Here is a 266,806-nt window from a genome sequence, read left to right on the forward strand (position 1 = left end):
GCACTTTGGGAGGCCAAGATGGGAGGATGGCTTGAGGCCTGGAGTTCCAGACCAGAAATATAGTGAGACCCCCATCTTTATTAAAAAAGAAAGAAAGAAAGAAAATATTCCACGGCTGTGTCAGACTGACCTGGGTTCAAGTCCTGGATTAACCATGTCCCAGCTGTGGAACTCTGGCAGTTTCCCTCCCTTCTCTGAGCCTCAGTTTTTTCACCTGTAAAATGGGTAGAGCAATAGCACCTGTCTCATGGGGTTGTGAGGATTAAATGTGGCAGTGCAGATAAGGACAACGTGGCATGTAGGATGTGCTCAGTTAACAATAGTGCTTGCGACCACGCCTGCCTGTGCTTTTCTGTGCTAACGCTGCATGGACTGTTAATCCATGTACATCCAGTCCTCACCACAGCCCTTTGAGGGAGAAACTTTGATCCCCGTTTCAGAAAGGACTCTGAGGCTCAGAGAGGGCAGGCCCGTTGCCAAAGGGCACACAGCAGAGCCAGGGACTCAAACCCTGAATACTGTGATGTGAATTTCCGTGCTTTGACCATGGCCTGCGTTTCCAGATTAGGGCTTCCGTGACTGCCCCAATCCAAGCGACCATGGGTGGGCTCCTTCCCATCTCTGTGCCTCAGCTTGCTGGTTTGTAAATTGGGGACCGTCTTGGAAGACCCCGCTACTCTGATTCTGGCTCCTGCAGCCTCAGGCAGGAAACCATTTCCTCCTCCTCCTCCTCTCTCAGCTTAGAGGTCGTGGAAGGTGATGGAGGCTGGCGCCCCCGCAGTCCTGCAAAGGCCAACAGGGTCCAGTTACTTGGGCGGCGGGGGGGTGCGGGGTGCGGATAATGTCTGGGGGTCCTGATAGATGGACAGTCTGCTCCTGCCAGCGGGTGAAGGAGCATGCTGAGAATTCTGTTCCCCAGATCTCATTAAGCCCCGAGACTTAAATAACTGCTGACTGGTTCCCTGGAGAGGCTGAGGGGAGAGCTTCTGCCCTGGGGAGTCGGGGGGTCACAGGGCAGCCCCCCAACATGGAAGAAAACAGCTCCTTTTCCAGGTCCAGGTGGGAGCAGATGAACGCTGGCTCTGGGTCATCCCCCACCAAAAATAACAGAGGGCCCAGCCTGGGGTTCGGGCTCCCGGCCCCTCTCTGCAGACCAGAGGTGGAGGGGGGCTGTTGGGCACTCTGGCCTTAGGCCCCTCCGCCCCCTGCCACCTTCTGCCAGCTCTGTAGAAGGGAGTGCTTAATTACCCAGTCACTCTATCCCTGCTTGGCCAGGCAGTTAAGCCCAAACATCTGGCCCCAGGGCCCACGGCCAGAATGGGTGGCCAGCCCCCGCCCAGTGCTGGCCCTGGCTCTGGACACCTCCCACGGGACAGCTGAGCTCGATCTTCTGCCTGCCAGCTTGCAACCAGCCCAAAACAGTAGCTGCATAGGCCCAGCAAGCTCAATTGATGCAGGAAAAAAAACATTTGATGAAATTCAACAGCCATGGTGGTACACACACACACACACACACACACACACACACACACACACAGAACAAAGTTGGAGCAGAGAGGACTTCCTTCATCAGATAAGCGGTATGAAGGAAGACACATATCTTTGATTTTCCCTGGGCAATGGATATGATCTCCTATGAGCGCTGACACAGGAGGCCCCGAAGAACGCAGCAGGTAAGCGGTTTGCGTGAGTGAGAGCTAGGCCCGATGCTGGATCCATACTCTAAAGTCATCTTCTCACATTCCTTGCACCTCAGAATGTGACCCATGGACCTGCAGCATTGGCCTCACGTGGAAGCTGTTTACAAACACGGAATCTCATGCTCTGCCCAGAGCCACCAAAGCAAATTCTGCCTTTTTTTTCTTAACTTCTTTTTTTTTGAGACAAAGTCTCGCTCTGTCGCCCAGGCTGCAGTGCAGTGGTGCGATCTCAGCTCACTACAACCTCCCCCTCCCAGGTTCAAACGATTCTCCTGCCTCAGCCTTCCGAGTAGCTGGGACTACAGGCGTACGCCACCATGCCCGGCTAATTTTTGTTTATGTTTTTTTTTTTTTTGAGATGGAGTCTCGCTCTGTTGCCCAGGCTGGAGTTCAGTGGCGCGATCTCGGCTCACTGCAAGCTCCGCCTCCCGGGTTCACGCCATTCTCCTACCTCAGCCTCCAGAGTAGCTGGGACTACAGGTGCCTGCCACCAAGCCCGGCTAATTTTTTGTATTTTTTAGTAGAGACGGGGTTTCACCATGTTGACCAGGCTGATCTTGAACTCCTGACCTCAAATGATCCACCCACCTCGACCTCCCAAAACGCTGGGATTACAGGTGTGAGCCACCGCACCTGGCCTTTTTATTTCGTTTTGTTTTGTTTTTGAGACAGGGTCTCACTCTGTCGCCCAGCCTGGAGTGCAGTGGTATAATCACAGCTGACTGCAGGCTTGACCTCCTGGGCTCAAGCGATTCTCCCACCTCAGCCTCCTGAGTAGCTGGGACTACAGATGCACACCACCACACCTGGCTAATTTTTGTAATTTTGTAGAGATGGGGTTTCACCATGTTGGCTAGGCTGGTCTCAAATTCCCCACCTCAGGTGATCTGCCCACCTCGGCTTCCCAAGGTCCTGGGATTACAGGCATGAGCCACCGCCCCAGCCCATATGGTAGACTATTCAGTGTACAATAGCATCATGTCTAAAAAAAAAGTATTTAATCTAGGCGTGGTGGCACGCGCCTGTAATCCCAGATACTCAGGAGGCTGAGTCAGGAGAATCGCTTGAACCCGGGAGGCAGAGGTTGCAGTGAGCCGAGCTCATGCTGTTGCACTCCAGCCTGTATGGCAGGGTGAAAAAAGTATTTAATTATATACTTTAATTAAAAATACTTTATTGCTAAACATACTAATGACCACCTGAGTCTTCAGCGAGTCATAATCTTTTTGCTGCTGGAGGATCTTGCCTTGATGTTGATGGCTGCTGACTGATCAGGGTGATGGTTACTGAAGCCTGGGGAGGCTGTGGCAATTTCTTAAAATAAGACAATAATGAAGTTTGCTGCATCGACTGACTCTTTCATGAAAGATTTCTCTGTAGCATGCGATGCTATTTGATAGTATTTACTCCACAGTAAAAATTTCTTTCAAAATTGGAGTAAGGCCGGGCATAGTGGCTTACGCCTGTAATCCCAGCACTTTGGGAGACTGAGGCAGGAGGATTACCTGAGCCCAGGAGTTTGAGACCAGTCTGGGCAACATAGCAAGACCCTGTCTGTACGAAGAAAATAAAAATTAGCCAGCTGGGCGCGGTGGCTCACACCTGTAATCCCAGCACTTTGGGAGGCTGAGGCGGGTGGATCACGAGGTCAGGAGATCGAGACCATCCTGGTTAATGCGGTGAAACCCCGTCTCTACTAAAAATACAACAAAATTAGTCAGGCGTGTTGGCGGGCATCTGTAGTCCCAGCTACTCGGGAGGCTGAGGCAGGAGAATGGCGTGAACCCAGAAGGTGGAGCTCGCAGTGAGCTGACATCGCACCACTGCACTCCAGCCTGGGTGACAGAGTGAGACTTCATCCAAAAAAAAAAAAAAATTAACCAGGTGTGGTGGTGTGCACCTATAGTCCCACCTACTTGGGAAGCTGAGATGGAAGGATCACTTAGCCCAGGAGATGGAGGCAGCAGTGAGCTACGATTGTGCCACTGCACTCCAGCCTGGACAACAGAGCAAGACCCTGACTCTAAAAAATTTTTAAAAATTGAGTTAATCTTCTCCAACCCGGCTGCTACTTTATTAACTAAGTTTGTTAACATTCTAAATCATTTATTGTCATTTCAACAACATTCACAGTATCTTCATCAGAAGTACTTTCCATCTCAAGAAAGCACTTTTTTTGGTGCTTATTCATAAGAAGCAACTCGTCTGTTCAAGTGTTATCATGAGATGGCAGCAATTTAATCACATCTTCAGGCTCTGCTTCTAATTCTAGTTTCATTGCTATTTCTACCACATCCAGTGACTTCCTCCACTGAAGTCTTGAACCCTCAAAGTCAGCCATAAGGGTTGGAATCAACTTCTTCCAAACTCCTGTTAATGCTGACATTTTGACTTCCTTCTCTGAGTCACGAATGTCCTTAATGACATCTAGAATGGTGAATCCTTTCCAGGAGGTTTTCAATTGACTTTGTCCAGATCCATCAGAGGAATCACTATGTATGGCAGCTATAGCCTTACAAAATGTATTTCTTAAATAATGATACTTGAAAGCAAAATTATTAAGGCCAGGTGCGGTGGCTCACGCCTGTAATACCAGCACTTTGGGAGGCCGAGGCAGGTGGATCACTTGACGTCAGGAGTTCGAGACCAGCCTGGCCAACATGGTGAAACCCTGTCTCTACTAAAAATGCAAAAATTAGCCAGGCATGGTAGCGGGCGCCTGTAGTCCCAGCTACTCGGAAGGCTGAGGCAGGAGAATGGTGTGAACCCTGGAGGCGGAGTTTGCAGTGACCCGAGATTGCGCCACTGCACTCCAGCCGGGGTGACAAAAACAAAACTCTGTCTCAAAAAACAAACAAACAAAAAACAAAAACAAAATAAAGAAAGAAAGAAAGAAAAGAAAAAAAGATAATACAAACTTTCAATGAACTAGTTGCCCAGGCTAGTCTCAAACTCCTGGCCTCAAGCGATCTTCCCACCTCAGCCTCCCAAAGTGCTGGGATTCAAGGCGTGAGCCACCGCACCCGCCCATGCTTTTATATTCTCTCACACACGTGCATGCTGTCTCATACAGTGTCTTGATCTCTCACACACAGTCTCACAATCTTACACTCATCCTCACACTCACATCTACACCTGTACTCAATCTGAAACGTTTATGTTCACCCCCACACATACAGCTCGCTCATGCTCACAAGCTTACTCCCTCATGCTCACACACTCACAATCACCCGCACACACACCCTCACCCGCACACTCACCCACACCCCCGTGCCCCCAAGCCCCTCCTCCCGCTGAGCACGGCAGGACATCCCTGCAGGTTAACAGCAGGGACCATGTGCGGGAGCCCAGCTGCGTTCGACTCCGGGCTTTGCCCCCCGGCCCGGTGTGTGGGCGTGGCGGGAACATGGCTGCCCTGTGCGTGAGATGGGCAGAGCCCAGGGACCCCCGCCACCATCTTGGGGACAGGTCAGGGAGCAGATGTGGCCTCCAAGATCCCTGGTTGGGGTTCAGCCTCCGGCCAGCACTAAGCATTACTTAATTAGTGTCGTCCCTGCCTGCCTGTCGGGGTCAGGCCCTTCCTGGGAAGTGTATGTCCTCCCCTGTGCTTCGCCCATGACAGGCTGGTCATTATCACCTTCCAGATAATCCTCAGCTGCCGCCAGCAATCAACACCTCGTGCCCCCTGCCCCCTGCCCGGTCTCCACTCCCACCCAGCATGCCGCATCCCAGCCACCTCCAGCTTTTTGGGACACATTCTTGGCCTAACAGCTCAGGCTATTTCAGATTCACAGATACAGGGGCAGGAGGTCTTGATATACTCCACCCGCACCCCCCACCCCCCGCGTTGTTGACTCCTGTCTTCTCCCCAGTGATCCCTGCTCCAGGAAGCTCACCCGGATTGTCCAGGTCAGAGGCCCCAACGCTATGGCTTGAACCTGGATTCGAAGGCTCCTTGGGGTCACTCCACAGGAGCACACCTGCTGTCAGCCCCGCTCCAGGCAACACCTCGGTGGCCACAGCAGGGGCCCTGCGGGGTATGCAGGGACCAGGGAGTGCGTGACACACGATCCAGCTCCGAGTTGTAGCTTTGCTCTGGGCCTGAGGCCAAGGAGGGCGCGGAGAGGAAGAGACAGTGTTTGCAAACAGGGCAGCTGCCAAGCAGGGGCGGGGAAGAGAGGAGGAAGGTGCGAAGGAGAGAGGGCCCAGGCGGCGCCCGCCCGCAGCGCCTGCGTGACCACCCTGGCTACACATTGACAGGCATGTGCGCGCACACACACACGGATCCGATGTCCACACATAGCGAGTCACATTCACTCCCCATACACACAAGTACGTCAGCACACTCAAGCTCGGATGCTCATGGAAACACAACAGGCACAAAGCTGTATTATCATCCACGTGCAGTGAGACACACACAACCCCATCCTCCCTCCTTTCCATGCATATGCACTCACATGCACACTCACACTGGCATACACATTCATGGTCACCCACGAATTTACACTTGCACACATGTGCACACTCCTACTCACATGCACACACATACCCGTAGACACACATGCACACTCACACTGGCACACACTCATGCTCATACATGACATGCAAACTTGCAGACATGTGCACACTTGTACTCACATATGCACATGCATACACGCAATCGCACACACTCGCACACACTCATGCACAGGACATTCACACTTGCACATATGTGGACACTTGTACTCACACACATACACACTTGCACACATGTGCACACTCATGCACACTCACTCTCATGGACACACATGCACACTCACACTGGTGCACATACTCATGGTCACACGTGACACACACTTGCACACATTTGCATACTCACATGCACACATACACTCACAATTGCACACACGCACACATTCACACTTGCACAATATGCACACTCACTCGCACACATACACACTCACACTCACGGACACACATGCACACTCACGGGTGCACACATACTCATGCTCACATGACATTCACACTTGCACACATGTGCACACTCACATATGCACACGCATACACTCACTCGCACACACATGCACACTCACACACACTCATGCACACATGCATATAGAGCTCCTTGATGGAAGCTTTGAGGACCATATTTTTAATTCCATTGTTAGCACACAAACTTTGGTTTGGTTAAGGAAAGGGATTCTTACAAGCAAGTGGCTCACTCCCTCCTGCCCACAGGTCTGCCATCAGGACCCCCTGCAGGACAGCGGGGAGGCTCAGGCAGCACCATGAGCTCAGGCAGCTCATCCTCGCCCCTCTGTCTCTCTCTCTCTCCCTTCCTCTCTGTCTCTTTTCTCTGTCTGTGTCTCTCTGTGTTTGTCTCTCTCCACCTCTCTGTTTCTCTCTCTGTCTCTCTGTTTCTCTTTCTCTCTAACTCTGTATGTGTCTGTGTCTGTTTCTCTGACTCTCTCTCTCTTCCTCCACCTGTTTCTTTTTCTGTGTGTCTGTTTCTCTATCTTCATCTCTCCTTCTTTTTCTCTCCCCCATCTGTTTCTCTGTGTGTGTGTCTCTGTCTCTCTCCATCTCTCCCTGCTCTCTGTTTCTCTGTGTCTCTGTCTCTCCACCTCTGCACCCCCCCCTCCCTCCTCCACATGTCCTCTGATGCACACTCCCCTTCTCGTTCCCGAGCAGACAGATTCGCAGCAGTACTGGGATCTGAGTGCCAGATGGAGTTTATTTGCAGAGCGGCTGGGGTGAGAGAAGGCAAAACACATCACAGAGAGGGTGGTGCCAGGTGGGAGGGAGACCCGGCCAGAGAGAAGCAGAAAGGACGGCGGGAGGACAGGGACGGAGGGGAGGCTGCGCCACACCAGACAGGCTTATTTATTTAACAGACATTTCCTGACCCCTGCTGCAGGCCATCGCTGAGTACATGGGGTCTGTCAGCAAACGGAAGGTGGCAAAGACCCCCGACTCCAGGAGCTCACAAAATAACCACAAAAAATAAGCCATACAGTTAGAAGAAGATACACATCCTAGAGCAATAGTAGAGTGGGGGGATGAGGAGGCAGACAGTAAGCATTTACGATGCACAGCTGTAATCCCAGCACTGTGGGAGGCCGAGGTGGGAGACTCGCTCGAGGCCAGGAATTTGAGACTAACCTGAGCAACGTAGCAAGACCCGCCCCCAACCATCTCTAAAAAAAGTTAAAAATTAGCCTAGAGTGGTGGCACATGCCTGTAGTCCCAGCTACTCAGGAGGCTGAGGCAGGAAGATTGCTTGAGCTGTGGATTTTGAGACTGCAGTGAGCAGAGATTGCACCACTGCACTCCAGTCGGGGAGAGAGAACGAGACCCTGTCTCAAAAAAAATAAAAATGCAGGGGGTGACGGGATGAGCCTAAAGGGTCCCGAGCAAACAGCAAGTGCAGAGCCACGCGGAGGTCTGAGGCCCTGGGGAAGGTGGCGGCAGGTATGGAGGGACACGCAGAGGTCTGAGGCCCTCATGGACCAAGAGAGGAATGCAGCCTGCAGAGACGAGAGAGAAGGAGGATGCAGAGGGGAATCCCAAGCCCCATGGATGAAAACACAGTGAGGAGAAACCAAAAGCCGTTGGCCTTGGAGGCCTCGGGTGGTGAGGCTTCCCGTTCTGCATCCCCCAGGGCCTCCTCACTGCCCAGCCTCCTCTTCCACCGCTCCCACTTCTTCAGCCTCGCCCTCCCGCTGCCTCCAGGGGCGCCCCAGGTGCTCCCTGATGGAGCTCACAGCGCTCCTCCTTCGGGGGTGAGGGTCCAGCAGCCCCCACAGAAGCGCGTCGGCTGCGGGGGCCAGGCCGAACCAGGGCTGAGGGCGGTCCTGGGGCTGGCCCGACGCCTGCCAGATGAGGAAGTCCTCGTAGAAGGGGTCGGCCTCGGCCAGGGGCTGGTCCCAGGGGAAGTAGCCCGTGAGGAGGCAGAAGAGCAGGACGCCCAGCGCCCAGGCGTCCAGGGCGGGCTGAATGGGCAGGCCCTCGGGCAGGGGCGGGGGCGCGCAGAGCTCGGGGGCCGTGTAGGGGATGGGCGGCCCGGCCAGGCGCAGCAGGGTCCCGCGAGGCCTCGTGTGGCCGAAGTCGGTCAGCTTGAAGCGCCGGCAGTCCGGGTCGCACACCAGGATGTTCTCCGGCTTCAGGTCCCGGTACACCAGGCCGCGGGCGTGGATGTACTCCAGGGCGGAGGCCAGCTGGGCGGCGCAGCGGTGCACTGCGGGCTGCGGGAGGCCCACCTGCGGGGAGAGTGGTCAGGACCCAGTGCCCCGAGGCCACGGAAGGCAACCGAGACCGCGGGACCTCTCCTCTGCCCCGCAAGCAGGCCCAGGACACTAAGGAGGCCGGTAAGGAAGACGGTGAATAGTTGGCCCTGTGAGGCTGAGTGTGACCTGCGAGGCCTGTGGGTTTAGGAGGCCTAGGGTGACCCCATAAGGCCCGTGGGTTTAGTGGGGCCTGGGGTGACCCCATAAGGCCCGTGGGTTTAGTGGGGCCTGGGGTGACCCCATAAGGCCCGTGGGTTTAGTGGGGCCTGGGGTGACCCCATAAGGCCCGTGGGTTTAGTGGGGCCTAGGGTGACCCCATGAGGCCTAGTGGGACCTGTGAGGCCTGTAGCTTTATTGCGGCCTAGTGTGACCTATGAGGTCTGTGGGTTTAGGGGGCCTGGGGTGACCCCATGGGGCCTGCGGGTTTAGTGGGGCCTGGGGTGACCCCATAAGGCCCGTGGGTTTAGTGGGGCCTGGGGTGACCCCATAAGGCCCGTGGGTTTAGTGGGGCCTAGGGTGACCCCATAAGGCCCGTGGGTTTAGTGGGGCCTGGGGTGACCCCATGGGGCCTGCGGGTTTAGTGGGGCCTGGGGTGACCCTGTAGGACCTGTAGGTTAAGCGGGGCCTAGGGTGACTCTGTAGGGCCTGTGACTTGATTGGGGTCCAGTGTGACCTGGTGCTGCCTGGTGAGTCTCCGTAGTGTATCGCGTGAGTTCTGTGATGTCTATGAACTCCAAAGAGGCCTAACAACTCCACGAGTCCTGTGGGCCCCGCGAGGGGCCTCCGGGGGGTAGGGGAGGCCCAATGCAGTGGCTGTGGCTTCTGTGGCCCAGGCTGCTCAGGACGTTCCTGGGAGGCGGGTGAGGCACTCGGAGGCGGCTTGGGGTCTGCCTACGCACCTTGGGCTGGATAAAGGCCATGAGATCCCCGTGCAGGACGGGCTCCGTCAGGAAGCTGTAGGAGTGTGCCGACTCGATGCCAATGCCGTAGGCCGTCACGATGGCTGAGTGCGCGCCCAGCGAGAGCCCCACACAGAACTCGTACAGGAAGCCACGGAGGGACGTGCGGGGTTTCGGGAGCTGCTTCAGTGCCAGGGGTGTGCCTGGGGCAGCAGGGACAGGTGTGGGAGGCGTGCAGCAGCCAAGGGCCACCTGGGCCAGCTGCTCTGTTCCCCTGTGGTCCCCCCGATGGCCCCTCAGCTTGGACTCTTTCCCATAGGCCATCTCCACCTTCTCCAACTCCCGCCTCCCTCCTGAGCCCACCCTAACAGCATGGCCACCCAAGCATCACCAGTGGTACCAATAGTTACAGCATGCTGGGGCCCAGCTGGGGGCTCAGGCCTGCGATCCCAATGCTTTCAGAGACCGAGGCGGGAGGATCCCTTGAGGCCAGGAGTTTGAGACCAGCCCGGACAACACAGTGAGACCCTACCTCTAAAAAAAGTTTTAAAAAGGCCGGGCACTGTGGCTCACGCCTGTAATCCCAGCACTTTGGGAGACTGAGGCGGGTGGATTGCTTGAGGTCAGGAGTTCGAGACCAGCCTAGTCAACATGGTGAAACCCCTTCTCTACTAAAAACACAAAAAACTAGTCGGTTGTGGTGGCGCATGCCTGTAATCCCAGCTACTCGGCCGGCTGAGGCAGGAGAATTGCTTGAACCCGGGAGGCAGAGGTTGCAGTGAGCCGAGATTGTGTCACTGCACTCCAGCCTGGGGGACAGAGTGAAAAAATTTTTTTTTTAAATAATTAGCTGGGCATGGTGGCATCTCTAAAAAATTAAATAAAATAATAACAGTACGTGGTGAATTTCTACCCTGCTTTCTTACAAGGCTATAACCATGGAGATGGAGAGATACCATGAAATTTCCCCAATGACCTCGTTTGGCTTCTCATGACAGCAAACCCGTGTTTGAGGCAAAAAGGTATTTTTGAGACACCTGGGGAAAAGGTAACCTACACTGGTTAAGAAAGCCAATTAGGAATTGTGGATTTTGTCACGTGTGGAAACGACTTCCTAGAAGCTAAACTCCTTGCAGACAGGAACTTCTGATGTCTTCCTTTTTTTTTTTTTGAGATGAAGTTTCACGCTTGTCCAGACTGGAGTGCAGTGGTGTGATCTCGGCTCACTGCAACCTCTGCCTCACGGGTTCAAGTGACTCTCCTGCCTCAGCCTCCTGAGTAGCTGGGATTACAGGCACCTGCCACCATACCCAGCTAAGTTGTGTATTTTCAGTAGAGATGGGGTTCACCATGTTGGTCAGGCTAGTCTCGAACTCCTGGCCTCAGGTGATGACCCACCTCAGCCTCCTGAAGCACTGGGATTACAGGTGTGAGCCACTACACACGCTTTTTTTTTTTTTTTTTTTTTTTAAGACAGGGTCTTTCTCTGTCGTCCAGGCTGGAATGCAGCAGCACAATCACGGCTCACTGCAACCTCCGCCTCCCAGGCTCAAGTGATTCTCCTGCCCAAGCTCCCCAAGTAGCTGGGACTACAGTCGTGCACCACCACTGGGCTAATTGCACACCAAGCTAATTTTTTTCCCCCTGACACCAGAAATTCCTGCTAACTGGCTAAGTTTTTAAAAAAATATTTGTAGAGACGGTCTCGCTATGTTGCCCAGGCTGGTCTCAAACTCCTAGGCTCTAAGCAATCCTCCTGCCTTGACCTCCCAAAGTGCTGGGATTACAGGTTTGAGCCACCGTGCCCGGCTTGGTTTCTTTGATTTCTGAGCCATCAGCTGCGAGGGTGCAACCTTCCCCATCACAAGGCCGTGTGTGACTGGGATAAATTCCTTCCTTATTGGCCCAGCGCAGTGGCTCATGCCTATAATCCCAGCACTTTGGGAAGCCAAGGTGGGCAGATCACTTGAGGTCAGGAGTTTGAGATCAGCCTGGCGAACATGGTGAAACCCCATCTCTACTAAAAATACAAAAATTAGCCGGTGTGGTTGCACGTGCCTGTAATCCCAGCTACTCGGAAGGCTGAGGCAGGAGAATCACTTGAACCCAGGAGGCGGAGGTTGCAGTGAGCCGAGATTGTACCACTCCACTCACTGCAGCCTGGGTGACAGAGCAAGACTCCATCTCCAAAAAAAAAAATAGAAAAAAAAGAAAGGCCAAGTGCAGTGGCTCACACCTGTAATCCCAGCACTTTGGGAGGCCCAGGCGGGTGGATCACTTGAGGTCAGGAGTTCAAGACCGGCCTGGCCAAAATGGTGAAATCCCATCTCTACTAAAAATACAAAAATCAGCCAGGTGTGGTGGTGCATGCCTGTAGTCCCAGCTATTTGGGAGGCTGAGGCAGGAGGATTGCTTGAACCCGGGAGGTGTAGGTTGCAGTGAGCCGAGATTGTGCCACTGTACTCCAGCCTGGGTGACAGAGTGAGACTCTGTCTCAAAAAAATAAAAATAAAAAATAAAAAAGTTCCCTTCTTATCGAAAACACCGGCCATCCCCGCCCACTCTGCAGCCAGATGCAGTGGGGTCTCTTCCGCGTGTTCACAGCGCTCCTGATCACTGCCTCAACAGCCACGCCACCCGGTGTTGGCAATCCCTGCCCATCTATGCTCCCCACGGTGCCCTGAGCTTCTTAACGACAGTGGCATGCTCAGGGCCCCAGCATCATGCAGCCCAGGGGCAGGTGTGCTAGAGGCCTCCAGGTGCAGGTTCAGTGAAACGCCCATGGAGGGGCCTCATTGCCAAAGTCCCCGCCCGTTACTGCTCATGCATCCGGCTTTGTGAGCACCCAGGGCTGGATCTCAGCGTCTGCAGCTCTTCCTGAGGTGTGCTGTTGTGTGGCTGTGTTATTGCCCTCTGCGTTATTACTGAATTGTGTCTCCCCAAATCTCATATGTTGGAGTCCTAACCCCCTCATTGCTGAATGTGGCTGTATTTGGAGATGGGGTCTTTAAAGAGGTAAAATGAGGTCACTAGAGTGGGCAGGCCCTCGTCCAATGTGACTGGTGTCCTTATAAGAAGAGGAGATCAGGACACAGACACACACAGAGGGACGACCACGTGAGGACACGGGGAGAAGACGGCCAAATGCAAGCCAAGGAGAGAGGCCTCAGGAGAACCAACCCTGCTGACATCTTGATCTCAGGCTTCCAGCCTCCAGAGCTGTAAGGAAACAGAGCTCTGTTGTTGGCCAGGCACAGTGGCGCACGCCTGTAATCCCAGCACTTTGGGAGGCTGAGGCAGGAGGACCACTTGAGGCCAGTTTGAGACCAGCCTGGGCAACACAGTGAGACCCCATCTTAAAAAAAAAATTTAAAAATTAGCCGGGCATGGTGGCATGCGCCTGTAGTCTCAGCTACTTGCGGAGCTGAGGTGGGAGGATCCCTTGAGCCCAGGAGGTCAAAGCTGCAGCGAGCTATGATCGCGCCACTGCACTCCAGCCTGGACAACAGCAAGACCCTGTCTCAAAAAAAAAAAAAAAAAAAGAAAAGAAAAAAGGCCGGGCACAGTGGCTCATGCCTGTAATCCCAGCATTTCGGGAGACCGAGGCAGGGGGATCACTTGAAATAAGGAGTTCAAGACCAGCCTCGCTAACATGGGGAAACCCGTCTCTACTAAAAATACAAAAATGAGCCGGGCATGGTGGCATGCACCTGTAATCCCAGCTACTCGGGGGGCTGAGGCACAAGAATCACTTGAACTTGGGAAGCGGAGGTTGCAGTGAGCCGAGATTGTGCTACTGCACTCCAGCCTGGGCAACAGAGCAAGACTCCATTTCAAAAAAAAAAAAAAAAAGAAAGAAAAAAGTCAAAAGTCCTGTTGTGGAAGCCCCCGCCTTTGTCATGGCAGCCCCAGCAGATGAATGCACACTTTTTCTGCGTTCATGCTAGGAGATTCTTGAAGGCAGAGACTGGCTGTGGTTCAATTCTGGGTCCCCTGCCCGCCCGACCCCCTTCCCCCCAGCACAGGGCTGGCCTCAGAAGGCATGCCCTGAACTGACTGACCTCAGGTTGCCTCCCTATTTTCCGTTTCATGGAAGGACACAGTGCTTGGCAGAAAGGCGCAGGGTAGTGGGGAGCTGTCCTGCACACCCACTGTGTGCCTGCCTTGCTAAGTGCTTAGCAGACAGCATCACTCTGCATCATCCCACGGTAACCACTACAACCGCCACGGGAGGCTCCTGAGCTGGGAGCTCTGTCTTACCCAGCATTATACACCCCCAGCAACTAGAGCAATCCACATTCACTCAGAGGATCAACCATTCTTCCAAGTAGAAATCATTACCCACATTTTTCAAAGGAGGAAGCTGAGACTCAGAGAGGGCAAGGGAGTTCCTCAAAACACACAGTTTTTGGCGGGGCACCGTGGCTCATGCCTGTAATCCAAGCAATTTGGGAGGCTGAGGCAGGCGGATCACTGGAGGCCAGGAGTGCAAGACCACCCTGGTCAACAGAGCGAAACCTCATCTCTACTAAAAAAGAAAAATACACACACACAAATGTAGCTGGGTGTGGTAGTGCATGCCTATAGTCCTAGCTACATGGGAGGCTGAGGCAGGAGGATCACTTGAACCTGGGAGGTGGAAGTTGCAGTGAGATTGCGCCACTGCACTCCAGCCTGGGCGACAGAGCCAGACTCTGTCTCAAAAACAACCAACCAACCAAAAGAACAAAAAACACACAGCTTTGGAGGGCAGAGGTAAGACTTGATTCAGGCCTACCAGCCTCCCCAGCCTGGGCTACCCCAGGCCCGTGCCCCGCCCCCAGCTGAACCCTGCCACCTCCGGCCCCACAGCCTCGTACCTTTCTGACGATGGATGACCAGAAGGACGCGGCCATAGCGACCCTGGCCCAGGGGACGCACTTCCTCGTAGAGCTCGTCCACCTCGGCTCGGACCAGGGTCTGAGCACTCAGTGTCATCATGTCCTCCAGCGCCCGGGCAGCCTCCTGGCCCTGCTGGAGCTCCTCTAACGTCAGGCCGCCCAGACCCTCCTCTCCGCTGTCCTCTGAAGCCCCTGCCTCCGCTGGCCCTTCCTCAGACTGTTTGCCAGGCATCTCTGCAAGAACAGAGAGGGGTGCCCAGGCTCAGGTCCCAGGCCCAAGGGAGGAGGGGACTGGGGGTCTGGACTCCTGGGTCTGAGGGAGGAGGGGCTGGGGGCCAGGACTCCTGGGTCTGAGGGAGGAGGGGCTGGGGGCTCATCGCGCCTCTCATTGTGACTCAGTCTCCCTCTTGGTGAGAGGTGGGGAGACAAGTCTGGTGTGAGTTCAAGCCCCAGGTCACAGATGTCCCTGCCCCCACATTCCTGCGCACTGCGGCCGCCACCCGCCACCCTGAGGTTGAAAGATGAACCAGATAACTGAGACTCCCCCATCTTGTTTCCAAAGCAAACAGACTTGGGCCCTGGGGGTGGATGAGTAGACTCTGTCTCCTGAGAACAAACAGGTGCTCTTGGGCTCAGGGCTGGGAGGGCGGGCTGTGCAGAGGGCCTGGGACGCCTGGGTCCTGCATGGGACCGAGCACTTGGGATCAGTCCCCAAGCTCCTGACAGGCCTGGGGTCCCACTTTCACAGCCCAGCCACCTCCCTCAGACCCAGCCCCCCAGCCCCTCCTCCGCCAGACCTAGGGGTCCAGGCCCCCAGCCCACCTCTCTCCTGGAACCTCATACAATTCACACAACTGGGGACCCCCCGATTCTGTTTCCCTCATCCTCCACCGCTCTACAGCCTCCAGGTGCAGCCCAGGCTCCCCTGAGGGACCAAGGACTCGGGCCACCGGGCACAGTCACCCTCAGGTGCTGCCCACCTCAGGCCAGGGCACCTTGCCCACCTCCCAACCTGGGCTCAGACCTCCAGACCTCACCTCCTCCAAGGCCCGCCTGACCCTTCGGCCGCCGGCTGTGGTCAGTGCCCGGCACTTAGGGCCCATGCCAGCAGAGGCCTGCCCAGGAGCAAGACCCCGCCCCGACTTTGGGGGTCGTAAAGCCCCGCCCCTGGGCCTGCCCCTTCTGCCCCCACTGGGAGCAGAGCGACATCGTGCGATGACTCCTGGAACTGGCTGTGGTCAGGCGAATACCCTGACCCAAGAGTTGAGACCTCCTCCCTCAGACCCAGGAGTCCAGGCCCCAGCCCCTCCTCCTTCAGACCCAGGAGTCCAGGCCCCAGCCCCTCCTCCTCCCTCAGACCCAGGAGTCCAGGCCCCAGCCCCTCCTCCTCCCTCAGACCCAGGAGTCCAGGCCCCAGCCCCTCCTCCCTCAGACCCAGGACTCCAGACCCCCAGCCCCTCCTCCCTCAGACCCAGAAGTCCAGACCCCCAGCTCCTCCTCCTTCAGACCCAGGAGTCCAGGCCCCAGCCCCTCCTCCTCCCTCAGACCCAGGAGTCCAGGCCCCAGCCCCTCCTCCTCCCTCAGACCCAGGAGTCCAGGCCCCAGCCCCTCCTCCCTCAGACCCAGGTGTCCAGACCCCCAGCCCCTCCTCCCTCAGACCCAGGAGTTCAGACCCCCAGCTCCTCCTCCTTCAGACCCAGGAGTCCAGGCCCCAGCCCCTCCTCCTCCCTCAGACCCAGGAGTCCAGGCCCCAGCCCCTCCTCCCTCAGACCCAGGAGTCCAGGCCCCCAGTGCCTCCTCCCTCAGACCCAGGAGTCCAGGCCCCAGCCCCTCCTCCTCCCTCAGACTCAGGAGTCCAAGCCCCCAGTGCCTCCTCCCTCAGACCCAGGAGTCCAGGCCCCAACCCCTCCTCCCTCAGACCCAGGAGTCCAGACCCCCAGCCCCACCTCCCTCAGACCCAGGAGTCCAGGCCCCCAGTGCCTCCTCCCTCAGACCCAGGAATCCAGTCCCCCAGTGCCTCCTCCCTCAGACCCAGGAGTCCAGGCCCCAGCCCCTCCTCCCTCAGACCCAGGAGTCTAGGTCTCCAGCCCCTCCTTGCTCACCCAGGAGTCCAGGCCCCAGCCCCTCCTCCCTCAGACCCAGGAGTTCAGGACCCCAGTCCCTCCTCCCTCAGACCCAGGAGTCCAGACCTCCAGCCCTTCCTCCTCCCTTAGACCCAGGAGTCCAGGCCCCAGTCCCTCCTCTCTCAGACCCAGGAGTGCAGGCCCCAGTCCCTCCTCCCTCAGACCCAGGAGTCCAGACCCCCAGCGCCTCCTCCCTCAGACCCAGGAGTCCAGGCCTTAGCTTCCCCCACCCATCTGCAGTTTTCCGGCAGAACTGAGGCCTCCCTACCCGCCTCAAGGCCCCTCTCTTCCCAGTTGCTCCACCACCTGCTTCCCGCCCCCCTAAGTCTGAGGTCATCCCACACTACATCGTTCTGGAATCTCATTGTCTCATTCTTTCCCCAAACAAGACCCCAGCATCTGATCCCCTGGACACCCCTCTCCAAGCACTTGTGTCTGACCTGTCAATGGGGCATTGATGGGGGAGCTGGGTGGAGTCAAGGCAGGGGTGGGTTCCAGAAATGATTTCATTTTCTACACAGGACCTGGACTCCTGGGCCTGAGGGAGGAGGGGGTTGAGGACCTGGACTCCTGGGTCAGAGGGAGGAGGGCCTGAGGGCTCCTGATTCCAAAGAGAGGAATAACAATAAAAATAGTTTGAAAGCGCACAACAGGAATACAGGCCAGTGAGTGCCTCCCTGCTGTAAGCACAGGGAGATTAAGCCCCACTCGGAAGTCCCCAAGCCTTGGGCCACAGTGGGACTTCAGACCCCTCTTTTTTTCTGGGATGGTTGCACCCATCCTTCAGCGTTTTTTATTTCTTTTTTTTTTGCTTTTTGAGACGGAATCTCGCTCTGTCGCCCAGGCTGAAGTGCAGTGATGTGATCTCGGCTCACTGCAACCTCCAACTCTCTGGTTCGAGCGATTCTCTCACCTCAGCCTCCCGAGTGGCTGGGATTACAGGCATTCGCCACCACGCCTGGCTAATTTTTGTGTGTTTTAGTAGAGACAGGGTTTCACCGTGTTGGCAAGGATGGTCTTGATCTCCTGACCTGGTGATCCACCTGCCTCGGCCTCCCAAAGTGCTGGGATTACAGGCATGAGCCACTGTGCCTGGGCTATTTTTGTTTTTTTGAGACAGAGTCTTGCTCTGTTGCCCAGGCTGAGTGCAGTGGCCCGATCTCAGCTCACTGCAATCTCCACCTCCCAGGTTCAAGTGATTCTCATGCCTTGGCCTCCGGAGTAGCTGGGACTACAGGTGCCTGCCACCACTCCTGGATAATTCTTATATTTTTAGTAGAGACAGGGTTTTACCATGTTGGTCAGGCTGGCCTCGAACTCCTGACCTCAGGCGATCCACCCGCCTCAGCCTCCCAAAGTGCTGGGATTACAGCCGTAAGCCACCGGGCCCGGCCCACCCTTCAGGTTTATACTGCCATGACTGATGTGAAGTCACTTCATTTTTTTAAATAAACTTTTTATTTTGGAATCATTTTAGGTTTATAAAATGGTTGCCAAGATCCTGCGGAGAGTTCCCATGCACCCTCCCCCAGCCTCCCCCGGTGTCGGCATCGTGATGCAAACCATGAGACATTTGTCAAAACTACGAGGCTCACAGTTGGGCCAACACCAGACTGTTATTTCAGCAGCGCTTCCACGATGGATCGAGCCCAGGATGCCGTGTCGTATGTAGTGAGCTCACTTCCCAGCCTAGAAGCATACCTTCCTGCTTAGGAAATACGGTTTCCAGTTCTGGACCCTCCGCTGGATGCTGGGGTCTCGGATTTGGATCTAGTTCGTCCCCGTCCTGCAGGCGTGAACCTCCACAAGCCAGGCTCCGTGTCCTGTCTGGGAGGTGCCGTGGGACTGCGGGACGTGGGCTGGCCTTGGTGAGGAAGGAGACCCATGGGTACCAGGCCTGGCTCTTAGGATTGACGGGTCTGAGAAAGGCGGACGGAGCTGGGGCAATCACAATCCGTGGTGCTCTGTGGGAGCAGAACTGGGAAGGATCTAAATATGGAGAAGACCAGGTCCAGCCTGGACAGTCAGAAAGGGACACGGATTGTTCTAATACAAGTTCCCCAGGAGGCCAGAGAGGGCTGGGGGTGGGGGCCACTTTCTGGAACCATGGGACAGGGAGAAGACGCTCTCAGTGGAGGCCACACAGTGTGCCAATGTCTGCCAGCAGCTGTGCGTGCACGTGTGTGCAGGCATGTGTGTATGCGCGCATGTGCGTATGGGTGCGAGTGCGGGTGTGTGCATGCATGCATGCGTGTGTGTGTGTGCGCGCATGTGCGTATGCGTGCGAGTGCGGGTGTGTGCATGCATGCATGCGTGTGTGCGTGTGTGTGCACGCATGCGTGTGTGTGCATGTGCGTGTGTGTGTGCATGCGCGCGTGTGTGTGCATGTGCGTGTGTGTGTGCGCACGTGTGTGTGTGTTCTCTCACATGTGTAGATTTAGGTCCAGAACAGATGAGTGGCTCCCATGACATCACCCACAGCCCAGAGAAATGGGAGAGGTGGAGGGTGAGGTTTACATGGTGTCAGATCCTAAAGTTCAGATCTTGTGACATGGACAGCGGGAGCCACCGAAGGTCTTAGAGGAGAGGAGTGATCCCATCAGAACTCCATGATGGCCAGGCGTGGTGGCTCATGCCTGTCATCCCAGCATTTTGGGAGGCCAAGACGGGTGGATCATTTGAGGTCAGGAGTTCGAGACCAGCCTGGCCAACATAGTGAAACCCCACCTCTACTAAAAATACAAAATTAGCCAGGTGGTGGGAGGTTGAAGCAGGAGAGTCCCTTGAACCTGGGAGGGGGAGGTTGCAGTGAGCCGAGATCGCGCCACCGCACTCCAGCCTGGGCGACAGAGCGAGACTCAGTCTAAAAAAAATAAAAAATAAAAAAGAAGACACTCTGGATGGAGGGAAGAGGAAAGGTCCTTGAGGGAGGTAGGGCTGGGAGCCTGGATCCTGCGTCTGAGAGAGGAGGGGCAGGAGCTGGGCTCTTGGGTCTTCAGTTGGAAGAGGAATGCGCGTCCAAGCCCAGCGTTCCGTAGGGAGAGTGCAATGTGTTCCCTCTCTGTCCTCCCGGGTGCAGCTGTCTCTCCATCCAGGTGGCCCTGGGGGCTGGGGGAAGGGCTTCTGGCCCAGGCTCTGGCCACCTGTCTCCGTCACCTGGTCAGGGAGCTCCCCCATCTGTCTCCGTCCTCCCACCACTTTTGCCGTCATTGCCCTCATCTGTCCACTCCTCCAGGCTTGAGCCTCCCTCCTCCCCGTCCTCATAGGACACGCTCCCCAGAACCCCAGGTCCCTCTCTGTTCCCCTGCAACCCCCAGTCGTCCCCCAGGAAGTCCAGGACAGCCAGTGGGGGGCTCCTAGTCTCAGGATCCAGGTCCAGAAGCCCCTGGAGCAAGGCCAGGGCTGGGGGCGCAAACTGGTCCCAGGGTGGTGGTGGCTGAGGTGGCTGAGGCTTGGTGGTCACCCAGCCAGCGAAGGCCTCAAACTCAGGGTTGGGGGCCAGTGCCACATCCCAAGGGAAACAGGCAGTGGCAGCACAGAAGAGAAGCACCCCCAGGCCCCAGGAGTCCACGGCTGGCCGCAGAGGCAGGGTGTCGGGTGGTAGCAGGAGGCAGAGCTCAGGTGGTGCTGTGGGCAGAGGCACTGGTGGGGCAGGGGTCGGGCTGCCCTCTGGCCGGGTCAGACCCAGGTCTCCCAGGGCCACACGGCTGCAGACCGGGTCGAAGACCAGCACATTGTCCGGCTTGACATCTGCATGGACCAGCCCCCGGCTGTGGAGGAAGTCCAGAGCTCCTGCCAGCTGGGCCGCCACCCGCTTCACCAGCAGTTCTGGGAGGCCCTGGGGTCCAGAAGACAGGAGGAGCGTCAGAGTGTCTTGGTTTTGTCTTTTTTATGTTGTCCAGGCTGGTCTCTAACTCCTGGCCTCAAGTGATCCTCCTGCCTTGGCCTCCCAAAGTGCTGGGATTATAGGCATGAGGCACTGCACCAGTTGGTTCCTTGTGAATAATTTTTGAAAGAGGCTCTAGACTCCTAAGTCCTAAAAGTTTGACTCTTGGGGTTTGAGAATCTAGAACCCCAGACTAGTGGCTGCCTCCAGTGTTCCCACCACATGCTCCCAAAGACTTTCTCTCCATCATCCTCAACCTCAACCTGCAGCCATATCTGCACTCCTATAGACCAACTCCCAGCTGGTCTCCCAGTTTTCCCCACTGGAACCCCAGTTATAACCAGTAGCTCCTTCTTTTAGCTTCTTTCAAAGATTCTCCTAACTCAAATACTCAGGCCCACTGTGAACATTTCTTATATATCTTTTGTAAACTGACCATCCAGATCTTCTCCAGTGAGAACTCAAATTTCATTCTTAACCCTAATCTTAGTCTTATATGGGTCTAGACCCCATCTCTAACTCAGAGGCTTTTCTAAAATTCCCCAGTTTATTTCATCAATTGATTATCTATCCGTCGCCAGGCAGCAATTCATCCATGAAGCCATCCATCCTTCCAACAGTATTCAACAGTGTGTCCATCCAACATCCATTCCACCAACCAGTCAGCAATCCAATAAGTTATTCTGTTATTTAATATCCAACATCCATATATTTATCCTCCCTTGCTTCCTTTCACCCATCCACTCACCATCCATTTATCATCCATCCATCAATCCTTCCATCCACCCACCCACCCATCCACTCAACCAATCCTTTCATCCATCCACGCACCCACCCATCTACTCATTCATCCATTCACTCACCCACCAAACCTATCATTCATCCATCCACCCATCCATCCACCCACCAATCCATCCATCCATCCATCCATCCATCCATCCATCCATCCATCCATCCACCAATCCTTTCTTCCATCCATCCATCCATCCATCCATCCATCCATCCATCCATCCACCCACCAATCTTTTCATCCATCCATCCACCCCTCCATCTACCCACCCACCCATCCATCCACCCACCCATCCATACACCCACGGATCCTTCCATCCACCCACCCACCCATCCACTCAACCAATCCTTTCATCCACCCACCCTCCCACCCATCCGCTCATCCATCCATCCACTCACCCACCAAAACTTTCATCCATTCATCTATCCATCCATCCATCCACTCACCAATCCTTTCATCCACCCATCCACCCACCCACCCATCCATCCACCTACCCATCCATCCACCCACCCATCCATCCATCCACCCACCCATCCATCCATCCACCCACCCATCCATCTACCAATCCTTCCTTCCACCCATCTATTCACCCATCCGTCTGTCCACTCACCCATCCTTCCATCCTAATTCTCAATGAGACTCATTCATCCACATGTACCTTCCTCATCCCCTTCCTTCTTTTGTTCCTTCCATTTATCCCTAACTTTATCTCAAATCCAAAATCTATTCCTGAAACTATCCCTACCCCTAATCTCCTAACTCGAGAGACCCTAGAATATCATGGGTTCTGTCCTGACCTGGTCTCCTTTCTAGAAGAAACCCCATTACAGCCCATCTCCAACTCAGTCTATATACACATCCTCAACCGTCTCTGCTTCTCTCTGCAACCCCATTCATGCCTTTCTCCATACTCATGATCAATCTATAATCAACTCTAAACTCAACCCACTCAACTCCACCTGTGCCCATGCCCTAACCTCAGAGTCAACTAAAATCCCAACCCTGTCTCCCTCCCCACCCCCTTCATTGACTCCAGTCCATCCTCAATCCCACCCCCAGCTCCCTGCCCTTCCACGCTTGTGTTTGGGTGATTGGATGGATTAGGGTTGAGGTCAAGCATGGAACTTCGTTGAGAATTAGAAAGGGGGAGGTCATGTGGGGACTCAGGGTGGAGATGGATTGGGCGGGCCCTGATTTGGGGGTCAGAGTTGGAGATAGAGACGGGGCTTGGGACAGAGTTGGACCTGGGATAAGCGCTCCCAACCTTTGTCCCTCGTGGCCTCACCCTTTCCTGCAGCATCCTGCTGAGGTCCCCACAGGGTGCGTACTCCTGGGCGAAGGCAAAATAGCGGGGGGTCTGTAGGGGTCCTGCCAGGGTCTGCAGCAGGCCTGGGTGTGCAGAGACGCAGCGACCCACACAGAACTCCCTCAGGAAGGTGCTTCTCAGGACCAAATCCCGACGCAGGAGCTTCAGAGCCACAGCTGGACCTGCCAGGGAGATGGGTCGGAGGGACACTCAGGCAGCTCCAGTCTTGCTGTGGGGCCTGAGGGAAGCCGTGTAAACTCTCTGAGCCTCACACTTCTCATGGGCAGCACGGGCTCCTCTGTCTGTGAAGTGTGGGTGGGAGGAGTCCTTCTTTGAAGACCCTCCCTGCTCTGCCTCGGACTGTGGCGTGGGCTTGCACAGCCGCCTCACCCTCTCCGGGCCTCAGTTTCCCCTGGCATCAAGTAAGAGACATGGTGGTGACTTGGGTTCCAACCTGAGTTGCATACCTGTCTTGCTGTGGGACCGTAGGCAGGCCCTTGCCCTCTCTGGGGTGGGGCCTGTGTTTCTCAGAAGATCCCAGAGCTCTTAACTTTCAGAGGGCCCCCACCGAGAAGGGTCCCCATCAGCTCCTCCTGGGAATGCCCCCTGTCTGGGTGGCTTCCGAGAACGCTTATTGTGGGGCAGCTGGGGAGGCTGCCCTTGGGTGGCCGAACTCACCCCCCTGGTGAGGCTGGGCGAGGAGCACACGGCCGTAGGAGCCGGAGCCCAGCTTCCGGATGAGGTGGTACTGGTCCCGAAGGCTCCTCACCGGGGTCACCCTGCTGGTCGTCAGCTCCACCAGCCGTTGGAGGGCTGTGGCTGTGTCCTCCTACGGGAGAGGGGCAGGGTGAGGAGGGGGCGAGTCTGGGGTCTGCTGAGAGTGGTGGGGGAGGAGGTCATGGCGCAGCCCCGGGATGGAGGGTGGGGCAGGGGACAGGGGTCACTGTCCCCAGAGAGGAGGATGAGTCACAGTGACTCACCCGGACTCGGGCCACCTGTTTTTGTGTCCTGGCGAGGTTAGGGGTCACTGTCACAGAGGCCCCACCTGCCCCTGTCTGTGGGAGTGGGCCAGGAGCCCCCAGCCCCAAGTCGGGGTGCATCCCCAGCCCACACAGCACCCCCCGCCCGCCCACCCTGGTCTCTCTTTTCACCGTCCTCTTCCCCTGTGCATCCCACTGTGTGTTTCTGAGTCCATTTCTCTGGGGGCCTCGGTCTCACTGTGTGTCCTTGGATCTCTGTCATCCTCTCTCCCTGGGTCTGGGTCTCTGAGGTCTTTGCGTTTCCCTGTTTTCTGTTTCTCTTCCTCTCTCTCCCCGTGTTGCCTCCTGCCTCTCTCTCCTTTTCTCTCTCTGCCTTCCTCCCCTGGCTCCCGTCTCTCACCTCTGGGTCCCCATCCTCAGGGGTCTCGGAGGCCCTGCGCTCCATCTCAGGGCTTCCCGATGTGGGGTGGCCCTTGGGCGGGACCCCCCCGTCAGGGCTCCCCAGAGAGCAACCAGCCCCCTGCACCCCACAGGTTCTCGCTGTGCAGAGCCAAGGGATGGAAGCTCGTCTGCAAGGTCAGCCTCAGTCGTCCCTTGTCTGTCCGGGTCTGTCTAGCTGGAGGAGTGTCTCTGCCTCTCTGTGCCCTCCTGCCACCCTCTGGGTGTATTCCCTGCTGTGCTTCCCAGGTGATAGCCCTCAGTCCCCGCACCCTCTCTTCCCCTCTCTTTAGCCAACCCCAGTCTCTCCTTCCTTCTACACGAACACCTTTCTGTCAGCCTCTCTCTTGCTCCCTCTGTCTCTCCTCTCTCTGTGTGTCTTTGTCTCCTTCTCTCCCCGTCTCTCTCTCTCCACCCTCCCTGTCTCTGTCTCGCCCTTGGGTCTCTGGGGTGGGACTCCCCCTCCCTGTCCCATCCGCACACTGTCTCCACTCTTTCTCCACCAACTCTGGGGGTGTCTCCACGCTCTGCTCCCTGCCTGCTCCCCTCTCTCTCTCTGTCTGTTTCCCGTCTCTCCCGGCCCCTCTGGGCATCTCCGTCCGCTCTCCCCAGTGTCTCTGCGTCTCTCTCCTCCTCTTTGTTCCTGACTCTCTCTCAAAGCCTTTGTCCCTCCCTTTCTCTGGGCCTGGGACAGGGGTGTGTGTGACAGCTCAGAGACAGAGACATCCTGTCCCCCCACACCCCTCCCTCACCCCCTCTGACCGCTGCCCCCTCCCTCTCCCTTCCAAACTTAGACCGGCTTGGACTCTGGGCTCCAGTCCCAGGACAGATGGGACAAAACATATTGTGAACCCCCAACAAGGCCCAGGCCTGAGGGCAGAGGAAAGGGTGGGACAGACCCCTCCACACACCTGAGCTGGGATGACAGGCCCAGAGCTGAGCGCCTCTGTCTTGCCCCAGAGGCCAGGAGCGCTGGTGTCCAGGGACCAGGGAACAGTTCCCAAAGCCCTCCTCCTTCACACCAGGAGTCCTGGCCCCAGTTCCTCCTCCCTCACACCCAGGAGTCCAGGCCCCAGCTCCTCCTCCCTCAGATCCAGGAGTCTAGGCCCCCAGCCCCTCCTCCCTCAGACCCAAGAGTCCAGAACCCCAGCCCCTCCTCCCTCAGACCCAGGAGTCTAGGTCCCCAGTTCCTCCACCCTCAGAACCAGGAGTCCAGGTCCCCAGTTCCTCCACCCTCAGAACCAGGAGTCCAGGCCCCCAGCTCCTCCTCCCTCAGGCTCAGGAGTTCAGGCCCAGCCCCTCTTCCCTCAGACCCAGGAGTCCAGGCCTCCAGCCTCTCCTTCCTCAGACCCAGGCCCCCAGCCCCTCCTCCCTCAGACCCAGGAGTCCAGGCCCAGCCCCTCCTCCCACAGGACTCAGGAGCTGAAGCAGCTGTGGGAAGCGTCAGGGATAGAGGTGCTCTCATGTTCTCAGCACCTGTTCCGCGCCTAGCCCTGTGCGGGGCTTTACACTGGATCCTCCCAGCTGCCCAAAGGGTCAGTATTTATCCCCAGTTTACGGAGCAGGAAACTGAGGTTCTGAGAAGTGATTGTGTTACACAAGGTCAGAAGGGTAGCGGGCCCCGGGCCAGGCCTGTGTGACTCAGAGGCCTGCTGCCTGCCCCACTCGTGTTTCCACTACTACTACAGCCCTGCTATTAATAAAGACACAGCAACGGCAGCGACGAGTAGGTGCTGGAAGGATCTGCAGGAAACCGGCTGCGGCGCTGGCCTCTGGGGAGCTGGATGGGGCCCAAGGAGAGGCAGAGGTAGAACTTCCTTTGTTGTTCTGAGGTTAGATTGGGGAAAGTCGCAAACCTACAGAAAAGTAGAAAAAGTGCTGTCCGTGCCTGTAATCCCAGCTACTTGGGAGGCTGAGGCAGGAGAATCGCTTGAACTCCGGGAGGCGGAGGTTGTGGTGAGCCGAGATTGCACCACTGCACTCCAGCCTGGGCAAGAGAGTGGGACTCCGTCTCAAAAACAAACAAACAAACAAACAGAAATAATAACAACAAAACAAAAACAAACAAGCTCTGTCATGAACGCCCATTGGCTAAACTTCACAGATGTGACCATTTGGCCATACTTTCTTGATATTTATTTCTTTGTCTGGGGGGGCATACAAACTAGTTTCAAGTAAATGATAAATATTGAAGTCTTTTGGAAGTGGAAATGCTGAGCTGCCTGGTGTGTTTGCTTTAAAATCATCTGGCCGGCCGGGCACGGTGACTCACGCCTCTAATCCCAGCACTTTGGGAGGCTGAGGCGGGCGGATCACCTGAGGTCGGGAGTTCGAGACTAGCCTGACCAACATGGAGAAACCCCGTCTCTACTAAAAATACAAAATTAGCTGGGCATGGTGGTGTATGCTTGTAATCCCAGCTACTTGGGAGGCTGAGGCAGGAGAATCACTTGAACCCGGGAGGCAGAGGTTGCGGTGAGCTGAGATGGAACCATTGCACTCCAGCCTGGGTAACAAGAGCAAAACTCTGTCTCAAAAACAAACAAACAAACAGTCTGGCAAAAGAAAAGAAAATGTGTATGTGTGTGTGTGTGTGTGTGTGTGTGTATATGGGGGGGGTGGGTGGGTGGTGAGACAAGTGAGAGGGAAGGGACTCATTTTATTCCTCTGTTTTTGGTTATGCTGGAAATTTTCCTTCATGAAAAGCTACAAGTTATAAACTAAACTACAGGCATCATGATAAATTGTGCCCAAACACTTGGGAGTACCTATCTATAAAAGTAAGGAAAATTTCTAGCTCAACTACAGTAAAATTGTCATAATGACTTTTTTTTTAACAAAATTGAAGATGAGGCCAGGCGTGATGGCTCACGCCTGTAATCTCAGCACTTTGGGAGGCTGAGGCGGGCAAATTGCCTGAGGTCGGGAGTTTGAGACCAGCCTGACCAACGTGGTGAAACCCCATCTCTACTACAGATACAAAAATTAGCCAGGCGTGGTGGCGGGCGTCTGTAATCCCAGCTACTCAAGAGGCTGAGGCAGGAGAATCTCCTGAACCCGGGAGGCAGAGGTTGCAGTGAGCCGAAATGGTACCACTGCACCCCAGCCTGGGCGACAGAGCGAGAGTCTGTCTCAAAAAAATAAAATTAAATAAAAAATAAAAAATTTAAGATGGGGTCTTGCTGTGTTGCCCAGGCTGGTCTCAAACTCCTAGGCTCAAGTGATTTTCCTACCTCGGTCTACCAAAGTGCTGAGAATACAGGTGTGAGCCACAGTATCCAGCCAGACAATTTCTCGAAATCAGGTAATAACAAGTCTGTCTTCAATTTCTCACATTTATTTTTTTTTAAATGCCTTGGCTGGGCACGGTGGCTCATGCCTGTAATCCCAGCACTTTGGGAGGCCAAGGCAGGTGGATCACCTGAGGTCAAGAATTCGAGACCAGCCTGACAAACAAGATGAAACCCCCATCTCTACTAAAAATACAAAAATTAGCTGGGTATGGTGGCAGGTGCCTATAATCCCAGCTACTTGGGAGGCTGAGGCAGGAGAATTGCTTGAACCTGGGAGGTAGAGGTTGCAGTGAGCCGAGATGGACCACTGCACTCCAGCCTGGCGGCAGAGTAAGACTCTGTCTCAAAAAAAAGAAAAAAAGAGAAAAAAATGCCTTATTTGCTTTATGAGTCAGGAATCAACGTCAACATCCTGTATGACTTTCAGGGAACTTTTTACCACTGTGCCTTTTACATTATTTGAATTTTTCCTGTGAGTATGTGTTACTTATTCAAAAATTTTTAATGAAATAATACAGTGATGATGGTACAGTAATATAGTAACACTCGGTGCTTACTTGGTGCCAGGCCCTGGTCACGCTCTCTCGGTCTCTCTCTCTTTTTCACCTAAGACTTTGTGGAGTCCTCCCAACAAGCCCTGGGTCGGTAGAATGATGGTTTCCAATTTCCTGATGGGGGCAGTGAAGCATGAGGCGGCAGACTCATGGGCCGCAGAGCCACAGCCAGCGAGAGGCAGAGCTGGGATACCTCGAGGTCTGGTGACTCCAGGCTCCTCTGTGCCCCCTGCCCACGCAGCTCCTGTGAGGCCGACCTCAGGTGCCCGGCTCGAGCTGAGCTCCTCCACTGGAGACCCGGGGCTGGCTGTGCGCCGACAGGCAAGCGCATCTGCTACTCTAGAGCCGAAAGGTCGGACTGCAGAGCCGGCCACCTGGATCCCCCGGGAGGAGAGTGAGAGGGGACGCTGCGGGCCTCCAGCGCTCCCAGCCCTCCCCCGGAGGCTCGCTGGTGATCCGAAGAGCTTTGCACCTCCCCATTTAGTAACGCCGCTCTGCGGGGTCACCCGGAGTGACCTTGGCACACAGGTGTGGTGGGGGAGGTTGCAGTCCTGCAGCCCCAGGGTACACACACACCCCTCATTAAAGCTGGGCGGTGTGCCTCTCTCCTCCCCTCCGTCCTGCCCACCAGCCTCCGAGGGCTCCTTTTGTCACCGTTTCCTGGCTTTGTCCCCTCCTGGCCGAACGAGGGCACGCCAACAAGTTAAGTGTGTTAACAACAACAACAGCAATAATAATAGTGTTCAACACTCATACTGTACTCGGTGCTGTGGCTTGTGTTTTCATCTATTTTTGTCATCGTTGTGAAGAGTTTTTGCAGAGACGGGGTCTCACTATGCGGCCTCTACCCTCTCACTGTGTTGGAATTCGAGGCTGGTCTTGAATTGCTGGGATGCTTCTGTGCTTCAGTTTTCTCCTGTATGAAATGAAGGTCATCCCCAGCTCCTACCCACAGCGCTGTTGTTAAGAAAATTGACATGTATAATGCATAAACTAATGTAATAATATTATATCTAAGATAATTATTTTAGATATGATATATACTATCCTATATTATATATTAAGTGATATATGTACTATATGTCTTATGTATAATATATATACTAGTATGTTATTTTTAAAGTAAATTCAATTAAGAAAATATATACTGAAAGAACATATAAAAATTAATTTACACTTCAAAGATTGTTCAGTTGACAATGTAACCCACCCACCATCCCACTCCATCCTTGGGCCAAAAAAGGTGAAAAGAAAAACAGAAGAAAAAAGTGTTAACATTAAACTGATTTGCTTTATCTGGAACGAGTTAGATTATAAACTAGTAGACCAAAATCTCACCCTTTAATAGTCATCCTGATGAGTTAACCAAACTTTGCAGGAAAGGTGGAAATGTTTTCACTCTTGATTTTTATTTTTATTTTTTGTTGTTTGTTTGCTTGTTTGAGACAGAGTCTCACTTTGTCACCCAGGCTGGAGTGCAGTGGCCCGATCTCGGCTCACTGCAACCTCCACCTCCCGGGTTCAAGTAATTCTCCTGCCTCAGTTTCCTGAGTAAAGTGCTGATTACAGGCGTGAACCACCGTGCCTGGCCCACTCCTGTTTTTTTTTTGTTTTGTTTTTAAGACAGGGTCTCACTCTGACATCCAGGCTGGAGTGCAATGACACAGTCATGGCTCACTGCAGCCTTGACTTCCTGGGTTCAAGAGATCCTCCCACCTCAGCCTTCCAAGTAGCTGGGATCACAGGTGCATGCCACTGGGCTGGCTACTTTTTAAGTTTTTTGTAGAGATGGGATCTCACTATGTTGCCCAGGTTGGTCTCGAACTTCTGGCCTCAAGCTATCCTCTGGCCTGGGCCTCGCAACATGCTGGGTGGGATTACAGGCGTGAGCCACCTGGCCCTTTGCTCCTGTTTTAAGACAGTAATGCTATTTTCTTTCTATCACACCATGTATACATTGAACAAATATTGTTAAATAAAATAATGGATGAAAACATAAGCCATACCACCGAGCATAGTGAATGCTTAACAATTATTATTATTGTTGTTGACAAATGCGCTTACGGCGGTTACTATGGGCCAGGTACCATTCTGGGGCTTTGTATACCCTTACAGTAATCTCATTTAATCCTTATGTTCTACATATGACATAGGAACTATTATTTCCCGAGGCACAGAGAGGCCACACGTGCTAAATCTTATCGTCATCTCTGACCTGCTCACACACAGCACAAAACCTTGCTGGGATTCTCTGTGACATGAAATATTTCACACATATCCCCCAAATATGATGAGTATTCATGTCTCCACCATTCTGTTTAAGAAATATAATTCTCAGCCAGGCGCGGTGGCTCACACCGGTAATCCCAGCACTTTGGGAGGCCAAGGCGGGCGGATCACGAGGTGAGGGAGATCAAGACCATCCTGGCTAACATGGTGAAACCCCGTCTCTACTAAAACTACAAAAAAAGTAGCCCGGCATGGTGGCGGGCACCTATGGTCCCAGCTACTCGGGAGGCTGAGGCAGGAGAATGGCGTGAACTCGGGAGGCAGAGCTTGCAGTGAGCCGAGATTGCACCACTGCACTCCAGCCTGGGCGACAGAGTGAGACTCCGTCTCAAAAAAAAAAAAAAAAAAAAAAAAAGAAATATAATTCTCCAGATATAATAGAAACACTGCGTGCACTCGCCTCTGCCTCTCCAAATCCCTTCCCTTCTAAAAGTCACCACCATCTCCAATGAGGTATTTGTTATTCTTTGATTGCAAAAGACTTTTGCTACATAGTGTAAATCCGTAACTGCTAGTATGCTTGCATGTTTCTAAATGTTTGTATAAATAGTATGGTGTTCCTGACCTTCTGCAGCTCACCAGCTGGACACTGCTTGCAAGGGATTGTTACACACAGCTCAGGCCTCTTCTTTTGCAAAGACGTTTAATCTTCGAGTACGTGGACATACTGTCTTCCAGGGATCCATTCTTCTGGGGATGGACATTTTAGGTTTCTCCAGTACTGTGCTCTTAGGAGCAAGCAGGGCAAAGAATATTCTTTTTTTTTTTTTTTTTTGAGATGGAGTCTCGCTCTGTTGCCCAGGCTGGAGAGCAGTGGTGCGATCTCGGCTCACTGCAAGCTCTGCCTCCTGGGTTCATGCCGTTCTCCTGGCTCAGCCTCCCGAGTAGCTGGGACTACAGGCGCCCGCCACCACGCCCGGTTAATTTTTTGTATTTTTAGTAGAGATGGGGTTTCACCATGTTGGCCAGGCTGGTCTCGATCTCCTGACCTCATGATCCGCCCGTCTGGGCCTCCCAAAGTGCTGGGATTACAGGCGTGAGCCACCGCGCCCGGCCATAGAATATTCTTACACGTGTTGCTTTGTGCTAAGTGGCATGTTTTCTCCGGGGTATTGGCCTCAAAGTGGAATTCCTGGGTCAGAGGATAGGAGAATAAGCAGCTTTCTTAGATGTTCTCACATGACTCTCCAGGGTGGTTGTATCTGATTTTTTTGTTTGTTTGTGGGTTTTTGTTGTTGTTGTTTTGTTTTGTTTTGTTTTCAGTTCGTAGATCCCTTTGGGAATCTGAAGAAAGCTGGAGAGACTTTTGTGTGGTCCAATACAGAAACCACTGGCCATGTGTGGCTCTAAGGCATTAGAAATGTGGCTTTTCAAACTGAGACTTGCTGTCAGCATATAGTAGAATCTGCGATTGAAAAAGAGAGTGTCAGCTAGCTCTGATTTATTATTTTATTTGTTTGTTTGTTTATTTTGAGACAGATTCGCTCTGTTGCCCAGGCTGGAGTGCAGTGGTGTCGTCTTGGATCACTGCAACCTCCACCTCCTGGGTTCAAACAATTCTCATGCCTCAGCCTCCAAAGTAGCTGGGATTACAGGTGTGCCACCGCATCAGGCTAATTTTTTTTGTATTTTTAGTAGAGATGGGGTTTTGCCATGTTGGCCAGGTTGGTCTCAAACTCCTGGCCTCAAATGATCTGCCTGGCTCGGCCTCCCAAAGTGCTGGGATTATTATAGGCGTGAGCTACCCTACCTGGACAACTGATTTTTGTATCAATTACATGTTGACATGATAATGTTTGGATACACAGTTGCTCTCATTTGAAGATTTCGTATTTGCAAATTTTCCCATTCCCTAAAATTGATTTGTAACTCCCAAATCACAGTGCTGGCCCAGTGCTGTGGCTCACACCTGTAATCCTAACACTTTGGGGCCCAGGCAGGAGGATCATTTGAGCCCAGGAGTTCGAGAACAGCCTGGGAAACATAGCTGGTCTTGCCAAGACCAGCTTAGGAAACGTAGTGAGACCCTATCTCTACAAAAAAAAAAAAAAAAATTTGTTTTTATTGAGACAGAGTCTCACTCAGTCACCTAGGCTGAAGTGCAATGGTGTGATCTTGGCTCACTGCAACCTCTGCAACCTCTACCTCCTGGGTTCAAACAATTCTCCCGCCTCAGCCTCCTGAGTAGCTGGGATTACAGGCACCCGCCATCATGCTCAGCTAATTTCTTTTTTCTTTTTTTTTTTTTGTATTTTTGTAGAGATGGGATTTCACCTTGTTGGCTAGGCTGGTCTTGAACTCCTGACCTCAGGTGACCCACCTGCCTCGGCCTCCCAAAGTGCTAGGATTATAGGCATGAGCCACCGCACCCATCCTACAAGAAATTGTTAACAAATTAGTCAGGCACGGTGGCATGCACCTATAGTCTCAGCTGTTCAGGAGGCTGAAGTGGGAGGATCACTTGAGCCTGGGAGATGGAGGCTGCAGTAAGCTATGATTGTACTGATCGTACCACTGCACTCCAGCCTGGGCAACACAGTGAGACCTTGTCTCAAAAAAAAATGATAATGATGATGATCATCGTCACAGCGCTATAGTTAATAACAATGTATCGTATGCTCAAAAATTGCTGAGAGAGTAGATTTTAAGAATTCTCATGGCTGGACGCGGTGGCTCACGCCTGTGATCCCAGCACTTTGGGAGGCCGAGGCAGGCAGATCACGAGGACAGGAGATCAAGACCATCCTGGCTAACCCGGTGAAACCCCATCTCTACTAAAAATACAAAAAATTAGCCGGGTGTGGTGGCGGGCACCTGTGGTCCCAGCTACTCAGGAGGCTGAGGCAGGAGAATCGCTTGAACCTGGGAGGCGGAAGTTGCAGTGAGCCGAGATGGCGCCACTGCTCTCCAGGGCTCTCCAGCCTGGGTGACAGAGGGAGACTGTTTCAAAAAAAAAAAAAAAAAAAAACTCACTGCAAAAAAAAAAAAAAGAAAAAAATCATGTGAGGTAATGCATATGTTAATTATACAGCTTGATGTAGTTATTTTCCAATCTGTGTATGTGTGTATCTATATAAACATCATGTTAGTCAGACACGGTGGGACACGTCTAGTCTAGGAGGCTGTCATGTCATGTCTGTCTAGGAGGCTGTCATGTCACGTCTGTCTAGGAGGCTGCCATGTCATGTCTAGTCTAGGAGGCTGTCATGTCACATCTGTCTAGGAGGCTGTCATGTCACGTCTGTCTAGGAGGCTGTCATGTCATGTCTAGTCTAGGAGGCTGTCATGTCACATCTGTCTAGGAGGCTGTCATGTCACGTCTGTCTAGGAGGCTGTCATGTTACATCTAGTCTAGGAGGCTGCCATGTCACGTCTAGTCTAGGAGGCTGCCATGTCACGTCTAGTCTAGGAGGCTGTCATGTCACATCTGTCTAGGAGGCTGTGGCATTTCTCGAGGCCAGGAATTCAAGAGCTAGAGATGCACTTGTGAAAAACACGCACCGCACTCCAGCCTGGGCAACGTCGCGGGACCCTGTCTTTAAAAACAATAGAAAAATCATGTTGTACACAACAATTGTATACATTCTTTATTTGTCAAGGTGGAACAAAAAAAAAATAATAAGGGGGGAAAGAACAACAACAATAACAAAAGAGCGCTTTTGCAGCTGCGCCCACAGCTGTGAAAAACGTGAGTTGCCAATGCATACATCTCCAGCTGAGGCTGAAGAAAGCGATGCTCTGCCTTTTCGTGTCAGCCGCTCCTACAAACAAGGGTCTTTTTTTTACGTTGGTGCCACGATTTTCACATTTTTGTGGTTTTTATTGGTGATTCTGCAGGTTTGTGCTTTTTGTTGGTGATTCTACACTTCAGCTCCCACGCACAGCGCTGAACAGGGTCCCCTTCAGTGCTTAGGAACGTTGTGCAGTGCCTCATGTAGAAAATCTGGCCCGGCACGGGGGCTCATGCTTGTAATCCCAGCACTTTGGGAGGCCGAGGCAGGCAAATCACTTGAGGTCAGGCATTTGAGACCAGCCTGGCCAACATGATGAAACCCTGTCTCTACTAAAAATACAAAAATTAGCTGGGCGTGGTGGTGCACGCCTGTAATCCCAGCTACTCGGGAGGCTGAGGCAGGAGAATTGCCGGAACCCAGCAGGCAGAGGTTGCAACCTGCAGTGAGCCAAGATCGTGCTTCTGCACTCCAGCCTGGGCGACAGAGCGAGACTCCGTGAGAAAGAAAGAAAAGAAAGGGAAGAAAGAAATAAAGAGAAAGAAAGACCATGTGTGTTAGATGAACTTCGTTCAGATACGAGCTGTACTCCTGCTGGCGGTGAGTTCAATGACGATGAATCAACAACGTATATGTAAAAGATGCCTTTAAACAGAAAGGCAAAGTCAGTGAGGTATTGATTATTTGATGTAGATGTTGTCACCAGCGGCCTGCAGGAATCTAACCCTGTATTTCCCCCAGTGGCAGTGGCTTGGTATTTGCCAATTTGGTGTTTTCAGCAACTTTAAGGAAGATAACCAGCGTGAATAAGGAGAGTTGAGCGTGTCGAGTGAAATGAAACATATCATCAGGACTATTTTCACCTTGTTTGCATTTACTTTTGTAAAAATAGAAACACACAGTTTGGCAGACAACATCGGGGATTACAGATGCCACCGAATCATCTATGGATCTCTCTAGAAGTCTGCAGGTCACAGGCTGTTTCTACATTCTCCATCCCCTGAAGCTGTTCCCCAGACCTCACCCTCTCCTGTGTGGATCACAACCCCAGCTTCTCAGCTTCTTTCTGGTCTCCCCTCTCGCCTCTGGACTGCCCCATCAGACACACAAACGTTCTCCCTCCTTCCCTCCCCCCTCCTCCCTCCTCCCTCCCTCCCTCCTTCCTTTCTTTCTTTCTCTGTTTTCTTTCCTTCTTTCCTTCCTTTCTTCCTTTCTTCCTTTCTTTTCCTTCCTTCCTTCTTTCCTTCCTTCCTTCCTTTCTGTCTTTCTTTCTTCTTTCTTTCTCTCTCTCTTTCTCCTTTCCTGTCCTGTCCTCCTTCCTTGCCTCCCTCCCTCCCTTCCTTCTTTCTTTCCCTCCCTCCCTCCCCTTTCTTTTTTGAGGCAGGGTCTCACTCCATCACCCAGGTTGGAATGCAGTGGTGCAGTCACAGCTCTCTGCAGCCTTGACCTCCCATACTTAAGTGATCCTCTTGCCTCAGCCTCCCAAGTAGCTGGGACTACAGGTGTGCACCATCCTCCCCAGCTAATTTTAGAATTTTCTGTAGATACGGGCTCTCACTATGTTGCCCAGGCTAGTTTCAAATTCCTGGGTTCAAGTGATCCTCCTGCCTCGGCTTCCAAAAATGCTGGTATTACAGGCATGAGCCACCGCACCGGCCATCATTCTAACACTCACTTCTGACCCAGGCCCTCTCCTCCTCAGTAGCCTCCTATGGCTCCCTATTGCTCTTGGGATAGAGTCCACACTCCCCCGCCTGGCCTCCGAGCCCTTCTGGAGCTGCACCTGTTGCAACTTATTTCCACCCGGCTCATCTCACCCAACACCCAGGCACATGGAAGAACTTGGAATGTCCGAGCACACTGGACTCTCTCTCTGTTTCTCAGGAAACGTGTGCGGAATGAGGAGACAGACGGATGGCCGAACGTGGCAGGTTTGTAATGGCTTCAGAAACCCCATGTGATTAACAATAATTATAGCCAGCATTTACTGAACATATTAGCAGCCCCAGTGCTAATCCTCACAGCACCCCGGGGAGGTGGTCCTATTATTAGCTCAGCTTCATCACTGAGGAAAGTGAGACTCACAGAGACTAAGCCTCCTGCCCGGTGTCTCGCTATAGATCAGCAGCAGGAGGGACTCAAACGCCAATCAACCCTGCAGTGCACACCCTCGGCCTCTCTGCTATTCGTAGATGTTTGTGGGCCGGGAGCCAGGGGCAGGTGTAGGCCAGAGTTGCTGACTTCTGTTCTTTCCATTCAAACAAAACACACATTTCCTGGGGACTTTCTATGCAGAGCCCTGAGCTGAGGCTGGGTGCTGGGAGACCACAGACAGACTCTGTCCCTGCTCCGGAGGTGCCCGGAAGGTTCCGTGAGCCAGGATGCAGCCGTTAAGAAGCAAGGTGTGCCTCTTCACAAAGGCGACCAAGAGGGGCCTAGAAGTGGCTCTGAGCCATCCTGACAGGAAAGTGGGTAGGTGACGAAGGGGTTCAGAGACCTGGCGGATAAGTAAATTAACAGTAGCAAGAGAGGCCAGGCCAGTGGTGACTGGGATTCAAATTAAAACAAGATTGATTAAATAATGATTGAGGGCCAGGTGTGGTGGCTCATGCCTGTCATCCCAGCACTTTGGGAGGCTGAGGCGGGTGGATCACCTGAGGTCAGGATTTCTAGATCAGCCTGGGCAATAAGGCGAAAACCTGTCTCTACTAAAGATACAACAACTAACCAGGCGTGCTGGTACGCACCTGAAGTCCTAGCTGCTCAGGAGGCTGAGGCAGGAGAATCTCTTGAACCCAGGAGGCAGAGGTTGCAGTGAGCCAAGATCGTGCCGCTGCACTCCAGCCTGGGCAACAGAGCGAGACGCCATCTCAAAATAAATAAATAAATAAATTTAATTTAATTAAAAATAATAAATAACAATTGGATACCTACCTGCTACCACGCCGGACTCAAGCATTGCTGCAGCATCTGGGACACACCTCAAAGCGAAGCCGACTCCAGCCCTCAGGAGGATCTGCAAAGACAGGAAGCAGATCTGCGCCTGCCTAGGACATGGGGCGCAGGAGGCAAGTACTGGGGGGCTATGGCTAAGGGGTGCAATGTTTCTTTTGGGGGTGATGAAAAATGTTTTTAAATTGTGTTAGGCCGGGCGCAGTGGCTCATGCCTGTAATCCCAGAGCTTTGGGAGGTCGAGGTGGGCAGATCACGAGGTCAGGAGTTCAAGACCAGCCTGTCCAACATGGTAAAACCCCGTCTCTACTAAAACTACATAAAATTAGCTGGGCGTGGTGGCAGGTGCCTGTAATCCCAGCTACTTGGGAGGCTGAGGCAGGAGAATCGCTTGAACCCGGGAGGCGGAGGTTGCAGTGAGCCGAGACTGTGCCACAGCATTCCAGCCTGGGCAACAGAGCAAGACTCCATCTCAAAAAAAAAGAAAAAAAAAGAAAAGAAAAATTAGCCAGGCGTGGTCGTGCACACCTGTAATCCCAGCTACTCAGGAGGCTGAGGCAGGAAAAACGCTTGAAGCTGGGAGGCAGAGGTTGCAGTGAGCCAAGATCACACCAGTGAACTCCAGCCCGGGCAACATAGTAAGACCCTGTCCAAAAAAAAAAGATTGTGTTGATGTTTGCAGAAACTCTAGGACTACACCAGAAACCATTGATTTGTCCACTTTACATGGTGAATTTTATGGCATATGAATAATGCCAGTAAAAAAAATTTGGCATCTCAATAATGCCAGTAAAAAAAATTTGGCCTATAGCCAGGCATGGTGGCCAGTGCCTGTAATCCCAGCTACTCGAGAGGCTGAGGCAGGAGAATCACTTGAGACCAGGAGTTGGAGGCTGCAGTAAGCCCAGACTGTGCCACTGCACTCCAGCCTGGGCAACACAGAGAAACTCTGTCTCAAAAAAAAAAAAAAAAAAAGATTTGGCCTTGTGGAACCTGCATTTTAGTGAGTGAGGGACCACAGCAAACACAGCCTGTGAGATGCCCAGATCATTTTAAATTTTATTTATCTTTTTGAAGCAGGATCTCACTCTGTCACCCAGGCTGGAGTGCGGTGGCATGATCAGAGCTCACTGTAGCCCTGACCTCCCAGGCTTAAGTGATCTTCCTACCTCAGCCTCCTGAGTAGCTGGGACTACACATACATGCCACAATGCTCAGCTGATTTTTTTTTTTTTTTTTTTTTGGTAAAGACAGGCGGACTCTCACTGTGTTGCCCAGGCTGGTCTTGACCTCCTGTGCTCAAGCAATCCTCCTGCCTTGGCCTCCCAAAGCGTGCTGGGATTACAGGTGTGAGCTACCACATCAGGCCTATTTTTAACTTTTAACACCCCCTCCTGTATAGAATAACTATTTTCAATAACCATCATGTAATAATCACCCGCATCTTTTTCTTGACTGCTGGGGGGGTTTCTTCCTTTTTTTTTTTTTAATTAATAGACTTTATTTTTTAGAGCAGTTTTAGGTTCACAGCAATATTGAGCAGAAGGCACAAAGATCTTTTTTTTGAGACAGAGTCTCGCTCTGTCACCCAGTCTGGAGTGCAATGGCGCGATCTCGGCCCACTGCAGCCTCCACCTCCCCGATTCAAGTGATTCTTGTGCCTCAGCCTCCCGAGTAGCTGGGATTACAGGCATGTGCCACCATGCCCGGCTAATTTTTGTATTTTTAGTAGAGACGGGGTTTCGTCATGTTGGCCAGGCTGGTCTCGAACTCCTGACCTCAGGTGATCTGCCTGCCTCAGCCTCCCAAAATGCTGGAATTACAGGCATGAGCCACCGCACCCGGCCAGAAGGTACAAAGTTCTTCTATACTCCCTGCCCCGCCCCCACAGCCTCCCCCACTATCAACATCCCCACCAGGGTGGTGCATGAGACACACCATGGTCACCCACAGTCCACAGTGTACATGAGGCCTCGCTCCTGGTTCATGACGTTGTATGTTCTGTGGCATTAGACAAATGTATAATGACACGTCCCCACCACTATAGTATCAGACAGAGAGTATCATAGTTTCACTGCCCTAAATATCCCCTGGGCTCCACCTCCTCATCCCTCTCTCCCTCCTAGCTCCTGGCAACCACTGATCTTTTTCCTGTCTCTGTAGTTTTGTCTTTTCCAGAACCTCATATTGTTGAAATCAAACAGTAAGCAGCCTTTTCAGATTAGCTTCTTTCACTGAGAAGCATGCGTTTAAGTTCTCGCCATGTCTTTTTATGGCTTGGTAGCTTTTTTTTTTTCTTTCAGTAAAACCTTTCATTGTCATCTCATTTCTTTTTATTGCTTAATAATATTCCATTGTGTGGATGGACCGCGGCTTATCCATTCATGTATTGAAGGACATCTTGGTTACTTTCTTTCTTTTCCTTTTTTTTTTTTTTTGAGACGGAGTCTCACTCTGTCGCCCAGACTGGAGTGCAGTGGTGTGATCTTGGCTCACTGCAACCTCCACCTCCCAGATTCAAGCGATTCTCCTGCCTCAGCCTCCCGAGTAGCTGGGATTACAGCCATGCACGGCTATGCCCGGCTGACTTTTGTATTTTTAGTAGAGGTGGAGTTTCACCAGGTTGGCCAGGCTGGTCTCGAACTCCTGACCTCAGGTGATCCGCCCGCCTCGGCCTCCCAAAGTGCTGGGATTATAGGCGTGAGCCACGGTGCCCGGTCAGTTACTTTCAAGTTTTAGCAATTATGAATAAAGTTGCTGTAGACATTCACGTGTGGGTTTTTGTGTGGACATAAGTTTTCAACTCATTTGAGTAAATACCAATAACAGTGATTGCTGAATTCTGGTTTATTTATATATTTATATATTTTTTGACACGGAGTCTTGCTCTGTCACCCAGGCTGGAGTGCGGTGGCGCGGTCTCAGGTCACTGCAGCCTCTGCCTCCTGGATTCAAGTGATTCTCCTGCCTCAGCCTCTAGAGTAGCTGGGATTGCAGCACACGCCACCACACCCGGCTAACTTTTATATTTTTAGTAGAGATGGTTTTGCCATATTGGCCAGGCTGGTCTCCAACTCTCGACCTCAGGTGATCCACCCACCTTGGCCTCTCAAAGTGCTGGGATTACAGGCGTGAGCCACTGTGCCCAGCCTGCATTGTGTTTTAAGAATATGTTTAGTTTTGGCTGGGTGCGGTGGCTCACACCTGTAATCCCAGCACTTTGGGAGGCTGAGGCAGGCAGATCACCTGAGGTCGGGAGTTTGAGACCAGCCTGACCAACATGGAGAAAATCCGTCTCTACTAAAAATAGAAAAAATTAGTCAAGCGTGGTGGCGCATGCCTGTAATCCCAGCTACTCGGGAGGCTGAGGCAGGAGAATCGCTTGAACCCAGGAGGCAGAGGTTGTGGTGAGCTGAGATTGTGCCATTGCACTGCAGCCTGGGTGACAAGAGTAAGACTCCATCTCAAAAATAATAATATATATATTATATATAATTTATATATATATTTTATATATATAGTGTTTTTGAGGGAGACATATTTAGTCATTGACCTTGTTTACAATTGCTGCACTTGGTGACACTGAAAAGCAGACCAAGCTGGGCACAGCGGCTCATACCTGTAATCCCAGCACTTTGGGAGGCTAAGACAAGAGGATCACTTGAGCCCAGGAGTTCGAGACCAGCCTGGGCAATATAGTGAGTACCCATCTCTATGAAAAAAAATCATCATAATAAAATTTAGAAATTAGAAAGAAAAGCAGACCAAACTTTTGGTTGGCCATTTCATTGTTTTCACCTCCTCTATAGCCAACACCTCCCTTATTGCCTGCGTCTGGAGCAGGCCAGTCCTGCTACCCCTCCACCACCTGGTAAGCCCCTATAGGGAGACCCCATTCACACCCATCAGAGAGGCAGAAATTGGGAAGTGGTTGAGGACGTGGGGAAGCAGGGAGCTGGAGACATTGCTGGTCGGGGAGGGGGGTAGACTGGTGGGGGAGATGGAGGCTGTAGTGGGGAAATGGGTCTGAGGCGTCCTCTTCTGGGTGTACACCCCCGAGAGATCTTCCCACATGTCCTTTGCCACATCATGTGTGTGATGGGAACGGAAGGCAGTCGGGAAGCGCCGGACAGCTTCTGTTTGTCCATCCAAGTCTCCTCTCTGTCGGGGTAACCCCCTCTGACTGGAAGGCATGCAGCCAACTGGACTCCACCTGGCTTCTCTTTGGGTTCAGTCAATGGGAGACTTCAGCAGATGATGCGAAGGTGTGAGGACAGGTGCTATGCTGTCCAGCTCTCTCTCCACTGGGCTGCAGCGTGGCAAGGGTGAGGGCCAATGATGGCCATGCTATGAGTCAGCTGGTGCCATCCACGCCACTCTCTGCAACTGAAATTTGAAAATTATAAGTAATTCTAAGAAAACAAAGATATATCATCACATTGAGTGATGATAGAGACTAGACACGTGGAGAAATTGCAAAGGAGATGCCTTTGACAAATGTCAGTCATTATTTATTTATTTATTTATTTATTTGAGACAGGGTCTTGCTCTGTTGCTCAGGCAGGAGTACAGTGGTGCAATTATAGCTCACTGCAGCTTCGACCTTGAGGGTTCAAGTAATCCTCCCACCTCAGCCTCCCGGGTAGCTGGGACTACAGGTAGATACCACCAACAACCACACATGGCTACCTTTCTTTCTTTCTTGCTCTTTCTTTCTTTCTTTCTTTTTCTCTTTCTTTCTTTTTTCTTTCTTTCCCTTCCTTCCTTCCCTCTTTCTTTTTTTAGAGATGGAGTCTCCCCATGTTGCTCAGGCTGGTCTCAAACTCCTGGGCTCAAGCAATCCTCCTGCCTTTTCCTTGCAAAATGCTGGTATTACAAGTGTGAGCCACCACACCTGACTGCCAGTTATTATTATTTAACAATGAAACAACAATAGTGGGGTGGCTAAAAGGATAAACTCTTGAGCCAGGCTATCTGGCTTTACCCCCCATCCCTGCTACTTACTGGCCTTGGGAAAACATCTCTGCCTCTCTGTGCCTCCATCTCCTCATCTGTAAAAAGGGAATAATAACGGTATATATCACCTAGGCTTGTTATAGAAATTAAATGGGTTAATACATGTGGATTAGTTTCTACTGCTGAAGTTACCTTCAAAACTTAGCTGCTCAAAACAACACCCATTTCTCATCATTTCTCTGGGTCAGGAGGATGGACCCAGCTCAGCCGGGTCCTCTGTTTCAGGGACTCTCATAAGTCTGCCATCAAGGCGTCAGCTAGGCTGAGGTCTCATCTGAAGGCTCAATTGGAAAGATCTGCTTCTGGACTCACTCCTGTCTTGGCTAGAGTTGGTTTCTCACAGGCTATTGGACTGGGGGTCTCTGTTCCTCACAGGCTGTTGGATAGAGATCACCCTCGGTTCCTTACCCTATGGGCTGCTCTATAGAGTAGTTCCCAGCATGGCAGCTGGCCCCATCAAAGCCAGGAAGCCAAGCCAAAAAGAGAAAGTGGGGGTGAGGGTGGGAAGAGAAAGAGAAACAAGACAGGAGTCACAGTCTTTTGTAACCTAATCTTGAGAGTGGCATCCCATCACTGTTCCCCTATTCTATTAAAAGTCACTATGTCCAGCTCACATTCAGAGGAAGGGGATTACTCAAAGATGTGAGCACTGGGAGGCAGGGACCACTGGGGGCCTTTTCAGAAGCTGCCCACTGCTACATATAAAAGACTTAGGGCCAGGTATGGTGGCTCATGCCTGCAATCCCAGAACTTTGGGAGGCCAAGGTTGGAGGACTGCTTGAATCCAGGAGTTCAAGACCAGCCTGAACAACATAGTGAGACATTGTCTCTACTAAAAAAATTTAAAAATTAGCTGGGTATGGTGGTGCATGCCTGTAGTCCCAGTTACTTGGGAGGCTAAGGTGGGAGGATTGCTTGAGCCCAGAAGTTTGAGGCTGTAGTGAGCTGTGATCCGTGATCGCATCACTGCACTCCGGCCTGGGCAACAGAGTGAGATTCTGTCTCTGGGGAAAAAAAAATTTACATATATATATATATGTTGAAGTCCTTACCCTCAGTACCACAGAATGTGGCCTTATTTGGAAATCGGGTCATTTTGATGAAATTAGTTAAGATGAGGCCGTACTGGAGAGGAGGAGTCCTACTCCAATATGACTGCTATTCATATACACAAGGGAAATTTGGACACAGATTCCCACATAGGGAGGATGCCTGTGCCAATGAAGGCCGAGGCTGAGGTGATGCAGCCACAGGCCAAGGGATGCCAAGGGTGGCTGGTGACACCCTGGGCAACAGAGTGAGACCCCGTCTCTACAAAACATCAAAAAATTAGCCAGGTGTGGTGGTATCTGCCTGTAGTCTCAGCTACTCAGGAGGCTGAAGTGGGAGGATCGCTTGAGCCCAGGAGGTTGAGGTCACGGTGAGCCAAGATCGCAGTGCTGCACTCCAACCTGGGTGACAGAGCTAGACCCTGTCTCAAAACAAACAAACAAACAAACAGATTGCTGGCAACCACCAGAAGCTAGGGAGAGGCAAGGAAGCACTCCCACAGCAAGGCTGTTCAACCTGCAGCCTGCAGGCCACACGCGGCCCAGGACAATTTTGAACATGGCCCGACACAAATTCGTAAACTTTCTTAAAACATTATGAGATTTTTCTTTTTGCATTTTTGCATTTATTTATTTATTAGTTCATCAGTTAGTGTTAACATATTTTATGTGTGGCCCAAGACAATTATTCCAATGTGGCCCAAGGAAGCCACAAGCTTGGACACCCCTCCCATACAGGCTTCAGACGGAGTATGGTCCTGCTGACATCTTGATCTCAGACTTCCAGCCCCCAGAGCCCTGGGACAGCACCCTTCTGTGGTTTGGTTTTTTGTTGTTGTTGTTGTTATTTTTTTTGTACAAAGTTTCATTCTTCTTGGGCAGGCTGGAATGTAATCGCACGATCTTGGCTCACTGTAACCTCTGCCTCCTGGGATCAAGTGATTCTCCTGCCTCAGCCTCCCAAGTAGCTGGGATTACAGATGCCCACCACCACACCTGGCTGATTTTTTTTTTTTGTATTTTTAGTAGAGACGAGGTTTTACCATGTTGGCCAGGCTGGTCTCGAACTCCTGACCTCAGGTGATCTGCCCACCTCGGCCTCCCAAAGTGCTGGGATTATAGGCGTGAGCCACCGCACCCGGCCTTCTGTGGTTTTAAGCCGCACGGTTTGTGGTAGTTTGCTGCAGCAGCCCCAGGAAGGGAACACAGATGGACGGACTTGAGAGAATTAAACAGATAAAGAAACCAACTTACATTGATGGGGTGTGCCAGGAAGGAAACAAAACGGAGAGAGTGCTTTCATCCTCCACACTGGGAAACACACGACCACAAACAGCTGTTTCAAACAGCACCCATTCATCTGCTCCCAGCTTTGCGGGTCAGGAGTATGGCACTGCACGTCTGGGGGCTCTGCTGGGGGTCTCACCAGGCTGAAATCAAGGTGTTGGCTGGACTGGGTTCTCTCTGGAGCTCGGGACCGTCTTCCAAGCTCCTTCAGGCTACAGCAGGATTCAGTGCCTCGCGGTGGTGGCAGGAAGGTTCCCACCCCTCGCTGGCTGTGGCTGGAATCCGCTGCCTGCATTGCTTGCCACATGGCCTTCTCCACCTGCGAAGCCAGAAGTAGCGAATCCTGCTTCCCAGGCACTTCAGGAAGAGGCTTGTTCCTTTTAAGGGGTCACCTGATTACCCCAGGCCCACCGAAGGGCATCTCCCTATTTTCTTTTTTTTTTTTTTTTTTTTTTTTGAGACAGAGTCTCGCTCTGTTGCCCAGGCTGGAGGGCAGTGGCGCGATCTCTGCTCACTGCAAGCTCCACCTCCCGGGTTCACACTATTCTCCTGCCTCGGCCTCCCGAGTAGCTGGGACTACAGGCGCCCGCCACTGTGCCTGGATAATTTTTTGTATTTTTACTAGAGACGGGGTTTCACCATGTTAGCCAGGATGGTCTCCATCTCCTGACCTCGTGATCTGCCCGTCTCGGCCTCCCAAAGTGCTGGGATTACAGGCATGAGCCACTGCGCCCGGCCTGAGCATCTCCCTATTTTCAAGCCAGCTAATTTGGAATCTTATTTATTATTATTATTATTATCATTTTAGAGATGGCAGGGTCTCACTTTGTTGCCTAGGCTGGTCTCAAACTCTAGGCTCAAGCCATCCTCTTGTCTCAGCCTCCCAAAGCACTGGGATTCCAGGCCTGAGCTTGGAACCTTTTTTTTTTTTTTTTTTGAGATAGAGTCTCACTGTCACCCAGGCTGGAGTGCAGTGGTATAATCTCGGCTCACTGCAACCTCCACCTCCCAGGTTCAAGCTATTCTCTTGCCTCAGCCTCCTGAGTAGCTGGGATTACAGGTGCGTGCCACCACACCCGGCTAATTTTTGTATTTTTGGTAGAGATGGTGTTTCACCAAGTTGGCCAGGCTGGTCTCGAACTCCTGACCTCAAGCGACCTCCCCACCTCGGCCTCACAAAGCGCTGGGATTCCAGGCCTGAGCCACCACTCCCCGCCTGAACTTGGAACATTAATTCTACCTGGGGTAACTCTGCACCTAGAGCAGCGTCTGACTGAAGGGCTGGGAGCGGGGATGTGAGCACCCGGGGAACAGGGGTCTTGAGGACCCTCTTAGAATTGTGCCCACAGCAGGGATTGATAGAGAGAGAGATGGTTGTGGGATGGGTAGGGAAGGTCGTGGGGTGTATGTAAAGGAAGGCCTGAAACCAAGGGTGGGAGGTCATTCCAGGCAAAGAGAGTTGTCCGTGAGAGGCCGCAGAGGACAGCGCGTGGCCTGTGCTAGGAGCCGGCAGAGTGGTGGAGATTAAAGGAGTGAATGATGTGTGTGGAGTGGCTGGCACTGGTGAGCGGGTGAGGTAATAAATAGCAGCAGGGTTATTATCCCACTGTCAGAAGGCTGGAGGCCGCCCAACCGCCTTGCTCCCGCGCTCTGGGTCTCTGTCTGCCCAGGGCTTTCTCTCCCTCTCTCTCTGTCTCTGTCTTTCCCTCTCTATCTCCTCTGTCTTTCTGTCTCTCTTCCCATCTCTCTGTCTCTCCCTCCCTTTCTCTCCCTCTCTCCCACTGTCTCTCTGTGTGTCTCTCCCTCTCTCTGTCTCTCTCCCTCTCTGCCCCTCTGTCTCTCCCTCTCTGCCCCTCTGTCTCTCTCCCTCTCTGCCCCTCTGTCTCTCTCCCTCTCTGCCCCTCTATCTCTCCCTCTCTACCCCTCTGTCTCTCCCTCTCTGCCCCTCTGTCTCTCCCTCTCTGTCCCCTCTGTCTCTCCCTCTCTGCCCCTCTGTCTCTCTCCCTCTCTGCCCCTCTGTCTCTCCCTCTCTGCCCCTCTGTCTCTCCCTCTCTGCCCCTCTGTCTCTCCCTCTCTGTCCCCTCTGTCTCTCCCTCTCTGCCCCTCTGTCTCTCTCCCTCTCTGCCCCTCTGTCTCTCCCTCTCTGTCCCCTCTGTCTCTCCCTCTCTGCCCCTCTGTCTCTCTCCCTCTCTGCCCCTCTATCTCTCCCTCTCTGCCCCTCTGTCTCTCCCTCTCTGTCCCTCTGTCTCTCTCCCTCTCTGCCCCTCTGTCTCTCTCCCTCTCTGTCCCCTCTGTCTCTCTCCCTCTCTGCCCCTCTGTCTCTCTCCCTCTCTGCCCCTCTGTCTCTCCCTCTCTGCCCCTCTGTCTCTCTCCCTCTCTGCCCCTCTGTCTCTCTCCCTCTCTGTCCCCTCTGTCTCTCCCTCTCTGTCCCCTCTGTCTCTCCCTCTCTGCCCCTCTGTCTCTCCCTCTCTGCCCCTCTGTCTCTCCCTCTCTGCCCCTCTATCTCTCCCTCTCTGCCCCTCTGTCTCTCTCCCTCTCTGCCCCTCTGTCTCTCTCCCTCTCTGCCCCTCTGTCTCTCTCCCTCTCTGCCCCTCTGTCTCTCTCCCTCTCTGCCCCTCTGTCTCTCTCCCTCCCACTGTGTGTGACCTTGGGTGGGTCCCTCTCCTCTCCCTGGTTCCTCATCTGCTTCCAAGACTGCCCCCTCCCTCCCTGAGCCCAAAGAGCCGATGCCTGGGGAGGGCCCAGTCTGGACTACGGCCCAGCGGTGGGAGGAGCCTGGGTTGGGAGGCCGGGAGCAGCTGGGTGAACGGCAGCAAATATTTATGGAGCCGGGTCTGTGCCAGGCTCAGGGCTGGGTGTGGCGAGATAAGGGGGCCAGGGGAGGCGCCCGGACTTGGCCTCCAACCCGCTCGCCCCAGGGAGGCCGTGAGCCGGGCAGGGGGAGGCGCCCGGGAAGGAGGGCTGGGCGCTGGGGTCGTGCAGGCGGGGGTCCCCGTGGAGCCTCGGGCCCCCTCTGGAGAGTGGTTCACACTTCGCAGGTCAGCTCCAGCCTGGTTGGTATGAAGCCTCCTCCAACCCAGAAGCCCCGAGCGCCCTCGCTGCAGTGGCACCTCCTGGCTGTCCCCAGCTTCCCGTTGGGCACCAGTCTGTGTTTTGTTGATGGCACCAGTCTGTGTTTTGTTGATGGCACCTGAGGTGGAAACAGGTGGGCTTCAAGGAAGCAAGTCACATGGAATTGGACCCGAATACAGATTATCAAATAAAATTCTGTGTGTCTACACTGATACAAAGAAATACGTGGATGAGGCCAGGCGTGTTGGCTCACGCCTGTAATCCCAGCACTTTGAGAGGCCAAGGCAGGAGGATCACCTGAGGTCAGGAGTTCCAGACCAGCCTGGCCAACATAGTGAGACCCCTGTCTCTACTAAAAGTACAAAAATTAGCTGGGTGTGGTGGCGCGTGCCTGTAATCCCAGCTACTCGGGAAGCTGAGGCAAGAGAATCACTTGAATCCAGGAGGCGGAAGTTGCAATGAGCCGGGATCACACCACTGCACTCCAGCCAGGGCAACAGAGCGAGACTTGAAAGAAGGAAGGAAGGAAGGAAGGAAGGGAGGGGGGAAGGGAAAGAAAGAAAGAGGCAGATGAGCGAGTTAGCAGGGAAAGGTGAAGGAACACATCTCTCTTACAGAATAATTCTTTTTTTTTTCTTTTTTTTCAGACAGAGTCCTACTCTATCCCCCAGGCTGGAGTGCAGTGGCGTGATCACTGCAACCACTGCCTCCTGGGTTCAAGCGATTCTCCTGCCTCAGCCTCCCGAGTAGCTGGGACAACAGGTATGCGCCAATGCGCCCGGCTAATTTTTTTTTTTTTTGATACAGAGTCTCGCTCTGTTGCCCAGGCTGGAGTGCAGTGGTGCGATCTTGGCTCACTGCAAGCTCCACCTCCCAGGTTCAACTGATTCTCCTGCCTCAGCCTCCCGAGTAGCTGGGACTAGAGACGCCCGCCACCACGCCCGGGTAATTGTTTGTATTTTTAGTAGAGATGGGGTTTCACCGTGTTAGCCAGGATGGTCTCAATCTCCTGACCCCATGATCTTGCCCGCCTTGGCCTCCCACAGTGCTGGGATTACAGGCATGAGCCACTGCGCCCAGCCAATGTTTTATATTTTTAGTAGAGACAGGGTTTCACCATGTTGGCCAGGCTGATCTTGAACTCCTGACCTCGTGATCCACCTGCCTCGGCCTCCCAAAGTGCTGGGATTACAGGCGTGAACCACCATGCCCAGCCGTATTCTTAAGAACTATCTATCTACTCCCCCATCCTGAAGAAGGGAGCTTAATCCCCCCACAGCTCAAATCCCCCGTGGGCTGCACTTAGTGCCTTGTTTACAAAGACTAGATGAATGGAAAGGAAGTGGGGTCACATACAGTGGGGAGAGCTGGCAAACACCACCCCTGCCAGGTGACCAGGGTTACTAGCAGCATGGGTGAGAAGACATGAGAACACGCACCTCCTGATAGGAGGCGAAGAGATGGGATTTTTTTTTTTTTTCATATTAAAAAACTTTTTTGGCTGGGCACGGTGGCTCATGCCTGTAATCCCAGCACTTTGGGAGGCCAAGGCGGGTGGATCACCTGAGGTCAAGAGTTCAAAACCAGCCTGGTCAACATGGTGAAACCCCATCTCTACAAAAACGCAAAAATTAGCTGCGCATGGTGGCGGGCGCCTGTAACCCCAGCTACTTGGGAGGCTGAGGCAGGGGAATCACTTGAATCCGGGAGGTGGAGGTCGCAGTGAGCTGAGATCATGCTACTGCACTGCAGCCTGGGCAACAAGAGTGAGACTCCATCTCAATTTTAAAAAAATGTTTTTTGAAGAGAAAGGGTCTCACTGTGTTGCCCAGAATGGTTCTCTAACTCCTGGGTTCAAGCGATCCTCCCTCCTCAGCCTACCAGATAGGTGGAACTATAGGTGTATGCCACCAGGCCTGGCTAATTTTTAATTTTTAATTTTTTTATAGAGTTGGTGTCTTGCTATGTTGCCCAGGCTGGTCTCAAACTCCTGGCCTCAAGCAATCCACCCACCTCAGCCTCCCAAAGTGCTGGGATTACAGGTGTGAGCCACCATGCTTGGCCCAGAGGGGCATTTTGTGTGTGTAACTGTTGTCCCAGCTACACGGGAGGCTGAGGCAGGAGAATTGCTTGAGTCCGGGGGTTGGAGGTTACAGTGAGCCGGGATCACACCACGGCACTCCAGCCTGGGCAACAGAGCGAGACTCCATCTCAAAAAAAAAGAGGATTTTTTTTTGCGTTTTTGTTATTTATTGATTGATTTATGTATTAGTTCATCAGCTGTTAGTGTATTTTATGTGTGACCTGAGACAATTCTTCTTCCAATGTGGCCCAGGGAAGCCACAAGATTGGACACCCCTGCCCTGCAGGCTTCAGAGGCAGTGTAGCCCTGCCAACACCTTGACCTCGGACTTGCAGCCCCAGGTCCCTGGGACAGCACACTTCTGTGGTCTGCTTTGCCAAGACTGCTCAAAATTGTCAAAGTCATCAAAACGAGGCAAGTCTGAGAAACAGTGGCAGACAGTAAGAGATTAAGGAGGCATGACGGTGAGATGCCATGTGGTATCCCGGGTGGGATCCTGAACGGAAAAAGGACATTCGTGACATCTGAGTAAAGGGCAGAGTTTTGTGCTGTACTAGTGTTTGCTTCTTGGTTTTGACAGACGTGCCATGGTAATGGGAGAAGAGAACATTTGGGGAAATTGGGTGAGGGGTCTATAGCAACTCTACTATCACGTCTTAAATGTTTCTAAACAAAAACGTTGATGTAAAAAAGAAAACCAGGTGGGCTTATGGGTACTTTTGCCACACTCCCCACCAGGCTATTCACACAGAAGCCAGGGAGAATCTGTTACATCAGGAGAGGGGAGTTTGTGCTATTCAGGTGCGTGTCTTTGTCAAAATGTATCAAATGGTAACATGGGAAATGTGGCATTTCACTGTATTTTAATTTTACTAATGGCAAGAAGCTTAAATATTTGATATCTTGTTATGTTATGCATGCTAATAAAACATCAAACAAAAAAGTAAACGTTTTTAAAAAACCAACAAAAAAATGTTATGCATGCTGAAGTGTTTAACAGTCAAGTGAACTGATATTTGCAAGTTGCTTTGATAATTGCAAGTTGCATAGAGAAAGATGAATATATGAGAACTCTCTGTGCTTTCTGTTCAATTTTGCTATGAACCTACAACTTCTCTAAAAAATAAAGGTATTTTATAAAGACGGATGATGGATGAATCAATGATGGATAGATGGATGGATGATGCATGAATGGATAGGTGAATGGATGGATGGATGATGGATGGATGAATGGATGGCTGGATGAATGGGTGAATGGATGGATGGATGATGGATGGATGAATGGATGAATGGGTGAATCAATGGATGAATGAATAGATGGATGGATGGACAGATGGATAAATGAATGAATGAATGGATGGGTGAATGGATAGATGGATAGGTGAATGGATGATGGATGAATGAATAGATAATGGATGATGGATGAATGAGTGAATGGATGGATGGATGGATGGATGGATGAATGGGTGGATAAATGGATAGATGCATAGATGGATGGACGATGGATGGATAGGTGAATGGATGGTGGATGAATGGGTGGATGGGTGAATGAATGGATGGATGGATGGATGGGTGAATGGTTGGATGAATGAATAGATGGATGGATGGATGATGGATGGATGAGTGAATGGATAAATAGATGGGTAAATGATGGATGGGTGGATGAATAGATGAATAGATGGATGGATTATGGATGGACGTATAGCTGGATGGCTGATGGATAAATGGGTGAATGGATGAATGGATAATGGATGGATGGGTGAGTGGATGGATGGATGGATGTGTGAATGGATGGGTTCAGGGATGGATGGATGAATGTAGAGAATGGGTACATAGGCATTCACTGCACAATTATTTTTATTTCCTTATGTTTTTATATTTTTATAATAACACACTAAAAGGAAAAAGGAACGTCAAATCCTGTCAGCCTCTGCATGAATTCCTCCAAGATTCCCACTTCATTTCGATCAGAAATTGGGTCCTCATGACTCTCTACCCAATCTTGTACCCCATCGCCTCCTCGATCTCCTCTCCCGTTGCTCTCTCCTTTGCTCACTCACTCCTCTCCAGCCACATTGGCTCCTGTGCTCCTTGAACACTCCAGCTATGTCCCCTCCTCAGAACTTTTGCATCAGGTGTGCACTTTCTCTGGGACACATCCCAGTTATCTGCACTGCTCTCTCCTTCAGCTCTTGGCCTACACAACTGCAGTTCCTACGTGCCCTGTCTTGCATTGTCTTTCTCCATAGCATTTCTCTTTCTCTAAGTCGTTTTATAATTTACTTTCTTGCTATGTTTTCTTGCCTGACTTCCCTCACTAGAATGGAAGCCTCACTTAAGGAGGGATTTATCTATTTCGTTAACCAATGAATAAGCTGCACCTCGGACAGTGCCTGGCACATAGTAGAGGCTCAGTAATGAGTTTTAGGATGAGTGAATGGAAGACTGAATGAGGCTGGGCGCAGTGGCTCACGCCTTTAATCCCAGCACTTTGGGAGACTGAGGCGGACAGATCACCTGAGGTCAGGAGTTCGAGAACAGCCTGGCCAACATGATGAAACCCCGTCTCTACTAAAAATAAAAAAATTAGCTGGGAGTGGTGGCACATGCCTGTAATCGTAGCTACTCGGGAAGCTGAGACATGAGAATCGCTTGAAGCCAGGAAGCATAGGTTGCAGTGAGCCAAGATTGTGCCACTGTACTCCAGCCTGGGTGACAGAGTGAGACTCCGTCTCAAAAAAAAAAAAAAAAAAAAAGACTTAATGAATGGGGTAAGGATGAAGCATTGTGTAAAGTTTAAAAGCACAGGCTTTGCAGTCACAATGCCTGGGGTCAAATCTGGCATGGTACTTACTAGCTGTGTGTCCTTGGCTAATTCATTTCACCTTTCTGTACTTGAGTTTTCTCAGGAAAGCAGGGCCTGCTGGGAACCTCATAATTGCTAGTGGGCTGTAAATGGTACAGCCACTTTGGGAAACAGTCTGGCAATTTCTTAAAAAGTGAATCACACACTTCCCACACAGCCTAGCAATTCTGCTCCTAGAAATCTGCCCCAAAGAAATGAAAACATATGCCCACACAAAGACCTGTTGCTGGGCACGGTGGCTCAGACCTATAATCCCAGCACTTTGGGAGGCCGAGGCAGGTGGATCACCAGAGGTCAGGAGTTTGAGACTAGCCTGGCCAACATGGTGAAACCCCGTCTCTACTAAAAATGCAAAAATTAGCTGGGTGTGGTGGTGCGCGCCTGTAGTCCACGCTACCGCGGAGGCTGAGGTGGGAGAATTGCTTGAACCTCAGAGGCAGAAGCTGCAGTGAGCCAAGATTGCGCCACTGCACTCCAGCCTGGGCAACAGAGCAAGATCCCGCCAAAAAAAAACAAAAACAAAAAACGGCTGGGCGCGGTGGCTCATGCCTGTAATCGCAGCACTTTGGGAGGCCAAGGCGGGTGGATCACGAGGTCAAGAGATCGAGACCATCCTGGCTGACAGGGTAAAACCCTGTCTCTACTAAAAATACAAAAATTAGCTGGGTGTGGTGGTGGGCGCCTGTAGTCCCAGCTACTTGGGAGGCTGAGGCAGGAGAATGGCATGAACCCGGGAGGCGGAGCTTGCAGTGAGCTGAGATCACACCACTGCACTCCAGCCTGGGTGACAGAGCAAGACTCTGTCTCAAAAAAAAAAAAAAAAAAAAAAGACTTGTACATGCATGTTCACAGCAGCATTACTTAAACAGCCAAAGAGTAGAAACAACCCAAACACCCATCAGTGGATGAGAGGATAAACAATATGTGGTGTATCCATACAGTGGAATATTATTCAGCCATAAAAAAGGAATGAAGAGGGTGGGCGCAATGGCTCATGCCTTTGATCCCAGCAGTTTGGGAGATCAAGGTGGGAGGATTGCTTGAGCCTAGGAGTTGAAGATCAGCTCGGGCAACATAGTGAGACCCCCATCTCTACAAGAAATAAAAATATTAGCCAGGTGTAGTTGTGCACCCTGTGGTCCCAGCTACTCAGGAAACTGGGGAGAGGTGGATCACTTGAGGTTGAGGCTGCAGTGAGCCATGATAGCACCACTGGACTCTAGCCTGGGCAACAGAGTGAGACCTTTTCTCAACAACAGCAATAACAACAACAACAACTAAAAAGCAATTAAGTACTGAACTGACACAATTTACAATGTGAATAGACCTTGAAGACATTACGCTAAGAGGAGGAAGGCAGTCACCAAAGCTACATATGGCATATTCCATTTATATGAAATGTCTAGAATCGGTTCATCCTTAGAGACAAAATAGATTCATGGTTGCCCAGAGCTGAGGGTGGGAATGGAAAATGACTATTAACAGGCACAGAATGTCTTTTTGGGGTGATCGAAATATTCTTTTTAAAATTTTTAATTAATTCATCAATTTGTTTATTATTATTATTATTTTTTAGAGACAGGATCTTGTTCTGTGGCCTTGGCTGGAGTTCAGTGGTGTGATCATAGCTCACTGCAGCCTTCAACTCCTGGGCTCAAGCCATCTTCCCACCTCTGTCTCCCAAGTAGCTGGGATTACAGGCACTTGCCACCACACCCAGCTAATTTTTGTTCACTGTTTTGTAGCGACATGGTGTTGCTTTGTTGTCCAGGCTGGTCTCAAACTCTTGGCTTCAAGTGATCCTGCCGCCTCGGCTTCCCAAAGTGCAGGGATTACAGACCTGAGCCACCACACCCAGCCTGGAAATATTCTAAAATTGGATTGTGGTGATAGTTGCACAACTCTGTACATTTATTAAAAATTATCAAATTATGCCTGTAATCTCAGCACTTTGGGAGGCCGAGGTGGGTAGATCATGAGGTCAGGAGTTCAAGACCAGCCTGGCCAACGTGGCGAAACCCCGTTCCTACTAAAAATACAAAAAAAAATTAGCCAGGCATGGTGGTGGGCGCCTGTAATCCCAGCTACTTGGGCGGCTAAGGCAGAGAATTGCTTGAACCCGGGAGGCAGAGGTTGCAGTGAGGCGAGATTGCACCACTGCACTCCAGACTGGGGGACAGAGCGAGACTCTGTCTAAAAAAAAAAAAAAAAAAAAAAAAAAATTGAATTGTACGATCAAATGGATGAAGTCTATATGTAAATGATACCTCAATAAAGCTGTTTATGAAAAGCCAAAACAAAAACAGAGCCAATAATAGTATCTATTTTATGCGGCTGTTGTGAGGATTAAATGGGCTAATCTACATAGTACCCTTGAAACAGACATAGGGTGAATACTCAAGAAGTAGGTTCCTATTATTAACAAATGTGGTTGCAGGCCGGGCGCAGTGGCTCACGCCTGTAATCCCAGCACTTTGGGAGGCCAAGGCGGGTGGATCACCTGAGGTCAGGAGTTCAAGACCAACCTGACAAATATGGAAAAACCCTGTCTCTACTAAAAATACAAAATTAGCCGGGCATGGTGGTGCATGCCTGTAACCCCAGCTACTTGGGAGGCTGAGGCTGGAGAAGCACTTGAACCCAGGGGGCGGAGGTTGCGGTGAGCCGAGATCGTGCCATTGCACTCCAGCCTGGGCAACAAGAGTGAACTCCGTCTCAAAAACAAACAAACAAACAAAAAAACCAAAAAAACAAAAAGCAAATGTGGTTGCGATAGTACGTGTAAAGCGTTCAGCAAGTGAAAGACAAATGGCAGGTCGTGTTCCCTACATAACCACAACTCCTTCAATAATCACCGTCGTTTGGTGACTTTATCATTCTCTGCGTCTGTCCCATGCATCTGGCCTCAGTTTTTCCACCTGCGCAATGAAAAAGCTGGGCTCCATCTCTAAGGCCATCTTCTCTTTGTCAATTCTGTAGTTGGTTCTGAAAATGTTTCTCTTTGAGGTGGCAGATGTGCAATGGGAAGGGTGGGCAAACCCACAGAGCAGAGGTGGGGCCCGCGGGTCCTGGAGACCAACATGTGTGTAGGAAGGGGCTTGAAAGTGGGCTGTGTGGTGGGAGCTGACGGGGAGGGTAAGATTGGCCTGGGTAAGGGTTCGATGACCAGGTCTGCCAATTTGCAACCGTGATATCTTGGACAAGGGACTTCCTCTCTGCATCCAGAAAATGGGGAGGGTATTTCCTGCCTCCCCGTGGAGTGGTGAGGATTCACTGAGGTCATGTATATACCAGCCAGGGAGAATAATAGCTAAAAGGACCAACAGCAACAACCAACAGCAACAACTTTTTCTCTCCATTTTTTTTTTTTTTTAGCTCTGTCACCCAGGCTGGAGTGCAGTGGCACGATCTCGACGCACTGCAACCTCCACCTCCCAGGTTCAAGCAATTCTCCTGCCTTAGCCTCCCCAGTAGCTGGGATTACAGACACATGCCACCATGCTTGGCTAATTTTTTTATTTTTAGTAGAGATGGGGTTTTACCATGTTGGCCAGGCTGGGCTCAAACTCCTGACCTCAGATGATCCACCCACCTCAGCCTCCGAAATTGCTGGGATTACAGGTGTGAGCCACTGCGCCCGGCCAACAGCAACAACTAATTGCCAGGCCCAAGCACTGTCTTCAGCCCTTTCCACTAAGTAACCCATTCAATACGCAAGGCTCATTTCATAGGAGTGATTCCTGAAGCAGGACAAATGGCTTCTTTGCTTTAAGGCCCAATTTGGCCCTTCTATAAGTGGAGCTATATAATTCCCTCGTTTGATGGGTTTTGTCCATGATATTGTATGGATCAGGTGTCTGGCCATTGTAGGCTCTCACTAAATAGGAGCCCACATTAGGATATGGTAATAGGGAGCCACTGATGGTTCCTGAGGAGGGAGTAGCTTTGATGTAATAAAAGCAGACTTCAGCCTCCCATCTCCCCAACACTTGAGGCTTGGTTATAGTTTCTCATAGGATGTAGTTCTTTGGGGAACCAGTCTCATTTGGTAACCCTAATCTATTTGTGCCAATATTTGGTTATTGTTCATCTCCTGAGCTGGACTGTTGGTGTCAAAAGAGTGCCTAGGTGGTGTCATCAAATACTAGCCCCAACATCCAGCACTGGGCTTAAACTCAGTGATAAACAGTTGGGACAGGCCAGGTGTGGTAACTCACGACTGTAATGCCAGCACTTTGGGAGGCTGAGTGGGGAGGATCGCTTGAGGCCAGGAGTTGGAAACCAGCCTGGGCAATATAGTGAGACCTCATCTCTACAAAAGAAAAAAGTAGGCCAGGCGCGGTGGCTCGCACCTGTAATCCCAACACTTTGGAAGGCTGAGGGGGGCGGATCACAAGGTCAGGAGTTCAAGATCAGCCTGGCCAAGATGGTGAAACTTCATCTCTACTAAAAATACAAAAAATTAGCTGGGCATAGTGGCAGATGCCTGTAATCCCAGCTACTCGGGAGGCTAAGGCAGAGAATTGCTTGAACCTGGGAAGCAGAGGTTGCAGTGAGCTGAGATCACGCCACTGTACTCCAGCCTGGTGACAGAGTGAGACTCTGTCTAAAAATAAAATAAAATAAAATAAAATAAATAAAATAAAATAAAATAAAATAAAAAATAAAATAAAATAATAAAATAAAATAAAAATTAGCCAGGCATGGTGATACACATTTGTAGTCCCAGCTACTCCAGAGGCTGAGGCAGGAGGATCACTTGAGCCCAAGAGATGGAGGCTGCAGTGAGCTATGATTGTGCCACTACACTCCAGACTGGGCAAAAAAGTGAGACTGTTTAAAAAAAAAAAAAATCAAACAAACTAACCCATACAAGCCGACACAGTGCTAAGGGCTCAGCCAAGATGTATGAAATCACTGAAGGTGAAATTATTTGAAGCTTTCGGTGTCATCATCTCCCACCTGGACCCTCAATCACCATCTTTCTCGCTTCTCTTCCTCGTTTGATCCATCTAGTATCGTTGACGCACTGGGGAAACACCTTCCCTCTCAGAGCCTCAGTTTGTTGTCCTGGAAAATGGGGAGGCTCTGCCCCTTTCTTGCTGTTTCTTGTGGGTGTGCAGATACCTAAGTAGTCAATGTCTTTTTTTTTTTATTTATTTTTATTTTTATTTTTTTTTAAGATGGAGTCTCGCTCTGTTGCCCAGGCTGCAGTGCAGTGTTGCAATCTCGGCTCACTGCAACCTCTACCTCCTGGGTTCAAGCAATTCTCCTGTCTCAGCCTCCTGAGTAGCTGGGACTACAGGCACTCACTGCCAAACCTGGCTAATTTTTGTATTTTTAGTAGAGACGGGGTTTCACCTTGTTGGTCAGGCTGGTCTCGAACTCCTGACCTCAAGTGATCCACCCGCCTCGGCCTCCCAAAGTGCTGGGATTATAGGCATAAGCCACTGCACCCCGCCCGTCATTATTTGCATAGGGCAAGAGAGAACCATCGAAGGTGCCTGGGGGAAGGCAGGATGTCAAGAGAAGGAAAGAGAAAGGTGTTTAAGGAAGATTAGCTGAGAGATATCCCTCTTCTTTCCACTCCTGGAACCTAAATAAACGTGTAAAAAGAAAACAACTGGGCCAGGCGCGGTGGCTCATGCCTGTAATCCCAGCACTTTGGGAGGCTGAGGGAGGTGGATCATGAGGTCAGGTGGATCACGAGATCAGGAGTTCAAGACCAGCCTGGCCAATATGGTGAAACCCCCATCTTTATTAAAAACACAAAAATTAGCTGGGTGCAGTGGCAGGCGCCTGTAATCCCAGCTACTCAGGAGGCTAGGGCAGGAGAATTGCTTGAACCTGGGAGGCGGAGGTTGCAGTGAGCTGAGATTGTGCCACTGCACTCCAGCCTGGGTGACAGAGCAAGACTCCATCTCGAAAAACAAACAAACAAACAAACAAACAAAAAGAACCCAACAACTTGAAGATGTGTAGAAATTGAAACTTCCCACCTCACCTCCAATTACCTGCAGTTTCTAAAATATGTAGTAATGGCCAGGTGCAGTTGCTCATGCTGGTAATCCCAGCACTTTGGGAGGCTGTGGCAGGGGGCTTCCTTGATCCCAGGAGTCCAAGACCAGCCTGGGCAACATAGGGAGACACCATCTCCACAAAAAAATTAAAAATTAGTCAAGCATGGCCGGGCACAGTGGCTCACTCCTGTAATCCCAGCACTTTGGGAGGCCGAGGCAGGAGGATCACGAGGTCAGGAGATCGAGACCATCCTGGCTAACACAGTGAAACCCAGTCTCTACTAAAAATACAAAAAATCAGCCGGGCGTGGTGGCAGGTGCCTGTAGTCCCAGCTACTCAGGAGGCTGAGGCAGGAGAATGGCGTGAACCTGGGAGGCGGAGCTTGCAGTGAGTGGAGATCACGCCACCGCACTCTAGCCTGGGTGACAGAGAGAGACTCCGTCTCAAAAGAAAAAATAAATAAATAAATAAAATAAAAATTAGTCAAGCATGATGGTGCACACCTTTAGTCCCAGCTACTTGGGAGGCTGAGGAGGGAGAATCCCTTGAGCCAGGAGGTTGAGGCTGCAGTGAGCTGTGATCGCACCACTGCACTCCAGCCTGGGCAATAGAGCAAGATCTTGTGTCAAAAAAAAAAAAAAAAAAAAAAATCCTGTAGTACCCACCTCCTAGCCTTTGCTCCTGTTTTTTCTTTGTCTGGTGTTGTCTTCTCACAGATGTTTCTTTCTCATACCTGGTTCCCTCCATCTTCATTCAAATCAAACATCGCCTGGCCAGCGAAGCCCCGATCCCCAGTCCTGCTCTGCCATCATACTATCTGGTGGTTTACTCTTGGTAGCCCTTATACCTGGTGCTATATTGCATCCTGCTAGGACTTTTTTCAATGATGTAATGTTCTAGATCTGTGCTGTCCAATATGGCAGCCACCAGCCACATGGGGCTCTTTGGCCCTTGAAATAGTGAGACTGAGGCCGGGTGCAGCGGCTCACGCCTGTAATCCCAGCACTTTGGGAGGCTGAGGCGGGTGGATCACCTGAGGTCAGGAGTTCGAGACCAGCCTGGCCAACGTGGTGAAACCCCGTCTCTACTAAAAATACAAAAAATTAGTTGGGTGTGGTAGCAGGCTCCTGTAATCCCAGCTACTCAGGAGGCTGAGGCAGGAGAATCCCTTAAACCCAGGAGGTGGAGGTTGCAGTGAACCCAGGTCGTGCCATTGTACTCCAGCCTGGGTGACAAGAGTGAAACTCTCTCTGTCTCAAAAAAAAAAAAAAAAAAAAAAAAAAAAAAGAATGTGACTGAGGAACCGAACTTTTACATTTATTTCATCTTAATGACTTTACATTTCCGTATTCTAAATTTAAATGGAAATAGCCACGTGTGGCTGCTGGATACCATATTGGACAGTGAAGATGTAGAATATCCCATCATCACAAAAAGTTCTCCCAGACTGGGCAATATAGCAAGACTCCGTCTCTACAAGAAATTAAATGATCAGCTGGGTGTGGTGGCATGCAGCTGTAGTCCTAGCTCCTTGAGAGGATGAGGCAAGAGGATTGCTTGGGTCTGGGAATTTGAGACTGCCGTGAGCTATCACTGCACCACGGCACTGCAGCCTGGGCAACAGAGTGAGGGAAGAAAGGTTATGGAAACTTTTCTGAGAAAAAAAAAGTTATGTTGGACAATGCAGGACTAGAATTCCAGCTCTTTCAGAGGAAGGTATTGGACTCCTTCTCCTCAGTGCCTAGTACCACCGCTGACACACAGTAAGGGTGTGGTAGAGATTGACTGAGTAAGGCGCGGAGCTTCCACAGGGCAGTGGTGACGATAATCGCACGGAGCTTCCACAGGGCAGCGGTGACGATAATCGCACGGAGCTTCCACAGGGCAGCGGTGACGATGATCTGTCTTCTCACATTCCTGTTTCTTCTCAACCCAGCCTTCACCGGCTTCTTGCTTGGTTGAGGGCCACGTATTTTCTGATGCATCTGTGTCCTTCCTGCTCTGAACCCAAGCTCAGAGTCGGCTGGACAAATCCTGACTCGCCCCAGCGCCCCCAGCCTGCCCCACCTCCACAGAACACCTCGCTCTCTTGGGTTTCACGAACTCACATTTATTCACAGACAGACAAAGGGACAAGGACAGACCTTTGCTCACTGGGGACCCCCAGGGTCTGGCAGTTCCAAAGAGGTGATGGTGTCCAGTGTGTGTAACGGGGGACAGGCAGGCGGGGGCGTCCCCACCAGTCTCCATCCCTCTGGCCAACTGTCCGCCGCCTTTTTATCCCAAGTCGTCCTGCCTTAAGACACATGTCGGGGTGAGCGGTTCCTAACCAGCATCAGGGGTTCTGGGGGCGGGCGATGGGGGAGGAAGGGGCAGTCCACGGCCCCCCACTCCTTAGTGTCAAGGGCGTGAAGGGGACGGGTGGGTAGACAGAGGAGGTGGCTCCTTCAACTTCCCTCCTCCATTCGGCAAACCGGGGAGCTCAGGCGGAGCGGCGGAGGGCAGGGCGGCAAAGGTCAGGAGGCCAGGCCCCCCAGCCCGCGCAGGTGAGCCTTGCTGTCTGCCTCTTCCTCCTCCATCTCGAAGGCTGAGTGGTCTTGGCTGTCGAAACAGGAGGCGCTGAGGAAGACAGGGGGAGCCGGCGGGGACTGGGGTGGGGTCCCCGGAGAGGGCGGCTCTTCCTTAATGTTTGCGAGGGGCAGCGGGAGCCCTTCTTCCTCCTGCTCGGCCTTCAGGGGCGGCGGGGGCGGTGGCGGCGACGTCGGGGCCTGGGCCTGCAGTGCCTGGAGCGCGGCGGCCCTCTCCAGCTCTGCGCGGTGGCAGCGCTGGTGGCGCAGGAGGCTGTAGGCGCGCGAGAAGCGGCGCGGGCAGCGGGGGCACGGGTGCGGGGCTGGGCCCCCCGCGTGCACCTGTGCGTGGCGCGCCAGGTCGGCCAGGCGCTTGAACTCCCGCTGGCAGCGCACGCACTGGAAGGGGCGCGCTCCCGAGTGGGTCACCCCGTGCTGCCGCAGGTGCGCCCGGCGCCTGAAACCTTTGCCGCACTCTGGGCACCAGAAGCGGGGCTCCCCGGCGGGGGGCCGAGCCGGAGCGGCGTCGCCTCCGTTCTGCCCGCCTTCTCCCTCTTCCGAGGCACCCCCGCACTCCGCCCCCTCGCCCCCCTCCGGCCCCTTGGCTGAGTTCCGTGCACCCGAGGCCTTGTCGTCCTTCTTGCCCGCCGCGGGCAGCGGGGCCAGCAGGCTGAGGGGGCCGTGGACGCGGCGGTGCTGGCGGAGGTAGGAGGCGAGGCGGAAGGCCAGGCCGCAGTCTGGGCACACGAAAGGGCGGTCGGTGGAGTGGACCAGCCGGTGGCGCGACAGGGACCAGGGCCTGGCGAAGGCCTTGAGGCAGATGGAGCACTGGTGTCGCTTGGGGCGTGGCGGGGGCCCCCCTTCACCCTCCTGTTCGCCCTCGGGGCGCAGACACGGGTGCGCCTTGAGCTCGCCCTTGGTGGCGAAGGCTTCGCGGCAGCGCAGGCACAGCAGCGTCCAGTCTGCCTGGAGCAGGACCTGTTTCTCCTCCTGCCGCCCGGCCGCCAGCGCCAGCTCGGCCCTCAGCTCTGCTGCCCCGGCCTCGGCCTCCTCCGTCTCCGACTCCCGGGGCTCTGCGGCGCTGGTGGGCGCAGCCAGCGTGGCCGACTCCCCCGCAGGCCACGTCTCAGGCCACGCTGCGGCCGCCTCCTCCTCCGTGGCCCCCGCTGCAGCCGTGGTGGGCTGCTCTGAGCCCTCGTCCTGCGGGCCCCAGCTGGGCTCGGCCGTCTCCTTGGCCACCCTCTCGATGGCCAGCTCGACCTCGCCGCCCGCGTGCTCCTGAGCCAGGTGGCGCCTGAGCTGGGCGGGTTCTGGGAAGGTGCGGGGGCAGGCGGCGCAGCGCAGTGGGGGCTGGGGCCCGTGGCCGCGCAGGTGGCGGGAGAGGTGGGCCGGCCGGCGGAAGGCCTTGGGACACAGCGGGCAGGCGTGGGGCCGGAGCCCCGAGTGGCTCAGCCGGTGCCGGGAGAGGTAGTAGGGGAAACGGAAGAGGCGGCCGCAGGTGGGGCAGGGCAGGGGCGCCCTAGGGGCTCCAGCGCCCCCCCTGCCACGGCCACGGCCTCGACCACGGCCTCGGCCACGGCCCCGGCCTCGGCCACGGTGAGGTGGGCTGCCCTGGGCGGGTGGAGGAGGCTGCGGATCCATGCCTGTGGGGAGAGAGGGGAGAGATGGGAAGCGGGGCAGAGATAAAAAGAGGTGCGTGGGGTGTGGCAGAAAGAGAAGCAGAGACAGAGTCAGAGATGGAGAGGCAGAGAGGGTCAGGTATTCAGCCAGGACAGAGATATGAGACAGAGACAAAGATCAGAGACACCGAGGAGAGGCGAGAGATGGAGAGACAGGAAGAGAGAGATCGGAGACAGAGCGACAGAGCAGGGAATAAAGACAGAAGGCAGAGATGGGAGACACAGAGAAGTGGGGATGGATGGACAGACAGAGACCAGGAGACGCAGAAAGACAGGATGGTGAAAGGCAGAGCAGAGAAGAGACGGAGGAGAGTGAGGAACACCCAGCAGAGACAGAGACACAGAGAAGAGGAAACAAAGAGACTTGGAGAACCAGAGGCAGAGATAGTGCAAGCGCAGAGATCAGAAGAGCAGTGGCGGGTTGGGGGCCGGGGAGACAGGGAGACAGAGACACAGAGGGAGTGAACTGGGCAGAGGCACAGAGGGGGACAAAGTCAGCGAACCGCTTCTGCTCCAGGCCCCCCGGGCCAGGCTGAACGTTTTGGGAGGGGCTGGGACACAGCCCGTGGGGCCTGAGTGGAGGGGGTGGGATTCGAAGCCGGTAGGCCCCAGAAATGGGGTGTGTTCCCAGACGCCAGAGGCTGGGAGAGGTCGGGGAGTAGGAGGGTTCTGACTTCTGGTCTGAGTTGGGAGGGGGTTAGGGGCCCAGACTCTTGGGGCTGATGGGGATGGGAGCTGGGGATTGAGACTCCTGGGTCCAGGTCATGACGGATTGGGGAATCTGGACTCTGGTATGGAGGAGGTGTGGATTCCTGGGTCCCGGTGGAGGAGGGGCTGGGGAGGGGGCTGGGCTCCCAGGACAAGGGGGAGGCGGGGGCTGGGGACCCAGCTGCCGGGAATCCCCAGGGAGGAGGCGGCTGAGGGCCGGACCCCTGGACTCGGGAGGGAGGCTGGTGGGGGTCGGGGGTCCCAGGTCCTAGAGGGGGGGCCAATCTCCTCTGGGCCAAGCCTGCAGCTCCCCGAAGGCATGATCAGCAGAACTGGGGCCGGGTCGAGGCCTTGAGGATTTCTCAGCCCTGGGCCTGGGGCTTGGCCCTGGTCGCCGGGGCCGGGTTTTTACCTCACCTCCTTGGCTCCTTTCTTCCTTCCCCACGGCCGGCCAAACGCGGACGGTGGTGGCGGGGAGGGAGGGGGGCCTGAGCGTGGTGGGGAGTGGAGGAGGAGGCTGGGCTCGGTGTCACTGCCTAAGCCTTCCCCCCGGAAACCTGTCCTTTCCTCGGAGCCTGAAAGAGGAAAGACTGGCTGGGAAGCCGGAAGCGGGAGGATGGGGGACCTGGAGACGGGAGGGAGGGCAGCTTGCACTACAGGGTCCTGTGAGGGGAGGGGGCTGGGAGCCTGTCCCCCGGGCTCCCAGAGGGCGGAGAGTGCTGAGGGCCTGGGACACTGGGTCCAGCTACCCCCGGCTCCCCAACATGCACACACACATATTCATTCATTCCTTCAACAAATACACATTTATCAAGTCCTGTCTGTGCCAGGCACTGTGTCAGGCCAGGGGGGTGACTGGGGGAGGAAGATGAATGAATCAGTGACAGAGGCTTCAGAAGGTACCGGCACTCTGGATTAGAACCTGGCTCCAGCCTTCCCTTGGCTGTCTGGGTGAAGGATTCTCCCACTTTGAGCCTCAGTTTCCCCCTTTGTGAAAGCCCCTGCATATACTCATTCAACCCCAAGTGACCAATATTTACTGAGTATCTACTATGGGCCAGCCTGCATATATTTGTCTACATATACGCATATTCACTGGGACCTTAGCAGCCAATGTTTACTGAGCACCTACTATGGGCTGGTGCTGTCCTTGGTGCTGGAGCCACAGTGGCAAAAACCGGAGCTCACTGTCTGATGGGGAAGGCAGATAGACACGGATCAATCACGCTGGAGTGCATGTGGGGGAACGTGTGCTCCGAGGAAGGGAACTGCTATGGGAATGCAGAGAACAGAAGGCACTGAGCTGAGTTCACACTGGGCGGAGGTGATTCCTGAGGTCTTCCTGGAGGCAGCAATGTTTCAGCTGAAATTGGCAGAATGAAACCAACCTGGCGACATCTCAGAAACCTATTCTGGAGCAGAAAAGGCATTTTGCAGGAGTATACCCACAGCTTAACGCTGTTTGTTTAAGGTTACATTCCTGCCAAACAGTGCTAATGAGAGTGTGAGCAAACAGGTCCTTTCACACATGGCTGGGGCAAGTAGAACTTGGAACACTCTTACCGAGCCAGCAATTCCAGGAAATTATTCTTCAGAGGCATCTACTCGGAACTGCACAAAATAATGTCTGCACGAGGTTAATCATTGCAGTACTGCACATCACTGCAAACAGCTGAAACCAATCTAAACACCCATCTGTAGGAGAGTTGAGTAATAAATCATGACTGATCCACCCAGTGGAATACTAGGTGTCCATAGAAAAGAACAAAGAAGCTCATCCTGTGCGTATATGGTAAGTCTCCAAGTGATAACCTGTAGAAGAGAAAAACGGAAGGTCAAGTACAGCCTGCAGCCTGTTCTGGGTTTGTGTGTGTTCTGGGATTGTGTCCAGATGAACTGGAACAAGAGAGAAGAAACTGAAACTGGCAACATAGTCTAACTTCCAGGACAGAAATTTACTACACTCTATCCTTCTGTTTTTTTTGTTTGTTTGTTTTTGTTTTGTTTTGAGATGAGATCTCCCTCTGTTGCCCAGGCTGGCTGGAGGAAGTGCAGCGGTGTGATCTCGGCTCACTGCAGCCTCGACCTCCCAGGCTCAAGCAATCCTCCCACCTCAGCCTCCTGAGTAGCTGGGGCTACAGGAGTGTGCCACCATGTCTGGCTAATTTTTGCATGTTTTGTAGAGATGGGGTCTCCCTATGTTGCCCAGGCTGGGCTTGAACTCCTGGGCTCAAGCGATCCACCTGCCTCGGCCTCCTAAAGTGCTGGAATTACATACATTAGCCACTGTGCCCGGCCTTTCGTACTTTTTGAATTCAAAACCGTGTGAATGTGCTATATACTCAAAAAAGTAAAGGAGGCCAAGCATGATGGCTCACGCCTGTAATCTCAGCACTTTGGGAGGCCCAGGTGGGCAAATCACCTGAGGCCAGGAGTTCAAGACCAGCCTGGCCCACATGGTGAAACCCCGTCTCTACAAAAAATACAAAAATTAGCCAGGCATAATGGCACATGCCTATAATCCCAGCTACTCAGGAGGCTGAGGTAGGAGAATGGCTTGAACCTGGGAGGCAGAGGTTGCAGTGCGCTGAGATCATGCCATTGCACTCCAGCCTGGGCGACAGAGCAAAACTCCATCTCAAAATAAATAAATAAATAAATAAATAAATAAATAAAGGAAAGGAAAAAGAAATACAGGGGATTCTAAAAATAACTGAAATGAAAAATAATAGCTTACTCTTGTGAGCATATTGCAAATGTGAACCCATTTACTCCTTGCTTTATGAAGTAGGTACCATTATTTTTCCCTTTTACAGAGGATGAAAGTGAGGTACTAGAAGTTTCCAAACCTAGTGAGTCTCAGTAAGAAGTTTCACTTCACAAACAGATAGGAGAAATGATAGTGGATCAGAAGCATGATTTTAAAAAAAAATAACAAAAGGCCGGGCGCAGTGGCTCACGCCTGTAATCCCAGCACTTTGGGAGGCCGAGGGGAGCATATCACTTGAGGCCAGGAATTCGAGACCAGCCTGGCCAACATGGTGAAACCCTGTCTCTACTAAAAATACAAAAATTAGCTGGGCATGGTGGTGCGCACCTGCAATCCCAGCTAGTCTGGAGGCTGAGGCAGGAGAATCGCTTGATCCCGGGAGGCGGAAGTTGCGGTGAGCCGAGATTGTGCCACTGTACTCCAGCCTGCGACAGGGCAAGACTCTGTCTCAAATAAATAAATAAATAAATAGATAAATAAAATCGGAATGGGGTCTCACTACGTTGCCCAAGCTAGTCTTGAATTCCTGAGCTCAAGCAATCCTTCCACCTCAGCCTCCGAAAGTGCTGGGATTACAAGCATTAACCACCGTGCCCAGACTAGGATCATGTTTTTTAAAAGCACCTTGTTCATAATACTATATTTTAAAGAATATACACCATGGAATAAAAGTCTAAAAATGCCCATGGTAATAATAGGCACCAAATTCAAGATATAAGTTATGTTTGAGATAGGAGAGGCAATCAGATCTTGGAGGGGGTGGTCTGCGGGGAGTCATTTGTATCCCTAATATTTCAAAGCTGGTAGTCAGAATATGGGTATGTGTATTTTAACATTTTTTTTGTAAGATACACTTAAAATTTATAATTGTAACCATTTTAAATCACACAGCTCAATGGCACTAAGTAAATGTTGCACAACTATCCACGCTGTCTAGTTCCAGAACTCTTTTTTTTTTAATTTTTATTTTTTTTTAAACAGAGTTTCGCTCTTGTTGCCTAGGCTGGAGTGCAATGGCGTGATCTCGGTTCACCACAATCTCCGCCTCCTGGGTTCAAGCGATTCTCCTGCCTCAGTCTCCCAAATAGTTGGGATTACAGGCATGCGCCACCATGCCCAGCTTATTTTGTATTTTTAGTAGAGACAGGTTTTCTCCATGTTGGTCAGGCTGGTCTCAAACTCCCGACCTCAGGTGATCCACCTGCCTCGGCCTCCCAAAGTGCTGGGATTACAGGCGTGAGTCTCTTTCTTTCTTTCTTTCTTTCTTTCTCTCTCTCTCTTTTCTTTCTTTCTTTCTTTTTTTGTAGATATGGGGTTTTTCTTTGTTCCCCAGCCTGGTCTGAACTCCTGGTCTCAAGCAATCCTAAAGTGCTAGGATTACAGGTGTATGCCATCGTGTCCAGCCTAGTTCCAGAACTTTTTCATCAGCCCAAACAAACCCTAAACCCATTAGCAGTCATTCCCACACTCCCTTCTATCCCCATCCCCTGTCAACTAATAATCAGTTTTCTGTCTCTATGAATTTGCCTATTCTGGACATTTCATATCAATGGAATCATACCATATGTGTTCCTTTGTAACTAGCTTCTTTCACTTTGCATAAAAGTTTCTCCTCCTTCTCCACAAAGGACATTGCCCCCCTCTTTTTAAAAATTGAGACAGGGTCTTTCTCTGTCGCCCAGGCAGGAGTGCATTGGTGCAATCATGGCTCACTGCAACCTCCACCGCCAGGGCTCAAGCGATTCTCCCACCTCAGCCTCCCAGATAGCTGAGACTACAGGCATGCACCGCCACGCCTGGCTAATTTTTGTTTTTGGTAGAGATGGAATCTTGCCATGTTGCCCAGGGTGGTCTTGAACTCCTGGGCTCAGAGGACCAGCCCACCTCAGCCTCCTGAAGCACTGGGATTACAGGCATGAGCCACCGCACCTGGCCAGCATAATGTTTCTAAGCTTCATCTGTGCCATAGCGTGAGTCGGTTCTTCACTCCTTTTTGTGGCTGAATAGTATTCCTCTGCACGAGTGCAGTCATTCCTCGGTGTCCGCAGGGGATTGGTTCCAGGACTCTCCTCAGATTCCAAATCCCTGGGTGATCGAGTCCCTTACAGCCTCCTATCTGAGGGTGCAGAACCCACGGATGTGGAGGGCCACTGTCACCTACATTTTGTTTATCCATTCATTTGTTGATGGACATTTGGGTTGCATCTATCTTTGGGCTATTGTGAATAGTACTGTTATAAACATTGGTGTATAAGTTTTTGTTTGAACAGCTGTTTTTAATTCTTTTGGGTATATACCAAGGATATGTGTACTATTTTATCATCTATATTTTGAAGGCTTGAAAGATGGATGAGGAGGAGGAGGAGGAGGAGGAGGAGGAGAAATAATAATGAATTCAGGAATGGAGGTGATAGAAAAGAAAACTTTAAGCAGAGAGCCCGGCACATGGAAGGGGGTTTGCGCTCTGCTTCCCCAGCACATGGCGGGGGATGGGGTTGGGGGTCTTGCATTAGGGCATAAAGGAAGCCAGTGTGGCGGAGAGAGGCCAGAGCTGCACCCAGCGACCGGGCCTCCGAGTCCAGGCTGAGCTTGGACTCATTCCGAGTGCACTGAGAAGCCATTGAAAAGGTTTTAAGCAGGAGAGTCACATGATCCGATTAGTGTTTTAGAGAAATTCCTGTGGGACCCGCGTGGAGGCCGGGCCGGATGCTGGGGAGACCGAGGCGGGGAGCCGGGAGGAGGAGGGGCGCGGGCCCAGGTGCCAGAGGGGGGCTTGGGCCCCTCGACCTGCGGTTGGGAAGGCGGCTCCCTGGGCAGGGGGCGGGGCTTGTCGCTGACTGGCTCAGGGCTGGACTCCCCGCTGCCAGTCCCACCGTCTCCCCCTCCTCATTGGCTCTCCTGCTTCCAGCCCCCCTCCCTCCCGTGCAGCCTCCAGCACCCAGAAATCATATCACCTCACTCCTGAACCCAACACCCTCCCGTCCATGGCTCCCCATCTCCCTCGGAATAACACCCAGAGCTTCCCTAATGACCCCCACGTGCACCCCCGTCCTCAAGGCCCTGCTTGCCTGGACCCCGGGGCCTCCCTCCCTTCCTCCCTCCCTCTCCGTGTTACACCGCCCTCTCCGCTCTGTCCCGAGTCAGGGCCCTTGCACTTGCGGTTGCCCCGGCCTGGAAAGCCCTCCCGAGGTTTCCATCCAGCTTCCCTTACGTCCCTCACTCCTACAGCTCCCTGGAGACACCTGTCTGGTCCACCCAGGCTAAAATAGCCTCTCGTCACCCTCTAGCCTTCACCTTGCCTTAATTTTCTTTTTTCTTTTCTTTTTTTCTTCTTTTTTTTTTTTTTTTTTGAGTCAGGGTCTCGCTCTGTCGCCCAGGCTGGCGTGCAGTGGGTGCAATCCCAGCTCACTGCAACCTTCGCCTCTTGGGTTCAAGCGATTCTCCTGCCTCAGCCTCCCAAGTAGCTGGGATTACAGGTGCCTGCTACCACGCACAGCTAATTCTTTTTTGTATTTTTAGTAGAGACGGGGTTTAGCCATGTTGCTCAGGCTGGTCTCGAACTCCTGACCTCAGGTGATCCTCCCGTCTCGGCCTCCCTAAGTGCTGGGATTACAGACGTGAGCCAAGGCGCCGGCCTTTAATTTTCAACATGGTACTTATCACGAACACACTCTAGGCAACGTGTGAATGTCCCATGGATTCCCTATCTCCCCTCCCACTAGAATAAAAACTCCACAAGGGCAGGGGCTTGTTTTGCCTGTTTGCTTAACGGCTCTGCTCACAGGTGGCTGTCCGGGACAGACAAGGGGCTTAACAAGCATTTGTGGATGAATAAAAAGGGATGAAGGCTGGGAGGAGTGAGGCTGTCCCTGAAAGGAAGAAGGCTCGGGGGCCCGGGGGAGACTCCCGCTCAGGCAAGCATGCAGGGCGCTGGCTGGCTCCAAGGTCTGCACGCAGGAATCAGCTCGCCAAACACAGGCGTGTGAGTCGCCGGCGTCTGGCTAGTAATTAATGTTTTGCAACGGTTGAGATCGTCCTCAGGGTAAAATTCCCGCTCCTGTCCTCTCCTCGCTTCCCACCCCCCCAACCTCAATCAGCGCATCTATAAAATGGGTCCACTATGTGACGCGTTGGGTGCAGTGTCCAGCCCAGCACCGGGCACTCGTGAGACACGGAGGAAATGGGATGAGTCCTTCTCGTTACCGCCCCAGAAGAGAAAGGACTGTGGTGCAGGTGAGGTGGGTGGGAACCTCAGCCTCGCGAGGTCCCTATTCATTACTCCCTGGCTGGCGGCCATCTCCATGGCAACGCTGGCGCCTTTCCAGTGCGCAGCTCCCGGGCTGAGCCTGTCTCTAAGCCGGTCTCGGAGTGGGCAGGTCTTGTCCCTGGGGGCGGGGCCTGCTTCGAAGTGGGCGGGCCTTGTTTCTCGAAAGAAGATACTTTTTTTTTTCAAACCAGAAAGCATGTCTGGTTTTTGAGTGGCGGTTGCAGAGTGGAGAGGAATATCTCTAAGATTTCGCTGACTTTATTCCCAAAGGTTGAGCTTTTTCAAACAGGCGACAGTGGATCTCCATTCAAAAAGTCTCCCTTGAGTGCTAAACTCTTGTTTTCTCCTCCCAGAATGTCTTCCTCCTTTAAATTTTCCTTTCTCTTTCTTTTTTAATTTATATTTTAAATTTTAATTAATTGATTTATTTTTTTAGACGGACGTCTCGCTCTGTCACCCGGGCTGGAGTGCAGTGGCATGTTCTTGGGTCACTGCAAGCTCTGCCTTCTGGGTTCAAGTGATTCTCCCGCCTCAGCCTCCCGAGTAGCTGGGATTACAGGCGTGTACCACCATGCCCAGCTAATTTTTGTATTTTTAGTAGAGACGGGATTTCACCATGTTGCCCAGGGTGGTCCTGAACTCAAGTGATCCGCCTGCCTCAGCCTCCAAAAGTGCTGGGATTACAGGCGTAAGCCACCACGTTCGGTCTTATTTTTTATTTTTGAGACGGGGTCGCACTCTGTCGCCCAGGCTGGAGTGCAGTGGCGCGATCATAGCTCTCTGCAACCTCGACCTCCTGAGCTCAAGTGATCCTCTCAGCTCAGCCTCCCAAGTAACTGGGACTACAGGCGTGCACCACCATGCTGGTTTTTGTTTGTTTGTTTGTTTGTTTGTTTTTGGTAGAGACAGGATCTCACTATGTTGCCTAGGCTGGTCTCGAACTCCTGAGCTAAGCCATCCTCCTGTCTCAGCCGCTGAAATTGCTGGGATTACAGACATGAGTCAACTCGCCCGGCCTAAAATATTTTCTTTGTGAAATATAAGACACACAGATAAAAAATGCACAATACAAACACACAATTGAATAAATAATTATAAAATGATCATCCGATTAAGAACTAGAACTTTGTCAGCTATCAGCGACCATGGAAACTTCCAGGATATCCCCTCCCGCTTAACTTGTCCAGCCCACTATTCTGAGTTTTATAGGACAATGTTGTCCTTGCTTTTTTATGTGGTTTACTACTGACAATGTATCCTTAACAATATTACAGTTTAGTTTTATGTGCATTATAATGGGTTTGCTTTTTTTTTTTTTCTTTTTTTGGAGACAGGGTCTCCCTATGTTGCCCAGGCTGGAATGCAGTGGGATGATCTTGGCTCACTGCAACCTCCATCCCCCCACCCCAGGTTCCAGAAATCCTCCCGTCTCAGCCCCCCCGAGTAGCTGGGCCTACAGGCACATGCCACCACACCTGGCTATTTTTTGTATTTTTACTCGAGACGGGGTCTTCCCATGTTGCCCAGGCTGGTCTCGAACTCCTGGACTCAAGCAATCCTCCTGCCTTGGCCTTCCAAAGTGCTGGGATTATAGGCGTGAGCCACTGCACCTGGCCTCAATGTTATATAAATGAAATCATGCTCTGTTTCTGGCTTTTTGTGTCCTGTGTCTTTGTAACTTTCATTCATGATACTGTGTTTATCTGCAGCTCATTCATTCTTGTTGCTGTATAGTATTCCACTGCATAATATGCCATCGCTAATTATCCACTGTATTGCTGATGGGCGTTTTGGTTGTCCTGAGTTTGGGGTTGAAAGTATTGCTGCTATGAATGTTTTTGTATGTCTCTGGGTGCAGGGGGACTTGAGTTAGCATTTATGCCTAGCAGTAGAATTACTGCATCACAGGATATACGTATGTTCAATATTTGAGAATGGCAACCTATGGGGTATTTAATTTAAGAAACTCAGCCGGGTGCAGTGGCTCACACCTGTAATCCCAGCACTTTGGGAGGCCGAGGTGGGCAGATCGATCACCTGAGGTCAGGAGTTCCAGACCAACCTGACCAACATGGTGAAACCCCGTCTCTACTAAAAATACAAAAATTAGCTAGGTGTAGTGGTGCACATCTGTAATCCCAGCTACTTGGAAAGGCTAAGGCATAAGAATCACTTGAACCCAGTAGGTGGAGGTTGCTGTGAGCCGAGATCACACCATTGCATTCCAGTCTGGGCAACAGAGTGAGCCCCTGTCTCAAAAACAAACAAAAAATCTTAAGGAACTCAAAGGGAGGAAACTTTGATTCTCCTAAACCCCTACTTAAATGTGTCCTCCCCCAGTTTTCTGGTCTTAATAAAAAATGCCACCACTCAACCATTCACTCCTGATTTCTCCCTTCCCATTACACTCACCCCCAACCAATACACACACGCACACAACCAGTCCTCTGCTTTCGCACTCACCCCCAACCAATACACACACGCACACAACCAGTCCTCTGCTTTCGCACTCACCCCCAACCAATACACACACGCACACAACCAGTCCTCTGCTTTCGCACTCACCCCCAACCAATACACACACGCACACAACCAGTCCTCTGCTTTCGCACTCACCCCCAACCAATACACACACGCACACAACCAGTCCTCTGCTTTCGCACTCACCCCCAACCAATACACACACGCACACAACCAGTCCTCTGCTTTCGCACTCACCCCCAACCAATACACACACGCACACAACCAGTCCTCTGCTTTCGCACTCACCCCCAACCAATACACACACGCACACAACCAGTCCTCTGCTTTCGCACTCACCCCCAACCAATACACACACGCACACAACCAGTCCTCTGCTTTCGCACTCACCCCCAACCAATACACACACGCACACAACCAGTCCTCTGCTTTCGCACTCCAGAGTTCATCTCAAATCCATCCATTTCTTTCTTTTGTTTTATTTTATTATGTTTAGTAGAGACAGGGTCCCACTATGTTGCCTAGGCTGGTCTCAAACTCCTGAGCTCAAGTGATTCTCCTGCCTCGACCTCCCAAAGTGCTGGGGTTACAGGCATGATTTCTGTTGGTCACTCTGGTTTAGGCTCCCACAAGTTTCTCCTGGACTGCAGGAGCACTGCAGTCTCCTGACTCTGCGTCCTGCAGCTTCGTTTCCACTCATCAGCCACAGGGATCTTGGTAAGATGCAAGGGTGGTCCCTTCCCTCCTCGATTAACACTTTGCTTCCCATCACCCAGAGAACACAGTCAAACACCTGTTTTGGATTGCCTGGCTCACTGTGATGTGACCTCTACCCACCTGTTAACCTCATCTCATCCTTCCTTCCCTGAGCTCACTTTCCTCCTGTGTCCATTTGCGCGTCCTCCTGGCCGGTCCTTGCTCACCCTTACCCTTCAGGGCTCAGATCAAACGCCACCTCCACCAAGAAGCCCACGTGGACCACCCCATCTAAGGTGGCATAGAAAGTGACTAAGGTGGCCATTCACTTTCTTACCACCCTTCCCTATTGCCTTCAGAATGCTCATGACGATCTGAAATTATTCTCTACATTTACTTGATTCCTCTTTTCTCTATGCCCGTCGCCCACACGACAGAACATAAACCCCAGGAGGGCCGGGATGATCCCCACAGGGAGTTCCAATGCCTGGCTCAGAATAAGCCCTCAGTACGGGAATGCAATGCAGTGTGCAGGAGACAGTCTGAAGGCACCCCCACCCCCAATTCTTTGATGAGTGGGTCCTATTCTGGGGGTCTGGTGTAGGGTCTAAGGCAGCATCTAAGGGCCTCTTCTCGGACATGCCTCTAATGAGGCAGTTTGGTTTCCAAGGGGTGTGTCCTATAAGATTGGTGGCTTCTAAAGGGCGTGTCTACTTTCTAGGGGGCGTGTCTGTCTGTTGGAGGGGGATCATGTATTTAAGGGATGGGGCTCATTTTGATTGATACCGACTCTAATGGTATTTATTTATGAAACAGAGTCTCGCTCTGTTGCTCAGGCTGGAGTGCAGTGGTGCGATATCGGCTCACTGCAACCTCCACCTCCCAGGTTCAAGAGATCCTCCTGCCTCAGCCTCCCGAGTAGCTGGGATTACAGGCATGTGCCATCACACCCGGCTAATTTTTGTATTTTTAGTAGAAACAGGGCTTCACCATGTTGGCCAGGCACAGTCTTGAACTCCTGACCTCAGGTTATCCGCCTGCCTTGGCCTCCCCAAGTGCTGGGATTACAAGCGTGAGCCACCAAGCCCAGCCTAAACCGACTCTAATTTTAAAGGTCACGTACTATTCAAAGCTTTGAAACTTCTCAGGAGAAAACGAGGACCTGTCTCTATTTAGGGGGTCTGTCCTAAGAGAGTCCCCATCCCCCCACCCCGCCGGGAGCCAAGGATCAGAAAATGAGGCATCAGCGACTGACAGGACAAGGTTTATTGGGGGTCCTGGAAACATTGGGGAGAGGGACGAGGGGGCAAGGTCGAGGCTCATAGGGGCACCCCCTAGCCAAGTGCCGCCTTCCCCTAGGAATTGGAAGGAAGACAGAGACAGACAAACCAACAGAGATGGAGAGAAAGACCAACGGATGCTACGGAGAGAGGGAGGGAAACCCCAGTGTACGCCACCTCCCACTCAGATGAGTTCACAGGATAAAGAATGGCGTGGACCGGTCCACACGCTACAGGAAAAGAGGGGAGTGTCTGCCCTATTCACTCTAAGGAAGGTGGCAGGCCACAGCCTAGACCAGCCCATTCCCTGTGATGGGGGTGTGTGCATATAGATCAGTCCATCCTACTGGGCAAGGGGATTTCAGGCTAGTCTATTCTAGTGTTTGGGGTTGGGAAGATCGTTAGGGTCGATCCATTCCACAGTCGGGGAGGGGGGTTCGAGGGCAGGGGGCATCTACCCTGGTCCCTCTTTCAGCACAGGGAATGAAGAAGGGGAAAGGCAGACTTCGGCTATATCCATTTTCTGGGGTCACCAGTGACTCTGGTGGGTGGCATTTGGAGGGATCTAGGAAAATTCAGGGACATGCTCCCTCCACATTCTCCAGATCAAGGTTGTTGGGAATGATGGCTCTCAGGGAATGGGGCAGTCTTCCCTTGGTGGGGGTGGGTGCCCATCTTTTATTATTAGGGCTCTCAAGATGAGAGGTACTTGTGGGAGACCCATTGCTCACTGCAAAGTCCCCATGTCTTGGGGACCTAGGGCTACCCACACTCATTCCAGGGACCTCAGGCTCAGGAGTCTCTCCTTAGATTTGGGCTTCCCTGCCCCAGCTAAGGACCCTGTTTGTGGTCCCCCAGCTCCGGGGCCTGTGTGGGTTTTTGGTGGCCCCTACCTCTCCAGTCAGGGTCCCCTCATTTCAGGGCCTGCGTCTGGATTTCGATTTGGAGGGCCGGGGCCTCACTCGCAGTCCCGAGGTCCCCTGGTCCAGGCCGAGTCCAGGTGGATGGGTGGAGGGCAGGGCGCAGCCTGGCAGTCAGTCCATGCCCCGGTGCAGCTTCAGGTGCCTGGAGAGGTTGCTGAGCGTGATGAAGCCCTTGCCGCAGATGTGGCAAGGGAAGGGCCGCTCGGTGCCGTGCAGCAGCCGGTGGCGCTTGAGGTAGCACTCGTGGCGGAAGAACTTGCCGCACTCCAGGCACGGGAACGGCTTCTCGCCAGTGTGCACCAGCACGTGCCGCTCCAGGTCTCGCGGCGAGCGGAACAGCTTCTCGCACTCGGAGCAGCCGAAGATCTTCTTGCCGCGGCCGGAGCCAGACGGGGGTTCCCCGGACGCCGGCTCCCTTTCCCGGGCCGCGGCCGCCGCCTCCTCCCCGCCGCCCTCGCCGTGGCTGACCCGCCGGTGCTCTTCCAAGGCGGCCAGCGCCGCGTACAGAGCCCCGCAGTGGCCGCAGCCGTAGGTGGCCGGGCCCGAATGGGCCTCCAGGTGGCTGGCCAGGGCCGCGGCCGACGCGAAGAAGGTCCCGCAGTCGCACTGGTACAGGGTGTCTTCCGAGGGCTCGGCGGCCGCCGCAGGTGCAGGCGCCTCCCCACCGCCCTCAGGGAGCAGCCCCCCGAGCTTGGGCACGCCGCCCCGCGCGGGGCCCAGGAGCAGCCTGCCGTCCGAAGCCTGAGGAGTGTCGCCCGCCTCCGCAGCGGTGCCTTCGCCCGCCGTCTCGGGCCCTGCGCCTGCCCCCGCGGCCCAGGCCTGCGCTGGGGGCGCGCCCGGGCCCTGCAGGTCGTGCGTCAGCTTGTGCCGCTCCAGCAGCGCCGGCGCGTTGAAGTCGCGCTCGCAGCGCGGGCACTTGAAGGGCTTCACGTCGGTGTGCGCCGCCCAGTGGGCCGCCAGCTCACGGCCGTGGTCGAAGCGCCGCGCGCAGGCGCCGCACGCAAATGGGGGCAAGGAGGCCGCGGCCGCAGCTGCAGCCTCTGCCAGCCCCCAGCTGCCCAGACCCGCGCCTGCCCCCTCGGGGCCCTCTCCGCCGCCGGCCCCTGCGCCCCCGCACACCGAGCAGGGCCCCACATTGCAGCAGACGGAGCAGGGCGCACTCAAGGCGGGCAGGCCAGGGCCGGGCTGCAGGGGAGAGGGGAGAACCCCACGGTGCTGGCGCTTGAGGTGGCGGCCCAGGCTGGAGCGTGAGGAGAAGCGGAGCTCGCAGACCAGGCAGCAATAGGGTTTCTCACCAGTGTGGACGACCTAGGGGTGAGGGAGGAAGGGCACAACGTCAGGGCTGAGAACCTAGCCCGGACAGCGGATTCCTGGACCCCCAGAGGGTTGTGGCACAAGCTCTCTGTCACACCTACAGGGCCATGATCTAGGGAAACGCTCGTCCTATCACTCTCTGCTTGGGGTCACGGTAGATTCTTTCGGTCCTTAAAAAGGCCATGTCCTGGCTGGCCATGGTGGCTCACGCCTGTAATCCCAGCACTCTGGGATTGCATAAGCTTAGGTGTTTGAGACCAGCCCAGGCAACACAGGGAAACCTTGTCTCTACAAATAATTTTAAAAACTAGCTGGACACGGCACACTCCTGTGGTCCCAGCTACCCAGGAGGCTGAGCCAAGGAGTTTGAGGCTGCAGTAAGCCGTGACCATGCCACCACATTACAGCCTGCATGACAGGGTGAGACTGTCTCAAAAAAAAACAAAAACGAAAAACAAAACAAAACAAAACCAAACCACGACTGGGTGCGGTGGCTCACGTGTGTAATCCCAGCATTTTGGGAGGCCGAAGTGGGTGGATCATTTGAGGTCAAGAGTTCGAGACCAACCTGATCAACATGGTGAAACTCTGCCTTTACTAAAAATACAAAAATTACCCGTGCCTGGTGGCGGGCACCTGTAGTCCCAGCCACTCAGGAGGCTGAGGTAGAAGAATCACTTGAACCCGGGAGGTGGAGGATGCAGTGAGCCAAGGACGTGCCACTGCACTCTAGCCTGGGTGACAGAGCGAGACTTTGTCTCAAAAAAAAAAAGCCAGGTGCGGTGGCTCACGCCTGTAATCCTAGCACTTTGGGAGGCCGAGGTGGGCAGATCACGAGGTCAGGACATCGAGACCATCCTGGCTAACACGGTGAAATCCCGTCTCTACTAAAAATTCAAAAAATTAGCTGGGCGTGGTGGTGGGCGCCTGTAGTCCCAGCTACTCAGGAGGCTGAGGCGGGAGAATGGCATGAACCCAGGAGGCAGAGCTTGCAGTGAGCCGAGATCGCGCCACTGCACTCCAGTCTGGGCGACAGAGCGAGACTCCATCTCAAAAAAAAAAAAAAAAAAAAAATCACTATCTGTGGCTAATGGCTATACTGGACAGTGCAGCTCTAAAGTGACACAGCAGCCAGCCCAGGTAGGGTGTGTCTTCTCCCTTGTCAAGCCCTGCTATCCCGAGCCAGTTATCATGAGCTGAATATAGCCCTTAGCTGTGTTAGGGCAGAGAAGTGATTTTGAACCAAATCCGGCTACTGCTCAGAGTCTCTCCCACTGAACGCTTTTCACACATACAGATCCAGGGAATCACTTCCAAGTCTAGGGAATCGAATCTCCCACGAGGGAGTCCAGGAATCTGTATTTTTTTCTGAGGCATTTCCAGGCTTGTAGACTGTGTAAAACCGTGCCTTAGAGAGGTTTTTTGTATTGATATTTGTCCTTGTTGATTTAAGATTTTGGAATGGCAGAGAGAGATTTGTGAGTATGGTAATGTCTTCCTGGAGGCCTGTGAGGAGAAGGGTGAGGCTGGGTGAGAAAGAGTGCAGTGCTTGATTAGTACTGTCTGCCAGGGGCACAGCTCTGAAGAAGGAACAGGGAGTGATGTTCATTTGCCTTTCTGGCTGCAGACTCGATGCACCTGCTGTACAGTGTGGGTGTAGGGATCTCTGTCCTCTTTGTCACTAAATTTATTCTCTCTCTACTCTTTCTAACACAACAAGATTATGCTGGTCCCAGGGCCCTTGTACATACTGTTCTCACTGCCTGGAATGCCCGTAGGTCTATTTATCTGTCAGCTCCTTGGAAACCCTTCCCGGAATCTGGCCCCCTGGCTCATCAGTGATCCTCTTCCACCCTCCTCCTTTAAAGCCTACAGCCCATAGCACACTTAGTGTCTACATATAACTTGAGTGTTGTCTGTCTCCCCACCAGGACGATAAAAATAGCGACCATATTGGTTTTGCTCACAGCTGTATTTCCAGGGTCCGGCACTCTCCAGACTTCTCCTGAGCCACACTTTCTGCTTCTCCGTGCTCCAGTCACATTGGCCTTCCTCCAGTTCCTCCAAAGCCTGCTTTGCTTCCTTGAAAGTGCACATCTTGTTCCCTGGATCTGGAAAGCCTCGGACCCCAGAGGCAGATCATTCCTCACCTTTTTCTCGGGAAAACCATCCCTGACCCCATCCCCAATCCAGACTGCTTCAGATCTCTCTTGCATTAGCCTCAGAATATAGTTATCCTCCATCCTCAGATGTCTCAGCTGCAGCCTAATGTTGATTAACCTGGTTGTTCGGTTCACATCTCCCACATTTGACTCGAGGCCATACAAAGGGTGGACTGTATCTGTTTTGTTCCCTTAGCTATTTTTTTTTCCCCAGAGAGCCTAGCACTGTACCTAAATACAGTAGGTGCTCATGAAATGGTTCAGTTGAATCACCAACCTACTGGTGGGTGGGGGTGAGGCCCCTCGGGGGACTGTGAATTGTTGCATCAAGCTAAGGAGCTCCCCTTTCATCCTAAGGATCAAGGGATTTAAGCAGGGGTCACCTGCTCACTCTGTGATAGATGCAGAAACTGGACGTGAGGGAGAGAGACAGGAGGGAGGAAGACCGCTGAGAAAGCCGGGGCCAACATTCAGGATGTGAAGTCCTGAACCAAGGCAGATGCATGGGGACAGAGAGGACAGCCAAGTGTGAAAGACCACTGGCAGATGTCTGGTTTTCTTTACCCTGGTTGTGCAAGTGTCTGGCACATAGACAGAGTGTGACCTAGCCCGTCCCATCTTTCACCTCACCTCCTTCCACCCCAACCCCACAGTCTCCCATCGCTTCCTGGAACACAGCATGATCCTTCCTTCCTCAGGGCCTTTGCACTTGCTGTTCCTGCTGCCTGGAATGCTCTTCCCAGGGAGGATTCCTCACACTGCAGGTTGGCTCAAGTATCACCTGCCCTAACCTTCCCTGCCCTGTCTGAAGTAGCCCATAGCTCTCCTCTCTTTACTCTCACACATTGATTTGTATTTTTTGTTTGTTTGTTTGTTTGGAGACTGAGTCTCGCTCTGTCACCCAGGTTAGAGTGCAGTGGTGCAATCTCACCTCACTGCAACCTCTGCCTCCCGGGTCCAGGCGAGTCTCCTGCCTCAGCCTCCCAAGTAGCTGGGATTACAGGTGAATGCCAACATGCCTGGCTAATTTTTGTATTTTTAGTAGAGACAGAGTTTCACCATGTTGTCCAGGATGGTCTCGATCTCTTGACCTCATGATCTGCCCACCTCGGCCTCCCAAAGTGCTGGGATTACAGGTGTGAGCCACTGCGCCTGGCCAGTATTTTTTTGTTTCTTAAAATTTCCTTCCTATCTTTTTCCAGAACATTCTTGCCAGCATACTTGCTTTCTTGCTTCTTGTCTACTTGGCTACTGACCACCTCCAAAAGAAAGTAAGTTCTCTGAAGGCATGGAATTTGCTTTTGCCATGGCAACACAGCTGTTTGGTGCAGGGAAAGCTGATAGTCACTGAATAAAGGAATTAAGTATATACCTGATAATCAATGAATAAAGGAATTAAGTCCACACCTGATAAACCTATGTCTTAAAACGGTAAGGAAGGAAAGGATAAACACTAGAATGCAGATGCTGGTGCGTGCACGCGGGGTATTGGCAGGGAGATGGGGTGGGAAGGAGCCTATAGATGGAGAAATTTACTATGAATGTTCCAGTTCGTGGGTTGGTGGTGACTGAAAGAAATACCGCATGCTTTCAAGGGTCAGGGTGCTTTGGTAGAGAGGAAGAGACATTTTCTAACGGGAGGAGGCAGGCGCCTAGGCCTTGGGCCAGCTTCCTTTTGCCCAGAGTACAGTGGGGCGCGGGATCCCAGCGTAGTCCTGACCAGGGAGGCCAGCCTGGGGCCGGCCTGTGGGACTCACCTGGTGGTGCAGCAGGCCGGTGGAGTCGCGGAACCCCTTGGGGCAGGCAGAGCAGCGGTAGGGCCGCTCCCCGGTGTGCGAGCGCAGGTGGTTGGCTAGGTTGAAGCTGTGCTTGAAACCCTTGCCGCAGCGCGGACACGCGTGGGGCTTGAGCGCTGTGTGCCGGGCAAAGTGGCGCCGCAGGTCTGAGCGGTAGCGGAAGCTCTTGCCACATTCACTGCAGTGAAACGGGACCCTGGGGGCGGCAGCGGCGGGCGGTGCTGGTGCAGAGGTTGGGGCGGGGACGTCATCCATGGTGGCGGGGAATACAGTGGTATGTGGGGGCTCTCTCTAGAGTAGTGGGGAGACAGGAGCAGGTGAGGGGGCCGGCTCCCCATCAGCTCTCTCCTCCCAGGTTCCCAGACCCACCACCTGTCCCCTGGGAGACCCTCCCACTGCCCACCTCTCTAAGCCACTCTCATTGTTCTTTAAAATCCTCCTCCTCTCTTAGAAACCCTTCTCCCGCAGCTCCACTTCTCTGGCAAAATCTTCCTAATCACTTCACAGTCTCCTCACTCCACGGAGTGTTTTTAAGCCTCTCCCCGCTCTTCGCCAATGCGCGGCCACTCCTCTCTGTGCCCCTCTCACTATAATTTAAGCCTCTCCCACTCTTCCTTAAGTCCCACCTACTCCCTTCAAAGTCCCCCACAGTGTTCCCTAAGGATCTTGTATTCTTTGCCAAGCCCTTTTCCCTCCAAAAGGCCCTCCCACTCCCCTCTAAGCTCCTCCCACTCCTCTTCCAGGATGAACACTTAGCGAATGGGAGGGCAAAGATTTGGGGCTAAGCACACTGGAGTCATCCTTGCAGGGAGACCAGAATTAGTCCTGTAACATCAGATAATAAAAACTCTTCATCTGTAAAATGGGAATAGTAGTACCTACCTCATGGAGTGGTGGCGAGAATTAAGTAAAATTGTGGCAATAAATGCTACGTGCCTACTTAAGCTGGTGCACAGCAAAGACGCAACAAGTAAGCTGTTTGGATAACTATTATCCCGTAAGTTCCTCCTGGAGTCCTCCTTAAGTCCTACCATGCTTGCTAAGTTATTTGACTTATCCAAGCCCCTCTCGGGTCCACTAAGACCCACTTCCAAAACTTCACCCAATTTTTCCTTTAAAGAAGCCACATCCTTTCTAAGACTCTCCACTGGACTCCCGTCACCTTCTCAGGCCTTCTCTACGAAGTCTATTCCCATCCCCTGCAAGTCCTTTCCACATTCATTATAAAGACCTGATAGTTGCATTAAACCCCTCCAAATTGCACCCTTAAACTCCACCCCCCTCACTAGGCCTACCTACTTCTCTAAGCCACACCCCAGACAAACTCCATCCCTTCTACTCTAAAGTCCTCCCTCCTGCTTCCTGGGCTCCGTTTACCCAACCAGCCTCAATGAGTTTCCTTCCACCCCTCAATCCAGGGCCTACCCACCATTCCTTCTGAGCCACGCCCCTTTATCAAACCCCACCTCTTTGCCTAAGCCCCTCCCATTTTCTATCCAGACTCTTCTCTTCCACGCCCCTCCCACTTCCACTTTAAGCTCCGCCCAACTCAGGCTCCTCCCAGCCCTTGCTCCGCCCCAGCAGCCACTAGGCCCCGCCTCCTTCTCCACCCCTCAGCCTGAGGAGCGGGGGGCCCCCCCTTGCCCAGTCAGCTCCAGGTCCCAGGCCCCGAGAGCCGGCCTTTTGTGCCCCTCCCCCTGCCCCTAAAAGGTGCAGCCCTGGGCGCCCGGTTGGGGGGCAGGTCGGGCAGGCGCCGGGGCCAGGCGAGTCCACCTCGCTCGTACGGAGCGTTGGTCCTGGAGACCCGGGGCGGCCCCGGGAGGCCGGGGAAGTCCGTCGGCTTTCCTCTTTAATTACTTACACCTCCCTCTGGGCGCCGACATTTTGGGCAGCGGGGGCAGCGTCACTTCCACCCGGGGGGCCCCTCGACTTCCGCCTCAGCTCCCTTCCCCCGCCGTACTCCCCCTTTCTCCCGCCCTCTTGGCTCCCCTTCCTCATCCCCGCCCTTCTCCCTCTTTCCCTTTCCTTTCCCAGCTCTGGAGGTTGAAGAAGCCAGGCCCGCGCCATCTTGGGTGAGGGCAGCGGGAAGGGGCGGGGCTTAGGGACACCCACGGCGCCATACAGACTAAGGGCAAAGAACTCAGATCGCCGCTTCTTCTCCGTGGCGACACTAGGCGATGCTAACGTAAATGAGAGCAGATACTATTTCTTTTTCACAGCCTCGGACTCCCCCGATTAGGAGGTACAGTTGGACTAGGGAAAAAAAGAGAAAGCGAAGTGCGCCAACTGCAATACAGAGCTGGAAAAGACCGGCACCATCTTATCCACTTAGCCCTCCATGGGCTTCGAAGCCTGTCCGGTGCCATGTTAATTACGGGCACTGGGCAGCCATTTTCCCGCTCCTCATCGTTCGGTATCTGTCTTTGATTGGGTCACCCGACTGTGTGCTTTGTGAGAGGAAAGGCGTTTCGAGGTGGTTGGGGATGTGGTGCTGGGTTATTTCCTACTGGGGACACACCAGGGCCGCCGGTGCGCAGGCGCGGCTTGCGGGCGTGGCCGTGACCGGTCCTTAGGACCCAGCGAGTCCCCTTTGTTTCCCGCGGGCACGCAGGCGGGCGGGAAGGGCAGGAAGGGAGGGGCCCGGCGCTTCTCCGAGGGGCGGGGCCGGCACAGCGCGCCGCCGCCCCCGCCTCGCCGCCGCCGAGGGGCAGGGCCCCCTCACCCCCTCCCCTTCCCACGCGCCGGCCCCGTCGCCCCCGCGCGCGCGCACACTCGCGAGCCCCGGCGACATGCAAATGAGGTACCCGAGAGGCGGGGGGCGCAGGCGGGATGGGGGGTGTGGGGGTAGGGGAGGCCGGGCCGCGCGCTCCCGGAGCGCGCCTCCAACACCTGTTCCTGCTCCCGCGCTCGCGCCCCGCGAAGCCGTCCGGGCGCGCGCGCGCAGACCCCCTTCCTGGCAGCCCCCGCCGCCCGCTTACCCGGCGCCGCTCATTGGCCGTCGCCCCCGCAGGGCCCGCCCCGCGCTTGGGCTTCGCAGCTCGGGGGCTGATGGGCGCGTCAGTACCGGGGCGAGGGGACGGGGAGGGTCGGGGGACCAGTCTCCCCCTTTCCACCGTTCCAAAGACCAGACTCCTAGACTAGGCTACCCCGTGGGAGCGAACCGTATGGAAACGTGGTTGCTTCTCTCTGCACCGCAGTCTATGTGGCTGTTAAAGGGGGGGGGGGTGCAGGGGGGCACCTGCAACACCTGCTTCCAGCTGCACCTGTGCCTCCCCTTCCCTTCCGTTACACCCCAATCCCATGCTCCCAGTATCTGAGTGGGCGCCGGGAAGATGGTGGTGGCTTTGGTGAAGTTTACTGAGTGCTTACTATGCACCAGGCAGTGTGCGAGGGGTGTTTTAAAGCCCACTGTCTCATTCGATTCTCCTGACAACCCTGGTTTATCGACTTTTCAGAGGAGGAAACTGGCAAAGTCACTTGCTAGTTATAGGCAGAGCTGAATTCAAACCCAGGACTGAGCCCTCGTAATGTCCCCTTTCCTCTTTGGGTTTATTTGTTCTCCATTCTCTGGGACATTCGGGTCAGCAAGACCTGTTTCCAGTTTTGGCCCTGCCATTTACTGGCAGAGGAACTTAGGCAACTGACTTGGCTTTCCTGTGCCTCAGTTTCCCCATCTGCAAAATGGGACAGATATGCCCTATTCAGAGGGTTGATGTGAGGCTTAGCTGCTCCTGATAACAATGGCTAATATGTCCTGAAAGCTTCTGTGTATGAACACTTTGTGGGTATTATGCTTATGGCATGTCTGGGCAAGTACATAGAACTATGTGTCCCATTTTGCAAAAGTCTTGATTAAGGCTTAGAGAAGCGAACACCTTGCCCAAGGCCACGCAGAGAGTAAGGATTTGAACGAATGATGTCTGACTCCAGGGCCCAGGCTGTTAACATCGCAGATACGTTTCCTCATCCAGTAATCAGGGTCAAATATCACCTGGGACCAGTCCCTTTTTTCCACTCCGGAACCCCTTCCCCACTTCTGCCAGTCAGCAGGGAGGGATGAGAGCATTCGTGAGGCCTTTATGGCTCTGGAGTTTGATGGGCTCTCCGTTTCAAGGATCACAATACTGGTCTGCACTCTTCAGTTGGACTCTATCCTCTCTGAAAGGTTTTTTTTGGGGGGGGCGGTGATGTGGGGAAGGGTGTTGCTCATGTTGATCTTGAACTTCTAGATCCAGAAGGAGAGTTAGGGAGGCATAGGGATGCCTGGTGGAGCTCAGGAAGTGCCTGTTTATCAGCTGATACAAGATCATCTCACTGTTTTACCCACCAGCATAGCTAAAATTGTGTATCTGGATGAATGTCAACCACACCTTTGTCAAGAGACTTGGAGAGAGGGATGGGCGAGGTGTTGGGGGACACAGGGGTGCTCTAGACCCTGTGAGCACTGACTCTGCCCCTCTCTCCTCTTAGCTGGCTCCAGTGCCCAGACCCAAGCCCCCCACTGCTCAATGGACACCCCCAGCCCAGACCCGTTGCCTTCGCCTTTGCCCGGGGAGGAAGAGAAACCTCTGGCCTTACCTCCTCCTGTTCCCCGGGGCCGCCGAGGCCGTCGTCCTGGGGGAGCCACCTCCTCAAATCGGACACTCAAGGCCTCCCTCCCTCGCAAGCGGGGCCGCCCCCCCAAGTCAGGGCAGGAGCCCCCACTGGTGCAGGTGCAGGGGGTGACAGCCCCAGTAGGCAGCAGTGGCGGGAGCGACCTCCTTCTGATCGATGATCAGGGTGTGCCCTATACGGTCTCTGAAGGTTCAGCGGCTGGGCCTGAGGGCTCCGGCCCCAGGAAGGCCCCACACTTCTGCCCGGTGTGCCTGCGGGCCTTCCCCTACCTCTCCGACCTGGAGCGCCACAGCATCTCGCACTCAGAGCTGAAGCCGCACCAGTGCAAGGTTTGCGGCAAGACCTTCAAGCGCTCCAGCCACCTGCGGCGGCACTGCAACATCCATGCCGGCCTGCGGCCCTTCCGCTGCCCGCTGTGCCCCCGCCGCTTCCGCGAGGCGGGCGAGCTGGCGCACCACCACCGTGTGCACTCGGGGGAGCGCCCGTACCAGTGCCCCATCTGCCGGCTGCGCTTTACAGAGGCCAACACGCTCCGGCGCCATGCCAAGCGCAAGCACCCGGAGGCCATGGGGGTACCCCTGTGTGCACCAGATCCAGGGTCTGAACCGCCGTGGGACGAGGAGGGCATCCCGGCCACAGCAGGGGCTGAGGAGGAGGAGGAGACAGAGGGGAAGGGGGAGCCGGCCTGACCCACACCCCCGGCCATCACTCCCTGGGCCAGGTTTAGAGCAGAGAGTTTGGCTGGTGCTGGGCCTGGGCCAGGGGGCCAGGACACCCTTGTTTCTGGTGGTCTTTCCGTTGTGGGAGCAGGTGGAGGGTGGAGACCTAAACTTTTGGGTCCAGCTGCCTTCAGCCCCCCTCCCCCAGACTAACAGACCCTTGGAGGCAGGGGCTGTGGAAATAAATCTCTGCCTGCTGGCTGCCTGTGTGTGTTCCGTGCCGGGATGCCATCCTCTCCTGCCTTCAAATGTTCTTCCTCGGCTACACCATCCTGTCGGGAGTGCGGGGAATTGGAGAGGACCCCACTTCCTGTGCCTCATGAGCGTGGTGCTCGCCAAAGAATGGTTTTGGGGGGAACCTTGGCCCCTTCCCCATCTCCATCAGACCCCAAAGTCCAGTGGTCCCTCGGAGTCCGCGGGGAATTGGTTCCACGAACCTCGCAGATACCAAGATCCGGGCATACTCAAGTCCAGCAGTGGGCCCAGCGGAACCCGCAGATGTAGGAAAATCCGCCCTCCGTATACTGTGTGTTCCATCGGTGTTTGGGTGAAAAAAAGTCCGCCTCTCCGTGGACCTGCAGTTCAAACCCGTGTTGTTCAAGGGTCAGCTTTATTCCCAGTACACATCCAATCTAACTAAAACATTGAACCTTCCATGCAGACCTGACCCTAGGTCCGACCGCCTCTATCCTAGCCAATTCCCAGAAATTCTGCAGCCATTTTGCCCCACCTCCTTGTCCTGAGGACCTACTGTTTGGAAGGAAAAATTAAGACAAAGGTATGAACAGGACTGACGGTCTGGGTAAGGTTTAGAGATAAGGGGTGTGGCTTGGGGCGGGGCTAAGGAGCCAGGGGTGGGGCTGAGACTGCGGGGCAGTTAGGCGGGGAACTGGGGCGGGGGCTTAGGAGAGGATTAGAGTTGGGTGGGGCTTAAAGAGGTTTAGGGGTTGGTCCGCATAAAGTGAGAGTTGTTTAAAGAGGATGGATAGAGTTGATCTAATAGAGCGTAGGGGCTTGGAGCTGGGGAAGAACAGGAGGAACTGCGTGATAGTGGTGCAAGGACGGATTATGTTTTTTTTTTTTGAGACAGGGTCTCGCTCTGTCATCCAGGCTGGAGTGCAGTGGCCCGATCACCGCTCACTGCAGCCTCGACCTGCCACGATCAAGCGACCCTCCCACTTCAGCCTCCAGAGTAGCTGAGACTACAGACGCGCGCCGGCATATTTAGCATTTAGCTAATTTTTTTTTTTTTTTTTTTTTTTTGAGACGGAGTCTTGCTGTTGTTCAGTGTGGAGTGCAGTGGCGCGATCTGGCTCACTGCAACGTCTGCCTCCCGAGTTCAAGCAATTCTCTCCCTCAGCCTCCCCAGTAGCTGGAATTACAGGCACCCGCCACCACGCCTGGCTAATTTTTGTATTTTTAGTAGAGACGGGGTTTCACCATCTTGGCCAGGCTGGTCTTGAACTCCTGACCTCGTGATCCACCCTCCTCAGCCTCCCAAAGTGCTGGGATTACAGGCGTGAGCCGCCGCGTCCAGCCTAATTTTTGTATTTTTTTTTGGTAGAGACGGGGTTTTGCCATATTGCCCAGGCTGGTCTTGAACTCCTGTGCTCAAGCAATCCGCCTGCCTTGGCCTCCCGAAGTGCTGGGATTACAGGCGTGAGCCACCACGCCAGGCCAAGAGAACGAATTTTAAGGTGAGGGGCGGAGCTTATAATAATTCCGCTCTGAGGTGGGCGTGGTTCAGGGCCGGGGGGCCGGTGCTTAAAGGAGAAACTTTGAGGGAACAGGGTATTAGAGGTGGGACTTAGGAGAAGGTGCTGAGGGGAGCGCACGACTGCTATGGAGGCGGTGGGGAGAGAAGGAAGTACCTAAGAGGCGTATCTAAGGGAAGTTCCTGGGAGAGTGGAAGTTTACCAGGAGGGGCTGAATGGGCCTGGGTTTGGCTGTTTGGGATGGGGCTGAGTTGGGAGTGGGGATTATAGCGATTATATGAGCGGGGCAGTGTTAAGTGTGGTAAATCCATGGCTCTTGACCAGCATGCAGCAGAATCAGCTAGAGTATTTCAAAACACGGATCCCTAGACCCCCAACCTCAGGGCTTCTATTCTGCATGGTCTGAACAGGCAGCCGGATGCTGCTGGCCTCCCAACCATCCTTGACAACCACCGATTTAAAAGAATACTTTAGAGGTGGGAGGCACTCAAAAGTCACGAGCTGCAGCTTAAATGCTATCGGGTGAAGGGGCGGGGCTTACATACAAGGGGCGTGGTTTGGGTGGAAGGGGCGTGGCTTGGGAGGTGAAGTTCAGAGAGTAGGAGCTTGGAGAGGGCGAAGAACAGGAGAAACTACATGAGGACGAGGGGATGGAGACAGATTTTTGAGGCAGTAGGGGGCTTATAATTACGCTGTGAGATGGGCATGGTTCAGGGCCAGGGGGCGGGGCTTCAGTGTAAGACCTGAGCCGGAGGTGTGGCTTAACCGGACGCCCAGAGCGTGTCGCGTGGTTCGCGGAGAAGAAGCGGGCATTCAGAGCGCAGGCGCACCTGGCTCAGTTCGCCCACCGGAAGCGGCCCGGGCTTTCACCGCTCGCGTCCCCGAGTCAGTGCGCAAGCGCATTTCCCCGCTCCTGGTCCCCGCCACCGCCTCCTCTTTCCGATCCTCCACGCCGGCGCCTCGGGAACGGGCGCGACTTCCGCTTCCGGGCGGGCCGGCAGGCGGGCGGCGCGGGGCTGCCGGGGAGGGGGGAGGGGGCGGCACTTCCGGTCGGGCCCTCGGGTCTCCCCGGAGCGGCGGCGCCTCCTCCGCCTCCTCGGCCTCCTCCCGGCGGAGACCCCGGCGCCGGTGAGTGACGGGGTGCGTGGCCCGGGGGCCCGGGTGCAGCGGGGGCGGGGGGCCCCGCCCTGGCCCGCTCTGGTCCCCAGAACGTCCCCCAACCCCTAGCAAGTCAGTGCAGCTCCCGCCGGGCCCTTGCCAAGGGACCCCCAATCACTGCTCCCGGGTAAGACCACTGCAGATAGCTCCCCCATGAACGCCCCCAGCTAGGATGACTGCCAAAGCGCTTTCATTCGTGGCGATCCCCTAAACGGCTGCCAGGGCCCCCAAATGATACCTCCTCGTAGGATCCCCTCCACATAGCGCCCCCGGTCATTGCTTCCTCCAGGTCAGCCTCCAGATGCCATTAGCATTGCCCCTCCCCACGTAGGGCAGCTGCTCGTGAACCCTCTTATTAGTATCCTCTATGTAATTCTCCCCAGTGTTGCCTTAGTGCTTTGCAGCAGAACTGTCCCCCGTTATCTCTGTCCATACACAGCAACAGCCCCCAATGGCCCTGACCACCTCCCTCCCCAGCAGAACGCCCCTTCGTGGGTGTGAAAATACTTTCTATTCTGGTCAGCACCAAGAATGCCTTTTTCCCTTCTGCAGGTCCTCCAGTGATTCCCCTTAAGATTACCCCTTTCAAAGCCACCCCCCCTCGCAGCGGGACAGCTCCCTCTAGAGTTCTTTCACACTCACATCCTCTCCCGCTTCAGGTAGAAATATCCGCCTGCTTAGCTCCAGGCTCCCATGAAATACTCCTGTACCTCCTCTCACCCCACCCTCATCGCGGTCAGCCCGTCTTCATTACTTCTGCCACAGAACAGTGTCCCGCAGTGAGGCGGCGAAGCCTTCCTTCCCAGAATGTTCCTCATCCTCTTCCTATGGCATGAACAACTGTTGCCCTGACCTGCAGCTTCTCACCCAGCTCTCATGCCATCGTCCTGGACTCCCTAGGGAAGACCCTGGACTTCACTAGGGTGTGACTTCTTTTCTCGTAGGCATTCATTCCGCGTTGAACGCATATTCACTATTCTAGCTGAAGGGTATATACAGCCATGAAGGGGAGCGATACACACAGTCTTCTCACTGTGCGGGGTCTCACAGTCTAGTTGATCACACACGAGTCAACAAAGATACGCGGGGTTTTGTGGGTTCTCTGAGAGCCTGATGAACTACTTTAGAGGTGAAACCTGAATTACAAGAGGCAGCTTAGCCATGCAAAGATCTGGGTGAGCATGCAGCAAGAACAGCAAGTGCGAAGGCCCTGAAGTGGCGGTGAGCATGGTGAGTAGAGGAACAGCAGGGGAGGCCGGTGAGGGTGGAGTGGAAGATTTGAAGGGAAGAACAAGAGGAAGGAAGCTTTGGTCTCAAAAGGCTTTGGAGCTGAGGGCACTGGGATAAATTATCTAGCCTTTGTCAGCTCTACCGAGCCCAGAATGTTCTTCATTCATTCATATGTTCATTCGTAAACACTTGTTGAACAACTGTTTAATGAGCACCTACTTTACATTGGGGGTACAACAGAGAACAAAATAGACAAGAATCCCTGTCCTCATGGAGTGGATATGCTAGTTGAGGGGGGCAGATGATTAAAAAAATACAGGCCAGGCGAGGTGGCTCATGCCTGTAATCCCAGCAGTTGGGAAGGCCAAAGTGGGAGGATCGCTGGAGACCAGGAGTTCAAGACCAACCTCGGCAACATAGTGAGACCCTGTCTTTACAGAAAAAAAAAAAAAAAAAAAAAAGCTGGGTGTGGTTGGTGTGCACCTGTAGTCCCAGCTATTCAGGAGGCTGAGGTGAGAGGACTGCTTGAGCCCAGGAGTTCGAGGCTGCAGTGAAAAAAAAAAAAAAACCACCAAGAGTATATATGCATGTTCAGAATATCATGGGATAAATAGATAGAGCTGGGGGGCTATGGTTCAGGATGGCCTCCCCCAGGATTTTCCTGTCTTGTCATCTTGTCGCTCCCAAAAGCCACACACCAAAAAGTTATACAAGAGTAAACATTCCCCTTCTCCTGGACAACTGTGGCCCACTGGGGGGCTGCTCTTAACAGCGCCCCAACCCCAGGAGTGAAGTGATTAAGAGGATGAGCCCTGGATTCTACTAGGGTTCACAGCTTTGAGCAAATCACTCCCTCCTTTCCTAGCCTCATTCATTCACTTCTTCAAACAAAAATGTATCAAGCCAGGAACTGTTGTAGGAGGCCCTGGGGATGGAACAGTGAGCAAGAGATAAAAATCCTTGCCTTCAGGAAGCTGATCATCTGGATGGGGAGACCAGCAAAATCAAGGCAAAGAAGTAGACTATGTGAGGTTATAAATGATGCTGAGCAGTAAGGAGAGAAATGAAGCAGGGTTAGGGAGATCAGGATGTGGGCCTGGGTGACAGGTCACTGGTTACTGAGAGGCTCACTGAGAAGACAATTGAGCAAAGATGGGGAGGAGGTGAAGGGGTGAGTGAGATGGTTGCCTGAGAGTCAGAGTATTACAGGCAGCAGCAACAGCGGGCAAAGGCCCTGTGGCAGGAATGGAGTGGGCACATTGGAAGAGCAGCGAGGAGACTGTGGAGGTCATTGTGGCTTTTTTTTTTGAAAAGGAGTTTCGCTCTTGTTGCCCAGGCTGGAGTGCAATGGTGTGATCTTAGCTCACTGCAACCTCCGCCTCCCAGGTTCAAGTGATTCTCCTGCCTCAGCCTCCCAAGTAGCTGGGATTACAGGCATGTGCCACCACGCCCAGCTAATTTTGTATTTTTAGTAGAGAGGGGTTTCTCCATGTTGGTCAGGCTGGTCTCAAACTCCCGACCTCAGGTGATCCTCCTGCCTTGGCCTTCCAAAATGCTGGGATTACAGGCGTGAGCCACTGCGCCCAGCCAGGACTGTGGCTTTTGAACCAGATAGGGTTACTGTTTGGTTTGGGACAGAGGATAGACATGGTTTGGTTATAGTCCTGTCAGTAAAATGGGAATAATACTAACACGTTTATTGTGAAGTTTGAATGAAACAAGCCATAAGGCACCTAAGCACAATGCTTGTTAGAGGTCAACAAATGTTGGTGACTTGTCCGGGTCTTGGGTCAAGCCAAGAGACTTGGGATTTGGTGGCAGGGAGATGGGTGGAGCAATGCATATTTCCAGTATAAAGTGGGATGGGGGGGGGTCCTCCTTCATTTTGGAGGGAGAAATACTGAAAGACAGCATGTGATGGGACTCCGGAGCCTTGCTGCCTTTCTTCAACCACTGGCCCTGCCACTAGTTAACAATGTGACTTTGGAAGTTTGCTTGTTTGTTTGTTTGTTTTTGAGAAACAGAGTCTCACTCTGTCGCCCAAGCTGGAGTGCAGTGGCGTGAGCTCACTGCAACCTCTGCCTCCTGGGTTCAAGCAGTTATCCTGCCTCAGCTTCCCAAGTAGCTGGGACTACAGGTGTGCACCACCACACCCAGCTAATTTTTCTATTTTTAGTAGAGATAGGGTTTCACTGTATATTGGCCAGGCTAGTCTTGAACAACACAAAGGGTTGGAACAGACCTTGTGATGTGCCCGCCTCGGCCTCCCAAAGTGCTGGCATTACAGGCATGAGCTACCATGCCTGGCCTGACTTTGGAAGTTTAATTTACCTCTCTGGCCCTCAGTCTCTTCCTTTTTATTTCAGAGTCAATAATTGTAACCATCTTCTAGGGTTACTGGGAAGATTCGTTGAGTCAACACACATCAGAGTTAGAAGAGTGCTGGGCTGGTAGAAAGCACACATCCAGTGTTATATGTCACTTTACATTACTCTTATTAACAAACCAGAATTTCATCACAAGGCAGCGTTGTTGCAGCAGAATGGCCCACAGTCTGGCATCAGAAAGACCTGGAATCAGTTACCTGCTTTCCTCTTTATTGGCCATATGACCTTGGAGGAATGCCTTCCCCATGCTGCTCCTCAGTTTCCCCACTTATAAGATGGGCCCAGTAATGGTACAGGACTGTGCTGCATCCAGGCAATGACAGATATCAAACTGGTCAAACAATAAATGTGAACCGTTAATGCACTTGCTGTGGGACTCCTGTCCCTTGGTGGGGGTGGGGGTGGGGGTGGGGGTGGGGGGGTGGGTCCCTCCCCATCATGCTTCTCTTCGCATAAAACCCTCCTATGACATCCCCTCTTAAAAAGCTACCAGTTTAGGCTTGAGTTGTGTGAAAGAGGGAATGTCTCTGGTTTCCTAGTGGATATTATCATGAGCCTGGTCAATTCTGTCCACCACTGATGTATCCCCTTCAGCATCTCCACACCCTGCCCTCAGTGCCCTCCTCATAACATCACTGTCCCCAGAATTGCTTCTCCCAGGAATCCCTGGGATCATTTAGCTCCATTTCTGCTACACGTACCCCTCTGTTCCTCTGGGAGTTGGATCAGCTTAGTCTCATCGCTTTGTTCATTCCACAAATATCAAGGTAGACATTCACAGCTGTGCATTTCCCTCTGAGCATTGCTTTGGCTGCACCTCCTCAGCTTTGGTATGTTGTGTTTTCATTTTCATTAATTGCTAAGCAGTTTTTTTGTTTTTTGTTTGTTTTTTTTTTGAGATGGAGTCGCGCTCTTGTTGCCCAGGCTGGAGTGCAGTGGCACGATCTCGGCTCACTGCAACCTCCACCTCCTGAGTTCAAGCGATTCTCCTGCCTCAGCCTCCCAAGTAGCTGGGATTACAGGCGCCCACCACCAAGCCTGGCTAATTTTTGTATTTTTAGTAGAGACGGGGTTTTGCCGTGTAGGCCAGGCTGGTGTCGAACTCCTAACCTCAGGTGATCCTCCCGCCTCGGCCTCCCAAAGTGCCGGGATTACAGGTGGGGCCCACCGCGCCTGGCCAGCATTTTCTAATGTATGATTTCTTTGTGGACCCATTGGTAATTTAGGAAGGTGGTGTTTCATTTTCACATATCAGCAGATATTTGTCAAGCACCCACACTGTGCCAGGTGCTACGCTAAGTGCTGGGGTCACAGGGGCGAGCAAGACAGGCGAAGTCCTTGCTTTCCTAGAGAGGGGCCAAACAGTAAATGCACAGAAAAGGAATAACATGAGTTGGTGGCAATAACTATAATGAAACACCTGCAGCTGGATGAGGGGCTGGAGAGTGATGGGGTGGGGAGTGCTGAGTAGAGACCCAAGGAGGCTCCAGAGGGAGCCTTGTTGAAATCTGGGGAAGAACATTGTAGGCAGAAGAGAAAGTAACCACCACCCTCTCCTACCAGGCCCCTTGTATAGACACCCCTCATAACTCAGAAGACACCCCTAAATAAAGCTCTTATCCTGATAGCTCTCCCCTCACCTTCCTTCACTCGGGGAACAGCCCGGTGAAACACTGCTGTGGGGGCAAGGGTGGGAATGGGGTTCAAGCCCATTGATCCAGACTCTTACTCCGTGACCAGGGCAACTCACTTTGCCTCTCTGTGCCTTAGTTTTCTAATTTATCCAATGGCGGGAACAGCTGCCCCCATTTCTTAGAGTTGTGGGGAGTCAGTGAATTAATATGTGTAACGTGCTTAGAACCGTGGCGGGCCTCTAGGAGATGTCCAATCAGTGACAGCTATGATTAACGTGTGCTCTAGTGGAGACAAGCTAGTCAGGGGCTTCTTTCCCCAAACACTCTTGCCCTCCCTCCCCATAGCACCTAAATCACCCCCTATTCCCTGCATCCTTATGGCCTGTGTTTGCCTCCTTAGCCAGTCAGCCCCCTCCAGAGCTGTCTCCCCAACTTAGATTCTGCCTACAGCCTTCCAATTACCACCCCAGCCACGCCTTCCAATTACCACCCCAGCCACGCCTTCCAATGACCACCCCCGCCACGCCTTCCAATGACCACCCCCGCCACGCCTTCCAATGACCACCCCCGCCACGCCTTCCAATGACCACCCCCGCCACGCCTTCCAATGACCACCCCCGCCACGCCTTCCAATGACCACCCCCGCCACGCCTTCCAATGACCACCCCCGCCACGCCTTCCAATGACCACCCCAGCCACGCCTTCCAATGACCACCCCAGCCACGCCTTCCAATGACCACCCCAGCCATGCCTGTCCTCTTTCCGGAGATCGGATTAAACGCAGGGGGTGTGAAGGGCATGGGATGTTGAGTCTTGTCCAAGGACACGGACACCCGGAGCTGGAGACTAAAAATATCTCACTCCAGGATGGCGTTTGGGGTGGGGGTGGAAGAGACACTCACCCCTCACCTGTGGGAGGAGAGAGCAGCCCGATGGATAGAGGATAAAGGGTCCAGGCCTTGGTAGGAACCCCCTTGACCCCCACAGTGGGCTGGACTTAGAGCCCGGCCCCCATCAGGTAGGGATGATGGACAGGAAGCGGGTCAGACCTCATGGGCCCTTCACCCACTCACCCTCCACCCACTTGGTGGAGGTGCTTCCCCAGGCCGGCAAGTAGACCAAGAACTCGGAGATCAGTCACGGGAGCTGAGGATCTGTGTGGTGTGGTGTGGTGTGGTGCCATCTGGAATGAAAAGTTGTGTAAAGGAGGTGCCAGAGAATGATGCCGGGGGTGGAGGGTCAGGAGAAGCCCCACTAAGGGCAAGGATGGAACTCATGCTTCCTGCTTCTGTTGCTAGGCTTAGCTCAGGTGTGTGATGTCATGGATGGTACAAATAGCTCAGGGGGTTGAATGCATTCTGCTGATGCCTGTGTTTCATTACGTTCTGTTCCAACCCCCTTGAATCTCCCTGCAGTACCCCATTTTAAACATGGAGAAAGTGTGGATCCCAGTGGAGATGGGATTTGAACCCAGGTCTGTCCAAGCCCAAGGTCTGTGTTTTGATTGTATCAGACCACCTTCTGACTATATGCCAGCTCCCTTGCTGGAATTTGTTTCTCCTGGGCAAGCAAATTCTCCTTTCTACGGTCTATTAATATTAAAAGAATGCACCCCCCCATACTGACTTTTTTCAGTTCTCTAGGCTTATTCTGACTTCCCCGTTTCTACTAGTAGTAGTAACAGTGATAACAGTATCATATCTTCAATTTTTTTATTTTAATTTTTAGAGCCAAGGTCTTGCTCTGTCACCCAGGCTGGAGTACAGTGATGTGATGACAACTCATTGTAGCCTCCACCTCCCGGGCTCAAGCAGCTCTCCTGCCTCAGCCTCCCAAAGTGCTGGGATGACAGCTGTCAGCCACTGTGCCCAGTCCCTACCTTCTATGGACTGAGTGCTTACAGAGTGCCAGGAACCGCCCCCCTAAGAGCCTTGCACATATGAGTGTGTTGAATCCTCACAGTCCTGTGAGGTAGGCATGTGCTTTGTGGTCCCCAGATGTAGATGAGGAAATGGAGGCACAGAGAGGTTCAGTCACTTGCCCATGGCCACACAGCTAGAAAGTGGCAGGGCTTACATTTGATTCTGGCCCCAGAGTCCTCCCTCCTAATTACACTGATAGAAACTGTGATTCCCTTTATCATTATGCTCATTTTAGGATGAAACCTGAAGGGATGAGGACGGAGGGCTGCAGGTGGGGTAGGGTGCAGGAGTATGGGGAGACAGCAGAGGGCCTGAGAGGGTTTGGAAAGAAAACGGAGTCCAGAGGCCCCCAGGATGCTTGGACAATTGGAGTCTGAGAAGGAGAGAAAGTAGAGAGGGCCCACGCCAGCGCGCTGGCTCACATCTGTAATCACCCAGCACTTTGGGAGGTGGAGGCTGGAGGATCACGTGAGTGCAGGAGTTTGAGACCAGCCTGGGCAACAAAGCAAAACCCTGTTTCTACAAATAATAAAGTAGAGGGCCTGCAGGTGGTGTGGAGGAGAGGGACTCCTCTACAAAGCTGTGTGAGGATCCCAGAAAAGATGGGGAGAGATGGAAGGAATTAGAGAAGGAAAAGAGAGTTGGGGAGGGTGGTGGGAGTTGAGAACACAGAGAGGAAAGGTGAATAGGAGAGTCCTGGGGCCAGGGAGCGAAGAGGAAGGGCTGCCCTTTGGGGTGGACAGGCAAAGGGACTGGAAGCCTAAACCTGGAAGGCGAGGGGGTGATCCGCACAAGGATGGATGAGTGGGCGCACAGCTCCATTCACCTGCGGGGAGACCCAGCCCCGCGGCCGTGTCCTCAGCCCCGTCCTCCTCTTCACAGGGTCTCCCCTCTCCCACCCGCCGGAGATGGAGGCGAACCCAGCGGGCAGCGGCGCCGGGGGTGGCGGGAGCAGCGGCATCGGGGGCGAGGACGGGGTGCACTTCCAGAGCTACCCCTTCGACTTCCTGGAATTCCTCAACCACCAGCGCTTCGAGCCCATGGAACTGTATGGGGAACACGCCAAGGCGGTGGCGGCCCTGCCCTGTGCCCCCGGTCCCCCACCGCAGCCCCCGCCGCAGCCCCCTCCCCCGCAGTATGACTACCCGCCCCAGTCCACCTTCAAGCCCAAGGCGGAGGTGCCCTCCTCGTCCTCGTCCTCCTCCTCCTCCTCCTCTTCCTCCTCCTCGTCGTCATCTTCGTCCTCTTCCTCTTCCCAAGCCAAGAAGCCCGACCCGCCCCTGCCGCCCGCCTTCGGGGCGCCCCCCCCTCCCCTCTTTGACGCTGCTTTCCCCACTCCGCAGTGGGGCATCGTGGACCTCTCAGGACACCAGCACTTGTTTGGGAACCTGAAGCGAGGAGGGCCCGCGTCCGGGCCGGGGGTGACGCCTGGGCTGGGCGCTCCCGCGGGGGCCCCAGGGCCACTTCCTGCCCCCTCGCAGACCCCGCCAGGACCCCCCGCGGCGGCGGCCTGCGACCCCACCAAGGACGACAAGGGCTACTTCCGGAGACTGAAGTACCTGATGGAGCGGCGCTTCCCCTGCGGCGTGTGCCAGAAGTCCTTCAAGCAGTCCTCGCACCTGGTCCAGCACATGCTGGTGCACTCGGGGGAGAGGCCCTACGAATGCGGCGTCTGCGGCCGCACCTACAACCACGTGTCCAGCCTCATCCGCCACCGCCGCTGCCACAAGGACGTGCCACCGGCCGCAGGGGGCCCGCCCCAGCCCGGCCCCCCGCTCCCGCCGCTGGGCCTCCCAGCACCCGCTGCCAGCGCAGCCACCGCCGCCGCCCCCTCCACGGTGTCCTCGGGCCCTCCAGCCACGCCCGCGGCGCCCACCCCCTCCGCAGACGGGAGCGCCGCCCCTGCTGGTGTGGGGGTGCCCCCTCCCGCCACCGGGGGCGGCGATGGCCCGTTCGCCTGCCCACTCTGCTGGAAGGTTTTCAAGAAGCCCAGTCACCTCCACCAGCACCAGATCATCCACACGGGCGAGAAGCCCTTCTCCTGCTCCGTGTGCAGCAAGAGCTTCAACCGCAGGGAGAGTCTGAAGCGCCACGTGAAGACGCACTCGGCTGACCTCCTGCGCCTGCCCTGCGGCATCTGCGGGAAGGCCTTCCGCGACGCCTCCTACCTCCTCAAGCACCAGGCGGCCCACGCGGGGGCGGGCGCCGGGGGGCCTCGGCCCGTGTACCCCTGCGACCTGTGCGGCAAGTCCTACTCGGCGCCGCAGAGCCTGCTCCGCCACAAGGCCGCCCACGCCCCGCCCGCTGCCGCTGCGGAGGCTCCCAAGGACGGGGCGGCCTCGGCCCCGCAGCCCCCGCCCACCTTTCCCCCGGGCCCGTACCTCCTGCCCCCCGACCCTCCCACCACAGACAGCGAGAAGGCGGCGGCGGCTGCGGCGGCGGTGGTGTATGGCGCCGTGCCTGTCCCGCTCCTGGGCGCCCACCCGCTGCTGCTCGGCGGCGCGGGGACCAGCGGGGCGGGAGGCTCGGGCGCCAGCGTCCCAGGAAAGACGTTCTGCTGCGGCATCTGCGGGCGCGGCTTCGGGCGCCGCGAGACCCTGAAGCGCCATGAGCGCATCCACACGGGCGAGAAGCCCCACCAGTGCCCCGTGTGCGGGAAACGCTTCCGCGAATCCTTCCACTTGAGCAAGCATCACGTGGTGCACACGCGCGAGCGGCCCTACAAGTGCGAGCTCTGCGGCAAGGTCTTCGGCTACCCGCAGAGCCTCACCCGCCACCGCCAGGTGCACCGGCTCCAGCTGCCCTGCGCCCTAGCCGGGGCAGCCGGCCTACCTTCCACCCAGGGCGCGCCGGGGGCCTGTGGGCCCGGGGCCTCGGGCACGTCTGCAGGGCCCACCGATGGGCTGAGCTACGCCTGCTCGGACTGCGGCGAGCACTTCCCGGATCTCTTTCACGTCATGAGTCACAAGGAGGTCCACATGGCAGAGAAGCCATACGGCTGCGACGCCTGCGGCAAGACCTTCGGCTTCATCGAGAACCTTATGTGGCACAAGCTGGTCCACCAGGCCGCCCCCGAGCGCCTGCTCCCGCCCACACCCGGCGGCCCGCAGCCCCCGGACGGCTCCAGCGGCACGGACGCGGCCAGCGTCCTGGACAACGGGCTGGCGGGGGAGGTGGGGGCGGCCGTGGCGGCACTGGCAGGGGTGTCTGGGGGTGAGGACGCAGGCGGGGCGGCGGTGGCAGGGGTTGGCGGGGGTGCCAGTTCCGGCCCCGAGCGCTTCAGCTGTGCCACGTGCGGCCAGAGTTTCAAGCACTTCCTGGGCCTCGTGACTCACAAGTACGTGCACCTGGTGCGACGGACTCTAGGCTGCGGCCTCTGCGGCCAGAGCTTCGCAGGCGCCTACGACTTGCTCCTGCACCGCCGCAGCCATCGGCAGAAGCGGGGTTTCCGCTGCCCGGTGTGCGGGAAGCGCTTCTGGGAGGCGGCCCTGCTGATGCGCCACCAGCGCTGCCACACGGAACAGCGGCCGTACCGATGTGGCGTGTGCGGCCGAGGCTTCCTGCGCTCCTGGTACCTGCGGCAGCACCGCGTGGTGCACACTGGCGAGCGGGCCTTCAAGTGCGGCGTGTGCGCCAAGCGCTTCGCGCAGTCGTCCAGCCTGGCAGAGCACCGGCGGCTGCACGCTGTGGCCCGGCCCCAGCGCTGCAGCGCCTGTGGCAAGACCTTCCGCTACCGCTCCAACCTGCTGGAGCACCAGCGGCTGCACCTGGGCGAGCGCGCCTACCGCTGTGAGCACTGCGGCAAGGGCTTCTTCTACCTGAGCTCCGTGCTGCGCCACCAGCGCGCCCATGAGCCGCCGCGACCCGAGCTCCGCTGCCCCGCCTGCCTCAAGGCCTTCAAGGATCCCGGCTACTTCCGTAAGCACCTGGCTGCCCACCAGGGCGGCCGGCCCTTCCGCTGCTCCTCCTGCGGCGAGGGCTTCGCCAACACCTACGGCCTCAAGAAACACCGCCTGGCGCACAAGGCCGAGAACCTCGGGGGGCCTGGAGCAGGGGCGGGCACCTTGGCCGGGAAGGATGCCTGACCGAGGGGTTCCCATCCCACTCCCATCAAAAGCCCCCTTCTGGACTCCCACCTCCCAGTACTGATCAGACTCTTCCTCGCCCCTCACTTTGCCCCATCCTTCAGAACTTCAGACGGACTAGCGACCTTCAGGGCGCACGCCCGACAGGCTCAAGACTGAGTCACTCCCATCCTCGACCTCTCTGCCCTCCCCTCATCCCATCAGACACTGAACCCTATCCTCCGTCCAACCCTCGTTTGTGACCCGCATCAGCCTCCGCCCCAGCAGCACTCTGCCCCCAGTAAGTTTTGGCGGAGATGGGTCTGAACCGCCCCTCCCCCTCCTTTGGAATCTGGCTGGACAGTGGAGTATGAGCAGAGTTGGGAGGGCACAAGGGAGTGCTGGGTGCTTTTTGGGGTGGGGGGGTGGGGGGCGGGGTGGCAGACGCGGCTTGTACAGAGCGGAGAATAATAAATCTTACCATGAGGGCCGCTGGAGTCCATCTTTGCATCCCACCCAGGGAGAGTGGGGATTACATGGTGGCAAAGCACAAAGTTAAAACTTGTTTCCTCTGCAATTTTGATGCCGGGCACCTCTGTCTCTCACTCACTGTCATTCAACAGGGACTTACTGAGGATTTGCTGTATTCCCAGCGTTAGTCTGAGCTGGGCAAATGGAGATGGACAAGACAGGTAAGTGTCTGCTCTCAGGAACTGACTTAACATGCCCCGACTCTTCCCCTTTCTGATGCTTTCAGCCTTTGTTCACTCCACCGCCACTTCCGGAGGCCTCTTGCCAGCCAGGCCCTGAGCTGGGCACTGGGGAAACAGATGAATTGGACATGCCCCTTGGCCTCAAGTAACACGAAAGAGAACTCCCATCCGGCTGCCGCGGCTGCCTCACAACCATGTGCAGACTGATGGTCATGATACATACAGCTCCCTCTTAGCACTTGCCCTCCAGGATAATGATTGGGAGATTCAAAAGCCCGTTCACAGCTCTCATGTTGGCTCTGGGAACAGCAAGATGTATGCCTGGCAATGTGTGTTTCGTTATCTCATTTGTTAGAAGGGCCTGGGGTCCTGAAGAACAAAGGTGCTCCAGGGACATCTCGAAAATCCACAGAATTTGGACTCCAGGCTGGGCATGGTGGTTCACGCCTGTAATCCCAGCATTTTGGGAGGCCGAGGCGGGCAGATCACTTGAGGTCAGGCGTTTGAGACCAGCCTGGCCAAAGTGGTGAAACCCCATCTCTACTAAGAATACAAAACTTAGCTGGGCATGGTGGTGGGCGCCTGTAATCCCAGCTACTCAGGAGGCTGAGGCAGGAGAATCACTTGAACTCAGGAGGCAGAGGTTGCAGTGAGCTGAGATCGCACCACTGCATCCAGCCTGGGCGACAGAGTGAGACTCCATCTCAACAAATAAATAATTTGGACTTCAGTCCCAGAGTACTTCAGTACAGAAACTTTAAGATGAGGCCAGGTGCGGTGGCTCATGCCTGTAATCCCAGTACTTTGGGAGCCCAAGGCGAGCAGATCACCTGAGGTCAGGAGTTCGAGACCAGTCTGGCCAACATGGTGAAACATCCTTTCTACTAAAAGTACAAAAATTAGCTGGGTGTGGTGGCATGCGCCTGTAATTCCAGCTACTCGGGAGGCTGAGGCAGGAGAATCACTTGAACCCAGAAAGCGGAGGTTGCCGTGAGCTGAGATTGCACCACTGCACTCCAGCCTGGGCGACAAGAGCGAGACTCCATCTCAAAAAAAAAAAAAGGAAAAAAGAAAGAAACTTGAAGATGAAACTAGGTAAGAGAACGCTGCCTGGGTGAGTCCTGTGTGACCCATGGGAGAGCAGCTACCCTGTGTGGCTCCATGTTCTAATGCTGAAGACCCAGCATGAGACAGACGTTGTGCCAGTGCCCCCAGGGTTCAGGGTTCAGCAGTAACGTGGAAATGGAGCCTCACAATGTAAGGGACATGGAAGTATCACTAGGGGTTGAGGGAGCACAGAGGAGTCACCTTGTCAGAGTGGAAGGGGGGCTAGAAAAGCTTCTTGGGGAGAAGGTGATCCCTGAACGATGACATACACCAACTGGAGTTTGCCAGGTAAAGAAGTGGCAAAGAGGCCGGGCACGGTGGCTCACGCCTGTAATCCCAGCACTTTGGGAGGCTGAGGCAGGTGGATCACGAGGTCAGGAGATCGAGACCTTCCTGGCTAACACGGTGAAACCCCGTCTCTACTAAAAATACAAAAAAAATAGCGGGGTGTGGTGGTGAGTGCAGGTGGCGGGCGCCTGTAGTCCCAGCTACACAGGAGGCTGAGGCAGGAGAATGGCGTGAACCCGGAAGGCGGAGCTTGCAGTGAGCCGAGATCATGCCACTGCACTCCATCCTGGGCGACAGAGCAAAACTCCGTCTCAAAAAAATAAATAAATATGAAAAAAAAAGAAGTGGCAAAGATTTCCAGGCAGAGAGTTTATTGTGTTGAACTAAACCCTGCTATTCTGGAGCATTTAAGACAGATTACTATGGCTGGAGGTTGGGTTCTTGGGGGCTAAACCCTGAAGGGTCTTGAATTCCAAATTGTGGGGCTTGGGTGATTTTATAGGCTAGAGGCTGGAAACTGGCAGCTGCAAGGCCGAATATGACCACCAATACATTTTTGTTTAGTCTGTGCATTTTTTAAAAAGTTTGACTTGACTGCCAACATTGGGAAATCAAAAGATTTTACATAATGTGAACTAATGGAACTTCTGAAAGAAACTGGAAGATGTGGCAACCCAATCTGTGTTCCGGAGCTGAGCAGCCATTACCCTCTTCTGAAGGGGCACTCTCCAATTTGTTGAATACCAATTCTGAGACCTGGTGGCAATCGCCATTATTTCATGTTGCTGATATTTCCCCCTTGAACGTGGCCGTCTTGCTCATGTATTTACATTTTCACCCAGCTCTTGTAGGCATTCACATTTCCAAATCGTCTCAAAGCCACAAGGAGCTGTGGCTTGGTGACAAGGATCTGCGTGGATGCCATATGGAGAATGAAGAGGGCAGGTGGCTGGGCTCAGTGGCTCACGCCTGTAATCCCAACACTTTGGGAGGCCGAGGCAAGTGGATCACCTGAGGTCAGGAATTTGAGACCAGCCTGGCCAACATGATGAAACCCCATCTCTACTAAAAATACAAAAATGAACTGAGCATGATGGCGTCCACCTGTAATCCCAGCTACTCAGGAGGCTGAGGCAGAATTGCTTGAACCCAGGAGGCAGAGGTTGCAGTGAGCAGAGATTGTGCCATTGGACTCCAGCCTGGGCAACAAGAGCAAAACTCCATCTCAAAAAAAAAAAAAAGCAGGCACTGGACTGCTATGCAGTTGTCTGTGTGTGAGACCACTGTTGGTCTACAAGTGTAGTGATGCTGAAAACACGTTCCAGTTCCAAAGATATTAACTGGCTCAATTGAGGGAAACTGATAAGGGATTGGACATAAGAATGAGGATGAAGAAGGTTTAAACCTGCCCAGGTATCCAGCTTGGGTAGTGGTGCCAATGACATCAGAAGCCTGGAGGTTTCTTTGAGGAAAATGGAATGAGTTCTGTTCACATTGTGAGTTGCCTGTGAGTTAGCTCATGAGGCCCACTGGGTGAACAGAAGGGTGTGCAAATCACAGGCTGTCACTCAACAAGCATGCAAAGCACATTGAGTGTGCTTTTGCCGAACTTCCCTGACCCTCCTCTCCTACCGCTGAACCACATAACACGTAACCACACAGTGGGGCCTCTTCACCCCCCATTCTAAGGATGGGGAAACAGAAGCTTGGAGGAAGGTATGATGCAACTCACTGCTGGTGGCAAAACCATGGTGTGGCCCCCTCCTCCCCCAACTCCCCAAAGCGGACAATCCGAATACAAGACCAACAGAGAAGCCCTTCAGAAGGTCCTTTAATAGGAACAGAACTGAAGGTGTCACACCTCCAGCTCCCTAGTCTTCCTCTCGCCCCCACCACAGTGACTCTTTCACTCCACACCCAGGCCAGCCCACCATGCTGCCATCAGCCAGCCCTTCCTTGGGATTGGCGGGGACTAGGCAGTAAGCTGTTTGCTTCGAACTGGGAGTGGAGGAAATTAGAGAAACCTGAGGCTACCTTGAGGCTTGTGGAGGACCCTGGGCTCTGAGTCTAAAGCTTTAGGAGGCGGATGCTAGGTAGCTGCTTGCTTTATGTGTTCTCAGTTGCCTTCGAAGAAGAGTGGATGGGTTAAGGACAGACCACAGTGGGGGTGGGGGGTGGGAGTTGCCGCTGTTGGAGTCAAGATCCTATGGTCAGGCTTACATCCTTGAGGCTCAAGTGCTCTCAGCTGTGACTTGGGGACCCTCTGGCTTTGAGGTGATGGGATCCCAGAGTCTCTTCACAGATAACCTGGTGAGTGTCTTCTGCCTGAGGGTGGATAGGCATCCCAGGTCCAGTGCAATGCAGTGAGGTAGGCAAGAGACTCCATCCTGGTCCACCCATGGAGGACCAGAGCAGAACACTATGGTGGACCCCAATTCCCCCTTTCCATTCGATCCTGGCTCCTCCTCTGAAGTGCCCAGGCTCTGTCGTGACAGGCTGGGTCTTGCACAAGGACAAGCCAACCAAGAGGCAGTTGGGGAAGTGACATCCAGCCCATGGGCCTTGCCTTTGGCCGCACACCCTCAGAGCTGCAAGAGCTGCACCTGTCCTCTCCTAGGCCTGGCAGAGGTGCTGTGTGGGCGTGTGGGAGTCTGGAGCCTGGCCCTCTCCCTCTGCTTTCCATCACTAGCGGCTCACAACCATCCCTGCAGCTGTCATCTCTCCCCCAATCTCCCCTCTTCTGTCCCCTGCCTCCGTTTCCCCACCCCCGCCCTCCCCGGGTCGGCCTCCTACCTCCGCCTTAACTAACCCATGTCCCTGGTCTGCAGCCTACTGGTCGGCCTCCATCTTCACCTTTGCGGTCTCCCCCCGCCCCTCCTCCGCAGGGTCCCCTATCCCACACCCGCTCCCCGACCCCTCAGCCGCCGACGAGCCCAGCTGGCCTCCAGAGTCTCCCAGGCCCGGCCCCGGCCCGTGGAAGTGGGTGCGCTGGTGCTTGCGGAAGTTGGAGGAGTTGTTGAAGGTGCGGTCGCAGAGCGTGCAGCGGAACGGCCGCTCGCCAGTGTGGATGCGGGCGTGGCCGCTAAGCACCGAGGACTGGGTGAAGCCCTTGCCGCAGATGCTGCAATGGTATGGCCGCTCGCCAGTGTGCACGCGCTCGTGGTCTCGCATGTCTGAGGAGCGGCGGAAGGGCTTGGCGCAGAACCTGCAGGCAAAAGGCTTCCCCACCGCTGCGCCCGCCGCCGCCGCCGCCATCACCACCTCCGCCCTCTCCGGGGCCACCCCGGGCCTCTGTTCTGCAACGGCCGCTGCGTCCGGAGGCCTCCGAGAGGTGCCCGGCTCCACCCCGTGCCGGTGCTGGTGCCGGAGCAGGGGCGCCAAGGCCTTGAAGGCGCGGGGGCAGAGCGCGCAGCGGTAGGGCCGCTCCCCCGTGTGCAAGCTGTAGTGCGCGCGCAGGCTGGCGGGGCCCGGGCAGCTGTGGCCGCACACGTGGCACCGGCTCGGGTCCCCACCCTGCCCGCCTCCCTCGGCCCCAGCCAAGTGGCCATGTTCGTGGAACAGCAGCTCGGAAACCAGCCGGAAGGCAGCAGGGCACAAGGCACAGTGGAAAGAACCTGGCTCCGGGGGCTCAGGGACCAGCGTGGTGTCCGTCACCTTTACCACCTGGATCTCGATGAGGTCACTCGGGGGTGTGCCGGGCTGGCAGTCATCAGGCACCAGGACCTGGGCAAGAGGAGAAGAAAGAGGAGCCTGTGAAACCTGCCTCAGGACCGCCCCAGCACGCTCCAATTATTAAAAGCTTGGGCTCCTCTGTTATTTTCAGACAGGGCCTCACTCTGTTGCCCTGGCGCGATCGTGGCTTATTGCAGCCTTGACCTCCTGGGCTCAAGCGATCACTTCAGCTCCCTGAGTAGCTGGGATTACAGGCATGCACCACCACACCCAGCTAGTTAAAAAAAATTTTATTTCTGGCTGGGCACGGTGGCTTAGGCCTGTAATACCAGCACTTTGGGAGGCCAAGGCAGGTGGATCACCTGAGGTCAGGAGTTCGAAACCAGCCTGGCCAACATGGCAAAACACCGTTTCTACTAAAAATGCAAAAATTAGCCAGGTGTTGTGGCTGCTGCCTGTAATCCCAGCTACTTGGGAGACTAAGACACGAGAATCGCTTGAACCCAGGAGGTGGAGGTTGCAGTGAGATGTGATCATGCCACTCTACTCCAGCTCAGGTGACAGAACAAGACTCCACCTTAAACAGCAAAACAAACAAACAAAAATTATTATTATTATTATTTTTAATGTAGAAGGAGTCCCACTATGTTGCCCAGGCTGGTCTCCAACTACTGGGCTCGAGAGATCCTTCTGGCTCTGCCTCCCAAAGTGCTGGGATTGCAGGCGTGAGCCACCGCGCCCGGCCCATCCTCCAGGATTCTGTTGGATCCTCATCAACATTTCCCCTCCTGTCCAAAATATATCATGGATCCCACCTTTTCTCCTCGACCCTAGTTAAAGTCCCATCACTTGGCACCTCCAAAATTGAAAAACCCAAGGGCATCTCTGTTCCTACTTCTGCTGGCTTGTAACCCACCTCCCAGGAATAGCCTGAAGGTCTTTTGAAAATGTAAATCAGATCAAGTCATTTTTCGCACTCAAAACCCTCCAATGGCTCCAAATGTACTTATCCCAAATCGTCACTATAATATCTGTGGCGATGTAGCTCCACTTATCTCTCTGACCCCAGCTTAAACATAAGCCGGCACCCAGCTGACTTCTCTCGTCTAAATTTAGCTGCCCCACCCCCACTCTTGGCTCAATTTATAGAAATTGGCTCAATTTTTATTTCCTTTATACAACATATCACAGTAACTCTCATTTATTGTCTCTCTCCCCTCAAGAGACTGCAGGCTCCAAGAGAATACAGCCCTTGTCTGTCTTGGTCCCTTCTCTATTTACAAAGCCGAAGTAGGAGCTCAGTAAATGTTTGTTGAATGAATGAATGTCCTCAATTAGTCTAATTCTGAGTGGGGGAACGTGGAGGAAGTTCCAAAGTCATCTAGACCACCCACTTCTACCCCCAAATTCTCCCTTGGGCATTCGAGAAGCATCACTAAGACCCTTGAAGAATTATCCCCTACCCCAACATAGGTGCTCCAATCATAAACCCCCACGTTTTTCAGGGTCACCTTTCCAACCTTCTACCCTAGAATTAGCCCTAGAATTCATGAGGCCCCACCCCTTACAAGGCTCCACCCAAATTATGCAAATTATCCCTGGTAAGCCCCCTTCCCTGGACCCAAACCCGCCCCACAAGACAACACCGTCCTCAGACTCCGCCCCCATCCAGGCCCCGCCCACCACCCATAGATCCCTCCCCCACCCCGCCCACCATGGCATAGTCTCCTCCCCTGCCCCGCCCCTCGCGAAACGCCAAGAAGCCCCACCCCCAGGGCCATAGCACTAAATACCTCCCCCGCCCACCCCTCATAGGCCACGCCCCGGACCCGCCCCCTACACTACGACCTCCTCCCACCTCCAGCCCCACGCCCAGGCCCCTTCCTTGCCCGCACCAGGTCCAGTGGCTCCTGGGATCGCGACTCCGGGGTCGGTGAGCTCGGACTCTGGGGCTCTGGGCGCGCAGCGGCCATCTTGTACCCAAGCCCCGCCCCCGAGGCCAATGTTTGCTCTGAAAGGAGGTGGGGCTCACACTGGGGAAAGAGCTACTGCGCAGGCGCACTGGGGGGCTGCGAGGGGGCGTGGTGCAGCAGGGGGCGGGGCGGGGCGGGGCGTGGCGTGGCGGCTGAGCCCGGGAGAATGTGAGTTGTTCCTTCTGTAATTACCTGTCTGTCCCTCCGAGTGTACCCTCTGTGTGGCGCTAGGATGCCTGTAACACCCTGGGAACAAATCCGAACGTTCCTTCTAAACCAACGCAGGCCGACTCGAGGCTCTGGCAGTCAGGGGAACCTCAGGAGAACTGAAGAAGCTTTGCTTTGTTTCCACGGTAAACGTTTTTGTGATTACCTCTGCACTGCTCATGACAACGTAATGACGCCAAGTTTATAAACGTCGGTGTAGGCCGGGTGCGGTGGCTCATGCCTGTATTCTCAGCTACTCGGGAGGCTGAGGTGGGAGGATCGCTTGAGGCCGGGAGGTCGAGGCTGCAGTGAGCCATGATCTCGCCACTGCATCCAGCCTGAGTGACAGAGAGACTCTGTCAAAAAAAAAAAAAAAAAAAATGCAGTGTAGAGAAAAATATTCAGTAAACAGCAACACAGGTGGTCCTGGGAGGACGCAAAAATCCGCAAGCTGATGTTATGTTTGGGAGGAAAGAGCTCAAAGACGCGGGGTTTTCGGCAGCATCAAGGACAGGGCTCTTCTTAGCTGCCCAGTTTAGTCATTCCTGGTGGTGTCACCTTGGATAAGTCACTACACTTCTCTGGACCATTTCTCTTTCTTTTGTATAGCACTGTAGAAGCATTGTGACAAACCACTGAGAAGAGATATGGAAGAGTTTGGAAACATCTTTAAATGGTTTTCTTGAAAGGGCAGGATAGGAGATACTTAAACATGATCCTAATCATGATCCTTTCATTCATAAATATATATGAAATTATATTTTGTGATATATTGGTATAAAATAAAGATAAATACCACTTAGGCTGAATTATCTCCTCCTCCTCCTCCTTTCTTCTTCTTTTATAGAGATGGGGATCTTGCTGTCTTGCCTTGCCCAGGCTGGTCTTGAACTAGCCTTAAGCAATCCTTCTGCCTTGGTCTTCCAAAGCTATATTTCCCCTTTCTTTTCTTTTGATTTTAAAATAATTTTTTTTTTTTGAGATGGAGTCTCGCTCTGTCGCCCAGGCTGGAGTGCAGTGGCATGATCATGGCTCACTGCAACCTCTGCCTCCCGGGCTCAAGCGATTCTCCTGCCTCAGCCTCTTGACTAGCTGGGATTACAGGTGCCCGCCACCATGCCCGGCTAATTTTTGTATTTTTAGTATATACAGGGTCTCACCATGTTGGCCAGGCTGGTCTCGAACTCCTGACCTCAAGTGATCCGCCCACCTCGGCCACCCAAAGTGCTGGGATTACAGGTGTGAGCCACTGCGCCCGGCCTAAAATAAATTTTTAAATGTTGTGGGTCCCTAAGAGTATCATGGGCCCTAGGCACTGTATCTACTACTGTGTCTAATGCTTAAGTCAGCCCTTTCTGTCCAGGTTTCCTAATCTGCAAAGTGAGGATGATAATAAAAGCTACTTCACACAGTTGCTATGATGATTAAAGAAGTCATTATATGTAAAGTATTTTGGACAATGTATGGCACACAGTAGGTGCTATGAGTTAGCTATAATAATTACTACCATTTGGCACTCCCACTAGCAATAAATAGGGACCTTTGTTGCTTAACATTCTTATCAATTTCTGATACTCAAACTTTAAAATGTTCGCTAATCTCTTGGGTGTGAAATCATTTCATTTCTTTTCTCTTTTTTGAGAAACAGCCCAGGCTGGAGTGCAGTGGCGTGATCTCAGCTCACTGCAACCTCCACCTCCCTGATTCAAACAAATTTCCTGCCTCAGCTTCCCAAGTAGCTGGGACTACAGGTGTGACACGTCATTATGTTATCACAAGTGGTGCAGAGGTAACCACAAAAACCTTTACTGTGGAAACAAAGCAAAGCCTCTTCAGTTCTGCTGAGGTTCCACTGACTGCTAGAGCCTCGAGTCGGCCTGCGTTGGTTTAGAAGGAACGTTCGGATTTGTTCCCAGGGTGTTACAGCCCAGCTAATTTTTGTATTTTTGTTTTGTTTTGTTTTTTGTTTTTAGTAGAGACGGGGTTTCACTATATGTTGGCCAGGCAGGTCTCGAACTCCTGACCTCAGCTGATCCACCTGCCTCGGTCTCCCAAAGTGCTGGGATTACAGGCATGAGCCACCGCACCTGGTCTATTTCTTATTGAGAAGCTCTTTATTAAAAGAGATCATTCATAGCACCCAGAACTCATCCTCCAGTTTCCCTTTTTTGAGAGCTGGAATATGTCATCTCTGCATCCCCTCTGTACATCGCTATAGAGAAGGCATGTATATGGCTCAGTGAGTGTTTGGTGAATGAATGAGTGAGAAATTGAATTCATGCAGATAGAAGAACTTTGTACCAGAACTTAAGGCTATTGAGTATTTTTTTCTCCCCACCCCCACTAAAGCTATTAAATATTCGCAGAGGAGAGCACTGTTTAGTGGAATTACCATAAGCTTTCAAATCAGGCAAACCTGGGTCCAGATCTGTTTATCCGCTTGCTGTGCAACTCTGGGCAAGCAATGTGCCCTCTAAGTGTCTAGCTGACATCTACAAAGTGGGCACCATAATGTCATTTGGCAGGGGTGTAGTTAGCGATTGAGAATGCCGAAGGTCTATGTGATGCCTGGAACCAACTGGTGCTCAATAAATGTGGGTTCTGGCTGGCCTTGGTATTCTCTACTAAGAATACAAAAATTAACGTGCACAGTGGAGCACGCCTGGAGTCCCAGCAACTTGGGGAACTGAGGCAGGAGGATTCCTTCAGCTTGGGAAGTTGAGGCTGCAGTGAGCCAAGATCACACCACTGCACTCTGGCCTGGGTGATAAAGTGAGACCCTGTCTCAACAAATAAACATAAAATAAAATAAATGTAAAATTTTAAAATTTAAAAATGAATCTGGGTTCCTTGCCTTTTCACCTGTTGTCTGGCTTCTGAGTCCCTCGGTGCCTGGCATAACACTAACAGACTATTGCGTGACTTGAGGCTAGAAGCCCTGTACACGGAGCCATTAGACAATTGCAAGAAGATTTTAGCGGGGCGTGGTGGTGGGCGCCTGTAATTCCAGCTACTCGGGAGGCTGAGGCAGGAGAATTGCTTGAACTGGGGAGGCGGAGGTTGCGGTGAGCCAAGATTGCACCATTGCACTCTAGCCTGGGAGACAGAGCAAGACTCCATCTTAAAAAAAAAAAAAAAAAAAAAAAGAAAAGAAAATGCCAGGAAGAGTCTTGGACTTGGAATCAGAAGATTTGCCTCGCTTCTTTCCGTCTCTGTCTTCCTGTAAAACCTGAGCACTTCACTTCTCCTCATGGAGCCTAGATTTCCTGCCTTTTAAAAGAAATTGGCTGATAGGGTTAGCTAGATGGCTCTGCAATTCCTCTCCCTTTCATTTTTCTATGTGCCCAAGAAAACTGAAAATATACGTTCACACAAAAACTTGTAAACGAATGCTTGTAGCAGTATTATTCATAACAGCCAGAAAGCAGAAACAACCCAGATGTCCATAAACATAAACATGTGGTATATCCATAGAGTAGAATATTATTTGGCCATAAATGAATAAAATACTGATCCGTGTGACAACGTGGATGAACCTTTAAAACATTATGCTAACTTAGAGGCTGGGAAGGGTGTGTGGTAGAAGGGGGGATGAATGAAGGTTGGTTAATGGGTACCAACATAGTTACATAGAAGATATACTTTTTTTTTTTTTTTTTTTTTGAAATGGAGTTTCGCTCTTGTTGCCCAGGCCTGAGTGCAGTGGCACGATCTCGGTTCACTGCAATCTCCGCCTCCCGGGTTCAAGCGATTCTCCTGCCTCAGCCTCCTGAGTAGCTGGGATTATAGGTGCCCACCACCACGCCCAGCTAATTGTTGTGTTTTTAGTAGAGACGGGGTTTCACCATCTTGGCCAGGCTGGTCTAGAACTCCTGACGTGGTGATCTACCTGCCTTGGCCTCCCAAAGTCCTGGCATTACAGGTGTAAGCAACCACGCCCGGTCTGTATATTTCAAAGTAGCTAGGAGAGAGCACTTGAAATGTTCCCAACACATAGAAATGATAAACACTCAAGATGGTGGTTACCGCAAATGCCCCGATTTGACTGATTTGATCATTACGCATTCTATGTGTGTAACAAATACTCACATGTACCCCAAACTCTGTAAAATATTATGTGTCAATAAAATAAAAATTTAAAAATATATTAAGTGAAAGAAGCCAGGCACAAAGGACCACATATTATAAGATTCTATTAATACCAGAATAGGGAAATCTATAGAGGCAGAGTGTAGCTTTGTGGTTCCTTCGGTTGGGTGGGGATAGAGAGTTGGGGGGAGGAAGAATAGAGGAGTGATACCTAAAGGGCATGGGATCTCTTTTTGAGGTGATGAAGGTGTTCTAACGTTGACTATCATGATATTTGCACACAACTATGAATATACTGACTATTGAATTATACACTTTAAATGGGTGAATTGGGTGGGGTTCAGTGGCTCCCACCTCTAATTCTAGCACTTTAGGAGGCAGAGGCAGGAGGATCCCTTGAGCCCAGGAGTTCCAGACCAGCCTGGGCAACACATCACGACAGCCATCTCTACTAAAAACAAAACAAACAAACAAACAAAAACAAAAAACAAAAACAAAAAAAGCCCGGTGTAGTGGTGCATGCCTGTAGTCCCAGCTACTTAGCAGGCTGAGGTGGGAGGATTACCTGAGCCCAGGCGGTTGAGGCTGCAGTGAGCCATGACCGTGGATTGCCACTGCAATCCAGCCTGGGCAACAGAGTGAGACTCCGTCTCAAAAAAACTACAAAGAGGCCAAACGCGGTGGCTCATGCCTGTAATCCCAGCACTTTGGGAGGCCAAGGCAGGAGGATCACCTGAGGTCAGGAGTTGGAGAACAGCCTGGCCAACATGGTGAAACCCCGTCTCTACTACAAATACAAAAATTAGCCAGGCGTGGTGGTGCATGCCTGTAATCCCAGCTACTCCGGAGACTGAGGCGGGAGAATCGCTTGAACCCAAGAGGCGGAGGTTGCAGCGAGCCAAGATCGTGCCACTGCACTCCAGCCTGGGCACAGAGCAAGAATACATCTCAAAAACAAACACACACATGCACACACACACACCCCTCTAAATAAATGGGCAAATTATATATGTAATGATATGTGAATTACATCTCAATAAAGCTGTTTAAAAAATAATTGGCTGAACATGATGACCTTTCAGGATCAAACTGTAGATGATATTTAAAAACTATAAACCTGGTATGGTAGGTATATGGATGTTTACTATGCAATTACTTCAACTTTTCTATATATTTGAAATTTTTCATAATAAAATGTTGGTGTGGGAGCCTGTAGACTGTTTTTGTAATCTGAATTTTGAAAACCCCAAATCAATTCCATGGATAATTCTCATGATACTGTAAGTTCCCTGAAGGTAGACACCATGTTCACATCTTCGCCTCCCATATCTCTGGCATCCACACTAGTGTCTGGGAGTATTCAGATATTCAATACACATGAATTGAATTAGTGAATCAATACATAAGTGTATTGAATGTGAAATGAATAAAGAGATGAATAAGTAGCTGGTAACAATGGCCGTGTGAAGTCCTACGCCAATAGTAATCTTCAAAGAGTAGATTGTCCTTAAACTTTCCTGTTGGATCTGCAAAGTAACAATAAGATTAACAATAATAGCTAATATATATTGAGAGCTCACTGCCAGTGAGGGGACGCAGGTCCAGATTTTGCAGAAAGTGAAGCTTATCCAATTAAGAAAAAGAGTACTAAACAAAATACAAAATAAGATATACAAACGAACATTTAGCATGAGAAAATAAATCCCACCTAATGACATTTACAAGATGATAATTACCATATGCAACCTCCAATTATAAAGCATACAAGATTTTTTATTTATTTATTTATTTTGAGACGGGGAGTCTCGCTCTGTCGCTCAGGCTGGAGTGCAGTGGTGTGATCTCGGCTCACTGCGAGCTCCGCCTCCCGGGTTCACGCCATTCTCCCGCCTCAGCCTCCCCAGTAGCTGGGACTACAGGCACCCGCCTGCACACCTGGCTAATTTTATTTTTGTATTTTTAGTAGAGGCAGAGTTTCACCGTGTTATCCAGGATGTTCTCGATCTCCTGACCTCATGATCCGCCCGCCTCGGCCTCCCAAAGTGCTGGGATTACAGGCCTGAGCCACCGCGCCCGGCCTAGATATTTTTATTAATTTACAGCCTTACACAGCTCTATAATACTTTCCTCCCTGCATCCTTCGATCTGTTCTTCACATCACAATAATTTACAGTTTAAGAAAGTTTTATTTCAGATTCACGACAGTTGCAGTTTTAGTACTGTCAAGTTTGGGAAAATCAAAATCACGTTTCTTTCAGGTATGAATTTAAGTTTACAGGGCATGGCAAACCTTTTTGAGCAGCGACTAATCTTAAATACTTTGAATTGTTGACACTCGTTACGGAGGGAAGTTGTTGTGCCCGCGAGGAGCTTCGGAAGCTTACGGTTTCTTAGCTTCGTGGTAAATCCACCTCAACAGCTATGTTTAACGACTTTTAAGGGAAAGTATAATATCCGTTTTGCTACACGAAAGGGAGAATCCTGATAGGTAAGACTGGACTCCGGCTTGGAACCGGATTGTGGGGGCCCTCCACGCCTGTCTTAGGATCCTTCTTGTCGCTAACCTACCCCGCCTATCTTCAAACAGAAAAACTCGGAGGTTCCCAGAACGGAGAGTCGGGAGCCCCACTTGGCTCCTGGCTGGTTCCGAGCGAGTTCCTCCCCATTCTGGCGCCTCATGTTTTCGTCTGTGTGATGAGGTGGGCACTTCCCGATCTCCCTGTTGGTTCTCAGCGCTGTCAGAACAAAAATGAACGACAGACAGGAAGCCCCTCTGCGGAGAGTGATGGTTTGGGGAGTTGTGGGGCGGAGGGGTCCCACTTACTGAAGCGGGTGGGGTGGCTCAGAGCGGAGAGCGGCCCCTTCCTCTCGGAGCCTTGTGTTTCCAGCCGGAGCGTTTTCGCAAAGGACCCAAAACACGCCCCTTCTTCCCAGGGACTCTCCCCAGAAGTCACGGCCCGGCCTCCCCTAAAAGCACTTTCACTGGCCGCCGTTTCCGCTCGGCTGGACCAGAGAAGCAGCCCGGATAGCCGACCCAACCCGCGTAGAACCCGCTGGCTCCAGTGTTGAGGAGCTTAGAGAAGGAGAGAATATAACAAGCCGGACGGCTGCGCCTGGGGAGAGGGCAACCATAGAGAGGCGGGCGGGTAGAAGGGCCAGTGTGGGAGTGGAGACGAGAGGAAGCCTGCGGGTAGATGGGCAAAAAGGGAAAACCCTGGAGACGCGAAGCGGCTAGACCGGCCGTCCTGAGCGAGATGCGGTGTCGGGCGGGCCGCTGGCCTCCGAAGGCGGCAACGGAAAACGGATCTTCTTGGGTTGAGGGATGTTGGCGTGTTGGGAGGACTTTAGTTTCAGTCCAACGCTACCAGCGTGCCCTAGAGCTGTGAACTCTTAGTCGGCTTCATATTTGTCACTTGTTAAACAGAAATGATTCTGTTACCTCTCAGGGTAATGAAATAAAATCAGGTATGAAAGGACCAAGCATAATGCCTTTGCACAATGTGGGACACCTGGGAAGGGCTGCTAGTATTATTTTACCACTCTGAAATTCTTCTGCAGCTCTGAAGTTCATCAGGGAATTCAAACCGGGAACTCGTGCATTAAAAGAGAGAGATCTGAGGATTCCCAGATAATCACTCTCGAGGTCTCTCCATCTCCAAAGCCTCGTCCCTAGCTGAGACCTCATTCTTTCTCATCTGGGTCACAGCACCAGCCAGCCTCCTCCCTTCCCTAGTCTCTCAGCTCCCAACTCAGCCGCTTAACACACACAGACAGACTTTTTTTTTTTTTTTTTTGAGATGGAGTCTTGCTCTGTCTCCCAGGCTGGAGTGCAGTGGCGCAATCTCGGCTCACCGCAACCTCCGCATCCCGTGTTCAAGCGATTCTCCTGCCTCAGCCTCCCGAGTAGCTGGGACTACAGGCGCGTGCCACCACACCCGGCTAATTTTTTTTTTTTAGTTTTAGTAGAGGCGGGGTTTCACCATGTTGGCCAGGCTTGTCTCGAACTCCTGACCTCAGGTGATCCACCCACCTCAGCCTCCCAAAGTGCTGGGATTACAGACGTGAGCCACCGCGCCCGGCCACAGACAGATCTTTCTAAAAACTTTTTCTAAAACCCGTGCTTTCCCAGCTCTAATCTCTTCTGCTGCTTCCTCTTGAATCAAGACCCAAAAAAAAAAAATCAATTCCTCAGCCTAGCATTTGAGGCTATTCATGAGGTAGTGGCAGCTGAGCTCTCCAGCCTCACCTCTCACCACGTTATTCTCTATCCTGACTCCTCCACATGTCCAGCTGCTAAGTCTTGGGCTGTTCCTGCTGCCTCAAGTAACCGTTCTGGTGTAACTTGTTCATTTTTTTTTTCTTTCAGGACTTATTTCCTCTGGAAAGCCACTTTTGACTCCTGCCTACCTCCAGCTCCCAGGCAGTGTGAGGTGCCCCTGCAGCTCTCTCCTGTGCTGCTTTTCTGTGCCACTCATTCTGGAGGAATCCCAATGCTCTCACCAAATGGTGGTCCCGTGTAGCTTAGAGCCCTTCCATGATGCCCCAGTGCCTCTGGCACAAAGTCCAAGTTGGTTTTGTTTTGTTTTGTTTTTGAGACAGAGTCTTCGCCCAGGCTGGAGGGCAGTGGCGGGATCTTGGCTCACTGCAACCTCCACCTCCCGCGTTCAAACGATTCTCCTGCTTCAGCCTCCTGAGTAGCTGGGACTACAGACGTGCGCCACCATGCCCCGCTAATTTTTGTATTTTTAGTAGAGACGGGGTTTCACCGTATCGGCCAGGCTGGGCTCGAACTCGTGAGCTCAGGTGATCCGCCCGCCTCGGCCTCCCAAAATGCTGGGATTACAGGTGTGAGCCACCATGCCCGGCCAAGTCCAAGTTCTTTAGTCTGGTAGTTGTAGATGTCTCCACCAGCATCGTCCCCTGCCTGGTCCATTGTGTGTGCTCAGGTGCCCTGAAAGATGGACAGTTATTTAGGCTCTTTCAGTCCTGGCTTTTGCACCCACTTCCCCATCTTGGCTAACTCTCTTGTGTTCTCCAAGACAACTCAGTTGTCACCACTGGAAAACCTTTCTAATACTATTCCTCTCCTCTGCTGAGTCAAGTGGCCCTTCTGGCCTCTTGGAGCTATCATTGCATTTATGACCCTGCATTATAATTGCCTGTTTACCTGTCTACTTCTGTAGACCTGTCTGTCCAATATGGTTAACTTACTAGCCACATATGGCTTGAAATTGCGTTAGGCCAAATTGAAACATGCTGTAAGTGGAAAATAGACACCAGACATCGAAGATTTAGTACAACGAAAATGAATGTAAAACATCTCAGTAATTTTTATACTGATTACATGTGAAAATTTTTGACAATATTTTAGATAGGATGGGTTAAATAAAATGTTATTCATATGCACTTCACCTGTTTGTTTTTTACTTTATGAATGTGGCAACTATTAGAAATAATTATATATGTATATTTACAGTGGCTAGCATATACATAGGAGACTATAGGTGTAAGTATTTCCTTGCTCTGTTGGCTGAAAGGGCCTAGAAGCAATGATGCCCCAGTAGCAATGAGCACCCTAAGCACCCAGATGTTGGTTTCTGATACCAATCTCCAAGGACTCCTTGGGAATATGGCTGATGGTAGGAATGGGGCAAGAAATATACAAGATGAGCCCAAACCATCTTCTTTTTTTATTTTTTATTTTATTATTACTATTTTTTTTTTGAGACAGAGTCTTGCTCTGTCGCCCAGGCTGGAGTGCAGTGGCGCAATCTGTGCTCACTGCAAGCTCCGCCTCCCGGGTTCACGCCATTCTCCTGCCTCAGCCTCCCGAGTAGCTGAGACTACAGGTGCCTGCCACTACGCCCGGCTAATTTTTTGTTATTTTTAGTAGAGGTTTCACCGTATTAGCCAGAATGGTCTCGATCTCCTGACCTCGTGATCTGCCCGCCTCGGCATCCCAAAGTGCTGGGATTACAGGCGTGAGCCACCGCGTCTGGCAGGTTTGTTTTTTGACAAAGAGTCTCACTCTGTCGCCCAGGCTGGAGTGCAGTGGCACGATCTTGGCTCACTGCAGCCTCTACCTCTTGGGCTCAAGTGAGTCTCCTGCCTCAGCCTCCCAAGTAGCTGGGAATACAGGCACCTGCCACCACGCCCGGCTAATTTTTATATTTGTAGTAGAGACAGGGTTTCACCATGTTGGCCAGGATGGTCTCAAATTCCTGACCTCAAGTGATCCGACTGCCTCGGCCTCCCAAAGTGCTGGGATTACAGGCGTGAGCCACTGTGCCCGGCCCCCTTTTCTTTTTCTCTTTTTTTTTTTTCTGAGACAGAGTCTTGCTGTGTCGCCCAGGCTGGAATACAGTGGTGCAATCTCGGCTCACTGCAAGCTCTGTCTCCCAGGTTCATGCCATTCTCCTGCCTGAGCCTCCTGAGTAGCTGGAACTACAGGCACCCGCCACCTCGCCTGGCTAATTTTTTTTTTTTTTCTATTTTTAGTAGAGACGGGGTTTCACCTTGTTAGTCAGGATGGTCTCAATCTCCTGACGTCGTGATCCGCCCGCCTCGGCCTCCCAAAGTTCTGGGATTACAGGCATGAGCCACCATGCCCAGTCTCTTTTTCTTTCTTTCTTTCTTTCTTTTTTTTTTTTTTTTTGAGATGGGGTCTTGCTTTGTCATCCAGGCTGGAGTGCAGTGGCACAATCATAGCTCACTGCAGCCTCGACCTCCTGGGCTCAAGTGATCCTCCCACCTCAGCCTCCTGAGTAACTTGGACTACAAGTGTTCACGCCATCATGCCCGGCTGTTTTGCATTTTTTTGTAGAGACAGGGCTTCACCATGTTGCCCAGGCTGGTCTTGAACTTCTGGGCTCAAGCAATCCTCCCGACTTGACCTCCCAAAGTGCTGGGATGACAGACGTGAGCTACCGTGTCTAGCCGCATAATTTCTTTCTTTTCTTTTCTTTTCTTTTTTTGAGACGGAGTCTTGCCCTGTCACCCAGGCTGGAGTGCAGTGGCGCGATCTTGGCTCACTGCAACCTCCACCTCCTGGGTTCAAGCAGTTCCCTGCCTCAGCCTCCCGAGTAGCTGGGATTACAGGTGTCTGCCACCACACCCAGCTAATTTTTGTATTTTTAGTAGAGACGGGGTTTCACCATCTTGGCCAGGCTGGGCTCAAACTCCTGACCTCCTGATCCGCCCGCCTCGGCCTCCCAATGTGCTGGGATTATAGGCGTGAGCCACCGCACCAGGCCTATTGCCATTTCATTCAACCTCTCTGGTACTCAGTTTCCTTATCTGTGAAATGTTACTGCTGAATTTGAGAAACCAAAGGGCCTTCTTCTTCCAAATTCTAGTCGTGAGTTACGTAAGGTTCCTTAGTGAGGCTGAACGAGTCTTTGAACTTGAGTTTCTGTAGGCTAGAGGAAACACAGTAGCCCTACCTGCTTTTTCCAGGTTCTAAGGTGGGTGAGACATTTTGATATTTTGGTCTTTGTCGCCCCCACGAGGCCTAGGAGGGTGCCCTGTCGCAGCAGGTGTCCAGTAAAGATCAATCCGCCAGGTGCGGTGGCTCAGGTCTGTAATCCCAGCACTGTGGGAGGCCGAGGCGGGCGGATCACCTGAGGTCGGGAGTTCCAGACCAGCCTGATCAACAGGGAGAAACCCCGTCTTTACTAAAAATACAAATTAGCCCGGCGTGGTGGCGCATGCCTGTAATCCCAGCTACTCGGGAGGCTGAGGCAGGAGAATCGCTTGAGCGCGGGAGGCGGAGGTCGCGGTGAGCAGCGCTGAGATCTCGCCATTGCACTCCAGCCTGGGCAACGAGAACGAAACTCCGTCCCCGCCCCCCCCAAAAAAGTGAAAAAGATTTACTTGCCACCTAGGGTAACTGCTGGTCTTCTTTCCCCCGTTAGTCTCACTCAGGAGGCGGGTAATCTATTTTAACTCTGCACCTGCTGGACTTTGTGAATGGGGAGTTTACTCTCTGGTCTCAGCAGCCCCATCGATAAAATGGGAATAACTTATCTCCTCCTTGTCAACAGCCAGAAGGTGGTGATTTGCCAAATCTAAGACATCTATTTTCTTGCCTTTTTCTTCTTTATTTCTTCCTCTCATTTTTAAAACTGGATAGTCCCAGGACTTCTCCCAAACCAGGATGAGTTGCTCACCTATTTTGTCCTCACTTGTATCCTTAAGTCCAAACTGTCATTACCTTATTGACCACCACGGGGTGCCCTACACATGTAGTACTGTGGTTGAAGACAGCTCAGGAGGAGGCAAAGAAAGAGGGCCCAGTTCCCAGCCTTGCCCTGAGTTCCTACAAACCTTCACGAGCCTGCTCTACTTCACACAGCATCATGTCTCACACTCAGCATCCTCCTGGCCCTATGATATGAACATGTGTGTGGTCCAGTGGAAAGGTCTTTAAGTACTCCAGCAGCCTCTGCTAACACTGGCTAACCAGCTGGGTGGATGATCACTGCCTGTCTGCCCACTGTTCCCAACATTTCCAGGAGCTGGCCCAGCATATCCCGGCTGGCTGCGGAGGCTGAGGCCACCTACTTTATTTTATTTATTTATTTATTTTTTGTGACAGGGTTTCATTCTTGTTGCCCAGGCTGGAGTGCAATGGCGCCATCTCGGCTTACTGCAACCTTCGCTTCTCGGGTTCAAGTAATTCTCCTGCCTCAGCCTCCCGTGTAGCTGGGATTACAGTCACGCGCCACCACGCCCGGCTAATTGTGTATTTTTAGTAGAGACGGGGTTTCTCCATGTTGGCCAGGCTGGTCTCGAACTCCCGACCCAGGTGATCCTCCTGCCTCAGCTTCCCAAAGTGCTGGGATTACAGGTGTGAGCCACCCCGTCCGGCCTCTTTAGGTGATCTTTAGAGCTGGATATCATTTCCCTCCATTACGTAGCCTTGCAGAGGGAAGCGACATTATTGTTAACCAAAATAAGTTACTGAGGCAAGAGCCTCAATCACTCCAGAGCTTATATATCCAGAGCTTGAGGGCAGACCTGGGAAAGGCAAGAGTCACAGAAAACCTCTGTGGCTTGTGGAAGAGGTTTTCAGGAGGCTTAATATTTATACATTTCCTTAAAGGAGGGAAGGCAGGTAGGAAGAGGGTGACAGATGGAAGAATGATTGAGCTCATCGTTTTTGTTCTGTACCTGGGAAGATAAGCATTATCAGTGTGAAATCTAACAGACTTTAGTTTTAGGAGCTAGACTTAGATTGCAAACCTAAAGTTACAAGGGACATGTTCTTCTTCTTATTATTATTTTTATTTGAGACAGAGTCACTCTGTCATCCACACTGGAGTGCAGTGGCGCCATCTTGGCTCACTGGAACCTCCGGCTCCCAGGTTCAAGCGATTCTCCTGCCTGGGCCTCCCAAGTAGCTAGGATTACAGGTGTGCGCCACCCCGCCTGACTAATTTTTTTGTGTGTATTTTTTTTAGTACAGATGGGGTTTCACTATGTTGGCCAGGCTGGTCTTGAACGTCTGACCTCAGGTGATCCGCCCGCCTCGACCTCCCAAATTGTTGGGATTACAGGTGTGAGCCACAGCACCCGGCCCATGTTCTTGTTTTATGGGAGGATCGAGGACAGCGAAGAACAATCTGTACTGGTGGTCATATGGAGATACTTGAGACCCTTTGTTTTTCTGTGAGGGTCTGGCTAATGTGTAATGCTTTGACACAAGGTTGTGAAGCAACAGCTGTTGATTTGGGAAGAGATAGCAGTGTTGCGTAACTCAGTCTCCAGGCTTAACCTTCCCTTTGGCATAATGAATTTGGCAGCCCTGGACTTTTATTTTCCTTTACATCCTACTAGCCAGCTTTGACTAGCAGTGTGATCCAGGGCCAATGACTGCCCCTCTATGGCCTTGGCGTTACCACCTAACCAATAGGGATATGGTACTCCATTTTCTTGCCATGGAGCAAATCAAGAGTTAGGGCCTGACTGTCTTCAACTGTCTCATGAGTTGAAGAATTTCAGCCCTCTGCCTTTGCTCTGTAGCAACAGACAAATCACTAGACCTTTCTGATTTCAGGTCCTATTTGTAGAAAGACTTTGTGCTGTCTTTCTTACTCTAGAAAGTCTTTCCTGGCCGGGCACGGTGGCACACGCCTGTAATCCCAGCACTTTGGGAGGCCGAGGTGGGTGGATCACTTGAGGTCAGTTCAAGACCAGCCTGGCCAACATGGTGAAACTCCCATCTCTACTAAAAGTACAAACATTAGCCGGGGGTGGTGGTGTGTACCTGTAATCCCAGCTACTCGGGAGGCTGAGGCAGAATAGCTTGAACCCAGGAGGTGGAGGTTGCAGCAGCAGCCGAGATCACACCACTGCACTCCAGCACTCCAGCCTGGGCAACAGAGCGTGACTCCGTCTCAAAAAAAAAAAAAAAGAAAGAAAGAAAAGTCCTTTTTTTTTTTTTGACGAAAGCCATTGCTGTTGTATTCCCTCCCTCAGCATCCGGCACGGTGCCAAACAGTGATTTCATTTTAACTTTTGTGTATGTGTGTGTGGAGTAGCAAGGTGCGCGACGCAGGAACCTTTCTCTTGTGGGTGCGTTTCTGGCCCGAGTGCTTTCCCGCTGCTCTCCGAATCCGGAAGCTGCCGGAGAAGTCGGAGCATCCCGGAAGTCGTCCCTGCGGCTTCTTCCGGACGTGAAAGTTTGCTGCGTAGGGATAGGGAGACCGGGCCGGACTGCGGGGAGTGAGCAGGTTCAGCAGTGACGGCATTCTTAAGAGTCCTGTCCAAGTGAGGGACTTGGGGTGTGGGACACAGTGGCCCCCAGGGCAGTGGGCGTTGGAAACTGAGAGGCCCTGCTAAGGAGGCTTTGGGAGGGGCTGCGGAGACCAGGGGACGAGGTATAGGAAGAGGAGGGCGGGAAGCTTTGGTAGTGGGCTTCTTGGATCCCAGTTGCCCCAGAGGCACAGGCCTGGGCATCACTGTATTTCCCAAGGGGAGAAGGGGCTATTTCCCATGGGAAGACAAAGTGGGATGAATAGTGGACCTTGAGAAGAAGGGGTGGCCAGGAAAAGGTTCCTGAAGGAGGCAGGACCCAGACTGCAGGCTGGGGAGGGTTTGGGCAGCCAGAGGGAGGTGAGGGTGCTGGAGCGGGGGTCAGTCGGTCACTCTGGCCGGAGATCTGAGTGGCCTCTGCCTCCTCTGTGCTGTGGAGTGCATCTGACTGCCAGCCTCGCTGGACCGTTGAGAGGATTCATCGAGACCCTGGATATGAATATGCAGTGTGAACTGAAGTTTGGGGACATGAGTAATCAGTCACAGTGGCCCAAGATTTGAGGTGTAAATGGAGAAGTCAGAATGATTCGCTGCAGCTGTCTGGAACAGGTTGGGTGAGGGCAAGGGTGGGAAAGGTGGCTGAGGCCAGGCTGTGAGAGGCCTTTCATGCCAGGCTGAGGGGGTTATACTATAGGGAGGATTGTAAGCAGAGGAGCTGGTGAACTGGTGAGCAGGGCATATAGGTGACACCTAGCCAACTTGAGAGATCAGAATACATGATTCCAGAAGGCTAAGGAGAAGGCTGCCAGTAGAGTAAAGGGGAAGAATTCCCAGGGCGAGGAAAACACATAAGTCTTTGTGTGTGGAGCTGTGTAAATTCAAGGTCTGGCCAGGGGGCTGTGAGATGCCGTGTGTGCTTGGAGCACAGGAATGAGAAGTGAGGTGGGGAAGTGGCTGGGCCACCTCACAAAGGGCCTCAAATTCTTGGCTGAGAAACTCGAACTTGGTCCTGAGGGTAAAGGGAGCCGGGAGAATGTTACGCATGGTGCTGAAGTTGCATTCAGTACAGCTGTGAGAAGCATCTGTCGGGGTCAGGCCAGTGTGGGAGGGGAACTGGAGGCCAGGGTACCAGATATGGTGGTCCAGGTGAGAAGGAAGGGGCCAGAACTTGGCTTGGAGAATGGAGGTCAGTGCCCTCAGGGGGTGGAGGTGATGGAATTTGGTGCTTGTCTGGCTTTGGGGAGTGAGGCAGTGGGTGGAAATGGGGACGTTCAAAGTTCTAGATGGTGTGGCAAGAATTTTGTCTAGATGGTGTGGCTTCCTCATGATCATGTCTTGGGGTTGAGCAGGGATTCTCTTTGGTGGGGAGCTGGGTAGGGAGGTTAATGCTTGACTTTCGGATGGGGTGATCAAATTCATTCATTTATTCATTCAACCAATATCGAATTGATTCCTTACCATTTCCTGAAAGACCTTTGATAGATTCTGAGGGTAGAATGTTGACCAGGATGGAGCTGGGCCTTGGAGAGTGGGGAAGGCAGGCAATAACACAGCAGGCAGTAGATCAACGAGGCCATATCATGGATTGTGCTGTGGGATGTGAAGGAAATGAACATACAGAGGATGCAGAGCAGGGCACCTCGAGCTAACACGGTCACTAAAGGCTGCTATGACCAAGTGTTCTGTGAGCTGAACCCTGAAGGCCAGGAAGGAGTCACTCTTGTGAGGGGCTGAAAGGAACATCACAGAGAGGGGAGGAGCTGGCACAAAGGCTCTCCAGTTGGGAGAGGCTGGTGCACTGGGCAAGGGAAAGGCAGCACCATGGTGCCCAGAAGGGAAGGCAGCTGAGGGGCCAGTCTACGCAGGGCCTTGCAGAGTGTCTGGGTTTACTCTAAGGGCAGAGGGGAAGGTTTTGATCATAACGCACTGCAGTCTGAAACTCCTGGGCTCAGGCAATCCTGTCTCAGCTTCCTGGGTAGTTGGGACTGTAGGCAGGCACCACCACCTCTGCCTAATCATTATTATCATTTTTTTTGGAGAGACAGGGTCTCAATATGTTGCTGTGTCTCAGAGGGTAAGGTTTTAAGTCAGGGAATGATTCTGTGACCTTAAAAAATCAATTGGAAATTGCCACAGGGAAGGGAGGGAGAAGGCCAGGCATGGTGGCTCACGCCTGTAATCCCAGGACTTTGGGAGGCTGAGGCAGGCGGATCGCTTGAGGCCAGGAGTTCGAGACCAGTCTGGGCAATAGGGTGAAACCCTGTCTCTTCTAAAATTATAAAAAATTAGCCGGCCGTGGTGGTGCACGCCTGTAATCCCAGCTACTGAGGAGGCTGAGGCAGGAGAATCGCTTGAACCTGGGAGGTGGAGGCTGCAGTGAGCCGAGATCGTGCCACTGCACTCCAGCCTGGGCGACAGAGTGAGACTCTATCTGAAAAAAGAAACAGCAACAAAAAAACGAGAGGGGAGGGAGAGAGTGATGGAGGGGGAGGCTGCTGCTGCTACAAGCTGGGGGTAAATGGTGGTGGTTTGCGCTGGGGTGGCAGCGGCGATGGTGGGATTACAGGGAAGTGTGTGGCTTGCCAACAGGGGTCATGTGCACTGACCCAGTGTGGGCAGAGGCAGGTGCTGTCCTGGCCATCCCGCCTGTGGATGTGTGACCTCAGGCCAATCACACGATCTCTTTGAGCTCTGCTTCCCTCATCTGTAAAACAGGGATCCTCATGGTACTTTCCTTGTAGCTCTGCCCTGAGAATGCTGTGCATTTAGCAATGGCTGTTCCCGAGTGAGGGCTCAATAAATGTTGGTTATTGTTGTCATTATTTCTGGAGATAGCAGTGGGGGTGGGGGTTGTGGCCACTATAATGCCACTAGTTATATGGTCTGAAACTCAAGAGAGGGATTGTATTAGTTTCATTGTGTCTCTATGAGTGAATACCTGAGGCTGGGTAATTTATAAACAAAAGAAGTTTAGTTGGCTCACGGTTCTGCAGGCTGTACGGGACGTGTGGTCCTGGCAGCTGCTTCTGGCAAGGGCTTCAGGAAGCTTACAATCGTGGTGAAAGGTAAAGGGGTAGTTGGCATATCTCATGGTGGGGGGAAAAGACTGGTGGGAGGTGACACGCTTTTTTTTTTGGTTTGTTTGTTTGTTTAGACGGAGTCTTGCTCTGTTGCCAGGCTGGAGTGCAGTGGCACAATCTCGGTTCACTGCAACCTCTGCATCCCGGGTTCAAGTGACTCTCCTGCCTCAGCCTCCCAAGTAGCTGGGACTACAGGCGCCCGCCACCACGCCCAGCTAATTTTTGTATTTTTAGTAGAGACCAGGTTACACCGTGTTGGCCAGGATGGTCTCGATCTCGACCTCGTAATCCGCCCACCTCGCCCTCCCAAAGTTGGGATTACAGGCGTGAGCCACTGCACTCAGCCTGACATGCTCTTTTAAACAACTAGATCTCATGTGAACTCAGCGAGATCTCACTCATTACCTCGAGGATGGCACCAAGCCATTCATGAAGGATCCACCCGCATGATCCAAATGCCTCCCACCAAGCCCCATCTCCAACATTGGGGATTACATTTCAACATGAGATTTGGAGGAGGCCAGGTGTGGTGGCTCAACCCTGTAATCCCAGCACTTTGGGAGGCTGAGGCAGGTGGATCACCTGAGGTCAGGAGTTGGAGACTAGGTGGCCAATATGGTGAAAGCCGTCTCTACCAAAAATATAAAATTGTTATATTTTATATAATACAGCTGGGCGTGGTAGTGCATACCTGTAATCTCAGCTATTTGGGAGGCTGAAACAGGAGAATCACCTGAGCCCGGGAGGTGGAGGTTGCAGTGAGCCTAGAATTGCACCACTGCACTTTAGCCTGGGCAACAGAGCAAGACTCCACCTCCAAAAAAAAAAAAAAAAGATTTGGAGGGGACAAACATCTTAACTATATCAGGGATCTTGGCAAGACACTCAGGTTGGGTAATTGTCCAAGTAGACCAGGGGTTCTCAACCAGGAGCAATGTTGCCTCCTAGGGGACACAGGCAATGTCTAGAGACATTTTGGGTTGTCACAACTCGGGGTTGGGGGAGGGTGCTACTGGCATCTGGTGGGTGGAGGCCAAGGATGCTGCTCAACACCCTACAGTGCACAGGATGGTCCCCAACAACAAAGAGTGGTCTGGCTCAAAATGTGTGGTGGCCCACGCCCGTAGTCCCAGCTGCTTGGGAGACTGAAGTGGAAGGATCACTTGTGCCTGGGAGGTTGAGGTTGCAGTGAGCCAGAAGCATGCCAGTGCACTCCAGCGTGGGCGACAGAGTGAGACTCTGTCTCAAAAATATACACACTGCTCAGTTAAATGTTTAAAAAGTACCTTGTGTCCCAAACCAAATATAACTGTGAGGGCTTTTGGGCCCTTGGGCCTCCAGTTTACAACTGGTTGACAGTGGTCTCTGGAATTGTTCCATAAGGTAGGAGCCATATGTGGCTTAAATTTTGATTATGAGAAATTATTATTTTTTGAGACGGTCTCCCTCTGTTGCCCAGGCTGCAGTATAGAGGCTCGATCTTGGTACACTGCAACCTCCACCTCCTGGGTTCAAGTGATTCTCCTGCCTCAGCCTCCCAAGTAGCTGGGACTGCAGGGGAGCACCACTACGCCCAGCTAATTTTTGTACTTTTAGTAGAGAAGGAGTTTCACCATGTTGGCCAGGCTGGTCTCGAACTCCTGACCTCAGGTGATCCACCCACCTTGGCCTCCGAAAGTGCTGGGATTACAGGTGTGAGCCGCCGTGCTGATTATGGGAAATTTAATACAATTTAAAATTCAGGTCCTCTGATACACCAGCCACATTTCAAGAGTGTAAGAGTCCCACGTGGCTAGTGACTGTCATAGAACTTTCCACCATTGTAGAAAGTTCTGATGGACAGTGCTCTAGGACGTAGCTGTGGCACCCCTAGGGTCTTGGGGCTCGCTGCGACAGTTACTCCTCTTCTGTCCCCCACTCCCAGCTGCACCTGCAGATGCTGCTGCTGCCGCCCTCCAGCGAGGCCGTGGCGCCACGTGGCTGGAGGAGGAGCTGCAGCTGCCCCGAGTGCTGCCGCGTGTGCAGCTCTCCAGTGCGGCTGCAGCGCCACCGCGCGTTGCTTTCGACGCCCGAGTCCTTCGCATGCGCAGCCAGCGCCCGGGCCTCAAGTGCCCCAGGACCTGGCACAGCCCGCGAGCCTGCATCAGGCTTCCAGTGGGCCCCGTGGGCAGTGCCAGCCTTTCCCACCTCCACATCTCGCAAAGCCTGGCCTTCGCTGCGCCTCGGTCGCCACGTGCCTTCTGGAAATATCACACCTCCCCACCTGCGCATGTAGCCGTCCTCTGTGGGCCTCGGTTCCCGCATGTGCCCCGTGGGAAGAACACACCTTCCCCAACTATCTGGCAGCGTCTGGCCTTCTCCGGGCCTCGGTCTCCCCATTTGCTGGGTGGAGAATCACGGCCCGGCCACATCGGAGCAATGGCTGGCCTCTGGACCTCGGTCTCTACATTTGCTCAGCCGGCAGGAACATACCTTCTCCGGCCCTGTACCTCGGTGGGTGGCCACGGCCGAGCAGGCAGCGACGGCCCAGTGGAAAGAGAACAAACCCTTGTGGGCCTTAGGGCAAAGACGTAATTTTGCTTAGTCTCGGTTTATTGGCCAATCTGTTGTCAAGCGTCGGAACTGTTCCGATCGGGAGGTGGGAGGGGAGCGGGGCCGCCGGGGGCGGGCGTCTTCAGTGGACCCCGCGCCTCCGGTCCCCTCCTCGCAGGGCGCTCCGCAGAGGCGAGGGGTGGGAGCGCCGGCTCCAGGCGGCGGAACCTCCGCACAGGGCTCGCGCGCTTCCGGCCGGCGCCTTTTCCCAGGGACGCCGCCAACCCCTCGCGCCCCCGCGCCCGCGCCCCCAGTCCCCGCGTCCCCGGCGCCGCCGGCCCGGAGCTGCCCGGAAGTCTCGGTTCCGCCGCCGGCGCTCGCCAGGGGAAGCCCGGGGCCGCCCGGGACCTCGGCCCGTTCCTCCGGACCCGAGAGCCCGCCGCACGGGGTACGGGGGCCGGGATGGAGGGAGGAGCCTGGCCCCGGGACGGCGCCGAGGCCAGGCAGGCTAGGGGAGTGCGCTGGAGCCACCCGGGATGGGGGTGGGGGTCGGGAGCGGCAGGATCGGGCGGAGGAACGGGAGGGGAAGTCGAGGCACCACGGCTCCTTGGGGAAGTGAAGGCAATAGGAGGGGCCCCGGGGCCAGGGGACGGGCGGTGTGTAGCGGGATGGGGGCGAAAACGCCCGGGCGCTGGGGTTCCCAGAAACAAGGGGAGCAGAGCAAAAGAACGGGCGGGGGGCCATGCTGTGTGTAACAGGGGGAGGGATGGGGCTCCTGGAAGAGGTGAAGAAGAGGAGAGGGAGAGATGCCAGACGTACACAGAAAGGAGGGGAAAGTGGGCTTGGGAGAGGTGCTGTGGGAAGCGGAGTCCCGGAGCCTGGTGTGCATAACGGGGTTTGGGAGAAGGCCCCTGATGGGTACAGAAAGAAGTAACGATGTCACCGCCATATATAGGGGTGGGGGAGAAAAGGGGGCCTTTGGGGAGAATGTAGCAGATAGCCAGGTTGCGGGGCGGGGTATACAGAAGGAAGGCATTTGAGGCATTTTGGGATGTATAGATGTAGTGAGACGATGGGTTCCATCGTCTCTAGTGGGGAGAGGTGGCTAGACTTCGAGGTGCTAAGTGTGGGAACAGGATGGAAAAGCCCTAGTGAAATGTGGGGAATTGGGTTAGTGGGGCTCTGGGGAGGTACCTAGAGAGGAAGTGAGGGAGGCCACGGAATATGAAGATGGGGAGGCCCTGCGGCATGTAGTGGGGATGGAGCCCCAGGAGGGTCCGGAGGCCGATGCGGGGGCCGGTGGGGGGTGGGGGGCGGCAAAGGGAGGAGAAGCAACCTGAACTGGGGCTGGGAAACAGGGAAAGAAAACCACAGATTAGAGAAATCTCGGCGGTCAGGAGGCCCGGGGTGTAAGATGTAAAGAGATAAACAGATTTAGGGATTGATTGTCTGCTGGGGTGGGTTGAGAGGAGAAAAGGGAAGAAAAGTCGGGGGACTAGGTCCTCAGACCTGACTTGGGTGGTGAGAGGTGGACACAGGAGGAGTGGCAGGTGGTGGCGGGGTTTTGCAGAGCTCAGTGGAGGCCCTCTCCGAGGCAGCTTGATGGAACGTGGGAGAGCTGGGCTGGAGTCACAGTTTTTATTTTGCTAGGGAGGTAGTCAGTGGCGCACAAAGGGTAACAAGCAGTGATAGTGGGGATGCTTTCCATTTTAGGAAACTTTTCCTAAAAGGAAGTGGCAATTTTAACTAATCTCCCCTCCGCCGCTCCCAGCTGCCGCTCCAGATGCTGCTGCTGCCGCCGCGGCCACCCCACCCTCGGTCCTCCTCTCCGGAGGCCATGGACCCACCGCCCCCCAAGGCTCCCCCTTTCCCCAAGGCGGAAGGCCCCTCCTCCACTCCTTCCTCGGCGGCGGGGCCCCGTCCCCCGCGGCTGGGCCGCCACCTCCTCATCGACGCCAATGGGGTCCCCTACACATACACGGTGCAGCTGGAGGAGGAGCCCCGGGGCCCGCCCCAGCGCGAGGCGCCCCCAGGAGAGCCCGGCCCTCGCAAGGGCTACAGCTGCCCGGAGTGCGCCCGTGTCTTTGCCAGCCCTCTGCGGCTGCAGAGCCACCGCGTGTCGCACTCGGACCTCAAGCCCTTCACGTGCGGCGCCTGCGGCAAGGCCTTCAAGCGCTCCAGCCACCTGTCGCGGCATCGCGCCACGCACCGCGCCCGTGCCGGGCCGCCGCACACCTGCCCGCTCTGCCCACGCCGCTTCCAGGACGCCGCGGAGCTGGCGCAGCACGTGCGCCTCCACTAAGCTCGAGACCCGGCCTGTGCTGCCCTGCCCGTCTCAGGGCCACCAAGTCTGACCCACACAGCGTCACGCACTCCCACACACACTCCCTGGCTCTGCTGAGGTTACTGCCTTACCCTGGGCCTCAGTTTCCCCAACTTCCAAAGGGAGGCGCATCATTTCTTCCTTACCCCCTTTCTAGCTGTGTGATGTAGACCAAAGTCGTTGCCCCTCTCTGGGCCTGGGAACCAGTCGGAACTGGGTTCCAGTGCAGCTGTGCTGTCTGAGCCTGTGCAAGTGACATGACCTCTCTAAACCTTGGTTTTCTGCTCTCTGGAGCGGTGAACCGGTGGTTGTCTGCGGGGAAGAGATGATAAAGAGCACGGGCACGGTCTGGTTCATTTCTGTATCTACCCCCCTTCCGCCCACGCCCCCGACCCTTTGCTCAATAAACATTCCGCACTCCATTTTCAGGCTCTTCCTTGCGTGTGCGTGCGCGTTGGGTGCTGGGGGGTGGAGACGGGATCTTCCTCGCTTGGGTACTTTCCTCTCGGTGTGTGTTTCTGGCCGGAGCCGTTTCGCGACGGCCCGGGCGCCCCGCCCCCACCTTCCTTCCCTAGACCCTCTTCTCTCTCTTCGGCTTCTCTCTTTCGGCCGGCGCCGCCAGCTCCTGGGGCACACCCAGAGGTCTCCTTCCTGCCGCCGCCTGCAACTGCGAGGGTAGCCCGGGGCCACTTGGAGTCGCCCGGACCTGAGAGGCTGCTGCACTGGGTACGGGGGCCGGGAGGAGGGAGGGGGCTGGGGGCGGGCGGCGGGAGGGGCTGGACCGCGTGGAGGGTACCTGGGCCGGGGCGGGAGTGGGGCAGGCGCCGGAGGGGGCTGTTCTGGAGCTTGGAGGGGGCGAGAACTTACACAGAAAGGCCCAGAAAGCGAGGGCTGCGGCCCCGGGGGTGGAACCCCGGAGAGCGCTGGGACCTAGAACGAGCCTGGTGGTGGCCAGGCGAGGACTGGAGAGAACCTGAGGTGGGTGGACGGGTGGGAGCACGGAGTTGTTCAGACACGTGGCTGGAGAGAGGGCCGGAACCTGGGGGTCCTAACGTCGGGGCCCCTGTGAATAGGCTTGGCTTGTATGGAGGGGATCAGGAAAGGCTTGGGTATGTAGGATGGGCCAACACGCAGACCCTGGAAAGGGCTAGAAGGAGGGGAGGGAGAGGCCTGGAGGCCTGCGGGGTGGGGCACCCAGTGACCTGGGAGGGCACAAAGGGGAAGGTTAGAGTGAGGTCCAGGTTGTGCAGAGCAGGTCAAGAGATCCTGTGAGTACAGTGTGTGGTGGAGCACCGAGGCTAGGAGAGGTTTTCCAAGGAGGGAGACCCTGGGACCTTTTAGGGAGCCACAGAGTCCAGCTGTGAGTGGGACTGGAAAAGAGGGACTGAGGGGCGGCAGGATGCAGAGGTCCTGGGCCGGGTATAGGGAGGAAAAGGATGGCGCCTGCAGTGCTGAGCTGCCCTCTCCTATATAACCTTCTTATCCCATCTCCCATCCACCAGGCCTCAGCCAGCCCTCCGGATGCTGGTGCTGCCATCCCCCTGCCCTCAGCCTCTGGCATTTTCCTCCGTTGAGACCATGGAGGGCCCTCCCCGTCGGACATGCCGCTCCCCAGAACCTGGACCTTCCTCCTCCATCGGATCTCCCCAGGCTTCATCTCCTCCAAGGCCCAACCACTACCTGCTTATTGACACTCAGGGTGTCCCCTACACAGTGCTGGTGGACGAGGAGTCACAGAGGGAGCCAGGGGCCAGTGGGGCTCCAGGCCAGAAAAAGTGCTACAGCTGCCCCGTGTGCTCAAGGGTCTTCGAGTACATGTCCTACCTTCAGCGACACAGCATCACCCACTCGGAGGTAAAGCCCTTCGAGTGTGACATCTGTGGGAAGGCATTCAAGCGCGCCAGCCACTTGGCACGGCACCATTCCATTCACCTGGCAGGTGGTGGGCGGCCCCACGGCTGCCCGCTCTGCCCTCGCCGCTTCCGGGATGCGGGTGAGCTGGCCCAACACAGCCGGGTGCACTCTGGGGAACGCCCGTTTCAGTGTCCACACTGCCCTCGCCGCTTTATGGAGCAGAACACACTGCAGAAACACACACGCTGGAAGCATCCATGAGCTGGGCTGCCAGGTGCCCCAGGTACCACAGGACTTTGCAGGGAGCCTGGACTCCTGTCTAGACACCTCGTGAGAGCCTGAGGCTGGTGTTCAGGGCCCTGGACAGAGACACAGAGCAGCCGCATCTCAAAGGCAGAGCCCTGTCTGAAGGAGGAATCCGTGAGTAATCTTCAGGTCCTCCGTGTTTTGGAGCTGAGATGGGAATGAGCCCCTACACAGAATGGAGTCCTCTAGCCTAAAGATACCAGCTGTTCCATGGCAGAGCCTTGACTGGATGGGAGTGGGGAGTGTGGTGTGTAAAGTCTCTGGCCTCATAAAAGGTGGCTGTGGGTCATCAGGAATCTGCCATCTTCCTGAGGCTTCTGCGCTGTTGTTGGGGAAGGGACCCCAGTCCTGCCTTCCACCCCCCAACCAGGCCTGAGACTGATCAAACAATAAACACGTTTCCCACTCTGAGCACTTGAGGTTTGTTTTTAGAGACAGCATCTCAGACCCTCTTTGGTGGCCGCCTAGCAGGGAGACCTCAGCTTGCCTGGCTGGGGAATGGGAAGGTTGGCCTGCCTTGGGGTTATCCCCTCCTCAGCTCCTGAAGACCTAGGTCATCTGGGAAGAATGTTTTTAACTGAAACAATTTTAAAACCACAATCTCCTACAAACACATTTTATATGGCAATAGAGTACACAGATACGCAAAATATACGTGAACCAAGTTTCCTTTTTTTTTTTTTGAGACGGAGTTTCGCTCTTTTTGCCCAGGCTGGGGTGCAATGGCACGATCTCGGATCACCGCAACGCCTCCCGGGTTCAAGTGATTCTCCTGCCTCAGCCTCCCGAGTAGCTGGGATTACAAGCATGTGCCACCACCCCAGCTAATTTTGTATTTTTAGTAGAGACGGGGTTTCTCCATGTTGGTCAGGCTGGTCTCGAACTCCCAACCTCAGATGATCCACCTGCCTCGGCCTTCCAAAGTGCTGGGATTACAGGCGTGAGCCACAGCGCCCGGCCTCCTTTTTTTTTAGACGGAGTTTCGCTCTTGTCACCCAGGCTGGAGTGTAATGGCGTGATCTCAGCTCACTGCAACCTTCACCTCCTGGGTTCAAGCGATTCTCCTGCTTCAGCCTCCCAAGTAGTTGGGGTTACAAGTGTGTGCCACCATGCCCGGCTAATTTTGTACCTTTAGTAGAGACGGGTTTCACCATGTTTGTCAGGCTGGTCTCGAACTCCTGACCTGAGGTGATCCACACACCTTGGCCTCCCTCAGGGCACTAGGCCTCGAAACAAAAGTTTCTTTTTTTTTTTGAGACGGAGTCTTGCTCTGTCGCCCAGGCTGGAGTGCAGTGGCGCAATCTTGGCTCACTGCAAACTCCGCCTCCAGGGTTCACACCATTCTCCTGCCTCAGCCTCCCGAGTAGCTGGGACTACAGGCGCCCGCCACCATGCCCAGCTAATTTTTTGTATTTTTAGTAGAGACAGGGTTTCACTGTGTTAGCCAGGATGGTCGCGATCTCCTGACCTCGTGATCCGCCCGCCTCTGCCTCCCAAAGTGTTGGGATTACAGGCGTGAGCCACCGTGCCTGGCCCACAAAAGTTTCTTTACCATAGTTAGCTTTAGTATGTGCAGATTTTTTTTCCATCAACTATTATTATTATTTGAGACAGTCTCGCTGTGTTGCCCAGGCTGGAGCAGTGGTGCAATCTCGGCTCACTGCAACCTCCACCTCCCCGGTTTAAGCAATTCTCCTGCCTCAGCCTCCCGAGTAGCTGGGATTACAGGTGTGCACCACCATGCCCGGCTAAATATTTTTTTCAACTGCTGATTTCATCCTATTCTATTGAATTCTCCACCCATGAACCTGTAGTTTGGAAGAGACCAATCTAGGGCAGGTGGTTCCCCCTGGAATTTTTGGACCAGGCTGCAGTTTATCTGTAAAGTGGGGAGGGGAGGATCATGGTCACAGCTCTGCAGGCGGTGCAGACATTTAGATTCTCCCTCCATCCGGTTAAGACCTTGCTCTCATAAGGGCTGGCCACAGTCCAGAGCTTGGATGCTTCTGGTGAACAGGAGAGGCAGGTGGAGCTCAGCCTGAAGCTTAATAAACATCTGCTTATTAATTCATTTTTCTTGCCTGTCTATTTTGTGCCAGGCACTGTGCTAGGCCTCATTTGCTCTTCCGACCTTTTTTTTTGGGAGGAAGAACAACTCTTCCGTTCATACTCCCCAGAGTGGGAAAGAGCCTCCCAGAGGCTGCGATCATACCCCACCATCTGACCTCAAATAATACCAGCAACGCTCCTCTCTTCAGCCCTGACTATGGCCAGGTGCTGGGCTGAGCTTCTGTGTGTCACATCACTGCATCCTCACAAGAAATTTAGAAGGGCTTGTAATTTCCCCATTTTACAGGTGAGTTAACAGGCTGGGGAGGAGCAGGAACAGTCAGGACTGGAATCTAGCTCTGCTCCAAAGCCAGCTCTTAATTACCAACATGGGGATGGGGGTGGCGTGTTCCTGGCCCTCATTTTCCGGGAGATGGGTAACTCCCCCGATTTTGGCCCCCACATCCCTGAGAACCTTGGGGTCTGGCTGTAGGAGGTGGGGGAGCTCTGGGGGGTCCGCCCTGGCTAGTTCCTGAGAGCGCGTTAAAAGTAGATTCTCCTTTCGCTCCAACTTTCTCGGTGTCTCACTCTCCTGCCTTCTGGGCCCATTGGGCACACCGCCACCCAACCCGGGGACCCCCGGAGACTCGCCAGCTCTCCAGGATGGGAATTTCGTGATGTTCCCTGCCTGAGCTTCGGGGAGGGCGGGGGAGTGCTGTAAGGGGCTATCGCGCAAGTGCAGACCCTCTGCTTCTGCCGCAAACGGCGGGCCTCACCTGGATCCGGGGACTCTTCAACGAGGGGCGCTAGCCTGGCCCGACTGGGCGAGTCCCCGCGTCCCTGCCCGTTCCGTCGCTCAGTTCCACGACTCGCTCCCCTGCCGCCCCGCCTGTTCGCGGGTGGGTGGGCGCTTCCCTCGGCTCCCCGTGACACTTTGCAGACGCTCCCCGGCGCCGGGCATGGGCGCCGCCGCCGCCGTCGGTCCCCGAGCCGGATTCCGCGCGCGGGTGGGTGAGCGCGGGGGGCCTCGGCCCCTCGGACCCCGGGCACCCGCGGGCGGGGGATGGTGGCCGCGTTTGCACCCCCGCCCTGGTGCATGTCCCCACTGGGATCTTTCTACGACCGCTCCCCCTCCCACCCGCGGGACAAAGGGCGGGGGCGGGGGGGGCGCACCCCCACGCGTGACCTTTCCCCGTACTGCGCACGCGCCCAGCCCCCACCACCAGGGGAGGGTCCGCCCGCCCACGCGAGTGCGGGGGAGGGGTGTGGGGCCCCGAAGGTAGGGGAGGCAGCGCTCACGGGCTGGACCTCCTCCTACCCTGGGAAGTTGGGGCAGTTTCCCCCTGCACCTGCCTCTTCCTTAGGCCTGGTAGTGGCCCGCGATGAGAGAGGGTCCTTCCCCTTCAGGCCAGGTGTCCCTGCTCAGGCGACCCCTTGGGGCACCCAGCAATTTAGGGCTTCAGCTTCCTTTTCCTTCGATACCCAGGAGCCCACGTCCCCAGCTCACTTCTCCCCCAGGACCTAGGCGGCTGGGCCCCCTGCCCCTGACTCCAGGAGCCCAGGAGTTTGAAGCCCAGGCGCGTTTTGCCTCAGTCCTGGGGTCCAGGCTCCCTCCTCCCTCAGACCAGGGGTCCAGGGCAGAAGGTCCCTCCTGTCTCACTTCACCTCCCCCAGGATGGACCCTCGAGTCCATCCGCGTCTCTCCATTTGTGGCTGCTGTTTCTGTCCAGTGCCCCTGAGGCCCTCGGCTGCTGGGGTCCGCAGGAAGCCGCGCCATGAATGACCGGAGCAGCCGGAGGCGGACAAGTGAGGAAGCTGGGTCCCCTTCCCTACCCTGGGTCCCAGTGCGGTCGGCTCCAGGCTGCCGTGGTTGGGGGGTGGCCCGAAAGGCCCGGGGAATTCTCTGGGGTAACCCGGGGCCTCTCCTCTCCAGTGAAGGACGATGAGACCTTCGAGATCTCCATCCCCTTCGACGAGGCGCCCCACCTAGACTCACAGATCTTTTACAGTCTGAGCCCCTCTCGGAGAAACTTCGAGGGTGAGCTGAGGGGGTGTGGAGGGACTGGAGTCAGCTGGGAAGCCAGGCCCTGAGTCCCAGGGTGTGACCTGGTCCCCCCACCCTCGCTGTGTCCCTAGAGCCTCCGGAGGCTGCGTCCCCCGCCCTGGCTCTGATGAACAGCGTCAAGGCCCAGCTGCACATGGCTCTGGAGAGGAACTCCTGGCTGCAGAAGCGCATCGAGGACCTGGAGGAAGAGAGGGACTTCCTGCGGTGCCAGCTGGACAAATTCATCTCTTCTGCTCGGATGGAGGCAGGTGTGTGTGGGGTGCTCTGATCCACCTGCCTCCCTGTCCTGCTACTGGGTACCCGCTCACCCAGACTCAAGGCTCCACTGTTTGGCTGGATGGGTGGGACCTGCCATGTTGGCCCTCTTTGCTAGTCCCCTCCCTGTTTTGGGCCCCCAGGCCCAGCTTCCTCCTCGCTTGATTCCAGGGCCTCATTCCCATGAACTGTCTACTGGGGCCCGTCCTCCTGCCTTCTCCGTCAGCTCCCCAAATCCCATCAGCCTCCAGTGCCCTGCCATCTGCTTCCTCAGCCCATGGTGACTTCAGGGACTCTGGCACCTGAGAGCCCCTCTCTTCTGACTCCTAGGGGGGCCTTCCTTCATCTCTTTGGCTGAGAGGCCCACCCTACTTCTTTCGGTTTCCTCAGGGGGCCCCTGCTCCTCCTCCCAGCCCTGTCTTCTCCAAGATCCAAGAGTCCAGCCATCAGCCCTCCTCCTGTCTACCCGCCCCCCCGCCCCCCGTGACAGCAGGGGCTGTCTTCCCACCCACCCTGTCCCATCCTTGGTTAATGAGCACTCCTTCCCCATCAAAGACATTAAGTCCCTTCCTTTGTGGGCCTTTTTGGGTGGCGACCCCAGCAGGTGCTGTCCCTCAAACCCTGCCCGATTCCTGGGCAGTCCCCACCCACATACCGTACTCTGCTATAATTCATGGCCAGAAGCAGCCCAGAGAGCTCCCATAGCAGCCCCCAGCCCCAGCCAGTTCACAGCTAGCGTCTTCTCTTGACTGGTGGGACCCTGTGCCCTGCTTAATACATTTTGGACCCCAGCCCCATCCTCTTCCCCGGATGGTCAGGCTGTTTGCCAGACAGCCCATGTCCTGGAGAACCCACACTCTACCCCACCTACCCTCATCTCAGCCTTTCTAGCTCCTTGGCTGGGAAGACCCCTCAAAAGCTCCCACATCTCTCTTTGTGAATTCAATCCTTTCCCCCAAAAACTTGGGCAAGGGGGCTATGATCTTGTGGTGTCTCTGTTACTGGGAGCCCAGCATCTGGAGATCTGGCCTTTCCTCTGCTCGGGAACAAACCACCTCTGGCTGCCCTTGCCTGCCACTGTCTCCTCTCACTGATGGTTCCATCCTGGGTGACTGACTCCTTTGCACAGAGTTTGGCCCTGCGGCTTTGGCACTTTCCCAGTGGGGACCCTGGCACCAGAGCCCACCCCTAACCTGCGGTCTAGAGGAGTCTGTGTCTGGGCCTCCGCCTGCCGGCTCCCTCTGTCTAGATGGAGGTGGGACCCAGCCGCTGGACCCAGGGCCCCTGATTTCTCTCGGTCTGACCCCCCGACTCCAGCCAAAGCCTTGCTTGCCTCCTGGGTTTCCAGAGGCTACTCTCCAGAGGTCCCACCCGGTCCCCAGAAGTCTCTCCCTCCCCTATGGGAACCACACATAGTCACAGGGGTCCTGAGGCCCCTGGTCGGCTGCCTCCCCAAGACCTCTTGCCAACCCAGGCCTCTGAGAAAATACTCCACCCATTACCACCTCCCACAGACCCCAGCTGGCTCTACTCAGCCACCAGCGTCTCTACCGTACTCCCTGTCCCTCTGTCTCTTTAGGGGACCAGCCCAGGTTGGGGGATCCAGTTCGGGGACTGCAGCCTCTCTCAGTCCCGGGACCTGTGATGGGATGTCTGGTCCCGTAGTTCATGTGTGTGTCTCTGTCTCCCCAGAGGACCACAGCCGGATGAAGCCTGGGCCCAGGCGGATGGAGGGGGACAGCCGTGGTGGGGCTGGGGGCGAGGCCTCGGACCCTGAGTCAGCAGCCTCCTCCCTCAGTGGAGCGTCCGAAGAAGGCAGTGCCAGTGAGAGGAGGCGGCAGAAGCAGAAGGGAGGTGCTAGTCGGAGGCGCTTTGGGAAGCCCAAGGCCCGGGAGAGGCAGCGAGGTGAGTGGGGTACATGGGGTGGGCGCTGAGGGGCCTGGGCTGCTGAATTGCTGTGTGTCCTTCCCAGAGGCCCTCCTTTCTCTCCAAGCCCCTCCAGCCTTGCTGGAGAAAGACCCACCGGGTTCTGTCTCTCCCTCCTCCACGTGTGGTCCTGGGTTTTCTTTCTTTTTTTTGGGGGGTGGGGGGGACATTGTCTTGCCCTGTCGGCCAGGCTGGAGTGGTGCAGTGGCGCAATCTCACCTCACTGGAATCTCCGCCTCCTGGGTTCACGCCATTCTCCTGCCTCAGCCTCCCGAGTAGCTGGGACTACAGGCACCTGCCACCACGCCTGGCTAATTTTTTGTATTTTTAGTAGAGGCCGGGGTTTCACCGTGTTAGCCAGGATGGTCTGGATCTCCTGCCCTCGTTATCCGCCCGCCTCGGCCTCCCAAAGTGCTGGGATTACAGGCGTGAGCCACCGTGCCTGTCCTGTCCTGGGTTTACTTTAAATTTTCGTCCACCGTCGAGGGCAGGGCCACCTTGGGCACCTCCTTAACCTTCATCAGTAAGAAGGAGGTGCGCAGTAGGACCTACCTCACGGGGAGGGTGAGACTTGAATAAGTGAATTCACCTGAGACAGGGAAGGGAGGGTGATGTCTGCGGGGGGGGGTGGGGGGGTGCTGGGACCGCGTGGGTTGAACCCGGCCTCTTGGCTCATTTTGTCTCCTCACCCTCCTTCCTGGGCCTGCCTCTTCCCATTTCCCACTGGTCCAAGTTCTGGCTGCGCTTCTTCCCCTCCTCTCTGCCCCTTCCTTCCCTGTTGTTCTCCGTCTCCTCCTGCACCGGCCCGTGCTTCTGCTCGCCGAGATCCTTCCTTCACATGGCCGTTTTCCTTCCCGTGTCCGCCCCCTCGGTCTTGTCCCCCGCCCCTCACTTCCGTGTCCCCGCCTCCGCCCCTCAGTGAAGGACGCCGACGGGGTCCTCTGCCGGTACAAGAAGATCCTGGGCACCTTCCAGAAGCTCAAGAGCATGTCGCGGGCCTTCGAGCACCACCGCGTGGACAGGAACACCGTGGCGCTGACCACGCCCATCGCCGAGCTGCTCATCGTGGCCCCCGAGAAGCTGGCCGAGGTGGGCGAGTTCGACCCCTCCAAGGAGCGCCTGCTCGAGTACTCCCGCCGCTGCTTTCTGGCCCTGGACGACGAGACGCTCAAGAAGGTGCAGGCGCTCAAGAAGAGCAAGCTGCTGCTGCCCATCACCTACCGCTTCAAGCGGTGATCGCACCACGCCTCCGCGCCTCCGCCCGGGCCTTCCTCCCCCGCGGATCCCGGCCCTCCCCAGGCCCCCGGTGGATGACCTGCCCCTCTCCCCGCCGCACCCCTGCCCCTCCTCCTCGCTCCCTGGGTTGGGGGCTCCCAACCGGGCCCCCAAGCGCGACGGCCCCGGACCGGCCGCGGCCCCTTCCCGAACGCCGGCACCCCCTTCCGCTTGGGCTGCCCAGCCCTGTCCTCGCCGGGCCCCTTCCTCCTGGAAAACCAGGCAGGCGGGTGCCCCCCCCCGCCTCGGGTGGGGGACTGTACAGACGCCATCTCCGCCCCGCCCGCGGAGGAGCTGCCCACCTGATTCCCGGACAGACCTCCCCAACTCCGCGTGAGACAGAGAATTATTCAGAGAATTTAAATTAAAAAACGACGTGAAAATTTGGAATAAACTTGGCTTCAGCCTCTTCCTAGGAGGGGGACGTGTCTGGGAGGGGGCGGCCGTTGCCCCGAAGACGGTGACGGGGTTGCGGGGGCTTCCAAGGGGGTGGGCGGTCAGGCGGGAGGCCGGGTAGGACACGGTGTAATTAGCCCCCCGGAGGCAGAGATGGAGAGTGAAGCAGCTGTGACCCAGAAAACTCGGAGTCAGAGCTCGGGAACAGCGCGGACACAGCCGGGCGCGGTGGCTCACGCCTGTAATCCCAGCACTTTGGGAGGCCGAGGCCGGCGGATCACGAGTTCAGGAGATCGAGACCATCCTGGCTAACACGGTGAAACCCTGTCTCTACTAAAAATACAAAAAATTAGCCAGGTGTGGTGGTGGGCGCCTGTAGTCCCAGCTACTCGGGAGGCTGAGGCAGGAGAATGGCTTGAACCCGGCAGGCGGAGGTTCCAGTGAGCCGAGATCGCGCCACTGCACTCCAGCCTGGGCGACAGAGACTCCGTCTCAAAAAAAAAAAAAAAAAAAGTAAAAAGAAGCGTGGACACTACCCGCTGGGTACCTGGACGGGAGCGCGGCGCGAGAGGCGTGAGTCGATGACCTCTAGCGGGGGAGGCCACCTAGCGGCCAGGCCAAGTCTGGAGGATACTTCCGTCGGGCCGCCAGGGGGCAGTAACGCCAGATCATCGGCCTCCCGGAAGTAATGCGAGATGATCCGTCTGCTGCGCCTGCGCGGCGGGAGGAGCCGGAGCGTGTTGATGTGGTTGCCAAGACAACCAAGACGGTGGCCGGATTTAACGGTTAGGGATTAAGCACTTTCACTTTAGTAAGGGAAAATCTCGCGCACGCGCAATGGGTATTGAGACCTGGTCCCCGCAACCCCCTTCACCGGAGCAGTGGGAGAGCGCGCCACAGAACGACTTTAACGCAGGCGCAGAAGCCTGTTTCCCCCTCACCCGCCGCTTCCACCCTGCGCAGGCGCAAAAAGCCGCGCTGGCAACCTCCGCAGCGGTAGCGCGCACCCTTCACCCCTCTTGCTGCTTTTGTCTCGCGAAACCTTCTCAGGCCCTCCGCGAGGCCGGCCCTTTTTTTCTTTCACTTTCCCCACCCGGAGAGCCAGGTGCTGAGAACCAGGACCTCATCCCCTTCTCTATCCCTTCCCCTGATCCACCTCGCCTCTGTCCTCCCTCCCTTTTCCGTTCCCGAAGCCGGAAGGAGCCGAGGTACGCACGGAAAAAGTCGAAGCTGTCACCGGAGAGTGAGGCCTTCACGAAGCGGTGGCGGAAGGAGCCGAAGTTCTCTGATCGGAGGAGTGAGCAGGTGGCATCTCCGGAAAGAGCCGAAACACGGACTCGAGCTTAATCCCAGGAGGGACCCGAGGGCGAGCTCCGGAAACCTCCGGAAAGAGCCGAAGGCCAGGACGGTTAGGATTGTCGGAAGTGGCCGATTGCTTGGACAGGGCCAGCGGAGAAGATCGGAGCAAGTCCGTGGAAGAAGCCAAAGACTGGGACGGATTGAATTGTTGGAAGAACCCGAACTCGCAGAGGGGGCTGGGCGCAGTGGCACACGAGGACACACGGAAACCTCCGAACGTTGAGAAGCTAATCTCGGAAAAGTTACGGAAATCTGGGAAGTCGGCGAAACCCTAGGTTCGGGTGTTTTCGGAAGCAGCCGAAGCTGTCGCCTACTTCGCCTTCGTCTAGTAGCCGGAAATAGCCGAGGCGCTTCGGAGCCAGGCTCGGGGGGAGGGGCAAGCTCGCGGGCGGGCGGGCGGGCGGGCGGGTGAGGGGGCGGAGCCCGGGCGGGGCGGGGAGGGCTGCCGGAGGCTTGATTAGGTAGGAGGTGGCGAAGCGCCGGCGGCGGCCGGAAGTAGCCGAAGCCAGCGGCGGAAGTAGCCGAAGCGGCTGGAGCGGGCGGCAAGGCGAGGCGAGAGCTGCACAGGGCCCTACGCGGCCGCCTCAGCATGTCGGACTTCGACGAGTTCGAGCGGCAGCTCAACGAGAATAAACAAGGTGAGGGCGCCGGGGTCGCGGGGCGGAGGTGTGGGCGGCTCCTCGCGTCGCTCTTTGCCCCCCCGCCATTTTCTCCCTCGCTTCCCCCAACCTCTCACGGCCGCGCGGCGCCCCCCAACCCCGGTTCCGTGGCGCGCGCCTCGTTCACGTGACGTCCCCAGCGTTCCGCCGCACGGTAGGCGAGGGGAAGGGGGCGGCGGGGCGCGGGCCCGTGACGCATGCGCACGGCGGCTGTCCCTGCGCCCCACGTGGTCCTGGCGGAGGTGGCGCGGGGGACGCGGCGCGAGCGCGCCAGATGCCTCGACGTGAACTTTTGATTTTTAAAATCTTTTTGTTTCTCTGAAAAGGAGATTATGTTAGGCCCCGTAATCCCTTTTCTCCCGCTGCCTTGGCACTTCCGCTTCCGGTCGGGCCCACGGCCGCGTCTCCACGCCCCCTTTGTTTCCAAAATGGCGGTTGTGAGGACTTGGGTTGGGGGGGGCCCTTTCCCTCCTTCACGTGGATGAGGGCAGAGCCGTTTCGGCGGACGCTTGGAGGCCACGGGCCCCTCTTGTACCCCTTTTCCTTTTTGCTGATTTGCTCTGACCTCTCCTGCCAGGTGGTTTCTGCCCTGTCGGTAGTGGGGCGCCTCATATTATTAACGTGTTTGGCGCATGTTCCCTAAAAGCATCTGCATTCTTTGAGTGTCCGCACGCACACATCCTGCATATGCGGGGCTTTTGGCGGTCCCGAGAATCGCGTTATGGAGTGTTTGAGACAAACCTCAAATCATGTACAATTCCAAACTCAGGGCACCTGATAGTACTCAGTCTCAGATCTCAATATAGAGATAAGGAAACAGAGGTTCTGAGGGAGGAAGAGGGATCTGGCCCACTGCGCTAAACTCTTCAGTTACGGGGAAGGTGGGAGGCAGGTTCCCTTCAGGGTATCGAAAATTGTGATGGGTTAGAACAAAAAGCGTGGGGCCCTGATCTTAGGGATTCCAATAATATTAGAAGTGGGAGAGTTGTTAGACGCTTTAAAAATCCTCCGTGTTTCAGTTTGAGAGTGAAGAAATACAGGACTAGGGAAGATTGGAGACTTGTTTCTTTTCAGGCTTCAGCTGCCCATGTTCCTAGCTCGTTCGGAGGACGAAATGAGGGCTGAGGAATTTTCCTTTGAACCCAGGCTAGAGTTGGGTAGGGGCTGTATTAGGAAACAGTGCCCTGGGGAAGAAATAACGTTTACTGAGGGTCTGACTCTGTCTTAGTTGATGGACTGCTCAAGAGCATAGGCTTTGGAGTTGAGCACATCAGGAGTTTAGATACCTGCTTTGTCGTTTAGTAACTACTTTTAATACGTTTATATATATATTTTTCCATTTGTAGACTGATTATTATTTTCTTGTCACCGGATTTTGAGAAGATTAATAAGGATGATAGTAACGATAGATGTAGTTAAACTCTGAGCGCTTACCGTGTGCCAGGCTCTTCGCTAAACTCTTAACATGTTTTACTAAGTGGATCCTTGTAACAGCTCTGTGAGGCCAAAATGATTTCCACCTCTACTGGGGAGGAAACTGAGGGCTCAGAAAAGTTAAAAACTTTCTCAGGGCTCAGCTAGTCGGAGGCAGAGCTGAGATTAAATGGGGTAACATGTAAAGTGTGTGGCATGTGGCTTGGCGTACACTAGGTGTGCAGTAAGCGATATTTGCAATTGTAAAATTCCATTCTTAGGAGGGTCTTCCGCTCACAGAGATTGTGTCAGAGTTGGGAAAGGGCAGGAAAAGGTGCTTTCCAAATGTCACTCTGCCACACAACACCTGGACGGAGTAGATATGACCCTCGTTTAAAGAGAAAACCGAGTCTTAAAGGCTAAGTTGCTTTTGCATGGTTTTTGTTGTTGGTAAGCAGAAAAGCAGGTACTGATTCTGAGCTCTGGCTGGCTACAAGGCCAAGTTCCACTCTGCTGGACCAAGTGGAGCTGATTGGGCGGTTCTTTGAGGCTCTCAGATGGTGCTTCACCAGTTCTCCCGGGGTTTCCCCTTTGGTGCTGGTAGGGCAGTCCCTGAGACCTGGCACAGCTCCTGGGTTGGTGGAGCTGCTCCCATGAGATGACCACAATACAATGTTTTGAGCAAACGAAGCTCTCTTTGTTTTTGCCTGTCCAGCATCAGTGTGTGGGAGAGGGTTCTTGCCATAGGGGAAGCTCTGCCCGCGTGTCACTGTCTGTAGTCTTTGTCTCTGCGGAGGACGGGCCAGCTTCTGTACGTGTCGCCTTCTGCTTCAGTCTTTTCCTCTGCTACCTGTATCTACAGGGAATTTCCTTGTCTATGTCCCAGGCACCCAGCGGGCATCATTGCTTTCTCTGCGTGGGTTCCTGTCTTCGTGCTTGCCTGTTGCAGAGCCTTAGCAAGAAGGGCTCTTGGGGCTCACAGCCTGTCCATCTTACAAGCGTGGAGCTGTGCCCAGTGCCGTGCCTGTGTGCTTACCCCGCTGCTCTACACTGCTGGCCTGTCCTGCCGATTGTTTCTCCCAATTTCAGTTTTTGATTTTGGGGTTTTTGGCCTTCAAGGGGACAATTATATTGTCATTAATGGTTCTAGCCAGACCTGAGTGTTCTGCCTGATCTACATTCGAGAGTATGGCCTCGTGCTTAACTCACTGATGTCAGAGTGTTTAAATTCCGGTGTCACCATTTCCTAGCTGTTTGGCATTGGGCAATTGTGATCTCTCTGTACCTTAGTTTCCTTACCCATTGTGTCAGCCCTCAGCAGTGTTTTTCCGAAGCAGTAGTGAGGATTAAGAACATACAAAACGATTTAGTACAGATTCCGGTTGTAGGAAGCATCTCAATATTTGTTGCTGTTTTTTCCCTGCTGGGTGCATATTTTTCTGAGTGTTGGTGGTTTTGGAATTGTGATGCTTTTCCAGACATTCACATTGCATCGCAAAAACGTGAGACAAAACACTGTGGGTGAGGCTGAAGTCTAACATCCTCCCTCAGTGCCCTTTCCTCCTCTTGTCCCCAGGGATGATCACTCCAGGAGATGCGTGTTAACATATATCAGCACCTTAACGTGTGCCTCTTTTTTATGTGTGTGCTTCATGCCTAGTTGAGAAATCTGGGTGTCTATGAATTAAGGAAATGGTGTGGCGGTGCTCATGAACACCCCCCAATGCTCATGGTTGATACTCCATCTTGAAGGGCCGGTCTCCCTTCTTCAGGGGTTGAAGGGTCTGGTGAGAGCAGAGGTTTCTGTGATTTTGCCAGCGAGGCTCCATTCCTAGTGGCTACCTCAGGAAAATAGAGGGTTGAGGGAGCCTGTTGGAGGCTGGCAGAGATACACGCCCCTACTCATGCCTTTACTCTACAGCCTCTCCAGTACTTGGCTTTGAAGGGAGTGAGGCCGAGAGAGTCAAGTGGTTTGGGATTCAAGTCTGGATGGGGCAAGCTCCTCCCCTGACCTGCTGAAGGAGAGGAGGGCCTCTTTCCCCTTCAGTCTGCAGATTCTCCGAGGCCCTTCCCTTCCCTTGGGAAGGGTGCTTGCTTCTGCATTATTCACTGGCTTGGGAAGGGATGGGTTGAGTTTCCCTGCTTCCTGGGGATATCAGATCCTGCCTGGCACCTGACCCCTAGTCCTGATGGTGGGGCTGTGGGTGCCAGCTAGTTGCAGAGGTCTTTCCTGAGGGGTCGCTGGGTCCCTTCAGGAAAACATCATTGGGTCTCTTGATTCCCCAGCCTCTAGCCCTGCCCCTCTCAGGGACGACCCTGGGGTCAGGCCCCTCAGCCCTCGAGGGGGACCAGGAGCCAGCCTCCTCTGTCTTCTCTGGCTCCCCAGCTCCTCCTGAGCATCCTCAGGTATCTTACACCCCGGGGGCATTTCCAGGCCCCGTCCCCCTGGTCCCCTCATGGTCCCTGGACTCGCTTGTGGACCCAGGAGGCCTGTTAATTCCCTTCCTCCATTGAATCCCTTCCCTTTGGGGGTGGCCTCCCTGGGGCTTGGGACATAGCCACCAGCGCGCAGGGTGGGCTGGGCCCGCATCCTTACTCCGCTTATCCCGTGCCCCTCCTCTCCCCCTTGCCCAGAGCGGGACAAGGAGAACCGGCATAGGAAGCGCAGCCACAGCCGCTCTCGAAGCCGGGACCGCAAACGCCGGAGCCGGAGCCGCGACCGGCGCAACCGGGACCAGCGGAGCGCCTCCCGGGACAGGCGACGACGAAGGTACTAGGGCTCAGGGATCCCCCTGGGCCAGCCTGGGAGTTGGGGGGTTGGTGTTGGCCGGCCTGTGGGTGGTCTGTGCGTGTCTGTGTCTGGGCCCGGGCCCTGTGTGGCTCGTTCGTTCTTTGTGTGGATCTGGGGGAGGGATCTACTGCTTGGTCTGTCTTGGATTCCGATTTTTTCCCCCGTTTCTGGGGTTTCTTTCATTTTCTGTCTTGGTGGTTGCTGGTGGGTTGCTGGGGGCAATAGGTTCTTTATCTGGAGCCTGGGAATTGATTCTGTGTTTTCCTTCACAAGGGACTGTTCTTTGTTTCTGACTCTGAGGGCCTGTTCCTTCTTTTCGACTCTCTGTGGGAACTCTCTTCGAGGGGGTTGGTCTCTGCCTCCAGTTTCTTTCTTCCCGGCCTCCCAGGAGAAGGGAGCTCTTGGGACCGAGGCAGTATCCACAGCCTGAGCTTACTTTTTGGCCCAGGGGTGTCGGTTTCCACCACCTCTTCCCTTCTAGGCTCCCTGCTCTGTTCTCTGCCCCCTTAGGTGAGGAAGGGCAGGATAGGCGGAAGTCCTCCTGCCTCCTCCCAGCTCAGTTTCTCCAGCTAGAGACTGGTTCTTTCTGGCCCCTGGCCCCTTTCTCCTTTCCTCACTTCCTCTTTCCTGGGGGTGGGAGTGTTTGGGGGGAAATGGCAGGGCCGAGGGTGGCCTGCTTGCTGCTTGTTCACCTCGACCCTGCTCCCATCCTGGGGCTCAGTGCCCTTGGGGGGGTGTGGCGTGTGGGGAAGACGAGGGTCCCCAGTCACCCCTCCCCATACCTTTCCCTCCCACCCCCCAGCAAACCTTTGACCAGAGGCGCTAAAGAGGAGCACGGTGGACTGATGTGAGCTTCTCTTCCTGCCCCTTCCTCCCTGATGTCCACTCCCTTCACCTTCCTCACGCCCGTGCACCCTGTCCCGCCCATTTCCAGCCCTCGCCCAAGCACTGGGAAGAGTCCACTTACCTTGAAACCAGCACCCCTCTCCCAGACCCTGCCCCAGACCCTCTCCTTCCCTGGAGAGAGTGGAGCTTACATGGTTGGGGGGAGGGTGAAAGGGTGCCTGGGAGGGGGCTTGAAGGCCCACTGTTGGTCAGACTGAGGTTGCCCTGCCCCGCTCTCCCCTCCCACCTCCCCCAGTCGTTCCCCCCGCCATGAGAAGAAGAAGAAGGTCCGTAAATACTGGGACGTGCCACCACCAGGCTTCGAGCACATCACCCCAATGCAGTACAAGGCCATGCAAGGTAGGCCCCTGGCCGGGCTGCTCCCAGAGCGGGAGGGTGCAGGGGTTGGGATTCTCCGTCAGTCATTCTCCTGCGTGTGTGCTTGGAGGGGGTCAAGGACACAGGTAGAGGGTTGCACACCCCTGGGGGTTCTGGTCTCTGCGCTTTTGAAGCCTCCCTAGAGGAGGAGATGACCAGAGACACGCGTGGTTGACAGGGGAATGAGGCCTCCATCTGGACGCCATTAGGAAGTGAGGCTTTTTAGGAGCAGCAGTTTTACTGGGTGGGGGCCCCGAAGGTGGAAAGAGGGTTCTGGAAGGTGCTAAGGCCCAGAGCCTGTAAGAGCTTTCTGCTGAGGAGGGGAACTCCCAGTGTGTGATTGGGGGGGGTCACTGAGCATTCTCCTGATGGGGTTTTATCCTGCTTTTACCCCCTTTGAAGCTGCGGGTCAGATTCCAGCCACTGCTCTTCTCCCCACCATGACCCCTGACGGTCTGGCTGTGACCCCAACGCCGGTGCCCGTGGTCGGGAGCCAGATGACCAGACAAGCCCGGCGCCTCTACGTGGGCAACATCCCCTTTGGCATCACTGAGGTACTGCCTTCCCCTGCCCCTACCCTCTCCCTTGTCCCTCTACCCCGTTCCTCCCCTTCCCTCCCTCCATTCCCTTTCCCCAACCTGCACGGGTCAGACTCTGCTCCTGCAAGACCCCCCGGCCCCCTCCCAGATGGACCGATGGAGTTGAGCCAGCCAGGGGCCGGGCTGGGGGTGGCCCTCCCTCCCTCCTCTTCCCCTCTCCCGTCTCCCCTCCCCCCAACCTCCTCCAGCAACCCAGGGATCAAGCACACACATAATGTACCCACGTGTTGTACCTACGTGTCGGAGAGAGACAGAGAGGGAGACTTGGACACACACACACACACACACACACACACACACACACACACAGACGCACGCTGCCCCTCAGTTTTTTTCTGACACGCCTCTCGTTCTCTGCCGCCTGTCCCCCATCCTCTCCCCCACGTCCCTCCCATGGTCGCTGTTCTTTTATTTTTGATCGCCCCTGACCTCCCCCTTCCCCACCACTCCTTTTCCCTCTCCCCTCTCCCCAACCCCTTCCTGTGGCACCCCCTGAGAATCCCGAGATCAAAGAGTTGTTTCCATTTCTCTTTAAAGTGAAATATTGTGGGGCTGAGATCCCTCGTAGCAACAAAAAGTTTGCTACCATCGTCGAAGGCAAGTAAGGTCCATTCTGACTTTCTCAACCTGCACTTTGCTACATTTGATAAACCAGCCCCCGGACTCCAGGGCCAGATTCCTCCACATCACTCTTTTCTCCTCCCCTCCCGTCCCTGCTCCTCCTCCCTACACTCCTCCTCTCCTGCCCCTGCACTCTTGACCTCCTCCTCCTCGCTCGTCTCTGTCTTGCTCTCCCTTTCTGTCCTTTGCTCATCTCTGCCCCTGCCTGCCACTTCCTTTCTACTTTCCTGCCATTTTTCTGTCTGTCTCCACTGGGTGTCCCTTCCTGTGTGCTCTGTCTCTTCATCTCCTCTGTTTCGTGTTTTTCTTCATTTTGTGTTGTTATCATGCCCTCTGCCTTTTCTTGAACAATCTTCTTCTTTCCCCTGATTTTTTTGGGGCCCCTGCGGCTGTCCCCCAACGCCTGTCCATCGCCTGCCCTTGGCCGTCTCTTGCTACTGCTTCCTCCCCATTTTCTGTCTTGCTTCTGTTCCTACTATTGACTTCTACACCCCCACCCATATTCCACTGTTCCTTCCCCCCCTCCTCCCTCCCCTCATCCCTCTCCCCTTACCCCCAAACCCCTCTGTGTCTCCCTCTCTCACCCTTCCCCTCCTCTCTCCACCTCCCTTCCCCCGCCCCCCCCTTGTCTCCTATTCCCTCTGCAGGAGGCCATGATGGATTTCTTCAACGCCCAGATGCGCCTGGGGGGGCTGACCCAGGCCCCTGGCAACCCAGTGTTGGCTGTGCAGATTAACCAGGACAAGAATTTTGCCTTTTTGGAGGTGAGCTGGGGGAGTGAGTGAGGTCAAGGAAACGCGTGTGATGTGAGGGCCCAGCCCTCAGGCCGATGTTGTGTGGAGCTGCCCTGCACTGTTTCCACCGGGCCCTCTGCAGCCTCTTCTCCACCTGGTCGCTGAAGTGAGCCCTGTAATAGCATTACAGATCTGATCCTAGTTTCTGCCTTCCCTTTGCTTTCTGTGTGACCTGAGAGGCCTGTTTGGCCTCTGCAGACCTCTTTGGCCTTTTCCAGACCATTCCGGCCCAGTCCTCTCTGCACTGGCCACACTGACCTTCCCAGAACCTACCATGCTCCTGCCTGCTTGGCTAGAGTTCTTTACCCCAGCTAACTGATGTTCCTAACTAGTCTTCCGTTACCCTAGCTAACTGATGTTCCTAACTAGTCTTCTGTGTCCGTGTTTCTCAACTGTTGGGAAAGGGCCTTGGTTTTTGATTTTCGACTCTTGGTGGACTGATAACTCTCGTGAAGTACTTTGAAGGTGTGGGCAGTGTTAGCTTACTGCAGAGGTTTCTGAGCACTCCCTCTCACTATGTACTTGCCTCACTGCAGTCCACTTTCAGTTGCACTGCTCTGGATATGCGCTGAAATGTCCCCTCACCAGAAAGACTCCAGTACTGTCATCTCCCCATTCAACTAAACTTTCCCATAACATCCCTTTTCAGCACTTTGTCCCTCTTCCTCGTCATCACAGCCTGCGATTGTGTGTTTGCCTGTGTGTTTGTGTCGGGTGCCTGGTGTTTTTAATGGTCGAGTGTGAGCTCCTGGCAGCAGGGACATGCGTGTCTGTTGTCCTCCCAGTGCCCAGCCTGGGGCCTGGGATGTTGTATTTGTTGATATGAGTGAAAGGAAAGAGGAAATCCCAATCCTGGAGCACTAGGGGCTGTACTAGTCCCTGACCCCCATCCCTCACCACTCCTTTCTCTTTCATTCAGTTCCGCTCAGTGGATGAGACTACCCAGGCCATGGCCTTTGATGGCATCATCTTCCAGGGCCAGTCACTAAAGATCCGCAGGCCTCATGACTACCAGCCGCTTCCTGGCATGTCAGAGAACCCCTCCGTCTATGTGCCTGGTGAGTGGGGAATCCATTAAGGGCCCCCTTCTCTCCCAATCCTGTTCCCATGGCCTGTCCATCCCTTCAGCCTAGCTGGAGTGGCTTAGGAAGTCGTGTGCGTACTGTGGAAGACAGGTGCCTTTTCCCTGCTTCCCCTAAGTCTGTGTGAGTGGGATGCTTTCCTGCTGGTAGAGAAGGTGCCTAGGGCCGGGAGAGTGAGCTGTCACCTGCTTGAGGACACACAACTTGTACGTGTCAGAGCCAGGATCAGACCAAAGGTGCTGGGGAAGTGAGGGGCTTGTGGCCTGGACCTCGTGCCTGCTCTGCGGCTGTGGGACCTTGGAGGGCTCAGTCTGTGCCCGTCAGGGCTGCTGTGCGTCGACAGTTGGCAGCAAAGCTCCTGCTGTGGGGTCTGGCACCTGGGTATTCACTTGTTTTTTGTCTCCTAGTGTTTGCCTTGAATCTTGTGTTCTGGGCCATTCCCCATAGCTGTTTAACATCATCTGTAATTGGTAGGTAACATAGCAGACCAGGGGTTGGCGACCATCTCACTGTGTGTGAAAGCAGCCAGACGGTGTCTGCGTGCATGGGCCTGGCAGTGTGCCGGCACACCTCAACACACGTGGCTACTGAGGTTGGGCTTTCCTGTGCTTCTCACAGGCCACAGAATGGTCTCCCTTTAGAAAGCTTGCAGGATGTGCAAAACCAGGTGATGGGCCCTGTCAGCCCACAGGCTATAGTTTGCTGACCCTTGTAGTTGATGAATGGGATTTGAGGGAGGGCTTGTCTGATGCCCTGTCAGGGTGCGGCTGTGTCTCAGGCCTGGGACATGGAGGAGGTGGGGTTCTGCTGGCGGGTACTTACTGTTCGAGGAGCCCTTTAGGAACCGAGTCAGCTCTTCAGGGCAGGCGATGTGGAGCCCCAGATGGAGGCACATCTGTGTCAGGCAGGACTTGGGCTGGGTCCCTCACTGGCCTCTAGTGCTTTTCTTTTTGTTGTTGTTGTTTATTTGAGACAGTCTCGCTCTGTCGCCCAGGCTGGAATGCAGTGGCACGATCTTGGCTCACTGCATCCTCCGCCTCCAGGGTTCAAGCAATTCTCCTGCTTCAGCCTCCCGAGCAGCTGGGATTACGGGCACCTGCCACCATGTCTAGCTAATTTTTGTATTTTTAGTAGAGGCGGGGTTTCACCATGTTGGTCAGGTTGGTCTCCAACGCCTGACCTCAAGTGATGCACTCACCTCAGCCTCCCAAAGTGTTGGGATTACAGGCATGAGCCACTGTGCCCAGCCCAGTGCTTTTCTACCATGAGTTTTGGTAAATTCAACTAACCTTTTGGAGCCTGTAATATATATTGACATGCTCCCAATCGACATGGACTTTTTACGCATGGGTGCGTTTCCCCGATCAAGCTACCGAATGTCTTCCCCCACGTCTCTTCCCGGTGAATCTACTGCGTTTTCATTCATTTTAAATCCCGTGAGTGGCCCGCCACTTGCTGGTGCTTACTGTGTGTGTCAGGCACCGTCCTAAGTGCACTCCACGGATGGCAGTCCTACGATACAGGGTTTGGCAAGTTACGATTGAGAGGCCAACTCTGGCCCACTGCCTGTTTTTTGTTTTTTTGTTGCTTTTTTTTGTGACGGAGTCTTGCTGTGTTGCCCAGGCTGGAGTGCAGTTCTGTGATCTCGGCTCACTGCAACCTCCGCCTCCCAGGTTCAAGCGATTCTCCTGCCTCAGCCTCCTGAGTAGCTGGGATTACAGGCATGTGCCACCACACCTGCTAATTTTTTGTGTTTTTAGTAGAGACGGGGTTTCACCATGTTGGCCAGGCTGGTCTCGAACTCCTGACTTTGTGACCTGCCTTGGCCTCCCAAAGTGTTGGGATTATAGGCGTGAGCCACCACTCCCGGCCACTGCCTGTTTTTGTAAGTAAAGATTGATTGTGGCGCAGCTGGCCTCACTGTGCAGTGCCTCCTTCCTGGGTAGGGACGTGTGGTGGGCCTTGGGGAATAGGAACGGTGGGTTATGGATCTAAGGTTGCTTCTCTTACCAGGCGGAGGAGCTTGACTCTTCTGAAGGTGATGGGGTGCTCTGGCAGGGGCTGAGCTGAGGGTGACCCAGTGATAGTGGCTGCCGAGCTCCTGTCAGGCGCCCCCTGCACCGAGATGGCCTGGTCACCATGGGAGGGGACATTCCTCCATCTTACAGATGAGGAAAGAGCTTCGGGACAGTGGGGATTCCTGCTGGGTCTTCCCCATAACGCCTCTGCTCCAGGTGTGATGCTTTGTAGAGGCAGCTGCTGCAGAGGTATGGGGCCCTGTTTCCCCGCCCGACTCTTGGAACATCCCTGCCAAGCAGGGCTTGTCCTCCTCAGTGATGAGTGGAGAAAACTCGGGACTCCGAGAAGATTCCTTTGAAGTTGTTGTCATGTAACAGCAGCTGACCCTACTGACAGTGCTCACACTGTGTGTCTGGGCTGGGTGGGTCCTGTTGTGGGCATTGAGTCTGGCAGATGCCCGGGCCACAGGGACTGCCGTGCCTGTTCTCACGTCCTCTATCGAATCAGCATTTGGCCTGAGCTGTTCTCACACATGTGGCTCGCACGACGGGCACCAGTGTTCTTCCCATTCTACAGATGAAGACACTGAGGCCCTTGGAGTCTCATACGGTACAAACATGACTTGAACCCAAGGAGCCATGAACCCAGGGAGCCCAACTCTTGTACCCTTGGCTCTGTGTTGCTCAAGTGAGACGGGCAGAGCCAGGCTCGCGGCCGAGCTTCCAGTGTGACCCATTCTTCCTTGGACCCAGGCAGAGCCTGCAGCCTGCCATGCTGCCTGTGGAGAGTCACAGCTGAGTGTGGGCTCTGGAGGCTGCCTTTTTCCTGCCTGTGTGTCTGCTCTGTGCCTCAGTTTTTGCCTTCTGTGCTGTATGTACAGCATTGCAGTAGGAGACTGAAAGTCTTACAGGATGCCTGGCCCATGGGGTGAGTGCTCGGTGTGTGTTCCTGCTCCCGGGCTGCTGCTACTTGTCCCTATAGCATAGGAGCCGGGTCTCCTGGGGTCTGTGTGGCCCCAGTCTGGTGGTTGGAGCTGGCTGGGTTGGTGCTTCCAGTTCTGTGGGGGCAGCGTCATCATGGGCTGGAGGGGCTTGAGTGAGTAGGTGGGGGAGGGTGCGTGGGGTCGCCTCTCCTCCTGCCATGGGCACAGCGGCTCATGCTTCTGAGGCTCTTTCCCATTTCCTGTCTTACCTGTTCCTTCCCAGCATCAGGATGGAGGTGGGATGGGGCCACTCACACTTGGTGTGGAGGCTGCAGAGGAAGGGGAGGCCATATGGCCTAGGCTTTGAACTTGGGAGTCAGGCTGGTTGGTTACTGGGGCCTGGCATAGCTGATATCTGACAGGACGGCGTCAAGATACATTGGCAGAGCCTGTGGGGTCTCAGGTTGAATCATCCCACCAGCAGGCACTTGTCTGTGAGTCCAGAGTTCAGTGGATAGGGCAGGATCGAGGGCCAGTAAATTGAGCTGATAAGCCCCCACTCTGGTATGTCAGCCCTCGAAGACACTGGATCCTGCATCCCACAGTCAGCCTACAGTTCCCAGTGAGATCAGAGCAGCTAATGCTGCAGACGCTGTTCTGAGACTTCCCGAGCAGCCGTGGCTGCTCATTATGCCATGTCACCCCTGTGAGGGCAGTTGCACCCCTGCAGTGGCACCCGCTGTTCTGACAGGGCGTGAAGGGAAGGGACTGAGCTTTTTTTTTTTCCTTTGAGATGGAGTCTCGCTCTGTCACCCAGGCTGGAGTGCAGTGGAGTGATCTCGGCTTACTGCAGTCTCCGCCTCCTGGGTTCACGCCATTCTCCTGCCTCAGCCTCCCGAGTAGCTGGGACTACAGGTGCACGCTACCACAGCCCGCTAATTTTTGTGTTTTTAGGGAGACGGGGTTTCACCATGTTGGCCAGGATGGTCTTATCTCTCGACCTTGTGATCCGCCCACCTTGGCCTCCCAAAGTGCTGGGATTATAGGCATGAGCCCCCGCGCCCGGCCGGGACTGAGCTTTAATGGGAGCCTTGCCTGGATGGCTGTCAGAGAAGGGGTGGAGTGTGTTGCTCACCAGTAGGTCCTGAGCCCAGGTGACCTGCCAGCATTCCACAGCAGCAGGTGGCAGATGTGGGTGTGAACTTTGTGCCCTTGGAGCGTTCTGGAGGATGTTCTAGTTTGAGGTTCCCTTGAGGCTGGGCAGATTTGGGAGACATGGTACGTTCTCCCCGAGGAGCCTCTGTGTGCCACTGCCTGGGACCCTCCCTCGTCAGATATGGCTGGGGTGGGGTGGACACGTGGCGACCCCTCCCTCGTCAGATCAGGCAGGAAGGTTCTCTTTGGCGATTGAGGAGCTCGCCGTCCAGGTTTTGGGAGATAACCTGGTACTGGAATTGAAGTCCTTCTCTCCTCTGCCCATAGGGGTTGTGTCCACTGTGGTCCCTGACTCTGCCCACAAGCTGTTCATCGGGGGCTTACCCAACTACCTGAACGATGACCAGGTAACTTCCGTGCCTCCCTCCAGCCCCGTCCCCCAACCCCGCTCCACCTCATCCCAGCCCTGATGGACTCTCGGCTGCTGCAGGTCAAAGAGCTGCTGACATCCTTTGGGCCCCTCAAGGCCTTCAACCTGGTCAAGGACAGTGCCACGGGGCTCTCCAAGGGCTACGCCTTCTGTGAGTACGTGGACATCAACGTCACGGATCAGGTGAGTCCCTGGTCGCTGCCGTGTCTGTCCTTCCCTGCCCTGTGCTGTTGCCAAGCCGTGGTCTCCCCTCCTCAGGGGACGGGGCGGGAGGCGGCCAACCTGAGGCAGTGCTCTGCGTGTGGGCTCGTCCCTGTCCCATGGTGTTGGCTTTTTCCAGGCTCTTAATCCCCTTTGCCTTCCCCTCTTCCCCCACCAATGCCCCGGCTTGGGGGTAGGTGTCAGGCTCCTGGTCCCTGACCCCACCTCTCCCCGCACCCCCCCACCCCTCATCCTCCAAACGCAGGCCATTGCGGGGCTGAACGGCATGCAGCTGGGGGATAAGAAGCTGCTGGTCCAGAGGGCGAGTGTGGGAGCCAAGAATGCCACGCTGGTGAGCCCCCTGGCACGTCATCTTCCATTGGCTCGAGGGACCCTGGGGGTGGGAGGGGCTAGCTAGGGACAAGTGTTCTTGATCTTTCTCCCAGCTTTCATGGGAAGGCATTTGGGGGGCATTCAGTGCAGTGTTGGGGAGTTGGGCTTTAGGTGTTTAAGTGGAGAGATGGTCTTTCCCCTGGGTGGGCATCTGAGGGGCCTAGGCTTGAGCAGAGGGAGACTGGGTCTGGGCCCCCTGTGACGCCCTCCCCTGGCCCCACAGAGCACCATCAATCAGACGCCTGTGACCCTGCAAGTGCCGGGCTTGATGAGCTCCCAGGTGCAGATGGGCGGCCACCCGACTGAGGTCCTGTGCCTCATGAACATGGTGCTGCCTGAGGAGCTGCTGGACGACGAGGAGTATGAGGAGATCGTGGAGGATGTGCGGGACGAGTGCAGCAAGTACGGGCTTGTCAAGTCCATCGAGATCCCCCGGCCCGTAGACGGCGTCGAGGTGCCCGGCTGCGGAAAGGTCAGGAGGCCTCGGACTCAGTGCTTTCTCACCCTCTCTCCCTTCCTCTTCTCCCCGCCCCCTCTTTCTTCCTCTCTCCCTCTCCTCAGTCTCCCTCTCCCTTCGCTGCACATGCATATAGGTGTGTGCCATCACTGAGTACCGCCCTCAGGCCTGGCCATGGGAGATGTTGGTGACCCAGAGGGGTGTGTGGCCCTGTGGGGGCCCAAGACCTGCAGGCGAGAGAGTAGTTGGGGAATGCAGCTCTGTATTGCTTTAGAACTTGGTCCTGCTCCCCCTTATATGACCTTGCTTGTGCAAATGGTTTTGCCTGGTCTGTGGAGTGGGGAAGAGTGCCGGGAACAGTCCCGAGACACCGGCTGGTGTCTCCTGTATGCGAGGCACCCTGCTGAAGCTGTGTCTGTGCTCACCCTGAGCCCTCCCAGTAGCTCCTGAGCCCCATCGTGAGAGGAGACAGGCAGAGCAGGGGTGGCTCACACTGGCAGGTTTCAGGTTCTCGGAGTCTGATTTCAGAGCCTGCTAAGTCCTGTCACCTCTAGCGCCGTAACAGGTGTAATCACCTCACCTCGTCTGCCTCATGAGACGGTGGTGGTGAGGGCATGTGACCTGCTCTTTGATCCCCTTGCTGGGTGTATGTATGGAATTCCCATCGTAGCAGGCTCTGATCTAGACGCTGAGGGTTCAGTCGTGAATAGAGGTCCCTCCTGTCCTGTGCAGCAGAAGTCCTGGGGGTGCAGCTGTTAGAGGACCTGCATGCCGTGTTGAGTCGGGGCAGGGGCAGCATTCCTGGGTGTGCTGTTCATTCAGGGTGGTCAAGGTCAAGAGGTGGCAGTGAGCAGGTGAGTGAGTGAGGTGGTGGGGCCAGGGCTGAGAGGCAGGCCTTGGGGCTGCATGGGTCTTAGAACGACAGGTTATTTTGAGCCAGATGGGAGGGAAGCAATATTGAGAGGCCTCCAGTGTGGTCACGCCTGGCAGATGGAAATGGCCCCACATAGTGAGGTTGGGGGTGGGTGTGGAGGCACAGCAGGTGCTTCCCCCGGCCCTGGCTTCCCTGCTGAGCCCTGCAGGGCAGGATGTGGATCAGCAGGAGGGCAGAGAGGGTACTGTGGACAGGAGGGCTTGCTGGGAGCTGGCAGGGTTGGTCTTGCTGAAGCAATGCCACAGCCAGGTTTGTCAGGACCAAGGCTGGCTCTGCAGGGCCAGATCGGGCATGGGGGCCTTCTTACATCGTGGAAGCAGCTCGGCTTTCCCCTGGAGTGGTGGGCTTTTCAAGGAGAAAACAGGGCTGTGGTGGTGGCATTTTTGAGGTGATTGTGGCTGCAGTTGGGAAAATGAATGAGGTCTCCCGCAATAATCTGGTGAAAGATGGTGATCTGATTTAAAGTAGCAGCACGGGATGGAGAGAAGTTGATGGATTTGAGGGAGACTTGTGCCTGGGAAGTGTCCAGACTTTGGTGATTGGTGTGGGTTTGTGGGGAGGGGAGGAGAAGGCCTATGAGCTGCTTAGTGGCAGCTCTGATGGTGGGGATGGCAGGTGAGATGCAGGGGTGATGAGCACGTTGTGGGGGGTGAGCAGGGGGTGGGGGGCGGCTAGCTGGCTTTGCGGTTTCTGAGACACCCAGTAGAGATGTCAAGGAAAAACTAGCTGGACAGGTCTGTGTTCCCAGCATGAGGGCTGATGGACACTCAGGTGTCGAGGCCCCGCTTGGGTTGTCGGAGTGGTTTGCCCAGGGAGAGCAGGGTTGGGGAGGGCGGCTGGAGAAGTGGAAGGAGCATCTTAGAAAAGGGGCATGGGGAAGGCCAACGGCATCTCCTCTCACTGCAGCTCCTGCCCACTGCCCTCCAGAGTCCCTGTCCCTTGAGCCGGTATGTCAGGGGTGCTCAGGGCTGCCCTCTGGTGCTGGGATGGAGCTTGGCTCAAGCAGGGGTGAGGAAACATTTGTGGGAAGAACGAATGAAGAGACCCTGGCCTTTGGGATCAGCTGACCTGTTTTGCATATTAAATTTATTGCATCGGCCCGGCGAGGTGGCTCACGCCTGTAATCCCAGCACTTTGGGAGGCTGAGACGGGCGGATCATGAGGTCAGGAGTTGGAGACCAGCCTGGCCAATGTGGTGAAACCCCATCTCTACTAAAAAATACAAAAATTAGCCAGGCATGGTGGCCGTGCGTGCCTGTAATCCCAGCTACTCAGGAGGCTGAGGCAGGAGAATTACTTGAACCCGGGAGGCGGAGGTTGCAGTGAGCCAAGATTGCGCCACTGCACTCCAGCCTGGGCGATAGAGCAAGACATGGTCTCGAGAAAAAAAAAAAAAAAAAAAAACTGCGTCGTATTCTTGTTTTATTCTTAAATTTTTTGTTACATGTCTTTTCAAATATACTTAAAAGTAGAGACTATGATAGTGATACGTTTTTATCATAGTATATGTGCTAATATTTTGGTGTTCCTTCATCTGGCTTCAAGTTACCAATATTTTGTTAGTCTAAATTTTCATATTCAGCTTATTTCTCCCCCCTCCTCTTTTTTCTTTGCTGGATTATTTTAAAGCATATCAGATTTATTTCACCTGAGATCCTTAAGTATATTTCTGTTATTTCTCAATTAACATTTTGGGTCAGATAACTTCTCTGTGGGGGCCTTTGCTGTGCGTTGTAGGATATTGAGATGCATCCCCAGCCTCCACCCACCAGATGCAGGAGCACTACTCCCTGCTGAGACACCCAAAAGCATCTCCAAAGATTGCTCAGTGTTCCCTGGGGACAACCCCCTCCTCCAGTTGACAACCACTGCTCTAACCAGATAACCTTAAAAAATTGTTTTTTTTTTTTTTTAACAAAACCACAATAGCATGATTAGATTAGCAAAATTCCTTAGTGCCTATTCCATGTTCAAATTTTTCTGTCTCAAGAATTTTTTTTTTTTTTTTTGAGACGGAGTCTCATTCTGTTGCCCACGCTGGCGTGCAATGTGCCCGCCACCACACCTGGTTAATTTTTTTTTTTGTATTTTTAGTAGAGACGGGGTTTCACTGTGTTAGCCAGGATGGTCTCATCTCCTGCCTTTGTGATCCACCCGTCTCGGCCTCCCAAAGTGCTGGGATTACAGGCGTGAGCCACCACGCCCGGCTAATAATTTTTTTTTTTTTTTTTTTTGAGATGGAGCCTCACTCTGTCGCCCAGGCTGGAGTGCAGTGGCGCAATCTCGGCTCACTGCATCCTCCACCTCCCGAGTTAAAGAGTAGTAGCTGGGACAGGCACCCGCCATCATGTCTGGCTAATTTTCGTATTTTTGGTAGAGATGGGGTTTCACCATGTTGGCCATGCTGGTCTTGAACTCCTGACCTCAGGTGATCCATCTGCCTCAGCCTTCCAAAGTACTGGGATTACAGGCGTGAGCCACTGTGCCCAGCCGAGAATATTTTTTATAGTTTGTTTCAGTAAGGATCCATATCAGGTCCCTACCTTGAATTTGGTTACAAAGTTTCTGTAATTTATCTTTTGTACCTCACTCCCTTTTTTTTTTTTTGCAAGCTCTTTTATTTGTAGAAGAAATAAGTTCATCTGCTATATAGGATTTTCAATGTTCGTGTAGGCTTATTGTATCCTTCCCTCCCTCCATTCTCCTGTAAATTGGTTTAAGCAAGGTTAGAAGCTCAAATAGATCAAGGTTCAAGTTTTTAAATTTTATTCAACCTGTGTTTGAATCCTAATTTCTGAGCTTCCCTTAGCTCATTTATTGTTGGGAGAACATGGCTGTTGGGGTGGTTCTGGGAGCGCCCACCGTGGTGGCTTGTGTGGAGTAGACACTCAGCACGAGGGACCCCTCCCCCGCGGTGAGCTCATCTAGGCCTGCCGCCTGCCCTCTATGGCTCTGCTGAGTCTCTGGCATGTCTTTATTTTCTCCCTCTCATGCCTGTGGTGTGTTTATGCTCTTGTTTTTTGATCCTGGAGAATATTTGGGTGAACTCCACCAAACCTGCACTAAGGGTCCCTTTCTGACGCCTGTGGCGAAGCCCCCTCCTCCCTGTCCCTTCCTGCCTTCAGTTCTGGGGTTGGGTGGACACTGACTGGCGTGAGCCTTGTTCACAAACCTGCCTCTCCTTTCCCCACAGATCTTTGTGGAGTTCACCTCTGTGTTTGACTGCCAGAAAGCCATGCAGGGCCTGACGGGCCGCAAGTTCGCCAACAGAGTGGTTGTCACAAAATACTGTGACCCCGACTCTTATCACCGCCGGGACTTCTGGTAGAGGCGGCTGGGGGAGGGTGGGGGCAGGGCTGGCTGGGGGCTTCTCCCCACTCCCGCCCCCCCCTTATCCCCCTCTGAAGACGATGGGCAGAGGAGTGACAGCCGCAGACACACGACAGCCGGCAGCAACTGGAATGGCAGCAATTAAGGGTGGGGGGCGGGGGTTGGGGGGGTTAGGGCAGGGAGGGGACTGGGGAAGTGCGCACACAGCCCACACAGACAACACGCACCCACACAGACACAGAGGGAAGGGGTTGGGATGGGGACAGGGTGCACAGCAGGGCGGGGTAGGACCCCAGCCCCTCCCAAAACAGCCTCTCTTTCTCCCTTAGACCCCTTTCTTCTCCCCTTCCCCACGGTAGGAACATAGCGTGTTTATATTTTATGGCCAAACTATTTTGAATTTTGTTGTCCGGCCCTCAGTGTCCTGTCCTCTCCCTTACCAGGACCACAGCTCTGTTCCTTCGGCCTCTGGTCCTCTCTGGTCCCCTCCTGGGTTTCTTACGTAGTTGATTTTTCCTCTTTAGTCTCCCCCGACCTGCGCCCAGCCCCGTGGCCCCTGCCCCTCTCCTACTCTCTGTGGCAGTTTCATATTTGCTAAGACGAATTTGCTCATTAAACATTTTGTTGTATTTTACTTTATGGAGCGGCTGTGTGTCCAGTATGTCCGACCCTCTTCCTCGGTTCTGGGCTCGGGTGGGGGTTCCCTTGGCAAACTGCGGACCCCTTGCTGGGACGCCCCTGCTGCCGGCGCCGGCATCCTCGAGGCCTTCCCTGCTTGCGCGGTGCGCTCCTCGGGGTCGGCACAGGCATAGCTCCGGGGGACGTGAGGTTCCTGAGTGCTCTCCCACCCCGCCGACAGAAGGGAGGGTGGCCGAGCGAGCCGGGGCGGGCGCGGCGTGGGTGCGCCAGGAGCTCCCCGGTTGCCGCCAAGAGAGCTGGAGCTGACATTCGTCGTCCCGCGAGCACCCCGCGGATCCCCGACTGCAGCGGGCGGAAGTGACGTACAGGCGCCTAGCAACGGGGGCCAGCGCGCCGGAAGTGATGTCTTCCAGGTTGGCTTGGCTGCGGAAGCGACTCCTGCCAGGGCGGGGTGGGGCACGGGAGGGCGGGGAGCGCGGCAATTTCCGCTTCCGGTCCGTCGCCTCCTTCGGTTGCTTCCCGTCTCCTCGGCGGCTCCCCTCCCCCGCCCGGCTCTCCGCGCCCCTTCTGGGCGGCGGGGCGGCGGAGCCGTCGGCGTGCGGCCCTCCTTGCGTTCGTGCGTGCGCCCGTGGCCCGGCGCACGCCCCGCGACACCGAGGCCGAGCGGGGCAGGGGGCTGACCGCCATGACCCCCCAGAGCCCGGCGTGAGGGGGCCGAGGTGAGCGCGGGGGACGCTGGCCCGCCCGCTCCGGGTGTTCGGGCCTGGGTCGCGGCGCGCGCGGGCTCGCGCCTGGCCAGTTCTGGGTGTCTCTGGCGGCCTTTGTGTCTCTGCTCCTGTGTCGGCCTTGACTGCCCCCGTGTCGGTTGTCTGTGTCTGTTTCTCTCGTGTCTGTGTGTCTGTCAGCGTCTGTTTCCTGTGGGCCTCTGCCTGTGCCTGTTTCAGTGAACTTAGAAAAGGGTTTGGAGATAGAAGTGTGTTTGTGTGTCTGTCCCGGGTCTCTTTCTCCTGTCTGTCGTGTCTGTGTCTGTCAGGATTTGTTCGTGTCTCGTTGAGTTTCCGAGTCTTCTTCTCCCTAGCTGTCTCTAGCCCTTCCCTGCGGGCTTTTCTGCCTATGGTGCAAATCTTACCCCCGCCCCGTCTTCGCATCTGAGTTTTGCCCCCATACCTATCACCTCCAATCCTGAAGTTTCTTTCCAGGAGTCTGTTACTTGGTCTAGAATCTGCCCCTTTTCCCCAGTTTTCTGAGTCTCTGGTGTGGTGGTGAAGAGCCCCAGCCTTGGATTCAGAGGCCCGGCTGCCTGCTAAGCTGTGTAATATTTGCCAGGTGATATTCTCTATCTCAAAACCTCATTTTCCTGGTCGTAGGAAATCCGTAGTTCGTAGGCATTCGTAGTTCCTACTCATAGGGTCCTTGTGCATGTAAGTTGATGTGATGCTTGTAAAGTGCCTGACGGTATCTGACACATAGCAAGTGTGTAATTACTGGGAGCTCTGGTTTTTATTATTACAGTGCTTAGAGATTTTTACACAGTAAGTGTTAGATATCGGTCGGTTATTGGAGTACTCCTTGGAGAACTTTGCCATGTCCTTTGTATTCTTTTTAATTTAAGAATTCTCTTTGAATCAATTTAATTTGAAATACAGTCTCATTCTAAGCAGTATCTGAGAAATCTCAGCTTTGATGTGCTAGTTGGGTATTTTTTTTAATGCACGCCAAATAAGTACAGAGTATTAAGATAGTGCATTTTCTGCCGCTACCCTTTTGGAACTGTTCTCTGTTTTTTCTCTGATAATAATAGCAGCCAGTGTTATTGAGTGCCTACTATCTGTGGGGCACAGAGCCAAGCACTGTATGTACCCATCTTATTTAATCAACGGGCCTGCCAGGTAGGAATTCTTTCATTTCAGAGTTGAGCAAACTGTGTCTCAAGGAAGTGTGCGCTGCAGGTAGCTGATGTGGCCAGGATTTGAACCCACGTTTTATATTCTTTGCCATTAGATTCCATTTTTCTTATCTCTTATTTCTCAGCACCAGGTCTCTTTTTGTTTCTGGGCCTCTTTCTTCCTTGGCCTCCTGCCTCCCTATCTTCCCATGTTCTTGTATCTGCTGCTGCTTGTATCTTTCTCATTGTGTCTGCCTAGCTCCCTCTGCCCGGGTTTCTGTGTGTCTCTTTCTGTCGGAACTGTCTCTATTTCTTGTCAGTCCCCTTCTCTGTATTTGTTACATCATCTTTTCATCTTAATGTGTCAGGCTGGGGCTGTTTTGGGACTCCGGAGAGTTACTTTTTAACTAGCTACATCTGTCTTCAGGTGCCTGGCTCTCTGGCCTGAGTTCCAAGCAGAGGCCAGCCTCTCTCAGTCATCCCTATCTCCCCTGGGCTTACATCATGGTGGGGCTTTGAAAATCTCCCTCTGTGGCTTGTTGGAGCCGCATAGATGGGTCATCAGAGCTGGCTCTGGAACCAGGCTGCTCCAGGAGTGAGATGTGTGTCCCTGGGCAAGGGGCTGAACCTGTGTCTCAGTTTCCACCCTGTGAGGTGGCTATGAATCATGGGGTTGTTTCAAAGATTAACTGAGTTAATACATGTAAAGCGCTTAAAACAGTGTCTGGCATGGGATAAGAGCAGTGCGAGTGTCTGCTGGTGTCATCATCATTTGCTTGACTCTCCTGTTTCTCATCACCAGTCTTGGGATGGGTTAATTTAATTTAGGTTAATTTAAAAGTATGAGTTTTGGAGTTCAGGTGGGCCTCGGGTTGAGTCTGCCCTGCCATTCCTGGTGTGTGACCTTGGTTGAATTATTTAACTTCCAGGAGCCTAGTCTCTGCATGCAGTGTTGAAAAAGGTAATGTCCCTCTTGTGCTGAGCGAGCACCTGGCACACAGCTGGGACCCAGGCAGTGGGGCTGTTAGGTTCCTTATCTCTCCTGAGCCTTGGGCTTCCCCTATCCTTGGGACGTCTGGTCTTCTGGCTTCCCTGGTTCTTCCTGCCGCCCTGGGTTGGCTCCCTGCTCCTGCCCCTGTCTTTAATCCCTTCATCAGCTTTCTTTCCCATGTGTCCTTGTTTCTGCTGTGGATTCCTGCCCCCTCTGCCCTTGTTCCACAGGTCTCTCCTGCCCTCTCTCTCCACTTCCTCCTTGCATAGTTTACTGAATGGTTTTTCTGGGCCAGCTTCTTTGCTGGGAAAAGCCACGTCCAGACAGACATGTTATCTGACCCCATGGGGCTTGTGGGTTGACCTTAGCTACAGAATCAGACAAAATAATATAAAATCATGAGGGAGACTGAGTTTACTGATGAGGCTCCAGGGATAGGTGACTGTGATGTTTGGGTGTGCACCTGGGAAGTGTAAGCAGAGCCCTTGGGGTGAGTGGATATCCCTGGATGAGGAAGAAGGAAGAGCACATGGGCAGGACAGAGGGCCTCCTGATGCGCCGCCGGTGTTTACAGGGCGTCAGTTCCCTAGATGACCGCATGGAGCCCCATTTGACAGAAGAGAAAGCTGAGGTGCAAAAGATCACAGCCCGCCCAGGGTGGCCTGGCCAGGAAGTGCTGAGCCAGGGTGTGGGGCTGCGATCTGCCACTGCATATACTCTGCCTCACTGAGCAGGGGCCCCAGCAGGAAGGAGGCAGCCTGTTTGAGGAACTGAAACATGGATGGGGTTACTTTGAGACCTAGAGGTTAACAAGGGACAGAGCCTTCTGGGCCACAGTTAGGAACTCATCTTTGACCCTGAGGGCTCTGGGCAGCCCATGTCCCATTTGTGTTTCCAGAGGTCCTCTTCCCCTCGCAGATGCGGTGACCTCCCAGCACCTGCTGCAGCCTTCGTCCGGGAGTTGCCCCATCTCTCCACGCATCAGGGGCCCTGTGCCCCTTGCTGCTGCAGCCGGGCACCATGTCGACCTCGTCCTTGAGGCGCCAGATGAAGAACATCGTCCACAATTACTCAGAGGCAGAGATCAAGGTTCGAGAGGCCACGAGCAATGATCCCTGGGGCCCATCCAGCTCCCTCATGTCAGAGATTGCCGACCTCACCTACAACGTTGTCGCCTTCTCGGAGATCATGAGCATGATCTGGAAGCGGCTCAACGACCATGGCAAGAACTGGCGGCACGTCTACAAGGTCAGCGTCCTGCTCTCCTCCCCGGGCAGGTGCAGGGGCTCAGGTGGGAGGACAGGAGCCCGTGTTGTGCACCCTGCCTGGGATGGCATCCCAGTTCTCAAGAGGAACTGGAGGAGAGTAGAATCTCTCTTTTTGTTTAATGAAGGCAACGAATATAAGGCTAAGAAGTTGGAAGCCTTGTGGTTAAAATCTGTTTTTGAGTGAGTGGTGCGTTCGTAAGATTCATGTGCTCAGGAGGCCTGAGAGGGCCCACGGTGCCCATCTCTTCTGTGTGCCCAGACACCCAGTTCCTTTCCTCACAGCAGCCAAGTTTCCGCTCTGGGTCCCATCTGTGAATGCCTCTCAGGCAGGTGTGTGCTCCCCGTGGCACAGGCGATGCCACGCTGGGGATGAACGCTGGAACGGCACAGTGTTCTCACACTCCTTGTCAGACTCAAAAGCCTGCATGCTGTTTGCTGGCATCGATCTGACAGTGGGAGAGACAGGACCGTAGGGATGGAATGCAGATAGCAGCTTGGTGCTCGCCAGGAGTTGGAAGGGAGGGTCACCTACAAAGGGCAGCACAAGGACATTTTGGGGGCAGCGGGACTGTTCTGTGCCTTGAGTGCCGTGGTGGCTTCATGGTCTCTGCATTTGTCAGAACTCAGACTGATGTTAAAATGAGTGAGTCTTACCATATGTAAGTTAGACCCCGATTTAAAAAAGGAAGATGAGACTTTATCTTAAACATTGCCTATCAGGATGTAAAAGATTTGCCACTTTTTTTTTCTCTTACGACTGCAGAACTTTCAACTCTATGCATTGGTCATAATTTATTTAACTAGTGCCTTGTTGATGGATTCTTGTAAAAAGGGTTTTGCAGTGTTTTGCTTTTAAGAATGAGATTGCCATGAATATCCTTGTACCTTTTTTGTTTTTTAGAACTGGAGTTGCCGAGTCAAGAGGCTCGTGCATGTGTAATTTCAGCAAATGTGGCCAGAGCGCCTTCCATGGATGGGGCCTAGTTGCTGGCCCTGATCCACTGACCACACATGCAGATGGCAGGTTTTGGGCTAAAGGGGTTGTGCCTGTGAGCAGGACTCCGCGAGTGGGTTTTCAGTTTGCTGCTCTTGGGGTCCAGGGGCCTTAGCATCCCCACCTTTGGTCTTTGGTTACTGTGTTCCTCGTGTACGGCAAAGTGGCCAAGGACATGGGCTGGGGCCGGATTATTTTCCCAGTGGCGGGATCTCAGGCTCGTCCCTGTATCTTCCTCTGTGAGGGCCCAGGGAGTCGATTCACGTCTGACTTGGGGCAGGGGCTGGTGAGTGTTAGACTTCTGCTGTTGCGGTTCCATTGGCAAGCATCTGCAGAGGGCCCGCTCTGAGTGTCTTGGTGCACAAGACCAACAAGGCCCCCACCCTCATGTGCTTAGACCTGGGCCTGCTCTGGCCGAGGTCCCTGTCCTTGCTGATCTTTGAGACCTCTGCCTAGGCGAGGGTGGTTCCCTCCACTCACAGATGAGAAGGCTGAGGCCCGGAGCGTTGCAGCGCTTACACATGGGAGCAGGGGTTGAGGCTCGTTTCCTGTGACTCGTTTTCATACCCATCCCGACACACCAGGATTGGGTTGAGTCATAGATTGAATCAGTTATTGGTCATTTATTGTGAAGGGCTGGGTGGCGTTTGTTTAGTTGAGAATCTTGGAAAACCCTGGAGGTGCAGGTGAGCCTCCGTGGAGGCAAGGAGGAGGGACGGGGCTAGAGGGGCAGGTGGGGCTGGAGGGGTGGGTGTGCAGAGGTGATGAATCTAGAGGGGCCCCAGACGCAGATCCTTCCTGACCAGTGGCTGGGGTGATGCTGCTGGGGGCAGACACAGAGTGGCCTGTGGGCAGGGCTGGCAGGTGCCAAGGCCTGAGAGTCTGCTGGGGAGCATGTGGTGCTGGCGGCTGGGGTGGACGGCAGGGCAGGGCAGGGCAGGGCAGGGCAGTGCAGGAGAGGGGACGTGGCCTCCAATGCCAGGCGGGGCTTGGGCTGCTTCCTAAAGGAGGTGGGAGAGTCTCCATGGGGAAGCAACTGGATTTTTTTTTCATGCCGCATTTTTGTCCTGAGGCTTCCTGTGGGCAGCCTCTTGCTGGACGGTGCTGGGGACCCAGCCCTGATCAGACCCGACCCCGGCCCTCAAGCGGCTCCCGGGTAGGTGGGAGTTGAGCCGATAGGCTGGCGGGTGCCATGAAGTGGGGAACACAGCACAAGGCCCTACAGGCCTCAGGCAGTCAGGGCAGACTTCCTAGAGGAAGCAGCCAGTCACAGGTCTCAGCCAGCCTTTCTAGCCTGGTTCTTTCTAATAACTTTTTAAAGGTAGGTTTACTGAGGTATAATTTGTACACAGTGAAACCCAGCCTTTTGAGATAGAGTTCTCTGGATTCTGACAGATGCACATATTTCATAACTGTCATCACAGTCAAGGCATAGAAGGTTTTTGTCACCCCGAAGACCTCCCCTATGGTTTTTGCAGCCCCTCTGGGACTCTCCCCAGGCCTGGCTTTTCCTGCTGTGTTTGACATCCTTGCAGCATCTCTTGATTCTTGGGACTCTCCTTTCTATGATCCCCACAGCAGAGCCTGTGGGATCCCCAGCCCATGTGGCTAAGGACATGGGGTTCCCACTCCACCCTGAACCGCTGGTTCCTCATGCTGAGGGTGGGGTTCAGCCTCAGTTCCCCGGGGGAGGGTTGATGCTGTCTGTGGAAACCTGCTTTGGTTGCTGCTTGTGCTGCCTGCTGGACACTGTCCTGAGAGCAGCTTTGTGAGGTCAGCACGTGTCACTGTTGTCCCTGCTGTGGCATGTGCCGATAGCTGAGCATAGGCACAGGGCAGGGGTCCAGGAGGGGTTCCCTGGGTCCACGTCTAGCCAGCGCCTCCCTTCCTGGCTGACCACTTCTATCCCGCAGTCCCCTTCTGGAAGTATGGGTGATGAGGACAACCCCACAGGCCCAGAGGCCCTGAGCCACTGTGAAGCTGCTACACCCCCTTTGGCCCTCTCCGGAGCCATCTGTGCTGACCTGTTCTGGCATGAGGGCAAGTCCTTTCGCTTCCCATCATCCCTTCGCCACATGGTCTCATCTTGTCACTTCAGCCCCAGGTGGTGGGTTGTGCAGGAGCAGTCTTTCCACTTTGATGGGTGGGGAAACTGAGGCCCAGAGACGGGGGAGGTGGCCTGCCCAGGCTCATGGGGGAGCTGGGGCTCGGGCCCATCTGTTCAGAGCCCAGGCTGTCCCACCCTGTGGCTCTGCTGGCTGGCACTTTGTGGGTCTTATTGTCCCCGTGGAGAAGGAGGGTGAGCTGTGGGGGCCTTGCAGGCCTGGCTCTGCACGACCTTGGGGGTGAGTCTTGGTGAGTAAGGGCCGACGTTTACCTCAGGCCTGGCTCTGCACGGCCTCCCTGCGTGGCCTTGGGGGTGAGTCTTGGTGAGTAAGGGCTGGCGTTTATTTGGTACCTTGTACGTGTAGCACACACAGGTTCTCATGAAATCCACGGTTACCTTGTAAAGGAAGTTCTTTTCCTCCTTTTTCTTTGTTTCCCAGATGAGGGAACTGAGACATAAAGGAGCTCAGCTCTACCACGCAGGAGGTGGTAGAGCCAAGAGGAGCCCCGAGCCCACCCTCTGGGCCCTGCACTGCCACCTCACTTCTGAGGAATGCAGAGTCTCAGTCTTGACTTTAAACCAGGGATCAGCAAACTACAGCCCACTGGTGAAATCCCACTCACATACCGTGTTTGTAAATAAAGTTTTATTGGAACACAGCCAGGCCCATTCATCTGTGGCTGTGGAGTAGTTGAGACAGAGAGTACATGGCCTGAAAAACTGAAATGTTTTTCATCTGGCTCCTTACAGAAATGTTTGCTGATCCATGTTTTAAACTTTATTTCTGCATTGCAGGATGTGCTTGATAAAGCTGCCTTTAACATTAAAAAGGACTATCACTTTATGCAGTTACCCACTGCTTTTTGGTTGTTTTCAGAAAAGCAAAGGAGAAATAATGACTTATTTTGCAAACTTTTTTTTTTTTTTTTTTTTTTTAACTTTTTTAGAGAGAAAGTGTTGCTCTGTAGCCCAGGCTGGAATCCAGCAGTATAGTCATAGCTCACTGAGCCTTGACCTCCTGGGCTCCAAGCATGGTTGAGGAATAGCTGAGACCACAGGCACACACCACCATGCCCAGCTAATTTTAAAATATTTTAAATTTTTTTGTAGAGATGGGGGTCTCACTGTGTTGCCCAGGCTGGTCTTGAACTCCTGGGCTCAAGCAATCCTCTTGCCTTGGCTTCCCAAAGGGCTGGGATTATAGACATGAGCCACTACACCTGGCCCACTTGCTCACTTCTAAAATAAGGTTTGAAATTTTTCATTAAGGAGTTGTATACTAAGCATATCATGAATGTGTAATACAGCTGTTACGCGTGTGGACACCTGTGTAGCCTTCACCTAGAGGGAGGTAGAGGATGTGTCCAGCCTTCCAGGTTCCCTCAGGAGACCCGTCTCCCACAGCACCGTGTCTGACTTCTGTCTGCCAAGACTGTTCTTGAGCTTTATATATGTGGAGTCACACATGTGGTCTTTTGTGTCTGGCTTCTTTTGCTCACCATCACCATCAGGTCAGCAAGGTTGACCGTGCTGTTGCATAAAGCAGTTGTTCATTTATTTTGAGAAAGAGTCTCACTGTTGCCCAGGCTGGAGTGCATTGGCATGTTCTCGGCTCACTGTAGCCTCTGCCTCCCGGGCTTAAGCAATCCTGCCACACCCTCCCAAGTAGCAGGGATGACAGGCATGTGCCACCACGCCTGGCTAATTTTTTGTTATTTTATTTATCTATTTTTTTAGAGCTGGGGTTTTGCCATGTCGCCCAGGATGGTCTTGAACTCCTGGACTCAAGCGATCCACCCACTTTAGCCTCTCAAAGCACTGAGGTTACAGGATTTTGCCACTGCACTGGATTTTATTTATTTATTTAATTATTGTTTCTTATTTATTTATTTATGAGACGGAGTCTCGCTGTGTTGCCCAGGCTGGAGTGCATTGGTGCCACCTCGGCTCACTGCAACTTCTGCCTCCCAGGTTCAAGCAATTCTCCTGCCTTAGCCTCCCGAGTAGCTGGGATTACAGGTACCTGCCAACCCGCCTGGCTAATTTTTGTATTTTTAGTAGAGATGGGGTTTCACCATATTGGCCAGGCTGGTCTCGAACTTCTGACCTCGTGATCCGCCCACCTTGGCCTCCCAAAGTGCTGGGATTACAGGTGTGAGCCACCGCGCCCAGCCTATTTTTTGTTTTTTTCTTGAGACGGAGTTTCGCTCTTGTTGCCCAAGCTGGAGTGCAGTGGCACTATCTTGGCTCACTGCAACCTCTGCCTCCCAAGATCAAGCGATTCTCCTGCCTCAGCCTCCTGAGTAGCTGGGATTACAGGCGCACACCACAATGCCCGGCTAATTTTTTGTATTTTTAGTAGAGATGGTGTTTCACTATGTTGGCCAAGCTGGTCTCTAACTCTTGACCTCAGATGATATGCCCGCCTCGGCCTCCCAAAGTGCTGGGATTACAGGCATGAGCCACTGTGCCCGGATATTTATTTGTTTCATTTATTGATTTATTTTATTTATTATTTATTTTTGAGACGGAATCTTGCCCTGTCGTCCAGGCTGGAGTGCAATGGCGTGATCTCGACTCACTGGAACCTCTGCCTCCTGGGCTCAAACGATTCTCCTTGCTCCAGCCTCCTGAGTAGCTGGGATTATAGGCACGTGCTACCATGCCTAGCTAATTTTTTGTATTTTTAGTAGAGATGGGGTTTCACCATGTTGGCCAGGCTGGTCTCAAACTCCTGACCTTGTGATCCGCCCGCCTCGGCCTCTCAAAATGGTAAGATTACAGGTGTGAGCCACCACGCCTGGCCTTATTTATTTATTTTTAAATGGAGTCTCACTCTGTCTCCCAGGCTGGAGTACAGTGGCGTGATCTTGGCTCACTATCACCTCTGCCTCCCTGATCCAAGGGATCCTCCCACCTCAGCCTCCTGAGTAGCTGGGAGTACAGGTGTGCACCACCATGCCTGGCCAGTTGTTTTGTGTTTTTAGTGGAAACAGGTTTCATCATGTTGGCCAGGCTGGTCTCGAACCCCTGACCTCGGGTGGTCTACCTGCCTCAGCCTCCCATAGTGCTGGGATTATAGGCGTGCGTCACCGCACCTGGCCTCGTTTATCTTTTATTTCAGTGTATGTGGTAGTCCCACTGTGTGAGTGTACCATAGTTTATGTATGCATTTCACTGTGCCTGGCTATTCGCGCTATTTCCTGCTTCACAATCTTTTTAGCTGCGATACCAAAGTCCAGAGAGCCCTGGAAACAAAAGTATTTCATGATCCATTCGGCACAAAGTCTGACCCAGACTGAAGTGAGGTCATTCACATGGTGTCTGTTGGTCCCACAGTAGCGTGGCTCTTGGCACGACTCTGCCTGGCGCGTTCTCTTATGTGTTGTACGTGCGTTATTTTACTGGTCTCAACTCAGGAAAATTCTGAATTCCAAAACACAAGGGCTCCAGGAGTTCGGGACCTGGGACTGCCTCTTGGCTTGGGGTGTGATAAGGCATAGCAATGGCTTACCTGCTTTCCTTTCTTTCGTGTAAATACCTTGAGGGCCGGTTAAAGACTAATCTCTGATTACACTGTAAATACTGTTAACACACCTTTGAAAGGCCTTGCCAGAGCTAGGTCCAGCTGCCTCAGAGGGTGAGGAGATACGAACGGCCCTGGCTTCTTTCCTGGCAAATTTCTCCTTGGTTTCAGATGGAGCTTAGCTGTGATAGCCGACTCTTCCCCTGGGAGCCCTGGGTGGGTTTCTGTGGCTCTGTGAAGGCCCTGGAATCCCCTGCAGAATCAAAGGTGTGCCTTTTTCTGAGGTCAGTGAGCAAGAGACCCCCTGCAGAGCCTTAAGGGGGCCATGACCCCTCAAGCCCAGGACTTGAGCCGGAGCTAGGGAGAGCCTCAGAGATCTTGGTCCCCCCGCCCCCACTATTAATTTCAACTTGTTGAAAGGGAGTTTGTTTTCATATTATAAAATACAAACATACCAAAGGGTGCAGATTGAATGATAATGTTCCCTCCGTCCTGTCCTTTTGCTCCTGGTGGTGTGGAACCTGGGCGCCCCTCCTGAGAGAGCCCAGGTCTACACAGGCCCTTGCGTGGATCTCTTCCCTTCTCGCAGAGGTGATAAGCTACTGCTCCAGGCTGTTAATACCAGCGTGAGGTTTTACAGTCAGAAATATACATTTCAAACTAGTACTAAGACCCCCTTCATTGTGATTTAACATGGCCATGTGGTTTTCTTGGCCATGCTACTTTAGATTTTAGTTTTAAAGAAATAGACAGGGCTCCGGGATGCCAGGCGATGCCCACGGTGGCTGTGGTGCCTGTAGCTGCCATTTCCTCTTTTATTTGGATTGAGATGGAGCTCCTACACTGTGCAGCCCCCTTCATATCGCACAGTTCAGTGGCATTTGGCCCATTCACAGTGCTGTGCGACCACCTCTGTCCAGCTCCAGAACTTCTTCATTGCCCCAGAAAGAAAACCTGTAGCCTTCGCGTGGTCCCTCTCCATCCCTTCCTCCACCCCTGGCAACCCATAATCCACTCCGTCTCTCTGGATTTGCCCATTCTGGATGATTCACGTCGATGGAATCATAGGCTGTGTGGCGTAGTGTGCTGGCATCTGTCGCTGAGTGCAGCACCTCCGCGGCTGGTCCCCCTCACAGTGTGGGTCCGTGTTCATTCCTTTGCATGGCCATGTCGTACTCTGTGGGGACAGATGTGTGTCCACCCGCTGACGACAGGTGGGTTGTGGGCCTTGCACCCAGTCAGCCGCCCCAGGGCCTGGGTCGCAGGCAGTCTCCAGCCCGCCTTGTGCCCAGCGTGCTGACCGGTCGTCCCTGTGCCCGCTCGCAGGCCATGACGCTGATGGAGTACCTCATCAAGACCGGCTCGGAGCGCGTGTCGCAGCAGTGCAAGGAGAACATGTACGCCGTGCAGACGCTGAAGGACTTCCAGTATGTGGACCGCGACGGCAAGGACCAGGGCGTGAACGTGCGTGAGAAAGCTAAGCAGCTGGTGGCCCTGCTGCGCGACGAGGACCGGCTGCGGGAAGAGCGGGCGCACGCACTCAAGACCAAGGAAAAGCTGGCACAGACCGCCACGGGTGAGTCCCTCCCTGCGGCCCCTGACGTCCTTGAGTCTGTCCTCCGCCTGCTGCGGCTCCCGGCACCCAGCCGCCCACTGCTTTCTCTCCCAGCCAGGAGGGACCGAGGCATCCCCCTTTTCTTCTCCTCACCTGGGCCCCTTGCTCTGGTCTCACGTGGGCCCTTTTTTTCCCTTAGCACCTCCCACGCAGCAGCTCTGGGACCCTTCCTGCCTCTTGCCTCGTGCCCCAGGGCAGGCCTAGAATTGGGAACTTTTATTCCACTCCCCCATAGGCTCAGGGCCTGAGGGCGGTCAGTGCTGGGGACAGGGCTCTGAGGGGACACGCACAGTGACCCCCGAGGGTGCTGTCCTTCTGTCTGCGCTGAGATGAGGGGAACATCAGAGAGGCAGAGGGGGGCCTGGAAGAGGCACAGAAGGAAGGCCAGAGCCAGGGCCTGCAGGTTGCACCAGGCATCTGGGCCTGTGTTAGGAGCCTTGACAGTGCCTTCTGGAGGTGGAGGACTCAGTCTGGTGGGTGGTGACCAGCACTGAAAACAAAACTTGAAATAGTGCATCCCACATCGTCAGGCCAAGATCTGTCCCACAAAACATTTCCAGTTATGTGATGGGTGTGTGGGTCTTGGACTGTTGCGGGAAGTGTGGTCTATGCTGGTTGGGGGCTCACAGCTGTGAAGTGACTAGTCCGGCTGCTCAGGACTGGGAGGGAGGCTGGAGAATGTCTGCGAGGCTCTTCTGCTCTCCAGGAAGAGTGGAGGTGCCTCAGTTAGTGGGGATGCGTGGGATGTGGAGGGGCTGCCAGAGCACTGCCCTGGAGGTGGAGGTGGGTCAGCCAGGCCGGTGCAGACAGCAGGAAGGGCCTGTGGCCGCCGTGGGGTCCGGCTCGAGGGACTGGACTTGTTTGGGGAAGTCTAGGCCTTCTGTTTGAACGGGTCTCATTTGGGATCACCGTTCAGCACCCACGGGGAGACATGGGTGTGACGGGGTGTGTGCCGCCCTGCCTGGGACTCCAGAGTAGGGACCCACAAGCCGGTAGATGGCGTGAAGGCAGAGAGAGTGAAGTGGAGGGAAGGAGGCCGGTGTGGCGTGGGAGTGCGCAGAGCCAGGGACACCAGGAGGGAGTGTGGGCGGCAGAGAGGGGCTGGTCAGTTCCAGGCAGGCAGGCAGGTGGGTGGCGGGGTTGGGGTAGACGGAGGAGGGACATTGGCAGTAGCTCGGCGGAGAGTGGGAGCCTCAGGTGGGAGGCCTGAGGGTGGGAGATCCTGGCTCGGGGGTCGTCAGACTCTGTGCAGGGCCAGAGCCAACGTCCTCTGTGTTGCTGGCCACACCTTCCCATTCCAGCTGCCTGGCCCCGTCCGCTGGCGGTTGCTGGGAAGCAGCTGCACCCCTCCGACACTCACCAAGGTCTCTGAAATTTGAATTTTATGTAGTTTTCACGTGTCTTTTTAAGACTTTTAAGTTGTTATTTAATTTTTTAAGGGTACTCTGAATTTTCACCCATCTTAGTGCATTCTTTTCATTTTTTCCAACCATTGAAAAATGTAAAGGCCTTTCTTAGACCTTCTCAGGCCAGCTGCGGCTGCCACTGTGGTGTGCTGGCCCCTGTCTTGGAGTGAGTTGTGTGGAGGGCTGTGGCTGGGGAGGAGGATGGGGGCAGCTAGGGAGTGTGCCCTGAGACCCTCAGTGGGCGGGGAAGGGCCTGCGGTCCCCGGGCAGCACCGAGGCTGGGTGCTCTGGTGATGGGAAGGCCCGGGTGATGCTGACTGGGTGCCGGTATTACCTGTGATGTGGGAGGTGGGGTCCTCAGGGCTGCTGGGCATTGGATTTAGCCACCACCAGGCTGGGGGCTTAGGGGCATTTGCAAGGTAGAGGTTGGGCAATGGGGTGTAGATTCCCAGCACCCACCTCTGAGAGTCCCTAGAGCTTAGGAGGAAGTTGCAGGGGCAGAGAAGAGCAGGAGGGGCCATGGGGGTGTGGTCCTCCCTGTGTGCCGGCCTCACTTGTGCCCCATGCTGCCCTTCCATCTGCCCATCCCCCCAGACGGCTGCTTACCCACCCAAGTCCGTCAGCCCCTGCTGGTTCTCTCATCCTTTCCTCACTCATAACCCTAGATGGTCACCTTTCGGCCCCGCTCTGCCACCCACATGCTCCCTGGAGCATCCCATGCACCCAGCCCTGCTGGGCACACCACACGGGGGCCAGCCTGGGGGCCCTTGGACCCGGTGCAGGTGGGGCCGCCAGACAGCTGCCTGCTGCGGCTCCGGGCGAGGGGAGCCAGGGCCTGCTCATCAGGGAGAGGCCTGGGCCTGGGGAGTGGGTTGGGTTGGGACACAAGTACAGGACACAGGTGCAGGGCGTGTTGGAGCTGGAGCGGACAGAACTTGCTGACCAGTGCACAGTGGTTGGGAGGGCGGGGCAGGAGAGGCAGGGTCTGCCCTGGGGCTTTGGAGGCTGGGGCAATGGCCCTGCGCTCAGCGGGCCTAAGGCCTGGTTGGAGCCTGTCCTCTGCACTGTGGAGGGGGCAAGGGTCCACAGGCCTTGGGGGTGGAGAGAACAGTGTCAGGACAGAGTTTGAGGGTAGGCGGGGTCCCTGAGAGGATGCTGCAGTGGAGGCCGGGGATATCTCAGCACCCTCCTGGAGGGTCCTGCCCTGCCTTCCTGTGTCCCCTCTCTCCCTTCCCCTCCTGTTCCTGGAACCAAGGGCTCCTCGCTAGCCCACTCCCCAACCCTGACTAGGCCTTGGATCCCGCCATCTCAACGGACGCTGTTCTCCCCTCTGAATTCCAGTTGTTCCCTGCCAGAGCTACCATTCTCAACAAGCCCTGGAAATAGGCCTGGGAGACCCGGGAGGAAGGACCTCCCGTCCCCAGGGGCCCAGGGACAGACCCCAGGCACGCGGAGAGTCCTGGTGGTGGCAGGGCTCAGAGGTTCCTGGGGTTCCCCACCTGCTAATCAGACCGACTTTTGCTCTGGTCCTTCCCTGATGCCTGGCCCCTCCCGTGGGTGGGTCTGCCTGCATCCCCACCCTTCCTCCTCTGAGCACCTGGCGTCTGGTCTCCGCCTCTCAGTCCTAGTCTTGGCCTGCAGAGGTTGTAGGGTGGGGGACTTGGCGGGTGGGGTTGGACACAGAAGCCCCCGTCTGTCTAGGCTATGGGGTTTCCTGTCTCTTGTTCCCTGGCCTGGGTCTCACGCGTTTCTCACCCGCCCTCCAGCCTCATCAGCAGCTGTGGGCTCGGGTCCCCCTCCCGAGGCGGAGCAGGCGTGGCCGCAGAGCAGCGGGGAGGAGGAGCTGCAGCTCCAGCTGGCCCTGGCCATGAGCAAGGAGGAGGCCGACCAGGTACTGGGCGTGCAGCTGGGGCTGTCTATCCGCCACCCGCCTCCACGCCTCACCTCAGGCTCCCTCCCAGCCAGACGTGGGCCTGGCCCTCACTGTCGCTGTTCCACATGCTGTCACTTGTCTCCTCCCCAGTCCTGCCTCATCCTCACCCCGCCGTCCCTCTGTGTGTCACTCTCTGCCTGTCCCTCACTGGTTCAGGGACCCCCAGCCCTCTCTTTCTTTGGCTCTATCTGACCCTGGTTCTGCCTCTGACTCTGCCTCTGGCCCCTCCCGCCATGCCCCTCACACTCTCTCTCCCCCAGCCCCCGTCCTGCGGCCCCGAGGACGACGCCCAGCTCCAGCTGGCCCTTAGTTTGAGCCGAGAAGAGCATGATAAGGTCAGAGCAGCCTCCCTGTCCCTGCCCCTGCCAGGGGCTCCCCTCAGACCAGCCCCGTCACCCCTTCCTAAGTCACCCCCCACCATCCTGCTGGGCCCGAAGCCCACAGGCTCACGCGTGTTGAAACCTCAGTACCTTCAGCCGTAGGATGTAGGACCACAAGTCAGACAGAGCCTGGGTGGTGGCCAGCACAGCCGTGCCAAGGTTGCTCGGGTGACCAGGGTCCCTTCCTTCCCCCAACGCAGGAGATACCACCGAGGCGGGTGCCCATCCTCCCCGGGTGCCCCAGCACAGCACCCCACTCCCCTCATCCCCTGTCCCACCTGACCTTTGACCCAGGTGCCCCATCCCCATTTCATACATTGTCCGCATCCCATTGAATCCTTCAGCCGCCTTTGTTGGGGTGGGAGGGGTCGCTGGGGCTTCTGGGCCGAGGTGGCATCTGCCCGTGGCTCATGTTCTCGTGTCTCCCTGGCTGCTGCCCGTGCCCCAACAGGAGGAGCGGATCCGTCGCGGGGATGACCTGCGGCTGCAGATGGCAATCGAGGAGAGCAAGAGGGAGACCGGGGGCAAGGAGGAGGTGAGCGGGGCTTTTTCTGCCCTCCCTGGCCCCCGCAGGTGTCCGTCCATTCATCGCTCCTTCTGCATGGCCAGGTCCCTGGAGCAGAGACTGAAACACAAGGTCCTGGAGCTGGGCACTGGGTTTCCAGGCCTGGTCGGCCTCTCGGTGCCTCTCCCTCCCTGCTGGGCTGAGGCCGGTGACTGACCAGGCTGCCCTGCGGCCACCTCCTGTGGTCAGCGCTGGCCATCCCCCTTCGGGCTGAGCACCATGAGGGCCACCACCGGCCGCCACAGCTGAATGGGGAGGCCCAGAATAGGCCAACAGCCTGGCATGGCCACGGGGAGGAGGGCGCAGGGCTTGCCTATCTGCCACACTTTGTCGGGCACCTCCTTGGTGCCAGGCCGTGTGCTGCACACCCAGGGCCTGTTGGTGAGCGAGGAGGCATGGTCCCGCCCTCGTGAACAGTGTTTCTGTGGCGTCCCCGTGCTCTTCAGCTGAGTAGCAAACCCTCCCACCACCTTGCGCTTCCAGGTCACACTTCAGTACCTCTCTGTGACGGGCCCGCTGGCTGGTTCTGTTTCGTGTCAGGGCTGAGGTCACTCATGCCTCTGGGCCCAGGGCGTCCACACTGGCCTTGCGCTCCAGCCTCCTGCCCTGGCCTCTCCTTGCTTACTAGTCTGTCCCGAATGTCCTCACAGCACAGTAGCTGCTGCTGCCGCCCCCCAGGACAAGCTCGTCGGGCTGGGTTGGAGTTGCCTCGTCAGCCTGTGCACTGCTATTGGTCTCAGCAGGTCCTGAGGCCAGCCCAGGTTTGAGGGGTGGCGACAAGGCCTCCTCTCCATGGGAGGCGGCAGACAGCTTGTGGCCATAAGTGATCAGGCACAGTGGGACTTTCTTGGTAGATGGAAAGCCTCTTTAGGTTGGCCTCGGCCAAGGGGTCTCTATCAGTGTCCACCACAGCTCAGTGACCCGAGTAAGGGCTGCCCTGCTGGGGGAGCACCAGATCTCACCCATCTCTTCTCCTGCCCTGCCCTGGACTCAGCTCTTCTCCCCTTCCCATCCCCCCCGGGGCCTTTGCCTCACGGGTGCTGACTGGAGATGTGTGCATGAGTATGTTGGGGGCATCTGCATGTTCTGAGACGGGCTCTGGTTGGCTGGGCCCGTTGTGTGCCCACTTCCAGAACACAGGACCGTGCATGCATGTGCGTGTGGCACGGGAAGGCCTGCAGTGCGATGACTGCGGGGTGACGGCGGGGCAACGTAGGGGGCGTCATGAGGGGTGCTCAGGGTGACCTGAGTGGGTTCACGGGGGGCTTCCCAGGGGAAGGCATGGAGCAGGGGCTGGCCAGGCTGGCTGAAGAAGGCACGGTGGGCAGAGAGGGAGGATCGAGCTGCTTCGGGTTGAGCGAGGGGAGGGCTTGGCCTCCATCCTCAGTCAGGGCCGGGCAAGGACCTGGGCGCAGGTGGAGTTAAGGGGCTGCCCTGCTGCAGTGTGGAGAATGGATGTGGGGCAGGGGTGGGGCTGTGTTGGGGCTCCCTGGTGATGCCCTGGGGTGGGGTAGGTGGGCAGGGGTGGGCCGACCCCAGGACGGATGAGGAGGTGGGGCGGTTGGTGTGTTTGGGGCCTGCCTCCCTCTCACCGCTTATGGACGGCTGCTATCTGGACACCCAGGGCCTGGCCGCCTCCCCCGCCACGGGCCCCAGCTTGGTCCCTGTCCCGGACTTCCCACCACTTTTTCATGCTCCTTCTCTTCTCTCTCCCCCACAGTCGTCCCTCATGGACCTTGCTGACGTCTTCACGGCCCCAGCTCCTCCCCCGACCACAGACCCCTGGGGGGGCCCAGCACCCATGGCTGCTGCCGTCCCCACGGCTGCCCCCACCTCGGACCCCTGGGGCGGCCCCCCTGTCCCTCCGGCTGCTGATCCCTGGGGAGGTCCCGCCCCCACGCCGGCCTCTGGGGACCCCTGGAGGCCTGCTGCCCCTGCAGGACCCTCAGTTGACCCTTGGGGTGGGACGCCAGCCCCTGCGGCTGGGGAAGGGCCCTCGCCGGATCCGTGGGGAAGTTCCGATGGTGAGTGCGTGGCCCACTTGCATGCAGCCCCTACGCCTGTGTGCACCTGTCTGGTTGACTGTTCCCTTGGACAGGGACAGATCGAGCCAAGTGGCGCCAGGCAGTGGTGGGGTGTCCTGGGTGCAGGGGAGGGGGCAAGGAGGGGTCAGATGAGAGCCCAGGACAGGGCGTGTGAGATTGTGCCTTGGAGGACATGGGGGGTGTGCTGTGGGGAGGGGATGGCAGCTCAGCCGAGGGGCAGAGAGGCTGCGGCCAGGGCAGAGCCTGTGTGACGTAGGCATCTGGGGAGGGCGGTGGGTGGAGCTGGGAGGTGCAGATGGAGAAGGGTCTTGACACCCAGCTGGACAGGGGAGAGGTGGGGGAGCCGTGGGAGCTGAGGGAGGGCTGGGCAGGTCTGGCAGAGGCTGTGGGGAAGCTCCTCACCCCAGCTGGGGTCCCAGGGGGCAGAGCCTGGCAGTGATGCCCAGTTGGAATTTGAGTGTGTGTGCGGGAGGCCGGGTGGGGTGGGCTTCAGGGGGGCAGGGGGGCTTTTGTGTGAACAGCCACAGATTCGGAGGCAGTGGTCCCCCCTAGCCGTCTGGGCAGTCAGAGTTGCCAGCCCCTCATGCTCTTCTGTCCTCACCCAGGTGGGGTCCCGGTCAGTGGACCTTCAGCCTCCGATCCCTGGACACCGGCCCCGGCCTTCTCAGATCCCTGGGGAGGGTCACCTGCCAAGCCCAGCACCAATGGCACCACAGGTGCTGGAGTCGGGGTGGGAATGGAGCCCCGGGTGGGAGTGAGTGGGAGAAGTTAGTATTGAGTGTCTTAAGGGAGGGGTGGACGCCTGGACTGGAGGTGGGGGCTGAGGTGGGGCCCCAGGGAGGGGCTGAGCAGAACATCCTGACCCCACAGCAGCTGGGGGATTTGACACGGAGCCCGACGAGTTCTCTGACTTTGACCGACTCCGCACGGCACTGCCGACCTCCGGGAGCAGCGCAGGTGAGCCCCTGCCCTCCTTCCCAGTGGCCAGAGGGAGCCTCCCCAAGTTCTTCGGGAGCCCCGTCCCCTGCTGTCTCCGTCCCACTCCAGGCAGGGCCGGCTGGACTTAGGGATGAAAAGTTCAGTTGGGTAGAGTGGGCCAGAACCATCCACCTGTGTTTAAAAGAAGTGTGCATCTTTATTTTAGAGAAATTGCAGACTTAGAGAAAAATTGAGAATTGTTCTCAAGGTTTCCCACCCGAATGTTGACCTCTGACCCGTCTCTGCCTCCACATCGCTTGAGTGCCTTGCAAACTCTCCAGGTGTCTCAAAGAACATGGACTGTCTTGTCCTGTGCAGTGAGCTGCGTGGATGGGTTTGGAAGGCAGCCGAGGCTCCCCTTCCGGGTCCCCACTCACCTGCTGGTAGCTCCGGGGCCAGCCGGGGTGCGTCCTCATGGGTGCTGACTTTAGCTGCCCTGGCTCCTTGGGGTTTTCAGCTGGTGTAAGCCGGCGCCCACTGCCGATGACGGGCCCATCTGCTGAGTCCTGAGTGGCTCTTCCGTCAGGAGTGTCCGAGGTCAGGGTGGGCCACTAGTGCTTCGCCGCGGCCCTCAGCTGATACCTGTCTGTCCCGTGATGAGTCAGGTCAGCCTTGATCTCTTATTTTTTTTTTAAGTGAGCTGTTACTGAAGAGCAGGTTGTGGTACAGAAACCTGTTTCCACTGATGAAAGACTGGCAGCTTGCGGGGAGTGAGCTGTGCCCACGCTTCCCTCCTTTCATCATCTAGGTTAACGTAGAGCAACCTTCCAGCATGCAGTTTTCCTTCTTTTAGGCCCTTTTTTGTCCCATACAAATGTGTGCATTTTTTCAACATTAGATAGAATTCTTAAATCTATTTAAAAAGAAAATCAGGCCAGGCGCAATGGCTCGTGCCTGTAATCCCAGCACTTTGGAAGGTCGAGGTGGGCGGATCACCTGAGGTCAGGAGTTCGAGACCAGCCTGGCCAATATGGTGAAACCCCGTCTCTACTAAAAACACAAAATTAGCCAGGCATGGTGGTGCACGCCTGTAATCCCAGCTACTTGGGAGGCTGAGGCAGGAGAATCGCTTGAACCCAGCAGGTGGAGGTTGCAGTGAGCTGAGGTTGCGCCATTGCACTCCAGCTGGGGAAACGAGCCGAAACTCCGTCTCAAAAAAAAAAAAAAAAACCAGAATATCAGACCTCCAGCCAACAGACGTCTTCACGCTGGCCCGGAACACGTGTCTGCGCTGTCTGTCCACTTGGAAGCTCCCTCTGGGGCTGTGTACTCAAGGAGCATCTGAGGGCAGGCTCCTCTGAGCCTGGAGGCACCTGTGAACAGGCTCCCGCTGCCTTCCCCCACGGGCCTAGAGATCCTGGACGGCCCCACCCTGAAGCAGTTGCTGCCTTCTGGTTGTCAGAGGGTGACACCTGCTTCTGTCATCCCTCTTGTGTTTGCTCACTGGAATCAGACCCACCTTATGGGAATCTGGGCTGACATGAGGTTTTGGCCTGGGCAAGCAATGCTCCCGCTCTGCACCTCAGTTCCTCCTTCCCGAGGCCTCTGGGCACCGGGCTCTTTGAAGCGCCCCCTGTGATGGCCTATACTGCTCCCGGGTTGGAGCCTCACTGCTATCTGCCCTGTTTGAGCCCCTCTCCCGGCTCCTTCCAGGGGAGCTGGAGCTGCTGGCAGGAGAGGTGCCGGCCCGAAGCCCTGGGGCGTTTGACATGAGTGGGGTCAGGGGATCTCTGGCTGAGGCTGTGGGCAGCCCCCCACCTGCAGCCACACCAACTCCCACGCCCCCCACCCGGAAGACGCCGGAGTCATTCCTGGGGCCCAATGCAGCCCTCGTCGACCTGGACTCGCTGGTGAGCCGGCCAGGCCCCACGCCGCCTGGAGCCAAGGCCTCCAACCCCTTCCTGCCAGGCGGTGAGTGTGGGCCCATCACCTGCCAAAGTCCTGCCTGTGGGTTCCACCGGAGCAGGTGCCTCACGGGGCAGGGACACTTCGCCCTTTGCCTGCACATGCTGGATGGACACAGGTGGGCTGCGCCATTGACTTCACTCTGTGTCTCTGGTTTTCTCTTCCTGTAGGAGGCCCAGCCACTGGCCCCTCCGTCACCAACCCCTTCCAGCCCGCGCCTCCCGCGTCACTCACCCTGAACCAGCTCCGTCTCAGTCCTGTGCCTCCCGTCCCTGGAGCGCCACCCACGTACATCTCTCCCCTTGGCGGGGGCCCTGGCCTGCCCCCCATGATGCCCCCGGGCCCCCCGGCCCCCAACACTAACCCCTTCCTCCTATAATCCAGGGCGGAAGGGGGCCTGGCTCCATCCGGCTGCCCCATTCCGGCTCCCTGGGAGATCAGTGTTGTGAGTGCATGTGAAATGGGGGATCCCCGCCCCCAGTGCCCTTCCCCTTCCTGGGGCCCACTCACACTACACCCTCTTCCTTTCCCACCCCACCTCCCCGGAGAGAAACTGGACATGGGGCCTGGGGAGGGGAGCTGGCCAGAGGAGGACCCCTTTCCCGTGGCATTAGAAGGGGGAGGGGTGGCTGGGGCCCCCACCCATTCCCCCTCCCTCCAAACTCCCAACCCCCAGTCAGTGTTTGAGCCTCCTTGTTCCCCTCACGCACCCCCTCACGCACCCTCGGTGAATCCTTGGTGATGATTTTGGCAACTTTGGGAATAAATGGCAATTCCCACGGGCTTGGCTCCCCCAGATTCCCATCTGTGATTTCGTGTGTCCCCCAGAGCCCCTTCATCCAGGGACCCAGGGCTCAGGTCCCGTCTCTCTCTCGGGGGTGGCTGGGAACCAGACCCTCTGTCTCAGAAGCCCTGATTTCCCTGACCCTCCCAGGTCAAGGGGTGGCTGGGTTGAGGGTGGACGGTGCGAGGCCTGGCGGAGCTGTAGCCCACGCAGGTCCAGGTGGTCGGGAGGCCACTCATGGCCAGATGCTTCCGGTGCAGGAGGCCTTGCTCTTGTGTTGAGGGGACACCAGGATGAGGTCAGAGAGTGCACTGGGGTTCAGGGAGGAGAAGAATCCTGAGAGATGGCACATGTGCAACACAGGTCACCGTCGCCATCGCCCGGGCCCACCGAAAGCATCACTAATCCATCCCTGCACTCCTGGAAAGCCGGGTCAGCCTCTGCCGGCTGAGCTGAGTGGACCACCAGGCGCCTCCTGGTTGTCCTCTGTGTGCTGTTGTCCTCTGTGTGCTCTTGTCCTGGGCTGGACCACACCTGGTGAGACCATCCGGGAGAATCCTTGGGCCGCCTTGTGAGGCGGGTGTTGCTATCATCTCCAGGGCTAGGTGACAGCTTGTTGCAGGCCCCACAGCCAGGGCCTCAGGGACGGGGATCTGGCCGTGTCTATTTTAAGCGGAACAGGCTGTTCTTCCATGTGGAGTCGCCCTCCGTGATCCCCTGGGATCAAGTCCTGATGGCTGGGTTCCCTCCCTCAGTGACTCCGACAGCTCTTGTCTCAGAGGTGCTGGGGTGAAGGCTGTGTGGGGCCAGGCCCCTGGGGTCAGACTTCTTGCCCCTTCTGCCCGGGAGATGCTCTGGGCTCAGGCTTCCTTCTTGCCGCTTCTGCCTGGGAGATGCTCTGGGCTCAGGGTGGGGCCAGACAGCTGTGTCACAGGGACACTTGCTATGGGTTGGGGTCCGGGGAGCACTCAGCCAGTGGAGTGTTGGAGGCCACTGAGAGGGACATGACTGCGGTGTCCGAGCGGCCTGGTGGTCACCCTGTGTGCCGCCTCCCTGGTGGACAGACCTATGTCACCTGGGGATTGCAGAGCAAAAGGAGTGCCATTGGGGTGATGTGAGGTTGGGGTTCTGTTACTTGCTGTGAATTGGGTCATGACCTGTGTCGGAGTGTTCTCTGGCCTCCACTTGCCCCTGCAGACCATGGTGTCTGGAGGGTTGTGGGGGGCTTGATGGAGGAATTGCTGACCACACCATGCAGGAAGGGGTGGGTCCCAGGGACACAGGAACTTTGGGGTCAGCTGGTTCCAGATTCAGTTGCAGAGGAGCATCCCTCTTGCTTAGCCAGGGAGGGGAAGCCCTATTCTCAACACCCAGCCTGGGTATGTTGTGGGAGAGTCATTTCCCTGGAGGAAATGGGGGCTGTTACCGGGGGATGAGGTGCTGTTCCTGGGCAGCAGCAAGCGTCCTTTAGCTTGGGCTGTCTGAGACCCTGCTGCTCTAGGCAGTTGTGATGGGGGAGCCCCACAGGGCACGGACAGCCAGCTCAAGGCGGCAGCTCTGGGTGGGATCGCAGGGAAAGGGGAGGCGAGCCCCCCTCTTGCCAATCTTGGTTTCCCCACAGGGTCATAGCTCCTCGGCCCCTCACTTGTCAGACCCTCCATTCACCAAATTAAGGATAAGTTTCACGATTTCGCACTGCGGAGCCTTCACTCCCTTTCTCTTCAAAAAAGCTGAGGAGGAAGATAAAATGATACAGTTGGGCTTAGTCCAGGGGAAGGGTTAAAGGTGTGAGGCTTTAATTCTCCCCACCACTTCCTCATTTGGCAGAACAGAGAAGACAGGATTGAAAAACAAGACAAAAACCCAGAGGCTTGCACATAAATTTGGGGCTTAATTACAGCATCTTCGGCATCTTTTCCCTACAGTGCGAATTACAAAGTAGCACCACAGATCTCGTGTCTCCTACTTTATTCCTCTTTCCGGAATATTCCAGCCACCAAAGTGCTCAGCAGGAGCTGCCATGTAAGAGTCCCCCATGAGGCCCAAGCACCTGAGCTTAGTGACGTGCACGGTTGAACGCTGGGAGAATGCTGGGAGCCTGCTGTTGTCCCCGATTGAGGGTTCACCCCACTGTGTATGTATCACTCTTTCTACAGCAGATGTGTCTCTGTCCCCACGGTGGGATGGCGAGCTTGTTAAATGGCCGTAAGGAAGACTTTATTCAGGACCATCGAGACAGGTACAAGGTACCATCAGTGGATGGAAAATCACTAAGAGCCAACCTCAGGGGTCTGGGGGGTTTCAGCTAAACCCACCTAGCAGGATTCTTGCTGAAGGCAGGCCAGGGTGATCAGAGGTCACCTGGGGATGGTGGAGGCTGAAGAAGCCGATCAGATGTGAGGGTGGCGGGGGTTGGGGGGGATGGCGGTGGGGTTCATTTGCTGAAAGGATTTTACAAGGGCATGCACGGATGGGCCTAGGAGGAGGTTCAGAATTCTCAGGTTTGGCCAAGCAAGAGTCATGGTGGTGCTCCCGGCCGGCTCTCAGGAGCAGATGTGCTTCTGACCCGGCGTCTTCCCCTAAAGAGGGCTGAAGTGGAAAAAACCCACAGAACTTCTCCCTGGGACAGGTGAAGCGTTGGGGCGTGGGACATTCCTGGGCCGACTCCGTTCAGGGCCTAGGGGCTGGATGGGGAAGGCACTTGAGGGAACCTTCCTGGAGCCCGTAGGAGCTTCAGTCGAGCTCCTGGGTCACCCCACCCGCCAGAGTCCAGGCCCACCAGAGTCCCCTGCCACCTGTGCTCACCCTACCCTTACCCCTCGCTCTGCTCCCACCCTGTCCTCGCTCCTCGCCCTGCACTTGCCCCTCGCTCTGGAGCTGCGATGCCAGCCTCAGGGCTTTCAGTCCTGCCTTGATCTTTTTTTATACTGAAACTCAATTTTACACACACAAACCCTCTCCCAGCCAGCCTCTGCCTTTTGCCTTTTCCTCACGTTCTCATTGAATAGGAAGAAATGCCTTTTTTTTTTTTTCCGAGATGGAGTCTTGCTCTGTTGCCAGGCTGGAGTGCAGTGGCATGATCTCGGCTCAACGCAGCCTCCACCTCCCGGGTTCAGGCGATTCTCCTGCCTCAGCCTCTCGAGTAGCTGGGATTACAGGTGCTAACCACCTAATTAAAGCTGTGTAACCAGCTAATTTTTTTTGTATTTTTAGTACAGACGGGGTTTCACCATGTTAGGATGGTCTCGATCTCTTGACCTCGTGATCTGCCCGCCTCGGCCTCCCAAAGTGCTGGGATTACAGGCGTGAGCCCTGCAGCAGCCCCCACCCCATTTTATTTTTTATTTTTTATTATACTTTAAGTTCTAGGGTACCTATGCACAACGTGCAGGTTTGTTACATATGTATACATGTGCCATGTTGGTGTGCTGCACGCATTAACTCGTCATTTACATTAGGTATATCTCCTAATGCTTTCCCTCCCGCCTCCCCCAGACCCTTAGTTTGTGCTGCTCTGCGTTGCTTTTCTGCGTGTGCTAAAACGGGAGGGAGAGTTTCTGTGCCCATTCCCAGGCACCTTCTTGCAGCTGCAGGCATCTCCCCCATGCATGCTTCCAGCTTCCCGGGTGTGGCGTGAGCCATCGTGCCCAGCCAAAAATGCTTTATTTCTTGAGAACTTGTCTGTCTCTCTGATGACTGGGTTGTCCAGCTCATCCCTCAAGCGCCATCCTGCCAGGCCCTTCACTGTGCTGAGAAACCGGCCTACTCACATCACAGGATCACAGGTGCCCCTGGAGCTTCTCAAACTGCAGCCCAAGGACTGGCTGCTTGCTTTTGTACAAAAATGTTTTATTAGAGTGCAGCCACGGCTGCGTCTGCACTACAGTGGCAATGGTGACATTAAGTGTGGCAGAGATCGAGTGTCCCTTGAACCTAAAATATTTACTATCTGGCTCTTCAACAAAAAGTGTGCTGACCCCTGGTGATTGCTTGTATGTGGCAGGGGTCTAGGGCCTGCCTGCACGTCCTGAGACAGCCCACGCTTCCACAGGGTTCCAGCATGCTTTCCGCCGAGAAATCGCTCCCTTTGCTGTTTGTTTTCTATTGAATGTTTCTTCATGCTTTTGTTTTATTTTCAGGGATAATTATTTAATGTTATGTTTTATCCACATTATTTTAGTATGGATATTTATAATTTCCTAAAGCACTTTTTTTTTTTTTTGAGACAGAGTCTCGCTCAGTCGCCCAGGCTGGAGTGCAGTGGCTCGATCTCTGCTCACTGCAAGCTCCGCCTCCCAGGTTCACGCCATTCTCCTGCCTCAGCCTCCAAAGTAGCTGGGACTACAGGTGCCCACCACCACGCCCGGCTAATTTTTTTGTATTTTTTTAGTAGAGACGGGGTTTCACCGTGTTAGCCAGGATGGTCTCGATCTTCTGACCTCGTGATCTGCCCACCTCGGCCTCCCAAAGTGCTGGAATTACAGGCGTGAGCCACCGTGCCCTGCCCATAAAGCACTATTTAACAACTGCTCCATAAATATAAACTTTCTTTCCTTACTATTATTATTTATTTATTTTTTTGAGATGGAGTCTTGCTCTTGTCCCCCAGGCTGGAGTGCAATGGCATGATCTCGGCTCACTGCAACCTCCGCCTCCCGGGTTCAAGCGATTTCTCCTGCCTTGGGACTACAGGTGCGTGCGACCACAGCCAGCTAACTTTTCTGTTTTTAGCAGAGACAGGGTTTCACCATATTGGCCAGGCTGGTCGAACTCCTGACCTCGTGATCCACCCGCCTCGGCCTCCCAAAGTGCTGGGATTACAGGCGTGAGCCACGGCACCCGGCCCATAAATACAAATTTTCTGAGGGACATCTTGAAGCACACAGAACTATAGACAGTACTGTCATAACCACCCCTGCAAATGCCTCACTCGTGTTCAGCCATCATTTACATTTGAGCCACTCCTGTTTCACCTACAACCTCCTCATGGCCCCTCCCCGGAGCACTTAAAAATGGTAATTACATGCTGTCTAGTAATAGTTGTGTGTTACTGTCAAAAGGTATAACTCATGCATTTATGGGGGTAACCCCTACAGCAGTTAACCCCGCATGCTCAAAGGGGAATGAAAGGTAGCTCAGAGGCTCAGGAGGTGAGGTTGCAAAATGGCTTGTGGGGAATGTTCTCATCCACCCAAATCAAGCATCACTACATCCATCTGTGGGGGAGGTGAGCTTAGGGCACCACGTCCAGGAGTGGCCAGGTCCCTATGTCACAGGGAGCTGGGCTGGGGTAAGCTCCAGACGGCCAGGGTGGTGTGGGTTTGCAGTGGGAGGGCTGGTGCGGGGACCCTGAGGGCTCCCTGGTTCCCACCTTATCAAGATGCTGGACTCGGTGCTTGAAACATGTCCTGACAGCCACATGAAAAGGGTTAGAAATGATACTGTTTCGCCTGGGTGCGGTGGCTCATGCCTGTAATCCCAGCACTTTGGGAGGCCGAGGTGGGCGGATCACGAGGTCAGGAGTTCAAGACCAGCCTGGCCAACGTGGCAAAACCCCATCTCTACTAAAAGTACAAAAATTAGCCTAGTGTGGTGGCAGGCACCTGTAATCCTAGCTACTCAGGAGGCTGAGGCAGGAGAATCGCTTGAACGCGGGAGGCGGAGGTTGCAGTGAGCCAAGATTGCACCACTGCACTCCAGCCTGGGTGACAGGGTGAGACTCCCGTCTCAAAAAAAAAAAAAAAAAGATACCGTTTCCTGTATTTTTTTCTCTTAGTATCTAAGAAATACATTATTTGAACAAGGACCTTGTGTCTCCTCTCCCCTTTCCCGGACTATTCTGACCCCAGCAGTTCTCAGAAGGAGCTGATATTAATGAGAACTTCTCCCTGTTAGACCCTTAAAATACTGAGCTTTCGGGACCCTGCCTGGCTTGTTCCTGTAAAACGGTCTTGTCTGTGGTAAATACTAAGGTTTTTGGTCTCACAGCCGAGGAAATCAAGGATGTGGATGCACAGAGTGAGATTTGGAGCAGGAGTTTAATAGGCAAAAGGAAGAAACAGCTCTGTCACAGAGACGGGTCCCGAATGGGTTGTGAAGTTGTAGTAGAAATGTCAGGGGTTTTATAGATGGGCTAGTGAGGAGGGGTGTCTTTTCTTCCTAGGGCCTGAAGAACCAGTTAGGACCAGGTGTGCTGTCTGCATCGAGCAGAGTCTCTAGCAGCCCCCACCCCATCCTTTTTTTTTTTTTTTTTTTTGAGATGGAGTCTTGCTCTGTTGCCCAGGCTGGAGTGCAGTGGTGTGATCTTGGCTCACTGCAACCTCCGCCTCCCAGGTTCAAGCAATTCTCGTGCCTCAGCCTCCTGAGTAGTTGGGATTACAGGTGCATGCAGCCATGCCCGGCTAATTTTGTATTTTTGGTAGAGACAAGGTTTCACCATGTTGGTCAGGCTGGTCTCCAACTCCTGACCTCAAGTGATCACCTGCCTCGGCCTCCCAAAGTGCTGGGGTTACAGGCGTGAGCCATCGTGCCAGTCCCCCACCCCATTCTTTGATCCTGCAGGCAGGCCCTTCGTTTGTGCTGCTCTGCGCTGCTGCTTATCTGTGTGTGCTAAAAGGGGAGGGAGAGTTTCTGTGCCCATTCCCAGGCACCTTCCAGCTGCAGGCATCTCCCCCACGTGCATGCAGGCTTCCAGCTTCCCTATCTTAGTGTGCCTAAAGAAAGGGAAAGGAATGTGCTTTAGGCCCACTGTTTTCACTGGGGCCCATCTATGTATGTGGCTTGGTGATTACCCAGGAACCTCCCAAGTCTGTGCCTGAGTTGCTTATCTGTGTTTTACAGCCTGAAAGATCAGGCTGCTCTTTGTTAGGAGAAGTGATTTATTTGAACTGCATAGTGTGGTGAGAAAGGGAGCAATTTTTAAGCTGCTTTTTGTTAGAAAGTTTTTTGCTGGTGACTCTCTTCACCCTATCTACCTAAATGATTTCTTTCTGTTTCTTAGATCAATTGGGTATTGATTTCAAGTAGAATGGGTGAATGCATTTATTCATTCATCTAAGCCGCATTTACTCCTTTCTTTCACTGTTTTTTTTTTTTTTTTTTTTTTTTTTTGAGACGGAGTCTTGCTCTGTTGCCCAGGCTGGAGTGCAGTGGTGCCATCTCGGCTCACTGCAAGCTCCGCCTCCTGGGTTCATGCCATTCTCCTGCCTCAGCCTCCCGAGTAGCTGGGACTGCAGGTGCCCACCACCACGCCCGGCTAAGCTAATTTTTTGTATTGTTAGTAGAGATGGGGTTTCACCTTGTTGGCCAGGATGGTCTCAATCTGACCTTGTGATCCGCCCACCTCGGCCTCCCAAAGTGCTGGGATTACAGGCGTGAGCCACCGCACCCGGCCTCTTTCAGTTTTGATAGCAGATTATTTCCTTTGGCCCTGCGTCGTCTCTGGTTGGGCAGCTCGGGGCCAGCCATAAATGGAGGGGAGGGCGTGTGTGTGGCCACATGTGTGTTTCTGTCCTGGACAACACTGTCCTGAGGGGCCTAAGTGGGAAGTGCCCTCAACCAAGGAGATTGCTGCTGTGTGTGTGTGTGGTGTGTGCGGTTGGGACAGTCAGGGATTCTTTTTTTTTTTTTTAATTTGAGACGGAGTTTTACTGTCGTCACCCAGGCTAGAGTGCAATGGCGTGATTTCGGCTCACTGCAACCTCTGCCTCCTGGGTTTAAGCGATTCTCCTGCTTCAGCCTCTCAAGTAGCTGGGATTACAGGCGCCCGCCACCACACCAGGCTAATTTTTGTATTTTTAGTAGAGACGGGGTTTCACCACGTTGGCCAGGCTGGTCTCGAACTCCTGACCTCAGGTGATCCACCTCCCTCGGCCTCCCAAAGTACTGGGATTACAGGCGTGAGCCACCGCGCGCAGCCCGGGATCCTCACTTTTTCGCAGAGATTGGTCACTGGCAGGGCGTCTGATGGAACTTTCTGAGATGCTGGAAATGTTCTCTGTGCTGTACAAAAGGGATGCCACTAGCCACATGCCACGTAGAACAGTTGAAATGTGGCCAGCGTGAGATTTTTTTAATCTTGCCAATTTTTGATGGATTTAAGTTTAAGCACCTGCATGTGAGCGGCTACCGCGTGGGCTGGGATTGGAGGAAGCTGGAAAGCGCTCCCCTGCGTTTCGGCTGCTGGCCCCGCAGAGGGCGCCGGAGAGCGGACGGAGCCGCAGGCGGGGTTGTGGGAAGACGCTGCGATCCCGTGCGCCCCTGTGCTCCTGGGCCAGCGCGCAGACTATCGACCGAGGTATTAAGTCCCTCGGAAACGCAGTTCCTCCGTCTCCAGGCTTCTCACCCACACGGAGACAGTCGCTCTCAGACGTACCTCTCGCGGGCTCTTACTCGTGGTCCCGGTCTCTTCCTGGCCCCCGCCTCCCAGCCCAGCGCGCACACTAGACGGCACGTGTCTCTCCACGCTCTTTCTCCAGCGCCCCTTGCTCACCCGACCCCCGTGGGAGTGGCCCATTCTCTCCGCTTAGACATCTGCAGTCACTGTCACTAGCTGAACTGCGCCCTCCTGAAAGCTCTATGTTGAAACCCTACCCCCCACCCTGCGCCGACCCCGTACCCCAGAATGGGGCTGTATTTGGAGACGGCCTTTACAGAGTTAAGGTTAAAATGAGGACATTAGGGTGGGTCCTAATCCAATCTGCCTGTTATACAGAGGGGTTGCACCTTCATGTGAGGATGTAGGGAGAAGACAGCCGTCTGGGAGCCAAGGAGAGAGGCCTCGGCAGAAACTAACCCTGCAGCACCTTCATCTTGAACTTCTGGCTTCCAGAACTGCGAGAAAATACACTGACGTTCTATAGGGCTCCCAGCTGGCGGTACTTTGTTATGACAGCCCTAACATGAATGCAGCCATCCACCCTGTCTGTGGGAATGCACGCACACCCCACAGCACCCTTGCTCTGTCTCACCGCGTATCGCAAAAGCTCACGCATGTCTCTCTCCCGAGTCCCTGGAGGGTCATCCCACCTACATCTCTCTTCTTGGCGGGGACTGGCCTGCCGCCTGTGATGCTCCTGGGCCCCCTGCTCCAGCACGGCTCCCTTCCTTCTGTAATACAGACAACAGAGAGAGGAGACGGCCTGGCCCCACCTCCTCATTTCTGTTCCCTGGGAAATAAGCATCGCAAGTGATCCGTAGAATGGTAGACATCATCCACCTTCCAAGCATCTGGCTGAGTGCTGTTCTACACATGCACGTGGGAGGCACCAGGGAGCCCAGCAGAAATGAAAAGCCTGGGCAGACTCGCAGTTCTGCCACACAGTGAATGTGCTACTCAAGCCGCTCAGCCTGGGCCGCGGAGGTTGGAAGCCTCACTGGCCTGAGGTTTCTGAGTAAGCTCTGCCCCAGTCATTGACTATTAAACTTCAGAGGTCCGTGGAGGCCTCTTAGGAGTCTTCGAAGGAACTTAGCATAGATACCGCTAGCTGCTGACTGCAGGAAGATATGTTTTGTGAATGTGTCCAGGCAACTTTTTTGCCTATGGAAACAGACAAAAATGAAAACCAATGAAAAAACCTCTCAGAACGATACAGAATCCACAGTCACTGCAACACATTTCCTGAAGTGGCGTGAGCCTATAATTCCAGCACTTTGGGAGGCCGAGGCGGATGGATAACTTGAGGTCAGGAGTTCGAGACCAGCCTGGCCAACATGACAAAATTCCCATCTCTACTAAAAATACAAAAATTAGTCGGGCATAGCGGCATGCACCTGTGGTCCCAGCTACTCAGGAGGCTGAGGTGGGAGAATTGCTTGAGCTCGGGAGGTGGAGGCTGCAGTGAGCTGAGACCGTGCCACTGCACTCCAGCCTGGGCAATAGAGCAAGACTTTTTCTCAGGAAAAAAAAAAAAATATCCTTGAACATTATCAGAGTCAAGTTAATAAAGGCCAAAGGTAGAGAAAATCTTGAAAGTATGGAGAAAATGACACGTCATTCATAAGGTCAGGTTCTTCAACAGTCATATTGACATTTTGGCTGGAATATTTGTTGTTGTGGGATATATATATTTAGAGACAAGGTTTTGCTCTGTCACTAAAGCTGCATTGCAGTGTTCTTGATTTTCAGTGAGTATAAAGTGTAAGACAAAATAAGTCTTAGTTCAGGTATGTTCCAGTGCCCCAAAAATTATGTGATAAATAGTACGTACCTGTTGACAATCTGGAAAAGATGAGACATTCTAAGGTGCCCTAACAATCTTAAGTCTATAACAGCTGAACAGTGAGGCCATTTTACTCAATGGTGATACAGTCTTGTCATCGCTGGCGGGCATTTAAGGTTAGACTCCACTCTTAGGAGGTGTCTCTAGATTAAAACACTGAAGATTCTTTTTTTTTTTTTTTTTTTTCCAAGATGACATCTTGCTTTGTCGCCCAGGCTGGAGTGCAGTGGTGCGATCTCAACTCACTGCAACCTGCGCCGCCTGGTTCAAGTGATTCTCCTGCCTCAGCCTCCCAAGTAACTGGGATTACAGGCGCCAGCCATCATGCCCGACTAAGTTTTGTATTTTTAATAGAGACAGGGTTTCACCATGTTGGCCAGACTGGTCTCAAACTCCTGACCTCGTGATCCGCCCACCTCGGCCTCCCAAAGTGTTGGGATAACAGGTGTGAGCCACTGCGCCCGGCCAAGAAGAGGTTTAATTGGCTCACAGTTCTACAGGCTGTACAGGGAGCAAAGTGGCTTCCGGTTTTGGGGAGGCCTCAGGAAGCTTGCAATCATGGCAGAAGGTGAGGAGGGGCAGGCAGGTCTTAACAGGGCAGGAACAGGAGCAGGATAGAGAGGAGGCAGGTGCTCCACACTTTTATTTATTATTTTTTTGCAATGGAGTTTCGATCTGTCGCCCAGGCTGGAGTGCAGTGGCATGATTTTGGCTCACTGCAACGTCTGCCTCCTGGGTTCAAGCAACTCTCTGCCTCAGTCTCCCAAGTAGCTGGGATTACAGGCATCTGCCAGCAGGCGTGGCTAATTTTTGTATTTTTGGTAGAGATGGGGTTTCACCATTTTGGCCAGGCTGGTCCTGAACTCCTGACCTCATGATCCGCCTGCCTCAGCCTCCCAAAGTTGCTGGGATTACAGGCGAGAGCCACCATGTCCGGCCCTACACACTTTCAAACAACCAGACGTGATGAGAACTCACTACACAGTACCAAGGGGGTATGGTGCTAAACCATTCATGAGAAATCACCCCATGATCCAGTCACCTCCCACCAGGTCCCTCCTCCCACACCGGGGATTCCACGTGAGATTTGCTGGGGACACAGAGCCACGCCGTATCAGTTTGCAAGCATCATTCACATGTTTTTCAAGGGAAATAAGCCTGTCTCCATGAAATCGCATGGTGGGAGAGGCCCTTCCAGGTCTGTCTTATGCTGGATGGGAAGCCCGAGGTCTGCACAGCAGTTACAAACAAGGCCTTATTATCTGGAAGGAAAGGGAGCATAGAATGTCCATTGGTTGGGCAACAACCCAGCTTTAGTTTTTCCAGATTCTCTGCACGTGCAGCTTTACGAGACTGGAGAACTTTGATTTCTTCTTCCTCCTCCTCCTCTTCTTCTTCCTCTTCCTCTTCTTCCTCCTTTTTCCTCCTCCTTCCTTTATTCTTCTCTTTTCTTCTTCCTCTTCCTCCTCTTTCTTCCTTTATTCTTCTTTCTTCTTCCTCTTCCTCCTCTTTCTTCCTTTATTCTTTTTTCTTCTTCCTCTTCCTCCTCCTTTCTTCTTTTTCTTCTTCCTTTTTTTTTTTTTTTTTTAGACCGAGTTTTGCTCTGTCGCCCAGGCTACAATGCGGTGGCGCACTGTTTTAGAAAAGGGAAAGGGCCAGGCGCGGTGGCTCATGTCTGAAATCCCAGCACTTTGGGAGGCCGAGGTGGGTGGATCACCTGAGGTCAGGAGTTCGAGACCAGCCTGGCTGACATGGCAAAACCCTGTCTCTACTAAAAATACAAAAATTAGCCGGGCACGATGGCAGATGCCTGTAATCTCAGCTCCTCAGTAGGCTAAGGTGGGAGAATCGCTTGAACCCAGAGGCAGAGGTTGCAGTGAGCCAAGATTGCAGCATTGCACGAAAGAAGGAAAAAGGAGGGAAGAAAGGAGGGAAGGGGAAGGAAAAGGAAAGAAGAAAGAGGGGAAGGGAAGGGGAAAGGGAAGGGAAGGGAGAGATTTAAAAAACAATAGTAAAGAGAGATTTAAAAAACAATAGAGAGATTTAAAAAACAATAGTAAAGAGAGAGAGATTAAAAAAAAAAATAGTAAATGGGCCAGGTGCGATGGCTTGTGCCTGTAATCCCAGCACTTTGAGAGGCCAAAGTGGGAGGATAACTTGAAGCCAGGAGTACCAGACCAGCCTGGGAAACATAGCGAGACCCCATCTATACTAAAAATATTTAAATGGGCTGAGCGCGGTGGCTCAGGCCTGTAATCCCAGCACTTTGGGAGGCCAGGGCAGGCGGATCACCTCAGGTCAGGAGTTTGAGACCAGCCTGACCAACATGGCAAAACCACGTCTCTACTAAAAATACTAAAAAAAAACCCAAAACAAAACAAAAACAAAAAAACTAGCAGGGCATGGTGGCACATGCCTGAAATCCCAGCTACTCAGGTGGCTGAGACAGGAGAATCACTTGAACCTGGGAGACGGAGGCTGCAGTGAGCCGAGATCACACCACTGCACTCCAGCCTGGGCAACAGAGTCAGACTCCCTCTCAAAAAAAAAAAAAAAGTCAGGAACGGTGGTGTGCACCTGTGGTCCCAGCTACACAGGAGGCTGAGGCAGGAGCATCACTTGAGCCCAGGAGTTCAAGGCTGCAGGGAGCTATGACGGCATCACTGCCCTCCAGACTGAGCCGCAAAGCAGACCCTGACTCTAAAACGAAAGAAAGAACAAATAGCAAATGAAAATAAGTACCCAAAAACCAGTTAAATGTGAAATTGGTGTCAGGGGTATGTTCTCCATGTTGAGCCCCTTCTGTGGAATGTGACAATGTCTCTATTTCAGGTAAAGGAAAGACCAAAATAATTTTCCAAGTTGAAAAGCTAAGAGTGCTGATCTCATCACAGACGTAGCCGGCTCTTCAGTTCAGACCACCCGGAAACCCTCCCCATGTCTTTTCAGAACAATGTCCTAAGAACCACAGGGGAAGTGGCCATAAAAACCATCTTTCCTTACCAGACTGGGGTGGGGACTCTGGCCAATGCCATTGTCCATTCTTCTATAATGTCCCTCCCATCTTGACTGAGCATCGAATGAGGCCCACACACAAGATTCTCGCCCACATGGCCGTGGCAAACTCCTTGGTTCTTCTTTCCACTGGAATCCCCCACACAATGGTGTCTTTTGTTCTACGGAAACCCCTGTCCAGTCTTGAGTGTAAACTCATGTGTACAGGTCTTGAAGTCCTGACCTCATGATCCGCCCGCGTGGGCCTCCCAAAGTGCTGGAATTACAGGCGTGAGCCACCACTTCTGGCCTATGCCAGCATTCTTTAAAGTTGTGGGAAAAGGCCAAAAGCAAGTAGAAAATTGGGCAAAAAAGTTCATAATTGCTTAAACATATGGAAAACCCGGAAGTAAAATTAAGCAAATAAGTGCGAGCATGCTACATCAAAGATTATAGAAAATTCAGCCTCCCAAATATCCAAAGAATCCAGGAGTGTGCCAAGAGATCCAAGAGTAGGTCCACAATTTCTCATTCTCAGGAGAATCTGAGATTATATTTCAATCTAATGATAACTGATATTATATAATCCAACTTCTGCATCATCTTGCTTTTAAATTTTGTAATAAAAATTTTAGACCAGGCCAATAAGGCATCAGCAATTTACCTTAGGGAACTAGGGAATGTTTAATTATGACAATGAAGTGTTTAATATTGTATTTTGAAATATAAACTGTAGATACATTTGAATAATACTGAATTTTTAGAAAAATCTATTGGAGTGTCATATATAAAAGGATAAGTAGAGATTTGGAAATGCTTTTTTATTGGACAAAAAAATTGATCAAATCGAAATCTGGACAAACTAGAAAGTTTGGATGCTAGCAATACAATCTATAGACACATTCTAGCATCACTTCTGCATCAGAAGTATCCGGATTGTGGTGCCTGCAGATGCATGCTCCTACACACCAAGACATCCATTAAGAAAATAAAGCCATGTTTTCCAGAGCATTTAGCACTTGTTTAACATACTTGTGCTTCTAAATATCACAAGGCAGGATGGGATTTCTGAAGACAAGGGGATATAGGACCGAGGCAAAGACAATCAACACGTACACTGAATCACACTCCATAATCATGTTGCTAGAACACCAAGGGAGTACCTCTGAAATACCTGCTGCCATGATGTGCAATTACAGGATAGAGGTGCGAGGAGAAGGGCACATTGTGGCCAAGGAAAGCCTTTGTGAGAAGGCTTTGTGTACTCCCCATCAGAGGAGTACACCCCTGATCTTGTATTCCTCGTCAATCCAAGGTCCGTGTGAAATGGTCAGATGGGGAATTTTTTCTTCCACAGACATCAGGATCTTCTGAGTTTCTTCATCAAAGCCAGATTTGTGCAGCCTGGGAAAATAGAAATAAAGTTTTTTTGTTTTTGTTTTTTTTTCATTTTTACACAGTATTGCCTCTCTACATTCTGATGTCTACCTCTCCTCTCCTCTTTATTCTTTCCTGGAAATCACTGGGAGAATTGTACTGAATTTGAAAAACAAGCATGAATCTTTCCTATAGGATAGGAAGCCTCTGATTTATACCATAAAGTGAAATTTCATATACAGCATGTATCAATTAAGATTTAATTCAAAAAAGATGAATTTAAGTTAAAAAGAAAAACACAGGATAACTTCCATTCATCTGATGTTCATATGCCCTGGCACATTTATTGCTTCTTATAATGTGCTTTAAAAAAAAAAACAACATATTATGAGCTTTTCTCAGAGGCACTAATATAATGAATTCATGTACCCATCACCAACTTCTACAATTACCAATATTCAGCCTCTTCCATTTACAACCCGCCCATTTTCTAAGAAATAATTAAAGCAGATGCTACACCCATAAATATTTCAAACGTTCTTGTCTATTTTTGCTATTTTCAGTTCCTTTCATGTCATTGTCCCCTGAACCCACCTCAACAAAGCTGGTTTTTCTAGTCATCAATAACATCAATTTGTTAAATACATTCTATCCTACTTACCCAGTTAGCATTGAATACAGTTAATTACAGTTTCTTGTTTATTTTTTCCCTTAGCTTATTGGACACCACTTCCTCCTGGCTTCTACTCCCTCAACAGCTATCGTTCTTGCTTTATACGTTGAATCTTTATCTCTTTATAACTTCTAAATGTTCTCAGCATCAGGAAAATATAAAAAATAAGTTCACAAATAATTGGTAAGACTGGAACATAGGCTTTCCTCAAAGAATATAACTAACATTTGCAATTCTCTTCTCCCCTCTCCTGTGTCCTTCCTTCTTGCCTGGTGTTCATAGTTATGTGCCTTTTTATCTCCAATTATAAAAAGAAGTTGAGGAGGATTAGCAGGTCACAAAAATTCATAGATATTTAGACACAGGGGAAGTAGGAATTTATCATCTTAAATCTTCAGAGGTAGGGAAGATGGCTAAGTTTCCTTTCAGCTACAGTGACACTATGAGAAAGTTATCCAGAAATAACTGCTCTGAACGTTTGCTACTGTGGAGCTGACATGTTTTGGATGTGGGGATGGTGGTTGAAGAGGAGGGAGACATGCTAATTATTATTTTATAATGCAGGTCTTAAGTCCCTGGCCTGTCCCTATGGGGACTGGTTCTCTGTCTCCTGTCTGAATTCATTTTTCCTTTTCTCTATTATACAGCTCCCCAGGACTCCCTTCCAGCCCTGCAGGGTACAAGGCCTGGCCCCATCTCAGGGCCTTTACGTTTTGCTGTGCCCCCTTCACTTGGGGTCCTCCCTAGACATTCGCGATATGGTTTGAATCTGTGTCCCCACCCAAATCTCATATTTAATTGTAATCCCCAGTGTTGGAGGTGGGGCCTGGTGGGAGGTGACTGGATCATGGGGGTGGATCCTTTGTGAATGGTTGAGCACCATCCCTTTGGTGCTGTTCTCATGATAGGGTTCTCACGAGATCTGGTTGTTTAAAAGTGTGTGGCATCCCCCCTGCTTCCTTTCCTCCTGCTCCCACCACCAAAGACGTGCCTATTTCTGTTTCACATTCCGCCATGATTCAAAGTTTCCTGAGGCTACCTCAGAAGCAGAAGCTGCTATGCTTCCTGTACAGCCTGCAGATGAATGAGCCAATTAAACCTCTTTCCTTTATAAGTTACCAGTCTCTGCCAGGTGTGGTGGCTCATGCCTATAATCCCAGCTCTTTGAGAGGCTGAGGCAGGTGGATCACCTGAGGTCAGGAGTTCGAGACCAGCCTGGCCAACATGGTGAAACCCCGTCTCTACTAAAAATACAAAAATTAGCTGAGCATGGTGGTGAGCGCTTGTAATCCCAACTACTTGGGAGGCTGAGGCACGAGAATTGCTTGAGCCCAGGAGGCAGGGGTTGAAGTGAGCTGAGATTGTGCCACTGCACTCCAGCCTGGGTGACAGAGCAAGACTCTCCCTCAAAAAAAAACCAAAAAACAAAAAAACAAAAACAAAAAAACCAAAAAAAACCTTAAACAACATATTGTGAACTTTTCTCAGAGATACTAGTATAATGAATTCATGTACTCATCACCAACTTGAACAATTATCAATATTCAGCCTCTTCCATTTATACCCCACCCATTTGTTTTTTAAAAACAACTTTTAAAAATGAAAAAAATAAAATCAGAAGGAAAAATTAACTTAAAAAATTCATCCTACAGATTTCAAATAGGTACAACTCTAAAGGCAAACCTGATTCTCAGAACAACGTTAACTGCCGCTGTTTGGCGAATGTATTTCTGAATCAAGACCCCGCTCAGCCCATTCCAGAAGCCCTTCCGAAGTCTGAGCTGGGGTTGCGTATTTATGGGCAACGTAAGTAGAAGATGTTTTAGTAGAGCAGTGGTTCTCACCTGGTGCAACTCTGTCTCCGGGGAACTTCTGACAATTTCTGAAGCTCTTTTTGATTGTCACAACTGAGGGAAGTCCTACTGGCAACTCATGAGAAAGGCCGAGAATGTTGCTTGACATCTTACAATGTCAACGGTTTTTATATTTTACAATGACATTTTACAATGTCAACAGGGGCCCGGGACAGGCCCCCACCACAAACAACCCTCCAGCCTGGCATCCATCATGTCGCGGTTGAGCAAACGGCCAATGAACTAAGCTCGTTCTGAAGTCACTCACCCCAAGGGAAACAGTGTCCACTCACCCCAGCAACTGCAGGGCACAGTCCGGGTGGCTCAATGCCTCACACAGCACCACCACCGCATCAGCGTCCAAGGTAATCCAGTCGAGGTTCAGGCTCCTCAGTGTTTTGCAGGCGATGAGTGCCGCGGCGAGGTCGCCACAGCAGGCACGGGTGATCGGACACGTTTGCAGCCTGCAAAAGGGAAACACATCAGAGAATCCACTCTGGCTTTGGGTAGGCTGGAAGGCACACCATTGTTACTTGCCAATTAGACACCTCCCGGCAGGACACTCTGCTGTCTAGACCCGTGTTTCTCAGCCAGGACGATTGTGCTCCTGGGGGACGTATGTCTAGTGACATTTATCCCAACTGAAGGTGCTGCTGGCAACTTGAGGATAGTGTCCAGGGGCACAGCTAAAGATCCTATGATGCACAGGATTGCCCCCAAGGCAAATAACTCCAGTTTCAAACAGCAAGAGTACCAAGACTGAGCAAACCCTTGGGCAGCATTTTATGTATCAGATCGTCCCAGAGGGACTTGCTTTTAAACTTGCCTTCCTTCCATTCTATTGACCCTCCAGCTCTTCCTATTCTTGAAAAAGATAAATTTTCCTACGATGATGATCAGTAGATACTCACCCGAGACACTCTAATTTACAGTTAGGATGCTGCAAAGCTGCACATAACTGTCTGACACCAGTGTCTCCTATTTCATTATGCCCAAGTTTCAGGGTCTTCAGTTTTTCATTGCAAATAAGAACAGCAGCAATGTCCTTACAGGAATCGGAAGTAAGGAAACAACCCATCAACCTGAGTGGGGGAAGATACACACACAAAAATATGTACACTTATGAGGTCAATCATAACGGCCCACCTTATTTTCATTTATTCATATGCCGCAAGAAATACCCAAGTACTTCTGAGATGATGAGGAGGGTGGGGACGGGAAGGAGGAGAGAAGAATGAGGGAGGAGAGGAGAGAACGGGGAGGGAGGAAGAATGAGGGGGGAGGGAGAATGAGGGAGGAGGGAAGAAGAGGGGAGGAAGCAGAGGGAGACGAGGAAGAGGAGGCAGACGAGGAAGAGGAGGGAGAGGAGTGGGAGGGGAAGGAGGAGGGAGGAGGAGACGGAGAAGGAGGAGAGAGGAGGAGACGGAGGAGGAGGAGGGAGGAGGAGGAGGGAGGAGGAGACGGAGGAGGAGGAGGGAGGAGGAGGAGGGAGGAGGAGACGGAGGAGGAGACGGAGGAGGAGGAGATGGAGGAGGAGACGGAGGAGGAGGAGGGAGGAGGAGACGGAGGAGGAGGGAGGAGGAGGGAGGAGGAGGGAGGAGGAGGGAGGAGGAGACGGAGGAGGAGGAGGGAGGAGGAGACGGAGGAGGAGGAGGGGGGAGGAGACGGAGAAGGAGGAGGGGGGAGGAGACGGAGAAGGAGGAGGGGGGAGGAGACGGAGAAGGAGGAGGGGGGAGGAGACGGAGAAGGAGGAGGGGGAAGGAGACGGAGAAGGAGGAGGGGGGAGGAGAAGGAGGAGGGGGGAGGAGACGGAGAAGGAGGGGGAGGAGGGAGACGGGGAAGGAGGGGGACGAGGAGGGAGACGGGGGAGGAGGGGGACGAGGAGGGAGACGGGGGAGGAGGGGGACGAGGAGGGAGACGGGGGAGGAGGGGGACGAGGAGGGAGACGGGGGAGGAGGGAGACGGGGGAGGAGGAGGACGGGGAGGAGGGGGACGGGGAGGAGGGGGACGGGGAGGAGGGGGACGAGGAGGGAGACGGGGAGGAGGGGGACGAGGAGGGAGACGGGGAGGAGGGGGACGAGGAGGGAGATGAGGGAGGAGGGGAACGAGGAGGGAGATGGGGGAGGAGGGGGACGAGGAGGGAGATGGGGGAGGAGGGGGACGAGGAGGGAGATGGGGGAGGAGGGGGACGAGGAGGCAGATGGAGAAGGAGGAGGGGGACGAGGAGGGAGATGGAGAAGGAGGAGGGGGACGAGGGGAAGGAGGAGAGGAAGGAAGGGGAGGAGAGGAAGGAAGGGAAGGAGAAGAAGAAGGAGGAGAAGGAGGAGGGGAAGGAGGAGGGGGGAGGAGGACGGGGATGGGGGAGGAGGGGACAGGGATGGGGGAGGAGGGGGACAGGGGATGGGGAGGAGGGGGGACGGGGATGGGGAGGAGGGGGACGGGGATGGGGAGGAGGGGGATGGGGATGGGGGAGGAGGAGGGGGAGGAGGAGGAGGGGGAGGAGGAGGGGAAGGAGGAGGGGAAGGAGGAGGGGGAAGGAGGAGGGGGAAGGAGGAGGGGGACGGGGAGGGGGACGGGGAGGGGGACGGGGAGGGGAGGGGGATGGGGGATGAGGAGGGGGAGGGGGGATGGGGGAGGGGGGGACGGGGATGGGGAGGGCGGACGGGGAGGGGGAGGGGGGAGGGGGAGGGGGAAGGGGGAGGGGGAGGGGGAGGGGGGGAGGGGGAGGGGGAGAGGAGGAGGGGGGAGGAGGGGAGGAGGAGGGGGAGGAGGCGGGGAGGAGGGGGAGGAGGAGGGGGACGGGGGGAGGGGGAGGAGGGAAAAAGGAGGGGGACAGGGAGGCGGGGAAGGAGGAGGGGGACGGGGAGGAGGGGGATGGGGAGGAGGGGGATAGAATGAGGAGGGGACGGGGAGGAGGCGGAGGGGGAGGGGGAGGAGGCAGAGGGGGAGGGGGAGGAGGGGGAGGGGAGGGAGGGGAGGAGGGGGGAGGAGGGGGAGGCGGAGGGGGAGGAGGGGGAGGCAGAAGGGGAGGAGGGGGAGGCGGAAGGGGAGGAGGGGGAGGCGGAAGGGGAGGAGGCAGAAGGGGAGGAGGGGGAGAAGAGGAGGGGGAGGAGAAGAGGAGGGAGAGGAGGGGGAGGAGAAGAGGAGGGAGAGGAGGAGAAGAGGAGGGAGAGAAGGAGAGGAGGGGGAGAGAGGAGGGGGAGGGGAGGAGGGGGAGGGTGAGAAGGGGGAGAAGGGGGAGAAGGGGCGGGAAGGGAAGGGGGAGAAGGGGCGGGAAGGGAAGGGGGAGAAGGGGCGGGAAGGGAAGGGGAGAAGGGGCGGGAAGGGAAGGGGGAGAAGGGGCGGGGAAGGGGAAGGGGGAGAAGGGGCGGGAAGGGAAGGGGGAGAAGGGGCGGGAAGGGAAGGGGGAGAAGGGGCGGGAAGGGCAGGGGGAGAAGGGGAGAAGGGGGAGAAGGGGCAGGAAGGGAAGGGGCGGGAGGGGGAGGAGGAGGAGGGAGGAGGCAGAAGGTAAGGAGGGGGAGGAGGAGGAGGGGGAGGGGGAGGAGGGAGGAGGGGGAGGGGGAGGAGGAGGAGGGGGAGGAGGGGGAGGAGGGGGAGGCGGAAGAGGAAGAGGGGGAGGGACAAGGGGGACGGGGAGAAGTGGGGAGGGGAAGAAAGGGCAGGAAGAGGGAAAGAAGGGGCAGGAAGGGGAGGGGCAAGAGGGAAAGAAGGGGGAGGGGAGGAGAAGGGGGAGGGGAGGGGAAGGGAGAGGAAGGGAGAGGGGAGGGGAAGGGAGAGGAAGGGAGAGAAGAGGGAGGGGGAGGGAGAGAAGAGGGAGGGGGAGGAGAGAAGGGGAGGGGGAGGGGAGGGGGAGGGAGAGGGGAGGGAGGGGAGGGGAGGGAGAGGGGGAGGGGAGGGAGAGGGGGAGGGGGAGGGAGAGGGGGAGAAGGAGGGGAGGGAGAGGGGGAGGGGAGGGAGAGAAGGAGGGGAGGGGGAGAACAGGGAGGGGAGGGGGAGAACGGGGAGGTGAGGGGGAGAACGGGGAGGGGAGGGGGAGAAGGGGAGGGGAGGGAGAGAAGGGGGAGGGGAGGGGAGAAGGGGGAGGGGGGAGGGGGAGAAGGGGGAGGGGAGGGGGGAGGGGGAGAAGGGGGAGGGAAGGGGAGGGAAGGTGGAGGGGGAGGGGAGGGAAGGTGGAGGGGGAGGGGAGGGATAAGAGGAGAGCAGGGGAGGGGGAAGAGGGCAGGGGAGGGGGAAGAGGGCAGGGGAGGGGGAAGAGGGCAGGGGAGGGGTGAGAGGAAGGGAGGGGAGGACAAGGAGGGGAGGGGAGGGGGAAGGGGGGGAAGAGGGGAGGGAAGGGGGAAGATGGGAGGGAAGGGGGAAGAGGAGTGGGAGGAGGGAAGGTAGAAAAGGGGGAGGAGGGGAGGAGGGAAGGGGGAAAAGGGGGAGGAGGGAAGGGGGAAAAGGGGGAGGAGGGAAGGGGGAAAAGGGGGAGGAGGGAAGGGGGAAAAGGGGGAGGAGGGAAGGGGGAAAAGGGGGAGGAGGGAAGGGGGAAAAGGGGGAGGAGGGAATGGGGAAAAAGGGGGAAGAGGGAAGGGGAGGGGAAAGGGGGAGGAGGGAAGGGAGGGGAAAGGGCGAGGAGGGACGGGGAGGGGGAAAGGGGGAGGGGGAAAGGGGGAGGAGGGAGAGAGAAGGAGGAACAGGGAGGAGGGGGGAGAGGAAAGGGAGAGGAGAGAGGGAGAGGAGGAAGAGGGAGAAGGAATGACGGGGAGGAGGAATGACGGGGAGGAGGAATGACGGAGGAGGAGGAATGACGGGGGAAGAGGAATGATGGGGGAGGAAAGAGGAGGGAAGGGGAGGGGAAGAGGGGAAGGGGAAGAGGGGGAGGGGAAGGGGAGGGGAAGAGGGGGAGGGGAAGGGGAGGGAAAGAGGGGAGGGGAAGGGGGAGGGGAAGAGGGGAGGGGAAGGGGAGGGGAAGAGGGGATGGGGAAGAGGGGATGGGGAAGAGGAAGGGGAGGGAGGAGAGGAGGGGGAGGGAGGGGAAGAGGGGGAGGGAGGGGAAGGGGGAGGGAGGGGACGAGGAGGGGGGAGGGCAAGGGGGAGGGCAATGGGGAGGGAAGAGTGGGAGGGGAAGTGGGGGGAGGAGGGGAAGAGGGGGGAGGGAGGGAAGAGGGGGAGGGAGGGGAAGTGGGGAGGGAGGAAGAGGGGGAGGGGGGGAAGAGGGGGAGAGGGAGGGGAAGGGGGAGGGAGAAGAGGAGGGGGAGAGAGGGGAAGTGGAGGGGGAGGGGAAGTGGAGGGGGACAGAGGGGAAGTAGAGGGGGGTGGGGAGGGAATTGGAGGAGGAGAGAGGGGAAGTAGAGGGGGGTGGACGGGAAGTACAGGGGGTGAGAGGGGAAGTGGAGGGGGGAGGGAGGAGGAGTGGGGGTGGGAGGAGGAGGGCGAGGGAGGGGGAAGGGGAGGGGGGAGGGATGGGGAAGGGGAGGCAGGGGGGAGGGAGGGGGAAGGGGGAGGGGGGAGGGAGGGGAAGGGGGAAGGGGAGAGGGGAGGGAGGGGAAGGGGAGGGGGAGAGGGGAGGGAGGGGGAAGGGGGAAGGGGGAGGGAGGGGGAAGGGGGGAGGGGGAGGGAGGGGAAGGGGAAGGGGGGAGGGGGGAGGGGGAAGGGGGAAGGGGGAGGGAGGGAGGGAAGGGGGGAGGGGGGAGGGGGAAGGGGGAGGGAGAGGGAAGGGGGAGGGAGGGGGGAGGGAGGGGAAGGGGGAAGGGGGAACGGGGAGGGAGGGGGAAGGGGGGAGGGAGGGGGGAGGGAGGGGGGAGGGAGGGGGGAAGGGGGAACGGGGAGGGAGGGGGGAGGGGGGAGGGAGGGGGGAGGGAGGGGGGAGGGAGGGGAAGGGGGGAGGGAGGGGGAAGGGGGAGGGAGGGGGAAGGGGGAAGGAGGAGGGAGGGGGAAGGGGGAGGGGGGGAAGGGGGAGGGGGGAGGGGGAGGGAGGGGGAGGAAGACGGGAGGGAGGAGGAAGGGGGGGAGGAAGGAAGAAGAGGGAGCAAGGGGGGGGAGGGAGGGAGGAGGGGGGGAGGGAGGAGAGGGAGGGAGGAGGGGAAGGGGGGAGAAGGAGGAAGAGAGATGGCAGGAGAGAGGAGGAGGGAAGACAAAGGAGGTGGAAGCAGCAATGATTTCCCAGTTCCTCCACCTTCCCTACTCTGCTCCAACACTTTGGGGTCCCTGCAATTCTTCTTCCCTGCCTGGCTCTCTTTTCTCTGTGACCTGTCCTCATTATTCTCCCTGGTTGAAATGCTCCTGCTGCAATTATCAGCATAGCTACCTCCTCCCCACCTTCAAATCCCTGTGCAAATGTCACCTTTTCGGTGAGCCCTCCCCTGACTATTTTGTATATCATGTGTCCAATCCCTCTCCAGGGCCCAAGCTGGTGATTCCTCATAGTACTTATTACCCCCTAATACAGATAGACAGAAAGATGGTAGATAGAGGACAGAGTATAGGGGACAGATGGATAGTTAATAGATGACAAATGACAGATGACATATAGATACATGATATAGATAGATGTGTGGATAGGCATGTATCTATCCACATTTATACACATATATGTATATGTCTGATGTGTGTACTTGTGTGTTGGTGGCTTTCAGGTAGGCAAGATTTTTGCCCACCAGAGGACATTGGTAGTGTCTGGAGACATTTTTGGTTTACCACGCCAGGAGAGAAAGTGCTACTGGCACCTTCTCTCCCTCCTCCCCTCCTCCTCCTCTCCCTCCTCCCCTCCTCCTCCTCTCCCTCCTCCCCTCCTCCTCCTCTCCCTCCTCCCCTCTCCCTCTTCCTCCCCTCCTCCTCCTCTCCCTCTTCCTCCCCTCCTCCTCCTCTCCCTCCTCCCCTCTCCCTCTTCCTCCCCTCCTCCTCCTCTCCCTCCTCCCCTCTCCCTCTTCCTCCCCTCCTCCTCCTCCTCTCCCCTCTCCCTCCCCACCTCTTCCCCCCCTCCTCTCCACCTCTTCCCCCTCCTCTCCACCTCTTTCTCCCTCCTCCCCCCCTTCCCCCCTCCTCCCCCCTCCTTCCCCTCTTCCCCCTTCGTCCCTTACCTCTTTCAGCCTCTCTTCCCCTCCTGCCCCGACTTCCATCCCCTCTTCCCCTCTCCTCCTCTCCCATCCTCCCCCATTCACCTGTCCTCCCCTCTCCTCCCTCGTTCTTCTCTGCTCCTCTAGTGGCTGGGAAGCAGGGAAGCTGCTCAACACCCTAGGAAGCATGGGACAGCAGCCCCAACAATACAGAATGAATTGGGCTAAAATGCCCCCATGTCAATACTGAGAATCCAGAATGCAGACACACATCCTTGCAGCCTCACGCGTGCATGTGTGTGTATCTGACACTCCATCAGATGGGAGTCCATGGAAACAGGGATGTTAGAGTGCTCTATTGACCAACTTATCCACCCAGAAGCGTCTTCAGTTCCTAGCAGAGGGAATGAATGAGTCTCGCGCTCTGACTGTCATTTATCGAGAGTGTATGACAAGCCAGGCATTGATCATAGTCCTTCATGTGTATGATTCCAACTGGCCATCTCGATTCTTTGAGGAAGAGGCTGTAGCTATCCTCACATTACCTGGGGAGAGGTGAGTCACCTGCACAAGCTCGGGCAGTCAGGGCCACTTGGGACTCCATCCAGGCCTTTCTAGGGCTGGAGACCCAACTCCAGAGTCCCCTGCTGTGTCTTGACAACTCCTTCCCACTGAAGGTTCCCAGAACCAGGTGGGGTAAATGTATAGCCTCATCTGGATTTTTTTTCAGAAGACACCATTCTCTTCCTGTCTCAGTCTATTTGGGCTGGTATAACAAAATGCCATAGACGGAAACGGGTCCCTTATAGACAACAGAAATACATTTCTCACAGTTCTGGAGCCGGGAAGTCCAAGATCAAGATGCGAACAAATTCAGTGTCTGGCGAGGGCTACGTTCTGCGTTGGAAGTGGCATTTTCTCACGGTGTCCACAGATGGTAGAAGGGGCAGAAGAGTCTCTGGGGCCTCTTTTATAGGTGTGAGAGGCTCCACCCTGATAACCTCATCACCTCGCAGAGGCTCCACCTCCTAGTACCATCAGCCTGGGGGTGAGGACCCAACATACGAATTTTGGGAGGACATATACATTCAGATGCTAGCATATCCCTTTCCTATGTCTTTCCTAGAGCCACAGTATCCAAAAAAAGAAACCCCAACATTGAAGCAAATCATGGCCGGTCCTACCACAGCTCCTGTATGCTGCAGCCTGGGTGCTTCAGCGCTCCACACAGAGATGCCACTCCATTATCTTCCAGGGCATTTGAGCCCAGATCGAGGAGGGACAGGGACTTACTGCACAAGAGGACTTGGGAAATGGAGTCACAGGAGACAGAGGTGAGACAGCAATACATCAACCTGCAAAGAACACACCGTCTCCCAGCCTGCTGAACAGCAGTACATCATCCTGCAGAGAAACACACCATCTCCCAGCCCACTGAAGCTTCCTATGGTAATGTTACCATATTTTCTTTGTCCCAGGCAAAACCTTTCCAGATGTTCCTTGAACTCTGCTGTCACTCAAGAAAATAAGGAGCTGGGTGCGGTGCCTCATGCCTGTCATCCCAGCACTTTGGGAGGCTGAGGCGGGTGGATCACCTGAGATAAGGAGTTTGAGACCAGCATGACCCACCTGGTGAAACCCCATCTCTACTAACAATACAAAATTAGCCAGGCGTGGTGACACACACCTGTAATCCCAGCTACTCAGGAGGCTGAGGCAGGAGAATCACTTGAACCCGGGAGGTGCAGGTTGCAGTGAGCTGAGATTGTGCCACTGCACTTCAGCCTGGGCAACAAGAGCGAAACTCCGTCTCAAAAAAAAGAAAAGAAGGGGATTAAAACTTGTAACACCTACAGATGTACAGAAGGACGAATGTGGAATACAGTGTCCCAACAAACAATCTCAGATTCCAGTTCCAAGTCAGATCAACACCAGCTAAAAGACCTAGGGCAAAAGTCACCCATTCTTTGCAATGGAGTATACATATGGCTTAACGGAATGCACTGGACGATATCCCATGTAGAATAATTTTTGTTTGTTTTGTTGTTTAATATACATATTTAAGGTTTTGTTAAAAGAATAGATTTTAAGTGCTCTAGTCACAAAAAAATAAAATGCTTCAACGATGTCAGATGATGAGTATGTTAGTTTCCTTGATGACGGTCAACATTTTACCATGGATGTGTATATCAAATACTTTTTGTTTTAAAAATTATTTAATCACAATGTACTGTATGCTTCGCTGAGAGTTGATTTTAAATGTTCTCACATCCTCCAAAATGATAACTCTGTTAATTAGCTTGATTATAGTAATCATTTTACAGTGTATGCATATATCAGAACATCACATTTTATGGCTTAAATATATGCAATTTTAAAATTTTTAAATCTTTTTCTTTTTTTCTTTTTTTTTTTTGAGATAGAGTCTTGCTCTGTCTCCCAGGCTGGAGTGCAGTGGCACAATCTCGGCTCACTGCAACCTCCGCCTCCCGGGTTCAAGTGATTCTCCTGCCTCAGCCTCCCGAGTAGCTGGGAGTATGGGCATGCGCCACCACACCCAGCTAATTTTTGTATTTTTAGTACAGATGGAGTTTCCCCATGTTGGCCAGGCTGGTCTCGAACTCCTGAGCTCAGGTGATCCTCCCGCCTCGGCTTCCCAAAGTGCTGGGATTACAGGCATGAGCCATCGCGCGCAGCCAGCTCCATTTTACTGATGAGCAACTGAGGCGTGGAAAAGGAACTCAGGTCTAGCTACGGATTCCACATTCTGCTGCACCCCTCAGTGAGCACTGCCTTGCTTTGATAATGGGTGGATCCAGGTGCACGCTTCGGAAATCTCCTCCGAACGTGCTTCCCGCAGACCAACTTACATCAGCCTCTCCGTGCTTCCCGCAGACCAACTTACATCAGCCTCTCCAGGGCACAGTGTGGGTGCTTCAGGGCTTCACACAGCAATGTCATTCCTTCGTCCCTCAAGGGATTTTCTACCAAGGAGAGGTGTTTCAGCTTGCTGTTGCAGGCCAGGACAAAGGCGATGTCTTCACAAGCTTCACTGGAGATGTCACACTTTCCCAGTCTACATGTGAAACACACACCATGAGATGGACCAAAGCTTTCAATCGCTCATGAAACATTAGCCACAGACCAAATGACACCTCTGATTCTAGTCTTGCACCTGCTGATCCATTATCTACACTACAGACTTTTTTTTTTTTTTTTTTTTTGAGAAGGAATCTCACTCTGTTGCCCAGGCAGGAGTGCAGTGGTGTGATCTCAGCTCACTGCAACCTCCACCTCCCGGGTTCAAATGATTCTCCTGCCTCAGCCTCCCAAGTAGCTGAGATTACAGGCGCCCACCATCATGCCCGGCTCATTTGTATTTTTAGTAGAGATGGGGGTTTCACCATGTTGGCCAGGCTGGTCTCGAACTCCTGACCTCAAGAGATCTGCCCACCCTGGCCTCCCAAAGTGCTGGGATTACAGGGATGAGCCACCGCACCCGGCCACATTACAAACTTTTAAGAAGTGCAAACGTAATGGCATGACTCCCTCATTAATCCCGTGGGTTTGCACTGAAGTTAGGAAAAACATCAATCCCATTACTGGGTATATACCCAAAGGACTATAAGTCATGCTGCTATAAAGACACATGCACACGTATGTTTATTGCAGCATTATTCACAATAGCAAAGACTTTGAACCAACCCAAATGTCTAACAATGATAGACTGGATTAAGAAAATGTGGCACATATACACCATGGAATACTATGCAGCCATAAAAAATGATGAGTTCACATCCTTTGTAGGGACATGGATGAAATTGGAAATCATCATTCTCAGTAAACTATCGCAAGAACAAAAAACCAAACACCGCATATTCTCACTCATAGGTGGGAATTGAACAATGAGAACACGTGGACACAGGAAGGGGAACATCACACTTCGGGGACTGTTGTGGGGTGGGGGGAGGGGGGAGGGATAGCATTGGGAGATATACCTAATGCTAGATGATGAGTTAGTGGGTGCAGTGCACCAGCATGGGACATGTATACATATGTAACTTACCTGCACATTGCGCACATGTACCATAAAACCTAAAGTATAATAATAATAATAATAAAAAAAAAAGAAAAACATCTAACCCCACGCTTCTCACCTCCTGGGGAGATTTGCCCTAAGGGAGACATGTGGAAATGTCTGCGTATATTATTGGTTGTCACAACGGAGGCAGCCAGAAATGCTGCTCAACATCCTTCAGTGAACAGGACAGACCCTGCAACGAAGGAGTATCCAGAACTCGATAAATCTGACTCTCTGTCAATAGCACTACAAGAAATAGGAAAAACCAAACTGTTTTTTTCCCTACTTTCACACACTCAGTGCAACACGCTTCTGTGACCGGAGACGGGAGGGCAGCTCTTCTGCAGCCACTAAGTGGGTGTCCTAAAACTTAACCCAATCCTGACACTTCCTAGAGGGGCTAGACACAGAGTTGATCATCGATTATGCCTGTGTGATGAAGCCTCCATAAAAATCCTAAAAGAATGTAGTTCGGAGAGCGTCCAGGTTGGCAAACACATCCACACGCCACGCCCCAGCTCCACAGGGACAGATGCTCCTGCACTCGTGTGGGGAAAAGAAAGAGAGATCAGATTGTTACTGTGTCTATGTAGAAAAGGAAGACATAAGAAACTCCACTTTGATCTGTACTAAGAAAAACCGTTCTATTTTGAGATGCTGTTAATCCATAACTTTAGCCCCAACCCTGTGCTCACAGAAACATGTGCTGTATTGAATCAAGGTTTAATGGATTTAGGGCTGTGCAGGATGTGCCTTGTTAACAATATGTTTGCAGGCAGTATGCCTGGTAAAAGTCATCACCATTCTCCATTCTCGATTAACCAGGGACACAATGCACTGTGGAAAGCTGCAGGGACCTCTGCCTGAGAAAGCCTGGGTATTGTCCAAGGTTTCCCCCCACTGAGACAGCCTGAGAAATGGCCTCGTGGGAAAGGAAAGACTTTACCATCCCCCAGCCTGACACCCGTAAAGGGTCTGTGCTGAGGAGGAGGAGTGAAAGAGGGAGGCCTCTTTGCAGTTGAGATAAGAGGAAGGCTTCTGTCTCCTGCTTGTCCCTGGGAATGGAATGTCTGGGTGTAAAGCCAACCATTCCCATTTGTTCTATTCTGAGATAGGAGAAAACCGCCCTGTGGCTGGAGGCGAGATATGCTGGCAGCAATACTGGTCTGTTACTCTGCTACACTGAGATGTTTGTGTAAAGTGAAACATAAATCTAGTCTACGTGCACATCCAGGCACAGTACCTTTCCTTGAACTTATTCATGATACAGATTTCTTTGCTCATGTGTTTCCCTGCTGACCTTCTCCCCACTTATTGCCCAGCCACATTCCCCTCGCCAAGATAGTAAAAATAGTGATCAATAAATACTGAGGGAACTCAGAGACCAGCGCCAGTGCGGGTCCTCGCACGTTGAGCGCCTGTCCCCTGGGCCCACTGTTCTTCCTTTATACTTTGTCTCTGTGTCTTGTTTCTTTTCTGAGTCTCTCATCTCCACCTGGCTAGAAATACCCACAGGTGTGGAGGGGCAGGCCCCCTTCACACTCAGGACCCTTCCAGATCTCATCCTGTGTGTCCCTCTATCTGGCTGCACATCTGTATTTTTCAGATCATTTATTAAATTGAGAGTCAGATCCCAGCTGCACATCTGTATCTTTCAGATCATTTATTAAATTAGGTGACAGTCAGATCCCACACGGTAGGAGCTCAGTCCCACAAGACCACCCTTGACTTCAGATGCCAGTTGCAAGCGCTGGGTTGCTCTGCCTGTGTCTGACCAACCGGCTATACATGGGGGTTCCCCTGATCCCTTCCTTGGGTTAGACTGATTTGCTAGAGTGGATCACAGACCTCAGGAAAACAATTACATTTCATAAATGATTGCTTGAGCGCAGGAGGCAGAGGTTGCACTGAGCTGAGATCCCACCTCAGCCTCCCAACTAGCTGGGAGTACAGATGCCTGCCACCACAACCAGCTAATTTTTGTATTTTTAGTAGAGATGGGGTTTCACCATGTTGGTCAGGGTGATCTCGAACTCCTGAGCTCAAGTGATCTGCCCGCCTCGGCCTCCCAGAGTGCTGGGATGACAGGTGTGAGCCACCGTGCCCGGCCCGGCCCCTGGCTGCCTTCAGATCTCTCTTCACCCTGCTCAGAGAGCAATGCCATGCCCGGCCCCTGGCTGCCTTCAGATCTCTCTTCACCCTGCTCAGAGCGCAATGCCATGCCCGGCCACTGGCTGCCTTCAGATCTCTCTTCTCCATCCTGCTCAAAGGGCAATGCATACGCAAGTGTTCATGCATGGATTGTTTGCTCCCCATTGTGATAATTTTTTAAAAGCTCCTCAGTCTTTTGACTTTTTATTCCTTATTGCATGCCTGTATCTAATTATCTTCTGTGCCGCATAGAAAGCTCCTCATTCTTCAAGCGTCTTGATTGAAAGTGTGATGGGGATCTCTCCTCTCAGACCAAGAGGAAATGAGAGAGAAGATGGAGCAGAAACCATATTTAAAGACAGAGATCATGGTAACGCGTTCTCAGAAGCCTGTGCAAACATTCATCCACAAATGCAGGAAGCTCAGTGAATTTTTAAGCGGGATAAACACAAAGAAATACCAAAACCACACACAATGGGGGTGGGGGTGGGGGAACCTTAAAGTTAGCTGGAGAGGAGACAAGACACATTAAGCACATTGCCTACAATGGGATGAAATATACTGATGGCTAAATTTAGAAAAAGCATGGAAGCCAGAATGGAATGGAATTACATTTTTGACATGTAAAAGAACAAAAGAAAGAAAACAGTGAAAACCTACAATTCTCTGATGCGTGGGGGAAAAAAATCTACAAAAATAAAATCAAAACAAATATTTTTGGTCTCAAATACGCTGTGGTCACCTGGTTTATAACAATAACTACTGTTGTTCACTTGAGAAAAAGTTGTCTTTCAATAGCATTCTCTGTTCATATGTGAAAAAAAATTTTAAAAACCTGACTTTATACTACATAGAAACATTCATTCAAAGTAGATCATAGCCCCAATTGTGCATGGTACAATAAGACTTCTAGAGAAAAATGCATAGGAAGTTGTTCTTATGACTTTGGGCTTGGAAACAATTTTTTTCTTTTGAGACATGGTCTCACCCTGTCACTCAGGTTAGAGTGCAGTGACGTGATGACAGCTCACTGCAGCAACCTTGGACCTTTGGGCTCAAGAGATCCTCCTGCATCAGCCTGATGGGTAGCTGGGACTACAGGCATCCACCACCATATCTAATTTTTTTTATTGTTTTTAGAGATGGGGGTCTCACTATGTTGCCCAGGCTGGTCTCCAACTCCTGGCCTCAAGCGAGCCTCCTGCCTCAGCCTCCCAAAGTGCTGGGATCACAGGCATGAGCCACCAAGCCTGGCAACAATTCCCTAAACAAACACAAAAAGCAGCTGAACATGAAAAGACACATTCAGTTTTGATAAAGAATCTCTCTTAATTCAAAGATGAAATTAAGAATGTGGAAAACCAAACCACATAGAAGATATTTGCAATGCATGTGTTTGACCTAGGATTCATTCCATAATATAGGAAAAACACCTGTCAATCAATTAGAAAAAGACAACCCAATAAAACAATGGGCTACACCAGCACATCAAACAGACATATCACAACAGGAAGCCCAGAAAGTCAAACAAATGAAAAGGCGCTCACATTATTAGTCATTAGAGAAATGCAAATTAAACTCACTCAGATATTATGCCCAAAGCAGAATGGATTTGAAAAGATCAACACCCTTAAGTGTTGGGGAGAAAAATGGGACAAGTGGAACGCATTCATTTCATAGGCAAATAATCTGGTGAAGCCTCTGGTTAAAAGATACTGATTAAGTCTAGTTTCACTGGAAGTTTCATAAAAGCATATTTTTAAAAACAGCTTTGTACGTTTCATTAGTAAAAATTTCCTAGTTTTAAGAATGCACTATTGTTATGTAAGATGTTACCTTCGGTGGAAGCTGGGTGGTGGTTGGTACATGGGACTTCTCTGTACTATTTTTGTAATTTCCTGTGAGTATAATAATCTTTCAATAAAAAGTAAACAACAACAATGACAAAGTAAAATGGCTGATGTGGAGAAACAGGTGTTTGTCATAAGGGTTTCCAGACACACATGAATTAAGGTATGGTATCCATAAAAATGTTTGTCCAGGGCCACTGCATAGTATTGGATGTTTTTTTCCTAGTACAAGAGCCCCTGGGTTGGATTTAGGCAAATACCCCATTCTGTTTTAGCCAAGCTGACCCCCTCCCACCACCAGAAGAGAAGCATCACTCTAATCTCTCCTAGGGCACTTCACAGGCTAGCACTACTGGACTAGATAATCCTTTGTTGTTGGGGAGCTGTCCTGTACATTACTGGGTATTTAGCAGCATCCTTGGTGATATGGTTTGGCTCTGTGTCCCCACCCAAATCTCATCCTGTAGCTCCCATAATTCCCATGTGTTGTGGGAGGGACCCAGTGGAAGATAATTAAATCATGGGGGTGTGTCTTTCCCAGGCTGTTCTCCTGACAGTGAATATGTTTCACAAGGTCTGATGGTTTTATAAAGGGGAGTTTCCCTGCACAAGCTCTTTTCTCTTGTCTGCCGCCATGTGAGATGTGCCTTTTACCTTCCACCATGATTATGAGGCCTCCCAAGCCACATGGAACTGTAAGTCCAATAAACCTCTTTCTTTTGTAAATTGCCCAGTCTCAGGTATGTCTATCAGCAGTGTAAAAATGGACTAATACACTTGGTCTCTATCCACCAGATGCCAGCAGCACCCTCCCCACTCAACTGTGATCATTGAAAATGTCTCTAAACATTGATATCCCCAAAGGGACAAAATTCCCCCCATCGAGAACTACTGAGATAGAGAGAACCTGACTTTGAAGGCCTTCCACCAACAATACCACATTGAAGTAAATGAAGAATAGTTCATTTACCCCAAAAGGCAACATTCCCAGCTACATTATGTCTATCATTGTAGATATGTTCCCCAATCCTTATGTTAATGTATAATAGGTAAAACCCTATGCAAATAACATAATTATGAAATGGAGCAAAATACGATAGAATTTTGAAAGATCCCCCCGAGAAGAGAAAGTTAGAGTAGAAGTTAAAAAAAAAGTTGCCATGATATGGAAACAGCTTGAATAAGGAATGAGATCTACAGCAGTTCTATAAGCTCAAACAACCCTTATGCATAGAACCTGCCTCTTTCTCCTGATGAGTCTGGATGCATAAAATTAATCAAGTATAGATGAATCTGTCAATTACATTTTTGATGATTACTGCAAAGACGAGACAGTGAACTGGGAGAGAGAAGAGCATATTCTCTTAGTGGGTTTAGTGGGCTGATTTTATTTATTGCTGCCTCAATGACTTCCCTTTGTTCTCTTTGGAAAGATAGATTGGCCAGTGATCATTCTACAATAAAGATACATGCACACATATGTTTACTGCGGCACTGTTCACAATAGCACGTCTTGGAACCAACCCAAATGCCCATCAATGATAGACTGTATTAAGAAAATATGGTACATATACACCATGGAATACTATGCAGCCATAAAAAAGGAAGAATTCATGTTCTTTGCAGGGACATGGATGAAACCGGAAACCATCATTCTCAGCAAAGTAACACAAGAAGAGAAAACCAAACACTGCCCGTTCTCACTCATAAGTGGGAGTTGATTAGTGAGAACACATGGACACAGGGAGGGGAACATCACACACTGGGGCATGTCGATGGGTGGGCGTCTCGGGGAGGGAGAGCATTAGGAGATATACCTAATGTAAATGACGAGTTGATGGGTGCAGCAAACCAATATGGCACATGTATACCTATGTAACAAACCTGCAAGTTGTGCACATGTACCCCAGAACTTAAAGTATAATAATAATAATAGAAAAAGAAAGATAGATTGGCTCTGCCTGGCAATCACCCAGTTAGGACAGGGGCCACTCTGACAATTTTCAAGAGGAAGAAATTACTTTGGGCAAGTCATTCTCCCCCTGGCTTTAATGCTGACAACTGCCAAATCAGACGATCACACTTGTGATCATTAACATGCTTCAGTTTTATGTTTCTATAAATATCTTTAGGGAAAAAAAAATGGTGTTGTTGTTTTGGCCTGGTTGGTTGAGGGCAGAACCAGGAAGTATCAAGGGAGGTGTCTGTGAGATGAGGCTGGGTGCGGTGGCTCATGTGAAGTACTGTAATCCCAGTGCTTTAGGAGGTCAAGGCGAGCAGATAGCTTGAGACCAGGAGTGCAAGATCAGCCTGGGCAATATGGTGAAACCCCATCTCTACAGAAAATTACAAAAATTAGCTGGGTATGGTGGCGTGCACCTGTAATCCTAGCTACTTGGGAGGCTGAGGTGGAAGGATCGCTTGAACCCGGAAGGTTGAGGTTGCAGTGAGTCAAGATCGCGTCATTGCACTTCAGCCTGGGCAACAGAGTGAGACCCTGTCTCAAAAAAAAAAAAAAAAAAAAAAAAAGAAATAATTAAAGTGAGTACTAGAGATGGGAAGGCGGAAACAAACCTTCTAAGAGGAGGCCTTGCCCGGCAGAATCTACCTTCACCTTACGAGAGAGACTGAGATTCAAAAGATGAAAAACAAGAGAGATGAAGGCTGATGCAATGACCCTCTGGAAGGAAAACAAGAAAATCAAACTGCAAAGCCCACCTTGGAAAGAAACAGCACTCGGCATGAACAGCCCGGACTTACATCAGCTCTTCTATCTTGCACATTGGATGTTTCAGCGTCTCACACAGGTGCCTGATGTCAGATTGGGAGAGGCTAGTGCCGTATAGGCTCAGAAGTTTCAGATGAGGGTTGTGAAGAACTGCCTTAAATAATTCTGAATCATGTCCAAAGTACACAGAAGTAAATCTGCAAAAGATTAAAAAAAAAATAGCGTCATGCAATGAGATCCCAGCACAAAGCCAGACACCTCTTGTACGATTCTTCCTGCCCTGAATGCTGGGCCTCACCACACTGTTTCTGGAATTCTGGTTACTCCTGCCCATAAATTATTTCTCGATGGGGTTTTCAGACACCAGACAGCACAGAGGCTCAAGCTGCTTAGAACTTTCCTGGTTCTTCCTAGCCCCTCCACTTCTACATAACACCAAACATATAAGGAAAATGAGTCAGATGTATCCCATGTTAAACCGAGACCCATGGGGACAGGAACAAACTATACTTGTACCTCTTTGTATTCTGAGATTAATGCCTCACATAAAATAGACGCACACATATCTGAATTAATGCTCCAAGCAAAACTGTGTTACCCAAGGAAAGAACACATTTCTATTTTAAAACTAAGATTTTTTTTTTTTTTTTTAATAAAAGAGACAATGTTATGTAGTGTCAAAAAACTCAGGCTTCCGAGTTACAGGAAACTGGATTTGACATTTTGCTTTTCTCCTTGTTGCTTTTGCAAGATTGGGCAAATGACCTACTGGCTGTGTGGCCCAGTCTCTTCATGAAATAGATATGGTCATGGTAATTAAGAAATTAGCATTTAAGGCCAGGCATGGTGACTCACACCTGTGATTTGGGAGGCCAAGGCAGGCAGATTATGTGAGGTCAGGAGTTTGAGACCAGCCTGGCCAACAAGGCAAAACCCTGTCTCTACTAAAAATACAAAAAATTAGCTGGGCATGGTGGTGCATGCCTGTAATCCCAGCCACTCAAGAGGCTGAGGTAGGAAAATCACTTGAACCCAGGAGGCGGAGGTTGCAGTGAGCCGAGATCATGCCACTGCACTCCAGCCTGGGCAACAAGGGTGAAACTCTACCTCAAAAAAAAGAAATTAGCATTTATTGTAATGCCTGGAACATGGTCAATTCATGTTGGCTTTTATTTTAATATCTACATGTATATGCCATATATGTGTATTTATAAACCAAATACGTAACTACAAACCAAATATGTATCTATAAACCAGATAAGTACATATTTATTTACCAGATAAATACAAGACCAGAATATGTACTTACAATCCAGACAAAATTTATGTATAAACCATATATATATATGTATTTATTAGCCTGATAAATGTGTATTTACAAACCAGACACATAAGAATAAATACATGACACACAGAACTTGCTCTATGTGACTCCTGGCATTACAGCAGATGAGCGCACCCTGATTTCTCTCCTAGTCAACTTTAAGAAATGACAGAGAATTTTAAAAGTAAATATTTTTACCATGCTCAAAAACTAGAATGGAAATTTTGAGTAGGCCAGAATCAAAAGACAGATAACGGCAGACCACAGAGGCGAACGGCAGGCTGAAGGAACTGTGGGGATTGTGGGCAGAGTGATCCCCTAAATGTCTGAGTGACACCCAGGTACCACCTGCCCGGAGATAAAGGAAGCCAGGAGCTGGTGACAGGGCGGTCAGATGTACAGGGATCTGTGCGGTGAGGGTGAGCAGAGCCTGACTCACTAACAGGTGGAAGAGCTACCACAGGAAGACAGGGAATCCAGGCTGGACACGGTGACTCACGCCTGTAATCCCAGCACTTTGGGAGGCTGAGGTGGGTGGATTGCCTGAGCTCAGGAGTTCAAGACCACCCTGGGCAACATGACGAAACCCCGTCTCTACTAAAATACAAAAAATTAGCCGGGCCTGGTGGCGGGCACCTGTAGTCCCAGCTACTGGGGAGGCTGAGGCAGGAGAATTGCTTGAACCCAGGAGGCGGAGGTTGCAGTGAGCCGAGATTGTACCACTGCACTCCAGCCTGGGGGACAGAGCGAGACTGTCTCAGAAAAAAAAAAAAAAAAAAAGAAAAAGAAAAACAGCGAACCCCCTTGATTTCTGGAGACACCTGTGAGAATGGGGGGGTGGGCAAAAAGGACAGGAAGATCTGACCCCCAAGCCACCACACCACATTAATGAAAGCACCGGGATTGGTTAGCTAGGCAGCTGCAGTGAATGCCAACCGTTGGCCAGCAGCAAACAATCGAGTCAACAGACAATATGGTGGGAAAACAGTCACAAAGATGAACATGTAATCAGGAATCATTGCCATTTCAGGATAATGAACCTCATGGAAAAGGGGCAAACTAAAATAGAAGAGTTGATTATGATACCATTTGTTGACTATTTGCCTTGTCAACTTTTTCCTTTTTCGGCACATAAAATGATAAAAAATGCAATTGCTGAGATGAATAAAGAAGCAGAAGCCTGGGCTCATTCCTTCAACTTTGAGTCCAATGCCTCCCCAATGTTAGGGATTAAGGAACGCTGGAGGTATGTGTGTTTGGAACATATTGATCCATCTGTGATTAGTCTGCCCTACATAACCGAAGGAATCAATCTACTTCTCTCAGCCTCTACTGATGCCACTCTGCTTCCAGAAACTATTATCACTTTTTCTCAAGTATAACTTTTCCCTTAACTATGAGGGAAAAAAGTTGATAAAGCAAATAGAACAGGATCTGAACTAACCATTCCATGTGAGTGATGGCAGTTGGATGATACTTCCAATGTTCCCTAAACCCTAACCTTGGGGAGGCATTAGAATCAATGTTGAAGGAATGAGCTCTGGCTTCGGATTCTCCATTTGTCTCAGCAATTGCATTTATCATTCATATACAGAACAGAAAAGAGAAGGAAAAACATGTTTCAATTTCAAGGCATGTGGCTAGATACTTTTGAAGAAAAATGACCAAACTGTCTCTATCATTTCTGGACAACTTGAAATGAATCTAATGATATTTTTACTAGACATTGAACTAAAGGACTTATGTAAAATATCAATGAATTGGGAGGTCAAGGCAGGTGGATCACACGCAGTCAGGAGTTTGAGACCAGCCTGGCCAACATGGTGAAATCCCGTCTCTACTAAAAATACAAAATTAGCCAGGCATGGTGGCGGACACCTGTAATCCCAGCTACTTGGGAGGCTGAGACAGGAGAATCGCTTGAACCTGGGAGGCGGAGGTTGCAGTGAGCTGAGATTGCGCCATTGCACTCCAGCCTGGGTGACAGAGTGAGACTCCGTCTCAAAAAAAGTTTTTTTAAATAAAAGATCAATTATTTATTCTCACTGTCATCAATACTGTGAAGAAGCACTGATGTCCTCATTTTATAACCTAAGGTTCCTAGGAAGGACCTGTACATCTTAATTCATGCCTTCACCCAGGTTTATCCAGATTACTGTTCTTCTGCTTCATGTTGCCGTTGATCTCATCTAAAAATCAATGACTTCTTGTGCTTTGAGACTGAATTTATAAAACAAAAATCAATGACAAATGTCTTAATTGCAAGACCACTAACCACCTCTTCCTTGCTACTATTCCTCACATATCACATTGAAATTCAGATACTGCTCATGCGTTATAATCAAGCCAGTCCCCTACTTTAACATTTTCCAGAAAAAAAAGTTCAGTGAGGTCCACTTTTTACTATCCAGGTGGGATCTTTAGAAATTCTGTTGAGTCAGTTCCTTCACTATTTTCAGCACACATTCATTCTATGGATGTTTAGTGAGCCCCTACAAAGCTTTGTATTTTTCTAGATGCTGAGGATGTGAGGGTAAACACGCATCCCCATCCATCATGGAGGTTTAGTCAACAGAGAAACACTGGGCTCCCCAAGATCACTCCTAGCTTTGGTGACTTGCTAGGAGACCTTGTACGACTTGCAGTACAGTCATACAATGGCTATGATTTATTTCAGCAAAAGGATACAAAGGAAAAACCACCAAGGGGAAAAAGAACATAGGAAAAATCCAGAGAAAACCAGACAAAAGCTTCCAAGAGTCCTCTCCCCGTGGGATCACCAGGACACCAGGACACAATAAATTCCTCCAGCAACAAAATGCGAGAACACATGTGAAGTGTCATCTACTGGGGAAGCTCATTAAGGACTCAATGTCCATGGTTTTTACTGGGGCTTGTCATATAGGCACCCTCTGCCTAGCATGAGCCAAAATTCAAAACTCACTGAAGGAAATCAGACATTCAGTATAAACCACAGTGTCAGTACAGTTTAGAAACAGTGAACCATTCTTATCAGTTAGGTTGGTGGAAACTCTCCCAAAGTCCAAGTTTCAAGACATCAGCCAGGCCGGGTGCGGTGGCTCACGTCTGTAATCCCAGCACTTTGGGAGGCTGAGGCAGGCGGATCACAAGGCCAGGAGTTTGAGACCAGCCTGGCCAACATGATGAAATCCTGTCTCTACTAATACAAAAACTAGCCAGGCGTCGTGGTGCGTGCCTGTAATCCCAGCTACTCAGGAGGCTGAGGCAGGAGAATCACTTGAACCCAGGAGGTGGAGGTTGCGGTGAGCTGAGATCATTCCATTGCACTCCAGCCTGGGCAACAAGAGCAAAACTCCGTCTCAAAACAACAACAACAACAAAACAAAAACAAAAACAAAAAAGACATCAGCCAAGGACCAACTTAGCAAACAGGCCTTTCTCGAGACAGCAGTCTTAACGTCTGCTATGTTAACTTTTTTCTGCACAAATATGTGGGCCAATAATTCAATGCAATAACTCTTACCAAAAAGATGTATAAGGTGCTTTGGGAGCATAGCAAGTCTTCCGTGATGACATGACTTTTCAAGCTGAAAGAAGACTTAAATTTAACCTGAAAGCAGTAAGTTTGCTTATAGGGGTGAAGAGAACAGCATGGCCCAGGCAAATCAAGATAAGTAAAATATCAGGGAACAACTGTGTTTCTATCCTCTCATACATTATCTGTATAAAAGTAATAACAAACACTTTATTAGGATTAAAAGAAACTGAAGAAAATATTGCACATCAGCACTGTTTTATGAATGCTACCTATATTATGCTTATCTTATTTATTTATTTATTTATTTTATTTATTTTTTTTTACAAATTTAAGGCTATTTTTCTGTCTGTCCTCAGCACTCTTCCTTTCTCACCTGAGAAACATCTATTCTCCATCCACCCACATCCAAGCAAAGGTCACCCCTAACCAGGACTGCTCGCTCTCTGGTCCTCCAACTAGATTTCATTTTACATGTCACTACATTTTTTTTAAATTATACTTTAAGTTCCAGGGTGCATGTGTACAACGTGCAGGTTTGTTACATATGTATACATGTGCCATGTTGGTGTGCTGCACCCATGAACTCGTCATTTACATTAGGTATATCTCCTAATGCTATCCCTCCCCCCTCCCCCCACCCCACAACAGGCCCCAGGGTGTGATGTTCCCCTTCCTGTGTCCATGTGTTCTCATTGTTCAATTCCCACCTATGAGTGAGAACATGCGTTGTTTGGTTTTTTGTCCTTGCGATAGTTTGCTGAGAATGATGGTTTCCAGCTTCATCCATGTTCCTACAAAGGACATGAACTCATCCTTTTTTATGGCTGCATAGTATTCCATGGTGTATATGTGCCACATTTGCTTAATCCAGTCTATCAGTGATGGACATTTGGGTTGGTTCCAAGTCTTTGCTATTGTGAATAATGCCGCAATAAACATACATGTACGTGTCACTACATTTAACACACTGGCTTGCAGCTCTGCATTTATGCATTGGTCTTCTTCCAAAAAGGCCACAGTAGAGAGAAGGAAACTCTGCCATTTGCTTAAAGGACAGGTTAACATCAAACTTACATGAGTTTCCGGAGTTTACAAACAGGCTGAGCCAGCGCTTTGCAAAGAATCGCCAGGGAGGCATCATCGAGGCTGGTATTTTCCATGTCTAAAATCTGGAAGTTCTTGTTGGTAATGAACATTGAGCAAAGCTCCCGCCAGTAGACGAGCTTCTCATTGTAACTATGAGAGAACAAAGATCGTGATTCTCCAGTGGCTAAACTCAATTCAAGACATTCTCAAAACAGGTCGAGCACCATTTCCAAAGCCCCTCAAAGCTGACAGACATCCAGGCCTGAACAGGGAGAAGGTCAGCCAAGTAAATGGAGCCAACATGACATAATAGTTAGAAAGTAGGCCCTGGCCAGGTAGAGTGGCTCAAGCCTGTAACTCCAGCACTTTGGGAGGCCAAGGCAAGATAATCGCTTGAGCTTAGGAGTTTGAGAATGGCCTCGGCAACATAGCAAAACTCCATCTCTATTAAAAATTTAAAAAATTAGACAGGTGTGGTGGCATACACCTGTAGTCCCAGCTATTTGGAGGCTGAGGTGGGAGGATCACTTGAACCCAGGAGTACAAGACTAAAGTGAGCTATGATCATGCCACTGCACTAAGCTAGGGAAACAGAGCTAGACCCTGTCTCGAACAAAAAAAAAAAAAAAAAAAAAAAAAAAAAGGAGCACTATTTACAATAGCAAAGACATGGAATCAACCTAAATGCCCATCAATGATAGACTGGATAAAGAAAATGTGGTACATATACATCATGGAATACTATGTAGCCATGAAAAGGAACAAGATCATGTCCTTTGCAAGGACATGGATGGAGCGGGAGGCCATTATCCTTAGCAAACGAATGCAGGGACAGAAAACCAAATATCACATGTTCTCACTTATAAGTAGGAGCTGACTGATGAGAACACATGGACACAGGGAGGGGAACAACACACACTGGGGCCTGTTGGAGTGTGGGGCTTGGGAGGAGGGAGAGCATCAGGAAGAATAGCTAGTGGATATCGGGCTTGATACCTGGGTGATGGGATGATCTGCCCAGCAAATCACCATGACACACGCTTACCTATGTCACAAACCTGCACATCCTGCACATGTACCCCTGAACTTAAAAGTTGGAAATAAAAAAAAGAAAGTGGATCCTGAGACAAGAGTAATTGATTGGAATCAAACTCTTGTGTAAACATTTAGTAACTATGTGACCCTGGACAAGCTATTCAACCTTATTCTGCTTCATTTCCTCCTCTTTTAGATGAGAATACTTGATTGTTCTGTGAACAAGGGTTATTTGGTGAGCCCTCAGTGAACAGGGAACTGTATCCAAAAATGTTATCATGAACAGCAGCATGTATCTGAGAGCTAACGTATGAGCTGGTAACCTGAACCCAATGGAAGAATACAAGGCAAAATCAGCGGAGGGAAAAGGCATATGGAAGAAATGCAGAGGAAACAAGGTACGAACTTCCAGGAGTCCCCTGTCAGTGGGGTCACTGGGGGATACTGCACAAGCTATGGAGGGGGAAAAAAAAAGCACAGTCTGACAACAATAAAAATGGTGGAAAAAAAAAAAAAAGAAGGAAAGGAAAGAAAGAGAAAAAGAAAGAGAAAGAAAGAGGAAGGAACGGAGGGAGGGAGGGAGGAAGCAAGCAAGGCCAGGCGCGGTGGCTTATGCTTGTAATCCTAGCACTTTGGGAGGCCGAGATGGGTGGATCACCTGAGTTCAGGAGTTCAAGACCAGCCTGGCTAACATGGTAAAACCCTGTCTCTACCAAAAATACAAAAATTAGCCGGGCATGGTGGCGGGCACCTGTAATCCCAGCTACTTGGGAAGCTGAGGCAGGAGAGTCGCTTGAACCTGGGAGGCGGAGGTTGCAGTAGGCCGAGATCATGCCACTGCACACCAGCCTGGGTGATAGAGCAAGACTCTGTCTCAAAAAAAAAAAAAAAAAAAAAAAAAAAAGTCCTGCTAGCCGCCTCTTAATCTCACATGGGCCCTATGAAGTAGATAAAACTTTTACTTCTCTTTATACAAATGGAAAAAGTTCAAGAAGTTGCAGCTCATGATCCCACAGCAGTGCCAAGGCTCCAAAGGAAGCCTTTCTGACTCCAACCTCCATGCTTTTAAGCACAGTGGCATAAGGCCCATGAAATACCCACAGGCCACTAGAGCAAACTCCAAGCGTAGTGCGTGGCGCAGGGGATTAATAGAAAGACTCACTCTGAGATGCATCCTGAGTCATCTGGAAAGATATTCTCCACACACATGCGAAGTGTCGTTAAATGTCGACAATGCTTCAGGCAGAATGAAGCTATTACCAAATGTTCTATGTTACCAATATAAATGAAAACTTCTTCAAAGAAATTCATCACTTTGGTTACAAATTCTTTTTCCTGAGTTTCAAACAAACCAATGAATAGTTCCTGGAAACCTATGGCTTCCCTATCAGCTTCACATTGACTTAAACTTTCAAGGCATTGGGTTATTTCCTGCTTTAGGTCTTTTGACAGTGGAAAACCAAAGGAGGTCTCCAGCATGCTGACAATTTCTTCTGTTGAAATTCCAAACATGAATATCCCCACCTGGGTCAAGAGGGTTTGAGGCTGAACCACACTTGCTCTTACAAGCTGGGTTATGCTTCCAATGGCCGGGTTAGGATCGTCTTTGGGTCGTTTGAGCAAATAAAACATGGCGGCACAAAACTCTTGGATACACAGATGGATGAAGGCAAAACAGTCCCCTCTCCTTTGGAGGAGTCTCATATCCACCCACATCAAGCCCTCAGACTCAGATAACCCATTCCTCCGGAGATCCCCATGGGAAAAGACAAACGTATATGTCCAAATTCCCTCCGCAGCCAAAGCACACAGGCTTTTTAGTCGGGCTCTGTTCACCTTAGGTGGAAAACTCTGACTTCCTGCTCTGAATACAGTTGTTAAAAAGGATGCATATAAAGAGGTGGTGTTTTGGGAGTTTATTTCAAGGTCTTCTCCCCTCTCTATTCTCTGTTTCACGCAAGTACAGACCAACCAGCATATAAAGGGATTATGGCACAAGATAAACAGCGGCCCACTATCTCTCACAAAATTGAAGACTTTTAGGGCTTTGCTCTTCTCACCAAAGAAGTAGGAGAAATACGACTTCTTTTCAGATTCAGTGAATCCTAAGAGCTTTATGAGTTTTGGATGCCGCAACATAAAATAGTGTTTTTGCATAGCCAGTTTTCCTAATGCAATAAGCAGAGAGGATTCTGGGAGCATCTTTTTTTGCAACAAACTGCTCAGGATAATTGGCATTGGCTGCCGCTGCCTCCAGTCATCGCTCAAGTCAGCCTTAAGTTGCAAGTTAAACTTCAGTTGCTCAAAGCCATCCATGATGAATAGAATTCTCTCTGGCACGGAAAAAATGTCTTCGATCTTCTCTGAAGACTCAGGCCAGTCCCTAGAGAGCAGCTCCAGTAAGCTGGTCTCTGCGACACCGTTCATTTCATAGACATTGAGGAAAAACACAAATGTGAACCTATCCTTCCATAAGTTTCCCTCTGCCCAGTCCAACATCACTTTTCTTAAAAGGGTTGTTTTTCCAATTCCATCAGGACCTTCCAGGACCACAGTGTGTCGTCTAGCCGCGGCAGTATATGCGTCATTCAATTCTTTAGACTCATTTTTCATGGTTTCTTTGTAGAAATGCTCAGGGACATGAAGACAGGTTTCCTTCTCCCATATGAGTTGAAATTTTTCCTTCATATGCTTTCTGTATGGGTTTAGCTTATCTGTGTTAATGAGAACAGGATATAAGATAGGTAAAAATGCACTCATTCTTTCATACTTCTGAGAACTGTAAACCAAAAATAAAATTCTAATACTCGCCAGCCATCTGAAGCCAGGGTGCTTTTAAAATTTAACCTGAGAGACTGGTTCACGCCATGATGGGAAGTGGGGGTCAGACATACTTCATTATACATCTCCATTAACATGAACACAGGCTTTAAGTCTGATAAGAAACATTTTACAACCTATTCTCTCTGAAGGCTTCCTCTGCAAATAACGATGTGGATCTCCATAATCCTTTATCTTAACCCAGACATTTCCTTTATTTTGATCCCGGGTCTTTAGATAAACTCAACCAATTGTCAACCAGATTTTTTTTTTTTTTTTTTGAAATGGAGTCTTGCTCTGTCGCCCAGGCTGGAGTGCAGTGGCGCCATCTCGGCTCACTGCAAGCTCCGCCTCCTGGGTTCACGCCATTCTCCTGCCTCAGCTTTCCGAGTAGCTGGGACTACAGGCACCCGCCACCATGCCTGGTTAATTTTTTTGTATTTTTAGTAGAGACAGAGTTTCACCATGTTAGCCAGGATGGTCTTGATCTCCTGATCTCATGATCCACCCACCTCGGCCTCCCAAAGTGCTGGGATTACAGGTGTGAACCACCGTGCCCGGCCGTCAACCAGTACGTGCCTGTGGTCCCACCTACTCAGGAAGTTGAGGCACAAGAATTGCTTGAACCTAGGAGGCGGAGATTGCAATAAGCCAACATTACACTACTGCACTCGAGCCTGGGCAACAGCCTGACACTCTATCTCAGAAAAAAAAAAAAAAAAAAAAAAGAATTTTACTATATCAATTGTTTCCAAAATTGGTCTTGTCTATATAACCTTCCCCTAATTTCTGCATTCTCTTTAAACTGATGATAGCAGGTCACCTATCAGCAAAGTACACATATATATACACACATATATACACACACATATATACATATATACACACACACATATATACATATATATGCACACATATATATACACACATACACACACACACACACACACACTCATATATATATATATATTTTGAGATGGACTCCCGCTCTTGTCCCCAGGCTGGAGTGAGATGGTGCCATCTCAGCTCACTGCAACCTCCGCCTCCTGGGTTCAAGCGATTCTTCTGCCTCAGCCTCCCAAGTAGCTGGGATTACAGGTGCCTGCCACCACGCCCGGCTAATTTTTGTATTTTTAGTAGATACAGGGTCTCACTATGTTGGCCAGGCTGGTCTTGAACTCTTGACCTCAGGTGATCTGCCCGCCTTGGCCTCCCAAAGTGCTGGGATTACAGGCGTCAGCCACCATGCCCAGCCACAAAATACATATTTTATGCAAAGTTTATCTAATGAGTGATGAGAAATGGGGAAGGGAGAAGAATTAAAATCCTGTTCACAATCTGAGTTTTCAAATTTCAGAAAAATTTTGAGTCTTGGGAAGGGACTGAATGGAAGTAGACTGCAAAGGGGCCCTACAGTCGCTCACAGGAAGGCAGGGACGGTTCCACCGATGGTCTGTGTTCTCCTTGCACACTCGTCTGTGGACATCACAGGAGGGAACAGCATCCACTTTATTCTCTGCTATATCCCTTTAACACTGCTGCACAGGAGTTATTCTAGTCTCTGAGCAGTGACTGACTTCGTACAAAATTAATATTGTAAAACTGTCTTGAATTTAAAACATACATGCTAGGCACAGTGGCTCATGCCAGTAATCCCAGCACTTTGGGAGTGCTGAGGCAGGAGGAGCACTTGAGGCCCAGAGTTCAAGACCAGCTTGGCCAACATAGTGAGACTCCATCTCTATTAAAAAATTAAATTAAAAAAAAATGCAGATAAAGAGAAAGGAAATAAGGCCATTCCAAAATGCCATCAATGTATGTAATCATGGCTCATAGCTTGATCTGTGTCTGTATTACTCTACATTTTTCTTCTGCCCTATTTTTCTCTCTGCAGTAGAATTATACTGTATATACTATTTTCAAACATGGTTTTTGACTGAAAAATATATTATGGACATCTTTCTAAATTCATGCACATTTTTCATCATAAAACACTATGCTATTTATTAAATTTTTTTTTTTTTTTGAGACAGAGTCTCATCACTTTGTGGCCCAGGCTAAAGCGCAGTGGTGTCATCTTGGCTCACTGCAACTTCCACCTCCTGGGTTCTAGTGATTCTCGTGCCTCAGCCTCCCGAGTAGCTGGGATTACAGGCGTGCACCACCACGCCTGGGTAATTTTTGTATTTTTAGTAGACAGAGTCTCACACCATGTTGGCCAGGCTGGTCTCCAACTCCTGACCTTAGGTGATCCGCCCACCTCAGCCTCCCAAAATGCTGGGATTACGGGCATGAGCCACCACGCCTGGCAAAACACTATGCTATTTAATTGAATGGATTTATCATTATATTATTCACTTTCTATATTTGCCCACAGTAAACATTTGCTGACATCCAAGGTTTTTTTTGAGACAAAATTCATAAGCAAGGTTATTTAAAACTGATGATTCACGCCTGTCATCCCAGCACTTTGGGAGGCTGAGGTGAGCGGATCATGAGGTCAGGAGATCGAGACCATCCTGGCTAACATGGTGAGACCCCGTCTCTACTAAAAATACAAAAAATTACCCGGGCGTGGTGGCAGGCGCCTGTAGTCCCAGCTACTTGGGAGGCTGAGGCAGGGGAATGGTGGGAACCCGGGAGGCAGAGCTTCCAGTGAGCTGAGATCACGCCACCGCACTCCAGCCTGGGCGACAGAGCGAGACTCCATCTCAAAAAAAAAAAAATTCATGTCATGTCTTAGAGATTTTTATAACATTTAGGACCTCAGTGTCTCAAGTTGAGAAACTCTCAGTTCAGACACTGACTCGGTCATTTTTTCATCTGCCAACATAGAACATTAATCAGCAGAAAAGTCAAAGACACGAACCACACAGATAAAGAAAACTGGCACACACCTGTAATCACAGCACTTTGGGAAGCCCAGGCAGGAGGATCACCTGAGGTCAGGAGTTCAAGACCAGCCTGACCAACATGGTGATACCCTGTCTCTACTAAAAATACAAAAATTAGCTGGGCGTGGTGGTGCATGCCTGTAATCCCAGCTACTCAGGAGGCTGAGGCAGGAGAATCGCTGAACCTGGGAGGCAGAAGTTGCAGTGAACCGAGATCATGCCACTGCCCTCCAACCTGGGCAACAGAGCAAGACTCTGTCTCAAAAAAAACAAAAACAAAAGCAAAAACAAAAAACCCAAAAAACTAACACAGCAAGCAACTCCAAACCAAATAAAATACCCTCAAGCATGTGGGGATACGAAATAAGGTCTCAAATTAGAATTACCAACACAAAGAAGAAACATGAACAAAACAGAAGTAAATGTAACAGAAGTTGATTGAACTCAAAAGTAAAGGGAGAAGATAACAATCATCAGAAACAAACACTAATTACTAGATACCTAATAGGGAATATATTTAGTTTTTCCTAAGTATCCCCCCAGAGGAGGGTGTAGACCCCATCAATGAGTCCAGCAGAACTGGTTTGGAGTCAGATCTGTCACTTTTGGAAAAGTCATGTAACACATGGGAACACTGTTTTGTCCAGTTTTCTCACTTGTAAACCTTTCCTGGGTTGTGATGAGAATGAAAAGACATTATGCAGAAAGAGTGCTTCCAGGACGTGAGGACAACCTGGCTGTGATGTCTGTCACCCCATTGATCGCCCCAGGGCTAATTCGGCTGATGTGGCCAGCTGGGTGGGTGTCCACTTCCTCCCTCACTGCTCCATATGCGTCCGTTCTGAAGGTCTGCCGTGGGTGAAAGATGATGACAACCTTCGCCCATAGAGGAAGGTCCTTCCGTCATGGGCAGAAGAGAAGCTGTGCTCCCCTACTAGAACCTCCAAAAAAGCTTGCAGGAATGCTTCCTGTAGTACCCGGGACATACACTGTCTGTGATTGTCTTAAATATTAAGATTCTACCTACTGCTTGGTACATGTCTGGTCAAAAAGGACAGGCAGTTAGGCATGGTGGCTCACTCCTGTAATCCCAGCACTTTGGGAGGCCTAGGCAGGCAGATCACTTGAGCGTGGGAGTTCAAGACCAGCCTGAGCAACATGGCAAGACCCTGTTTCTTAAAAAAAAAAGAAGACAGGAAACTGCTATACTAGAATTCCATCTCAGTAGACCTGGCAATGCAGACACTAACTGGTCACTCATCTCCTATAACAACAATGACTCCACTTGGGGTGGAAAAATGGGAAGACGCTCCTTAGGTGAACGGTTGATATAAGGACGCTGTCTGTCCCCAGTTCATCACTGGCCCACATATGAACAGCCCTGGCCTGCAATTCTTTTCCTGCCTTCAACTCTCACCTTGACCTACACACATTCTCATCTGATGGAGGCGGTAGCCACTCATTCAGCAATGATATCACCTTGTTCCCAGGCTTCCCCCATGGGTCCTCGCCCCTTCATCCAGCACTTACTTCTCATCTCTTCCTGAGCCTTTGTCCAGAGATCTTTCCTATTGATCTGTAGAAACAGATTCAGTGTCACTTCCCATGCCTGCTTTCCCGGGTAATGTTTGTCCAACAGCTTTGCTACATCTTCTTTGGAGGCCTTCTTCAGCTCAGCCCAGGGGATTGGCTTGAGTTCAAATTTCTCCAAAGGTTGTTTGAGGAGCTCCTTAAATTTCCAAAACTCTTCCTTTCTGAGCTCCTTCAGATACCACAACAAGCCAAAATCCGAAAAAAAAGATTCTGCCATATCGCCCCAGGATTGTGAACTCAGGTGTCTCCAGAGGGAAAAGAAAGATCCTCAAAAATAAAGAATAAATGATACCTGGAAAAGAATGATATGATTACAGAGTTAAGTTTCAGCAGCCGAAAGCAGCTCAGAATTATTGATATCATCATGCGTAGCTTGCACCAAACATCATCTAGGGAAGAAGCTTCATCTTTTTCCAAACAAATGCATGTGAATGGTAGAGTTGACTGCCACTTATGTGTCTTGTTTTTGTCTGACATAAATGATGCTTCCAGGAACAAGCGTTTTTGTGTAGTTTGCTGCACATAAGCACACATTTCTCTAGATTTATAAATTATAGGTCAAATAGAAAACACAGGTCACCATGTTTGCTACATAACACTCAACGGTTTTCCCTTATGTATATAATAACTGACATTCCTACCAGCGTTCTATGAGTTTGTTTGCTCTATAGACCTTCCCATGCTTAGTATAGTCTAATCCAATTTTGATAATGAAAAAAATGAGCTGATATTAAAATTACAGATGATCACATTCAGGAAGACGAAAATAAAGGAAGAGGATATAAAAGCAAATTTAGATTTTTTTTTTTGTCTTGTTTGGTGGTATATGCCTTCTTTTTTTTTTTTTTTTTTTTTTTGAGACAGAGTCTCGCTCTGTTGCCCAGGCTGGAGTGAGTGCAGTGGCGTGATCTCGGCTCACTGCAAGCTCCGCCTCCCGGGTTCACGCCATTCTCCTGCCTCAGCCTCCCGAGTAGCTGGGACTACAGGTGCCTGCCACCATGCCTGGCTAATTTTTTGTAGTTTTAGTAGAGATGGGGTTTCACCGTGTTAGCCAAGATGGTCTCGATGTCCTGACCTCGTGATCCACCCACCTCGGCCTCCCAAAGTGCTGGGATTACAGGTGTGAGCCACCGCACCTGGCCGGTATATGCCTTCTTATTGCAGTATATAAGGAAAAAGTTAGATTTACTATAGGTTAGCATCTGCAGACAACTCAGACAGAAACAGAGTAGTGAACTTTCCCACTTTTATAAACCCTGCAGATAATCATTGCAATTCAACAAAAGACAAGAAATGAAGTAGAAATATATGCTAGACAAAATAAGACAGGTGGCAAAAATAATACCAAATATATATATATATGTATTTTGAGATGGAGTTTCACTCTTGTTGCCCAGACTAGAATGCAATGGTATGACCTCAGCTCACTGCAACCTCTGCCTCCCAGGTTCAAGTGATTCTCCTGCCTCGTCCTCCCAAGTAGCTGGGATTACAGGCACCTGCCACCATGCCCGGCTAATTTTTTTTTTTTTTTTTTGTATTTTTAGTAGAGACAGAGTTTCACCATGTTGGCCAGGCTGGTCTCGAACTCCTGACCTCAGGTGATCCACCTGCGTCAGCCTCCCAAAGTGCTGGGATTACAGGCTTGAGCCGCTGTGCCCAGCCTAAATATAATTTTAACACATATGAATGAAATAAAATTGCTCACTAATATATAGACTCACATTGGATAAATAAAAATCCTGCTATATGTTGTTTATAAGAGAATCCTAGAAAATACACAGAAAAGTAAAATAGAAGAAGGAAAAGCCTGGCAAATTCTCACCCAACAAAGTATTAATAGTATAAAATATCAGCACTGAAAAACACTCAAGCTAGAAAGCACTAAATGGACTAAGAGTTTATTTATTTATTTATTTATTTTTTATTTATTATTATTATACTTTAGGTTTTAGGGTACATGTGCGCAATGTGCAGGTAAGTTACATATGTATACATGTGCCATGCTGGTGCACTGCACCCACTAACTCGTCATCTAGCATTAGGTATATCTCCCAATGCTATCCCTCCCCCCTCCCCCCACCCCACAACAGTCCCCAGAGTGTGATGATCCCCTTCCTGTGTCCACGTGTTCTCATTGTTCAATTCCCACCTATGAGTGAGAATATGCGGTGTTTGGTTTTTTATTCTTGCGATAGTTTACTGAGAATGATGATTTCCAATTTCATCCATGTCCCTACAAAGGACATGAACTCATCATTTTTTATGGCTGCATAGTATTCCATGGTGTATATGTGCCACATTTTCTTAATTCAGTCTATCATTGTTGGACATTTGGGTTGGTTCCAAGTCTTTGCTATTGTGAATAATGCCGCAATAAACATACGTGTGCATGTGTCTTTATAGCAGCATGATTTATAGTCCTTTAGGTATATACCCAGTAATGGGATGGCTGGGTCAAATGGAATTTCTAGTTCTAGATCCCTGAGGAATCACCACACTGACTTCCACAATGGTTGAACTAGTTTACAGTCCCACCAACAGTGTAAAAGTCTTCCTATTTCTCCACATCCTCTCCAGCACCTGTTGTTTCCTGACTTTTTAATGATTGCCATTCTAACTGGTGTGAGATGGTATCTCACTGTGGTTTTGATTTGCATTTCTCTGATGGCCAGTGATGGTGAGCATTTTTTCATGTGTTTTTTGGCTGCATAAATGTCTTCTTTTGAGAAGTGTCTGTTCATTGGACTAAGAATTTTTGAACACCAAGATTCAGTTCCCCAAGATCTAGAACTCATGAGCATATGTGCACCTGAAAATATCACTTCACACACAAGGAGATGATGACAAATACAATATCATTGTATCTGAGCTAATATACCTTTCAGATAATTACAAAAGATTAGCAAAGATTACATACCACCTATGGCCACACGCAAAAGAATAAACTTGGACCCTTTATATCATCAACAAAAATTAATGCAAAATGGATTGAAGATCTGAATGGAAGGCCCAAAGTATAAAACTCCTAGAAGAAAACGTAGGGCAAAAGCTTCCAGACACAGATTTGGTGATTATTTCTTGAATATGACATGACACAGACAAAAGAAAAAAATAGACAAACTGGACTTTAGAAAAATTTAAAAATTTTGTGCACCAAAAGACAATATCGGCCAGGTTCGGTGGTTCATGCCTGTAATCCCAGCACTTTGGGAGGCCGAGGCAGGTGGATCACTTGAGGCCAGGAGTTTGAGACCCCTGGCCCACATGGTGAAACCCTGTCCCTACTAAAAATACAAAAATTAGCCAGGTGTGGTGGTAGACACCTGTAATCCCAGCTGCTTGGGAGGCGGAGGCTGCAGCAAGCTGAGATCATGCCACTACACTCCAGCCCGGGTGACAGAGCGAGACTCTGTCTCAAAAACAAAGATGATATCAAAAGAGTAAAAAGTCAACCAACAGAATGGGAGAAAATATTTGCAAAGCATGTATCTCACAGGGATTAAAATCCAGATTACAGGGAATGCCTAAAACTCAATAACAAAACAATCTTATTAACAATGAGAAAAGGACTGGAATAGACATTTCTCCAAAAATATACAAATGGTCCATAGCCAATAAGCACATAAAAAGAGGCTCAACATCACTAACCATTAGGGAAATACAAATCACAACTACAATGAGATAATACTTCACATCTGCTAAGATGGTAACTACAAAAAAAAAAAAAAAAAATCAAAACAAGTGTTGATGAGAAGGTAGAGAAACTGGAACCCTTGTATCCTAGTGACATATAAATGTTAAATGGTTCAGCCACTGTGGAAAACCGTATCGTATTTTCTGAAAAATATAAGAACAGAATTACTGTAGGATCCAGCAACCCAAAAGAATTGAAAGCAGCCTCTCTCAAAGAGTTATCTGGACACTCATGTTAATAGGAGCATCAGTGACCCAAGTGTTCATCAACAGATGAATGGAAAAGCAAAATGCGGTCTATAAATGCAGTATTATACAGCCTTAAAAAGGAAGGAAGCCACGCGCGGTGGCTCATGCCTGTAACCCCAGCACTTTGGGAGGCTGAGGCGGGTGGATCACCTGAGGTCAGGAGTTCAAGACCAGCATGGTCAACATGGCAAAACCCCATCTCTACTAAAAATGCAAAAAAAAATTAGCCAGGTGTGGTGGCAGGTGCCTGTAATCTCAGCTACTCGGGAGGCTGAGGCAGGAGAATCGCTTGAACCTGGGAGTCGGAGGTTGTAGTGAGCAGAGACTGCATCACTGAACTCCACTCTGGGCGACAGAGTGAGACTCTGTCTCAAAAAAAAAAAAGGAAGGAATTGTTTTTTTTTTTTTTGAGAAGGAGTCTTGCTCTGTCCCCAGGCTGGAGTGCAGTGGTGCGATTTCAGATCACTGCAAGCTCCACCTCCTGGGTTCACACCATTCTCCTGCCTCAGCCTCCCGAGTAGCTGGGACTACAGGCGCCGGCCACCAAGCCCTGCTAATAGTTTGTATTTTTAGTAGAGACGGGGTTTCACCGTGTTAGCCAGGATGGTCTCGATCTCCTGACCTCGTGATCCACCCGTCTCAGCCTCCCAAAGTGCTGGGATTACAGGCGTGAGCCACCGCGCCCAGCCTAGGAAGGAAATTCTGACATATGCTGTGACATGAATAAACCTTGAGGACATTATGCCAAGTGATAGAAACCAGTCACAAAACGACAAATACTGTTCAATTAAACGTATATGAGGTACTTAAAGTGGTCAGAATCACAAAGACAAAGTAGAATGACGGTTGCCAGGGACTGAAGAAAATGGAGAGTTATTGTTTAATGAGGAGAGTTTCAGTTTTACAAGATAAACAGTTATGGAGATGGATGTGATGATGCTTGTACAACATTTTAAGTGTATTTAGTACCACTGAACTATACACTTAAAATGGTTAAGATGGTAAGTTTTGTATTATGTATATTTTATCACAATAAATTATTTGAGACAAGGTCTTGCTCTGTGCCCAGGCTGAGTGCAGTGGCCCAATCACAGCTCCCTGCAGCCTCGACCGGCCCCCCACCCACACCCACCGGGGCTCAAGGACCTCCTCAACCTCCCCACCTCCGCCTCCGCCTCCCAAGTACCTGGGACTACAGGCACACACCACCAGGCCCAGCTAATTTTTTAAGATTTTTGTAGAGATGATGTCTCACTATGTTGCCCAGGCTGGTCACAATCTTCTGGCCTCAAGTAATCCTCCCACCTCGGCCTTCCAAAGTGCTGAGATTATAGGCAAGAGCCACCACACCCAGAAAAAAAAAAAAAAAAAAAAAATATACCATTTAGGTAATGCACAAGAAAGAGTTTGTGGCATATGTATGTGAAATATATGTATACATTTTTTAAAGGGAAAGTGCTTTGATTCCAAATCAAATATGTACATTCCATTCAAACACACATGGGACATTTACTAAACTTGACCTTATCTTGGGCATAAATAAAAACTAAAAGAGAGACAGGCATTTTAAATCAGAGATCACTGGTCTCATTCAACAATCACAATAAAATTAGAAAATAAAGGCAAAAGTATGGAAATCCATTGTTTAATTTTTTTTTTTTTGAGACGGAGTCTCGCTCTGTTGCCCAGGCTGGAGTGCAGTGGCACGACCTCAGCTCACTGCAACCTCTGCCTCCCAGGTTCAAGCAATTCTCTGCCTCAGCCTCCTGAGTAGCTGGGATTACAGGCGCCTGCCACCACGCCCGGCTAATTTTTTTGTATTTTTGGTAGAGAGGGGGTTTCACCATCTTGGCCAGGATGGTCTCGAACTCCTGACCTTGTGATCCACCCGCCTTGGCCTCCCAAAATGCTGGGATTATAGGCATGAGCCACCGCGCCCGGCCTCCATTGTTAAATTTTAAGTGTACATTTTAATATTACAGGCAAGTAAGAAGCTAATTTAACTTATTGAGAAAGGAATGGACAAACTTCATGAAATAAACTTCAATGGCTGTTAAAAATAGGAAAAATTTTCTAGAAGCTCATTTTCCATCCAGATTTGAAATATATAGGCCGGGTACGGTGGCTCATGCCTGTAATCCCAGCACTTTGGGAGGCTGAGGTGGGTGGATCACCAGAGGTCGGGAGTTCGAGACCAGCCTGCCCAATATGGTGAAAGTCCAACTCTACTAAAAATACAAAAAATTAGCGGGGCATGGTGGCAGGTGCCTGTAATCCCAGCTACTTGGGAGGCTGAGGAAGGAGAATCGCTTGAACCCGGGAGGCGGAGGTTATAGTGAGCCGAGATCACACCATTGCACTCCAGCCTGGGTGACAAAAGCAAAACTCAGTTTCAAAAAATAAATAAATAATATATGTAATTTTCATCATAATATATGGGGAAATGGATGTTAAACACTGGTGGAATATAAATGCATGTAATTTTGGAGGAAAATGTGGCAACCTCTATTAAAATGGAAAATGAAGATTTTCTTCAACCCCACAATTTTACTCGCTGGTATCCATTCCAAAGTAGCATTTGCAAATGTGCCCAGAGTTTCGTGTGCACAAATGGTCACTGCAGGGTTTTAAATAATTGTTGAAAGCAAAAACCTAAATATTCATAAGTGAGAAAACAGTTAAGTAATGGCACGATATTATGGTACAATGGGACCATTATATGGAGTCAGAGGGAGACTAGAGGGGCTGGAGAAGATATGGAGAGTGGTTTGATGGACATTGCATAGAGTTTCAGTTTGGTATGAACAGGTTCTAGGGATGGTGGTGATGATTGCACAGCAATGTAAATGCACTTAATGCCACTGAATTGTACTCTTAAAAATAGTTAAGATGGTAAGTTTTATGTATATTTCACCAAAGTTTTTTTTTTTTAAACCCTCACATCCCTTTAATCTCTTCTCCGAACATTCCTTTCTCCTCCCTGCTCTAGGGGAAGCCTTCCCTTGCAGATACTGAGTCTCCCGCGGCTCTCCCATGCCGACAGTTTCATCAGCCCCATTCTTCATGCTGCAGAGTCCAGATAAGGGACGGATACCCTCTCTGGTGCTCCCTAACACTTCACAGACTTTAGGCCGACACTAGGCTCCACCACCCATTACCACTTCGTGTTGTTGCCATCCAAGGTCCCTGGCACAGTCTCCTCATTCCTCCCAGATTCTACCCCCTGGCTCACCCCTACTCTCACGCTATTCTTGGGGCATGCAAAGCAAACATTACTGACAACGTGATGAATATGTCATTTAGCATAAGATTAGGACATTTTAGAACTGGCTGATAAAAGACTACTTCAAAACCAACCAGCCAAGTCACCAGATCAACAGGTCTCAAACTTCCTTCTCTCCACTTCACTCTTTCTCACTGCCAGAGATTTGGTGTTTTATTATTTGTCTCCCCAGGTTACATGAATTCCCCAATCAGAACCAACAGACCAAGTCTGGAAAATGGACCTTCAGTTTTCGATATTTTCATCATTACTCCTCAGCTCTCCAAGACCTCCAATTTTTTGTATCTCTAATTCAATTTCAGAAAAAAAAATGAGGAGACAATGCCTTCTGGAAGAGTCCCATTCTCTCTCCCAATTTAGAGTTGGGAAACACAAAAGTTAACAAGTGAAAGTGCCGGCTGTACAACCTCTCTGCAAATTTATCTGGTTTTCATTACAGGCCGGGAACGGTGACTCTCACCTGTAATCTCAGCACACTGGGAGGTCGAGGCGGGCGGATCACTTGAGGTCAGGAGTTTGAGACCAGCCTGGCCAACATGGCAAAACCCCGTCTCTACTAAAAATACAAAAATTAGCCGGGAGTGGTGGCGTGCACCTGGAGTCCCAGCTACTCGGGAGGCTGAGGCAGGAGAATCGCTTGAACCTGGGAGGCAGAGGTTGTGGTGAGCCGAGGTCGCGCCATTGCACTCCAGCCTGGGTGACAATGCAAAACTCCATCTTAAAACAATAAATAAATAAATAAATAAATAAATGGTTTTCACTACAATGCATCCTTGCCAAAACAAAAGGTCAAGACTTGATCATTTCTGGTGCCCTCTTACCTGTTCCTTATGCCCTCCAGACCTTCAGGAAGCACTGAGACTTTAGGGAAATGAAGAAGAAAGAAAGGTCAGGGGGAAGACTTACCCAACCCAGCCCCTGGTCCCCCTGGCTGGAACTCAACAAAGAACAGCTGTGGAAACTTAGAATAAAAGGCCCTGGCTGCTCTGTGACTGGCCACAGAATCTCTCCTTTTCATTGGCTGTCATGGATATTGATGACTAGATGCAGAGGGCAATTGTTTAGGTTCTTTTTTAACTCCTCAGGTGTGAATGCTTTTCCCCCAGCTGGATAGTTCCATGCTGCTGTTAATATCATCTCCCTACTTAATATAATATGATCACAGGGCTTCTGCAAACTATCTTCTCCTGACCAATAATAGCTGGTTTGGCAGACTAGTAATGGGAACCACTCTGCTTATAATCTGAGTATCTGACTCCTCCTATGAACTTCCTAAGGGAACCTATTTTGTGCATGTCTCAACTTCCGCTTTAAAAGTTGAGCACTTAAAAAGGAGCATTTGTACATAAGGAAATCAGTGAATATGCTTGAATAACTGGCTTTGGATATAAAGAGCAGAAGTCAGAATCTGCAGGTGTCTCCAAACGCCCTGTTACCCTCATCATTGACTCCTGTGAGAATGCTGCCCCCTCTTCACGCTCATCCTCATTATCCCCCCACAGCTGCCATTCTTGTCTCCACCCTCTTTAACGTTAATTGAACGCTAATGTTGTAAAAGCCCTACCGCTAAGTGCATTTTATGCAAGATCCTTCTCTTCACAGCCCTCTGAAGTAGATAGCATTATTATTCCCATTGTCAAAGATACTTGAGGGCATCAGGGTGGAGGCTAGAGTTGAGAACATTCCTACTTGGTCAGCCCAAATTTTAACCACAGCATTGTGCTGCCTCCCAGGCATCATTGATCCCAGTGAGGCTTAGGAAGGTCTGTGTTGGATCTATGGGAAGATGTGGCTCGGTTCTGACTAACGAGACTGAGCTAAGAGACTCAAAGAATCTTTCCTCTCCAGGATCTTGGCCTTTCTTTAACCAGCTACTCACCATCAAAATTCTGACCTGACCTCTTTACCCTGACTGATTAAACCATCCTTAGCTGGGCCGGGGTGCATCCATTAGAGGGCTGTGTCTTGATCTCCCTTTGTTCAGTTTTTCTGATAGCCGCCACAGGATCTGGCATAGAAGGTTAGAAGTGGTTAAGCACTTGAGCTGGAACAGCAACCTCTATTCTAGACTGTTGGTGTGGCTATGGCAAGTATTTATTAACTTCACTTTTTTTTCCTCCTCTGGGAAATGAAGAGGATGATGATCGTAATGATATTGATGATAATGGTAATGATGATGATGATGACGGTGATGGTGAAGATGAAGATTATGATGATGGTGATGATGGTGATGGTGATGATGATGACGGTGATGGTGAAGATGAAGATTATGATGATGATGATGGTGATGATAGTGATGATGATGATGATGGTGAAGATGAAGATTATGATGATGATGGTGGTGATGGTGAAGATGATAATGATGATGGTGATGATGGTGATGATGATGATGGTGATGGTGAAAATAAAGATTATGATGATGGTGATGATGGTGACGATGGGGGGCAGAAAGGGTGGCCGGGCTGTCACTTGGTTTCTCTTTTGTGAATTGCCTGTTCTTTTCCTTAAAGATTTACCTGACTTTATGTATTTTTTTGTGTATATTTATACAAAATACAATTTGCCAGTTAATACAAAATCATAAATCTTTCTAAAATTTGGGATTTTCTATTTATTGTTTATGGTATATTAGGGGTAGAGTTGTTTTAAAATGTATTAATGTCTATTTTTATTAATCTTACAATTTGTGGGTGATATAAATACTTCCTATCCTGAAAGCCAACTATTTCCCTATATTTTCTTTCACACATTAATGTCTCTTTTTACATTTTCAACTCACTTATACATAATAAATCTTCATAACGTGATGTAGTGGTTCAGTTTTATCTATTGATACCAATTACTTCAACACATATATTGCATAGCCTATCTTCCCATACCAATTTTCTGGCACCATCCACTGGATGTGAAACACCCACGTGTTGCCTTGGTCTCTTTCTGTAACTTTTGTTGTACTTTATTTGTCTATTTTCTGTTACTGCTACAATATCATACCACTTTACAAATATTGAATATTGGCTGGGCGCAGTAGCTCATGCCTGTAATACCAGCACTTTGGTAGGCTGAGGTGGGCAGATCGAGTTCGAGATGAGCCTGGCCAACATGGAGATACCCCGTCTCTACTAAAAATACAAAAATTAGCCAGGTGTGGTGGCACATGCCTGTAATCCCAACTACTCAGGAGGCTGAGGCGGGAGAATCCCTTGAACCTGGGAGGTGGAGGTTGTGGTGAGCTGAGATCGCGCTATTGCACTCCAGCCTGGGCAACAAGAGTGAAACTCTGTCTCAAAAAAAAATATTGAATATTTCTGTATTACGTGGGTTTATAGTAATATATTTCCATATGCATTTTTATAGTTTTATCATGCATACTATTTTAATAATATTAAAGTTATTGCACAGTGCCTTTTAGAGTGTTGAGTATCGGGACACACATTCTCACGTTGTGTCACTGATTCTTGCTCATGGGAAATTGTTTCCAAGTGTGTCTTGTAGTTATTTTGAAGCAATGAATAAGGACTATTTTCACTTTGGTATGACCATATGGCTTCACTTGCAAAAGGTAACCAAAAGTGTTCAATTCTGCTTCTGGTAGGTTCATCCAAGTAGCCCTTGTCTCGGATAAGTGCGAGGGTTAGTGTGTTGGTTTCGTATTTTTTGTTTTACTATCCTTCCAGGAAATTTCTGGGACTGCCTTTGGCTTTCAATTCCTAATATTTTAAAATTGCTGAGAAACAACTGTCCTTTGGGGGAAGTGATTGGCTTACTTTTTCTCCTGGCATAGAGGTAAGGATTCTGTTGCTGAATCGCTAGAATTTCAGCACCTCAAGAATCTCCTGTGAGTGAAGAGCTCAGTTTCTGCATCTCACTTCGCCAGTGTCAATGCTTACACCCGTCCCTGCCTGAGTGTTGAGTCTCTGGGCCTCAAAGGAATCCAACTCATTTCTAACTCTGACCCTCCGACCGTGCCCAAAGCTCATAGTAGCATGGACTTGAGAGGGAACACTCAGAATTCCATTTCACTTTCGTATACATGCCGTGGAGATTTCTTTAGTTTTGTTGAAAGTTCACCTTTCATTATTATATTGATGAAATTAGAGTTAATCGTGTTAGACATAATTATGCCAATTATAATGATGGTGAAATTTTTCTTTTAATTTCAGGAAATTCTGCAGGCAGTTATCTCTTTCTCTTTTGGATATATATTAGTTCTTTAATGAATTGCGTTATGCCTTATTTCATTCTGGCTGAAACTGAATTTCCCATCCTGGCTGAATATTATATTAGTTAGATCATGCCTATTAAGAAGTCCATTGGTGTCCGGGCACCGTGGCTCACACTTGTAATCCCAGCAGTTTGAGAGGCCGAGATAGGTGGATCACCTGAGATCAGGAGTTTGAGACCATCCTGGCCAGCATGGTGAAACCCTATCTCTACTAAAAATACAAAAATTAGCTGGGCGTGTTGGTGGGTGCCCGTAATCCCAGCTGAGGCACGAGAATTGCTTGAACCCAGGAGGCGGAGGTTCTAGTGAGCCGAGATTGTGTCACTGCACTCCAGCCTGGGTGACAGAGTGAGACTCTGTCTCAAAAAAAAAAAAAAAAGTCTGTTGGCAAAAAGTTAGAAGTTGCATCTTATCCACATGTAACAAATATATAGTTAGAGACCCTTTTGATAAAGCCTATTCACAAGTATTCCCTAAAAGCTTACTCAGAAGATAAAATTGTTTCTTCAGATATATTTTTCTAATTGCAGGAATTTATTTTCAGAAGGCTTTTTTTTTTTTTTTAAACGGAGTCTTGCTTTGTCGCCCAGGCTGGAGCGCAGTGGCACGATCTCGGCTCACTGCAAGCTCCCCCTCCTGGGTTCACACTGTTCTCCTGCCTCAGCCTCCCAAGTAGCTGGGACTACAGGCGCCCGCCACCATGCCTGGCTAATTTTTTGTATTTTTAGTAGAAACGGGATTTCACCGTGTCAGCCAGGATTGTCTTGATCTCCTGACCTCGTGATCCGCCCGTCTTGGCCTCCCAAAATGCTGGGATTACAGGCATGAGTCGCCACACCTGGCCTATTTTCAGAAGTTTTTTAAACAAACTGGAAATTGTTTTGAAATGACTTGTAAACTAAACAAGAACCTTTTTGAACATTTTATTTGCCAAAAAATAGTAACCAAAATAAATGATATTTTAATTTCTTTTTTATTAAAAGATTTTCCCCTAGCTTTATTGAAATATAGTTGACAGGTAAAAATTGTACATGTTCAATGTGTTTGAAATGATAATTTGATTATACATAGGCATTGTGAAATGATTACCACAACCACATTAACACATCATCACAATTACTTAACTTTTTGTGCTTGCGTGGGATAAGAACACTTAAAATCTACTTTCTTCACAAATTATAAGTAAACTGTACAGTAATATTAAATATGGTCATCTCATTGTACACCAGGGCTTCAGAATTTATTCATCTTATTATTAAGAGTTTGTACCCATTGACCAGCATCTTTTCATTTCCTCTTCTCCCATCCCCAGGCAGCCACCTCTCTGCTCTCTGATTCTATGAGTTTGGCTTTTTAAAAAAAAATTCCATATACAAGTGAGATCATACAGTATCTGCCTTTTCGTATCTGGCTTATTTCACTGAGCACCACGTCCTCCAGACTCATCCATGTTGTCACAAATAGCAGAATTTTCTTGTTTCTTATGGTTGAGTAATATTGAAATGACAGTTTTATAACTTCATCATTTCTTCTATATTTATTAGCTGACATTTTAATAGAGGGAAGAAGAATTTTATTCACTTGTTCGTTTATTTTTTTCTGTCTGATTTTTAAAATTTTTCCTTTAAGTTATTGGGGTACAGGTGGTATTTGGTTACATGAGTAGGTTCTTTGGTGGTGATTTGTGAGATTGTGGTGCACCCATCACCTAAGCAGTGTACACTGCACCATATTTGTAGTCTTTTGTCCCTCGCCCCCCTCCCACCCTTCCCCCCAAGTCCCCAAAGTCCATTGGATCATTCTTATGCCTTTGCATTCTCACAGCTTAGCTCCCACATATCAGTGAGAACATATAATGTTTGGTTTTCCATTCCTGAGTTACTTCACTTAGAATAATAGTCTCCAATCTCATCCAGGTTGCTGCAAATGCTGTTACTTCATTCCTTTTTGTGGCTGAGTAGTATTCCACCATATAAATAAAAGTAGAACTACCATTTGATCCAGCAACCCCACTCCTGGGTATCTACCCAGAGGAAAAGAAGTCATTATATGAAAAAGACACTTGCACACGCCTGTTTATAGCTGCACCATTCGCCATTGCAAAATCGTGGAACCAACCCAGATGCCCAGCAATCAACGAGTGGATGAAGAAACTGTGGTATATTTCACTTGTTCATTTCGCCAGTATTGATTCATTGATTCTCATTTCATTCTCAGGGTTATGTTATTGTAATTATTTAGTCTGGTATTCAAATTGGTCCACATTCGGCAAGTGGGACCCACTTCAATTTCATTTTCGTTTCAACATCCGGTGACACGTCCCCATCACTGATCCTTTTCTTTTTTCTTTCTTTTTTTTTTTTGTTTGAGACGGAGTCTCGCTCTGTCGCCCAGGCTGGAGTGCGGTGGCGCGATCTCGGCTCACTGCAAGCTCCGCCTCCCGGGTTCCCGCCATTCTCCTGCCTCAGCCTCCCGAGTAGCTGGGACTACAGGCGCCCACCACCACGCCCGGCTGATTTTTTTGTATTTTTAGTAGAGACGGGGTTTCACCATGTTGGCCAGGATGGTCTCGATCTCTTGACCCCGTGATCCGCCCTTCTCGGCCTCCCAAAGTGCTGGGATTAAGGGCTTGAGCCATCACTGATCCTTTTCTTATTTTCTGGGACTACAAGATACTCCAGGCTCCTCTAGTATTTCCCTTGCCCCAGCCCTGATTTAGCTATTTCTTCAAGGGGTCTTGATTCCTCTTAGTGTAGAATAATATTTAAAATTCAAGATCTAGGTACCAGTTCACTGACTTTTGATAAATGTATATGCCCACATACTACCAACCCAGTCAAGGTATGGGATGTGTCCACATTCCTAGAAAGTGTGCATTCTTCAACAGTCAATGTCCCTTTCTAATCTATGAAAACGTGTTTGGTGTTAAAGCTTAAAACTAATAGTCCATAAAACTGTGATTCATCAGTTTATTTTAAAAGCTATTTCTCCTGCAGGTTAATAAGAAATACATTACAGAAATGCATTGTCGCTTATGATCCTAACACTGTAGGTGCCATTTTGTTCTATTTTTAACTTTAACTTTACAAAATTCTGAAATCTACATACTGTGTTTGTTAAGGACTGGAACGATAGACATAAAATTCAAATGTGACTGTGGATGAATGGATAAAGAAAATGCGGCACATATACACAATAAAATACTATTCAGCCTTTAAAAAGAAGGAAATCCTGTTACTTGTAAGAACACGGATGAACCTGGAGGGTATTCTGGGTTTTTTCACTAGTCTTTCCATTTTTTTTTTTATTTTTGTGGATACAGAGTAGGGGTATATATTTATGGGGTACATGAGATATTTTGGTTCAGGCTTGCCATGTGTAATAATCACATCAAAATGTATAGAGTATCCATCACCTCAAGGATTTATCCCTTGTGTTATAAACAATCCAATTATACTCGTTTAGTTTATTTTTCTTTGTATTTTAAGACAGAGTCTCACTCTGTTGCCCAGGCTGGAGTGCAGTGGCACCATCTCAGCTCACCGCAACCTCTGCCTCCTGAATTCAAGCGACTCTTCTGCCTCAGCCTCCTGAGTAGCTGGGATTACAGGTGCACAACACTGCGCCTGGCTAATTTTTGTATTTTTGTTAGAGACGGGGTTTCACCATGTTGGCCAGGCTGGTCTTGAACTCCTGACCTCAGGCGATCCGCCTGCCTCAGCCTTCCAAAATGCTGGGATTACAGGTGTGAGCCACTGCGCCCAGCCTCTTTTAGTTATTTTGTAAATGTACGTTAAATTATTTTTTACTATAGTCAACAGGTTGTGCTAGCAAATCCTAAGTCCTATTGTTTCTATTTTTTAATACCAATTAACCATCCCCACTTTCGCCCCAAGACCCCTCCACTACACTTCCCAGCCTCTGGTAATCACCCTTCTACTCTGTCTCCATAAGTTCAATTGCTTTAATTTTTAGCTCCCACAAGTAAGTGGGAAGTTTGTCTTTCTGTGCCTGGCTTATTTCACTTAACGACTGGAGGACATTATGTTAGATGGAATAAGTCAGCCACGAAAAGAAAAATATCACATGGTCTCACTTATATGTGAAATCTAAAAGAAATTTGATTTCAGAAGTAGAGAGTAGAGTAGTGGTTATTAGAGGCTGAGGAAGGTAGGAGGAAGTAAGGAAATAAGAAGAGGTGAGTTAATTAGTTGAAGTCAAGAGTTCGAGACCATCCTGGCCAACATTGTGAAACCCCTTCGCTACTAAAAATACAAAAATTAGCCAGACGTGGTGGTGGGCCCCTGTAATCCCAGCTACTCGGGAGGCTGAGGCTGGAGAATCACTTAAATCTGGGGGGTGGAGGTTGTAGTGAGCCAAGATAGCACCACTGCACTCCAGCCTGGGCAACAGAGTGAGACCCTATCTCAAAAAAAAAAAAAAAAAATTGACGGAAGGAAGGAATTCATAATAAATGTGGGTTTCCATGTTAAGCAAAAACATTTGTGGTAATCTCTCTCTATATCATTAGTAAAACACTTATTTCTGCCTAAAATATAATATGATTGGATTAAGAATGTGTGGCCTGATGTGATTAAGGTGGGAAGAGTTACCCTCTTCAATAAAAGCCTCTTGCCCATGGATGTCACTCCAAAACCAAATTATTTCAGAAGGTTTGAAGCCAAAAAAAAAAAAAGCCAAAAAAAAAAAAAAGCCACAATGGATAAAGGTAAATTCAATGTTATGTAATTTACATTTCTAAAAAGGGCAGAGAGAGCAAAGTCTATTGATGGGTGTAGCAAGCCAACATGGCACATGTATACTTATGTAACAAACCTGCATGTTCTGCACATGTACCTCAGAACTTAAAGTATAATTAAAAAAAAAAAAAAGAAAAGTCTGCTTTTACAGTGAACAGGGCCTGGGGATCAGAAGCCACCGACGCCAACCATTTAGGTCAGGTTCTGTGACACTCCTACAGGGACAGGGCATGGAGAACACAGCCCTCGCTGACTGGGATGTTGAACGACAGGTTTATTTAAACACAGAAGATCCTTAAAGTACTGAAGTGTACATGAGAGCGGGCAAGGAAATCTTTACCACTGTCTTAATAGAAGCCAGCGGAGCTACTTTCTGTGAAAAGATGCAATTGGAAAAGATGTGGAAAGTATCTAACACCCAAACCAACCCCACGAGTGTGCCGGCAATCCTAATATGCTCTTCTCTAATTCTGAATGGAAGAACTCCTCTCCCAAGACATGAGCATGAATGCAATTCCAGGCTGAAAGATATTTTGGGAGAATATTGCAGAGGCAAATCAATCCACTGGGCTTGGTGGTTTCCACGACTGAGGCCACCTGGTATTCCCAAAGAGAACATAAATTTTGTTCAGGATTTAGTCAAAGCAGATAAAATGCAAAAGATGTTAGGGATCAGTGCTCCATGAACATGGGTCCATAAAATTACAAGCTGGAGACTAACTACTCCCATAAATGTGAGTCTATTTTAAAAGGAATTATATAAGAAAATAAACCAATTAGAATTATGCAAGAAGAGATAAGCATTTTCTCTCTGCATGCATATGTGTAGATACGGTATGTGTGTATACATGCACATACGTGTGGCAGATTATATTATAGATCCCGATCAATGAAGAAATGCAATGTGCAAGGATTTGAATTAATATATGCATCACAACATAGAGTTCTGTGTTTCTCAATTTGCCTTCATGAGACAAAAGGAATTGAGAACTGCCTTGGCTTTGAATATGAAAGAAGAGAATCCAGCCATCACTAGAGAATGATTACTATGGAGATGATTAAATTAAAGACCAGTAATTTCATCACATTAATGTAATCAAATCCTTTTCCCCCCTACCTCCAGTCTCCCACTTTTACATTCTTATCCATGAACTCTGATCACCTATCATATACTTAATACAAGAGGAACCCATTTTTGAACATTTTTCAAAAAGAAATGAATGTCATTTCATTTATGTTGTGATGTAAGGGAAATAGTAAGATTGTAACAATAGCTTTCACCTTTAATTTTAGATGCTATAACTAAAATGAAAGCAGGACTTTCACTGGCTGACTGATTGTCTGGAAACAGTTTTGGGGTTTCTTTTCTAAGCTTCTTAATTAGAATCTTTACATTATGGAGAAAATGTTTTTGAGAGTTGAGTGCGGTCTGTGGAGTGTCCTATTAGTAACAACTTCTGAGTAGGTTTAACTCACATCTTTTACTGAAGTGTGAAAAGGTGTTAAATTTATATTAAAAAACTATTTGAAAGTCGCACCATTCATTTTAGAGGAATTTTAAATGTCACCCCAATTTTTGAGATTTTAATTAATTTCCAAATTTTAATCAATAGGCATAATATTCAAGATCTTACCTAAAAATTATTACATGGCAATATTTTGTCCTTGTTAATTAAAAAATAACACTGAAAACACAATCGTCTTCCTTCATGGTAAAAACTTATCCAATAATAACAATCTCAATGATGGCAGAATTAAATCAGAATCTGATCGGATTAAAAAGGAGGGGGAGGGTGTGGCTAAGGTGGGTAGAGAGACCCTCTCCTATAAAAGCCCCTGGCAGCCAGCTCTCACTCCAGATCTGAGCTGTCCGCAGAAGCAACTGGAGGCCTCGGGAGAAACTCCAGAAGGAGAGGTGAGTTCAATCTTATGGAATTCATTTTTATAAAAGGCGTATGAGAGTCTAGGGGAATGCAATAATTTCTTGATTCCACAAGTGTTGTCTGAGGCCAACTCCATGACAGACACACTGTATTTCTGGAGGAGAATGGGACCTCTGCCCTGGTAACAGTTAGGTAAGTCTTAGATTTTCCATACCAAGACTAGAGAAATGACAATCTCCATTTGCTTGCATTTCATCAGAATCTGGTAGACTTTCTGAAATGATGGAGAGAGGTTTGGTGGCTGCGTTATTCAACGTAAGGTTTTCCTATGGGTTTGGTATTGTTTTCCTATTCTCCCCTTCCCACAACCCCTGGCAACCATCATTCTTCTCTTATTTTCTGATTTTTTTTTTCAGTATTTGTTCCTTTTAATACAGAAAGAGAAAGGGAAGGAAATAAAAAGCAAAATTTGCTTAAATTACTATTGCAGAAAAGATCTGGAAGGATGCTGGGACCTACCTCTTCCAGCATGGGGATTCATTATTTATTTAATTTTTTTGAGACAGGGACTCGCTCTGTTGCCGAGGCTGGAGTGCACTGGCTATTTTATGATTCTGTGAGATCAGTCAACTCAGATTCCACATAACTGAGATAATACAGTGTTTACTTCCCTCCGACTCACTTATTTCACTTCCCATAACGCCCTCGGCCTTCATCCACATTGGTGCAAATGCCAGGATTTCCTTATTTTTTATGGTAGAATAATCCATTGTATATATCACCATTTCCTCATCCATTTTTCTCCCACAGACTCTGGGGTTGTTTCCATGGCTATTGTGAATAACGCTGCAGAGAACCTAAGAGTGCAGATATCTCTTTGACATGCTGACCTCTTTCTTTCATGTATAAACGGAGAAGTAGGGTTGCTGGAACACAGGCAGTTCTATTCTTCATGTTTTCAGAAACCTCCCTACTATTTTCTGTAGTGGTTGTACCAATTTTCTTTCCCACCAACCGTGTGCAAGGGTTCCCCTTTCTCCACATCGTTACCAACACTTATCTTTTGTCTTTTTGATCATAGCCATCCTAGCAGAGGGGGTAATATCTCATGGCGGTTTTGTTGCTGAAGGGCTCAGGATGTTATCTGGATGCCAGAGAGACCCCAGTCCCAGCCAATTTCCAGGTTCTTGATGCTGTCAGGAGAATGAATTCAGGGATGAGCCAGAATGAAGTGAAAGGCAAGAAGCTTCCATTCCAGAGCAAAAGTAGACAGTTAGGAGAGAAGTGTGGGCATGATTCTGAGAGCTGGTGGCGTGCAAAGGAGTTCGGGTTTTCTATTTTTATGAGCCCTTCTAATTAGGATGTGAACTAATCATTAGGTTTTCTAGGAAAAAAGCAGAGATTTTTTAGAATTGGGGAGGTACCCATTTTGATACTACATATGGGCATGCTGGGGTCAGACGTGACACTGCAGAGTGTGTGATTTAGTGTGGTGATGACCATGGTAATTACCGTGGTAATGGTTTCAACCTGCTTAACTCCCTCCTGTTTTTGTAGCACCTCATCAGCCCAGGGTCCCCCTTGTCCTTGTAATTTTAATGACAAGTGGCTAATTTTAACAGCCACCGTTTTGGTATCATGTGAAATTGTCACTGGAGACGTTCTTGATTCTCTTGTGAACACACAGGATTCCTGTCACAGTTTAAATTGCATTTCTCTGATGGTGAGTGAAGTTGAGCTTGTTCTTCAGTACTTGCTGGTCATTGGTGTGTGTTTTCGAGAGAAATGTCTACTTTGGTTTTTGCCCATTGGAAATTGGATTATTTTGGCTTTTTTATCTTTTTGTTATGGCCTTGAAAAAATTCCTTATATATTTTGGATATTAATCCATTGTCATATATATGGCTGTTTGTTTTTTTTTTTTTTTCAGTTCTGTTTCTTGCTTTTTTTTCCGCTATGCAGAAGATTCAGTTTTACCTGGTACAACTTATTTGTATTTTGTGTCTTGTCCTTTTGGTGTGCTCTCAGGTTTTTCAACACATCCAGTTTGCACAGTTGGGGAAGTAGAAGGACTTCAAATGGACTCCAGCACTGTCCAACAGAAACATAAGATAACCCATATATGTAATTGTAAATTTATTTTCTGGTAGTCACATAAAACATAAGAAAACAAGCCTAATGAATTTTAACTCAAAATAGAATCATTTAACATGTGAGCAACTTTAAACGTTCTCAAGCAGATAGTTTACATTCTCTTTTCCCCATTACGTCCTCCAAAATAAGAGTGTATTTGGCTCACAGCACATCTCCATTCAGATACGCCCCATTTCAGGTCTCAGTAGCCATTTGTGACTGGTGGCTACCATATCAAACAGCTCAGGTGTAGACTCCTTTACTATTTCAACTCAAAGTCTTTCGGTGAATCATGCCCTTTATTCCAATGGGTGTTACAGATATTAGAAGTTCAGGGCCTCGAGTCATTGACATTTGTATTCATGTTGTGTCTTCATCACTAGCAGTAGTGATTTTAAGTATCGTGCCATGATAGCTCTATGCTTGTAAAGATAAAAGTCCCAAGCACTATCAGCTGTTCATTCAGCTCATGGAAATTCTAATACCGTGTTCACTTTCTTTTTTCTATAGACATTTGCCATGGCTGAACACTTCAAACAAATCATTAGATGTCCTGTCTGTCTAAAAGATCTTGAAGAACCCGTGCAACTGAAATGTGGGTATGTCTGCTGCCTCCAGTGCCTCAATTCACTCCAGAAGGAGCCCGATGGGGAAGGTTTACTGTGCGGCTTCTGCTCTGTGGTCTCTCAGAAGGATGACATCAAGCCCCACTACAAGCTGAGGGCGCTGGTTCCCATCATCAAGGAACTAGAGCCCAAGCTGAAATCTAGTCTAACAATGAACCCAAGGATGAGGAAGTTTCAAGGTAAGGAATCTACATGACCTGCGACTACCCATAAAAGGCACTGGGAAAACGACTTTCAAACATTTCTTCATTAAACATAGGCAGTAGCAGATATCTAGCATCTCAAACTTGCGTGCTTCACACTCAACAGCAGTTCTCACCTTTGCGTATAGATTTTCCTGGAATCTGTGCAAGTTTGTACAGTCCTTTGGAGAGCAAGCTCCTGTCTTCTTTCATGTATCATATGTGCTAAACGGAAAAATAATTTTAATCCAATTATCCACTAACTGATTTCCAAAGGAATTTCTAATATGAATCAGGTGGACTTGTTACAATTATCGTATTCATGCAATGTATAGATAAAATTTAACCTCATCAGGTGGCCAAACAAGTTTCCCCAGGAAATTTTGATTTGGGAGAGAAAGGAGAATAAAAGTGAAAGTGAATAACATACTTAAGTGTATGCAGTAAAAAGGCAGAGGGAGTCTGTAGTGTGTGTGTTTGCTGAACTGCTGCTGCTTATTTCCACAGTGGATATGACCTTGGATGTGGACACAGCCAACAACTATCTCATCATTTCTGAAGACCTGAGGAGTTTCCGAAGTGGGGATGTCAGCCAGAATAGGAAGGAGCAAGCTGAGAGGTTCGACGCTGTACTGTGCGTCCTGGGCGCCCCTCGCTTCACTTCCGGCCGCCATTACTGGGAGGTGGACGTGGGCACCAGCCAAATATGGGATGTGGGCGTGTGCAAGGAATCTGTGAACCGACAGGGGGAGATTGTGCTTTCTTCAGAACACGGCTTCTTGACTGTGGGTTGCAGAGAAGGAAAGGTCTTTGCTGCCAGCACTATGCCTATGACTCCTCTCTGGGTGAGTCCCCAGTTGCACAGAGTGGGGATTTTCCTGGATGTAGGTATGAGGTCCGTTTCCTTTTACAATGTTAGTGATGGGTGCCATATGTACACATTCCGCAAAATTCCTGTTTGCGAGCCATGGCGTCCATTTTTTGCTCATCAACGTGGAACTCAAGATGATCAGAGCATCCTGAGTATCTGTTCTGTGATCAATCCAGCCAGTGCCAGTGTCCCAGTTTCTTCTGGGGAAAGGCAATCAACATTTGCACATAACCATCTTTAGGAAGTTTCTGTGCGCCCATAGCCATAGCCAAGAACTTTTCTGCTAGATACACATAGCTACAAAGGGATAGAAGGGAAAGAGCCATCATTCTGTAAACCATGAACAGAAAGCAGTTATATGAATCAGGGGAAAATGACATTGTACTTAAAGTTTGTCATGTTATTTTCTTTGGGGCTTATGTTTATATTTCTGTTCAATAAATATTTTGAAAATTCGGATTCAATTGCCAATGTTTTCTGTTTTCTGCAAGATTAGTGTACTATGTGTTATGGAAGTGATGAACTAAATAAAAATTTGAATGGGACCAAACACAGTAAGTGAATTTCAAATGATAAGGACCTAGGAATACGGCAAAATTATACATGATTATGTATTCAGTTGAACCCAACAACTGAACACTGACATTGATTTGAAGTGCACACTGAGTGTTTGCCACAACTATGTGTGGTCTTAGAGAGAACTCATTAGCTTTCAAATGGAAATACTATACACCGTCTTCTATGATGGCCACAGAGTCAAATTAGAAATCAATAACAGGAAGAAATCGATAAATTCTTCACATACATGGAAATGAAATAACCACTTGTAAATAAAATCATCAAATATGAAATTACAATGGAAATTACAGCTATCCTGAGTTGAATGAAAAGCACACATTTACAAAATTTCTACATGCTGTTGAAGCTTAGTGAGAAACTCGTAATAGGAAGAAAATACCATAATCAGTCACCTTAATTTCTACTTTAAGTTACTTCACTAAGAGCAATTCAATTGTCAGCATTTTGATGAAAACCACCTAACAAGTATGTAGGAAGTTCTAGACTTTCTCACATCTTCCCGACTTCTTCTGAGCCCTCCAAATGGTTGCAAACTCTGTCCGTTACCCAGTTCCAAAGTCGCTTCCACATTTTCAGGTATCTTAATAGCAGTGCCCCGCTCCTGGTACCAATATTCTGTATTAGTTCATTCTCACACTGCTATAAAGAACTACCTGAGACTGGGTAATTGATGAAGAAAAGAGGTTTCATTAATTTATAGTTCTGCAGGTCACACAGGGAACATCACTGGGTGGCCTCGGGAAACTGAACAATCATGGAGGAAGGCAAAGGGGAAGCAAGTGGCTTTTTCACATAGTGACAGGAAGGAGAGAAAAGGGAAAGTGCCATACACTTTTAAATCGTCAGATCTTGTGAGAACTCACTCACCATCCTGGGAACGGCGTGGAGGAAATCCGTCCCCATGATCCAATCATCTCCCACCTGGTAACTCCCCCAACACTGAGGATTACAATTCAACATGAGATTTGGCTGGGGACACAGAGCCAAACCGTATCACTTGATATGATCCCACAGAATACTATTAATTTTCATTCAGTGTTTTATTTCTTAACAAATGGTGGTAAAGTATGTATAATTTACCATCTGCACCATTTGTAATTATAAAATTCGATGGTATTTATTATGTCCATATTATTTTGCCAACATCACTGCCAAAATATCCCATGGTCTCACTTATATGTGAAATCTAAAAGAAATTTGATCTCAGAAATAGAGAGTAGAGCAGTGGTTATTAGAGGCTGAGGAAGGTAGGAGGAAGTAAGGAAATAAGAAGAGGTGAGTTAATCAGTTGAGGTCAAGAGTTCGAGACCATCCTGGCCAACATGGTGAAACCCCTTCTCTACTAAAAAGACAAAAATTAGCCAGACGTGGTTGTGGGCACGTGTAATCCCAGCTATTCGGGAGGCTGAGGCTGGAGAATCACTTAAACCTGGGAGGTGGAGGTTGCGTGAAGCCGAGATAGCAGCACTGCACTCCAGCCTGGGCAACATAGTGAGACCTTATCTCAAAAAAAAAAAAAAAAAATTGACGGAAGGAAGGAATTCATAATAAACGTGGGTTTCCATTTAAAGCCAAAACATTTGTGGTAACCTCTCTCTATATCATTAGTAAAACACTTATTTCTGCCTAAATTAAAATATGATTGGATTAAGAAGGTGTGGCCTGATGTGATTAAGGTGGGAAGAGGTACCCTCTTCAATAAAAGCCTCTTGCCCATGGATGTCACTCCAAAACCAAATTATTTCAGAAGGTTTGAAGGCAAAAAAAAAAAAAAAAAAAGCCACAATAGAAGAAAGGTAAATCCAATTCTATATAATTTACATTTCTACAATGGGCAGAGAGAGAAAAGTGCAGGGAATTGGGTGATTTATTAATTCAGCAAGTGTTATGTGAAGCCATGAAGCCGACTCCATGCCACGTACAGTGTGTGCACTGAGCCCTCTGCCCTGGCAGGTATTGGCAGGACTTCAATTTCAAAACCCAGGCTGGTGAACTGACAAGGGCCTTCATTTTCCTTAATCAAATCATAGCTTCAAAGACTCTGCAGGACGCTGGTGAGTTGAGTTTTAGCCATTAACTTACTCAATTTCTCAGGTCCCGTTAGCTTTTCCCACAGTCATATGAGACCAGCTGGGGGAGTCGCAGGGTCTTTGAGCCTAGACCAGCGCTGTTCATAAGAAATAGACTGTGACCCATATATGTCATGATAAGTTTTCTAGATACACTAAAGGAAATGGAAAGAAATATGTTGAATTAATTTTAATATCCAAAAGATTTGTCATTTTAACATGGAACCAATATTAAACAGCTATGAATGGTGACTTTTTTCATCTAACATCATGTCAATCTTGTGTGCATTTTATAGTCACGGTATGTCTCAATTGAGATAAACTCCATTTCAGGGGCTTGCTAGCCACATGCTGTTGGTGGCCACCATATTGGACAGCCCGGATCTAGACCCTTTTACCACTTCAACTCTATGTGGCATAATGAACGATATTCTTCATTCCAGCTAGCATTTGAAATTCAGAAGTCAGCAGCCATGACTCTTCATGTCTGTACCCGTACTGCCTGGTACAAGGGATATCACATAGTAGGTACACAATCCCTAGAGTTAAAGAACCCCAGTTCATTCGTCTCGTGGAATCTCCACGAAGAGCCATATTTTCCCCACAGGCAGCAGCCACGGCTGAACATTCGTGAGAAGAAAGTTGTCTTAACTGCCTAGCCTGTCTCGAGAAACCTGTATTCTTGAGATGTACATACATCAGCTGCGTCAATTCACTGAAGATGGAGCCCCAAGCGGAGGGTGTGTGGTGCCCTTTCTGTACCATGGTCACTCTGAGAATGAGATCAAGATCAATTATCAACCAGGGAAGCCAACTTCCACGATCAAGGAACTAGAGCCACACCTGAGATCTGTTCTACAGCGGAACCAAGGATGCTGAAGTTCCAAGGTAAAGTATCTGCCCCACCTAGACCCTCCCCACAAAGGGCCAAGGGAAAAGCAACTGGGCAAAAGCCTCTTCACTTAATATTAGCAGGATTCTGGCTCCTAAAATTGTATGCACCTTTGAGCATCAGTGGTTCTTGCCTCTGAGTACAGAACCACCTGGAGATTTTTAAGAAAATGTCATATTCAGGTCATGTCCTGGCCCTGTGCTGTCCAACAGGGTAGGCACTAGTGGCTCTGGACCACGAGAATTGCAGTTGGTACCTAGTGGAGAGGATGCTATTCTGTACGTATTGGGTTCAATGAAATATATTACTGACGTAAATCACACCAGGTCTTTTATATGTTTTTGAATGCAGCTACTAGTACATTTACAACGAGACATGCGGGTCATGTTATAGTTCTTCAGGCAGCACTGGCCTACAACTTGAATATTTGTTAAATTGTCTGAGAATTTTATTAAAATGTGCATTCTGGTACTATACCTCTGGGATCTCCTGAGACTCAGGATTTCTGACAAGAGCCCAGAAATTTATGACAAGAGCAGCTGATGCTGCTGGTTCCTGAATCATATGTCGTTTTGGGTATTTTTTTTCCCTCCTTTACTAAGTTCTTTTTTTTTTTTCCTTCCAACTTGTATTTCAGGTTCATGGTGGTACATGTGCAGCTTTTTGCGACATGATAAACTGCACGCCTCAGGGGTTTCGTGTACAGAAAGTTTCATCACCCAGGGAATGAGCACAGTACCTGAGAGGTAGTTTTTTGATTCTCGCCCTCCTCCCACCCTCTACCCTTGAGTTGCCCCCAGTGTCTCTTGTTCTCTTCTTTGTGTCCATGTGACCTCAGTTCTCAGCTCTCACTTCTAAGCGAGAACACGTGATATTTGCTTTCTTGTTCCCGTGTCATTTCACTTAGGACAGTGGCCTCCACCTGGATCCGTGTTACTGGAGAAGACATGATTTCATTCTTTGACTGTGTAGTATTGCATGGTGTATATGGGCCACATTGTCTTTATCCAGTCCACCACTCATGGCCATCCAGGTTGATTCCTTGTCTTTGCTAGTGTGGATGGTATTGTGACGAAGATTTACATGCATGTGTCTTTATGATAGAAAAATAGGAAGCATCAAAATTTATACATTACATTGGTGCAGATTGTTTTACTCTAATTAGTCTTTTTTTTTCAAGTTGGAGACTCACTCACTCTGTCGTCCAGGCTGGAGTACAGTGGCACAATCTCGTCTCACCGCAACCTCTGCTTCCTGGATTCACGTGATTCTCCTGCCTCAGACTCCCAAGTAGCTGGAAGTACAGGTGTGTGCGACCATGCTGGGCTAATATTTGTATGTTTAGTAGAGACGAGCTTTCTCCATGTTGGTCAGGTTGGTGTGGAACTCCTGGTCTCAAGTGATTCACCCGCCTCGTCTCCCCAAAATGCTGGGATTACACGCAAGACCCGCCGTGCCTAGCCTTCAATTAGATTTTAATGACATTTGTAAAAACAAAAAAAGAAATGGAAAAACTTCTGTGGAACCTCTGTAGTGAGATTTCATTTCAGTTATTTTACTTTATGCCCCTCAACTTCTAATTAGTTCATTTCTAAAATTTCTCTTTGGTTATTGATATTTTCTATTCTGTGAGGTGTTATTCTTCTAATTGACTTGAGTTCTTTGCCTGTTGTTTCCTGTAGTTCTTTTGGTCCTCCTTAGAGAAGTAATTTAGTCTGTGGAGAGGAAGCCGAATGTCTTGAGTTCTCATAGACATTTCTTTCATCTTGTGACTTGTAGACATTCTGTTCTCTTTGTGTGCCTCCTATTTTTTTTTGTTGAAAATTGGAAGTTTTATGTGGCAGACGCAGATCAGATTCTCAAACTTCACAGGTTTTTTTTTTTTTTGTTATACTTGTGGGCTGTAGTTTTCTGTTTTTGTTTTGTTTTGTTTGGACTTAATGAAAGTATTTTGCAAAAATTCTGTTTTTTCTCCTGTGTGGTCTCAGCTCATCCTGACTGACACTTCTCCTCACAGAACTTGGTGACTAGATGACCCATGGGAGTGCTTCCTCATCTTCTGGGCAAAACATAGAACCGAAGGAATCGTGAACAAAAGAATTCAGAGCCACGGTTGAGCAATAACGTGCCCTGCCTGGTTCTGAGCCACCTCATCCATGCCCCGGCTGGACTGACAGTGGGGCCGGGTGCTGGGCAGTCGCTGACGGTGAGACCAGGATTTCCGGGTTCACCTCAAAGCCGTTTACCGTGCCAACACTGACAATGAGAGAAAGGAACACAGTTTCCTTTAGAAACTGAGCCAAGCCCTGGGTTGTCAGAAACTCTGAGCTTCTCTTCATTGTTAAAGACAAAATGTGGCACATATACATCATGGAATACTATGCATCCATGAAAGAGGATGACTTCATGTCCTTTGCAGGGACATGGATGAAGCTGGAAACCATCATTCTCAGTAAACTATCACAAGATTGGAAAACCAAACACCGCATGTTCTCACTCATAAGTGGGAGTTGAACAATGAGAACACATGGACACAGGGAGAGGAACATCACACACTGGGACCTGTCGGGGGGCGGGGGGTTAGGAGAGGGATAGCATTAGGGAGAAATACCTGATGTAGGTGACGGGTTGATGGGTGCAGCAAGCCAACATGGCACACGAATACTTATGTAACAAATCTGCACGTTCTGCACATGTACCCCAGAACTTAAAGTATAATTAAAGAAAAGAAAAAGAAAAGTCTGCTTGTACTTTGAACAGGTCCTGTGTATCAGAAGCCACCGATGCCAACCATTTATGTCTGGTTCTGTGACACGCCTGCAGGGACAGGGCATGGAGAATACAGCCCTCACTGACTGGGATGTTGAAGGACAGGTTTATTCAAACACAGAAGACCCTTAAAGTACTGAAGTGTACATGAGAGCGGGAAGGAAATCTTTACCACTGTCTTAACAGAAGCCAGCAGAGCTACTTTCTGTGAAAAGATGCAATTGGAAAAGATGTTGAAAGTGTGTGCCGGTAATCCTAATACGCTCTTCTCTAATTCTGAATGGAAGAACACCTCCCCGAAGACATGAGCATGAATGCAATTCCAGGCTGAAAGATATTTTGGGAGAATATTCCAGAGACAAGTCAACCCACTGGGCTTGGTGGTTTCCACAACTAAGGCCACCTTGTATTCTGAAAGGGAACATAAATTTTGTTCAGGATTTACTGAAAGCAGATAAAATGTAAAAGATGTTAGGGATCAGTGCTCCATGAACATGGGTCCATAAAATTACAAGCTGGAGAATAACTACTCCCATAAATGTGAGTCTAGTTTAAAAGGATTTATATAGGAAAATAAACTAATTAGAATTATGCAAGAAGAGATAAGCATTTTCTCTCTGCATGCATATGTGTAGATACGGTATGTGTGTATACATGGACATACGTGTGGCAGATTATATTATAGATCCCAATCAGTGAAGCAATGCAATGTGCAAGGATTTGAGAGAATATACGCATCACAACGTAGAGTTTCGTGTTTCTCAATTTGCCTTCATGTGATAAAAGGAATTGGGATCTGTCTTGGCTTTGAATATGAAAGAAGGGAATCCAGCCATCACTAGAGAACGATTACTGTGGAGATGATTAAATTAAAGACTATTAATTTCATCACATTAGTGTGATTATGTCCTTTTCCACCCTACCTCCAGTCTCCCACTTTTACATTCTTATCCATGAACTCTGATCACCTATCATATATTTAATACATGAGGAACCCATTTTTGAACATTTTTGAAAAAGAAATTAATCTCATTTCATTTATGTTGTGATGTAAGGGAAACAGTAAGATTGTAACAATAGCTTTTACCTTTAATTTTAGATGCTATAACTAAAAAGAAAAACAGGACTTTCACTGGCTGACTGATTGTCTGGAAACAGTTTTGGGATTTCGTTTCTAAGCTTCTTAATTAGAATCTGTACATTATAGAGAAAATGTTTTTCAGAGTTGAGTGTGGTCTGTGGAGTGTCCTATTAGTAACAACTTCTGAGTAGGTTGAACTCACCTCTTTTATTGACTTGTGAAAAAGTGTTACATTTATAATCAAAAAGTCTTTGAAAGTCACACCATTCATTTTAGAGGAATTTTAAATGTCACCCCAATTTTTAAGATTTTAATTAATTTCCAAATTTTAATCAATAGGCATAATATTCAAGATCTTATCTAAAAATTATTACATGGCAATATTTTGTCCTTGTTAATTAAAAAATGGCACTGAAAAGAAAATCGTCTTCCTTTATGGTAAAAACCTGTTCAAAAGTAACAATCTCAATGATGCCAGAATTAAATCAGAGTCTGACTGGATTAAAAAGGAGGGGGAGGGTGTGTCTAAGGTGGGTGGAGAGACCCTCTCCTATAAAAGCCCCTGGCAGCCAGCTCTCACTCCAGATCTGAGCTGTCCGCAGAAGCAACAGGAGGCCAGGGGAGAAACTCCAGAAGGAGAGGTGAGTTCAATCTTATGGAATTCATTTTTACAAAAGGCGTATGAGAGTCTAGGGGAATGCAATAATTTCTTGATTCCACAAGTGTTGTCTGAGGCCAACTCCATGACAGACACACTGTATTTCTGGAGGAGAATGGGACCTCTGCCCTGGTGACGGTTAGGTAAGTCTTAGATTTTCCATACCAAGACTAGAGAAATGACAATCTCCATTTGCTTGCATTTCATCAGAATTTGGTAGACTTTCTGAAATGATGGAGAGAGTTTCGGTGGCTGCGTTATTCAACATCAGGTTTTCCTACGGGTTTGGTATTGTTTTCCTATTCTCCCCTTCACACAACCCCTGGCAACCATCATTCTTCTCTTGTTTTCTGATTTTTTTTCCTTCGGGTTTTTGTTCCTTTTATTTCAGAAAGAGAAAGGGAAAGAAATAAAAAGCAAAGTTTGTTTAAATTGCTATTGCAGAAAAGATCCGGCCGGACGCTGGGACCTACCTCTTCCAGGATTTGGATTCATTATTTATTTAATTTTTTTTGAGACAGGGTTCTGGGAATGGAGTAATTTCCTAATTAAGCAAGTGGTGTCTGAGGCCAGCTGCATGCCATGAACATTGTATAATCCTGGGGATGCTGGGACCTCTATTCCTACCGCAGTAGGTAGGACTTGGATTTTCTCTACCTGGGCTCAAAGAAATGACAGTCTTTCTTGAATATAATCAGAACTTGGCCGACTTCATGAGATGGTGCATAGAGTTTCTGCCACTGACTCATTGAACCCCTCAGATTCTGCTAAGGATTTCGTTTTATTTTCCAAATGTCCCCTCCGTCTGGCACCTGGGAATCACCATTTTAATTCCACTCTCTAATTTTATGACTTCAGTGTTTTTAGGTTCCTAGTAAGTTAGATCATTCAGTATTTATCGCTTTCTCTCTGACTTATTCCACTTAGCAAAATGCCCTCTAGTTTCATCCATTTTTTTAGGGTGTACAATATTTCCTTGTATATATAGCACAATTTCTTGATCTATTCTTCTGCCAACATTATCGAGTAAAAGGGATTCACTGGCCAAAGCTCTAGGAGTGAATAGGATGACATCGGGATGTTTGAGAAAAGAAAAGCATTGCACTGAAATTCAAACCCTAGGGAGACAGGAGTCCAGCTCTAATCTGTCGTGTCATATTGGCTTCAAGTCAGCATTTATTAGAAAAGGTTCAGAGGGCCTGGCATGGTGGCTGAAGCCTAAAATCCCAGCAATTTGGGAGGCTGAGGCAGGCGGATCACTTGAGCTCAGGAGTAGGAGACCAGCCTGGGCAACGTAGTGAGACCCCATCTCTCCAAAATCACAAAAATTAGCTATGCATGGTGGTGCAGGACTGTAGTTCCAGCTATTCCGGGAGACTGAGACAGGAAGATCATCTGAGCCCAGGAGTTTCAGGCTGCAGTTAGCTGAGATCGAACCACTGCACTCTGGCCTGGGTGATTAAAAAAAAAAAAGGTTCAGGGGATGGATTCTGAGATCAGTAAGTAATTGATGGAAGGAAAAGGGAGGTCTGGAAAGTCCATGCGCATGGGCAGTTATCTTTTCGTGCTTCCTCGAGGGTCGACTGTGCAAATTCAAAGCTCGTTCATGTACAATATGCAGTGGAAATTTGGGCTGTGACCTCAGCAAGTTTGTTCTGCACAGACTCCAGCTGGCTATATTGGTTCTAGCCAATTTCAGCCAGTTCTTTTGTTTCGTGAACAGAGGGAGTTTCAGTGTTTCAGCAAAGTTGTTTCTTTTCTTTGTTTTCTTTTTCTTTTCTTTGTGAGGCAGGGTCTTGCTGTTGCCTGGGCTGGATGCAGTGGTACCATCTTGGCTCACTGCAGCCTCTATCTCCTGGGCTCACGTGATCCTCCCTTATCAGCCTCCCGAGTAGCTGGGACCACAGGTATGGGCCACCACACCCGGCTAATTTTTAAAATTATTTGTAGAGACAGCTCTCACGATGTTGCGCTGGCTGGTCTCGAACTCCTGGTCCCAAACAATCCTCCTTTCTCAGCCTCAGAAAGTGCCGGAATTTACAAGTGTGAGACACTGCGACCAGCCAAGTTTTTTCCCTTCTTATCTGCCATCCTGTACACTCAAAAATTTGTTAGTTACTGGTTTCTTTAACTCTTTTATTTTTATTTATTTATTTTTTTAGACGAAGTCTCGCTCTGTCACCAGGCTGGAGTGCAGTGGCACGATCTCGCCTTTGCCCATTTCATAATCAGAATGTTAGTTTTAGGGTTTTTTTTTTTCTATTGGGTTATGAGTTCTTTATATATTTTGGATATTAACCTAATATCAGATATATAATTTGCAAACACTTTTTTCCATTCTTTAGGTTTTCTTTTCATCGTCTCCCTTGTTTCCTTCACTATGCAGAACATTTTTTGTTTGACATAGTCCAAGTTATTTATTTTTGCTTTTTGTGTAATATAATGCTGTAAGTTTCATGCCACATCCAGGTGGAACAAATACTATGCCATGGGAGTTTTTGAGAAAAGAAAAGCTTTATGTTGAAATTCAACTCCCAGGGAGACAGGAGGCCAGCTCTAATCTGTCGTCTCATACTGGCTTCAAATCACCATTTATTAGAAAATGTTCAGAGGACCTGGCATGGTGGCACCTGCCTGAAATCCCAGCACTTTGGGAGGCTGAGGCAGGTGGATCACTTGAGGTCAGTAGTAGGAGATCAGCCTGGGCAATACAGAGAGACCTCATCTCTCCAAAACACAA

General features: G+C 51.8%; 15 protein-coding genes across 49 annotated transcripts; 9 read left to right on the plus strand and 6 right to left on the minus strand.

Annotated features, from left to right (window-relative positions):
- Window positions 1-7,397: 7,397 nt before the first annotated feature.
- Window positions 7,398-15,090, minus strand: SBK2 (SH3 domain binding kinase family member 2). The gene is made up of 3 exons (XM_054465247.2): window positions 14,724-15,090; window positions 9,865-10,067; window positions 7,398-8,938 (listed from the first exon to the last, which is right to left on the minus strand). Exons 1-3 carry the CDS (start codon window positions 14,974-14,976, stop codon window positions 8,348-8,350), a joined length of 1,047 nt encoding a protein of 348 aa, XP_054321222.1. The 5' UTR covers window positions 14,977-15,090; the 3' UTR covers window positions 7,398-8,347.
- A 3,254-nt stretch (window positions 15,091-18,344) lies between these two features.
- Window positions 18,345-24,274, minus strand: SBK3 (SH3 domain binding kinase family member 3). The gene is made up of 4 exons (XM_054465245.2): window positions 24,230-24,274; window positions 23,528-23,678; window positions 22,829-23,031; window positions 18,345-20,705 (listed from the first exon to the last, which is right to left on the minus strand). Exons 1-4 carry the CDS (start codon window positions 24,272-24,274, stop codon window positions 20,028-20,030), a joined length of 1,077 nt encoding a protein of 358 aa, XP_054321220.1. The 3' UTR covers window positions 18,345-20,027.
- Window positions 24,275-60,574: 36,300 nt separating this feature from the next.
- ZNF579 (zinc finger protein 579) lies at window positions 60,575-63,957 on the minus strand. 3 transcript variants are annotated; one of them, XM_054465683.2, is made up of 2 exons: window positions 63,852-63,957; window positions 60,575-62,690 (listed from the first exon to the last, which is right to left on the minus strand). In XM_054465683.2, the coding sequence occupies exon 2, from the start codon at window positions 62,686-62,688 to the stop codon at window positions 60,997-60,999; it is 1,692 nt and encodes a 563-aa protein (XP_054321658.1). In that variant the 5' UTR covers window positions 62,689-62,690; window positions 63,852-63,957; the 3' UTR covers window positions 60,575-60,996. The 3 variants fall into 3 exon arrangements, with proteins under 3 accessions (XP_054321658.1, XP_054321660.1, XP_054321659.1); XM_054465685.2 differs by having other exon boundaries at window positions 63,847-63,957; XM_054465684.2 differs by having other exon boundaries at window positions 60,575-63,192; window positions 63,852-63,936.
- Window positions 63,958-74,891: 10,934 nt separating this feature from the next.
- On the minus strand, window positions 74,892-83,129 carry FIZ1 (FLT3 interacting zinc finger 1). 4 transcript variants are annotated; one of them, XM_054464266.2, is made up of 3 exons: window positions 82,985-83,129; window positions 81,085-81,414; window positions 74,892-77,159 (listed from the first exon to the last, which is right to left on the minus strand). In XM_054464266.2, the coding sequence occupies exons 2-3, from the start codon at window positions 81,376-81,378 to the stop codon at window positions 75,963-75,965; spliced, it is 1,491 nt and encodes a 496-aa protein (XP_054320241.1). In that variant the 5' UTR covers window positions 81,379-81,414; window positions 82,985-83,129; the 3' UTR covers window positions 74,892-75,962. The 4 variants fall into 4 exon arrangements, with proteins under 4 accessions (XP_054320241.1, XP_063514339.1, XP_063514340.1 ...); XM_063658269.1 differs by lacking the exon at window positions 82,985-83,129 and adding an exon at window positions 82,006-82,975; XM_063658270.1 differs by lacking the exon at window positions 82,985-83,129 and adding an exon at window positions 82,897-82,951.
- A 143-nt stretch (window positions 83,130-83,272) lies between these two features.
- Window positions 83,273-86,657, plus strand: ZNF524 (zinc finger protein 524). 3 transcript variants are annotated; one of them, XM_063658274.1, is made up of 2 exons: window positions 83,273-83,365; window positions 85,594-86,657. In XM_063658274.1, the coding sequence occupies exon 2, from the start codon at window positions 85,632-85,634 to the stop codon at window positions 86,424-86,426; it is 795 nt and encodes a 264-aa protein (XP_063514344.1). In that variant the 5' UTR covers window positions 83,273-83,365; window positions 85,594-85,631; the 3' UTR covers window positions 86,427-86,657. The 3 variants fall into 3 exon arrangements, with proteins under 3 accessions (XP_063514344.1, XP_054320251.1, XP_063514343.1); XM_054464276.2 differs by lacking the exon at window positions 83,273-83,365 and adding an exon at window positions 83,427-83,923; XM_063658273.1 differs by lacking the exon at window positions 83,273-83,365 and adding an exon at window positions 84,106-85,288.
- A 1,103-nt stretch (window positions 86,658-87,760) lies between these two features.
- On the plus strand, window positions 87,761-103,754 carry ZNF865 (zinc finger protein 865). Of its 10 annotated transcripts, none has more exons than XR_010124995.1 (3): window positions 88,172-89,299; window positions 90,274-90,559; window positions 92,926-93,312. XR_010124995.1 is itself a non-coding variant. In XM_054464269.2 (3 exons), exon 3 carries the CDS (start codon window positions 97,411-97,413, stop codon window positions 100,585-100,587), a length of 3,177 nt encoding a protein of 1,058 aa, XP_054320244.2. In that variant the 5' UTR covers window positions 88,741-89,299; window positions 89,882-90,559; window positions 97,385-97,410; the 3' UTR covers window positions 100,588-103,754. The 10 variants fall into 10 exon arrangements, 7 of the variants coding, with proteins under 7 accessions (XP_063514346.1, XP_054320244.2, XP_054320245.2 ...); XR_010124994.1 differs by having other exon boundaries at window positions 88,180-89,299; window positions 89,989-90,559; XM_054464269.2 differs by lacking the exon at window positions 92,926-93,312 and adding an exon at window positions 97,385-103,754 and having other exon boundaries at window positions 88,741-89,299; window positions 89,882-90,559.
- A 734-nt stretch (window positions 103,755-104,488) lies between these two features.
- Window positions 104,489-108,361, minus strand: ZNF784 (zinc finger protein 784). The gene is made up of 2 exons (XM_054465797.2): window positions 108,242-108,361; window positions 104,489-106,397 (listed from the first exon to the last, which is right to left on the minus strand). The coding sequence occupies exons 1-2, from the start codon at window positions 108,317-108,319 to the stop codon at window positions 105,504-105,506; spliced, it is 972 nt and encodes a 323-aa protein (XP_054321772.2). The 5' UTR covers window positions 108,320-108,361; the 3' UTR covers window positions 104,489-105,503.
- A 14,912-nt stretch (window positions 108,362-123,273) lies between these two features.
- On the plus strand, window positions 123,274-129,024 carry LOC129020835 (uncharacterized). The gene is made up of 2 exons (XM_054465691.2): window positions 123,274-123,979; window positions 128,375-129,024. Exons 1-2 carry the CDS (start codon window positions 123,953-123,955, stop codon window positions 128,723-128,725), a joined length of 378 nt encoding a protein of 125 aa, XP_054321666.1. The 5' UTR covers window positions 123,274-123,952; the 3' UTR covers window positions 128,726-129,024.
- LOC129020834 (zinc finger protein 580) lies at window positions 125,867-131,727 on the plus strand. Its single transcript, XM_063657369.1, has 2 exons — window positions 125,867-129,430; window positions 130,754-131,727. The coding sequence occupies exon 2, from the start codon at window positions 130,766-130,768 to the stop codon at window positions 131,282-131,284; it is 519 nt and encodes a 172-aa protein (XP_063513439.1). The 5' UTR covers window positions 125,867-129,430; window positions 130,754-130,765; the 3' UTR covers window positions 131,285-131,727.
- Window positions 131,728-131,865: 138 nt separating this feature from the next.
- Window positions 131,866-133,876, plus strand: ZNF581 (zinc finger protein 581). Of its 3 annotated transcripts, none has more exons than XM_054465687.2 (2): window positions 131,866-132,031; window positions 132,808-133,876. In XM_054465687.2, exon 2 carries the CDS (start codon window positions 132,827-132,829, stop codon window positions 133,418-133,420), a length of 594 nt encoding a protein of 197 aa, XP_054321662.1. In that variant the 5' UTR covers window positions 131,866-132,031; window positions 132,808-132,826; the 3' UTR covers window positions 133,421-133,876. The 3 variants fall into 3 exon arrangements, with proteins under 3 accessions (XP_054321662.1, XP_054321663.1, XP_063513438.1); XM_054465688.2 differs by lacking the exon at window positions 131,866-132,031 and adding an exon at window positions 132,098-132,283; XM_063657368.1 differs by lacking the exon at window positions 131,866-132,031 and adding an exon at window positions 132,121-132,414.
- A 1,955-nt stretch (window positions 133,877-135,831) lies between these two features.
- Window positions 135,832-141,429, plus strand: CCDC106 (coiled-coil domain containing 106). Of its 2 annotated transcripts, none has more exons than XM_054465686.2 (6): window positions 135,832-136,521; window positions 137,245-137,320; window positions 137,448-137,552; window positions 137,651-137,827; window positions 139,527-139,739; window positions 140,680-141,429. In XM_054465686.2, exons 2-6 carry the CDS (start codon window positions 137,290-137,292, stop codon window positions 140,994-140,996), a joined length of 843 nt encoding a protein of 280 aa, XP_054321661.1. In that variant the 5' UTR covers window positions 135,832-136,521; window positions 137,245-137,289; the 3' UTR covers window positions 140,997-141,429. The 2 variants fall into 2 exon arrangements, with proteins under 2 accessions (XP_054321661.1, XP_063513437.1); XM_063657367.1 differs by having other exon boundaries at window positions 136,189-136,521; window positions 137,189-137,320.
- A 1,776-nt stretch (window positions 141,430-143,205) lies between these two features.
- On the plus strand, window positions 143,206-162,492 carry U2AF2 (U2 small nuclear RNA auxiliary factor 2). Of its 2 annotated transcripts, none has more exons than XM_054465704.2 (12): window positions 143,206-143,428; window positions 147,497-147,632; window positions 148,456-148,500; window positions 148,795-148,898; window positions 149,319-149,470; window positions 150,784-150,900; window positions 151,850-151,988; window positions 156,436-156,515; window positions 156,599-156,721; window positions 157,005-157,103; window positions 157,356-157,604; window positions 161,717-162,492. In XM_054465704.2, the coding sequence occupies exons 1-12, from the start codon at window positions 143,380-143,382 to the stop codon at window positions 161,849-161,851; spliced, it is 1,428 nt and encodes a 475-aa protein (XP_054321679.2). In that variant the 5' UTR covers window positions 143,206-143,379; the 3' UTR covers window positions 161,852-162,492. The 2 variants fall into 2 exon arrangements, with proteins under 2 accessions (XP_054321679.2, XP_054321680.1); XM_054465705.2 differs by having other exon boundaries at window positions 143,220-143,428; window positions 157,005-157,091.
- Window positions 162,493-162,896: 404 nt separating this feature from the next.
- On the plus strand, window positions 162,897-184,872 carry EPN1 (epsin 1). 15 transcript variants are annotated; one of them, XM_063657362.1, is made up of 11 exons: window positions 162,897-163,211; window positions 166,267-166,616; window positions 174,590-174,839; window positions 178,051-178,175; window positions 178,478-178,552; window positions 179,049-179,132; window positions 180,883-181,186; window positions 181,813-181,923; window positions 182,081-182,164; window positions 183,839-184,096; window positions 184,261-184,872. In XM_063657362.1, the coding sequence occupies exons 2-11, from the start codon at window positions 166,389-166,391 to the stop codon at window positions 184,467-184,469; spliced, it is 1,728 nt and encodes a 575-aa protein (XP_063513432.1). In that variant the 5' UTR covers window positions 162,897-163,211; window positions 166,267-166,388; the 3' UTR covers window positions 184,470-184,872. The 15 variants fall into 15 exon arrangements, with proteins under 15 accessions (XP_063513432.1, XP_054321670.1, XP_063513433.1 ...); XM_054465695.2 differs by having other exon boundaries at window positions 162,909-163,211; window positions 166,287-166,616; XM_063657363.1 differs by having other exon boundaries at window positions 162,980-163,211; window positions 166,243-166,616.
- Window positions 184,873-198,894: 14,022 nt separating this feature from the next.
- Window positions 198,895-234,355, minus strand: NLRP9 (NLR family pyrin domain containing 9). The gene is made up of 9 exons (XM_054465692.2): window positions 234,048-234,355; window positions 227,966-229,517; window positions 225,757-225,918; window positions 219,871-220,035; window positions 211,934-212,104; window positions 210,213-210,383; window positions 202,903-203,073; window positions 202,285-202,455; window positions 198,895-199,492 (listed from the first exon to the last, which is right to left on the minus strand). The coding sequence occupies exons 1-9, from the start codon at window positions 234,325-234,327 to the stop codon at window positions 199,360-199,362; spliced, it is 2,976 nt and encodes a 991-aa protein (XP_054321667.2). The 5' UTR covers window positions 234,328-234,355; the 3' UTR covers window positions 198,895-199,359.
- Window positions 234,356-252,159: 17,804 nt separating this feature from the next.
- LOC129020840 (ret finger protein-like 4A) lies at window positions 252,160-256,477 on the plus strand. Its single transcript, XM_054465706.1, has 3 exons — window positions 252,160-252,238; window positions 254,850-255,144; window positions 255,655-256,477. The coding sequence occupies exons 2-3, from the start codon at window positions 254,859-254,861 to the stop codon at window positions 256,257-256,259; spliced, it is 891 nt and encodes a 296-aa protein (XP_054321681.1). The 5' UTR covers window positions 252,160-252,238; window positions 254,850-254,858; the 3' UTR covers window positions 256,260-256,477.
- The last annotated feature ends 10,329 nt before the right edge of the window (window positions 256,478-266,806 follow it).

The sequence above is a fragment of the Pongo pygmaeus genome, chromosome 20 (genome assembly GCF_028885625.2).
Source record: "Pongo pygmaeus isolate AG05252 chromosome 20, NHGRI_mPonPyg2-v2.0_pri, whole genome shotgun sequence".
In the NCBI taxonomy this organism is placed as follows: Eukaryota; Metazoa; Chordata; class Mammalia; order Primates; family Hominidae; genus Pongo; species Pongo pygmaeus.

Coding starts and splice junctions, on each gene's coding strand:
- SBK2 (XM_054465247.2), bottom strand. CDS start 14,976: ATGCCTGGCAAACAGTCTGAGGAAGGGCCAGCGGAGGCAGGGGCTTCA. Junction 10,068..14,723: donor GGTCATCCATCGTCAGAAAG/GTACGAGGCTGT, acceptor CTGCTGCCCCAG/GCACACCCCTGGCACTGAAG. Junction 8,939..9,864: donor TGGCCTTTATCCAGCCCAAG/GTGCGTAGGCAG, acceptor CTCTCCCCGCAG/GTGGGCCTCCCGCAGCCCGC.
- SBK3 (XM_054465245.2), bottom strand. CDS start 24,274: ATGGAGCGCAGGGCCTCCGAGACCCCTGAGGATGGGGACCCAGAG. Junction 23,679..24,229: donor CTGAGGATGGGGACCCAGAG/GTGAGAGACGGG, acceptor CCTCTCCCGTAG/GAGGACACAGCCACAGCCCT. Junction 20,706..22,828: donor GCAGGATGCTGCAGGAAAGG/GTGAGGCCACGA, acceptor TCTGGACCCCAG/GGCCTCCCAGAACTGCTGGT.
- ZNF579 (XM_054465683.2), bottom strand. CDS start 62,688: ATGGATCCGCAGCCTCCTCCACCCGCCCAGGGCAGCCCACCTCACCGT.
- FIZ1 (XM_054464266.2), bottom strand. CDS start 81,378: ATGGATGACGTCCCCGCCCCAACCTCTGCACCAGCACCGCCCGCCGCT. Junction 77,160..81,084: donor CCGGCCTGCTGCACCACCAG/GTGAGTCCCACA, acceptor CCTCACCCCTAG/GTCGTCCACACTGGTGAGAA.
- ZNF524 (XM_063658273.1), top strand. CDS start 85,180: ATGAGAGCATTCGTGAGGCCTTTATGGCTCTGGAGTTTGATGGGCTCT. Junction 85,289..85,593: donor GACTCTATCCTCTCTGAAAG/GTTTTTTTTGGG, acceptor CTCTCCTCTTAG/CTGGCTCCAGTGCCCAGACC.
- ZNF865 (XM_063658276.1), top strand. CDS start 97,411: ATGGAGGCGAACCCAGCGGGCAGCGGCGCCGGGGGTGGCGGGAGCAGC.
- ZNF784 (XM_054465797.2), bottom strand. CDS start 108,319: ATGGCCGCTGCGCGCCCAGAGCCCCAGAGTCCGAGCTCACCGACCCCG. Junction 106,398..108,241: donor CCCAGGAGCCACTGGACCTG/GTGCGGGCAAGG, acceptor CCTCTTGCCCAG/GTCCTGGTGCCTGATGACTG.
- LOC129020835 (XM_054465691.2), top strand. CDS start 123,953: ATGATTCGCTGCAGCTGTCTGGAACAG. Junction 123,980..128,374: donor GCTGCAGCTGTCTGGAACAG/GTTGGGTGAGGG, acceptor CCCCACTCCCAG/CTGCACCTGCAGATGCTGCT.
- LOC129020834 (XM_063657369.1), top strand. CDS start 130,766: ATGCTGCTGCTGCCGCCGCGGCCACCCCACCCTCGGTCCTCCTCTCCG.
- ZNF581 (XM_054465687.2), top strand. CDS start 132,827: ATGCTGGTGCTGCCATCCCCCTGCCCTCAGCCTCTGGCATTTTCCTCC.
- CCDC106 (XM_054465686.2), top strand. CDS start 137,290: ATGAATGACCGGAGCAGCCGGAGGCGGACAA. Junction 137,553..137,650: donor CTCTCGGAGAAACTTCGAGG/GTGAGCTGAGGG, acceptor CTGTGTCCCTAG/AGCCTCCGGAGGCTGCGTCC. Junction 137,828..139,526: donor TTCTGCTCGGATGGAGGCAG/GTGTGTGTGGGG, acceptor CTGTCTCCCCAG/AGGACCACAGCCGGATGAAG.
- U2AF2 (XM_054465704.2), top strand. CDS start 143,380: ATGTCGGACTTCGACGAGTTCGAGCGGCAGCTCAACGAGAATAAACAA. Junction 148,899..149,318: donor GCAGTACAAGGCCATGCAAG/GTAGGCCCCTGG, acceptor CCCCCTTTGAAG/CTGCGGGTCAGATTCCAGCC. Junction 150,901..151,849: donor AGAATTTTGCCTTTTTGGAG/GTGAGCTGGGGG, acceptor TCTTTCATTCAG/TTCCGCTCAGTGGATGAGAC.
- EPN1 (XM_063657360.1), top strand. CDS start 166,389: ATGTCGACCTCGTCCTTGAGGCGCCAGATGAAGAACATCGTCCACAAT. Junction 181,187..181,812: donor TCCGTGGGGAAGTTCCGATG/GTGAGTGCGTGG, acceptor GTCCTCACCCAG/GTGGGGTCCCGGTCAGTGGA. Junction 184,097..184,260: donor CAACCCCTTCCTGCCAGGCG/GTGAGTGTGGGC, acceptor CTCTTCCTGTAG/GAGGCCCAGCCACTGGCCCC.
- NLRP9 (XM_054465692.2), bottom strand. CDS start 234,327: ATGGCAGAATCTTTTTTTTCGGATTTTGGCTTGTTGTGGTATCTGAAG. Junction 229,518..234,047: donor GGCTCAGGAAGAGATGAGAA/GTAAGTGCTGGA, acceptor TCATTAACACAG/ATAAGCTAAACCCATACAGA. Junction 199,493..202,284: donor TGTGCCCTGCAGTTGCTGGG/GTGAGTGGACAC, acceptor CTATTTTCCCAG/GCTGCACAAATCTGGCTTTG.
- LOC129020840 (XM_054465706.1), top strand. CDS start 254,859: ATGGCTGAACACTTCAAACAAATCATTAGATGTCCTGTCTGTCTAAAA. Junction 255,145..255,654: donor AAGGATGAGGAAGTTTCAAG/GTAAGGAATCTA, acceptor TTATTTCCACAG/TGGATATGACCTTGGATGTG.